This window comes from Numenius arquata, chromosome 7, assembly GCF_964106895.1.
Source record: "Numenius arquata chromosome 7, bNumArq3.hap1.1, whole genome shotgun sequence".
Lineage (NCBI taxonomy): Eukaryota > Metazoa > Chordata > Aves > Charadriiformes > Scolopacidae > Numenius > Numenius arquata.
In genome coordinates, this window is record NC_133582.1 from 34,174,233 (window position 1) to 34,462,590 (window position 288,358).

At 44.8% G+C, this 288,358-nt stretch overlaps 4 protein-coding genes across 7 annotated transcripts in view; 1 reads left to right on the plus strand and 3 right to left on the minus strand.

The window, feature by feature from the left end:
* The window catches only part of ARHGEF33 (Rho guanine nucleotide exchange factor 33), a 25,523-nt gene extending 25,371 nt beyond the window's left edge, over nt 1–152 (plus strand). Inside the window, exon 16 of the mRNA XM_074150712.1 lies at nt 15–152. Within this exon, the coding sequence (XP_074006813.1) occupies nt 15–152 (138 nt within the window). The remainder of the gene's footprint in view (nt 1–14) is intronic.
* Nucleotides 153–9,700: 9,548 nt separating this feature from the next.
* SOS1 (SOS Ras/Rac guanine nucleotide exchange factor 1) lies at nt 9,701–61,865 on the minus strand. Its single transcript, XM_074150243.1, has 22 exons — nt 61,779–61,865; nt 52,665–52,790; nt 50,353–50,484; nt 49,646–49,810; nt 45,838–46,047; nt 45,189–45,332; nt 42,194–42,304; nt 41,986–42,084; nt 27,602–27,729; nt 25,960–26,615; nt 20,969–21,050; nt 20,444–20,566; nt 19,783–19,886; nt 18,419–18,641; nt 17,674–17,793; nt 17,184–17,346; nt 16,694–16,811; nt 15,170–15,342; nt 14,113–14,229; nt 13,686–13,950; nt 12,656–12,774; nt 9,701–11,285 (listed from the first exon to the last, which is right to left on the minus strand). The coding sequence occupies exons 1-22, from the start codon at nt 61,863–61,865 to the stop codon at nt 10,797–10,799; spliced, it is 3,954 nt and encodes a 1,317-aa protein (XP_074006344.1). The 3' UTR covers nt 9,701–10,796.
* Nucleotides 61,866–66,545: 4,680 nt separating this feature from the next.
* MAP4K3 (mitogen-activated protein kinase kinase kinase kinase 3) lies at nt 66,546–151,462 on the minus strand. 4 transcript variants are annotated; one of them, XM_074150617.1, is made up of 34 exons: nt 151,200–151,462; nt 139,229–139,286; nt 136,058–136,148; nt 130,248–130,312; nt 126,177–126,232; nt 122,131–122,178; nt 119,951–119,993; nt 119,216–119,288; nt 116,811–116,942; nt 116,442–116,504; nt 116,277–116,358; nt 116,061–116,171; nt 112,505–112,580; nt 111,432–111,490; nt 108,408–108,470; nt 101,971–102,029; nt 100,739–100,777; nt 100,390–100,443; nt 96,775–96,817; nt 95,769–95,931; nt 94,659–94,768; nt 93,025–93,066; nt 89,024–89,108; nt 87,813–87,892; nt 85,091–85,151; nt 84,887–85,004; nt 82,172–82,230; nt 80,022–80,125; nt 79,060–79,231; nt 75,275–75,343; nt 75,066–75,158; nt 72,744–72,814; nt 70,857–70,912; nt 66,546–68,031 (listed from the first exon to the last, which is right to left on the minus strand). In XM_074150617.1, the coding sequence occupies exons 1-34, from the start codon at nt 151,305–151,307 to the stop codon at nt 67,944–67,946; spliced, it is 2,694 nt and encodes an 897-aa protein (XP_074006718.1). In that variant the 5' UTR covers nt 151,308–151,462; the 3' UTR covers nt 66,546–67,943. The 4 variants fall into 4 exon arrangements, with proteins under 4 accessions (XP_074006718.1, XP_074006717.1, XP_074006720.1 ...); XM_074150616.1 differs by having other exon boundaries at nt 79,054–79,231; XM_074150619.1 differs by lacking the exon at nt 108,408–108,470 and having other exon boundaries at nt 84,887–84,998.
* Nucleotides 151,463–174,745: 23,283 nt separating this feature from the next.
* LOC141466763 (E3 ubiquitin-protein ligase RBBP6-like) lies at nt 174,746–187,517 on the minus strand. The gene is given in 10 exon segments (XM_074150849.1): nt 174,746–174,883; nt 175,321–175,424; nt 176,193–176,359; nt 177,283–177,422; nt 178,074–178,170; nt 178,280–178,368; nt 180,723–180,767; nt 181,860–181,924; nt 183,781–183,897; nt 187,508–187,517. Coding segments are annotated over 10 exon segments (972 nt in total).
* Between the last annotated feature and the right edge of the window lie 100,841 nt (nt 187,518–288,358).

Sequence of the window (288,358 nt, forward strand, 5' to 3'; positions counted from 1 at the left end):
CTTTTCCCTTTTAGGAGCTCCATGCAGAAGACAACACCAGGTTCTGCCAGAAGGATGACAATGAGCAAACATCCTTCAGCGACCACAACCCACGGCACGAGCCCAAGGGGGGTTTCCGGAGCTCCTTCCGCAAGCTCTTCAAAAAGAAATAAGCAGCCCCAAGAAAGGCAGGCCACAGCCTAAGCGCGACAGTGCTTCCCCAGGTCCCTGAGGGTGGAGACAGACAAGCGAGGCCCTAGGATGCCCCCTGACTAACACAGTAGGTGGAGGGGTGGGGGAGAGGAGACTGGCACAACTGCCTTACAAGTGCATCCTGCTCTTCCTAGCACAGGGCAGGGCCAGGCTGTGGGTTGAAGTGGAGCTCAGCCAGCAGGTCCAGTAAGCACAGGAACTTGCTAGCTTTCACCCCTGCCTGACTTAATTTTCCTCGGAGTTTTGGAAAGCTTTGGCCAAACCCCACTATCTTCTCCTCCCCCTCATCCCCCAACGCTGTTTGATTTGCCATACATCTTTGCTCTTCCGAATTCAAGCAAGGTCTAATTTGGGGTCACCCACAACAGAGGGGTTACCTTTGTAGCCTTGGCATCCTGGCCAGAAGTCTGAAGTTCCCCTCTTTCCTGCACTTTCCAAAAGAAAAAACACCATCAAAGATGTCTTCCAGGAGGCCAGCTCGCATTATGCTGCTGGTTTGAGAAGGTCTAATAAGCATCAGCTGAAGCGCCTGGGCTTTGTACTGCTTTAATCAGCAGCATCCTTTCTTTTGGACTTCTATCAGTCCCCAAAATTCTCCTTCGCCTTTTTTGCGGCATGCTGTTTCTTGAATTGCCTCCTGCTGTATGAATCTCTGCTCCTGCTGTCGGAATCGCCCGTGTCTCCAGGCAGGTGATGCAGGCTGAGCTCAGAGCCTGCCACAAGAGACAGAGACTCTTCTCCGCCCTATCCCCACTATGGATCGATGCAGACACTGACACAGTCAACCAGTGTCCTGGCTCCTTGTCTGTAACATATCTGAAATACTCTCTGCTAACTCTATTTGGCCTGAAACCACCTTACAAGCCCCATCATGTGCAGCACCCTGCTTCGGAGCAGTTCCTCTAGCTAAAATTAGGACACTAGGGCAGGAAAGTTGATGATGCCCCACATTCAAAGTCACAAGCCCACCTTCTTGTGCAAGGATACTTTTTCTCCCACAACAATGCCAGACACACACCATCCTTGTCACATCTCGGCGTGACAAACCCTCAGTAACACTAGTCTCTGCAGAAGACTGTAGCTTTTGTTAAAAAGAAAGTATGGAGAGAAGCACAGCCCTCTGGAGTGATAACCACGTCACACCCCAGCAGCAAAAGCACCATTGGCACAGGGCTGTGGTGTCAGCTGAAGTTGGGGCATGCCGAGGGCAGCTTCAAGAGGAGATGTGTTTTTATCAGCCTTCTTGGCAGGGTTGGGACACTAGTCTGTCAAAAAGAACAGCTTCATCTGAAGAGGTTGTGAACTGCCTCCGGGGGACCAACAGCAATGTCTCAGGAGAAATATGCAAGGCTGTGAGGTCAGGGGCTTGGGGCTCCAACACCTCTGAAGGGTGACTGAATCTGGCGCCAAGAGAAGGGCGCCCATCACGCTACCTGGCTCTCCTGTCAGCAGCAACAGTACAGGAAGGGCAGGCTCCTTGGCTGCGGTGGCAAACACCCACTGCAGATGCAGGGCCTATAACTCCCCCACAATGTTGACTGACCATCTGCTTCTCCTCCTCTGGTGGAAGCAAAGAGGTGTGTGTGAAAAGGGTTATCCACCTAAGGCAGAAAAGTCCATCCTTTATCTCAATCACAGTTTTCCCAACATTTCAAGACAGTGACCAAGCAAAACCCCAGAAAATAAAATGTTTTAGCTGATGCCTGCCCTGTAGATCTTACTGGACCCAAAAATCCACTACTTCTCCTTACAAAAAGGAAAAAAGCATCATCCTTCCCCCAACCCCAGCTTTTGGAAACTATTCTGGGAATTATTTTTTTTTAATCTAGGGTTTTTAATGACAAAAAAACTTCCATCTCTTTCGTCTCCTTCACATCCTCATTAAATTACAAATTCCCTGGCCCTTCCCAGTCAGGGCTGCTCCATCCTGACCAGCCACTGCATCACAAAGACAGTTCCTAGGACTTTGCAGCTTTCAGTCGACAGGGCAGGGCCAGCACAGAACTATATATGAAGAGCCAGATACTTGTAACTAAAGCATCAGCAAAGCCTGTTTGTTCTGCAAAGGAATCAGCCATAGACAGAACTATTTGTTTGTCCGTGGAACCAGAGTTATATCAATATGGATGAGTTCCCACTGTAATGCACTGATGCTGTCAAGGGCTCTGATGCTTGTGTCTTTGGTTTCATATATAATGACACTTCCTCATAGAATGAACTTGCTCCTCACACCTGCCAGGCAGATGCCAGGCCAGAAAGAGAACATAGGGGAAAACCTGCCCGCTGACATGTCCTGGGTGAGGAAACCCTTCCAAAGTGGCAGACCCTTGCTTGTAAAATGCACATGGATTTTAGCTTCTATTTTAGTGAGTAAAGGCATGGTCAGAATTGATGGTTCTTTCTTTCTGTTCCTGTATCAGTTCTTACTTCCTGGCTTATACTTGTCACTTGAGATGTCCTTGTACCTGCTCAGAATCTGCAAATGTGAATAAAATGAATGAATGATGCTCAGCACTGTACAGAAACACACAAACTCTTGCAGGATCCAATCCAACTTCACCTTTAGTGTACGTGTGTGCTCTGGATTTTTTTTTTTCCTGTGCCAAATAAATGTTGATTTTAAATAACACTGTCATCTCCTTTGATTGAATCAGCCATAAGGTTGCATCTATTAAATGAAGAAACACATGTTTCTCAAGTCCCTTTCTGAGGCAACATTACCTACAAAAACTCGTTCCCCTGCATGTACAGGCATACAAGAAGACTGTTTACATACACCTGGTTCCAAGACTCTTACCCAGCACTCGGCTAACTCGCTCTCTAGGCTTCTGGTCAAGATCCTGTTTGTTGGTGCAGCTCACTGTGACATTTTTTCAGCTCCTTCCTCCATCTCCTTTACTCCTCCTGCTGCTTCTGTTACAGACACATGAGCTTTCACAAAAAAATCCCACGAGCCTCCTCCACTGACAGTCACACCACTGTAATTTCAACTATCCAGCTCTGTAAGAGATCTTAATATTTTGCTGTATATCACAAATACCAAATTTAATTCCAGTTCTGACTATCGACACCATCCTACCTTTGCCACATTCTCAGCAGGTCCAAAACAGTGACACCACAAACAGGAACGCTCACACCTCACCATGCCATGAGGCATCTGCAAGCGTGTGTAGCATTCCTCCTACTGCTTTGTAGCTCCCGGCAGCATTGTGTCACTTGAGGACAGTGGTCTCAGAGATCAGAGCATGCCAGCAGAGTTTTGAATCAACAGCCCAAATGGAGTTTTACTCCTGTGCTCATCTACCAAGGGTTTTTCTCCTCAAATCCCCTTCAATGATAGGGATGCAGACCGTGTCTATAGGTTAGCTGCTGGGGAACTGCCAGTGCCTGAGACAGCCCCAACAGGACACTTTCATTGTGGCTGTGACTCTTCTAGATCACCTCTCCACGGCTACGCTCCCTACTTGTCAGCCACCCTGGACTCTCCTCTGATCACGGGTAACTTTGACTTTCAGTGCTGGTCAAATGTATCCTCTCACCACTTCATTCCTTAAAGCTGAGGCTTAGTAGCTGAGGCTACTTCCAAGTTTATATAATTTAGGCACTGTCTCCTACTTTTTTTCTCCAGAGTTGCAATGTATCCCGGCTTCCTCGACAAGTTCTTAAAGAGTATTTTCATCTGTATTACATGTGCAAGTATAAATATTCCTCAGTAAGGGCAAAAACCACTGTACTGGTTTGAGTGACACAGGATTAAATTCTCTTTCAGTAATTTTACTTTTCAGCAAGGTCTCTTCTAATTTTTAAGGGAAAACTGCACTTTTAGAAGACCCTAGTGTCTGAATTATGACAATATTTACTTTATAGCCGGCTGTGGTATGTGGGTTTCAAGGTCTCAGTGTTCTCGAGCCTTGCCAGGTGCAGGGGTGAGGAGGAGCGAGACCCGGGCACTTGACCCAAGCTGCCAATGGGATTATTTCATACCATGAACAGCACCTTCAACATAAATTGGAAACTTTGCTGAGGAGTTCTCTCTCTCTCTCCCTTGATGGCTGCCACCCTGAGAACTCCTTGCCCCGGTGCCGGAGCCCTGAGCCCTTCCCTTCCTCCCAAAGCCGCAGTGCTCACAGGGTCCCACACTGGCTGTCCCTGCGGGGAGGGCACGGCTTCTGCTGGGAAAATGGGCTGGGTACAATCCCTGCCTATTTTATATTGGTATCGGGCTCTTTAGCATTATTAATGTTAATTATTTAGTCTTATTCTATTAAATCTGTTTATATTTCAACCCTCGGGTCTCCTTGTTTTTTTTCGGATTCCCCTTCACAGGTGTGGAAGGGGAATCACACTGGGTCTATACGACAAAAAACAGTTGCAGGTTCTTCAAACCATGACAACCACTGCAACAGGTTCCAAAGAATCCTGTTGCTTTTTCCAAACTCTACGCTGATTTGTTAGGGCCTGTTGGAGCTGGGGCACGGGTAGTACTGTCTTTGGATGCTGTTTGGTTTTGTGGGGTGATTAGATGGAGAAGGTTACCGTGAATATTAAGGAGTTTCTACTTGCAAGTGGTTTTTCTTTATTCACTCTGTTCTTTGAAAGCAGATATTTTGCCTATTGCGAGATACAAGATATTAAACATAATGTCCCTCTACTTACTGTGATCTGATTCAACAAGGAGATGAGATGTAGCCTCTACCTAAAAATTGCCTATCTAAAAAATTCATACATTAAAATTAAAGAGACAGTATTTACCCATAAACTGCAGATACTTTGACACAGTAAGTTGTAATGGAAAGCTGTGCAGCTGAAGTAACACTTACCATGAATAATCCCGTGGCAGAGAACACCACAGTTAAAATATGCTATTTTGTGTCCCCTACTATAAGTACACTTGTCTTCTGCTCCATACGGTTTCTCTGCTCACAAGCAACTGTGTCTTTAGGATTTTTACTATCCTGAGCAAAATCTACATCTGTAGCAGACTCATGATTGTCCTTAATGTAAAGCACACAGTATTTAAATGTCAAGGAAGCCAGTCTCAGACCAGGACTTTCAGAGTATCTTACATATCCCAGAAGTGTACACTTTTGAATATGTAAGGCTTTTTTTTTTATTATTATTATAACATATCTTGCAATGCCAAAAGACAACAGCCACTATTAAATTTTCACTTAAATGCAATCTGAATACCACTGAAGACACAGCATACAAGTATCACCTACAGACAGTTACATACAAAGGTCATCATATGTGCCAGCTAAATCTACCCCTTCTCTTTCTCCGGTTTTTCTTTTTACAACTGGACTGACATAGCTTTTAACATTCACTCATTTTGGCAAGTACCCATGCCATCAAACAAAGGCCAATGTACACACATATTGGAACAAACTTACCGGAACCTAAAATTTCTTCTTTTCACAAACAAAAAAAGGCTTATTCCAAAGTAGATTTGAACAAATTTCTCCAAAGCAAGTCCAGCAACATGCAGCCCTGATTGTCTACCTTTGGCTTCCCTTCTTTTTAAAAATATTAGATGTTCTTTGATAAAAGGCACATTTGGCAGCTACTAAAACTGTCATGCATCTGGCATGATATGGTTTTTTATATTTACTTTATTTTTCCCTTTCAATTTTTCAGCCATCTGGTACAGGATTTCACATTGGCTGGCTAGAAAGTTAAAAAGAAAAAAGTGACTTACTCTTTGTTTGCCTTGTAATGCTGCAGCAGTTGGCTACTTAATGCACTATTTTCCACTGAAGGCAAAAGGGAAATTTGCTCACTGTTAACGGAAAAATGCACTTAAGCATTTTTTTTTAATGGAAAATAAGGCATGGCATTTACAAATTAAGTTAAAATAGCTTTTGTTTTTACAACTGTATTGGGCCACAGATTTATCTCCTTAATGAGTAAGAGCTAAAAAGGCTTCAGCCCATGCATCCTCTAGGTTTTGAAATGACAATTCAACAACTAAAAAACAGTTTTGATGCGGGGGGGACAACCCATTAGAATTTGCAAAAATTTTTAATATCTTAAAACAGTCTTTTTGAACAAGTCTCTCCTTGCTGGCTGGGAAACAGCAGCAAGGAACAAGTCAAGGAGGGACTTTTACATACTGCAGCGAATTGCACTGCTCACAGCAGCAAAGTACTAAGAAACATTTTGTTTAACTTCCATAGAATTTGTGAGACAAGCATTCATGAATGAGGGGCTCTTTCTACTTTTGAACTTAAATTTCAGCAATGCTAGAAATACCAGTAGTAGAGGCTGCCTCTAAAATGCCACATGAGGTTGAGACAACAGCCACAAAGAAGGTAACTGAGGCTTATTATAACGCACTGGTGTTGCGCATAGCCTGCTGCGAGGCAAATTTGTTCCAGCACCTCTTCAAGCTGAAAAGAAACTTCCTTGTAGGTAACAAAATAAAATCTTCTCCCCGAAGCACAATAATCTACTACCTTCAATAGCGGTACCTCCAGTGAAATCACCAAGCTGGAATCAGACCCAGTTCAACAAAAAGTCTAACTTAAGACATATACAAAAGAAAAATAATTAAAAATCCCACAATGCCAATTTAAATCTTGAATGATCTGAGACAAACCTCTCCCCCCCTGATTTGAAAGAGGGGCATATTAGGGAAACAGGTTAGCCCACACTGGAGATGGCTTCTTGAGGATGGAACGCTCAAATGCTTCCTTGGTATTGATCCTGAAGTAGGATGATGTTCTCCATTAGCAGACAGTTACTGAAAAACTTTGCCTGGGCTGCTGAATGTCGTGACAACAGCATGTACTTTGGTCACCTGGCAGCACGATAGCCGACTTTCCAAGCAGCATGCTGAACAGACATAAATGCATGGCACTTGCAAAATCACAGAATAGTTTGGGTTGGAAGGGACCTTTAAAAGCCATCTATAGTCCAACCCCCCTGCCATGAGGAGGGACATCTTCAACTAGATCAGGTTCCTCAAAGCCCAATCCAACCTGACCTTGAATGTTTCTGGTGCTGGGGAATCTACCACCTCTCCGGGCAACTTGGGCCAGTGTCTCATCACCTTCACTGTAAAAAATTTCTTCCTTATCTAGTCTTAATCTTCCCTCTTTCAGTTTAAAACTGTTACCCCTTGTTCTATCACAACAGGCCTTACTGAAAAGTTTGCCCCCATATTTCTTATAAGCCCCCTTCAAGTATTGAAGGGCCGCAATAAGGTCTCCCCGGAGTCTTCTCTTCTCCAACAAACAGCTGGGGCTAAACACCCCCAACTCTCTCAGCCTGTCTTCAGAGGAGAGGTGCTCCAGCCCTCGGATCATCTTTGTGTCCTCCTCTGGACCTGCTCCAACAGGTCCATGTCCTTCTTATGTTGGGGGCCCCAGAGCTGGATGCAGTACTCCACGTGGGGTGTCACCAGGGCAGAGCAGAGGAGCCAAATCCCCTCCCTGCTGGCCACACTGCTTTTGATGCAGCCCAGGATGTGGTTGGCTTTCTGGGTTGTGAGCGCACATTGCCGGCTCATGTTCACCAGTTCTCCCAAGTCCTTCTCGGCAGAGCTGCTCTCCATCCCCCAGCCTGTATTGACACCAGGGGTTGCCCCGATCCAGGTGCAGGATCTTGCACTTGGAATCCTTCCAAATTCCCAGAGGGCTTTTCTGAGCTAACACACAATCACGACACTCTGGAAGAAAATGAACAAACCCAGGTTATGCTCCACTGTTGCACTAGACTATATATAAAGAAGAAACCTTGATGTATAACAGCACAAATTGTTAAAGTTCACCAGTTCACCTATAAGTTCACCTATAAAGTTCTGCCGAACTCTGTAACACTGACTGCACAGTTTGCAGCTGTTTAGGCTGATTTTTTTTTTTTTTTTAATCAGCACTCTAGAGTAGTAGAGTAACTCACCTAGCCTCCAAACAAGCATGTTTCATTGTCCATCATCCCAGGCCACGCCAGACCACCCAGGGTAATTTTACCAAGGAAACAGCATCATTAAAATGATTTCATTTTCTATGTGAGAAGCATTGTCACTAATGTAAACAAGGTCCAAATAAGAAGTAATTCCAGACTAAATAATTAACACAAACATGTCATTAGACAAACCAGTGGCTTAACAGTTATACTCAAAACTTCTATTCTAAACGCAACAGGTTTGATTCTCATCCTGACCTTCCTGTTTGGAGCTGAGACAACACCATGATTTGTGCACTGTATGACTAACCCATTCTGCTGAGCTCCAAAGCATGTTTAAGTTAGGTTCTTGCATGGTGACCATTGTTACCTGTCATCCAAGTACCTCACCAGTAAAGGACTTTTATCCTCAACCACAGATGCGAAACAGCTTTCCCAATTTCACAAACGGAAACAGAGACCTACCGACATTCAAGAAATCTGCTGATTAGCAGGGTCCATGTGAGGTCTCTCCTTCTAGCTGAGCAACCTAACCACTGGATCATTCCTTCTGCCTGGTCTGCCTTGACTGCAAAATAGCAAGAGCATACAGAAGGTCTGAAATTCTAAATTTAGGGAGTTTTCCCTGGTAATCTGCTGATGAGCTAGTAATTTAGATGACATTGCCAACAGTATGCCTATCATGGTGCTTATATCCAAAGAACTGATAACCTAAATATGCATCCTGTAGCTTCAGGGTTTTACAAAGCTCCCATACAATGTTCTCCTCTGAAGCCAAGGTTTAGAGATCTTCACTTTTTCTTCTTTTGCCAGGAAAATATTTCAAAACAAAGTTGTTAAAGACATCAAAGAAGGAATAGAACTGACAAATTTCAACATTTGACTATGATGAAAACTGTTGTTCTTGTTCATGAAATCAGAGCACTTTCTGAAATGTAATGACCACAACTTAGAGGACCAATGGGCACTGATCAATGGCAGTGCAAAAAACATTAAAAATGGTGATTTCCACCATCCTTCAACTAACACCATCTCTAATGACACAGCTTTCCAAGGCGCTGAAATGTATTCTTCTTCCAAAGAGGAAATGTTATATGATTTTACTTTGTCTCATGAGCCATATTAACTGAAGATGAGATACTTTACACTTCATATACATACTGTACTGGAGATTATAGAGCTTCTTTTCTTCAGTAACTGCCATGCATTACTGTCACAGTATTGTCTAGAGTTGAAGAGCAGTACACAGGTTTATGGATAATCCATGTCATGATACTTATACCAGTACATGTGTATTTTGGACACAGAAAGCTACTGCAAAGGTTAATACAAGTTTGAATTTTTCTAACAAATGTCATACAGCAGGTGTGAGAAGTTTTATAATGTATAATAATTCACCTTGGGAGTAACCCAGCTTCTCAGATATTACTAAATTATTACTTTGTAATACATGCCAAACCGATTTATCTTTAGACTCTTATTACTAAAATACATACACTGAACTAGGAAAAATATGTACCACAACATGTGCTTTTATCCCCTTCAGTGCTTAACTGAAAAACTGAGTTGTACATCTGCATAATAATTTAACGTATGTCAGCCAAACATATCTGTATCTTTATTTCAATTAAATTAAAAACAATCTGCAAGTATATTTATGCAACCTTCACTATATACACATGATTTATGCATCTGCAAGGCAATTCTATGTATGCTGATTAATCTATCGTTAGTAAAACATGACAATAGCTATGGAAGTTTACCAGTGAGTGCTCCTTTTCACAAGTGCCTGTTTTCATGGCATGACTGAAAAAGAATAGCTACTAGCCATGAAATGGATTATCAGTAAACCTTAAAAAGAATGTGACATAACCTAGCAGAGATTAACAGTCTCCTAAATGTACTAGTATATTCACTTCGGATGATAGTGCTGCTTTTAAAAAAAACAACTTGCTGTCCTCTTAATGATGTAAGACTTTCATCTCCTCTATCTAAAGAAAGCAATAATTAGACATTATGCTTCCTGGCAAATATTTATTTTTGAACTGGCACCATAATATTTCAGAAAATAATAATAAAGTACCTCTTTGGTGAAGCCTAGGTACCCCCTATCACTCATTGTAACAACTTGTAAACAGGACTGCAATACAGTGCTTGGCCTTAATCCTAGCTCAGTTAGGTACCACAGATCTTCCTCACAGTCCTTCTCATAATTTTAGGAAGGTATTTTAAAGCAGGGAGTAAAGCAAAGAAAAAATTAAGGAGGATATAAAGTTCCCTGTTTGAGATTTTTAAAAAGTGCATAATGTTTTCATTCCATAAACTGTGCCATTGTAAGGAACTGATGGATACCAGACTCTTTTCTTTCCTGTACTGGACATTATTGATCATTACACAAACACAGTCTCTGCTCATTGGCCAAAGACGTCCCTCAAGTCTGTTTTCTGGTACAATCAGTTGTCCAACTACTTTAGAACAATGTCCTGCATACTAGAACAAGAATAGCAAGTTAACCGGTTTTTCCACTAGAATGTCTGTTTTTGCAATCCCATTTCTGTACACTGCATTTCCAATCTATTGGAGAGTTTTTAGTGTTTGGCATACACATCCCAACTCCTTGGCACCACCAGGTTCAGTGCATCCATTGCCAGCAATAGACGTAGCACCAGGAAAACGCGACTCCCAGCGCAAGGGATAGTTCAGGAGGAATGGGCATTCTCCAGCAACGGTGGTCCATCTCGATGCATCGATGGGTGTGTGTGCTCCCTTTTGTAAGTTTTTGGAGGAAGCTTTGGGATATGTTGAGAAGTGCTTTGTCGTGGAGGAACAGGTGGTCCAGCAACAGAATGGAGGTCCACATCTTGTGGTATCAAAGGTGGTGATGGAAGATGCCTCCGTGCTACATGTGGAGAAGGTGTCTGAGGGGGAGTAAATGGTGATGGACTGTTTGGGAAAAAGGTGTTACCAAGTTCGCTTTTTCTCCCCAGTGGTGGAGGTTGGAGGTGTAGTGGTGAGCTAGAGAAAACATCTGGAGTTCGCACAGGTTCTCGCGGTGGTAACACAGGAGGGCTTTCAGGGGGGTCAGAGATGCAGGTCCGGTCAGGTACCGAGTACCTTGGTGAATATGCTTTAGAGGTTGGTTGCCTAGGAGGGATTGCTGGTGGGCTGTCCAGGTGCGCAGAAGTAATCTGAGGTACACAAACATTTCATTCAATAAAGTTTTAGAGTGGTAGTAAAGAACAGGACCCTGCTGTGAAATGGAAGCAGAGCTCCTGCCCTGCAGATTGCTCTTATCCAGTTAAAAAGGAGGCCCAGCAAGCAGGTACAGAATGAAGATGGGGAGTAAGGAAGCAAAAGGGAGTGGTGGTGCCTGAAAAACACGTTTTTCAGAGTGATGCAGACAGAAAAGACAGAGACTGGATATGCAGGGGAGAGCAAGGGTTTTTCAATACATGAGTTAACAGCCAAGGATGGAAGGAACAAAGATGCACAGAGAGAGACAAAGGCAAGGCAAGGAATGGTCAAAGCAATAATTTCCATGCTAGTCCCAGGTCTGCTTGCTGAGTAGGTTTGGACATCTTCCATCACCTCCCCAGTAACAAGCACTTGAGGTGGGTAATAACACCAGATATTTCCCCAAGAAAATTAGGAAAAGGGAGAGGCAAATGAGGCTGAACAGGGAAAAAAATAAACTATGCTCAGAAGATGGATTTAAGTAGTCATAATTATTGAAGTGAACAGTTCCCAAGCTGCAGAGCACAGTGACAGGGTAATTGGTCTCCAACACCCTACCATGTATAGGATGTTTTCAATTACATTTTGATAGGAAGGTGATGTGTTGAACTCTGTTGGCTAGCAGCAGAGTCACCTGCAGTCTGGAAACAGCAACTTCGGGTAGAGCCATATATGAGCCCTCTTCAAAGACATCCATGCTCTAAAGTAATTTTGAGTGGGATTTTCAAATCCACCCAATTCTCTGAAGTCACAAACCAGCTCCCACTGAAATCAAGAGACATTTGACACTGTCTGCAACAAAGGCTGTGTCAGATCCTAAATGCAAAAGGAAAATGTAGTAATGGCTTAAGCAGGCAGGAGCAGGACAGGTAATCAAGCAGGGAAAGAAAGCACTGAGCATCACAGCATCAGTGTCAAATATTCTAATGAACCTTTTCAGAGGACTGAGTACCTCACTTTCCATCATTACTATTCTTCAGTTCTTTACCCCCACTCATACACTCCAAAATGATACTTTTGGACAATTACCATAAATGGAAACATCTGCTTGAAGCCTCAGGTTCTTACAGGCAATATGAGGGCCTGAGCATAGTGGAACAGTAGATAAGACATTTTTAACCCTAAGTTTAGTTTCCCTCTGCTAACTTTCATTCGTTTGCGATCAGGACATAAAGAGGCAGAGCTGTGAAGGCTTGAAATACATGGCTGCTTGCTCTTTTACATACAGTTCCTCAAAAATACATGTACTATCTTTAAGAGTTACTGTTCTATCATACCCTGCCCTCTGCTCCTAGAGAAAATGCCCTTTTTTCTCTTTACTTACTTTTGATGGGGAGGATTCAGCTGGGGCAGACTCTGGTCTTCTTCGTGGAGGAACTGGAGGGGGAACATGAGCTTCATCTGAATTTTTGGTAAAGTTTATGGAAGACACAGAAGCAGATCCTAGTAGACATAAAAAAAGAATCCTGATAATGATGAACTTTTGTTTGACTCGGTATATTTCCTTTATTGCTTCCAAAAAAAGTGTCACAAATAACAAAGTAATTGCTCATAAAAAGCAGAATGAATCAAGAAGGCGTTAAAGAAAGACAATGAAACAACCCTCTAACTTGCAGCTTCCAGATAAACTGCTTTTCTGTGCTGCAATCATCTCTGTAGTCATCAGTCTGTGCACATGCTTAAGTAATCCTCAAAACCAAAACCACACCACAAAGTTGTTCTTGTATCACAACAGCACTAAAACAATATTGCAAACCTGCAGTTGATGGGCCAACCCAAGAGTGAAGAAGTATCTTCTTCTAAAGAGGTATTCCAGAGACCTTGCTTGGACACTCAGCAAAGTCACTGCTCTGCTAAGCAACTGCTTTTAGCAAGTCATTTGACCTCCTTGTGGCAACCAGCTGAACACAGGGCTAACCTTGTACTTACTTTGAAAGCCCTCACACATGACAGGAGGCTACATCCACTATAAACCACTGAAATCACATAATAAAATATGAGATTTCTAGTTTGTTGATGAAGACAGAAGAAAAAATAAGTGTGGATGGGTCCTGACAGATTTAAAGCAGGGAAATACTGATTTTAAGTTGTGCAGGAAAACCATCCATGTGCACGAAAACCAATTCAGAATGACAGACAGCAGCATAAGGCTCACAAAACATTCATTTTTATTCTCACCATCAACCAGATACTCACTAAATACATTCACCACATATACTTAAATGAATAAAACACACTGAAAGCTTTTGCTGCCACAAGCAGACAAATCAACTATTTCTATAGTCACTTTCGAAGACTTAAACGTGATTTCACCTAACACACACATTCTTAGTAGACTACCTATTAGCACCTACTTGCATGAAATGGACTTGAAGGATCCGAGTCAAACACACTGCAGGCATCTGTGTTACTTGAAGTCGCAGAAGCAGGGGGAGGGGTCAAAGGTGTTCGGGGAGAGTTTGGTGCAGATGCTGTAGTTTCAGTCTCAGTCTCTGGGATGCGGCTGTAACTAATTTTCCTTGGCTCCTGTTGCAGTGGTGTAGGATGTCGCATGGTACCTGGCCTTGGATTAGAGGGACGAACACCTGGAGACTTGAGAGGATAGCTGTATTTTTTGGGCTGAAATGACAAAAAAGATAGTATCGAACAAAATCAAAAGGCCACAAAATCACCTAAATGTAGTTTTGTATTTATGAAGTTAGAGATCTAAAATGACTTCTGCTATCTGTGAAAGACAAATGTAAGCATTTAAAAAAAAATAAAAATACATTGAATACTAACAAATCTTGGTGGAGGCTTGACATTTCGTGGCTCTATCTCTAGTGACTTGTTGAACAGATAATCTGTAAATTCTGTCTCCATGCTGTTTCCCATTGGATTCAGGTTTTCAAAAAATCTCTGAAATACAAGAAGGCAGAAAACTTGTCAGCTAATACTGTTTGTTTCTACTGCACAAATGATCCCAACTGTTCCAGAGAAGAGAGAAAATGCTGGAGTCAGAAGCAATGATAAATTTTTAAGTTATTAAATCTATATATTGCCAGCCCTTTGCTGGGCATTGCTACTGCTATGCTTTGCCTGAAAAACATCCGTGCAAGTACCCTAAATACTTTCTGCAGTGCAAAAATCAGACCAGGTTAGCTCAAACACATATTCAGAAGAAGCTTTATGGAGTCTATTTTTACACTGATACAGGGAAGACTGTTCTCAAAACGCATTCTGTCAGACCCTGGGGAAAACAAGTAGCAGAAGAAAGTCTTGCAGAATCTCTTAAGGTAACCTGTCCTATAATTCTCTGAAAGTATATAGCTCAAAAGATATTTTAAAAAAAAAGGAAGAAAGGAAAGCAAACAGAGAAAACAAGAGAGAGGACTGCCTAGAGAACACCACAGACCAAAGAGAACAAATACCAAGAGAAAGAAAAATGTATCATCACCACCAACACATGACGTAAACACAGTACTACCAGGTAAGCCTGGAATCATAAAGGCAGTGTAACAGATGAGGAAAAAGACAACTGGGCTCACTGGACAAATAAACAGAGTGAAGGACAGTGAGAATCTGGTAGTTTTTGTTCCCATTTAACACTGATCAGTAAGAAGATCTACCTACTTAGCTGGGGCAAAAAAACCCCAAGCCCCACCAACCGGCAAGCATTGAGCTTTCTGCCCTTTCTTACAATGAGACCTGAGAGATATTTTATGACAGGCCTTCTGTTCGCCTCTGATTCAGTCTGATTGAATCTATGTGAATTCAGTTTATCCTTATGGTCTATCCATTGACAGAGTCACCACAAAAGTAGCTCAGTGCATGGACTCAAGGAAATAATGCCACTTACCCTGATATCAAATTCCACCCTCAAACAATAAGGCTGGTTCTGGTACTGCTGTATCTCTCCTGTTATTTCAGCTACCTTTCTCCTCTTGCTGAAATTTATAAGTTCTTTCCCATGTCGCTTTAGAAATTCAGGGTTGCCTTCTTCTGTTTTCAGAATGTTAGTTAAGTAAATCCCTAAAGAGCACATAAAAGAGATTCTCAATATATACTACAAAATAAGGAGGAAGTCACATGACTGCAATACAAAGAATTCTTAAATAATTTAATTTGTGCACTCTAATTATTTAGAAAAATTCTCTGTTAGGGTCAATAAGAGAATCGCACCTCATTTTCAAATAAGGGCAACAATTCAAATATTTTAATATGCCTTTTTCAGAAAGCTGCCTTTTTTGCATCAAAATCTCAGTGTCTATGCATCTTTCTATTGTTTAGAAGCTCACACAACTGAACACTACTAGCATTTTGCAAAACGAGTACACTGAAGTCAAGTGCTTTCTCTTAAGTGTTCTGCCTCAATTCAGCTCTACTCCATTACAGACCCCAGCTAAGCTCCAAAAATTTTATTTTCAGGTTTTATTCTTCTGTTCTACTCTCCACTCATGGCTTCATAATTGCATCAAATCATTTGAAGGTTAGAAAGAAAAGAGTGCCCTCAAGTCCACAGATAATATATCTGAAACTGTCATTATGACTCTTCTAAGTATAACTTGAGAGAAATGACTGAAGCTATTCATGTGTGATCCTGCTAACCTCTACTCATCTCTGAAGCAGGACAGAAGGTTTCTTAGTTGATCTTATCTTTCTTTGCAGAGCTCTGTAGTATATCTTTCCCAAATTTGTAAAAGGCCAAAAAAGCCATCAACCCTATTTTCTTTCAGTTTTGGCCTGAAGCCTATGCTGGACAAGTGCAATGTCCAGAATTGGAACTAATCTGCAGCAAACATCCGAGCAGCTTGCTAAAGAACAGGAATGCCGTGTGCTTAACTTCATAATTTGTTTAACACAAGAAATTCCAAGCAATTTACTTGAAAGAACTGTTATGATTGACAATAAAGAAGAGGCTTCCTTCCCAAACTCTTTTTATAGAAAGAAGACTTTTTAAAAGAAATAAGACTCCAGTTATAAGAAACTACAAAAATTAAAACTCTACCTTTATTTCTTGGGAATTCTTGATGGGAAGGGGGTCCTTCTTTCTCTACTTGTCAATGGCAATGATTATTCCTAATGTAACTGCCTTCCATTTAAGGCATTTATGGTCACAACACCAAACCACATTCAAAGTAAAAATGAGTAAATTCATAAATGAGATATCACAGATATACTTATTTTTACTGCAAATAACATCTGCAATTAATAGTCACTTTAATTTTTCTTTCACATAGATTGTTTGGGCACCTGAAATTCAAACCCAACTGTCCTGTTAAAACTGACTTCTCACTATTGTTCATACTCTGTTTAGTGCCCTAGCTCAATACTTTCCAAATGTTTATCCATGATACAGCTCATTCAAACCAAATGTACTTACCAAAAAAAGGCACACAAGGAGGATTAATGGACCTGAGTTTTGCCAAGTATTTCTTATAATGATCCTCACTCAGCTCATAAGCTTCTTCTAAAATCTTCTTCTGGCGACTTGGAATTTGCTAAAGAGAGATGGAACAGGTTGTTTGGAAAGAGAGGGTAGAGGAGTAGCCCAGCAACAATACTGACAGTAATGGTCTCCCACTGATATTTAAGTCAGGGACCAGGAGGACAGTGTCCCACCATCTCAGGACTTTGCCAGCTTTTTCTGCATTTCTTAAGTGAGGATGAGGACTGATTTCTTGCTTCTGAAACCAAGAAAAAAAAAAAGCCTAAAGCCTCTCTATTACACCCTGATTGATTCATTTGTTGCGGGATTTACCTTCCTTGCTCCTTCTTTGAAGGACATGCTTACTGAAAATACAGGCTTTTAGTGTAGCTAAGGTGCATTGCATTACCCTTCCATACCAAAAATGGAAAACATTTTGCTGTACCTCAAATGTGTGATCCAACCTATACACTGCTGCAGAGTTCATAGCACTGACAATCTCAAGGACACCATTAAAGTTGTTTAGCTCTTGAAAAACTTGCAGGATCTCAATTATCCGGCTCACTACAATTACTCTTTCCTCTAGGTTTTCTGTTTCCACAATGCATCTAAAAGCACAAGAACATTTGATTTTGTATCAAAGCATTTGATTAGTTTTCCAAAATCAAATATTAAGTAGTAACACAAACAAATACAAAATGTTTATCAAATTACTTGATACATTTTTGAAAATGTTTAGAGAATAAACATTTGATAATATTCTAAGAATAGAAAGCTGAGACCATTATGGTAAAATTCTTGCAGGCACCAGTTGTAGCATCTAAACATGACTTGAAACTGGAATTCTCTCAGAACAGAATTTTTCATGGTATACTTCTGAATGGACTGTATATGTCCAGAAACAGAGTAAGTACAGATTCAGGGAAGTCACTTACTTTTCAAACCACAAAGTCAGGTTAGTTGTATGTCTTATCATTTTGAGAAGGTTGGGAGAATTAATTTCTTTATCTTCCTTTGTCCACACACTTCCAACTAGTTCAGATGGCTGCACAGCTCTAGAAAAGTAGATGCATGTATCAATAAATGTAATTAAATTTCCAGTGAATTTGCAATTAGTATTTGGAAATAAATTCTTAAGGTATTGCTTGTCTTCAATAATGTTAGGCCCCTCGCGTGACTGACTGGTATTTCTATGCTTCTTTTTTAGTATGTAAATATTTCTTAATTTATTAACCACCTCTGTTCATCCAAATGAAGAATGAAGTCTACATCTCATTCACCATAATAAAGTGTGAGCTTCCAACGTCTGAACAACCTCTCAGACAGCTGGTGAGATCTGACATGGTCCATAATTTGCTTCACAAACTAGGATATGAAGAAAACCGATTTATTTATGTTCAAGCTTCTCAAGGGTTGATCTACTCAGAAAATAGCAAGAGAAACCTGCAGCACAATGCAATTAAAAGTATGCATCCATCACATGTACTGCATGTTAACTTTGGAAGGATAAGTCAAATACTGTTATTTAGATTTTTTTTCTGAAAAAATAGCAATTAATAAACAGCACTGGTAAAGTCCCTTGACCTACCGTGGGGCTTCACAGCAGGGGCCCGCAGAAACAATTTCATGCTGGAGAACATTTTGGTTTGTATCATGTGCTTTTCAATGGAGGAAAGTTACCTGTAAAAATCTGACTCAAGTAAAGTGAGCTGCCGAGCAATTTCTATTGGATGCAAAGTGAGCAAGTCAAAAGTCTCTGTGTGTCCTGGTTTGCTTATGTGCCATTCAATTGCCGGGGGTGGGCTCTCAAAAGTAATGTTGTGACTTGGCCCAATGGCTTGTGCCTGCTTTTTCCGGTTGATTATCTTTGTGATCGATTCAACCCATTTCTTCATTGCTTTGCCTGGCACACAGAAAGAAAATTACTATTTAGTTACTCAATACTGTTTTTCCAAAGTGGTCAGTATAATTTAAAAATCTTTGGATTTAAACCCAAAACCTACTAAATTAAAGCAACCATATATTCTTTAGAAGTGCTTAAGTACTGTTCTCACACAAGTCTCGAAGCATTCAAACATACAAAGAATAATTCCTCAACAGCCAGTGCTGAGCGTGCCAAATTTTTCCAAGCAAAATTCAGAACACCCAAATTGGACTCCTGCTCCAAAACAGTTGTTTGCCTCTCTTTTCTGGCTTTACAATGTGTTTAAGGAACTAACCTTCTTTTGCCCGAAATGCACTTCTGTAAACACCCTGAACTTCACACTTTGGGCAAGAGGACATGCTCACCTCAGGTAACACAGAAGGGGAAACAGGAAACAGAAGCTTCTCCTGCTATTGCACCTAACGTCAAAGCTCAGGATAAAACCCTAAGGCCAAATGCCTGCCTAGCTCTACACTGTAAGTATTTCACACATAAGATGGCAAGTCCTTTGAAAATACACCAGTAACTCACATTAAACTAACCGGCTCATTTTCCCCCTCTTTTTAATTGCTAAATAACCATTAAATACTTCTCTAGCATATTATTTTCCTACAAACTACTCCCGTAGCTGTCTCAGTTTTTCTTAGAAGGGAACAGGAAAGATCTGTACAATCACAACTGAAAGGTGTCCTACAGGTCTAATACACACTGTGAAGGAGCTGGAAAACCCTTGCTTCAAAGAAATAGTGGTTTCCACCATCCCACTTTTACAAAAATTACCTCTGTGTATAGTTTAAGAGAACAATCAAAACAATTATTCTGTCCTGATCATTACTCAGTTCTTATTATTTTGCATTATTTCAGTCCTTTTATAACAAAACCAATACTTATTTATCAGGATGTAAATACCATTCATTTTTCTGAACAGGAGCCAGACTTTGAATAATAGTGTTGTTTGTTGGGTTTCTTTAAATTGAGGTTTACTTTATGTTCTTTATGAAGTATTTAATAAGCAGTCAGTCCTGTTTATCTGCTCAGTGAAAGGAAAAGTGGTCACATTCCATACCTTTGAAAAGGGATGCTTTATGATAAGTGCCAGCACTTAAGAAACCATAAGTACCTCTTACTGTTCCAATGAATTCCTCCAAACGTTGCAGAAGATCAGCATCTCTTTCAAAGTCATAGAAGTGGTGTTCTACCCAGTGTCGACATACATTTAATACTCTGCAAAAGTAAAGGATAAGTAAGCACTCTACAATACAGTGTGTCTTCAAGCCTAGCATTTCAAGGCTTTTAGTAGGCAAGGGCTCACAGGAATATCAGAATCAGCAAACCAAATGCAATTCTACTGTCGGCATTTCACCAGGAACCAGCTATAAGCATTTTTCTACTTTAAAGAAGTCAGAGTACTGTTATTGTTCATGGAAAGAACATGATCTAAAATGTTCTCTGCTTTGTGCTTTGTGGCACACTTAGGCTGTATAGCCTATAAGATCCATATAGAAACATGGATCAAAACAAATGGTGAGTGTAATAAACTGATTTGCACACTAATAGTCTAAAATTCAGCACAAGCTTTTCCCAAGGCTTTTCATACTATGAATCCAAATTCCCAACAGGTTTTCAAGTAACAAGGTCAAAAAGGCTGACTGCTCACACACGCTCTCTATCAAAGCATCTATGGGAAAGGCTGCTGGTATCACAAAGAGTCACTGCATCCAAAAGATGCTACTTCAAAAGACTTAATCAGTCAGTTTAGCTCACATTGATGCAATACTCACCGTAGCTGCACAGGCTGAATGTACTCTTTCCTAAATTTTTTTAACTCTGCACTAAGAGGCTGGTCTCCGTTCTCCATAGCAATACGATCAGCTTCTGTTGGCTCAGGCTCTGGAATTTCAAATCTAGCACAAAAATGGGTATAAGCACTAGACTCCTGTTCCACTGATCTTGTTCACAGCATGCACGAATGAATTGTTGATTCAAGATAGCTCAAAATTCAGAACATTTCCACATGTCAGAATCTCGCATCTTGGTAAGCACATAAGAAGATTTGCTAAATTCAGTAATACAAATTTCAAAGACAAAAACCATAGGATGCTGGAAGTTACTGGACCCTACCTGAACAATCCTAAAGCTTCTGGATATAACTTGCACATTTTACATTTCACATCCTTGAATTTTGCAATTTTTAAAGAAGTGTTTGGAGTGGATCAAAACCAACAGGAAAACAAAACTCTACTCCAAGTAAAAATTTTTTTAAAAATTTGCACTTTGTATGAACAGTATTTTTAACAGTGGCATACCTTTCTATTAGCAGACTCAGCAACTCTTGAGGTTTACAGAAGGATCTATATGTTGTGAGAAAAGTCCGAACAAAGTTGGGATCTAAGACAAAGAATAATTTTATGCTCATGTCAGCAATTATCTGATTTTTTTAAAACTTTAAAATAACTTTAAGTATCCTTTAAAATTAAGGATACAGGGCTATCAATTACAGAGGAGATGATGTAAGCTAAAATTACTTTTGGTAACAATTCAGAACCTCTTAAAATAGCAATACAAAGCAGAATTTAAAAACAATTCTTATTCTGTTGAAAATTCAAAACAACGACTTTTTCTTCAATTATTAAAAGACTGGATTCTTCTTAAACAACTTGGAAAATAATAAATAGATTTTTTTCTTTTAAGAGCCATCTAGTAAACAACTTTGTTTTTGACAATGATCAGGACAAGATAATTCAAGAGACACAGCCAGTAACTTTGCATTGGACAGAAATGGGAAAATGTTTTCCCGAAACTGGTATTGCTCTGCTTAAGGCAGGCTAGATATTTTTTCAGCTAACTGACAGCTATACTTTGAAGTTATATCTATTTCACTTCAAGAAAATCAACAAATTTCTATTAAATTGACTAATTCCATATCAGTTCATTTAAAATATTCAAATGCAGTTTAAAAAGAAGCAAGTATTCAAGACAGAAAAACAAAGTGTCTTCCTTAATTACAAAAGCAAAACCATTTGTTTTCAGGTATGAGGAAACGCAGTGACAGCACACTGGCACTGCACAGAACTGACTACAGACAAGGTTAACATTGTTATCACTAAACAAAATTAATGAGTGGGTTGCAATGGCTTTGCATATTAAATCCACACACAGATTTTAAAAACAAACCCCAACTGGTGATTTTTCTAACACAGAGTGGCTAAAGAGGAGCACACAGGACTTGAGGGAGGAGTTCCTATAAGCTCTAATGAAGAAAAAAATGCCTGCATTATTTGACCTAACACTATATTAAGTTGTTGGAGTTGTTTCCTGGAATATGAGTTTTTAAGAGCTTTTTTAAAATCCTCCATAACCATTTACAAGCATCTTGTCCATTTGAACGAACATTCTGCCTTTCTCAGAACCTACTAAGCTCTTCATCTGGGCAACGATGTACTGCAATGTGTTGTACAGATTAACCATGCATCGTGTAACACAGCATTTCCTTGCATTTCTGTTGCACAGTAGTTCCCATTTCTTAAAATCCTGTCTGTTCTCCTTTACCATCTCTATGTCCTTCATTACTCCATTTTTCTTATCATAATGCCTCTCCCACCTCTCCTTGAAACTGTACAGTCTAAAATCCTTTTCAAAGGCAAAACTTCAAATCCTTTTGCACGAAGAATGTCATCCCTGTCCCTATCATCCTCATCATGAAAACACACAATTTTTGTTGTCCTAAAAAATAAGTACAGAAGTAAGCACAGTAACCCGTATTTTCATAGCTGGCATTCTGTACACACCATTCACACTAAAAAGATTTTGTCTACATGAAGAAGAAAGCCTTCATAGCTATTAAAATTTTCAGATCCCTGCAAGCTCTGAGTCATAGCTACTGTTATTTACAGGTAGGGTCAGTGTTTAAATTCACAATACGTATTGAATTTCAAATGAAGTAGATCAGAAAACCAAATCCAACCTTGTTATCTTACCAGCAAAATCTGTAACTCAAGATAGTGTACAATATATGAGCAAGTATTAAAAAAAATATGGACAACACTAGTTAGTCAGGATGTCTGCTCATGTGATAATTCTCTCTTCAATACAGCCAATTTGAAAGCTAAAAAAGAACAATAACTTGCTCTACAAGGATTTATAAATAATCACTCTTGAATTCCTTAAGAAAGGAAACGGACACTATGATGACGCACAAGCACTCTTAACATATCAAAGCTTTAAAAATAGAAGAGCACTGCCCTACAGATAAAAAAAATTGACACAACTTTCAAATCTTGGTACCACCTAGCCCAGCTGCCCTTAAATAAGGAGGAGATAATGAATGCAGAAACACATTAAAACAACTAAACCTGACCAGAATATGCAAATAGGGTCAGAACCTGAATTTCTAATTGAAGGGCAGTTTCTCTCATGTCAAAATATATGGAAAGCTGTTTGTGCAGAGGAGATGTCTCCCTGTTTTGCTGCTCCACCGGAGGCTGGCTTGGACAGTCTGTGGCACCATGTGGCCAGGTGCCCATCAGGGCTGTCCCTCTGCCCTGGATGCCTCCTACCCCCACGGCACCGCTTCATTAGAGCTAGGCTACCCACTGTCCCTGTTCCACAGCGAAGTATTTCAGCTGATAAGCTGGTTTGTGCATTGTCAGGGAGGTGAGGGGGGAAAATAAAAGGTCCAACAACCCTATCTGCAAACGAGATGGACTGTGTGGATTTTCACAGACAACAAAAAAGTTGAGACCTGATTTGACTACTATCTGAAAACAACCCACGTACTCCTCAGTATGCAACTAATTAAACTGCTCTTCAACTACATGCAACAAATTGGTACCACCTCTGCAATTGTATCTGTAACTACTCCTTATAGTATTTGACATACAAAGATAAAAAACTAGTGAAGTCACAGCTATGGTAAATACTGTCTTTTGACTGTCAGCTTGAGGGCTGCCATAGCCAGTCACACCATAACTGAGAAGTCACCTTAGAAAAATAAGAGCTTGCTATTCTGGCACGTGAATATAAAGTCAGTAAATTCTTTTAAGATTACGATCCTATGTGGGACAAGAAAAGCATTTCTAGAGTCCATAGCTGTTTGGCTAGATATCAGCAGAGTACTCATCTTCCCAAGTCTGCAAGCAAAACAGAAGCCTCTACCTCAGCTGAGAGGTGTGCGAAAGAAGAGCTAAAGGGTCACTGTGGAAAGTTGTGGCATTTTATGAGATGCAATGAGTCGGGCAACAAAACACTGAATTATTTACATAGTAAATGGACCTCGTTTCCTGTACAACAGAGCATTTTTGGCTGAGTCATTATATCTCTATTTCTTTGTTCCCCTGGAAAAGACAGCACAGAACGGTTAAAACGACGACATTTTTCCTCATAGAAAACCAATTATAAAACAGAAGATACAGAATGAGAAATAAGGGTGTTGAGAAGTGATGTGCAACCTAGCAATTCAGCATCAGGTCCACATACGTTGCACTAAGATCTTTAAGGCTACGAAGACAGGCTAAATATATCAAAAGACAACCATTTTTATTCTTTTGGTCAAAGTCTTTCAGCCTATCTCATAATACCCATGTTCTCAGTTTCATCATACAATAGTTTGGTCAATGTCACTGATACCTACAGCTCTAAGCTTCAAGCAGCCTACGTAAAGCTTTGTTAAATAGGGGCTGTTAAAAGCAGGGATGACTGGATGAAGGTGGGTCTAATCAATCGATCTGAATTCTTCCTTGATGTCCTATGTGCTAGAAAGGCCAAAAAGACATGCAGATGCAAAAAAAAAAAACAACACAGGAGACATACTTCAACAGCCATGTGTTCTTAAAAACAGTCCTTTGTTTTCTAGAACTGGAGAATGTAGTTTGCAGCTCCCTGGACAGAGAGGACAAGTGGGGAGCGCTGCCAGCACCTGGGGCGATGCCGAGGCTATGGCACCAAAGCCCCAGTGTGTATGGAAAGAGCAATTCTCAACGGTGCACAAATTAGCCAAAGCAAAGGAAATGTTCACAAGGGCACTAATGAAGTACCTATCTTTGCTAATTCTCTGCCAAATACAATGCTAGCTTTAAAAAAAAAAAAAAAAAAAAAAAAAAAAAAAAAAAAAAGGCTGAACTGTTTTATTTTAACTTCCAAAGCCATAAAATCATGTCATAAATCATGCCTGCAAAATTCAAAGCCAAGAGCTAAAAGTTTATAAATTTACAACAAAACAAAGGCAGGCACAAAATACTCTAGTAGAAACTGCCAGCATGATACTGCACTTGGGGTTCTAATATGTGTTAGGAAAGCTCAACTGAATGAAATGTGAAGAAGAGCAATAAAAGTAATGGGAGTAAACAGAGGTATTTACAAGCATTTTAAAAATAAATAGAAGTAGTAAACTACACTAATTATATTCTGCTTACTGCCCACTTCTTCCAAACAAATACTTGTGGGTATCCAGAACTGAGCTGCAGAAGAAAAATTTAGGATAATCAGAGTGTAAAGAGTAAAAAAAAAAAGAAAAAAAACACCAAAGAATCTACAGTTGTACATGACAAGCACTAATACCAAGATGGATGAAGTTTTAGAATAATTGACATACAGGTAGAATCAAAAAATAACAAAATCCAAACCCAAAACCCAAGCCCATGTTTTTCAGCATGGCTTATGAAAATCCCAGGAAATTATCAAGAAAAACTACACACACTGAGGTTGGACTGGCTGATCACACAAATGCCTTTGACATATCTTCAACACAAACAGAAACCTCAAGTCAAAAGTCCTTAAATCAAGCCCCCACTGAAATTCTGACTAAGGCGAAGTTCCGAGGCCAAATTGTGCAAGTGTCTGCTTCTAGCAAGCCGGTCTTGTCACCAGCACAGACACGGGTGATAGCTGTCAGTACAACCCATAACTGAGAACGCTGGGCCCATAATTCTCTCCTGTGATGATGGCGCTCCATGTGCCACCCAGCTTTGGCAGTCTTAAGAGAAAGCCATTATTGTAGCCTGGGGCATACAGGAAAAAGTATTGTCTCAAGCTCAATTCCTGCAGCCACCACCCCTCCTCCCGTGCATGAGAGTAACCACATACACAGGCATACCCCACTATGTCCAGCTCAACAGGATTCATACTTACATCTGCTACAGCGGTGCGTATTTAGATCTTGAAATGCACGTTAGAATATGTGCACCGCAAAGCATATTCGCTTTCTACGCACTTTATATTTGGCTGCACGTATTTAACACAGAAAGAAAAGCATAAAAGTAGTCACCACCTTGAGTTTTGGCTATATAATGAAGTGCCTCACCTGCATACATGTGGTAAGTCAGCCTCTCGATGAGCTTGACAACAGTTCCTGCCTTGATGATGGGGATGCCAGATTTGGGCTGCATGTTTTCTTCAAACACAATATTCTCTTCAGAGTCGGGTTCTGCAAATCTATAAAGCTCAGGATTTGGAAATCTCATCTGCTCCTCTTTTTCTTCCTGCAGCATTGTTACATCCAACATCCTTTCCAGCGTGCTTCTATATTGCAAAGATATCAATGCTGCCATCCAGTTGTTTTTATCTTCAGCTGATTTAGCAGCAAAAATAACACTGTTCTCATCTTTTAAGATGATTTCAAAAGCATGTCTGTACTCATTAGTGTCGTCTTTATCATTGATTTGTACCTTTCGCATGAAGAACTTTTCTTTTAGACGATATTCTGCATTGCTAGCACCAGGAAGTCTTGGCTGGCCGTGATTTGACTTACAGCAAATCATCAAGCCATCGAACAGAAATATGTGTCTCTCGTGCTTAGCTCCTACGCGTGTAAGTGTTCCTTCCATGATGAACTCATTACAGCATTGTCCAATGTCCTTACCCTCCCAACCATCAATATTTTTCTGGATTTCATTCATTTTCTTAATTGCTAGCTGTTTCCCCTTCATCTGCTGAGTATAGAATCGGCATGCAGATTCACTTCAGTGAAGGATGGGAGAAAGGCAGCCTATTAGTATACGTGTATTTAAAAAACACAACCACCACTAACAGCAAAACCACATGATCACCTTTCCAAGTGATGAGAATTCCACTGGGAATGCAATTTCAGCATTTAGTATCAGCACTATTAGGAGCCTTGACGAATGTTTCTCTTAAGTACTTCATCTGATAAATTTTCTACTTATCTTGTATGCAATAAATGCTTTACCTAAACACAGGCAACCAGAAGCAGGCAAGCCTTTTAGTGCTTCTGAGCCTAACAAATCACTCATTTCCACAGCTGACACAAAATTTTAAACTGCATTAATTTGAAAGAAGTATATGCAGAGAAAATAAGCTCTTAAATACATTCATGGCCAAGCCTAAAGATTACACTTTGCAGCACAGAACTTCTTTGGCAAAGAAAATATTGAAACAAAGAACAAAAATTAAGAACAAAAGCAAAGTTTTAACATGTCTAAGTACCTGTGCAAATATTAGTATTCAATCAAACAGCAGATAGCATAATCCAAGAATTTGCTACAACAGTGTAACTATGTACTAGTTATCTATGCATTTATTTCTATTATCTAGTGGTAATTTTAACTGGCCATTACACAAAAAAACTCTTGAGATTAAGTAGTTTCAAATTCAAGAACACTCCCTTCTAATCACCAGAAATGTACTTTTACAATATTTTTAGGTAGACGTTTATTTTCTGAGCATAATTAACCCACAAGTGCCATAACTTTCTACTTACCAGTGAATTCTCAGAACGTCTTAACTACCAGTATGCAAGGACACGTAGAAATTAGAGCGGGTTTAAACAATAACAAATTATCTTGGCTTTGATGTCACTTCCTCTGAAAAAGCAGGCTTGTCACAAACTATTTTGTTCATTGTTTACTAAAAGAGGAAACTGGGAGCCCTGGATTTATAGCAAAGCATTAAGAGCAGAAAGCAGGAAAAAATGGAAACATGTTTACCTAAGCCTTCGTTTTGCAAGACTTTTGGAGCATATCCGTTCCATACTGCTTTGAAGATTTAGCAGGGCAGTTATTGCTTGCTTTAAGCACTCCTTATCATCTTCATCCTCACTTTTTTCTTCCAATTGCTGTGAACATTGAGAGTCAAATACAAAAAGCGTTACAAGCATTTTGGTATGTGCAAATCCAGAAGTTTGACCTAGGAAGAAGAAATCCAACCATCTGCTGCTTTTGCATGCTCCTACTTGTTATTAATGAAATAACCAGGCACGTTACTGACACAGGCGAGAGAGACAGCTGTCTGCTAAGAGCTTAATCTCAGTAAAACAAGAGCAGCAGTCACTAGTCTCCAGACACAGACGCACTCAGGAACACATTTACCCCAAAACTAGTTTGATATACTTTACATCTCCAAAAAAGAACCCAGTAGAGGTGTTAAACAGGAGACTGCAAGAAGGGCTAATCAACAGTCTAATCAATATCTCAGGTTGGAAGGGACCTTGGAGATTATTTTATCCACCCTCCAGCTCATCTGCAGAGCCAACAGGTTGCCTAGTGGCATATTGAGTCTTGAATAGCCTCAGGTGGAGGCTACAACCTTTCTGGACGATCTGTTCCAGTGTCTGAAATCCTTCATGGTGAATTTTTTTTTTCCTAGTAGCATATCAGGATTTCCCTTATGACTTTTCATACTGGCATATGTGGAAGTACTATGTAGCTGCAAGAAGTATTTCTGTCTTCCACACCCCATCACACAAAGACAGCAGGAAGATTTCCCCTCCTGCTTAGCCTCCTTTTCTCCAGAGCAAATAAGCCCACATCCCCAACTTTTCCTTCATCATGTGCTCCATTCCTCATGTCATCTTGACGAGCTCTTCCAGTGGGCTTGCTTCAGCATACTGGTGTCAACAGGAAGCCAAGCTGGATGTGATTCTCCTGATGCCGCCTTGCCAGTACTGAACAGCTAGGCACTACCACTGCCCTCAACCTGATAGCTACATGCTTTCTAATGCAGCAATACAGGCCTTCGTTGCTGCAAGGGTGTTCTGCTGACTTGTGTTCAGCTTATTATTCACCAGGACTGTAATTTTTTTTCATTAAAAAAACAAACAAACAAACAAACAAAAACAACAAAAAACAAAGAAGAAAAGCAATAACCAGAGTGACGGTGGGAAAGGTAAATGTTCTTCCTTCATGGAGGGGTTGCTTGGCTGTTGATCAGAAAACAAGAGGGCATCTAACCATGACCAGCCTGTAAAACCAGGGTATGTAAGTCCCTATCTGAACATACAGCTACATTAACACCTTCATATACTAACTCAACTTTTCTTAAAGGATAAAAAAATATAATAAAGTTATAAACTAAAACTGGATGAGAAGGGTTAATATTTTGTGTCTACTTAACAATGTGACAGATGAGCTTTATAAAACAGTATCTGCCACATTTTTATCCTAAAATGTTTAAGATTTTCATCTTAAATCTTTGTGTAAGCTTTAACATGCTTCATGCTATAAGTTGGTGAAAAAACTGTTGACTACATCCATGACTTAAACATAAAATCAAGAAAAAAAAATTTACACTATTATTAAAAGACAAGTGTTTCAGACTATTACGATGAAGAACTGGCTCCACACAATTGAAAGATTTGTTTTGACAGAGGCGGTAAAAGTGAAGCAACAAGCTGGCATGGACCAGAATAACAAGACACCCTTGGAAACTGTTGCTTCCAGTGTGAAATACAAGTACTGTCCTCAAAACCCAACTGAATATAACATTCATATTTGAAGTCTGAATGTGTCATAGAATAGCAATAGACTAGAGTTAACCGTTCAGTGCAACAGATGTCAATGCCAGACTACTTTGTGTTTTCAGCCATAAGGCTGACCACAAGATTCATTCTAGGCAGCTTTGGTTCACAGTGTAATCTGTAATACTCTTGACCTAAGCAGCATTAGCCATGAGTGCCTACTCATGCCACAACCATTGAAATAGGTCTGACACTGGAATAGGACCACAACAGGCACTACTTCACAAAAGGTCTCACAGAGAATACATCACTCCAAGAAGGAACAGTCTACCCTCATCACATTCCTCTAAAGCATTTGACATTATCCCACACGGCATCCTGGTCTCTAGGTTGGAGAAGTACGGATTTGATGGATGGACCACTTGGTGGATAAGGAACTGGCTAGATGGTTGCACTCAAAGGGTTGTGGTCAATGGCTCAGTGTCCAAGTGGAAACCAGTGACAAGTGGCGTTCCTCAGGGGTCGGTACTGGGATTGGTGCTGTTTAACATCTTTGTCAGGAGACATGGACATTGGGATTGAGTACACCCTCAGCAAGTTTGCTGATGACATCAAGCTGTATAGTGCAGTCGACACACTGGAGGGGAGCAATGCCATCCAGAGGAACCTAGACAGGCTGGAGAGGTGGGTCCATGCCAACTTCATGAAGTTCAAGCAGGCCAAGTGCAAAGTCCTGCACCTGGGTCACGGCAATCCCAGGCACAAATACAGGTGGTTGTTAAGCCTGGAGAAGAGAAGGCTCCAGGCAGGCCTTATGGCAGCTTTCCAGTATCTGAAGGAGGCCTACAAGAAAGCTGGAGAGGAACTTTTTACAAAGGCATGTAGTGATAGGATGAGGGGTAAAGGCTTCAAGCTGGAAGAGGGTAGATTTAGATTAAATATTAGGAAGCAATTTTTCATTCTGAGGGGGGTGAGAGCCTGGCCCAGGTTGCCCAGAGAAGCTGTGGCTGCCCCATCCCTGGAGAGGTTCAAGGCCAGGTTGGACAGGGCTTTAAGCAACCTGGTCTGGTAGGAGGTGTCCCTGCCCATGGCAGGGGGCTGCAACTGAATGGTCTTTAAGATGCCTTCCAACCTAAACCATTCTATGATTTAACAGAGGTTTCATCTTCCCTTTACTTGAGTTGTGCAGATCATCTAGATTTAGAGAGGACTTCAGACAAATAGGGCAGGTACAGCACCACCGGCAGAAGTCTTGAAAGAAAGCTAAGAAAAACATGTAACTACCTCTAAGATTTTGTATCTTTCCTGCACGAGAGTTCAAAGGAAGCTCTTTTCCTTGCGTGCTGCCTCTTTGACAACTTCCATCAAAAGAGTTTGGCTGGATTTCCTATCATCTCTGGGTAGCTGCCCTTCAACAATGGACAACTCTGTTTTAGCCTGGTCTCCTTGAAAACAAGCATAAAAAGATCCCACAACAGTCTGCCATTTGCTTGTAACGGTACCACAGAAGACAGGGTAAGGAGCAAAGGAAACGTAAAACACAGCACAAATATTGATGAAAATTAGGCTCAATGTGCAAGAAAAGTCCAAAAGCAAAACACATGTCTGTATACAGTGTGGGAGAGAAAGCAATGCTTTAATACTAACATTTCCCCATCAGGATCCATTGGAAGTAACCCATATTTCCAACTGCATATACAAACTAAATTAAAGTCCACTGAGTATAATTATGATCCAGGTTTAACATTCAGAAAGTAGTGTGTAGAACTATTCATCTTCTTGAGTGTAAAACCAACATAAATGGCAAATCAGACATTGCTGTGAACTGTGAAGACACTTTTCTGCACACAGAAAAGGCATTTGAAAGTTTATATTCGAGCATTGTATAATTACCACGAATTGCTATCAAAAAACAGTTTTAGTCAGAACCAAGCATGAATTAAAGCAATGACTTTCATCTTACACCACCCTCAGACAGTTTGGAAGAAGAGGTTAAGGAAAGTGAAATGGCATCACTAGAAAGACATCCAAGTTTCTCTGCAAATCCCACTGATTCTTCTATAGCTCTGCAGTGCCCCCTAATGAACAAATCAGGTAGATGCTAAATAAAAGTGTGGTGGTTTTTTGCTTTTGTTTTGTTTAAGACCAAGCGTCCTGCAAACAAAGAGCTGCAGATTTCCGATTGTCAGCAGCATTACAGACATTGCTTTTTTAAAAATCTTTTGAGAAAAATATTGGTTTTTAAAGATTGTAATGAATCACAATACTAGAGGTGTAGTATCCTGGCCATTCAAGGAAAACAAACTTGGAAAACAGACTGCTAAGGAAAGTTTCTAATTAAAAAAGTATGTTCTGGGTCTGCTCTGGGTATGCTCTGAAAAGACATCAAGAACTGGAAGACAAGGTATTTTGTTCTACCTATTGCATAACACAAGGATTAGGTATTTATAAAACCAGGAAATTCCAAACAGATACAAAAGAAATGCTCCTTATGCAGTGCAAAATTAAACCACCGTAGTCCTTCTCTTATGCTGCCAGGGAAGTGCCTGTCTAGAAAGACAATGATAGAAGATCCATTTATACTTATGATGGGAATATGCAGATATAACAATATTAGTAGGTGTCACGATAGATATAAAATCTTGCACTTCAGGTCTTACATCACAAGCTAGACTTCTTTTTTTCCTAGAAGGTTATTCTAAATCTAACCACTAACATTTGTGAACTGCAGGTTCCCCAGTTCATCTGGGAGGAGAGATCATAAATCAGCTGCTATGCAGAAAAGACACAATAGCATATGGGAGTCAGGGAAATAACAACTGGATTTGCTTAACTCAGGATAGCTTGACTGTAGGTGCTAATGATACTGCCCCTCAAAACATTAATCAAAGAAGCTTAGTGCATAAGTGGTCCCATGCTACAAGGGAAGCTGCACACTGCAGTACTCAGAACAACGAGCTCAAACTAGTGCTGCTTCAGAGAAACCTCTTTTATGTAACTTCTTCAGACACCCTGAAGCCAACAGCGAGGCAAAACACTTGCACAGCTGGCAAAGCAAGTCTGATCTGTAGTGTGTCCTCTGCAGGGAAGTGCAGAGAGAAGTATGTAACATTCACAAGAATTTAAAGTGCTCTGGCACCAGTTACTCCAGCTTTTACTCTTACACCTCACCATTTTCTTAAATATGTTTCTGAGAATGAGGTACCTACCAAAAGACAATCCCAAAACAGGCTATTTTAATGATCAAGAATAAAAAAAAAAGTGGATTTCCCATCTGACAAATGCAAGAAGGCAGGTCTGCTGGCATTGTGCCATAAAAGAATCCTGGAAGTTGGCTCAATAGCATTGAGCTGTTCAAGAGCTCTTTTTGACTTTTTGCAATTCCTCCAAATAACAAAAAACTCAGCCCAAAGCAGCGGTATGCTGGCAAAAAGGTGCTCTCATATCCAGAGACTTTAATTTTTAGAAAGCATCAGTATATCAGCTGGAACAGCAGCTGAGACAACTGCAAGGAACACTATACACTTCTGGAAAATGCTAGCAGTTTAAAACGCACTTCACACTTGAAGCTTAAAGGAAACTCCATGTGCCATATTCCTGGACATACATATACAGCTTTAACAGACTGGAATTTCAAAAGTCATTTTGTTTTCATATAAACTTGGACAATCTTGAGCACAGTGTAGTAAAAATATGCATCCATTTATATAACTGTTTATTTAGAATTACATTACAGCAGGAGTGTTATTTACATTAAGAGTGGAAAAGAACTTAATATATATTATTACTGAAATAATAGTAAAAACTTTTTCTCCACTCAATTTTAATTATGCCTTCTCAGTTTAATTTTAAAAAGTTATATTGAATCACATAATCTTACATAAGCATGTCAAATATCAAACCTCAGGTATCAGGTAATTAGTTACAAAAAGCCTCCAGCATTCTCTTGGAAGCATGTTTTAAAAGAGAAAGAAGCTAAAAAGCCCCCATCTCTTATTTCAAATTAAGTTTTAACTCACATAATATAAAATACAGTCAGCTGATTGGGAAGCACACTGGAAAAGTAAAGTATTAAAACAGAGGCAAATAAGCAGCATTTAAACTTTTAGTACAAGCTTTCCAGTTTTTTGACAGCTTCACTACGTGACTTAAAATAGGTCTCAAAGATATGTGGGAAATTTAAGTACATCAAACTTCACCCAAGCCCCCCCAAAAGTGAAACCATTTGGACCAAAGAAACATAAGAATTTAAGGAATTGCTACTTTGCTTACTCGAGGTAGATGCTCTTATTTGGGAAGGGGGGGGAAGGAATGAAACTAAAATAAATCTGTTTCAGAAATAAGTTACACTGCTCTGAAGGAAGTGCCGTTTTTCAAATTAGGACGGACCCTGAGAAAAAGCTATTCAGAAATATATACCACACCGAAGTCTCTCAGTTGATTTTTCACCATTTAACAAGTTTCTTGTGCGGCCGATTTGCTGCTAGCATTCCCATGAACAGGAATACCCCATCTGAAGGCATTCAGAAATTCAGGTATTTCAGAATAGGTCTGCTCGAGTGCTGCTGCCAGCCTGCTAGGTATAGCAGCAGGCATACCTGGTGGCTGCTCAACAGGAAAGAGTGCATTTTTGCTCTCAGTTTCTGTAACTGGGAAGGGATTCATGTATGTGAGCAATTCTCATTGAGCTTACACAATCAACATATCCTTCATCAAGGAACAGATATAAAAGCAAAGCCTTGTTTTCAAATAAGTACCTTGATGTTCTCACAAAACCATTTCCTAAACATTCAGACTTTTCATAAGTTACTAGCTGCCATATATGCATTTTATATGCCCAGATTCCTTTACTAGGGCAATCGCTACTTTGCTTACAGGAGGCCTTGTCTTCTCAGCGTATGGAAAACCCAAATGCAGCTGCATTCTTCAAAAATATGAGTTTGGTTTTTTTCACATATGCTGATGTCTCTTCCACAGCAGATTCATTACCTTTCTGCAACAAACGTACAAGTTCATACAGATCCTTCCAGAGCCTTCACGCTCTGAAATTCTCTTCTTTCTTACTGTCACTTTGGTTTGTCTCATCATTATCAGCAGACCTGCAGAATACATTAGAAATTTAAAATTCATAATTAAGTTGATACCATTTAGTTAGATCAGTATTTGAAATATCACAAAATATTTACCTATGTGCTTCCACACTTGTAATTGAGGTCTTCCATTTTCTTCCCCCAAATTTTCCATCATAGTAAAGACAATTCAATTTGAAAACATCTTCCTTTTCTCTTTTGTAATTCCAACATGGATTAAAATCCACTTCCACTGCTTCGACACAAGTCAAGTCTAGTCTTTGCACCCAAGTTTGCAAGGCCATAAGTTCAACTGGATGGCACCTCTATGTTTGGATAGAAATGTATGACTTTTTTAATGCTACGTAAGATGAATTCACTATTTCAGGGATCATTCTGGGACGTAACAGTAGAACCCTGCTGATTTTAAAGAGGAACCCTGTTGATTAAGGAAAAAACATCAGAGGAAATGAGGGATGACAGCAAAATCCCATCTGTAGACCAAGTCTACAGAAACCATGAATGCAGCTTGCTATTTGTGTTTGTTATTTCCTACATCTTTCCATTGTTTTCCAATGAAAATATCAAAGTATTGACAGAAAACATAGACCTCCAGCAAAAAGAGAAAGCACGCTGGTAGTGGGACTAAATCCACAGCTCCATGTCCAGAAATATTTCCACTGAAGAAATTAAGTATATGAAAGTCTCAACCATAGTGCTACCTCTCTCCGAGGATCTCCCTTTTGTACAGAAAGTTACAGAAACAGAGTCAGGAGAAGAGAACAAGGAGATATACCACTCCTACTAAAACACCATACAGCAATAGAGGTACATCAGGGACCATATCATGACTGCCACAGTCAAAAACTAATGTCATCCTATAGGAGTTGAAAATCTCAACTACAATAAACTTCATAGAATCACAGAATGGTTTGGGTTGGAAAGAACCTTAAAGATCATCGAGTTCCAAGCCCCCTGCCATGGGCAGGGACACCTCCTGCTAGATGAGGCTGCTCAAAGCCCCATCCAGCCTGGCCTTGAACACCTCCAGGGATGGGACAGCCACAGCTTCTCTGAGCAACCTGGGCCAGTGTCTCACCACCCAAGAGTAAAGAATTTCTTCATAATACCTAATCTAAATCTCCTCTCTTTCACTTTAAAACCATTACCCCTCATCCTACTGCTACACTCCCTAATAAAGAGTCCCTCCTCAGCTTTCCTGGAGCCCCTTCAGGTACTGGAAGGGGCTTTAAGGTCTGTCACTACACGCCCTTGTAAAAAGTCCCTCTCCAACTTCTTGTAGGTCCCCTTCAGATACTGGAAGGCTGCTATAAGGTCTCCTTGGAGCCTTCTCTTCTCCAGGCTGAATAACTCCAACTCTCTCAGCCTGTCCTCAACAGGTGAGGGCTCCAGCCCTCTGATCATCTTCATGGCCCTCCGCTGCACCCGTTCCAACAGGTCCATGTCCTTCCTGTGCTGAGGACTCCAGAGCTGGACACAATACTCCAGGTGGGGTGTCACAAGAGCAGAGTAGAGGGGTAGAATCACCTCCCTCACCCTGCTGGCCACACTGCTTTTGATGCAACCCAGGACACGGTCAACCTTCTGCGCTGTGAGCGCACCTTGCCAGCTCATGTTGACCTTCTCATCCATCAACACCCCCAAGTCCTTCTCCTCAGGGCTGCTCTCAACCCATTCTCTGCCCAACCTGTATTTGTGCTTGGTATTGCCATGACCCGGGTGCAGGACTTTGCACTTGGCCTGCTTGAACTTCATGAAGTTGGCATGGACCCACCTCTCAAGTCTGTCCAGGTCCCTCTGGATGGCATCCCTTCCCTCCAGTGCATCGACTGCACCACACAGCTTGGTGTCATCAGCAAACTTGCTGAGGGTGCACTCAATCCCACTGACCATGTCTCCTGACAAAGATGTTAAACAGCACCAATCCCAGTACTGACCCCTGAGGAACGCCACTTGTCACTGGTTTCCACTTGGACACTGAGCCATTGACCACAACCCTTTGAGTGCAACCATCTAGCTAGTTCCTTATCCACCAAGTGGTCCATCCATCAAATCCATGCCTTTCCAATTTAGAGACCAAGATGTCACGCGGGACAGTGTCTTTCTTCTTAACATTCAATCCTTTATGGATTACTTGTGTCAAGAGTTTTATTTAGGGGAAGGGGGGGGAAATGATCAAAATTTTCCAAGTTCCTGTAACACCCATCTATCTTCATGAGAGCTTGGACATGGGCATTCAGCATAACCTGCAGCCAGGTAAGCTAAAGAGCTATCTACCATCATTAGCAGCAGTCACTGGCCAGGAACAGATCACCAGCCCCAGAGAACAGTCTGCCCCAGTACAGCCCTCCTAATTCCCACAGTACCAGGGAGAATTCGCCCTGCAGGTAGTTGCTAGAAAATGGATCATAGAACAGGACTCAGGAATCCTACAGTTAAACATGAAAGTCAAAAATCAGAGTTCAGTTAGTGCTTCATTTGACTCCCCAAAGAGGGCACCATCTAGATAAGAACAGTCTGGCCTTGTGCCATCTTACTCCTCGCTTCAAGGGATCAAAGTACAGCATTTGTTGGTCTGATAGAAGATTAACAATAACACAGTTCAAGTGTCACCGAGGACTGTAAGCAAAGTGGAAGGAGGAATTTTTTCTTTTTGCTTTTGTTAGATTTTATTCAGCTTTTGCAGAAAAGCAATTTTAGTGGGATAATGGAAAAAATACTCTCCAAAGTAATTACTTCTCATTTGAAATTCCCTGGGAAGAGACATCTGCTTCTCAAAAGCCCAGATACTTCCTGTGTAAACAGAAAAAAGCTATACAATAGAACATAACTGCATCACAACTCCATGACAGATGAGATAGGTCATTGACAAACGAAGTGCTATACATGCACATATATGTATCTCTGACACAAACACATAGGAAATCCATCAAGTGCCAGAGCTAGAAAAAAAAATTAAGTACATTCTTAATAATTTTTTCAATTAAAGAATTACCTCAGAGAGTGCAATTAGTTAGACTAACAATAACCGAGTTTGTGAAAAAGTGCATATGGACACGTGACAAAATTTTATTTTCCCCTATCATCTTCCCTTTGGCTGCCAAACACACAGACGACTTTTAAGCGTAAACCCACTAGCATTTAAAGGAGGAAAGCAACAGAAACGTTGACAGTGAAACCACACAAACAAGAAAGAAATACGGAACGTCGTTTACCTGACTTTTTACCTCCAGCTACTACTATAAGGCACAACTTCTGTACCTTTAGAACACTGCAGTTTTAACGTAAGTCTTGATAGCTTAAACATATGAAGAAGTTTCTTAAATTTTTAACCTACTGTCATATTCTAGGAAATCTCTTCTTAGACTTAATACCAATTTTTACACAACGCCAGCCTTCTCTCCCAAGAAACACTCAAATGCGCTTTGCGGTTCTTATCACACACTAGGATCAGTTTGGTCAAGCTACATTTCCTCCAGCAGATAGCCCTCAATCTGTCACAGAGACATAAAATTGCACATTTTCTCCAGTGCACGTAAAAAAAGTCATCCTCATCTGCAGTTACACATATAAATACATGTAAAACAGTAATACTTCTGTATTTACTTTTATTTCAAAACAATATCGTACATACAAGTTACTAGTGTGTTTGGAAAGAAGCACACCAGACAATGATTTCAGTAAAGAAATCCATTCCTGACACTAAGTAAATACTTTCTTAAAATAATTCATAGTTAGTCTGAATCTGTGATTTTTTGTTTTTTATTGAAAGAGACTTTAAGAATCAACTAGAGCAAGAGAACCTGTGCCTGTACTAAATACAAGCAACGCAGACAATGTTTTGGAGACAATGATCTATAATTGCAGATACTGTAAAAACTTCGCAGGCTGCCAAAGTTCAACTAATTAAGACTCAGTGATTCTCTACTCTGGGCTGGGTCACACCAGTTACAGATGGGATCACAAACCAACTTCATTAAACTTGTTACACTCTCGATGATGAACCTGGCTGAAAATCAAAGTGAAGTCAAAACCCAAAACAGTTTAGGATGTGTAGCTCAACACAATACACAGCAAGAGACTTACAGGATCAACCTAAAGATACTTTAGTCAAATTACTAACATTTCACCACCTAGTGCCTTCTCCAGCAACACATAACAAATTTAATATCATCAGGTTGGAAAACAAGTGGTTTCTTATCTTGGAAGACCTTGTTGAAACAATTATTTTTTTTTAAAGTTACATTAGCATAGCAAAAGGGGAACACAAAAAAGTTTAATTGAAGAGTATTTCTACTTGAGCTGAATTGCCAGTCAGTAAAGACTAGCAAGTTATTTATCATCTAAGAATGAAGTTTGAAAAAAATAAATAAAACACACTACATGCTGTTGTGAAATTAAACCATTCTGAGAATTTAAGATCATTATAGGTAGAATTCCAACTAAAAAAATATTTGCAAAGAGACAAGGAGTTTCCATTTGTAAGTCATGGGAGCCAAGTCTGCACTTGATTAAAAAATAAAATAAAATCATCTATCTAGCTCTCCTGACTTCCAGAAATATTACTTTATCTAAGCAAAGTTTATATCTGCTTTGAGTCATTTCTACTTGGAAAAAAAAAAAGGAATTTTAAAGTAATATCCTGGTTCCAGCAGGGATAAGGTTAATTCTCCCCAGGCTCTAGCAGGGACACAGGTATCCCATCCCATGGGAGCCATGCCCAGGGGGTAGCAGGAGCTGCAGGGGGAGGGGGCAGGAAGTCACCACCCAGGAGCAAGCGGTGGTATCTGGTTATATATTCCTCCCTCAGTTATTGTTGTTTTCTTGTTCCCTTTGCTGTTTCTGTTAAACTGCCTTTGTCTCAACCCACGAGTTTTTGCCATTTTTCTTCCAATTCTCCCCTCGTGGCCGGGAGGGGGAGGGTCTGGTCCAAGAGCACAGCTGCCCGGTGATTCTTTGTTGCTGTCTGAGGCCAAACCACTTCTATTTACCCAAAGAAAGAGTATTACACATGCACAGAGATGTACAGTATCTGAAACTGCCCAGTTAAATTTAAGTCTTGTAAACTTCTTTCTTCAATAACTCAGGATCCCAAATAACTGCACAATTTGTAATACCCTACCCTCTCACTTAAGAGTCCACATTTAGAAAAGCCCATTCATAGAAAAGCCCATCTGCAAATTTGCAGAAAAGCACAGTCTCATACGAAGTTGCTATTTCCTATACTTAGTTTCTTATATAAAAGCCCTTAGTCATACACTCATTTTTCAACAACGTTAGGGCAAGTAGCTTCAGCTAAATATGAAGTATGTATTTGTATGTTCCTGGTGCCCTGCCAAACTTCAGGAGGGCTTTGTTTCTAAACAGGATACCCATCAGTGCATAGAAATTTACTTTTTTTGTAGTCTGCATAGTTAGAAGGTAACTTTGAGACGCATTTTTAATAGATAACTTCAAAGTGCGCAAGATTACACAAAATAGCTCAAAGAAAAATACTAACCCCTTTATCCTTAAGTATACCTATATTCAAGAGAAAAAAATATTTTTTCCACATACTACTTTGCCAAAATTTTGTCTCTTCATACCACAACACAATTTTCTTAGCATTTTAACTTGATTATTCATAGATATGCCTGCAATTACTAAATCAGGTCTCTTACCATACAAAAGAATTCAATATAACCTTGCATCTATGAAACTGTCAGGATTACATAGCTAAAAAATTCCACCAATACCCTTCCATAGCAAATACTCTTGTGTCAGGCCATTTTGAAGTATAATGGAGCTGGAGTCTGTTTGAAGATTCCAGTTATGAGAAAGAAAACTTTATTGTTAGCAGAGACTACTTGAGGGAGGGATTCATATGCTGTTTGCACATGTATGTACAAATTAACAGATGAAGTTACTACCATGAGAGCTAAAATCTGTCTATGTGCTATTATCCATCACTGTCTATTACATGTATCACATCTGACAGACCACAGCAACTGGTGTCTCACTAAAATGTGAGGTGAGCAACACAGTGGGAAGAAAGCCTGGAAGGCTGTCATACACAGAATAAAATCCAACCCAACCATACTAGGTTTACACAGGGTGGAGGGTGGGTGTTATGTAGAGCATGAATGAGAAAAGACAAGAATTTTACATAAAGCATAGGTCAGGAGTTGCAAAAGGATTGATAACCTTCTGGACTTGAACTTAGCTTAGACTCCAGTTTGCCCTAAAAAGCACAAACATGAGCTGCTCCCTATTTCTGTAAGCACACATGCCCTCCTTCCCCCACTAAAATTACCAATGCCAAGAAATAATGCAGGATGCCTGTTTGTCAGATTACATTAATCCTTCATGCTTTGTGTTTTACGTAATGTTCACATGGAAGTATGCAAAGCCACTAGGTACTGCATTTTGAGGCTGTGTGATAAGAGCAGAGAAACTTTATGTCTGTGCAGGTCTATCATACAAAACGCAGACAAGCTGTATCACACCTCCCTTCCAATGGACTGTCATGAAAGGAAATGCTTAATATGTTAAAGGTGTCTGAAAAGTCAGATCAAACCCATGAGCTACATGAACAGATCAAGCATACGTTCCAAATTTCAAAAAAGGTATGTTATACAAGATGAGCTACATGCCAAAGCTGTATGCGTAGGTTTAAATCAGTAAAAATGGTGTTAAAGCTGTAGACACTTAGACACAAAGATGACATAACTTCCCAAGACAACCAGAAAAACATTCAAGAAAAACACACCCATAGTTTTTCAGAAGAGCAGATTTTTGTTTTCACTTCTGATCCAAATTTCCCCAAGTAATTAAGTCTGGAACAGTGTATCTCTTATGAGTTTCCATTAAGTTCAAATGAAGATTCTACTTGAAAGTTTTCCTGAAAATGCTCTATGCTCCTTAAAGATTTTTATTCAATGCTAACTGATAAATGCCCCAGAAAAACATTCTATAGCTATTTTCTCTATGTGTGTATGTACAGAGTCTTCACTATTACCCTACCGATGTGCGGTCTCATTACAAAAAGCCAAAGAAGTGTATATATGAACTACGCCTTCCCTTCAAAGGCAGGATATCACCTTTACAACCACCATGAGATGTGCACTGAAAGAATACTGAAGCCTTTATGAAAATAAAATGAAGTTTGAAGGGAAATCTTACAGTGATTTTAAATTTACAAAGTAACAGCTTGAGAAATCCTTGGACATTTTCTGTTACACAATTATTTCCCATTATCTCTTACCACTGTTGAAACAATCATTCCAAGAATGAGTACCTAGATCTCTATTGCTTTCTAAATTAATAGTAACTTCATTATTCAACACAAATCATTAGCTGCTGTAAAACTTCCATGAAATTACAAGCTGATACTCAGTTAGTTAGAGCATGCACCAGAGCATATAACCTGCTTTTCTTTCATCACAGCAGTTTTATTACTCACATTCTAGCAAAAAGTTTTACACCTCACTGAGCACACAAAGCTCTGGTATGCAGCACTGGGAATTATGAAAGAAAAAAACCCATCAGATCAACACAATGTTCTTACTTTTAGCAGTTCAAAATAATGAAGACAGTGGTAAACAGGGGCAAGGAGCAGCCGGGGTAGAACATACTGAACAGCTTCTTTAAAGCCTTCACCTATTGACTAGAAACAAAGTAAGTTTCAGTCTTAAAACAATAAATGTATTAAAGCAACAATATAATGTAATTAAAACAGTAATATCAATAATAAGGCTTACTTAAAAGAAAGTTACCTGTAAATAAAATGCTGCTCCTGGTTTTGACAATTGACTTAGAAAATGATCATGAAAACCAGGTCGCAAAATATCCTGTGCATATGATTCATATGGATCAAATGCTAGTTCCTAAGAAGAAATACAGAATAATTTTACAAAACTGATTTAATATCCAAACTTTCATATTTCTTAAAGAAAATACACATGCTACATAGAATCTTGGAGTAGTTGGGGTTAGAAGGGACCTTTAAAGGTCATCAGGTTGCTCAGAGCCCCATCCAACCTGATCCACAGGACTGACTTTTCTGCATACTTTTTCCAAAACATTTATAGAGAAGAATCCATACTTTTATGTGCACAGCCTCATTGAGTAATTCAGTCTGGAAGAGTCAACTGGTCCAATTCCCTCTTCAAACCAGGGCCCACCTCAGGCCCCCTCAGATCCAGCATCAAAGCTAGCTGAGGTTGCCCACAGCCTCATCTGGTTAAGTTCCAAGTACCTCCAAGAACAGAGGTGCCAAAACCTCTCTGGGCAGCCCGTTTCAATGTTCAATTGTTCTCAATACACAGTGGTTCCCCCCCCAAAGTATCTAATCAGGATTACAGTTTTTACCATTCGCATGCTCTCTCATCTCATAGTTCTCTACTGTGAACCCCAACCTGCCTCAGTCTTTCCTAGACCTTCCCTTCAGATAACTGAAGACAGCAATAAGACCTCCTTCCTCAGGCTTCTATTTTTAAGACTGAATAAGCCCAGCACTCTTAATGGTCTTTGAACATCACAGGCCTCAATTCCTTAATCATCATGACAACCCTTATGTATATCTTGTACTAGGGAAGGCCAAAACTAGACACAGTATGCCAGATATGGTCTCAAGTGCTACACAGGAAATGATCCCTCAACCTGCCAGCTATACTTTTCCTAATATAACCCAGTAGGCAGTTAGCCTTCATTGTCAATACCTGAAGATCTCTGAGCTCTTCTGAGCACTACTGCTCCTCAGCCACGCAACTGGACCATTGCATGGGGTTGTTTGGTCCCAGGTGCTGAACTTCATGTTTACCTTAACTCCATGAGGTTCATTTACCTCCATTTCTCCAGTCCATCAGGTTCCCCAGGAATCAGTCCTGTCTTCCTGTATGTCCCCTCCCAAATTGGCATCACCTACCAACTTGATGAGGCAGACCTGCTCCCACAACGCTAACACAGACATTAAACAGGATCAGCCCTAGTATCAAACCCTGAGGAATGCCGCTAGCCACTGGCCATCAAATAGGCTTTACTGATGACGCCAATTCAAGCCTGCCGAGCAGCCAACCACTCTTTAATTCAACTAGCTAGTCTACATCTAAGCTAACTATATTGATATTATGAGAGATTGTGCTAAAGGCCTTACTTAAGTTCAGATAAGGGATATTAACTGCTTTTTCCTTTGTCCATGGAGCCAGACATGTCATCTTAGAAACCAGTCAAACTGGTCAGGTACAGTTTGTCCTTTGGAAATCTGTGCTGGCTGTTGACAATCACCTTCTAGTCCTTCACATGGCTGGGTGTGAATCCCAGAAAGATTTGCTAATCTTCTCAGTGGCTAAGGAGAGGCTGACCAGCTTCTAGTTTCCAGGATCCTCCTCATCACTCTTTTTGAGACTAGGCAGCCTCCTGCTACACCTACCCTTTTATTTTTGGACTAGGAATGCATATTCCTTGTACTTTGAACAAGCCACCTTTGAAAATAAACCAGCTCTCCTGAGCCCTTTCTACCCTCAAGGCAGCCACCAATGTAATCCTGCCTTCCAATTCCCTGAGCAAGCTAAGTCTACTCCCAAAACCCAGAGTCTTCAGTCTGCTTATCTCCTGTGCATTTCTCAGGACATTAAACTCCATCTCTACCACCTGCAGCCAAACTTGCCACTAGCTACAATATTCCTGCCAGTTCTTCCTTGTTCATGAGAAAGAAGTCAAGTGCAACACCCTTCTTAGATAGACCACCAGCATGTGCCACAAAAAAAACCCCAAAAAACCTGTCCCCAGTGCCCTGCAAAAGTTTTTGGGATTACTTGACCCTCAGTATGTTGTCCACCCAGCGGATGTCAGGAACATTATTCTCCCAAGAGAACCAGGAGATGACTTCTACTTGTTTACAGAAGGTTTTGGCCACTTGTCAACTGGGCAGCCTTTGCAAAAGCTTGACCACAACATGCACTTTAGTGGCTGCCGCCTCTGATCCTTAAGCATTCAAGCAGATCATCGTTCATTCCATAAGAGAGCTCCATGTATTTGAGCTGATCTTTTGTTAAGCCTCCGGCCTTGTCTTCCCCACCTGTCCTTCTTGAACACCTGTATTCATTCATACAGCTCTCCATCATGCAACCCTTCCTGCCATGTTGCTAATTCCACATGACAGTTCTGCAACTGTGCACAGGCTCCCCGATCCTATCTGTACATGAGTACACCCACCCTAGGGAAACAAGACACTTCAGATGAGCCTTTAGTCATCCCACCTTCTCAGGAGGAAGGTGCAAGAGCATTTATTGTCACGTTTTCTGTTATGCACATCCCCTTCTCCTCTCAATTCTTCAATCTGCAAGCTTTGGTCTCCATCTACTAATGAGCCTAGTTCAAAAGCCTTCCTCACCAGCTTAGCAAGCCTGTTGGCAAAGAATCATAGAATCATCCAGGTTGGAAGAGACCCTTGGGATCATCGAGTCTCAATTTGTCTTTCCACAGCAATCCTGATCTACAGCCAATTTACAGGATACCTCCATTCCTGTCAAAGTCTAGTCAAAGGTGTTGTTGGGTTCCCCTCCCACCTCCCCCCCAATGCTCTCTAAAGTTTAAACAGCCCTATAAAAATGAGATCTAGAGACTCAAAAGGTAAAAGCACTCTCAAAAATGGGCAGTTTATTCATTATGGTGGGGCTGGAAGAAGAGATCTCAACCTAAACAAAGGCAGCTAAGCGCAAGTCCTTAAAATACATATGAATAGATAAAAAATCCCAAGTATTTGCTTACCTCTGCCATGTCTTCAAAACAGCTGCCTACTAGCGGATGAGGACTACCTTCATCTGTCATTTCAACTGTGTCTTCTATATGACCCAATAACTTCACACTAAGTTCATGAATGTCTGATATACGGCTAAATATATTTTCCACATCCTACAAAACACAACAGAACCAGACAAAAATCAACAGGGAGTTGGATACAATTTCTAACAAGAAGAATATTACATGTAAAGCTACTCTGTTACAACATGGAAGTCAAGCACTTCCTTAAACAGAACAAAATTTTATAGTATGTTTATTATATACTTTCTGTATAACATATATAAGATCACAGAATTTTTTTTAAATAATGGCTATATATATATATGTCTAAATATATAAAAGTTTACAATGATTCAAACATGGCAAAGATCAAGAGCGAGAAATCTTAAGTTACAGGCCTGCAAATGAATCTAGGATTGTGTAGTTTCTTCCCCACTTCCACAAAACCCATGCTTCCCCACAAGTGCTCCTTTACCATTTCCATTTCAGAACTCGAGAGGAGTGCTTCCTCTACATTGATATGTTAAATTGGACAACAGTTCAGTTTAGAAGTGTTCATCTAGATTTACAGATACTGTAGTGGGGTTTTTTTGTTTGTGGTCCATACAATACTTACATGAGATGAAAATAGTTTGGAGTTGGAGGCATATGGCTCTCTAAAAACTCTGATAATGAGATTTAGTTCCCTTATATATTGTCGAACCTCTGCCATAAATGACTTCACTAGGTCATAATATGTTTGTTCCCCTGAGGTGGAGGGTTCCTCATCAGATAAAGTTAGTGCACTTAAATCTTCTACATCTTGATGGAACATATCCATTAATACCTAGGTAGCAAAGAGGGGAAATCCACAAAGTGAGAACTCTTCTTTCCAAGATCTACCAGTAAGTTACCAGTAAAGGAAATCTATTATGCCCATCAAATCAGACTGTTCAGCAGTAAGATTTAAGTATTATCATTCTGCAATTGATTGAGCACTGCAAAAGCAATATTCATGGCTATGAATTTGCAAATCGTTATTGGCAATTTCTGAAGAATTCCCAGTCATTTAGAGCAATCCAGGCCTCTCTCCAAGAACGTGGTCCTAAAATTGATTAAAATTTTAAGAGGTCTATGAAGTATACAGACACATTTAGCTGTATTCTATTACTCTGAGTTAGCCATACATAATCTAAGTTTCTGAAGACAAAAAAAAAAAAAAGTGCATTTTGGCTTTTCAGCTTTAGCTTTAACAGGAAGTCACACATGATCGTGCTCAGAACCCTGTAATCTATCTGCAATGAATACTGGCCTGCCCAGACACTGTATGTGGCCTGGTTTCTCTGTCCTTAGCTCCTGAATTCTTTTGTTAAAACATACCCTCGAGGAAGGGCATCAGCTTTAGAAAAGGTGGCAGTAACACTGCAGAACTACACAGACAAAAGGACCTCTGAAAGCTTTGACTACCAGAAGTTCCAATTCATACCTAAGCAAGACTTACCAAACAGAAGCAATTAATAATTCAAACTTCTCAAGAAAAGCAGATCACTGAACACTTCTCCCAAACATAGTATCTGAGCCTGGAGTCATTACAATGATTTAGCAAGTGGCAAACAGAGATCACACTTTGGGTTGTTTCCATGACACTCAAAGAACATCTTAAAGGTTAGTTAAGGAAGTTGACTGCAAATTAGTAAAAGGCATCCTAATTTGAAGTATCATTAGCAGAAAGAAAACCTAAAGAGGGTCCACAATCTACTATGATGTAGCAAATCTTAACAACAAGCTAGCATAAGATGTAGTTCAACATGCAAGATGACTTTGTCCTGGGATAGACAGATGGGACAGTATTCATAAACAATATGCTGCCCAGAGCTACACCCCTTCCAGGAAGTCATGAAGTGCATCAAATACATGTGAACTTTAAAATAAATGAGAACTTCAGTGCTGCTTGCCAGCCTCCCTTCCAAACAGATGGAGGTGAAGCCATGGCAACCTATGCCTGTTAGTGCAGAGACTGACATGACTTCTGTCCATCACTGAGAAGACTGAGGAAAAGACTGCAGGATCAAAGCCATAAATACCCCTCTGTGAACCACAGGAAGGAAGGCCAACACAGTAAGCATGGACTAGAGTTTTAAAAGGGCAGAAAACAGAATGAAAAAGTGTTTTTCAAAATAATTATAAAACTGGAGATCAAGAATTAAACTTCTGAATGAGCCACAACAAACATGACATTTACTCTGGTATATATAGTAGAAGTCTTCTTTCTTTAAATGATGTTACAGGCACCTCTCCAGAAGACATGTCAGTTATCAGTAGTCAACAGCTTGGTTATTAGACAAACGAACAAGAAAATACTTCAGGATCCTGAAGTTCAAGAGATGCTCTGGTAGGTTCGGACTTGAATACTGGAAGAAACACACCTACCTAGAACAGTCATTCTTCACCCAGGTCTTCACCCTAACGCTCCTCAAAAATATACAGGGGTAGTGAGGAGGGAAATGAGAATACAGCAGGTTCTTTCTCCTAGTGAGTCAAAGGTCCCTGCTACACACCCTGGTCTTAAGCTTCTCTGAAAGCAGAGCAATGGACATTTTGCATTAAGACTGACTTCTGAAGCTCTAAGAATAGAAGGTAATTCATCTTTTAAAGTCAATGAACATACATGAACTCAGGTTATAAAGGAGAATTCTAACTAATTCTGGGGAATGGGACATTACAGAGTCACTACTGTAGAAAATTACATGGAATAATGCAGGTATTCAAGGAGGCCCCAACATTTGTAACTTTACTTCAAAGATGCAGTTCTAGCACATACTTGAGCTAGAATATTCCAGACTATATTCACATTCCTAGCACATATCTCACTATTATGAAATCCACAGAAACAAATTAAAGCAACTATACCCCAGATATTGAATTTAGAGCAACCAGAAGGACGAGCAGATAGTAGAAGAAAAACAGCTTGCATTTTAATGGAGTTTTTCATAGACAAGGCAAAATTTTCCAGATGGATGGATGGCACAAAAGCAAGCATGAAAGTGCTTGAGAAAAAAAAATGGCATACAGGGCCCAGAAACTGGTCTGGTTGCTTTGTTTCAAAAAAATAAAACCAAGCAGAACACATTATGGGTATGAACATCATCTACTACGAAGTTTCTCAATGCAACAGGAAATAAAGCACCTTGGGACCACCTTGTCCTTGGTTTGTCCTTGGCTTGTTCTGCTGAGGCAGTAAATCAACAGGCCTGCTTTACAGCCTTTCAAAAGTTTCTTCTGCGTACATATCAAAGAGCTCCTCCCATGGAAGTTCCTAAATCAACTTCACCACAGCCCTTCTGCTCAACACCTTTCCTAGGATAGAAAGAAGCACGCAGCAGCAGCACTTGTTCCTGTTATTATTCTGTGACAAATATTCAAAAATACACCTTCAAACCCTGCCCTAGTGACTCGGGGAGATATACCCAAAATCAGGAATGACCAAGACCACTGTCCCGAGAAGTACTTGACTTTTGAGACCTCACAAGATATCTTGAGAGAGTAAAGAAAGGTGAAGAAAGTAGGATTAAACAAAAAGTAAGCAGTAATGAGACAAAGGCATTCATTAAAACAGAGATGATCCCAACTGAAGATAGTAACATAGAGCAAGACAAAATACTGAATAGAGGTGATAAATCTGAAAACGCATCAGCAAGACTAGAGATTCTTGCCCCATCCCTTAAAGGATTAACTTCAAGCTTTGTTTTTTAAACAATGGAAATGCTAATGAGATGGCTAATGCTAACAATTGAGATGCTAATGAGATGGCCACAGAAGCTAGAATGCAAAGGCACCTGAAAGACAGAGGACCTTGCTCTATCACTGCTGGAAGGAAAGGAGATTCTGGTCTGAACCTAATGAATCTTCTAAAGCAACAAGACCACCTGCAGAGAAAAATATGGACTGCTAAGGAAGATTAGGCTGAGACACTAATGCAGGTGGGTTTGTTTTGAAGTGCAGGATCATTAAAACACTACTTTTTTTTTTTTTTTTTTTTTTTTTTTTTTACACACAGTACAGTCTTATTTATTTCAGGATATCATTCAACCTAATTTTAGACTTATTTTTTCAAGCTACAGAATAAGGCTCCACTATTACAGCTTCAGAATGTTAAATTTTTAAGTTAGTGCTGCTTCACAATAATTTTTAAAGCATTCACACATTGCTGAGATTAGGCAAGTGATATCAAAAGGAACAGACACAACTATTAATAAGCACAAGCAACAGCTCTGTAAGCTCAATTAGCTTTTTGGTAGCTTTGCTCTTTTACAGAAACCATGTTTTATGGCAGTAATTTCTTCTTTCAAAGGTACAAGACCCCGTGTACTCAATAAGAAAGACATTGTACTCACAAAACTTAACTAAAACTTCCTGTTTACATGAGAAACAAGAGTTAGGCTTACCTTATCAGCACACATTGCCACTTTAATATCTTGTTTTGTAATCTCATAATGTCTTATATTTCTCACATAATTCCCAACCAATTTTAAGATGTCTGCAGAAATGTATTCTAATACTGCCACTATGTAAACAGATACTTGGTGGTCAATTTTGTAGCCTAGGACTTCCTGAAAGGGGAAAAAAAAAAAAAAAAAAAAGCAGCATTGCACTGTTACTCAGTCAATGAAATACACACCACAGGTTACAACTAAAACCAGTAAGTTTAAGACCACACTAGATAAACATTCACCACATACAGTCTATTTTAGTAATAGAAACACAGTAGTCTGTAGGCCTAGAGAAGAAACAGTGTCACTGTAGATGCTGATCTATTAACTGTAACAACTGTAACAAAAACCTCATTTAAACATTTAGGGCTATTTCCAGAAGTTAAGAGTGTTTTCTTAGCCATGCAAAATGAAACAAGAACAATCAAATGCACAGCAAATGAGTTCTTGGCTTGTTTGTCCAGTACAGAATCAACTAACATTTAAGTGTAAAAGAAATATATGCAATTAACTAAACTAGAACACTTAAAATAAATCTATGTGACAAACACAGATAATCTTATTCCTTTTTCTTTACATTTCAGGCAGCAAATAGACATTACATGAAACAAAGGTGTCAACTTCTAATTGCACTCTAAAAGCAAGATTACATTACTGCTTACCTTTAATAAGGGATGGATTTTTTCTACTGGGAGAGATAACGGATTTCTTCTTTTCCTCTTCTCAATAGCAGACTGGGCATCAGCTATTGCCCACTTATCAATAGGATGGGGAAAACTTTTTTGAACACGATCCTTAAAAAAAACAGGACTAAAGGGTAAATGCACAATCTGAATGATCTTAGCAATATTACTACATTATCAGATCACCTTCCATTAATTAACAAAGGAATGTTTGCTAATATTAGTATTTCAGCTATGCATAAATTTTATCATTTTGGTACACACTGCTCACTACATTCATACAGCTGTATCAGAATATCATTATCATAGAATAATCTAATGCTCAAAGTTTGAGAAATGCCAGAATTAAGTTGCCATTGCAGGCACAATTTGCTCCCCTTGTGCATATGCCTAGTAATTCAGCATTTAAATACATGACTATATTTTATCCTAGCATTTTATTTGCTTTACAGAATGGTCACCGAATGAGATACGAGTTTTCTGTTTCACCTTTACTGATAAGCACATGGTCCAGATTGTATACATGCAAACTGCTCTGACGATGGCAATGAACATAATAGGAAAAGAGAATGTCCAGCAACACCCCCATATTTTCAAACAGTTTCATAGTCTACAGTTAGATCATATATGCTCCAGTTTATGTACTCCTTCCAGCAGCCAGGGTGCTTAAGGACATCTACACTCTCCTGTGCATTGAACAACCCTCCTGCTGGAACTCACTCACAGGTCTCTTGTGGTTCAAAAGCTTCAGTTTTTGGTAGCTCTGGTGTTCAGAGATTCCAGAAATCTAATTTCTCAGATAACATCACATTTTTACAGACTACAGTTCCCACTGACTGTTTCAGTTGCAAGTGCTCACTTACGTAAATATGACCCCTGTTTGAACAACCATGAAATGAGGAAGATGAAGTTAATGCCCACTTAAAAAGAGCTGGTACGCAGGACAAGGTACACAAACAAAAGCTTTCTGACAAAAAACTTGGACAGAATACAATTCTATAAACGTGGCACCCAACTTTCCAAAGTACAGGCTTTTCTTTTTCTCCCATCATCATAACACTTCTGCAAAAGGAAAGTAGAGATCCTAGAAAAAAAAAAAGTCTCATTCACTATCTAATATCAAGTCACTCCCCTAACATAGTCCAGCCTGCTGACTGAACAATGAAGGTGTCCTGGGGAAAAATAAATGTGTATAATCACATCATTAAAGACAGCATCACCATGCATAAACACAAAGGAAGTAAATTGAGGTTGCTTGATCATCTGCAATTCTTGCATTTCTCACCCTGACTTCACAGCCATAATACACTTCACACTCATAACCCAATGCTGCGTGTCAAGTTTTTTGTTAGCATTGTTTAAAACACAGCGTTAGACAATCTTCCACAAACCTCTTGTCTCTTTAGCTGCCAGACCAGAATGATGTTGCAAAACAGGCCAGCAATTAGAGGGGGCACTGGAACACCATTAGAGGTGTCAGTGTTCAAAAGAGAAGAGGAAGGATGAAATTCGTGGATCTTGAGCTCAAAGACAGATATTTTATCTTTTGCTATTAGTCCACTTTCTTCAGAACGTGAGGAAGTTGCATCTTTTGTTACCTAACCTGGCACAGGCACAGCCCCTGAGTACTGGAAACCAACAGGCACACTGCACATGGAGTTTGTAGCTTGGCATCAAAGTTTTGGTTAAGTGCTAACAACTACCAAGATACCAATGAGCTTGTAAGTTCAACTCATTTAGCTTAATTAATTTGTTTCTCAGATAGAGAAACTCTTCTCAAACATCAAGCTGCTTTTCTGAGCAACACAGGTTGTAGGTCTTTGAAAATTGACTTGTAAGAGAAGAGGTTTCTATATAGAGGAAAGAAGTGTTCCTCAGCTCATTCTGAGAAAGTGAGTGAACTGGTTTTGTTCAAATTTCTGGGAGGGCAAGGGGATATATCAGCCTAAATCACAATGCTGAGAAAGCAGCACAGAGCCTCAGGCTAAGCAGCTATAATTTGCATTATCAGTGGGGGAAAAAAGGTCTTTTGAAAGAAACCAGTTCGCTTTATGTACACAAGTTACACTCACCATCTGTTATACAGTAATACAGTTCAGAGATGGTTTTACTGTGCATTGAACAAAAAATTGATAGGGAAATCAGAAAAGTAACTCAGCAGGCTTTATGTTGAAGGTTCTGCTACATAAAGATACATAATTACTGCCTTCCTTTTTACATTGCGAAATTATTAATATCTTTTCATGTAACTGTTCAAATTATTACAGATTTGTAATATTTATTCTCTATACCTCTACATCCAGAAAACTTCTTGGTTGGGCTTGACACAACATATTTAACAACTGGAGAATTAACTCCTCCACATACTGTAACGCATCTTCAGTAGAGGAAAGTTTAGGATGAACTTGCACCTGAACCTATAGGAAATAGAAGAATTCAAGCTTTGAGTTTTGCTCTTCCCCAAACCACATGTTTTACTTGCAAAAAAAGACGACAAAAGAATGAGCCAAACAGCTCAGAAAAATCAAACTCAAAACATTAAGGCACACCAGAAGAACACGAGAGAAACACTCAGCTATACCTGATTGAAATACAAATCTCAAATGTTAAATGTACTCAAATCACTGTAAATGACTTTTAATATCAAGAAAACACCTAATTAATAACAGTGCTTAGCAGTGCAATTAGGAAAACTTTTTAAAAACCCTGCATATCTTTATCTTTCTACCTTAGCTCTTAAACCACTCTTTGTACAAGACATTTTCAACATAGGGTTTTCTCCTTTTTACAACTCGTTCATCACTCAATCTATAATAAAGAAATACAGAACTTTCTTCACAGAGTGCGCACTACAGAAACAGCAATGTTTTCAGCAGTATTTAGCCTTCAAATATTTGATCCATTCTCAACTAGCTCTCACTAAAATAAAATTGATTTAGAAGTTTGTTTCCATACTGATTTTTTAAAGAGATGTCAGCCTCTAGAGTAAAAAACACTTCAAAAAAAGACTGCAGTGTTGTCCTGGCATCAAGTGGCAGTTCAGAGGCTTTGAAAGTTTGGTCCCTGTACATTTACTTGTATGTCATAAGTGTCTGTAAATTCTCACTGGTTTAAATCCCACTAAGGCACGATCCTCCTTGCTCCTCCCATTATTTTTCCAGACATTCATTTAACTTCTGAAGCAAAACTCCAGTATAGCTTTCCTTTGTGTTTCTGTAGTTCACAAAATAGCACAGTTCTAACCAGTTTAACTTTCAGGTATGCAAAGCTCAGTGCTTCAGAGCCTAAACAGACAGGCAGTTTAGTCTCAATCTTACACTGATGGCAAACATTATGCCAGAACAAGCTGACTGCTGATTTTCGCAACACATCTTTCAAGCCCAAATTTCATCATTTTACCCTTCCGCTGCATACAACTCAACATGCCTCCAGTTCTTTCAATCACTAACACAAGAGCTTAACCACCTTAAACCAAAACCCAACAATCTGTCTCACCCAAATATTAAACCCATGTCTATATTCAAATAATGGTGCCATAATTATTTAATTTCACACCTGAGTTTTCATTCCTGTTTGGAGTTATAGCAAGAATTGTGTTATGAAGTTCAAACACACAACAGCCTCTAACAGAAACCCACTTGCCTGCTAAGGCACTCAGTTTGAAATCTTCATGTTTGGGCATAGCCCTGGTGCTCATTTAACTGCTGTTCAGATTTAAATATCATGAGTTTAGTTTCTTGCAGATTGCATATCCTTATGCAGCAGATCTTACAGAACATCTCCAGAAGTTATTGCTTTTTTAACTTAAAAGCATTCTGGCAAAAACAGAACAGGAGCACTTCTCTTCATTTGCCTAGTTAACACAACTATTTTGATTATGCCAACAGTTATATTTTTCCTAAGAACTTCACCATGCACAGCTACAGAATATGTCTGTGGAGGTACCCGAGTGACAGCACGACTAGCACTACCAAGCGTTATTTACAAATCAAACACTGACATCTGAAATACCGTACCACCTTGGAGACACCTTAACACCAGAAATCAGACTTGCAGAAGTATTCTCTTAAAGATCAGAGCTGATCTGAGCTGCCTGGAAGATGCTGCCTTTAATATTTTTTTTTTAAAGCAAAACTAGAAAAATTTTTATTACATTCTCTCTACAGTATACTCTCGCACCTTTTATTTTGAGACGTGTTAAATTACCAAGTCAATCCAACAGTAAAAATACAGAGCATGATAAACCCGAGTGATAAAGAGCTCTATTTTCTCATTTGCTTAGAAAACAGACTGTAGACTTAAATAGTCTGATCACAACTCTTTCGGTCCATAACACAGAGTCTATAGGAATAAGAACAAACAAATGAAAATACTAGATTAGGCCATGACCTGAAACATTACCCAGTCAGCTGAAACAGAGTCAACAGCAACAACCTACTCCTAGTTTGGGAGACCAAGTTCCAAGCATTTATGTTTGCGAGGCAATTACATCACCCCTCTCAAAGACCATCATCTTCTGGTACTACCAAGCTCTACTTTAGTAGAATATCCACCTCGTCAGAGGAAAACATCATGAGGTGCCATTGACTTGCCAGAGCCAGTTTATCTATATAGGTAGGTAGTAAACAAGCTTCATTGCTACTTAATTGAGATTTAACATCATTTAGGGTTTGAAGTCATACAAGTAAAAGCAAGAAAACAACTAAACTAACAAGGCAAATTACAGGATAGCTTGGTGTACAATTTTCATAGAAACATGTAATTTTAGTATCTGCACTACTGTAGTACCCAAATGCTCAGACCAAGAATGAAACAGTGTTATCTGAGGGTACTCAAAGCAAGTCCCAAGAAGTCCATTATCTAAGACATGATGCAAGACTGGGAAAGATGCAAGATTTAGTAAGAGAAGACATGAAATGAGAACCCCTGTTAGCATACACTGTTACGTGACTAGTTTAAAAAAAAAAAAAAAAAAAGATCAAGTTACCAGGGGGTTTCCATCCTTCCCATAAAGTCGCCTCAGATTTTATATAAAAAAAAAGAAAAAAGATTGGGCCACCATTGTTTATCACCCTTGAAAAGGAGTATGGCTTGAATCCCACCAGATCCTTCACAGTCAGTCCTATGTTAGGAATACACATGACAAAAACAGACTAACAACTTCTAAAAAGTGTAGTGATGTTTAGATAAGATTTTTATCTAAACATTTAACCTCTCCCTTAAATAATGACAGAACCCATCCCTTCCCTCCTACACCCATACAAAAACGTCTGTCTTACAATGAGGGAAATTACTAAAAGAGCTGCTTCAGATCTTTTCACAAAAGCCTTGATTCTTCAAAATACCCCAACAAATTCTAATGAGCAAATACAATCTACATCAGCTACAGATCCCTGCCTCCACGGCTCCGTTTTCACTGAACTCATCTGATCACTTTTTTGGGTGTTCAATCTTCTCAATCTTTTTTAATTGTCAAAAGGGAAATGACCAGGATTCTCTTTATTTGAAGATAAGCAGAGCCAGCATTTCTTCAACAGCTTTTCATGCTCTGTTTAAGAACATGAGCAGAGACAAGCAGAGTCTTCTTAAGAAAATTCACAGCATGTCAGGAAAACCCTGTGATATGACCACTTGGCCTTCCCCCACCCCCCCCCCTTCCCTTGAAGTCAACAAAAGCAAGGAATTTCTATCAGGAATGGCAACAGCTAAAAACAGCCTAAACTGCCAGAAAAAGTGAATGAAATCAACTAAAAAAAAAAGGGCTTAATTAGTAATAAAAAGATAAATATATATGATCTTAGCTTTATATAAAATAAGTTGCTAAGGGTTATAAAGTTTCTCAAACCCTTCCTTTAAAACTCTACATAATAAATTAGAATATAAACACTCCCACAAGCCTCATGGGAAGCAGCAGGGACCTAAACCAAACCCAGAAACAAGTTTCAGTTAAAGCAGATCGAACAGCTTCAGCATACACAGACGCTTGTTTTCCAGCTGGTCCAACACACTCCTAGGCTGGTTACAAGATGACCCAAACCAGAGTCTAGACTGGGACTCAGCAGCTCGTTCTGCACTAGAAAGAGGTGTTTGATAACAGATAAGAAAGGAAGACTCACACAGCGAATTCGACAATCTGGTTGATGCTGAACCATACTTCCTTAGTAACAGTGTTCAGTTACCTCTTCCTCATGCGGCCTAATTTATGATGATCGTAAAGCTGAAAAATTTCAACTTAAAATGAAAAAACCTCTCTGAAGACTGCTTAAAGCAACTTCACACCTTACACAAAAACACTAGTGTAATGCTCCCAGATCATCATTAACAATCAGTGCGATCAGGCTCGCAGTTCCCAGTTCTGCTAAATACAAGAACACACCAGAAAAATCCCACATGTGAAAGGCTGCAGAGAGAACAATAACCAAACTGAGTCCACCAGGAACAGCAGGAGCTCCAGCAGCTTCAGAAAAGTGTGTAACAGAAGGAAATCATTCTAAAGCTACAATAAAAGTGAAAGCATCTAAATAAAAGTGAAGCATCTACTGTTGGTCAGAGATATTTTTTTTTCACATCTGGACAAGACTACCCATCTACTGGGATTCCAGCAAGAAGTCATAGTACGAATCAAAACCCAACACCTGCTAAAGAACAACTGCACTTCATTGCCGAGTACAGGTACTGTCATGCAGCCAGTCTTACGCGGTGGCAGCCAAAGTGCTTGTAAGAAAGTGTCTAAAGGAAAAAAACTCACCACATTTACCACAGCATTTTGATAATAAAATGAAAGAAGCTGTAATGAGACAACAGGCCAATCTGTTTTCCAAAGCACTATCTGAGAGGGTGAAACTTTACCACTTATAAGCATTTTTGCAAACCTCCTCTAAACCTAAAGTTTTCTAAACCTTTACACATTTTATTCAACAGATTATTATTAGAAATTACTTGGCTGCAGAACAGGTTTTTCTGGGGAGGAGGGAAGAATTTTCTTCAGTAGTTTTTAAAGTCTTCACTAATGTTATAACCCTTATTTTTAGTCAACATCTTTGTTAATCCTCCCTCAGTAACTATGAAACTACTGACAAGCAACTGCTTATCACTAAAACACTCCAGGATGAAATGTTTTACGTACAGCCTGCATGGATGAGTGCTCTCATGGTGCAAACACTCCATAAAAATGTTTTTTCTTGTACATCTCTGCTGATATTTGGCAACCCTCTTCACTTTTTATATCTTGACCAATTAAAAACCAGTAAGTTAAACCAAATACAAATGTCTTGGATCCACACTTCAGCAAGAATTCACCAAGGCCACAAGACTCAGATTTTTCTTAACATTTCTCTTGATCTATCAAGGCAGCAGTATTATACTGCACCAGTGAGCATGGGAAGAAACTTACATTAAAGACTTGAACTGTAGAAGGATCTTAACTTTATCCTCCACAGCCATCAGAAGAACAGAGAACCCAAAGTGACCAGAAATTAAGGATGTTCTCTATCTGCAGTGAAGCAGTGCCAAGAATAAGAAGTGCCATTCTGAGTAGCACGTGGCAACTGGATTGTCATTGATTTGATGAACTAGGTAATAAAGAGTCAGGTAGAAGTATCTTTGTCAGCCACAGCTTCCCAAGCACTCTGGAGTCACTGAAGCAGCTTTTCTCGTCTCTTTTGCTCCATGAAAGGTACAGAAGACTGACTATATGATACACAGAGAACCTGGATGCACACTGTCTGGAACAGTTGCCTCAGTTGAGGAAGCAAATACCCCTCAGCTGTCAAGCCACACCAGTCTAATCAAATTCTGAGAGCACCCCTTGTTAATTGCTCAACTGATTCAAAGAATTTGACACAGCAAACAGCAGTACATCTGTACGGTAAGAAAGTTCTTTTGGTTTTCTCAATCATAGAATTCAATAAGGTATCAATCGGTAAGGATGACATGCTTTCTACTGTAAAAGCCAACATATCAGGGAAGAAGCAAGTCACAGGCATGCAGAGAAATTCTGACTGCATAAACAAGCAAGATGAAGCCACAAGGAAAGATGTTTAGGAAAAACTATTCAAAAGTTTATGACTAGAATAAAGCATATAAATTCACTAGTGAAGGAACCCCAATGCTGGAAGATGCATCACTTTGCAGGTGTCCCTTCTGAGTCCATTTTCCAAGATGTATTAAAAGCCATATATCTCCATCTCCAGCCACCCAAGAGCTGTGGTGTTTCATGTGTCTTGAATCTTCTGTCTTCAGCCCCAGCATCTCACCTTCTGTCCATCTCTGCAACTATAACTTCAGACACCAGCTGTTATCCTTACTTCCTTTTCTTGTACCTCATCATCACGATTACTGCCTTCTGTCAGCAACCAAGGTTCTCTGCAATACTTCTCTTTTGCTGCTTCAAAATTACAGTGACCAGGCAGAGAAGAATCTCAGTACACATAACTTTCTTCCTAATTGAGTGCACTGGAGTCTATCTTGACAGCATCTGAAGGAGAATCGGAAGAAAAGGAATTACATTATGATCTGAATAGTACAAAAGCTGCTTTTTGCAAATGCAGCTGTTCAGTGCAAATACAGCTCTATTGTTAAGGTTCACGTTGAATGAAATACAAGGCATGGTCTCCTAAGAATTTGTTGGTGTAGGAAGAAATTTATTCTTATTACGTATTCTTAGTTTTGTTGCTTGATTAAAAAAACGAAACAAAACACCAGAATCAAAATAGCTTTCTTTTTCCCAATGAGGTATTTGCAATGATTCAACAATACCTATTTTTTACGGTGATTCCGAGGCGGTAGTTTGAGCTCTGCATTGCAAGCCAACTCACAGTTACAAAAGGGCAGCAGCATTTTAATGATTCAGTCCGCGTGTGGCAGCTTTCCCCAATAGCTACAAACACTCCATCCTGGAGTGTCAACAATGCTAAATTAAACACCACTCTTCTCAGAGATACCAATTCAACATAGGTTTTCCCAAACTACTACATCTCATCTCCAGCTATGCAAGAAATCATCATAATCCTATTTGTGCATCTACCTGGTTTCAAGGCAGAGTTCAGAAAGCAGCTCGCTGTGACTACCTGAGAGTGAGTGTCATCATCTGGTCAGCTAACAGGGGAAACAAAGGAAAGGTTCTTCTCTAGTAACAACAGGACATTCATGAGCTTCACATAATCTGACTCCTACTGAGATAGCATGCTCTGGCAATTTATCAGACAAAGCCACAAGGCACTAGTTTCCCTCCAGGATCATTCTGCCCTTTGACCTCACTGGCATATGCTGCCACATTCTCCATTTTACTAGTCCCACACACTGGCCTCCAGATACAGCTCGTCTTTGGGTAGCAGAGCAAGGGGTCAGTGTCTCAAACCCACTGGCTGCAATGCTGCAGTATCGCACCTGACTTGTGCGCAACGACAGATGATTGTCAAAGCAAGTATGCTGCAATGTTCATGGTTTTATCTGCCACCTATGACAGGTTCATTACTTTATGGGGCTTTTATGAGGGCTAAATAATATAATACGATAAGTTAGTAAATATTATAATACAGTAAAGTTAGTAAAATACCCAATTTGGCTTCTCCATTAATGAAGAGGTCATGAAGATAATAGTTTAGTATTTAGCATTTTCATCTGCCATTTAGTTTTCCTGTAACTCAAGTATTCAGCTGTTCAGTAAATCTGAAGACAATATGGACAGATACTTCATTTCTACCTTTACAGGGACAGGAATAGTAAGCAGCAGAAGACTATGCTTCTGGAGCACAGGGGGCAACAGCCTGAGAAAAGATAAGGAACAGGTGGTGATCTCATGAAGAACTGAGGTTAAAAGAGTTAACACCTGCCAGACAGTTGCAAGTTTGAGCGTGAAGCCTTCAGAACTAACTCCACCTCACCTCTCTACCCACTGTAAGAAACAGAGCACAGCACAACAAAACCAAGACAACTATACCTTGCAGGGCCAGTTTGTCATCCTTCATAGCTTGTCATTGTTGGCCTTCTCTGTTGACTTCAGAATTCCTTTTCTCCCTCAAGGAACTTATCCAACTCCTTCAGCAAGCATGTTTAATGCAGTGTGACTCCACTAATGGCTTGTCCATTGGGAAGAAATCTTGTGCTTCAGATGTAGCAAGTAATTCCAAAGTCTCAGCTCATACTTGCCTCGAATCCTCACTCTATGTCCTCCAGTAGTCAGCACTGAGCCTCATTCCAAATTAGATAAACCTCTGCTACACTGTGGAATAAACCATCCTCCAAAGGAACAAGCTCTTGCTTGCTGTGTTGAGACCTTGGGTAGCTCCACTTTTCAAGCAGGCTTCAGTCAGATGGCTGTCCCAGTGCTTACAAGCACCACAAGCAGCAGTGAGTTGTATGGTTAGTGCAGAAGTTTCAAAGATGTGACTATCAATCAGGGATAAGACATTAACAGTACACACTACGGATGAGACAAGCAAGAAGGCTTCCAAGAACTGGATGAAACCACAGTGCTGGAGACCTCAAAGAGCATGCCCAGAAAAGCGAGGCAATACATTGCAAGAGGAAATTGGGAAGAAACACTGAACCTGTATAAATGCAATACGAGACTTCCAATCCATACTGGAGGATATAATGGTTCAATTAGCCCTAGGAGCAAGTCTTTTAGGCAAAAGTTGCAGTTAATCAATGTAACAGCAACAGACTCATAAAGCATTGCTGTGCGTGACTAAAAAGCATCAAGTTCTGCAATCTGAAGCCAGTTCAAGCAACGGTGTCAGAAACCTCTTGTTTCTTAAGCCTTCTACTTTCTGGTCTCTGGCTGCAGAAGTGGAAGAGAAGCCCTCAACACTTTTTCTCTCTTCCAAATGAATTCTTCCCACACCACAGGCGCAAACTTCATCATCCCAAGGAAACAAGACTTACTATTTTGTCCTAACGAAGCCTTCTCAGCAAAATGACATTTAAACTAAGGGAAGCTTAACTAAAGTTCATCAAGCCAGAACACTAATTAATCAAAATTCTCCCAGTAGTTCCTCATAACGAACCCCCCCAAAGCCGTGTCACTTCTGGGCGCTAAGGGAGCCTAGCAGAAACCCGCAGCAGCGCTACTCGCTTCCTTCTCGGCGGAAGGGGGCCAGGACCCGCCTGCCCATTAACCTGTTTTTTAACTCCGCGGCTTCGTCCGTCAAAGCCGACAGAGGCCGCCGCCCCCCTCCCCCCCGCGGCACCCGCCCGGCAGGGTGGCAACGACCGACCCCCGCCGAGCCCCGCAGCCGCTTCCGGAGAGCGGGGAGCGCCGGGCGGTCCCGCTCCCCCGGCCGAGCCGAGGCGCCGCGCCGCCAGCGGCCCACCACGCGCCGAGGCCGGGCCGGCGCGACAGGCCGCGGGCCGAGCCGCCAGCGGCCCTACTCGCCGAGGCGGGGAACCCCGCTCTCCCTCACCTTCTTGAGGGCGGGCACCAGCAGCCCCCGCCACTTGGGCGCGTTCTCCTCGCTGAAGAACTCGTAGAGCAGCGGCTGCGCCTGCATGATGCCGCCGGGCCCGGCCCGCTCGGGGAGGAGGCCGGGGCGGGCCGGGCAGGCCAGGCGCCGCGAGGAGGCCGCAGCGGGAGTGCTCGGCGCCCCTCAGCAGGAGGCCCGGCGGCCCCCCGCCGCCGGCGGCAGGCCCGCAGCGGCGGGGGGAGGCGGCAGCTGCCGCATTCCCCGCCGCCGGCTCTCGGTGGTGGCCCCGGGGGTCGGCGGTGGGCGGCGGGAGCGGGGTCACGCGGCGCGGCGCTCGAGCCGCGAGGGGCGGGGTCGGGCGCCCGGAGCGCGAGCGCCGCCACCTCCCCGATCCCCAAGCTCCCGTCCTCGCCCGCACGGCGGCAGCCGCGGCGCATGCGCGTTTGCTGCCCCGCCCCGCGCCTGCCTCTCCCCTCCCCTCCGCTGCGGGAAGTGACATCACCAGGCAGCCACGCCCCCGCGCGCCCCCTGCCGGCGCGGCCCCGCTGCTCCCGGGACGGGCAGGGGCGGGCGGGGGGGTCGGCGGGCGCCCCTCCGCCTGGGCAGCGCCGTGCTGCCCCGGCGCGGCGGCACTCGGCCCGGCCCGCATTGCGGGGTCTGGAGCGCCATTGGGACCCCTCAGCTACACAAGCCAGGCTACGGGCCGTGCCGGCCCCGGGAGGGCCTGGCAGCGGAGGGGTGGTGGCCCCACACGGTCTAGCGGAGGTGTGGGCAGGAGGGAGGGACGGGAAGAGCTATTTGCTTAGTCTGACAGCTTGCCTGCGCGTTCAGGGACACTGGCACAGCATCTCACAGACTGTGGAGCCGTTACACTCTGCCTTATGATGTTGATGTTTAAATTTTCTGCTCCTAAGTATGTACAACACGGGGTGTAAAACTGCACCAGTGCTCTCCTCTCCAGCCCCTCCGTTCGGAGAAGAAGGTGCCGGGATGCCTAAATAGCAGCGAATGGTCTACAGCAGCTCTTTCCTTCAAACAACACAGCGCTGGGTAATGTGAGGTGGCAGGCACTGTTGGATCGGTTCAAACACCCAGTAAGGCCTCAGGAGAGCCTGGGCCTGAGCTCTCCCTCTGCCTGCAGCTGCCAGCACCAGCCTTCCTCTCCTGCCTTTCAGTGCTTTTCCAGTGCTGTGTCTGGGGACATCCTGGGTTTATTGGTGCCAACAGGGCAGCCCAGGTTCACAGAATCACAGAATGATATGGGGTTGGAGGGACCTCTGGAGATCATCTAGTCCAACCCCCTGCCAGAGCAGGTCCACCCAGAGCAGGTCGCACAGGAACGTGTCCAGGTGGGTTTGAATGTCTCCAGAGAAGGAGACTCCACCACCTCTCTGGGCAGCCTGTACCAGGGCTCTGACACCCTCACAGGAAAGAAGCTCCTCCTGACGTTTAGGTGGAACTTCCTATATTCAAGTTTGTGCCCATTTCCTCTTGTCCTATCCCTGGGCACCACTGAAAAAAGGCTGGCCCTGTCCTCTTGACACCCTCCGTTTAAGTATTTATAGGCATTGATCAGATTCCCCCCTCAGCCTTCTTTTCTCCAGACTGAAAAGACCCAAGTCCCTCAGCCTCTTCTCATAAGGGAGATGTTCAGGCCCCTCATCATCTTTGTAGCCCTCTGCTGTACCCTCTCCAGCAGTTCCCTGTCCTTCTTGAACTGGGGACCCCAGAACTGGACACAGTTCCTCACTGGCCTCCACCTGATCACTCTCACTCACTTTGTGCGCTGCATGGAAGGGTACAGTTTTGCTTGGAAAGCAACCAAACAAGGCATAACTATCTCTACGGCTCTCTGAGGAGCTGTTGCTTCACTGTTCATGGCAAATAAACCAGCCTCTGTGGCAGGATGGGAAAAGTCATATGGGTCCACTGAAGGGCAGAGCACAACTAAGAGCAATAGGACACTGTTCACCCAGCAGTTGCTGTCCCAGGCCACCGGCTCTGTGCCCTATCCATGGCAGAGAGTAGAGGCAGGCGCAGGTGCTGGTGATTACCAGGTATGGATGTGCACATCTCCAAGGTAAGGGTGTGTAAGGACCTGGAGGAAGGAGCCACTGGGTGCTCATTATGGTGCAAGAGCAGAGAGCTGGAAGCTGAAGTCTGCTTTCATAGGGATATAGTGACAGAGGAGTTGAACCGTGAGGGAATAAAGGAAGCTCAGTAGCACGGGAAAGTGCAGGGTAGCCCAAGCAGTGGGGTGACCTACCCTTACAGCAAGAAGTGAAGATGAGACTCAACTGCTGTTGCTGTCAGAAGGAGCAGAAACCAAAGGCCAGAGCCAGTGCAGTGGTGGCTTTACGGGGGTGTACAGTGTCTGTGGGTGGCAGAGGGACACTTGGGATCCCCAGTGCTGCTGGAGGAGGGAGAAGAGGACAAGGTGGAAGGTCATCATAGCCCTTTGCCATACTGTCCCGAGGGCTGATGGAGCAACAGGGGCTTACAAAAAGTGACAGCATCCCTTTACCCCCAGCAGCTGCCAGGGGAATGTGAGGAGGCACCACCAGGAAGGACTGCCAGGAGCTGAGGATGTACTCCTGCATTCAGCTTGCAAGACGCTGCTGGGTGTAGCTGCCTGTCAGAGCAACACAAGGGGGACCTGAATTTGAAAGCGTTCAATTTAAATTAGCTTTAAAGGGAAAATCTGCACCCAGGGAGGTGCTGCCCAAGGAGGGAAGAAGACCTCTAGCAACAGTAATGCAGCTGTATTGTAGAGAATAATGCTGAGCAGACAGCAAACCCAGCATTGCTGTCCACAATGAGGACTTGAGAGCCCACTAAGGTCCATGTCCCCCTCCCCAGACACATTCCTCCTCCTGAACCCCTCAATAGATGACACAGGTCTGGAACACGACACCCTATAACCCGTATTTTAGACCAACCTGGAGTGTTTCCTTGAAGGGAAGCAAGAAGTTTTGGCATATTCTCTGGTCTTAACAGCTTCCCCTACACCTTTCACATAGACTCCTTCAATAAAACCAGCAGTGCTATTGCTAAAGCCAAACCCTGTGGAGTACAAGAAACACCCCCTGCCTGGGGGATGCCTCCACCCCCATCACTGCTTGCAGCATTCCCCAGCCCCATCGCAAGGTCCCAATGGCAAAGCTACAAGGAACACCATCCAGCAGCACGTGCTTTGCCTTGCACAGCTCTTGGTTTCAGTCAAGGGCAGCCGGACACAGAACTTGAATTTGAATCTGAACTCCCTCTTTTTCAGGTGACCGGATCCTGTTTCTGACAGGGGCAGGCAGTATTGCATGGAGAGATATGCAGAACAGGATAAAAGAAGTGTTCATTCCCCTGACCTCCCAGCTTCTAGGAGCATTTCTGCAACAAACCCAAACAACCCCACTTCTTTGTTCTCTTGTCTGAGACCCAAGCTCAGCCCCCCACTGATCAAACTTTGCTGCTGGATTGGTGAATGCCCCATCACACACAGGCACATCACAAGAGGCTTCCGCCTGTTAGTGGCTTGGACCACTAGCTAGAAGCCAACCAGAGCAGAAGGGCTAGGAGAAGAGAGAAAAAGGGAAGTTGCACAAGTTGTTAGAGAAGCTGTGTCAACTAGCTGTACTAAACTCACTGCGTCTGTGGTTCAGTTTCCTGGCTCTGACAGTGCTCCTATTAGTCAGCGGCACACTGATCCCAATCCTACATCATGATGGAGGTGGTGGAAGCTCCCACTGAGCATGGCTCAAGGAAACTTTCAGTTCATGGCAATTGCTGGTCTAGCAAAGGAGACCCTTTGCTCTACTGGACATCCAGGCTCCTGGGCTCAGCTGAGGGCAGCTGCCAGCCAACGAGCTGAGCAGCTCAGGATGGGGGAAAGGCAGCTCTGCAGTACAGACTCCAAGGTCTGCAACAGGACAATTCCTCAAACAGAAGGAACCCTTTGCTGCTTCTTCCTCATCTTTCAGGCTGGAGAGTGGCACGTGGAAAGCAAAGGTGTCCTGGCTATACCAACAAATTTGAGACAAGCCTGCCCTAGCACAATGCTCCCCTTCTGCCCGTCCTCTTTATTTTTAGCTCTTCCAGCTGAATGCCACCATGCATCCTTGTACCAAAAAAAGCTCAGCCAGAATAAACCCCAATATTCCTTAGCTCCTTTTGCCTGTAATTCAGCAATGGTCCAAGAGCCCCAAACAGGAAGATACCTGGCCGCAGCTGCTGCAAAAACTCCATGGGAGGAAACATGTTTATAGCACATCAGCTATGCTATACTTGGTTAAAATTTAGCTATTTTTTTGCACGTCAAAGTGAGGAATAGTCCATGGGAGGCAGGATAGAAATCCCCCTTGGGCAGCAGCACAAACATGCTGTGAAACACACACAAGTTCCTGCCTTTTCTGAGAATTCAGCTTCTCAGCAGTGGGGCTTGCATCACCACCTCTCCCACAGGGTGGATCTGAAGCTCAGCATAAGGGAACACACAAGGTGGCACCAGGAGAGGCAGCAAGCTCGAGTCCCAAGGGCAGAAAAAAAGCCTTGCTGAAAAAATACCAGTTTTGCAATCAGAGTTGGAAAAAGCAGGTGATGGAGGGAAGAAATCAAACTAGCTGGAATTTGGAAAGACTTATCTCAAATACGTATATCCATTGCTTAAAGGCCAGAAAGAGTAATTAACACTTGCCCACAAGTGCCAGGGGAAATTGAGTTGAGCTCCAGCGGTCTGACCATTCATACATTCAGAAATGCTCAGCTTGCTTGTTTGGCACAAACATTTAATAACAGAATTCAAAACTCAGTATGCTCCATTTTAGTCTTATGTGGAAAATTAGTGCAGGTGGTAATCTAATTGTACAACAACATGTTAAAAAAAGTTTATTTTACATTATATACATTAGGGAACATATTTCAAAGCATTACCAATCAAAACAATAATGCAGGCCATAAATCACTTTCAATTTAGTTTGGTTTTAGTGTATATTATCACAATAAAATATAAAGAACATATACAAAAAAAAGGAGTCAAATGTGTGCATTTTGCTAAAACTTGGCATTTACATACTCCATTGGAAAATAGCAATCAAAAATACTTCTGATCAAAACTAAGTTCCTGTGATGTGTAGTAACCATTGTATTGTTTGAATGAGGTAGTAACTAAAGTATTTTGGCCATGTGTTAACATCCTAAATCAAGAAATGTGAATATGGTTATAAGGCCAAAAAAAGTCAAAATGGCAACATCTTTTGAGCCATTTCCACAATGTGGAATGTTGCTCCTTTTCATTGTCATATGAAACTATTTAGTAAGACAAACAGTAATATCAATTTTTATCATCGTATACACTAATAATTCAAACACCTATTGCAGTGTTACAGCCAGGTACCACTAGTCTGGGGCTGACACCCATCCAGAAAGTATTGTTTTCAAGCATAGAGAAGTAATCATAAGGACAGTTTTAATTAAATATAAAAATACAGGTGTTTAACTGGTTTGTTTCACAAAGAAAACTACCCAAGTAAACTAAAAAAAAAAAGGAACTTTGAAGCCCAAGTCATCCACAAAGTCACAGCTTACCTTTGTGACTAAATACATCACATCTCAATACATTGTGCAAACATGAACACCAGTGTGTTGCATCAAACTTAAAACAAGATTGTAATCTGATTACAGCCTTGGTTACAATTTCTAAAAGTTAAGATTAATTTGTATTAGTAAATTACATAAAATACAATAGTGTTGTTAAATGTACTGTATTTGTTGCTAGCATCCCACTTTATTATAAACACATGAGAAGTCCTTAAAATAGTACCCCGATTTCTTTTGCATCCTCAGTGACTTCTACATCTGTACAGGTAAGACACTTGTACTTAACAGGAGGACTGCTATCTACAGAACGTCCTTGTAGCTCTTCAGCAAGAAGTTTCACTGAAAAATACTGCATATGTACAAAGATTACATAACAGTAAATAAGCACATCTGTGCTATCATGATGCTTGTGTGTCCATACCACAAACAACGCTCTCCTTTCCTTTCATGCCACAATAAATTATAAAGTAACTGAAGTTGAGTTACTGCAGCTTTTGTGCAATTTCAGCCAGCCATGGGTGCTGCTGCAGCAGGAGTGTTCTCTTGTCACGGTGAGCTGCCTGCCATGCGCTGTTCTCAGTAACTGTTCTCATGTCCTGCCAGGATATATAAATTGCTGTTGGCTGTTGGGTTATCTGTCGGCCTACTCTCCAGCACCACAACCCTGAAATGAAAATAAAAAAGCCACAACGTCAAGTAAATCTTCATTTAAAAACTTCTCTGGATATAACTGTAAATATTCTTTCCCAGGATCCATCTGACCAGTGGTTGTTTCTCTGGCCCTGGATACCTCTAGTCCAAAACCTGCGCAAAGCAAGGCCAACCTCAAAGGTAGCTCAGGGTCTTTGTCCAGGCAAAGTCTTCAACAATCTCCCACAGCCTCTATGAGCTCCTACCGCAATGTTCAGCCACCCTCACCAAGACGTTTTCCCCTCTTTTATCCAGCTGGAATTTCCCTTGATGCAATGTATGCCTATTGCCTCTTGTCCTTTCCATAGGGGCTTCTGAAGAGGTTCCATCACTCCCCTACTGCCTGGGCTTTTGCTTCCCCAGAGCTTTGCAAAGCTAACCCATTAATCAGGCTCCTCTTCTGGAAGATGTTAGTCTGCCCTTTGCCATTGGACATGACAGATGACCAGAGCAGACTCTTCTCTGGGCATTTCTCGTCTTTCCCTGAGTCCATCACCTAAATCCACAGAAAATTTTTCCGGCTCTGAAAGTCTGACAGATAAAGAACTGCAGGCTGAGTGAGTTCTCAAGGAAAGGACTGCCATGTGCAGAATCTTCTCTCTTACTCTCTTCTTGCAACCCACTTTTGGCCAGCATCAGAGACAGGAGACTGGGTTAGCTGGACCTACACAACAACTGCAAAGACCACAAGGGATGTCCTAGATCAGAACTTTCTCTTCAAAGGAGAGAAATTAGCAGTCACAATTCTGTTTCACAAACTATTTGAGATTTTTTTTTTAACAGGCTAAAACTGCTAAATGGACCAGGACATTCACAATTGAATTCTCCTCCACAAACACCCTGAAGTGAAGGTAGATTGTAGGAAATTCAAATCCACCTACTGTGCATTCACCCAAGGAGAGGTTGCTTGCTTCAAAACTATTGCTCAGAAAACCTACCCTTTGCTCAATGTGCTCCACAAAGGGGATGACACTCCCTGCTACGAGGCATTCCCTGCTCACCAGGAGAAAGCAACATGCAAGCTCTTATCAGACTGATGCCAATTTTTCGGCTTCACAGAACCCCAGTTCCTAGAAACTGTCCAGGAAATGACATGTGCTATAGGAAAAAGGTTTCACAGTTCAAGCACAAAATATGACAGAGCTGCAAGCAAAATGGTATCTGAAGAAATCGTAATTAATGTTTATTGTAGTGCAAAGTCTTTAAACGTTTTTTCAGGCTTGGGAGACTATTAGTGCAAGCCAGAAACAGATGGAATCGTATATGGGGAAGAGGACATTATTTTTCCAAGGCAATGATTTGCAACGTCATGCTCCATTGTGAATCACGGAATTGTCAGAGTTGGAAGCAACCTCTGGAGATCATCTAGTCCAACTCCCCTGCTAAAGCAGGGTTGCCCAGAGCACATCACTCAGGACTGCATCAAGGTGGGTCTTGAAGATCTCCAGAGAAGGGGACTCCACACCCTCCCTGGGCAGCCTATTCCAGGGCTCTGTCACCCTCACCGGAAAGAAGTTTTGCCTCGTATTTAAATGGAACTTCCTATGTTCCAGCTTGTGCCCGTTGACCCTCGTCCTATCACTGGAAACCACTGAAAAGAGTCCAGCTCCATCCTCCTTCAACCCACTCTTTAGGTAATTGTAAACATACAAGTCAGACTTGTATGTTCTTGTATGTTCACAGACAGTGAAGTCAGACTTGTTTTTAAATTGAGCTGTGCCGTCTCTCAACAACTAAGAAAAATGACATAATAAAGCTGAGCCCCACTCATACCTCACTGGAACAGAGAGAATAAAACCCTCAGGTCAGAGATGAGCATTACTTATAACTACCTATTACTAAAAAGCTATCAGGTATTGCACATAAGGCAGAATTGTCAACCCCCAGCTGGGAAAAATTGCTGGTAGCTAGTCGATAAGGCACCATTCACTGCTGTTGATGCTATGGGTAATTACAGGGCTGTGCCTCAAGACTGGAGAAACAGAATACGAGGAAAGCCTTTGGTTGACGTGAAGCTTTTTTGGTAGTTCTAAGATGCCACAAAAGAGGGAATTTACTGCAAGTGGCATACGACAGAGGCAATTCTCAAAAGAAGAATTAAAGCCTTTCTTTGCACTTCATATGAATACATTACTGGTGAAACAATCACATCAGCATGCGCTCCCCAGAAAACAAAACATCTGGCTGTTACAGAAGTATAAAGTTCGACAGCAGGGTAGAAAAAGTCGAGGAAGTCAGTGACACTCCTAAACCAGCAGTTACTGACTTGGCAAGCTGTTTCTGATGGGTCAGATGGACACAGTGTTAGTGTCATGCAAAGCAGATACACTGGGAATTATCAAGAGCTCTTACAAGACCTGAGCTGTTATGTTGGGAGGAAAACTGGTGGAGTCCCTTTCTAGGGGTGAAAGTGAGATATTTAAGTATTTTTTGCATTTGTTTCAAGAAGTAGATCTTGATGAGCTACTGCAGCAGAGCACCTTAAAATAAAGTTTTCAGCAAGTTAAACAAAAGAATTACAGCATAAAAAGGAAGACACTCCTGGAGATTGTGACTGCAGCCAAATAAGACCCTGCTAGCATAGCTGAGTACTTCTGGAAGCCCACAAACATGTTTAGAATAACTTTTTTTAAGAAAGAGAAGTAAATTTGAAGGGCTGAAAGGTAGACATGTACACAACGGAATGAGTAAGATGGCTAGAAATGGAATGACAAGAAACAAGCAAAAAGAACTTCTACAAAGTAGGAAGAACACACATCATATTCTATTTGAGCACACCATGTTCACTTCTCTACATACCTGTCAGATCCCAGAAGCCTGAATATCCTTGTATTATCAGAAATTTCTTGTGTGATCTAGACAATAAAAATAAGTGTTTACGAGTTAAGTGCACAAATGATTTTGGTTTTAGAATCAACCTAGAGAAAAGAATTAACTATGACTGATATTACCAATATACTGCTGATTTAAATTAGGTTGAAAATTTAATGCAGCTGTCACTTTTAAATGAGATCTAAGTTTTCCGTAATTCCTGCCACATTTTGTGAATTCCTCTGGTAGCAACTGCAAGCACAACAGCAGGGCTCAGCACTTTTGTTAAGAAAATTACTCCCTGCTTGTTGTGGGGCTGAAGCTGCAAAATCTTGGCCCAAATTTTGAGTGTCTTGTCTCAGAATTCACACAGTTTTGCTTCATTTTTCCTGCTCAAACTTCTGTGGAAGGCCATGGTTGTGGAAAGAAGTAACTTTGCAAGCAGCTCAAATCGTCCCCAATGGGACAAACTGATAATAGATTAGGAAATCTGAACTAATAATGTCTTCAAACACAAACGTGCTGCAAAGTCAGGTTGGTCAGGTTTTTGTCCCGTGTAACTGCTTCCTACATACTACATAGTACAAAATTCCCCAAAAGTAATGAATATAGTCAAGATCTGGGCCTGGTAACGCAGGCTTTTCAGATTAGAGATGAAAATGAGGTTTGTTTTTTTTTTTAATTAATAACTGTAGCTAGTACGACAGCCAGGAGAGATAAAGAATTTAAAAACACCTGAGAGCTTAGCCTAGATCTGTTCCACAGAGAAAAAGTTTTGGGTGGCTTGCTTTCTGAACAGGAGCTCAGTTCTGTCTTCTGCTCTTTATTTAGGTGCTGGCTTTGGCTTGACAATAAAAAAAGCAAGAAGCCAGTGTTCCTTATGGTTTTCATAAACCAAACGGAGCATCCACTTGTGCAGCAGCACTCTGGGGAACATCTTCGAACAACTGGACCAGAGATACTGAGTGCCAACGGGTGGAGCCTTGCAGAATGCTGCTGGGCTTTGTGCAAATAAATGTAGTTGTGTAACAATGTGAAATATCTAAGTTTGGCATGGTGTGACTATGTGTACCTAAAAATACAATTAGTCATAATGAGCTCAATTTCTCAGCCAACGCGATAGTGATGAAACAATTGGTGACGTTTTTAAACATTCTTTAATAAGCAAATTAAAAGACTCATTGAAATCCTAATAAAGCACAGCATTTCCACTAACACATAGATGCACAAGGTTCACAGTAAGAAAAAAAAAAAAAAGGAGTTGGGAAGACACTTATAATGGTTAACTATGTCTAAAAATCACATCAAACTGGCTGAAAAAAGGAGCTACACAGATTTTTTAGAAAAAAGTCTTTCAGTCAATCTGACATTTTTCTGCTGGGAATGGAAAATACTTCCTGTGAAAGCTAGGCACTAAAATCTTTGAAGTACTTGTAAGCCAAGGGAACATGGAAGAGACTAAACCAATGGGCAATTCATTCAACACTGTGACAAAAAGCTAAAGCTCAGCAGTGGAGCATGCAAACAGTGGCAAAGCCCAAATTTTGGTATCCATGTGTGAGCAGCTAAAGGGACCGACGCTGGTCTTCAAAGCAATTTACGGTGAAGATTAATGTTACCAAGAATTAGGCTATGGCATCATGGCACAATCTCTTGTGGCCTTCTTTGTATGTTAAGACTTGACAGGGGCTCTTGTATAGCTTCACTAACTAGTTTGTAGCTTATTAAACACACTTAGAATGAGACTCCAGTGTCCAGGTCTAACCTAGGAAGTTAATGACATTTTTTAACTCTTTTTCAGACCACACATTATGCATTTATCCTCTACTTGGCTTATATCAGAAGCTAGAATTCGTAGTAAAATGCAGTACTCACCTCATTTGATCTAAAACTCCTTCCTTGCATGCCATGCTTCCAGAACGCTAACACGCTGTCTTGTAGACAGACTGGTAACAAAGAACACTGGAATCAGTTTTGAGGCATAATGTCAACTCATGCCTTAAAAGCATGACTGCAATTCTGGAATTTGTGCATGTATGTTTTATTGTATCACGTTCACCCAGCCAGACTGCAAAATGTCTCACCGGAATCTCTGAACCTCCTCAAAAGTAGCCACATCTGTATATTTATTTGTTTGTTTAATGAACAGGGTTTAAAAACATTCCCATCCAACAAGAAAAAGCTCTAAAACTGTCCTTCTGTCTAGTCCTAAACATGTCCTTTTCTTTGAATGGGAAACCCCTCCTCATTCTAATACTAGCAGAAAATATATATTGAATTTTAGCAGAAAAGTTACAGGGATGGGATACCGGAGTAACATTTTTCCCTTTGCCAGCAACTATTGACTAATACGGTCCTTCTGAAACAGCAATGTAAAGCTTTATAAAAGCCCTCTGCTTTCCAGCCCTTCCCCTTGTCACAAATGTGGCAACAGATGCCTGCATTTGAAACACGTGAAAGGAAACGGGTCTAGGGCCTTCCTCAAAGAAAGGGCAAGTGTTATAGTTCCCCAGAAAGAATCTGTCCTGCCCACCTCCAGCATCCTCCTCTGGGTAGGTATGCAAGAAAAGAGAGCAGAGCTCTTTGGAGAACAGGACACTCTAGTTTGGTTGTGACGAGCAGAGAGAGGACTACAGCACATGCAGAGGTCCCACAGTGAGCAGCTTCAAGTACACGTACTCCTTCCTTCCCCCCATTCCTAACCAACAGGAACCATAAAAGTAATGTTTTCCATGACAAAGGGTTTTTTTTTTTCCCTCTTCTTTGTGAGACATTATATTTGAAGTGCCTGAAACTTTAAAGCTTCTCCTCAGAAGCTTTAAAGAAAATTCCCTCCAAGTCATTATTTTTGTTCCCACTCTTCCTCCTCTTCTGGCATTACCTTCCATCTGTGCACACATCCCCCCTCATCCCTCTTTCAAAAGCATGTGATGCAATCTAAGTATGTGACCACTGGAGAATTGTCAAAATAAATGTATTCTGTTTCACAGATCTAATTCATTCAGATTCTTCACAAGAAAACAAAATTTACACAAAGTATCATGCAATTTAGTCTTTGAGCTGCTTTAAAATATGGACTGTGTGAACACACATGCAGAATGAATTAGCCATGATCGATTCACAGAGTTTATGTACGTTGTTACAGTCTTCCTTTAGAAGCTGTAGGTCTCCATTATATTGCCAAGACATTTAGCCTAACCCTGGAGTCTGACTCCATTCCAACTGCTCCTAGGGAAGCATGTTACATAGCGTAATGAACCTCTCACTGAGCCTTCTTATAAAAAGTGAAAAGCATGAGATAGTGTCTCAAATGCCAAAGACTGAGTTAGTATCTCTAATTCTGTACTGTAACAGTGAACAAGTTAATCATGGAATATCTCAAGTTGGAAGGGACCCATAAGGATCATCGAGTCCAACTCCCTGCTTCTCACAGGACTACCTCAAACAAAGCCATATGACTAAGAGCATCATCCAGATGCTCCTTGAACTCTGACAGGCTTGGTGCCATGAGCACTTCTGAGGGGAGCCTGTTCCAGTGAGTGAGCCCCCTCTTAGTGAAAAACCTGTAGGTTTTCCTACAAAAAAGTCCAGTCTGAACTTCCCCTGATGCAGGTTCACTCCATCTCCTCATGTCCTACCACTGGTCACCAGAGAGAGATCATCACCTCCCCCTCTGCTGCCCACCTTGAGGAAGGTGTAGGCTGCGCTGAGGGCACCCCTCAGCCTTCTCTTCTCCAGGCTGAAAAACCAAGTGACCTCAGCTGCTCCTTGTAAGTGTTGCCCTTGAGACAAGGTTGCCCTCCTTTGGAATGTTCTAATACTTTGATGTCCTTCTTATATTGAGGCACCCAAAACTGCACACAGTACTAGAGGTGGGGCCACAGCAGTGCGGTGTCGAGTGGGACAATCACCTCCCTCAACCAGCAATGCTGTGCTTGATGCACCCCAGGGCACGGTTGGCCCTTTTGGCTGCCAGGACATACTGTTGACTCATATTCAACTCGCCATCAACCCAAACCCCCAGATGTCTTTCTGCAGAGCTGTTCTCCAGCCTCTTGTCCCCCAGTTTATATGTTTAACCAGGATTACCTCATCCCAGGTGCAGAATCCAGCACTTGCTCTTGTCAAATGGCATATGGTTGGTGATTTCCCGCTATCTATCCAGATACTCAATATTAATAATGAAATCCAACTTACCTATTGATTCAATCTGAAAGTCAAATGTGAGCTCCGATGATAGTTTGCGGCTGGATTTTAACCTGCCTTGCAGATTCACTATTTTTATGCAGCCTAGACAATAAATAGGATATGTCAACCAAGAATTAATCTTCAATGTGACCTAATTTGAAGACAGACAGCATGCATGTATATGCATAAGTATGTATGTATTTGACACTAAAACTTACAATCCAAACACACCAAAATGGTATCTCTCTCCAGCTGTGTTACATGTACAACACTTGTCTCTGTAGTGTCTATAAAAAAAAGAAAGCGTTAATTCATAACATAAATTACCATCAAATTTGAAATAAATTCTAGATATTGAGACAATTTATTGCGTGTGTTTTTTATCTACTTAAAATAATCATCTTACCAGTGACATTTCTCTTCTCTTAGAGAGGCATGTCCACTTATCCAAAATGTTGACTGTGACAGGAAAACTGAAACTGTAATATTAAAGTATGGACTTAATCCAGCCTTTTCTGAGTCATGTCACAAAAGCAAACTCACGTGTACATTGTTCTCCCTTTTTTCTCTGTTGGTATAATTTAATATTGCTGTTACAACAAAAAGGCAGCTATATGAGACTGCCCACACTGAACCCGAATGCTGTTTCATTTGATTTTTCTTATGCCTTTATTTCTAAATCTTGCCACGGACTTTTGTTAGTACTTAATTCTTCCTGCTATTTTCAGACTTTCCGTCCCCAGATCTTCCAAAAATAGGGGATTACTTCCTTCTCCAAACTCTTAAAAGAAGGGTTACATTTCTCTCTCTGGGTTACAGCTGCAGCAGTCTCCATCACAGCAAACAGGAGGATCTGACCCACGAGCGATTAGTGGACACGTCAACTCAAAAGAGAAGTGTAGTTTTGGTCCATTTGCTTGTTAACATCCAAATTACACAAAAAGCAGCTCTTACTAATTCAGCATTACTGCCAGGGATTCTGTAGGCATTTTTTCATACAGAAAAGAGAAACTCATTAAATTGTTATAGATGAGAAATTAGAGCATGTTATCTAAAATACAAAAGCAGCTTTCAGTTAAATAATAAAATCCATGGTCCTGCTGAGAAGCAAAAGAACTCAAGGCTGATGGCACAAATCACGGAATCGTCATGGTTGCGAAGGACCTCTGAGACCACTGAGTCCAACCATACACACAAAAACCCCCAAACCCCTACAATCTCAGCCACCAGAGCATGCCCTGAAGTGCCACATCTACACGTTTCTTAAATACCTCCAGGGATGGTGACTCAGTCACGCCTCTGGGCAGGCTGTTCCAGTGCCTGACCACCCTCTCAGTAAAGTCATTCTTCCTAATATCTAATCTAAACCTCCCCTGCCGCAACTTCAGACCATTTCCTCTGGTCCTGTCATGATTCCCTTGGGAGAAGAGGCCAACACCCACCTCTCTACACCCTCCTTTCAGGGAGCTGTAGAGGGCAATGAGGTCTCCCCTCAGCCTCCTCTTCTCCAAACTAAACGTGCCCAGTTCCCTCAGCCTCTCCTCATACGACTTGTTCTCTAGACCCCTCACCAGCTTGGTGGCTCTCCTCTGGACACGCTCTAGCCCTTCAATGTCCTTCCTGGCGTGAGGGGCCCAGAACTGAACACAGCACTCGAGGTGAGGCCTCACCAGTGCCCAGTACAGAGGCATCATCACTTCCCTGCTCCTGCTGGCCAAGCTATTCCTGATACAAGCCAGGATGCTGGTGGCCTTCTTGGCCACCTGGGCACACCGCTGGCTCATGTTCAGCCGGCTGTCCACCAACACCCCCAGGTCCTTTTCTGCTGGGCAGCTTTCCAGCCATTCCTCCCCCAGCCTGTAGCGTTGCCTGGGGTTGTTGTGACCGAAATGCAGGACCCGGCACTTGGCCCTATTAAACCTCATCCCATTGGCCTTGGCCCATTGATCCAAGCTGTCCAGGTCCCTCTGTAGAGCCTTCCGACCCTCAAGCAGATCAACACTCCCACCTAGTTTGGTGTCATCTGCAAACTTACTGAGGGGTGCACTCAATCCCCTCACCCAGATCATCGATAAAGATATTAAACAATACTGGCCCCAAAACTGAGCCCTGAGGGACACCACTGGTGACCGGTCGCCAACAGGATTTCACCCCATTAATTACAACTCTCTGGGCACGGCCAACCAGCCCGTTTTTTACCCAGTGAAGAGTACACTTGTCTATGCCATGATTCGCCAGCTGATTCGCCTGATCCCTTGGCTGCCCTGCGCTTGCCATGAGAGCTCACTCAAGATGATCCTCTCCATGATCTTTCCCGGTACCGAGGTCAGGCTGACAGGCCTGTAGTTCCCCAGATCCTCCTTCTGGCCCTTCTTGTAGATAGGTGTCACATTGGCCACCCTCCAGTCATCTGGTACCTCCCCTGTTGACCAGGATTGTTGATAGATGATGGAGAGAGGCTTGGTGAACTCCTTGACCCGGTCCCTCCATTTCTCTTTTGCTGTTTATCTTGGAAGGTATACATTTATGATCTTATCCAGTTCCTAATGTATGTTCTTAACCAAAAGTGGATATCACCATGATGAAAGCATGCAACAGAAGGACTGGGGGATATACATCTGTGCAACACATTATGCAATGTAGAAACATGCACTGCACTGGCTGAAGCTAACAGGAGAAGAATGGCAAGGGGAAAACCCTCCTGCAGTAAGTCTCTGCCAGCTAATTTTTTTAAATCGTCTTTATCAGACATTTACAAAAAAATGTCCAGTATCAAATAGTGAAAACTACTATTTGATGGAAGCTATTTGTGACCATATGGTACACACTTTCCTCATTTAAAAAACACTGAAAAATCTGTTTCATAGCATTATCACTCTCCTGCCAGCAGGGGACAGGAATAAACCAATACAACACGAGGGTTTAAATTAGACTCAAACAAAAAGGAGAAAAGAGCAACATAGACATAACATGAAAATACACAAATGATTCAAGGAAGCTAAAGTACTGTTTTTGGAAGACACAATGTTAAATTTTCACATTAAAAAAAAAGGAATCAGGAAAGGGTTACTGTTCTTGTATTTATACACTGATGCAGACAATACAGAGAGAAAAATGACAACAGGACATTATGGGTCAAAGAATTTATCTTCAGCATGCTACTTTTATGGACTCTACTTAAGTCACACAGGTACATTAACTGGCCATCCACTAATCACTTTGTCTTTTTTAACTATGTTTTAAACTGTGTCAAAATCGGTCGCACCTTTTAGTGGCAAGAAGGTCAGCAGGCATCTTCCTAGTGGAAACTGCACTTCTTAGTGAATTCCACAGTACTCAATCAGCCAGACTGGTACACATTTATATGCCAGCACAGGGCTGTGTATAAATTCATCATGGATGACAGGACTCCATGCCTAATAACAGCAAAGCTATTTACTACTTCTAAACCTGCAAGCCTATGACTGCTGTCAGCTCACTACTGTATCTAGGTTTCAGGGGGAAACTTGCAAGAAAGTAATTCTTAGCACACTTCTTTCTTAAGAGAATTTCTATTGTTGCTCGAATGGTGGCCTCCTCACTTATAGTGCCCTGACTAGTGATGGACAGGTACTTGTTTTCCTGCTACCAGTGGCCCTAATCCCTTTTGCTTTCCATAAACATCAGAATAATAGAAGTGGTGCTAGGGCAGAGCACAGAACAGCACAGTGGGTAGTAGTCAAGCACAGCCTGATTTATGGAAATGCAAGAAACCACAACTCCATCCTCTGCTATACTCAAAATCTCATGTAATCAAATCAGTTCAACAAGTAGAAATGTCAGAAAAAAAGTGTGCATGCAAGCAGGTACAACCAGATACCCCTTTAAATGGAGAACTTAAAATGATCACTTAGCCTTAATGATTTAACCATTAGCTTCCACAGAGGAAACTACCTTTCTAGTCCTTCAGCTATAATAGAACAGCAAAGAACATTTCTGAATGCAATTACAACAGCACACAAACCTGTTTCTGTAAACCATGAAGAGGTAGAATTTGGGTTGACAGTCTCAAACTTCACCACCTGGTTGAAGTCTCTTCCTCTACTGACACCGACACAAACTAAAGGGAATTCCTGTTCAGGGACTACCAGCATTTCAAACAATCTCAGTGGACAAGGTACAGGAAAATCTATGTGCTAGATTAAGAAACAAAAACAGATATTAGAAGGGAAACAAGTTTAGTCTGAGTTACTATTAGCTCTTTAAACTGTATGGTAAATTTTATGCCATATATTTTGTAACATTAAATTTACTTTTTCAGGTAACAGTAATTGATAGATACAAAAAACCCAAGTTATGAAGTTTAAAGAGTCTTCATGACAATTCAGTTAAATAAGATAGGATATCTTTCATCATGTGTGTCCTGTGCAGCTGCCCACAGATGACAAGAGTGCTACAGCCATCACTGCCCTCCCCAGCTATGGAGCCTCTAAGCCTTGTTTCCCACACTGATCAAGTTATAGCAGCTGTCTCTCTACACACGAGTCCACCCTGGCTCTACCCTCTTCAGGTAGTGTCAGATGCGGTGATAACAAGCCTGGGCACCTCCACTGTCACAGGGCATAGAATAAGTGGTCACCTTCTCCCTGGTATGATAGCAAGCCTGCTGTTAACCTATGTTAACACTCTGCTCCATCATGTCTGTCAGCCGGAGTATTTTTACTGTGCAACTAAAAGACAGTGTTCATGGAGAGAAAGGCTTTGCTCTTTAACTGAAGTGCACCACAAAAACAGGAACATTCCTGTAAATATTTTAAGCCAGTTAATATATATTACACATTTAAATAGCTACTTTCAATGTAATTTAAGAGAAACCGAGAGAAAAGCCTAATAACTCAAGAAACGGCTAATACAAACAATCTTAACAAATCATTACAAGATAAATAGAACTGAACACAGGAGTATTCCACCTTATCGTAATATTACCTTGATTAACATAAATTTTTGCATTGGTTCAACCCATTCTAACAAAACAATGCTAGACTGTAGTGCTCCACAAAGATACTTGTGGCCCGTGTAGGGATTCCTCACTGCCAAAAAAGGAGAGGTAGAGCACATTAGTGTACTAAGCAAGTACAAATCATAAACAACTTCCAACTAAGTAACAGTCCATACACTTTTGGAAAATACCCACTCTAATCTTTTATACAAGGAAACTGCTGTAAAGTCAACATTCACACTATGAAAATGGTGACAGTGAGCATGCTGGAGCTTCTACCAGGCATGAACAGGTAGTAGCTGGTGCCAAATAAGCCATAATAAACATGACTCTCCCAAGACCCTGTGGTATGTTTCACCTCTCCAACTCAAAGTTAAATGTTTGGGTTTTTTTTTTTTAGACTGGTAGGTGGGATTTACGATTTTAGATAGTCTTAAAAAAAACAGTTTACTGCATACACGTTTGAAGTATCTTGCTTCACCATGTTCGTTTGCCTAAGCTTTGATGGCATTTGCCACATCATCATAAGAAGCTATTAAAGAATGGCTTTTTCTGTGACACACAGTCAGTTATCAGCAAGCACTGAATAATCGATGTCACTTGAGAACTACTCGGCTGCCTTCCAAGCACCGTCACAGTGACTCTGAAATCCAGGAGCTCTATATTTCTTATGAACACTTCTAGATCAGCAGGATCAGTTGAAATCTGAAGTTTCCCAACTTTAATTCTATAGTATTGACAAAATTTCACTCCTTAAGTGCTATTCAGCAAATGTTATTTGGCACTTTGCACAATTACATAAAGTGACTGTGAGCCATCAGGCAATTAACACCACAGTTCAGATAATGAGCTTCTACAGTACTATATACATAAGTGAAATACGCTCATGCTACCTTACTGCCAAGGAAATCCACTAGCACCTTAAACATCAAAGCTTAATTTCATTAATCCAGGTTCTCACTCAACATCAGTCAAACTAACAGCAAGATGCAGCAAATAACGCTTGGCGTGACCCTTAGAAGGCTGAATGCAGCAGCAGAAACCAAAAAATATGCAATTACCAACACCTCTGAGATGGAAAAACAAGACCAGAAGTTCTTTTTCTGCCTCCTGTGGCACTGCTACTTCCCTCAGGCCAAAGGGATACTTATGCTGCCAGCAGGAATGCAGGCTCAGGCTGCAGGCAATAAGTAGGACAGGAGAGGGGAATCTCTCCCTCGGTCATCTCTCCCCTTGGACCTGCCTTTTGCAGCTGCCCTTGTTGCCGTCAGACATCATCACTTACGCCTATTGTGCAAGGAGGACTGCACACAGTACATATCATTAACACCCTACCACACCCTAGAGCATTTGTATCCCAGAAAAAGTCAAGTTTTAACAGGTGAGCTGGACAAAGAAGTGATAATAAACATCAGATGTTTTAGCAGTATCGGGGAGATTTTTGTCAGGATCAGTGACAGATGCTTGCTTAGCAATGAGTCTCTGAAAATGTCCTGCATAATACAACTTCTCACACCAAACATTTGATCATGGGACACCAAGTGATACATTTTGAGGGACAAGAACTTGACCCTGAAAGATCATCCATAGTAACTCTTTGGGTTTTTTTTTGTTTGGTTTGGGTTGGTTTGTTTGGTTTTTTTTTAAATCTATCTGCCCCATGTTTTAAAACATGTCTTAACACAGTGCAACTTTGACACTCCAGTAGCTGGCAAATCTGAACACACTGAAACTTCAGAGACAACACTATCCTCAAAGAGCTGAAAATACTTGTTGCTTTTGTCATCCAATATTGATAACCGGAACTTGTGCTAGGCAGTCAGGCTACTCAAGCCTGATGATTACTGCTTTATGTCACTCCATCCATGGAGATTAGGTTCTTCCTGAGGGTTGGTTTAAATTTGACATGCATTCTGCTTCTCTGCATTTCTTGAGAATGGTCTTTAAATATAAAGAGCAAAATGGGAAAGTTCACTTCTTAAATGCAACCTGAACGAGCTCACTGTCTGCAAACACATAGTTTCATAATAGCAACAAAAGGCTCTTCTCCCTTCACCTCCTAAACCTGACTCAGTCATCTTAATACCACCACCATTTGTACTGCTTTTTGGCATTTATTCTGCAGATCTTTACTTACCAACACAACACTTCTGACACCATTTAGTGTCAGGAATTTTTGTAGACACTGCAAACTTCCTACAAGATATAAATACAGAATTATTGATCAACTAAAACTTAATAAATTTGCTTTTTAGAGAGCTGTTGCTGGGAAAGTTATATTTGCCCCACAGAAAAACTAAAAATATATTTATTTGCATATTTCTTCTCAAAATGATATGCCTAGAACATACGTGGTGATCCCTCTGTTAGCACTGAGATGCTGCTCAGTTATGCAGCATTACGAATGCAGTTAAAAGTCAGGAACGGAGTGTAATCGGTACCCCAGTACCTTCAAGTGTCATTTACGACTATATCTTGTTATTTAATTATATGTATTTATACACATGCCTGGATAGTCTATTGGTACTCCCACTATCATTCGTCTTTGTAATGCTGTAACTTATTGCATCTTGTGCTGGATACTGCGCAGACAACATAAACCCCACTCTTGTCCCAAGCACATTGTAGTTCGAAGACAAGACACATGGTCCCAAGGGGTGTGGGAAATATGTTGCACTGGATAGCTTGCTGGGCTATGGTCCTTGCAAACTAACAGCTTAAGTTTTGCAGAACTTTTCATAGGCAGCACAGCATGCACTTCAAGAGGAGGCCTGAACGAGATCTGGAAGGCAGCTTTGCAAGATCTTTTCTCACATGCCGGGGACACTCCCTGAGAAATCATGAAAACAATCACTTGAAATTTATCAGGTAAGTCAGGGAAGATGTTGTTATTTGCTGGTAGCAGGAATCGGTGTTTCTATACAGACTAGAAGACAACAGACAGTATGGAGATTGGCCACAGCAGTCTTAACAGTAAAAATAACTGATTTGATGCTGTAGAAAAGGTGAGAATAAGTGGAGTGATAGATAGATGCTTCAGTCAAAGCTGTGAATTGGGAAAATAGTTGCACATCATTTCAAATTAAGCAGTCCAGAAGTGACTGATAATGCAGCAGGACTGAGCAACACGAAAACGGAGTACTGGCCACAAATTTTGGTTGGAAGAAGTCATGGAAGATTTGAAAGCAACTGCTCAAGGATGCTCAAGTGAAAGAAGCTGGAAAGGAGACTTACCACAGACATTTTCTGCTACTGAATGTTTGCCTACCAAGTATCATAAACTGAGCTTAGACCATTTTGCAGATGAATACACGAACATCAAATTACTTTGAATTCTATTTTGCTTTGTATTTTCGCTGCTGAAAACTTCGCTTTTAACATGTCTACATTTTTCATGTAGCACTCATCATCACAGAACACAGGAACTTGCTGAAGAATACACTTTATGGTCTGGTAGGAAAGAAAATACGCTTTTCTATATACTTCTACTACATACTACTTCTGCCTAGCTAGATGTTACTTACCCTGACACTTTACAACAAGGGATAAAACAGCAAAATGGATTATCTAAATGAACCTCTCCTGCCTTTAAATGACTGGCTTGGCATTCGAACATTCAGGTTGTGCTGCGTTTTTCTTGGGAAGTGACATGACTGGATAAGAAATTTTCTGACCCCTCTGCAATGAAGGTGAGGTGTCATTCCAGGCTGAATGTAGTCTGAAGATTTTCCTCACATGACCCTTATGATAATTATGGTTATTAGTTCACTGCTGATGCAGTCCTCAAGCCAAAGTCAATCAGCCACAGTTAGTTTAGAACAGAGAGGAGCAGAACAGTGGTGCAGGCACACAGAAGACAACAATTCAAAGCACAAATTATTTCTTAGGCAATTAGAATTTAGCCTCTAGAAAGAAAACAATTTCATGACAAGTGTTGCACCACTGTGTTTGCAGATGACTGAACAAGAAGCCTTTCCAGAATCCAAGAATTAAATATTAATAGGCTGTTAACAGAACCAACGGTAGTAGAGAAACAGGTCTTCTATAATACAATTTCCTAATAGAAAGCCTATTATATGAGAAAAAACAGTGATTCACTAAGCACTTTAAGAATCAAAGGTTTCTCTGCAAACTAGATTAGTATTACTACCTCCTCGTCTTAGATTTCAATGGGCTCCAAAGGCTTGTTTAGCAGCCAGCACTGTACCCAGTCTCTGAGATATTGTACACACTGGTTAGTAAATAAAGTTGGAGAGACTGCATGTACAATGTGCTGTAGGCACCTGGGTACAAAAGTACCTTCTACAGTGGCCTGCCAAAAATGACTTGCCAATGATGAATGTCATATCTGTACTCCAATTCTATTCTTCCCAGCTTTCAAAATAACCCATGAGCAGTAAGAGATTGCCTCTGCAGTAAGAGATTACACATCCTCACTTCTTTTTTTTTTTTATAAATAGAATGGAAAGATAGTACCCAGAGTAAGTAATGTAAAATCACCATTTCTACTTGCCTGAAATATCACAGGTACGATACTGACCCTAGATTTTGTTTAGCATCAAGTACGACCATGATTTAACATACTAGACTGTACCTGAAAAGAGCTATGCCCAGAAACAGGAGGCTTCACAAGAAGAAGATAAGATGTACCAAACCCCACTTCTCTAGTAAGAGTATATTTACATCTTGATTTGTGTAAATTTAGGGGTCTACCCTCTGATTAACGCCCGTATGAGTTATTTATGGTAATCTGTGAACAGAGATCCACATTATTTTGTATTCCTAGAGTTTCACAAGCATACTGAACTCCCAGAATTAAGATATTCTGATATATCTGAAGACATGTATTTACCTGGGAAGTATTCGGTCAGGGAGTTTATGTGCTGGAATAGCAACGGGTAACTTTTGCATTTGCCTTGCATAATCAAAGAGTCCTGGTAGATTATGGGAATAGAGCTGAGAAGCTTTACCTAGAAATTAGAAAACAAAACCACACTTCAAATACAAACCCAAATGTTTACCGGCACTACCATTCAAAGACAGCACAGTAACTTACCAGATACTGATAACAAGCAATTGTTCATGACATATAACCATGTACACCTTCGAGGAAATAGCTGATAAAGGGAAAGAAAAACAAAGAAAGAAAAGCATTCAATTTGATAGCCGCAAAATGTGAGCACATTAAGTTGATCAATTAATATCTGCATAGACGACAGGACAAAACTAATTAGCTTAAGCCAAGTAACGTTTACCTGGATTGCAGAGTTAATTCAGAGTAAATCTTAGGCACACACTATATTTAACATACACATTAACATTTAGACAATTGGCACATTTTATATTCATGTCTTCAAGTATACTATAATTAGCCCACAAGATATCTTTATAAAGATTAATCCATCCTTTTTCAAAAACTTTAAAAACAACCATACTTTCTCCTTCAAATGAGAAAAGCTTAACATAAACTTCAGTAAACAAAGCACGGTCAATAAACCATAGCCATTCTAAATCCTGTGACAGTCCAAATCTCTTAAAACAATCAAAGCTGGCAATTAAAGGGGCTGTCCATCTGCATATGATTACACATTTCAAGTGATCAAGGAATGCAACAGAAAAATCAAGACAGAATTGTTATTTGTCAAATCTCATAATCTCTAGAAAGATGGGACTGAAACCAACAAGACATCCTTAAAAAAAAATTGATGGTACTTTTTCCCCCCCCCCTCACATAACTTCCGGAGCTTGTTGCCACAAGAGGTCATGGAGGTGGAAAGTATCAACAGCGTAAACAAGTGATTAGACATACTTGTGTCCAAGAAGTCCATAAATGGACACAAAGAGCAAATACACAGGGATCCTCCAACATCCCTGATTCAATGACTGTAGTGGAATCTGAGACTGGACAGCAGAGAATGGCCAAGTTTAAGGGCATTTCCTACTGCCACTTCAGGAAAATGACTATTGGGCTAGACAGACCACTCGGCAAGACAGTTCTTTTGCTCTAAAAAAATAAATCTAAACAACACACCACCCCCACCCCCCCGCAAACAACAAAAAAACCCAACAACCTCACCGCTGGTTTATTATTTATTGGAAAGATTTGAAGAGATCTGTAAATTAATTGAAAGATTTTTCTGCCAAAGAGCAAGAGATTAATCTTGAAGCCGTGCTAACTCCTGGAAACATATGTCATTACCGCTTTGTTCATTAGTGAAGTGGAATGTAATGAAAAATAACCATGGATACTACTTTTGTTTTTACATTGAATTGTATCAGATGTAGAGAGTAAAAAATGAAGTGAACCACAGAACTTGAAAATGCTATTAAAGCCCTATTGCCTGTAATCATAAATACCGATGTAATAAATGGTTAGCACAGAGGGTGCACTTCTATTCCTGAGGTCTTCTCATACATAACCTAAACACACTGTAAAAAAAACCTATGGCAATAATCTATCATCCTGGCTGTATCCAAATTTAATGTGAAAGTTTGATTGATCTTCTGTAGCTGCATAAACATATTGTTGCTTAGTAGGTCTGGATCTGAGGATTAGAGAGCAGCAGCAATACTTCAAATTTGCAGGTTGATTGACTCTCACGCATTCCTCCTGTTCCACACGACTGGCTGTTTTCACAAGCATCCGCTCTTAAGTGCCTATTAAAACATTTCCCTAAAAGCTCACTAGGCAATGCACTACAGAACATGGTGCTTAGCAAAACCAAGGATGGATATGAGAGCATGAGTTTCATTACACCTATTCTCCTTGCCAATTAAAAAAAAAAAAAACAAACCAGGCAAAAAACACCAAGCAAAAACAAACAAACAAAAAAAACCCAAACAAAACTTTCTTTGGTCTACCTGGCCTACAAGAATTACTGTATTAGTGATATTTTTCAGGGGAGGTTTTACAACTGCAGTGTCGCAGCAGAGGTACCTGAGCTAAGTTTAAACTAGCTAACTCAAGCACCAGTATGATTATGGGTTACACAGAGCTCAGTGCAAGCTAGCTAGGCCTTCTTCTTAACACAACAGACATATCTACAACGTCTGGACCCTGGAAGATGAACAAACACCAGTGCCTCCAGCTTACAGTGTGAAGGCTGTCCTTGCAAATTCCTCCATCTTGATGGCAGATGCATAGCTCCCTAAGTTAGGGAGAAGGCAGGAAAGAAAACAAGTTTCTTTAACAAAAGAGCTGGAGAAAACACCACACAGAAAAGCTGGCAATTGGCATTTCCCCCTCCCCGCTATCCCCTCAAAAAAAAGTAACACTATTTATAAGATTCTGTAAAGACAGAATTTTAATTGGGAATCAGTACACTTAGCCTCATCAGCAAAGCTGCTTTCAAGACCAAAAGAATGAAATCTGGTGTATAAAGGATCTCCTTGCTTCCCTGTAGCTGAAACACAATGTTTGTTGCAAATATTCCATCTTGTAACAAAACTTTAAATAAAATGGAAGCTTTCATCCAAAATGTATCAGGGAAATTCCATACTATTTAACAAATCATTTAACTCTAAGATAATGCACTACTATGAAGTTCAACACATTGATATTTGCAGACCTCCTACTTAAACACTGTCCAGCCTACAAAAACCTAAACATGACTGAAAGGTCTAGTCAATAGTAAACACTTAAGATAATTCTCAGTTGAGGTAGTGCCTATGTAACTGCAGTAAGGGCAATTTTTACAAGGACTATACAACATTAATCTGAGTGGCTAACAAAAGTGATAAAGGTGTATTTTTTCCAAAATATCAAAACAGAAATATACCTGCTCCATTGATGTTTCATGAAGTTCATTGAGGTTCAGTGTGTAAATACCTTCTTCCGCACCAAATATCAAGTACTGATCTGCAAACACAAACAAAAAAACCTCTAGAAATCCTGATTAGGAATGCGTGTTCCATAAGAATATGCAGCTCTTTACCAGAGAAAGACTTAAAACCATTACATGCATTGAAACAAACCAACCTAAAATAGCTATGGTGTTCCGAAGCATGGAAAATTAATCTTGCTAAGGAAGCTTAAATTTGTGGATGAGGCTGGTTTAACACATTAGGAAAGATCAATCTTTTTTTTTTTGTATCTAACAATTGGAATAAAACCCAGCAGTGATACAACCATAAGCAAGAATTCATGTGAATCATTTCCTCATATATCGATTATCTTACTTAGACATTGTCATATATTTTGTGACATATTAATAGCCTTCTTTTGGCGTACTTCAGCAGCAGTATTGACTGGAATGTTCTCTCAGCACTCTGGGGGGTGCCTCACTTCTTGAACATAATTAATACCCTGGATTGCATTTAGGCATGTGAAAAACACAGACATCTCATATTGAGAAGATGTCAACTGCAAAAGACAGATTTCTGGAATTTCAGTTTCTAAAAAACCTAGGTATTTTCTTGCTTACTGGCTCAGTAGCATGTCTATACAGCCTATCATCAAAAGGTGAAACCGCAGGCAATGCAAGTACAGTGTTACTAATTATCTCTTTCATCAGGCTATTTAATAAAGCACTAAAATGTATGCAAAAATGAAGAGACTTGCAGAAACCTGTAGGACTAGAAGGATTTATGGGGGGGGGCGGGGGGAATACATCAAGTGAATGATAAAGAAATCAATTTCAACTAGGACCTCTGGAAGTCAGATTTTTAAAAAATAAATTAGGATTAGCACCTTTGGATTAAATTGTTGAGAAGAGTCTTGAAAAAAAAAAAGATAATATGTTTTTTTTTACTTTTGATATGTAATTTCTTCTTTTTAATCAAAGCGGAAAACTGCAGCCCATATATCCTAAAATAATTTAAAAAACCAACACTGAACTTCAGACAGCAGCAGCATATTTAAAGAACTTCTGCTTATATAAATAAACTTATTTTACAACATGTCTATTTTAAAAGGAATAATCTTGCTCATCTTAGCACTCTTGAAATCCAAGGAGAGAAAAAAGTGGGTAAAATATACATAATATACTACCTCTTGTATCTGGATTTATCCACGATGTTGCACAATGAATTTTTAATGGACAGCCATTGAAAACCTTTGAAAAGCAAGCACCCATCTGTAGAAGTTAAAATGATTAAAAATTAAACCAAACAATGAAAAATTAAAAGGTGACATTTCCATTGGGATTATTTTTACTTATGGTAGTAACAAAAGGTTGACTAGTTTCATTTGCTATGCAGAAAATAACCTCATCCAGACAAGCTGACAAAGGGATGATTTTTTTAAGTGATTTTTCCTTTGTGCGTAAGAGCTTTCTGAACAAACATACCAGAATTAGTGTTTCAGAATTAGCTCTTAAATTAACAGTCTAAGCACGTATGTACCAAAAAGGTGACAAACATCAAGAAGATTCTTGAATTTTGTGACTTCAGAAAGTCTCAACAGAGAAACTTTATTCTTGCCATACTTCACATATTTAAAATAAAACTCTAGGTCCTTCAACAATCAAATTTTGTGTCTCGGATTCTCTATCAGTTGTTTCAAATTAACTCATTTTCAATATTGATTGCTTCCTTCCCAAAGGGAAACCTCTGGTAGAAGATCCCACTCCTTGTTCAGTATAACTCCAATAAACAGTTTGCCTATTAAGTGTCTTGTATAGTCAATCTCTTCATCTTCCTCCTAGTGAAGTACAACCATTTCTAGGCATTTATAAGAATATGTAGTAAATTTGCTTCAAGAGGACAGAAAAGCAAAAGCCAGGGCTTCCTTCTTTCCCTTCCTTCAAGCATCAACATAGCAATTACCCATATTATTTTGTTAAGAAACAGAGTTGATTGTTATTTACTGCTGCATCATTCCTTCTCATCTATAGTACTATCAATTAGTAAAGTGAAATTATATAATGGTCAAACATAAGAACCAGTCATGGCTAAGGGTTGCCACCCTGAATATAAGCAGGCATCACCTTTATGAAAAGCTACATACTCTATAATATGACTACAAAATGGCAATGTTTCCACTTTATATTAATACTTTGTGAATTATTATCAATCTATAAACTGAATTAACCAGATGCTCTCTTGCTAACATTTAGAGGATTTTTTTTTTGTTAACCTGTTGCTGAATAAGAAAGTCTGTGCACATTTCAGTCACTTCTGAATGTAGTTTAGTTCAGCAAGAAGAACAACTTCATAATGAACCTTTTAAAATGAAAAGCAACAGAAATTAGACCCTTCTTTGTGCTTTGGACATCTCTCACTCTTGCATCACTATAATAAAGTCCATGAGTTTGTCCATATATACTTATGTGAGGGAAGAATCAAATTCATTAAGATAATCAGCAAAAATGTGAAAGACCCATTGCACAAAGACTCATTGCACAAAGAGAAGGAGAAGGACTTCAGCACTGCTAGTACCACTGCAGACCTCCGAGTACAAATGCAGGGAGCTGGTGGCTTGCTGGACAATGAGATGATCCTTCCGCAGGCATAAGAACAGAAAGTAAGAGAAAAGATACACAAAAGGCAGGAATACGAGAAGACACTGATACCAAGTGACCTCAAAGTACTGACAGCTTCAGTGTTGTCAAAACCCTTGGCAACAAGGAGTTTGAAAGAGGGACGATATCAAGAAAAACAATGAAGGGATTGTTTGGCATTTATGGAAAAGTCTTTCCAAGTGTGCAGGGCACTAAAAGGCACTCAATAGAAAACACACCAGATGTCACTTGCAGCACTGACCTCCCAGAATACTGGCAAGTGTTTCTGCTGCTCCTGTAACCAGCTACACAATTCTCCTTGACCCTTTCCACAGTGGAGGGAAGCTGCATGCACTGCTAAGACCTAGTTGAGCTCTGGACTCTGCAGTGATAAGCTGGATAAGAAAGAAGGAGATAGACACTAATCATTTTCCTCTGGCCATTCTCAGCTCCAATCTCCAGGAAGCCTGCATAGCCAAGACGCTGCTGCAAGTGCCTCAGAATGGTAAGCAGAGTCCAGGGGCATCATCTCTAAATACCAAACAAATCTCAAGGATAGAGCTGAAAATCAGACAAATTATTAAACTGAGTTGCTAGTGAGGAAAAACCCCCCAAACATAAAATAAAAGGTTGAAGCGAGGGTGCTTGATCTGACTGCTGCCATTTAAGTCTTGGGGGAATTTCAGCAGGCAGGGCATTCCCTCATTGGTAGGATCTAAGAGGTCTCCCTGTGCTGCAAGCCACTTAAAGTAGCATGGAAAAACACATTACCAAACTGGGTTATTAAGAAAGTTGAACAAAATATCTAGTCACAGGCAACCATGCACAGATATAATTTTAAACAGTCCCAGAACATCTAACTATGTTAGAAGACAGTGAGAACAAAAACACCACTTGGCAACATACTTAACAACTACAAATCAAAAAAACTCAAACAAACAAGAATCAGAACAACGATGTCCCACAGAAAAAGAACAGAAGAGACCGAAATATTGTCCAAGTTTTACTGGCAGTAGCAGGCTAATTGTTAAATAAGACTGCCACTTGATGTTAGGATGCTAAATGTGCTCCACAATAAAGTAAAAAGCCCAGTAATGCCAATGATCGGAGAGAAAATCCCTTCCTTACTCAAATTTTTATAATTTGACAACCAATGTCAAATCAGTCTTCAACACTGAACAGGAAGGTTAGAAAGTATGCTGTACATAAAAGGTGGGGTGTGATGGGGGAAGAAGAAGAAAGGGGAAAGAGTTTCTAATCTGAGGACCAACAAAACCAGAGAATTAGTGCACTACAAAGATGCACGAACATGCAGAGAACAGTCCAATACCCCAATATTCATTTGATCAGCTTCAAAAGTTTTGCTATTTTAATCTGTCTCTTTTTACAGCTTCATTATATTAGCAACTCACAGTCATTCTCTGATGACCTGTCCCTGAAGTCTGTGCCAAAAGTTCAACACATATTACTTCATTTTGAGCTATTCTATTGTCTACGATTTTTCTCATTCCAGTCACTAAATGTATCTTATTTCCCCCTCCCCATGATGATTCAATTCTTTTCAATGCTAGGAGTGCTTCGAAATTTCTGTCATCCACCAGTTTAAAGTATGCACTCCTAGGCGATGCATTTAGCATAATACTTAGTTTATTAAAACAGGATTGACCTCAATAAACAATGCTAAACATATCAAGAATTCAGTGCTCTGGAACAATCCTGTGCATTTATGCAAGAGATTACAGCTCTAAGGCACAGAAGCATGATATCTGCCTTAACCAGCCCTGCTCCTCTAAAGTGGGTAGGAAGCAAAAAATAGTATCATTTGCACTTACACGTCTTGTAGCAATTTTATTTTCTTTTGTAAAGATGACAAACTGATCTGACTTAGCAGTATTGTAACAAAAAAAGGTTAGTTTAAAAATCAGATGAATCCCCCATTTGGTGCACAAGCACAACTACATGAATGCAGGCTCCAGCACACAAGGAGAGTGGTGAACGCAGAAACAAGTGGTCAAGAAGAAGGAAAGACTAGCTCTTCTGATCGCAGTGCTGGCTAAAAGCACGGTGACAAGCCTGTGCATATAATGCAATAAAATTCTAGTCTGTTTTATGTTGTGAAGGTGCACATAGATGTCTGTAACAGTTATTTCCAATCCTAGGTTATCTACGAATCCTGTCTTCAGAAGTTTTCAAACCTAGAGCTGCACTGTATAAACTTTCAGCTCTTTGCAGTTCCTGAGGCATCAGCTTCTCAGATCGGTAAGTACCTTCAGTACGCTGAACATACCTCTGTGGCATTAGTCACAGAACTCTCATTCACTTTTTAATGCAGGAAGCAAACAACAAAACCTTCCAAAAGTTACTTCAAAGCAAAAAATCAAGGGTGACTTCTGGAATACCATGCCTGTGGCTTAACATTTCTAAGAGACACTGGCTTTTATATTTTTTTCAAAAAAATAAGACAAAAATTCAAAAAAAGGTACTCTCTCAGCTTTAGCAAGAACATACGTCTGGCTTACAACATGCACTTGTATGACTCAGTAATACTCACATGGACTTTAGGTGTGGGAGGAAGGCCATTACTAATTGGTTTCTAGAAAACAGAAGTGTAAATGTTTACATTCACATGTGCACATATGCATGAACATGGGTATTTTCACACACAGTACAGCGTAACCAAAATACAAGTCTAAATTTTTTTTTTTAGAATGCTGTCAAAAGCATTTTATAATTGATAAGTAATTGAGCATAATTATATTAGGAGAAAATAAAAATGCCACACGTACTAGATCTGAAATCCATGGCTGAGCTTTGGGTACAGTTCAATTTCTAAGCATGAGGTTAGGCTAGAGACCTCCCTTCCAACTAACACTTCCATAATTCTGTTTAAGTCTGCTAACCACATGTCTCTAGTGACCACACACCACCAGTATCGTGTTTTTTTCAATAAAACCTCTACTATGATTCCCTAGTATCTCCTCATTGAATGTCTGCATTGTCTACTGCACAACGTTTTCACATTGTGATGATACCTGAAAGAATGCCATACCCAGCATACAAGGTTTAAGCGATATTACAGCAGCTGTTCAGTATTAGCAGCAGCATTAAACTCTATCAGTCAGCACTAGACCCACTTTCCTGCATCAGTATCAATTTCTCCAAGTAAATAACATGCTTCCAAAGAAATGTATTTTATAGGTAACACAGGAAACTTTAAACACACAATTTCAAATGCCAAGTTCAAAGCAGTTTCAGGAAATCATGCTTTCCAAAGTACTGCCAGTATTACTGGCATTTCCTTAAAACAAAACAAAAATGCACACAAAGTTTCTGCTCTATTTCCTCTTTGCTTCTCTCAAAAGAGTGACATTTCCAACCTCATCATTAGAAGAAGCCCCCAAAGAGTGTTTTCATGTTACATTTAATCTGATCTAACTACAGATGTTCCACTCTCTCCCACTCGCATTCCCACTTTTGCATCATTGTAATAAAGTGACTGCTCTGGAAGCCGTTTGCTGCTTGGATGGGAAAGGGATGCAGAAATATTCCCTTTCCTCTGCTCACAGCTGGATCAAATTACACGTGGTGTAAAACTGCATTCTCTTCACAAGTGCAACTTCACAGGAGCATATGTAGTTCAAGACAGTAAACCCAAGGTGCTAAACACTGAAACCCAGAGGTCCAGAGGCCAGCAGTCAAGCAGCTTGCATATCAATCTACATTTCTCCATCTTTTTTCCCTCCTGAACACCACAAAGCCTGTATGCCTACATCTGCAATAGGAGAACGACTCATTTGGGAACAGCCCTGATTCAGCTCCTTTCCCAGGGCCAGCCAAATCCTCCAGCAAGCCATCAGGTGGCAGCATATTCCGTAATTTCCTCATTTGCTTAAATAGTCATTGCTCAATACAAGGCATTACATCTCTCTTTTAGGATCTCACTCTCATTATGTCTCTCAAGTATGTGAATACAAGCAAGTCAATCTTGTATATCCATGACAATGTTAGTTCCTAATGAAAATTAAATACCAACTCAGACTTCAGCTTAAGACTGTATCACTAGACAATCTACCAAAACGGTGTTTTGATTCAAAGTAAACAAGATGTTAAAGAAGTGTGCCCACTCCTTTTCATTACGCATGCAGTTGAGACTTTAAAATAACACCCAGAAGCCTAAATACCTACCAGTATTTCTTTCTTTTCTTTTCTTGAAAAATTAGCATCTCTAGCTTCATTCTGTTGATGTGATGATCCCTCTCTTTCACCATTTAATTGTACAGAAGTGACTCCATTACCTAGAAAGGTTCATATTTAAAAACGTGTTCTTCTACCTTTAACTCAAACAGTAGTCTAGCCTAAAAACAATTTCGAAGGACTAAAATTTCCACCTACGTCAGAATATGTTCCAATCCCCTAATTTATTTCTGAAGCATACATGCTCCTGCTTGTGCACATATAACCATCTATAAAGCCACATTCAATCTCAGTCCATGGCTTTTGGTAATTAATATAACAAATCTAATGTGGGCATAGAAAGGAATGCAGTCACAGTTATGAGGAAAAATGTATTCAACGTATCTAAAAAAAAACTTGGCCATAGCTAATGTTTCAATTATTCTTTATAAATAGCCTTAAGGCATTTCTTAGCACTGGATGCTTAAGCATTACAGTCAAATCTGTAACGCATGAACTAAGTATGTAGGCAAGGAAGAACTAGCAAGATATCAATTAAGAGTCAGACATGAAGCTTGCTTAAAACAAGTCAGGTCAAGACAACTCTCAAAGCATCAGACTTTAACAAAGGTATAAAAGGAACAGCCTAAACAAACAGTAAACAAACACAATTACTTGCTATACTACCCAACCCAGTTCATTAGGTAACAAAAGTAAAATTTGAAAGCAAAACTCTGTTCTTCATATGTCAAATGACAATAAGAGTTGACACTCAGGGCCAGAATCTGAAATCTACATGCAGGAAAACTTTTTTTATATCCCCTGTGACAATCATGATAGACTACATTGTAAGCCTGGTGCTTAGAAAAGCAATTGTGTCACTAACGGCATCAGCAGGAATTGTGTCAGTGACTTTACCAGAAGGTAGAAGGTACATTTGACCCTCTAAAGACTTAAAGCATGCTCTCTTTGTGTATTTTGGCTTTCATGAACTTTGTTACTTGCCCACCACAGAAAAATTACCACAGTATGTTTTAATGTGTGCATAGGTGAGGACGTAGAAATAAAATCACATTAGATTATTTAAGAAATATTTGTACACCTCTTGGTGTCACTCATTACCCAAAGCATTAGATTTCTGTGGAGGTAACCGAGGAGGTGGTGGTCTGGGTGGAACATGAGATGTAGATTTTGCTGGACTCTCTGATGTTGGACATCTCTTGATTGTCCCTTGACTATCATTTTCAGAAGAATGAGTTTCTTGGGGGATAAAGATGGATTTAGGCTGAAAAAGATATAGTAATAATAAAACCACAATGAAAAAAGATTCAAAGCATCCAGGCTACTTCTCAATGAGAAAAAAAAGGTGCAATATTCAGATCCTAGAATTTGATTAATGACAAGTTCTGTCACGCAAATCTCTTTCAAAAAAACAAACTAAAAGGAAATGCATAGGAATAAGGAAAACCTTGTTATTGACAAAGGATGAATTCAAAATCACAATATTTAAGTCATGCATTAAACAATTATTGGGCATGTGGAAATTGTTTATGACTACAGATAACCAAACCAGACACTTAAGCAGAAAGCAGGGAACATTCAATGATTCGGACAGAACTTTGTGTAAAGAATCTCATATAGGGGATGCAACAACAAAGGGCAATGTTGTTTAGACACGGGCTGCACTAATGCCGATTGTAAAATCCTTCTCAGTTACACAAAGATAATGCAGGAGGGTAGGTAATCAAACCTGCAGTTTTTGCCTGGGGAACTGACAGCCAGACAAAAAAATATAAAGTTGTTTTTTCATTCTTGCTTATATTAAGACAACATCAGTGTGAAAAGATTCTTCAAGTGGCAGTATGCCACTGATCCAGAAATGCCTCTGAAGATCCCTGTTCAGACACCAGACGTTAGCGAGCAGATGCTTTGTTTGGCAGCTCTTTATTAAAAATTAAAGGCTACAAACATATAGGTCAACCCCCTGGATATACCCTTGCCTTAAAACTTGATTCAAGTCTTCAAGTCATGGCTCAAGTGAGAGAAACATGAGTAATTTAGACAGTTCTGCATTTGTTTTTATTTAAAGTATCCTTTTATTCTGGGCAGCAAAATCCCCCTCACTTACCTTTGGTGGTAAAGGAGGGGGCACTTTAGGTTTCATCGTAGCACTATAAAGAAAAGAAACAAACCCGATTGTTATCCAATGTAGCTCTTTGAATCTCATACTGCAGTGTCCAAGAGGATACAGGTTTTTATAAATGCCATACAAATAAACACTGTTAATTAGTCAGCAGCACTACTATATCCAAATAACTGCATCATGAATACTTTTATAATGTTGTGTTATTGCTGTGCATACCACAGATAATATCCAAAATCTCAAGTATCACAGATCATCCCCAGAGGGCAAAATGACACGAACTCAGTTGTTAAGATGCACATACTTGAGCAGAAAAAAGCAGGGAGATGCAGAGCAAGCCTGATATTTACTCTTTTGAGAGGAGGAAGATTTAGGATATCAGTGAGCTTTTCTAAAGGGCCATCTGTAGGTATATAGGGGAAATAGGAGTTACAAGAAAAACTGTGAATACCATTCCTTGAAAAATTTACCACTGACTTCTTCAGAACAGCTTTACACATGGAAAGCAAAATCCATCTGCAATGGAAGGTTAGCCTACCATTGTTTTGTGGGTTGTTTTTTTTTTTTCCTTACCTAAGTTTCTTTTTTCACAGAAATCTTGGGAAAGACAACCTTTAATGCAAGAACAACTCAACAGCTTGGCTCAACAGTTCAGGATATCGGCAGACGCATCAGGAGTATTCTTCCTCTGCTGGTTCTGTGTTTTAAAGAATATGCTGCAGTTTTGAAAAATCCAAAATATCTAATTTTTTTATGTTTTAAAAATTCTTACACTGTCCTATTTTCCTAATCTTTTGGAACAGAAAATTATTTCCATTAAGTAAGTTAGGAATACAGCTGCGACTACTTGACATTCTTGCAGAATGTTTTCCTTATTTTTCAATCAAGTTTCAAAGTTTTGGGAAAATGTCCAAGTAGTGCTTGTTTACAGATCAACAACTTTATTCAGCAGTTTCTGTCCTGGCATCTTATCAGTTTGATTTCAAAGAAGATGGAAAGGGACTTTTGAGAACAGGTTACCCTGTGTCGTGCACTTCAGCTGCTATGGTGGTGGAAATTACCTTCTCTTCATAACACGGGACCAAGCTCAAGACCTCAGTCATGTGTGTCCAAGCTCCATTTGTAGTTTCTTCCACATTCTTGCCTGCCTCTCAGTCAGCTGTCACAGTGTTATTGGGCAGCAAAACGTAAAAAAAAAAACCAAACCAAAAAAAACCAAACCAAAAAAGACAACGATTTGGCATAAATGTGACAGATGTTTGTACAAAGGACTGTGTGCCCTAGTTGCAACTGCAAGGTTTATACGCAGGTTGTCACTGTTGATCACACAGGGCAGTGGCCCAATAATTTCTGCTTTCCCAGCCTCCACAACCAAGAAGTTCAAGCATCAATAGCCTTGCTGCACATGAGAGAAAAAGAAATATCAAAACAATCAATGTTATTAAATGAGGACAGGTAATTTTATATTGTTCCCTGAAGTGTGTGGATTTTCTGCTGCTATGAATCACTCAGCTTCAGAGTCACGTCAGCCTGGACTGGAAGGGTACAGCTGCTTCATGTTTTTGTTCTGGATCTGACGGGAGAAGTGACCGTTGTCATGTGTGCTCTTCAATTGCAGCTCCATCTCACAGAATATAAATCAAACAAAAGCCTTGAATCTTCAGTGGGCTCCAGAGAAAGATATCCCAGACCGAGCCAATGAACCAACATACTGCAGCAGAGCTTTGGGATCAAGCAAATACCAAGGGGGAAGGCACGGATGCAGAATCTGTCTGATCTAAGGTTAAGGCATTCAAGGCTTAACCCTATGCTTACAGGAAGTTGTCAGGCCCTCTCTGTGGGGCAAGAGTACCTAGGATGAAATACGGGAAGAAGGAAAAACCACCAGGACTTTTTTGGAAAACCACTGGTGACTGTCCTTAGGGTTAGACGAATTGGAACCTCTCTGGAAGCTATCAGGTTCTTTCTTGCTTAATCTGAAAAAGAAAATCCACAGAAACACGACAGCAACAAAAGCAGCTAAAGCCAATGCTGTCTGAAAGTTTTGATGGAGCTTGTGCAAAGAACAAGGATCCTAAAGCACTGGATAAAGAAATCAGTGCAAGCACTTCAAGACAGCAGGGATCAAGAGGTTCCAAACCCTGAAACGTTACCGAAATTACTGATACTGACTGTGAACAGACCGAGAAGTCGAGAGAAAAAAAAAAAAAAAGAAAAATTAAGCAAAAATGAACAGACAGACACAGAGCTGTACACAGAGATTAGTATGGACGGAGGAACCAAGCTGAGCTGGCTTGCAGCAGCACAAATATTCAGAGCGTCTTTACTGCAGGCCATCAGAGTGGAACTGACAGTATGGAGCTAGAGGGGACCATTACATCCCAGTAATGGCCATCAGTGCAGGAAGCCTGAATTATCATTACCAAGGTCTACCCAGCTATGAGCAAAGCCAGTTCTCAGCTTGGTCCAAATGCACAGGAGCAAATCAATAATGGGCATTATCAACCTCTTCCTCTCAAAGACAAGACACAGGAGCTTCATATTATTGGTGAACTGCATAATCAACCATGCCTTTAAACAACTGCTTAATAATGAAATATGAAGAATTTCTTAAGGAATTATCAAGGAAATAAAGCCTGCTAAAAACTGACTAAAATAATTTTTCTTCTGTAAGTACGACTTGTGTCTAATGGCAAGTTGATCATTAAACAATGCAAGTTTAATGTACTTGTCACCTAGCTGACATCAGACACTATCAATAGCTTTACCCTTCTTGAAGGGAGCTGTCCCTCATGCTCAGAAGAATGATAAAAATCTTTGTTATAAAAGAACAGCTATAAAATAACTCCAGAAAAAAAAAGAGGATACGTGGTTCTCTGTAAGAGATAGATGCTAGCAATAAATAACACATTTTGCATGTTTCTGATATGAAGCAACAGCTTTCAAAATTATCCATTAACAGAAAGCAAACGAATTCAGTCACAATGGCACCTTTCTTTTTGGTTTTACATTATATTTATATAATATTTTATATATTTATATAATATAATATTTTATATATTTAACACATGCCTATTGATACTGCCTTTGCAGTCACATAACCTTGCTCTCTCTGTGGTAAGGGAGCCAGCTCTATTCCAAAATCAGGCACCAATAAAAGCATCCTCCTTGCTGAGAATGTGGACAGAATAAACTCAGTCATCTAGAGAAGACAGTTATGTATATATTTTATATATTTTTAATGAGCTTTATTTTAATATACAGTCATCAGTTCTAAAGAGGACACGAGGACCAGGGTCAGATGAATTACTGGCTCAATGTAACTACGTCAGGATTTTGTTCAATAATAGAAGATAAAAGGACAACTGTATCAACCGAGGAACAAGATTCTCCCCCTCAGCCCTAATTTATCACAAGTTTATAATCAGAATAAGAAAACTTCTGGTATGTAATCTAGGAACAATATTAAATGTCTGTCTTTAAAAACGCTCTAAGAAAAAAATCCTGAGCTATTAGGGATAGAACTTCTAAAAAAATTTTCATCTATTCAAACAAATATATAAAAGCTGGTTCTTAGTTTTACAAGAAAAAAGGACTTACTGTTTAGCATCATCGTCTGCATCATCATCATCTTCTAAATGTGCCACATGTCCCCTAAGAAAATGAACAAAGTACTACAGCTGAGTGAGTTGTATTAAAATTACCTTGGCTGCTGTGATAAATTCTGAGCTCAAGGGCTACTACCTCTTTTGCAGAATTTTACTGTCTTTTAGCTTTTTATGATTATTATTATTCCTTAAAGCACAGCCGCAATTCAGACAACTAAGCCTCTCCCATATCCTCTCAGCCAGTACAAGGACAAACAAGAACTAGTTGCAACAGACATAAGAAATCAGTGCACAAATTACTTTGAAACACACAGGAGGAAAAATAAAAAGAATAGAATTACCGCTGATGCAGTTCTTCTTCAACTGATTTTAAGAGACTCCTTCGGCATTAAATAAGAATAAGAACACAGATACAGTTTAATTGTGGCACATAAACTTAAGTATCAAAAGCCAGGGCAAATGATCCTATGATTCTATCAGTAAATAATCCAAAGCATGTTATTTCATCTGGCTTTCAGAACATACATCGAACATCCATATACAAATGAACATCGTTGCATTTCTTTATTTTTTTACACGACACACTTTCATCTGTGTTTATTGATGCATTGCTACTAAGTGCAGTGGTCCTTGTTCTTGTACTCTAAAACAAGGACTGTCTTAGCTTGCTCAAATTTAAAACAAATGCACACTCTCCAAGAACATCATCATAATTAAAAAAATATAAATCAGACGGACAAGAGGATTAAACCACTATTGGAATAAATTCATTCTTCCCTAGTTAATTCTGGTAACATTCTGATCTTCTTAATTTTTGTGTCTTTGTCTGCAAACACAGACAGGAAGGAATAGCAGGCAAAACACAGGGTGAGAAACAACAGGATTTTGAAAGATACCAGTATTTGCGTTTTCCCCCCAACTAAAAGATTGCATAAAAATATCATGTTCTATGCTTAGATTTTCTGCATTTTTAAAATATGATTTAATTTAGCAAAGCAAAGCTAGGCATCCTAATTTTGACATGCATAAATGTAAATTAAGAAATTGGGCGGAAAGGAAGAATTACATGGAAAACTATTTCATATGATTAACAGAACAAAATTATTAAATTTATGAACATGAAGTTAAAGGACTTTGCTGAGATAGGTTTTATTTTTTAAAGCATCTGTAATTAAATGTTCCTAGTGCCCTACAACACGAAGCAGGGCATAAAACAACGTCAAACAGCAGCACTGATACTTCCTTGATGGGGTAAAGTTGAGCTCTGGGGGACCTATCATGCAGAACATTTTGTGAAGAAGCAGACCACAATAACAGTTCTTAAGAAGAAGCTTACAGCACCACAGAGACAATATGGTCAACACAGCCTCAAATACTGAAAAGTGCTGTAATGCTATATCATTGGAATTACTATTATTTTAGAAATAGTGATTTTGGAATTGTAACTGATATAAACTACCTTGACATATTTTACTACATCTGTCTCAGCTAATGTGTTTAACACACATTTGTGATTTTTATATTAAAATAGCACTGGATGAATTAAAGACAGAAAATGCTACTGCTTACTCACTTATTTGCACCCAAGAAGTAGCCACACGGAGGACCATGACCATATTCTAGCTGTAGATCCTACAAATATAAGAGAATGAATCTTTAAGACGAACACATGAGCATCAAACACATATCCTGTGTCATGCTGCCGTTATCCCCTCTGCCACATCTGAGCTACCAAACAAGCTCATTCCTCTGGGTTTCCTGGCTCCCAGCACCACTCTCAGGCCAATCACACCCAAAAATCTTCTCTCTGCCAGTTTGCTGCATCTCTAATTCCTTTTAAAACTCTGACCTTAACCCCTTCCTTGGACATGCAGATCCTTTGCTCAAATAAAGTCAACTGCAGAAAAGGAAACAAAACAAAAATAGTATCATCATTAAAAGAAAAAAAAAAAGAAAAAGAAAAGAGGACTTTGTCATCTACCAGACTCTACAGAGACCCCAGCCATCCCTCACTGGCACATTATAGTACTTGTTTCAGATGGGGAGCAGTTCTGGCAGGGACCCTGAAATGTCTTTAGCACATGGGGACATTAAAGAAATAAGCAAAGACAGCAAAAGTGTTTCTGTAGCTCTGGTTATAGCAATACATATTTTAAGGATAACTATATATGTTAACATGTATACTTTAAGATCACCTTTTGTATAAAAAAAAAATAAATGCAATAGTAACAGCAAAGTCAAGCAATCAAGCAATTATGGAGCATAGGCTCCTTAGAAAAAGAAGTGGCAATATGCCTCCAACGCTATTATTCTATGGTCAGTGTATGGCACACAAATTTAATGCATTAATGGGAATACAGGGACCATATTGAAGCACCATCAAATCTGCCTCTCCCAGCAGTACACTGCTATAACTACAGGGCATTTTTTTCTTCATGTGGATCACAACAGGAAAAATCTGAGCATAAATTTGATCCCAAAATACTGAGTGTATTCACCAGGAGAAAAGAGTTATTGGTCCCCTAAGTTAGTGATAAATGGAGCTACGTTACTTTTTTTCCTGGAAACATTTTAAAGGTCTCCCAACGTCTTATGTCAAACAGGCCTGTTTCATTGCAGCCCATATCAAAAGATGCCCAGATATCAAAGCTACAAAAGCAATAATCTTGGATAAGATGACAACTCATAGGGCTGATATCTTACTGCGCCCTCATTTCTGCTCGGTAAAGCTCAGTAGTAGTTCCCACATGGGTGTTTCTACCACAGCTGCCAGTAGCATTTGTTTGCTTCAATGACTTTCCATATTTTCCCAAGACAAGTGAGATATTGTGGAAAAAACAGTATGTAACTGATAATTACTTGAGGTAAAACGATGCATACATCAGAGGGCTGAATAAAAAGGCAAAGGCAAGCCAGGTGCTGGCATTTCCTGAATAATTGAGAGACTGTCTTTTCAATCTTCATACTAATTACACATCTTTTTTTCAAGAATTAAACTAAGAAACCCCAAACCCACCAAAACCCATCCCCTTCTATGGATCTGACTCACAAGGGCCACCCGACTTTCGCCCTAGACAATGGAGCTATAAAGTTAGGTGACAGAAAAGAATGGCTCACAAGTGGCCATGCCAGAAACACAGATTTAAATTTCTTTACTGTGAGTACTTCTATTACACTTCTATGCAATCTCAAAAACTTCCACATGTAAGCACAGGTGTTTTGAGGATTCAGGCTCTAGATCAAAAAATAACAAGACTGGAAACATGTCTCCAGACTCACAAACAAGGAGGTTAAACAGATTGTGTGAGTCTATGTGAAAGGATGCCAGAAAAAAGACTGGGAGGCTGTTGAGAAAAATAACCCCAGACCAGTATAATGAATTCTGAGATTTTCACCTTTAAATGACAAGTGTTTTGTCTACATCTTGCAAAATGACATTTATCAAAAGTGGGAAAAACGAGACCTTATGCTGGATAGAACCAAAACGTCTGTCCATTTCAATTTACACATTGTGCAATGTATGGCTATATATATTGTACAGCAATTACAGGAAAATTAATAAGAGAAAATAAACAAACCCCCATAAACCATGAGCCTTCATCTGCCAGCAGAGTTTTTAAGCCTTACTGGAATTTTCTTTATAAAAAGTAACATCTGTCAGAATTATTTACGTTTAAATGCTTTAAAAGGACAAAATCATACAATCATAGAATACTTTGGGTTGGAGGAGACCTTAAAGATCATCCAGTTCCAACCGCCCCGCCCTGGGCAGAGACACCTCCCACCAGACCAGGTTGCTCAAAGCCCCCTCCAACCTGGCCTTGAACCCCTCCAGGGATGGGGCAGCCACAGCTTCTCTAGATAAAAGCCTTGTTTTGATTCTTTGTTTTGACACTGTTTCCCACAATGTCCTCATAGGAAAGCTCAGATGAGTGGACAGTGAGGTGGATGGAGAACTGGCTGAATTGCAGAGAGTTGTGATCAGCAGCACAGTCTGGTTGGACGTGTGTAACTAGCGGTGTTCCCCACGGGTCAGTACTGGGTCTGGTCTTGTTTAACATATGCATCAACAACCTGCACAAGGGAATAGAGTGTACCCTCAGCAAGTTTGCTGATGGCACAAAACTGGGAGGGGTGGCTGACACACCAGAAAGCTGTGACACCATTCAGCGACACTTTGAAGGCCACATCTGCATGTGGTGTCCAGTTCTGTGCTTCCCAGGACAAAGATGTTGATGGACTGGAGGGAAGGCAGCAGAAGGCCACTAATGTTGTTCAACTGATGGAGCAAATGGCACAATAAAAAACGATGAAAGAACAGAGCTTTTGTAGCCTGGAGAAAGTAACTGCTGTCTTCAGCTATCCCACAGGGCATCATAGAGAAAACAGAACTAGAGTCTTCTCAGATGCACAGTGAGAGGACAAGAGGCAACAGGCACAAATGCCAGCAATGCAAACTTTGGCCATAAGGAACCAACTCCTACCCAGGGGAACAGCGCAGCCCTGGCACAGGGCCTAGAAATACTCAGTTGTCTCCATCCTAAAATGGATTGAAAATTCTATTGAACAAGCCCAAAGTAATCTCTGTATCTAGCTTGGAAGCTGCCCCTGTTTCAAGCAGAAGTAGGCTAGAGACCTCCAAGGGTTCCTTTCCCACCTCATCTGGTTTTGGGGATTCTCTGATGGTATTTGTAACTTAACAAGGTATGCAACTCAGTCTACTGGATATGAACTGGAATTATTTTTCAGCTCACTATGAAAGAGAAGGAAGATTTTTGCCACAATATTTCACTGCAGATCAGAATAACCTGAAAATATTTTTATTTGCTCAACATGACCTTTTGTTTTTAATCAGAACAAACAGGTCTTCTGTTTCTCAGATATGGGGCTTCTGGGACCAGAAGCCAAATTCTCGTACAGATTCCCCTTGACAGACCCCAGCATTCGTAAGTATGTGTCGCCTCTGAGAGGTGGATGCAGTTACACGGACAGCAACAGCTCCGCAGAAGGAGGGTTTAAAAGCCCTTACTCCTGGCTTCTCTCTAACCTGTGCACCTCCCTCCACCACACTGACACAGCCATTTGCAATGCCACACAGGGAACCTGTATGGGGAGCTGATCTGGTGGAAAAAATAACCTTAAAGAAGTTGCAAGTTTTCCTTTAGGATGTCATATACTTTAGACTACTTCTGAACATACACTCAATTTTAGCAAAAACATTTTAACTAAGAGAAATTTGGAACTACTATGTCAACTCATGTAGATTCACGAGACTGTCATCGTGGTGGCCACAATACAAGACAAATAGTCATACATTTAGTTAGCCGTTGGCTTTTTTTTCAGGTGCTTCTCCCAGGATCAATAGCATAAAACTTTTAAAATTGTTCAAGCACAAAGGTGCACATATGTTTAGAGAAATTACTCTGATTTAAACTATTTACTGAGTTCAGTTCAACTGCAACACTCAGCTCTCCCACTTATTTGAGTCTGTATCCAAACAACTGTTTTTGAAGTACACAGAAAGACAGTGAAAAATATGGGAGAAACATGTCAGAGGTCTACCCTATGTAAAGTCCAATGTGCATAGCTCTGCTGCTTCTGAGGCAAAGGACGTTGTCAGAAAACAGCTGCCAAAACACAGTGCAATGACCAGAATAGGAGCATGAAGAACTCAAAAATGACAAGAAGGAGCATGTGCAAGAAAATCGCAAACAATAGTTTCTGTGAAACTTGTCTACTTGCAGAAAAGGTAAAAAAGATCTATCCTGAAAAAGAGAAGAGCCTTATACCTAGCGTAAAATATTCTGTTATTTATTTAGATATGAATCAAAGGGGTACATTTGTAGAAGATCAAAGAGGAGTACTATCTTATCCTTGTCTGTTTGCCATTTGCATGAAGAGATACTGTAGTTTGGACACTGAATTTTCCCTGCAAATAAGGCCTGTACGGAACTTCTCCATTATTCTGGCAGATCCAGGCAGTTGTTTCAGGAGCACAGAAGCAGAGGGAGGGGGGAGAGTAAAAAGAGAGGAAATGTTTTTAAGGGTAACCACATCATAGGTGTCAAATTTTTAAAAGGTAATGTGCATGGTGACTGCATAAGCTGCCCTATGATCCATCCAGCTGTGCAAAAGGCTAGGCGATAGGTAAAAATACTCTCAACTCACTCCCCAAATTTGCTTTCAACTCCAACTGTATACCTTCTGTGACTCATGCTGCCCAAAATAAGCCTCAATTTCTGACAATTTTTTTGTAGGGCCTTATAGACACACATAGCTCTGCAGAAGAGTTGTTGCTCGTAAGGTATTTTATAAAACCAGAAGAACAGCATGGGAGAGAGCCCCGCAGTACTAAGTGATATATTATGCTTGTGAAAGAGTATAATCTTTTCCCCTTGATGATGATTGAAAAATCCACATATCACTTCTCACTGAACGTATCTGAAGCCAATGCTGTCAGAGCAGAAGGTGGGAGTCAGGGAAGGAAAGTAACAGATAAAGTCTGATTAGTACGTCCCAGTCCACAACAGAAGAATGAAGCAAATACTAAATATTTTTCTAGTTTCCAGAAGAATTAGGTCTTACTGGAAAAATCTCACAAACGGGTAAAGCATTACGACCAAATCAGGACTCTCCTCTTTGATTCACAATGAACACAGGAGGCTGTAAAGAAAGCAGTGAAACACACAAAGTGCTATCCACTGACTTTAAAAACCTTCTCACAACTGTGACAACAATAGTACTTTGTAAACTTTATCACAGTCATCATTTTCAAAGAGTGCACTGAATAGCATGGGGCAAAAGAAGGATGTGAAAGGACTGTCTAGTCAGGAAACATGTTTTCATTCATCTCAGACCCACAGATACTGGGCTAACAAGATATGTGACTACACTGAAAGTAACCTGAAAAAGACAGATTTTAGAAAGTGCTAAACCAAAAAGATGAAACCAAAAGCAAACCAAACTGAAAAACCAAAACCAGACTTCCAAAACCTGAGCAATTGCACAGGATGGAGGTGTTCCCACCACATACAGAGAAACCTAAGCTACGGATCTCAAAACTATTTGTGAAACATATTTATAACCAAGCAATACAGGAAGTTCCGTCCAAGAAGGGGGAAGGCAGTCTAAGCTCACAGTAACTATGGTATTGGCAAACTCAAGTCACAGCAAGCCAAACGATGGCAAAACAAACCAAAAAACCCAAAACCAAAAAACATCACAAAACCCAAAACATGACACTCCCAGACACCCCAGTTTTCCATTTTCCTCTCAACGTACTTATACGAAACATCTACTAACAGAAAGTTAGTAGAATAATGCTTTTCATTTAGTACAGAATGTTTCTTCATTTTTTTCAACAGTATATGACTATGTCCAAGATTTACAGTTACTTTTCTAACTACATAGTGCCTAAAGAGCAGAGAAATAAGAAAACTCACTTTCTAGAGTAATTTCTACACTGCAATGTAAGACAAAATTTAGAAGATGTATCAGACTACAAACAATGCCAAATGCCATTGGAAACACTTATGACCCCACTTTCTGTTATTTGAATTAGATGTATATTCATTCTGTAACATAATTACCATCTAGAAAATTCAGAGACTTACATTTATGTAATTTTAAAGTCTTTCATGGGACTATTTAAAGCAACTACCAGTCAAAAATATGAAGAGAATGTTTCTTCTATTTTTAATCACCCTCCAAAAAATTAACAAGTTATGCATTATAAGGCAGCTAAATAAAGAAATTAGAATGAGGGCATAATACTGAGCCCCTTCTATAAAAGTAATTCAAGTAAACACAAATATAGGTTAAATACTTTCAATACTGCACATACTAAGAATTCCTTCCTACGTTACAGAAATACATATATAGGATAATCCTTATATTGAATGACTTTCACACAGATGAAAACACCAGGACAACAACAGAACAAAACATGAGCTTTGAAAAAGGAAAAAGACAAAAATAACACCAACAAAGAAAGTCATAAGATGAAAATACCAGGTTAGATCTTGCAGTGTAGTATATTTCTTCCAAATTGTCCAAAAACTCGCTACTGTCAGGCTGTTCATTAGATAGAGATCAAAAAAACTCAAGTTACTTACACTGTGACTGAAAGCCAGGTATACATAAAGGGAAACTTTCTTGCTAGAAAAAAGTCATTAGCTGAAACTCAAATCATGGCACGACAGTTCTGGGAGTGGGGGTAAAACACAGCTGAGGGTATGGTCACGTTACCAAACACTACCAGATCACACCAAAATAATGAATTATTGTTCATCACCCGAGCTGTGGGAATGAGCAACAAACTGCCTCAGTAAGAGGCGAGTGTGTATGAGTTCAACATGTCAGTGCACTGTGGGCAGTAACTCATTGTGCTGCAGTGGTGCACAATCCAATCCTTCAGCTTGTGCTCTCCTACCCCTAAGTAAATAAGCATGAAGTTTAAGCATGCTTTAGTGAGACAGAAACAAAAGGCTTAGAAAAACAGCTTTAATGAAAAGGGATCCACACTGTTATTGATGGAGGAAAAGACAGGCATGCCTTGCTCCTGCTTCCATTTAAAAGACCTTCAAACTTCTCCCTCAGCCTGTGCTAAGGCTCTTTACTGGAGTATCCACTCTTTCAATAGAGCTTTTATTTCCATTTGACATGCCAATTTAAATTGTCCTTCATTCTATATCTAATGACAAAATACATTCTTTCTTTGGTCTCTAGACCCATCATCATCATTTTCAGAATCATAGTTCTGCTTCCCTCTTGGCTAACAGAGGTTGAAAGAATCAACAGAGCTCTTCTAATTCAGTCTCCAGTGGCAATATAGTCAAAACCAGCTACTATAGATATGAATACTCAACGTAAGCAGTTACTTTTGCTTACAGCAACTACCTACCTTGCTTGCAGAGGCATTTTTATGCATGTCACAGTAATCCTGTGACAGACAAACTGACTATTGTTTCATAAATAGTCGTTTTTCCCATTCATGCTTACCCTGAAAATAAACTCAAATAATTATACCAGAACTACAGAAAAACTCCTGCCAGGTCATCAGAAATAACATATTAATCTTCTAAAGGTAAGAATTATATAAGCTTTCCTAAAATAAAGGAATTTTATCTGGAAAGATCCAATTAGTTCTGCGTGCTTCATTCTGATACGAGCAGTGGAGCAGTTAATTTCCCTCTTCAGAATGATCCAAACAAGCAGTTATAGATGTTCCTCATAGACAGGGAGATGAGCCAAGTTCTTTGGTCAGGTTTCAAATATCCTAACTCTGACAGGAATAGACAATACTAAAAGATTTCCTTATCAGCAGAATTAATCTGGATCAGAGTCCCTTCTTGGAACAGCAAGAGCTTCTGAGATTCCAAAATGCAAAGGTCTTGATCACTAACACACAAAGTAGGAAAATGCTCAATTCCTCCCTTCCAAAAACACCTGCCAGTGAAATGCTCTAAAAAGTTGTGTTTTAATGCCCGCAAAAAATCTGTGTTTAGCAACACAGGTTCCTACAGTGTAATGAAAACACCCCTGCCCCATGAAGTTGTCCACTCACTGGTTCGTATAGTCAGTGACTGATAAAACAAGAAAGAAATGGAAAAAGCATTTTTAAAACTCCAGCTTCTCCATTAACATCTTTTGGCAATTATGATTTTAAATCATAAATAAATAAATAAAATTCTTAAGGAGAAAAAGCATTATAATTTGAAGTATATGATGCTACCAATAGTATTTTCTTTGTAATCCAGACAATGCAACAGAGGAGCAAAGCCAGGATAACTTGGAATCAGTTCAAAAACAATTTTGAGTTAACTGATGAGTTTATGGTAGAAACACAGACTTCGTTACCATATTTAATAAATCTTTGTATAACCAAGGATCCTTAATGATGTTGTTATGCAGTTATGTCAAGTTCTAAATAATATACCTGAAATAATTGCCTACATCTTACGTGTGATTTAGTAAACTATCCTCCTCTCTTGAACAGGCACCAGAAACTGCAGACTACCTGTCCAGCCAGTTGCTGAGAAGAGCAAGTTTATATACAACCTCATACGCCCAGAGTCAGCAGAGCCACTACCAAAGGACAAGGCACCAGGAAGGAGATTTTAGTACAATTACAGAGCAATAGAAGGAAATCTGCGTCCGAAGTCCCACTCATGTGTTTTGTAGACTACAGAAGAGGAAGTACATTCCTAGATACACACCCTTAACAAAACCAACTCAGAGCAAAGCCAGTGTCCCTCCCACCTATGTACTAAGGCAATTTTTTCACATTAACACCTGCCTTAGAAAAACAAAGAGAACACAGAAATCTGCAGTAAGGAAGCAAATGGGAGTCTTTTTCCATCCATGAATGTGAAGAAACTGCCCAAGTGCACAAATGTGGAAAACAGTCTCCATAGAAGAGAGGAAGCTACTGCAATCATGTTTTTGAGACAGCACAGATGCCTTTTCCCCCACTGCCTGATTTCTCATATCCCTTGTATGATGGGTCCATAAGAAGAAAACATTGACAATACACCTTTACAGAGTATGTCAACTGCCAGACTCAGCATGGCTCAGGTGTGATGCAGCCACAGAAAGATTGTGTGGGAAAATAACAACTCCACAAAAATCCAATTTTTTTTAATTCAGCTCTTTCCCAGGCTCTCAATTTTACTATTTCTATTATCAATCATTGTCAATACAAGCACAAGGGAGAGAAACATTTGAGTATGCACGGTAATTCTACAATTAAACACACAGCTATAAATAAAGGAAATTATATACTTGACAATGAGGTATAACGGATAGAGGAAACCCACAAAACAAAGGGTTGTTGCTTAGCACATACATCACACCTTGCAGAGCCTGCAAATAAGGGGTCTTGCTTTAGGACTAATATGTTACAAATTGTTAGAAAAATCGCTACCAAATTTAGTAGGTCTAAGGAAGTTTCCTACACATTTTGGGTTTCTCCTCCTCCACAGATATTTACAGTGAATAATGTGCAGATCATAGCCCATGCCGCTTGTTACTCACAAATTCATGATGTGGCTCTGTCTCTTTCCTCAAGGGTGGATCAAATTTTACTTGACCAACTAAACAGAAGAAAAGGAAAACAAGGATTTAAGTTGCACTGTAATTAAGCAAAATTTAGCTCCAAAGACTAAAAAGGAAAATCCAGTTTAATGAGTGCATCATATCCCCAATGATGGAAACTTGACTCATGTACATATGGAACTTGTGCCTGCTAGAAGCTAAAGGGCATAGCAAGTACTTTTCTATCACAAAGGCAGCACAATCACTATTTGCCCCACCTGCTCATTAGAAGGATCAGGAAAACCATTTAGCAAATAGGGCAGTGAAGTGCCCTCTTTAGAGGAGCAATACAGCTGTAATTTATAGAAAAAAAACATCCATTGTGTGAATTCACTCTTGGATCTGTTCTTCTGGGATATTCACTAGCACTAAAGAGCCCTGAATGAAGTTTAGAGAGAGCTAATCACATCTTCTAGGACAGCTCTTTGGCAGAGACTCTTCAATACCCTTCCCCTCAATTTTAGCTTAAGAGAAGACAACTAAAGCTCAAAGTACTGCTCTCATTTAATTCAAGCAAAAGAAGGACTACAATTTGGGGAATGAAATCTGCTTTTAATGGCCAGTGATCAACCTCCTCCTTTCCTGACTTCTCCATGACTGTTTCAATTCAAAAGCAAAAACTACAACAAGATACTAAATTAAGGAAGAAAAATCTTCCTCTGCTGCTCTGTTACCCAGAAGAATTTGGCATCACTCTGAATATCATTGTGGGAGTGGAATACAAAACTATACCAATCATCTCTGAGAACTCTGGTTGTGTCCTGTTCAATTAGGATGAAGCAATACTGGGATTTGCTGAAATATTAACAAAGGGTGTATTCACATATTTTACACTATTATTTCCTTTGCAGTCATCTAGAACCTATATCTGTAAGTGAAACAGCATATTTTTTTTCCTGTATATCACTAAAAATACGTCTATATATGTCAGATACCCAGAATACCAGTTGAAATAAGTGAATATCAATGATTATTTTAAGAACATTTCATGTTGTCAAATTACACGTGCTTACAGTTTATTTCAGATCGTGTCTTTTCTTCTCTCACATTTCTACTTGTTGAATGAATTCTATGAGGCACTACAAGAGGCTAGAAGAAAAAAAAAAATACTTCAATACCAAAATATACTCACTTGAAACACAGTAATGTGTACCTAGTTTTTAGCAGGTTTCAAAGAAGGAGGAAAGAAATCAAGCAGAAGCTAAAAATAAAGATTGCATGTATGTTTTGTGTTCGTCAAAATTACTTGGAGTCATTTTATCTTTAGAGTGTCTTCAACTTCAAAATAAGGGTTTTTAAAACACTGGACTTGAGCAAATAAAACACAATGCTGGCCAGCATTTGTCGTTGCTCAGATTACATTTCCTTTTTGAGCCCTTCAGTTTAAAGGGTACTGGCAGTCTCCAAAACAAGCAGTAAAACTAAATCTGAGTCACTGACAGCATTTCCTTTGTTTAGATACTTCGATCATTTATGCTAAGCTTCTAAGCTAAACTGATTCCTAAAAAGTCAACAGTTAAGTTTCTTCAAGTAGATGAGAAGTTAGCCTTAAGTTGTCAGAGCTGAATAGAAGGGAGTATTCCTGGTACTGTGTGCTGTGTGAAAAGAGCGATGCTATCATTTAACAAATTCACCTTCGTATTTATGTTCCACTTCTGTTTTTTCCCTGGATCTCCATTTCACAGAATTATCATAGAATAGTTAGAGTTGGAAGGGAACCTTAAAGATCATTTAGTTCCAAACTCCCTGCTTGCCTTGGGAAGGGACACCTTTTACTAGACCAGGTTGCTCAAAGTCCCAATCAGCCTGGTCTTGAACACCTCCAGGGATGGGGTATCTACAGCTTCTCTGGGCAACCTGGGCCAGCGTCTCACCACCCAAGAGTAAAGAATTTCTTCATAATACCTAATCTAAATCTTTCCTCTTTCAGTTTAAAACCATTACCCCTCAACCTATCGCTCCACTCCGTGATAAAGAGTCCCTTTCCACTTTTCCTGTAGGCCCCCTTTAGGTACTGGAAAGCTGCTATAACGTCTCCCCGGAGCCTTCGCTTCTCCAGGCTGAACAACTCCAACTCTGTCAGCCTGTCTTCACAGGAGAAGGGCTCCAGTCCTCTGATTATCTTCATGGCCCTCCTCTGGACCTGCTCCAACAGGTCCATGTCGTTCTTATGTTGGTGACTCCAAAGCTGGACACAGTACTCCAGGTGGGGTCTCATGAGAGCAAAGTAGAGGGGGAGAATCATCTTCCTCTCCCCGCTGGCCACGTTGCTTTTGATGCAGCCCAGGATGCAGTTGGCGTTCTGGGCTGTGAGTGCACATTGCCGGCTCACGTTGAGCTTCTCATCCACCAAAACCCCCAATAAGTCCTTCTCCTCAGGGCTGTTCTCAATCCATTCTACACCCAACCTGTATTTGTGCTTGGAATTGCCCTGACCCAGGTGCAGGACATTCCGCTTGGCCTCTTAAACTTCATGAGGTTTGCACGGGCCCACCTCTCAAGCCTGTCCGGGTCCCTCTGGATGGCATCCCTTCCCTCCAGTGTGTCGACCGCACCACACAGCTTGGTGTCATCAGCAAACTTGCTGATGGTGCACTTAATTCCACTGTCTGTGTCACCGACAAAGATGTTAAACAGCACCGGTCCCGGTACTGACCCCCAAGGAATGCCACTCGTCACTAATCACCATTTGGACTTTGAGCTGTTGACCGCTAATACTTCTGAGTGCAACCATCCAGCTAGTTCCTTATCCACCAAGTGGTCCATCCATCAGATCTGTGCCTTTCCAATTTAGAATCCAGGATGTCATGCAGGACAGTGTCAAACGCTTTGCATAAGTAGAGGTAGATGACGTCTGTTGCTCTTCCATTATCCACCGACGCTGTAATGCTGTCACAGAAGTCCACCAAATTTGTCAGGCACGATTTCCCTTAGTGAAGCCATGTTGGTTGTCACCATTCACCTCCTTATTTTCGATGTGCCTTAGCAAAGTTTCCAGGAGAATTTGCTCCATGACCTTGCCGGTCACAGAGGTGAGACTGACTGGCCTGTAGTTTCCCAGGTCTTCCTTTTTCCCCCTTCTTAAAAACGGGGGTTGTTTCCCCTCTTCCATTCAGCAGGAACTTCACTGGGCTGCCATGACTTCTCAAATGTGAATTATAGTGACTTAGCAAGTTCATCCGCCAGCTCCCTCAGGACCCACAAGAAGATTTACTTCTCTACAGGATTAAGTGTCATGAACTTTAAGACGAGGCTTTCTTTTCTTTGCCCCTGTTTTCTCTCTCTTCTTTCTGCAACCACTACTGAAGTAGTACCAACAAGGAATACGTTAAACAACAGAAGAGTCTTCTTAATGCTAAGTCAGAAGAGACATGAAAGAGTGAACACTATTTTGAAAGCTACAAGTAACTGTCAATAAAATGTGTGAAGTGACTCCATATAGGAAGAGATGACAGCTTATCCACCTGAGTAGCCCAAAATGAAGGGCAAGATTCTTACTGAAAAGATATACCAGTGACACGAGGGAATGTCACATCAGGGTTTAGGTACAATTTCCAGTAAAGCTGGAAGATTTGCAGGGCAAGCTACTCTGATCCCAGCAGCTCACTCACAGGGAGCACACTCAAAACAGCTCCCTTCCTTCTTAGGACAGCTCATGAAATCTTCAGTTTTCTGATTTCTACAGAGATATCACCTTAACGAGCCTCAGAGCTCTCTGTCATCACTGAGCAGAAAGAGAACGAAAGGACACCTCATCTTTAGAGCTCATGCTGAGAAGATCCAAGTTCCTCAGTGCTGTCTCCATCAGGAATCAGACACCCTGCTCTTAACACTGACAAGGAAGTCAACCACATTAATGGTTTGACTGTGTGTTTAACTCTCCTAATTATTTTTTTGAACAGAAAAATTTATTCAGTGTGCTCCGCTATTTGCAATTGCTTTTGAAAGTACTGACTATTCAATCCTTATGCCTTCCTCTCCTTCCCTCCCATTTACGAAAGACATAAACATTGCACTCTACAATACAAAAAAGATCTATTTTCACTTTTACTTCTTTCCATATTTATTTATTCAGCTTCTAAGGAAGACAGACTTGGTGCATGTCAAATTGTCTTTGCTGTTCCAGAAGGTTAAAGATCGTTTAAATTGTAAAATCTGAAAATTAGTATCTTAAAGTAGTTGCTTCTTCTAAACTTACTTTCCTTTGAAGGCATTTTTAGACTAGTTTATCCATAGAAAAAAGTAAAACACAAGTATGCAATTAATGAATCAATGGCTTTTGTGTCAAAAGGATTAATTTTTTTCCCCCAAAGAGATCATCAATTAGGGAACTGTAAACACTTGGAAAGTCTTCACCAACATCCATTTAAGTAAGAAGACAGGATGCAGAACCAGAATATCTGTTTTCTCTTATTTATGAAACACTTCAGTCTTGCTCTGTTTATTGTCTTACATAAGCATGCTATTTTCCCCAGCTAGTAAAGCAGAAAAATCAGAAACTTTGTAATAATGTAGTTTTCTCGGCAAGCAAAAACTTAATCTGATTCTACAATTAAAATATATTCCTACCTCAGGATCATCATCATCAAAATCATGGTAAGTGGAATGATCAGGATTATTCATTTTATCCAAAAGCTCAATAGCAAGACTTCGATTTAATGGCTGGGTAACAAAAGGATGCTGAAAGACAGAAAGAAAAATACATATTAAAATTCCCACCACTCAATATTCAGCACATAAATAACTTAAAAAAATATAGTAATAATCCCATACATAAATTTATACCTGTAGTAACTTCTCAGCTGTAGGTCTTTTTTTAGGATTTTTTGTAAGTGCCATTTTCACAAAATGATGGAAACTATTGGACCTGTAAAATGAAGTGGTAAACATTAGAATTGATTGTCCAGTGAAATATATGATCATTATCTACTGAAACACAAAAGTTCTTACCATTTCATTTTGTCCTTTAATTTTGGAGGCTGGAAGTTGCTTTTTGTCATTAGAAAAAGTGCTCTGAAAAAAAAAAACCAACCAATATTTCTGTGGTTTATATTGCAATACATATATAAGAGGAATTATTATATATATTATAAAATAATAAAATATATTATTTACTTGGCAGGAAGAAGTCCATCAGTTTAAGAGATGTTACCAGGACATTACACATTTATGCACCAAAAAGCATTGTTACAATTTCTGTCATGTACATTCAGAGCACTTACAACCCAATACCCTCCTAGTAAACCCAAGTACCTCAAGCACACATAGCCATTACTTCAAATGGATTATTTACACACCAAACTTTAACCCCTTACTAACCTCATTGGATGTAGGTCAAACATTGGAGGCTGAAGTTCAGCAAGCTCTATAGCAGTTATTCCAACTGCCCAGAGGTCACAGAGTTGGTTATAGCCACCTTTTCTTTCTACTGCAGCAACTTCTGGCGCCATCCTAAAGGGTGAAAGACATTTTTAGATAAACTTATCTCCACAAACAAAACATTCTTCTGTACACAGCAGTTTACTACTCTTTTACCTAAAGCTCTCAGTCTCTAAGCTCAGTGTATATACTTATACATGTGGATATATATACGTGTGTGTGTGTCAAAAGTTACGCCATGTATACATGAAGTTTTCCTCAAACACCTTATAGTAACTAATAGGCAGTTTCCAAAACAGCTATTTAGCAGTAAGTGGATGAAGCCAATGTGTCTACAGCTTTCTTGTATCCTGAAAGCACAAGACCTGAAGACTCATTGTCACCTCTGCACAGAGCACTCCTTGTTTGTCAAGTCCACCTTGCTGTGTTGTCAGAAGACTTCATTTAAGAAAGTTATCCTGAGGTGGCAAAAATAGCAAACATAAGCGACACATAAATTGGAATACCTAAAGAAAATGATTCACTAGGCATTGTCACGTTTTGAACAGCCAAAGTGAATTATGGATTTGATTGCCCTACACAGTCATATCAGATGGCAAATGTTAATATTTTTTAGCTTTGAACTTTACTAGTCCAGATTACCTGAAAAGTACCAGTGCAACTGGAGATGTTACTCAATATAGGTAAGACAGTTGAATATCACTTAATGAGTGCTCCAATAAAGCAGCAGGCAGCATATCAAATGATACATTATTTAAACACAGACATCCTTATGTTTAGATCTCAAAACATCAGGTTTGGTCGTACAACTTATTCCAAGTTTGCACAGTTAAACTATATTTACATAAGTTTCTTCCAGAGTTCACGAAAAACCCAATCACTCTAAATCAAAAAGGATGGAGTTACCAAGGTAGAGAGGGAACACAGGTTAACTTAAGAAAAACATGGAAGAAAACCGTAAGGGTAAACAGCAGGGTTACCAGAACTAAAGATACAGCACTGCAGTTTTGCCCGTTATTTCAAGGACAGGTTGGACGGGGCTTTGAGCAACTTGGTCTAGTAAAAGGTGTCCCTGCCCAGGGCAGGGGGTTGGAACTCAATGATCTTTAAGGTTCCTTCCAACTCTAACCATTCTATGATTCTCTCCCATCCAAGCACCATAGCCTTACCCACCGAGACACCTCTGATGATCACTGAAGTCTTCACACTGCCTGTTTCCAACTAAATTTTCTTCTCCACAATCTCAACAATTTTGCTTCCTTGCTTCTCCTCTCAAATCCCTTAGAAGCCTTGCAAAGAATAACTGATGCTTTTAATCGGCATTTAACCTATGTAATCCTTTCAAAGTTATCATTTAAGGTTATGACATGTTATTTGAGAAGCCTGGCACAATTTGGAAATTATACAGTGATACAGGCCAAGACTAAAGTCACCCAGACATCTTAGAAAAGAGAGAGGCAAGTCAATTACACAATTGTGACTGATGGGTGCTTGCATTGTTCGGAAGGGGAAGTGAATCCATGCCTTGGCTGACTTATACTGCAGAAGAAAGCTAAAAATGCTGGGCATGACTATTTCAAGACTGAATACTTGAATGTAGGGTTTTTTTCATTACCTACATTTTTTATTTTGTACCTACTATGCTGTCAGACAACAGAATTTTTAATATTTTTCTGGGAAACATACAACAAAAGTGCTATTTTACAGTGAAGAATGTGTGTCATCTGCTTCAAGGTGAAAAGAGAACAACCACTTCCAGTATAAAGAGGAGAAAATAAAATGCTGAACTTTGGAAAAGATAAGTTATGCAAACTAGCTTGCTGAGGCAAGAATGAAGATGCAGCACAGATAGAATAGAAATGTACATTTGAATTCAATTGGTTTAGGCAAATAAGGAAAAAAAAAAAGAAAACGTCTTAGAAGAAACATTTCACAAGTGGCAAAAGAATCTGCGGAGACAAATGAAACCCATTATCAACTGAAGAGTTGCAGAAAAGACGTATCTTGGATGGAGGCAAAGAAATATAAAATACCAAAACAGAACATCAGGGAAGAAAAAAAATAATTTAAGATTAGACAAGCAAAATCGTTGACAGTTTTTGACTGAATTGACATACATTAGTCATCAGTGATAGTAGCACACAGCCAGTCTTTCAATTTTTCAGAGCATTCGAGTATTTTCTCTGATACTCAGTCAATTCAGGATTTAGCTTAAGTAATATAGGTATGATCACCAGAAAGGGATTAGCCTATTCAATAAGTGACATAGCATGCTTTTATTCACAATCTTTCAACAGTATTATGTATGTTACCATTATATTAATGGCCAAGTAAAACACAGTTACCAATATGGGGTGCCAATGAATGATTTCCTTTTGGCAATTGTAGCTGTTATCTGTGCAGATACTCCAAAATCAGCTATTAAAAAAAAAAAAAAAAGGCAAAAATAAAATGGCAGTTAATAACTGATTTGATGTAATTAATTGTTTAATTGTTAGTGAACACAAGTTTGGTTTCCCCACTATAAGAGCTTCTTAAATATACCAGAAATATTTAGCAAAAAATAAATAACAATGCAAACAATGGAAACTCAGTGTATCTTGGATCCTGTTGGTCTGCTCCTCTCAGCTGCCGACCAAACACGCAGGCTGCACACAAACCTGTCCTTCACCAACACAAGAAAGAACAGGCTAGCACAGAAGTTTTAACAGCCACATGCAGTATTATGATAAAATACATCATTTAGTATGATCCAAAAGACTCTTTTAAATAATCTTTCAAGGTACATTTCACATTTAAGCACTTGGATGGTACATTTTATTAAAAATACATAAAAACGTTGGATTTGATTTTTACCTCCCCCTTAAAACATTACAAAGTCTTTTACCTCAGTGTTTTAAACTACTCCAGTTAATCCTCAGACACTAACTGGATGGTGCAGTTAGAGATTACCAGCAAGAGAAAAAAATTCTGATATTCATTAATTCCTTACATGGACCATTATATCATTAAACAAAATACAAGGCTGCTTCTTAGAGCACATAAAAATCTGTTAATAACACTAAATTGTATTAACTCACCTAATTTTACATGTCCATTATCCGTTAAAAGAATGTTTGCTCCCTTAAAAAAAGCATACTTGAATTAAAACATGCAGATTCCTCCGATACCATATTTAAAAAAATAATATAAATGTGAGATCATATGACAAAGTAGGGGCCAAAGACAAACCAAGTATTGTGTGTTCAAGAAATCTGCAGCCTTCCCAAGGAAACGTTTGTAAAATCAGCAAGTTGCCATTCTGTTACATAAAGAAATTTGGATATACAGGGTTTCTCATTAATTTTTATTTCAGTACTCTTTAGCCTATGGTACTACAGTTTCCATTGTATACAAAACCCTCTCAAAAAGCAGAATATGATGAATTTCCTAGGCTGATGAATTCTTACTTTTTTCTGTTTATGACTGAAAGGAAACAGGAATTCTAAAGGTCAAAGCGGAAATAATTTGATTTTCTTTACATATGTAGGAGCTGGTTTTGTCTTGTTTGAGAGCCATAATAACTATAATTCTAGTTTTAAGGATCTGCCTTGGTATTCAAGTGTTTAGCAAAACTATTTACATCGTTATGCAACAGAGATTCTGTTAGTGCTAGATTTGAAGGGTTCGCTGTTGTGTGGCTATACGTACACTCACTTCAGCTCAATAATCAGAACTAACCTGAAGCGGTACCATAAAATTGCAACATAAAAGGACAGAGCAAACGTGATCTGAAGACCAAAACCGGGTACAGATTGAGTCGAGAGAAGGCTGGAGCTGGATAAACACAGCTCCAAATGGCAGCGCTGCCCATAAACAAGATGGAAAGGCAGCACAGACAGGCCTCCAAAAAACTACGTTTTTACAGGTTATGGCTTTTCACGGAGAAGGAAAAGTCAGACCTGCAGTAAAATGCAGCTTACCTGGGCAAACATCACACAAGTACAGTTAATGAGCCTTATAAGTGGAGTAAATAGTGTGACAAGTCCAGTTAATGTACTCTTCACCTTGTTCACCTTTCAAGACTAACAGAACAGATATTCTAAATACATAACTTAGCTACTGAGGGAATCAATCATAATTCAACAGCCAGGAGACCTGCAGATGAAGTATTTTTCCATGCTCATAAGAACAGCTTTTTTTTAAAAAATAATTCTCAACGTAAGCACTGTAAGAACTTGAGCAGTTTTGTTTAGAAACAAGTATCTGTGCACTGTATCCTTAAAAGCATCATTTTGCATTCTACAAGGTAGAATGAAAAATGTTTAATTTTTGTATCCAAAGTAATCTTTCATTCAGAATTTGTATTTATGATTGCTTAAAACCCAAATATCCTTCTGCAGTCAATGAGAACAACTTGGAATCGGGTTGCATTAAGGCATCTACAGTTGAAGCTACTACGTACGCTGCACCCCTAGTCTGAAAAAAACCAAACCAGCCAACCAAAACCAATCCCCCACACAACCAAAAGGAATGTGATAATTTACTGTCAGATATTCAGGAGGAAGCCTGCCAATTTTAAGCTGCACTCTGAAAAAGGAAAAGTTTGGAAAGGCAAAGAATAGGTAGTAAAACCCTAGGGACAAAAAGTCAACAGGAAGCACCAAAAGGAAACTATAGCAGAGTGTAAGAGTCTGAACAAGCCACCTTTGATACAGGTTTGTTGAGATGAAGGTTTAATTAAGTCAGTGTTCAGAGCTTGATCTGTGGTACCCTCTCTAATTTTAGCATCCAAGGGAGGGGACAGAAGTAGTCTCCAAGAACCACACAGAACAGCAGCCCTGCAATCTGCTCACTGAGGAAAGAAGTAAGAAACCAAAGCAAGAGGCCTGCTCACTAGCTGGTTCAAAGAGAAGGGTGTGTTGAGCTTCTTGGAAAGGTGTGGGAAAAAACAAACCTTTCCTTTTACACAGAGCACACACTTACAGCCACCTGAACTACATGCTGCTCTGGACACCAGCTGATGCCTAAATTTTACTGCACTAGTCTAAATAAATAGCATGTTTGGCTCCAATTAAAAGAACAAACTGTTTCCATGCATACATTTTAAAGAAAGAATTTTTTTTCTTCCCTTGGGCAGAATATTTTATTTTATTCTAATAGATAGAAAAACCCTATATATTTAAAAACATCTCCCAAATTGATACAAAACAGAAAAGACCTGTAAGAGCTGATGTAGCCTATTTTAAAAAGATGAACATTCCTTTCAGTTTTTACTTACCTTTATATCTCTATGCATTTTTCCTTTACTGTGAAGATAATATAGTCCCTGCATAAAATATTTAGATAATAATTTAGTCCAGTATTTTTCATTTTATGTACATTTCTTATTTAATTACCAGATTAATTACCAAATTTAATTATTTTATTACCACATTTAGGATCAAATTCAATCATCTAAATGACCCACAAACTGAAGAGGATTCTTATATTTCAGTGTATCTGAACTGCATTTGCAATTTCAATATACCTAGTAGCATAGTATCTAAAACACAGGATAGATGGAAAGAATACCAGTCACCACATCTGTTGTAAGAAAAGCATTCCTTGCCCAAGTTTTCCTCTGGACATGGTAACTGTCACCTTTTTAGACCAAGTTAATTACTTTCAAATCGCCCAACAGTCTTCTCTTCAGCAGCCAGATCACTGGATGCCTACTGCAGTTATCTCCCATATCATTATCATCTTCAATTAAGTCAAGAAGCATGCTAGGAAGCAGTGCTTCGGGTCTAATACAGGAGTTCAACTCCAGTTCACAGATTCAGAAGCCTCAGGCTACCTTTCTGGGTCTCCATGACAGTACTAAAGCATTTTAGGACTCAACACAAGTTAGAAACTTTAAGTTTAAATTCTGGAAGAATTCTATGAAACTGAATCTCTGCTTGACAAACCACAGAGCAGACAAACCACAGGCAAACCACGTAACTTCTGACAGTCCAGGTTTATCTCAAAAATTCTCTTCTGGGGTAAAACAAAACATAAATGTCTTCCTCACTCTGTGGTCATGAACCATGAAAATGTAGTCTTTATGGAGGGAGATACCCATGTCAAGACATATTATTTTTTTTGTCAGCTCATGCAAGGTATCACAGAGTTGACTGAAAAAATAAATTAGGATTGTTTTCAATTATCAGCATTTTTATGGACGGTCCTAAATATAGCAACAGGAAAAATGAGGAAACAATTACTTACATGACTTGGTACTTGAGATTTTCAAATGAACAACATTATACAGATAAAAACCGGTACCACTGAAGATACAGTTCTGGAGTATTTTTTTGTCAGTTCAGGAAAACCTGAATGACTAACAAGACCCAGCTGGTCCAATAGTTTTTCAGAGTCATCACTGCAGGCGTTCATGCAGACGCAAAAATTGGACTCAATTTGCTTTTGGTACAGAGTGCAATTAATCAAAGCATCTACCTGACTGTTGCAACAACTGGCATTTGCTAGAAGAGTCCCACGTACACTCCTCGCATTTAAATCTCTGGATGCTATTGGTACAGTAACCCAAACAACTCACTCATTGTTACCACTGCTCTGAAAAATTTGAGGTCACCATTTTCAAAACTGAATGCCTGGAGGCAGGTACTTTACAGGCTGTATTTAGAGGACCTGTATTTTCAGAATGAGTCTCACTGATTCCAGCCAGAAGTGACAGCGAGTGTTCTTTGAAAACAGATCATTTAAAGGGGTTCTAAATATGGAGATCAAACACTAACTTTAGGCATTCAAGTGAAACTTGAGATTCATGGAAACGGATGGTAGAATTAACATTGGACAAATTACTTTTATTGGATGGACAGACTTTTTACTAGGAAAAGTGACTGCTGCATTATAAACTACAAGAAGATATCAGAAACTATATACATTACATTTGGTCTATTAAGCATGTATTTGAAGACAATTTTAAAACATAAAAAAATCGGTCCATGGAAAACACTTAGAAAATACATACAAAGCAACAAGTTTCCTTCCCACAAGCAATTTACACATATTAACGAAGAAATCTTCCCACACTATAACTATTTCATAAACTCCATTCTAGACTCCTAGAACGGAAAGAGTCCTCCATACTCCAAGAAGTTTAGGGTTTGATGGATTGACTGTTTGGTGGATATGGAACTGGCTGGGTCACCATGTCCAGAGAGTAGTGATCAACAGCCCAATGTCCACACGGAGATCAGTGACAAGTGGTGTCCCTCAGGCGTCCATACTGGGATCAGTACTGTTTAATATCTTCATCAATAACATAGACAGTGGGATCAAGTACACCCTCAGGCAAATTTGCAGATGCCACCAAGCGAAGTGGTGTGGTTGACATGCCTGAGGGAAGGGATGCCATTCAGAGGGACCTGGACAAGCTCAAGAAGTGGGCCCATGTGAACCACATGAGGCTCAACAATGCCAAATGCAAGGTCCTGCACCTGGGTCAGTGAAACCTCTGGTATCAACACAGGCTGGGGGATGAAGGGATTGAGTAGCCCTGTGGAGAAGGACTGGGGGGTACTGGTGGATGAAAAGCTAGACATAAGCCAGCGATATGTGCTCACAGCCCAGAAAGCCAACCACATCCTGGGCTGCATCAAAAGCAGCGCGGCCAGGAGGGAGAGGGAGGGTATTCTCCCTCTCCGCTCTTGTGAGACCCCACCTGGAGTACTGCGTCCAGCTTTGGAGTCCTCAGCACAGGAAAGATGTGGACTTGTTGGAGTGGGTAGGAGAGCCATAAAGATAATCAGAGGGCTGGAGGCCCTCTGCTATGAGGACAGGCTAAGAGAGTTGGGGTTGTTCAGCCTGGAGAAGACAAGGCTCCAGGAAGACTTTATTGTAGCCTTCCAGTATTAAAGGGAGCTTATAAGAAAGATGAGAACAGACATTTTAGCAGCACCTGTTGCAACAGGAAAAGGGGTAATGATTTTAAACTGAAAGAGAGTAGATTTAGACTAGATACAAGGAAGACATTTTTTTAAAAGGAGGGTGGTGAAGCACTAGAAAAGGTTGCCCAGAGAGGTGGTGGATGCCTCATGCCTGGAAACATTCAAGGTCAGGTCGGATGGGGCTCTGTAAGAAGTATTAAGATACTGTTTTTGCAAAGAAAAAGCCTGTTTTTACAGAAGAACAACTTGGTGATGGGGAGAAGTAAAGAGGGGTGGGGCAAAGGGAAGTAGTCTTAGGCATCTCTGATGGGCTGTGACCTCTGGAGTACACAGCGAATGGGGAAACAGGGCAGGGGAATTTCAGCCAGGAATAGGGAATAAAAACAAAATGTGCCAAAACCCCATGTGCCTGCTTGCCAGGTCACCCGTTCTTGCAAGAATGTTTAAATAAAATGTACTTCATATTGATCACTGCCTGAGCCGCTGTTATTGGACAAGGAGCGTTTCTCACAGTTCTGAGCAACATGGTCTAGTTGAAGATGTCGCTGCGTACTGCAGGGAGGTTGGACTAGATGACCTTTAAAGGTCCCTTCCAACCTAAACCATTCTATGATACTATAAGAACAAAAGGGTTTAAAGTTTCAAAAACCAAAATGCTTCCAGATGTCAGGTAAGTCTTCACTGTAAGGAAAAAAAAGCCATGTCCTGCGAGTCAGAACTCAGCAATCTCTGCCATGGCACAGGGAGATGGTAAGTACGGGAGAGAGCTGGCTCAGGGACAGACCTATCTTGACAGTGACTGAGAAAAGCAGTAGCTAACAAATGATGGCATTTAACAGATTTGCATTCACTAAAAGCTAAGAACTGCTCTCTCACACAGAAGCAAGACACCCCAAAAAAGTTTATTATTAAGTTTTACTGGTGAACTGAACCTTTAATTTGGGAAAGAAAAATGAAAGCTAGCATACTTATGAGGAGAGGCTGGGGACCTTCATTTGAACATCAAGTACTCAGGCAATTATTTTTTTTTTTCATATTGGCACAGGATCAACTATCAGATATGCAAAACTGGGTCTTTAAATTTTTCCTTCAAATGTGCAGTAACTAATTTGTACCACAAATATGGGTAAATCAATATGCTGCTTCCCCCCGTTAGAAAAAAATTAACAGCAGAAAGACAGGGTTTTTTTTCAAATGATCCAGGATAAGTTGAGGTTACGCAATTATCAAATCAGTTCCAGGCATACAGGACATCCTCAGAAGTCTGACAAAAATGCTAAGTCATCCAAACACTGTACTTCCATGTCATCACACATATTTGTAGCTTTTATTTTTAGCTTTTAATACTTTTACATTAAGAGCCAACCACAAGAACCTGAGAACACACTACCTGTAGCGTTTCTCTGCTAACATAGGCAATCTGCTGTTCTGAAAGTGGTCCAGTCACTGAAATGGAAGGGAAAAAAAAGTATTTATCAAAATCAGGTAAGATACTGCCCATTCCAAACACATACCTCAATTACTTCCATTCACACTGATAGGAACTTACAGTAGAAGTCTCAAAGTAAATGTGCTTAGACCTTCCCGAGATTAAGCATCCCAAAGACCACCAAATATTTTTTAAACTAAAAAATGTCTAGTCCCATTGGAATGGAAACTACTAACTCCCTCCATATAAAAAAAATCTCAAAGTAATTAAGAGGAAGAAGAAACGGAAGCAGTGATTTAACCACATCTTCTTCTCCTGCAGAAACCCATTTTGTCCTTCTATGCAGGGTTGGACTTCCTACCCAGTTACTCAGAGCTGCAGCAAACTCCGCTCAGTCCCCTTTGAGCTCTAGGAATTTCCTTCTACCCTTTGCAACCTGCTCTCTCCTTTTGTCCTTCCTGCTGCCATGTGACCATCTCTCTACTCCCTGCAGCCATGCGACCTGCTCTCTGCAGCTTCTCAACCCTTTTCTGCATGAGCTACCAGCACTGTTGCTCCTGGGCCTGCCACACCATGCATCCTCTCTAATTCTCCCTCTGAGCAGGCTCAGTAGCTTCCCAAGGGAAGGAGAAGTCTTCCACTCCCTCCAAGGTCCCATTTCACTCAAGTGTCTTAAAGGAAAAGAGTCACATTCTGAACAAATACATAAACCAAACGCTGAACAGCAAGCAAGGAATGGCCCGTGACTTATCCCCAGTCATAGGACTTTGATCCCAAAATCAAAGTGTTTTAAGACCAGGAAATGCAGTCCTCACTGCAAGCTTCTCAGGTTTTGCAGAGAAAACAAATAAAGAAGTTGGATGGGGTTTCTTAAAGGAAACTGAGGGAGTAGGGAGTTAAAAATGAAACAAGATTTAAGCACCTAACTGCTTAGCTTCTACAAAACCCACAACCATTAATATAAATTAGCATCATACAATATATATCTTCAAAACAGGTCTAGATCCATTTTCTCTTTTCTGAAATAAAAGCTCCAAAGCCCCATAAAACTAAATACATTAGCACCTAGAGTATGTATTTCTAGTCATGTATGTTTATTTTGGGAAATTTAATTCTGATTAACTTAAATGGCCTAAGATTACAGAGGTCTATAGTTCAATTGGAGTAAGACCCTTTGGAACATAATTAAGATCAGAAAAGAACCTTCCAATTCCAGTTCAACTACCAGCACAGAAGCCAAAATTCAGCTGCAACAGGAAACCACTCCTGTACGACATCTGTTCACACATTTATGTTACATGAGCTCATTTCCTATTCTACAGGTGTCGGACATAACAAAGCTTATTAGACACAATGCTTTTATCAACACTAGCAAAGATCTAAAAGATCAACAAGTCCATGCTCAAATGATTATGCCGTGAGCATGGTGTGAACTTGTGAACTGGTGCTTTGTTTTAATTGCACCCATGTTAAATGCAAAAAGGTATACAAGCTATTTACAAACAAGAGAAGGATGTGAAGATCCTAACACATAAAAATCGTCACAATTTAGAATACAGATGGATTTCCTGTCTGAAAAACATCACCTGAGAACCAGAGCCATTACTCACTTATGACATACTCCTTTCCTAAGGAAATCTTAATTTCAGGGCAATAAAATCCCTCAAAACTGATCTTATCTCTTGAAAACTAGCAATCAATTGACTGATCATCTCTTTATGCAATAGATTCACACACGCCCCTTGTTTCTTTGACCACTCTTTGCACCTAAGCCTAAAGCAAATATATAGGCCACCTTTGTTTTTCACATCGTGCACCCAGCATAAAAAAAAGAGACATTCTTGACACTGCTGCTATACAAACATACAAAAGATCACTGTTTACAAAGGACAAGAGCATCCATGCTATATCTACTTATCTAGGTAGCCATTGGCAGTGGTACAGACTAAAAGCAAAGTTCAAAAACTCAGAAATTAAATGGCTATGAAGAAAGATAGCATATAAGGATATGTATTTTTTTTTTTTTTACAATATTGTCTAATTTTACAGTCTTTGAAAAGCAGCAATGAGATCATATGAGCTACTGAAGGAAGGAAATAACTACTGCTGCTCAAAAAAACCCCACTATATCTAATTTTGTTTAAAAAGCCCAAACCAAACCAATTATGTAAAACATAAGCTAAAATTGACCTTCAATGGATTATTATCCATTGATAATAAGGCTGCCTTCTTTGCCTCCATCTTCAATAGTCAGACCAGCTACCACCAGGGTGTTCAGCCTCCTGAGCTGGAAGATAAGGATGGAGAGCAGAACAAACTCCCCATAATCCAGGAGGAAGTAGTTAATGGTATGCTTCTGCACCTAGACACGCATAAGTCTATAGGGCCAGATGGCATTCACACAAGGGTACTCAGGGAGCTGGCGGGAGAGCTCACCAAGCCTCTCTCCATTATCTATCAACAATCCTGGTCAACAGGAGAGGTACTAGATGACTGGAGGGTGGCCAATGTGACACCCATCTACAAGAAGAGCCGGAAGGAGGATGTGGGGAACTGACTGGATCAGCCTGACCTCAGTATCAGGAAAGGTCATGGAGAGGATCATCTTGAGTGAGCTCTCATGGCAAGCGCAGGGCAGCCAAGGGATCAGGGCCAGCCAGCATGGGTTTAGGAAAGGGAGGTCCTGCTTAACCAACCTGATCTCTTTCTGTGACCATGTGACCCGCCTTCTCGATGTGGGGAAAGCTGTGGACGTTGCCTACCCGGACTTTGGTAAGGCCTTTGACACTGTCCCCCACAGCATTCTCCTGGAGAAGCTGGTGAATCATGGCATAGACAAGTCTACTCTTCACTGGGTAAAAAACGGGCTGGTTGGCCGTGCCCAGAGAGTTATGGGGTAAAATTAATGGGGTGAAATCCTGTTGGCGACCGGTCACCAGTGGTGTCCCTCAGGGCTCAGTTTTGGGGCCAGTATTGTTTAATATCTTTATCGATGATCTGGATGAGGGGATTGAGTGCACCCCTCAGTAAGTTCGCAGATGACACCAAACTAGGTGAGAGTGTTGATCTGCTTGAGGGTCGGAAGGCTCTACAGAGGGACCTGGACAGCTTGGATCAATGGGCCAAGGCCAATGGGATGAGGTTTAATAGGGCCAAGTGCCGGGTCCTGCATTTCGGTCACAACAACCCCAGGCAACGCTACAGGCTGGGGGAGGAATGGCTGGAAAGCTGCCCAGCAGAAAAGGACCTGGGGGTGTTGGTGGACAGCCGGCTGAACATGAGCCAGCGGTGTGCCCAGGTGGCCAAGAAGGCCACCAGCATCCTGGCTTGTATCAGGAATAGCTTGGCCAGCAGGAGCAGGGAAGTGATGATGCCTCTGTACTGGGCACTGGTGAGGCCTCACCTCGAGTGCTGTGTTCAGTTCTGGGCCCCTCACGCCAGGAAGGACATTGAAGGGCTAGAGCGTGTCCAGAGGAGAGCCACCAAGCTGGTGAGGGGTCTAGAGAACAAGTCATATGAGGAGAGGCTGAGGAAACTGGGCACGTTTAGTTTGGAGAAGAGGAGGCTGAGGGGGGACCTCATTGCCCTCTACAGCTCCCTGAAAGGAGGGTGTAGAGAGGTGGGTGTTGGCCTCTTCTCCCAAGGGAATCATGACAGGACCAGAGGAAATGGTCTGAAGTTGCGGCAGGGGAGGTTTAGATTAGATATTAGGAAGAATTACTTTACTGAGAGAGTGGTCAGGCACTGGAACAACCTGCCCAGAGGCGTGACTGAGTCACCATCCCTGGAGGTATTTAAGAAACATGTAGATGTGGCACTTCAGGGCATGCTCTGGTGGCTGAGATTGTAGGGGTCTTTTGTGTGTGTGTGGTTGGACTCGGTGATCTGAGAGGTCCTTTCCAACCATGACGATTCTGTGATTATGGATACTAAATTTAGGATTCCTCCCCTCAAATTCCAAAACACTGTAATCATCTCCGTTTTTGAAAATAACCTTTACTTAGATTTTAAGGAATTACAGTCTTGACGTACCATGATAAATATCCTGTAGAGAGCCACCTCCACAAAACTCCATGCAAATCCATAGCTTGTCTCGCCTAAAAAGTGAACAAAACCATTCATTAGCTGTCAGATTTGAAAACAGCACCTACAAAAGATAAGTCAAAGGACTCTAACATCATAAAGCGCAACATAACAAGCCCTGTACTATGGAAAGAACAAGGCAAATAATGAATATGATTTAATCTTTATGTGATACTTCAACTGTCAAAATAGTAACTAACAAAATACCAGCAGCAGGGGAATATTTTATATTCCAGGGTTTATTGGAGTGATAAAACCAGTGTAAGTGAAACATGCACACTAACTTTTGTTCAAGATCTACTATGAAAATGAAATACATTTTTACTGAGAGTAGAGAGAAAACAAACATGGGTTCTTATTTCTTCCTCATTTTCACTTCTCTTCCACTTTTTTCAGAGCACAGGAATTAAAACAAACACAAGAAAAAAGAACAAATCCAAACCCAAAAGACCTAGGGATATCACTGAACTCAATTTCTTTCACAACAAATGGAATGAAACTCTAATGCTTTAGTCAAAGCCAGGCAGAGTGGAGCCCATGTTGTAAGGGTCTTCTCGGATGAAGTCTTTTCCCTCAAAAATAATCATGGATATTTTTGGTGGCAGAGGTCAGAGGGAAGTTTTTTAGATTCCTCTTACTAAGGGTATCAATTCAGTTTGACTCACTATACCTCCATAAAAGATGTTTTACAAGAATAGACAATGGGCTGAAGAATTCAAAAGTATTTCTACTATGAACACAAAATTCTATTTTCACTTGGTACTTTTCACTGGTAAGACAGATGTACCACGTGTGGCCGCAGAAAGGCATTCCAGTGAGCAGAAAATCTGGGACTTGCCTAGTCATTTGTGGCTATCAAAACATTCAAGAAAGAAAAATCACATACAACCACCTTAGGGCAGACTGAGACACAGGACAACCAAATGAAAGACTGGTATTCTGCAGCTTGCCCATGACTCCTTGCATTCATAAGGCTCTGGTAGAATAGCTGAGACACGCCTGTGGGGCAATGCCAACATCTGTGGAATTGTTTTGCAGGGCAATGGTGTAAGTGCTAAGCTTATCCCCTGAGCTGCAAATTGCAAGTATTTCTCACCAGCCGGTAACAGCTAGAATAATTGCTGTACCAAGGAAGAACTGTCTTTCTTGGATCTCCTCCCCTTTCATGTGCATAGTCACATGGTCCTCAAAGCTACGCCCCAGCTGCTTCCTCTAATGGTGGAAAAGATACTGTTCAGGCAATACAGAGGTTTTAAGCAACTGAAGTCCCTGGCTGTTAACTCCATACATTTCTAGGGGTTAATTAAAGCATTGCTTGAAATAATATGAAGGCTTTCCACTGAAATAACTGATCAAAGTCAGACACAGAAGCAATGTGACTACCTGTAAAAGAAAACACAATTAGCAATGGCAGCAGGGGAATATGAGTGAGAAAGAAGCACTGAAGAGATAGATATCTGCAAGTCCCTTGTTTATCCTCACAGGAATAAACCTGCAGGACCCAGATGGGGACACTTTTGGGGGCACTGAGCTCACGAAAGCCACTCTTTCCCATGCGGCTGCATCCTGTTTGATGCAGCAGAGTGGAAGTGGGGAAAAAACCAGGACAACCCCAGCAGCCTTGGGACAGCATCAGATCACCCACAAAAGTAAGAGACGTGAAGCAGGTAAGTGCTGTAAACTCACACCTTTGCTTACTGGGCATTAACTTCCCAGTGTAAAAAAGCCCTACAGAAAAGGAAAAAAACAACATAAGAGGATTAAAAAAGGAGACTGCATTTCTAATTCACTACCTAGCCTTTTATTACTGTGCCTAAATTCTTTAAGACAAGTGAAGATCCACTTAATCATCAGTAACAGTGTACACAGTTGTACTGTGTCTGCAGAGCAAACGGCAAGCACAGCAAACACAGAGACAGGATCAACAGCACCATTTAGTGTCTGCAACTTAACACCTAGGCTAACAGCAAGGCAGAAATTTGCCTGAATAAAACATCCATACATAAATAGAAGAAAAGCATGGGGAACAGTTTGTTGATAAGTGCAAATACAGGACGATGGTATTTTTCCTTTTGTTCTTAGCATTGAAAGATACTTGGAAAACAAAAGGTCAGACAATGAGAGGCCTCAAAGACAGCCATTTCATATCTGAGACAAAGAAGCACTACACCAAAGAATGGGGAGAGGGCCAAGCAAGAGCACAAGACAGTGCCTAAATATATACTATAATTGCTGAAATTTATTTCTGGGTCTACAAAGGTATATTTTGACACCCTGAGACAAGAGGAAAACTGTTTTTTAAGGAAAAAGCATCCCCATCCTGAATACAGCATCATGAGAAAAGGCATCTAAAAATTTTGAAAAAAGTTGAATGCAACAATAATGTTTGTTCACAGTCTGTTTTCACATAAGATCTTAAAAGTCCTCAGAAGCAACTTTTTATTAGTTATACTAAGCAATCAGATCCCAATGTGACTAGTTAAAATAAGCAGCTGGTAAAACAAGTGGATACATTTGTCAGTGCTTCTACAACACAAATAATCTCACCTCCAAAAACAAATGCAAATGGAACCCTCACATCGCGGTCACAAGTTCATGTTAGACAAACTCAGGGTAACTTCAAACAGCACTGCAGAGGCCCAGCCCTCCCCTCTGCCATTCCTCATTTACTTTTCTTCTAAATTTGTCTTCTGACAAGGTTTATAACAATGACTTTCAGGTTTGTGGAGTGTACCAGACAATGTCACACATCAAGAAAAATGTCAACATAACTTCCTTCCCAGTACTGCAGACAAGTACAAATAAAGCCACCAGGTGCAGTGGGGGACATTTAATATACATAAAGGTGCTCTGTTCCAACACAAAGGCAGGCCTTGAAGCTGGGAGGAAGGTTTAGGAGGCACTACAGGAGGGCAGGACACTATGTATTCCCAGCCACACAACTTTCAGAATATGCAACACACATTTGAGAATCTCAGTTACTGTGACATGGAGCTTCCAAATACTGCCTTTAGGAGATCACAAGATCCCTTGCCAGCTTTATCATCTGACAATCTGTAAGCTGCTGTCAAACAGTTACTACTCCACAAGTTCTCAAAAAAAAAAAAAAAAATTTAACATGACTGAGGTATGTACAGTATTAAGAATTGACTGCTCATGCACAGGAAGAAAAAGCCTGCCAGTACTGCACAGAATGGAAGTAACACACAATTTAGGCTAACCTTCAAATTAACCTTAAACATTCAAAACTGAAGTGTAGACATTCCTACTTTGGAATACCAAGCCCCCACATGTACACACTATCAGTATGCACACCCACACAAGCTTGTGCATAATGCAGCTCACAGACCAGCTTGGCATTCAGGCTGCCAAGACAAGCATCCTTCAAGGTATGGCATGCCAGAACAGCATGGCTTTGATCCCTTTCTGCACATGTATACACAATAATGCAAGCAGTACACAATCACACACTTCTGTCCTCTCTCACCGTAGCATGCAGATGGTGTTCATCTAATGGGCTAGTCAACGGCTTGCTTTCTTCTTCGTTCTCATACTTTCAGTGCATTCTAATTAATCTTATTCTGAAAATACATTTGCTCTTGCAAACTTCCTTCATGCTCCACGCTAAACTATGTCTGTGAAGCACTAATATGACCAGCTCTTCCACTACAGACCTCTGAAATTACTATAAAGAGAACATAATTCAAAAGACAGATTCTATTGACTTGAATTGTATCTGTCAGCATGCAATACTTTCACTCATGAGAAAAAAGCTAACAAAGCTTTTGTCAGCCATGCTGAGAAAGATGCAATGAACCTCATCAGTGAGTGTCCAGGGGTATTCAGGACAATGAATACAAGAGGCAGGGAGAAGAAACTCCCCGGGACAGCATTAGTCAGCTTCTGCATGAGACCTCTCTTTCTCCTCTAGCATTTATTGCCAGGGCTTTCTGTATTCCCAAACACTGCCTCCAAATTCTGGCACACTCAACTTGTCCAATTTCAGTTTGCTTAAACTATGCAGACATTCAGCATCAAGGTCACCACAAAGCCCTCCATACTTGCCATTTCAACATCCTGTCTCAGCTCACCCCAGAGCACAACAAGGAACACCCAACAATGGCTAAGCAAGCCAGGGAATGTGTGTTAGCTCATCTGTAGCATTGCAAACACCCAACAAACCAGACACTGCTGGCTAGAAAATAAACAGTAACTGGGATTTCCCAAGCTCTAGCTGATCTAGAATGAGAATAAAAGAAATTCAGTACTTCAGATAACTTGGTCAAATTTGAAAGGATTTTTAAAAGGAAAAGATGCACTCCAAATACAAGAGCCAAATTCTGGCATATATTCCTGCTTCAAAGATGGTCATTTTTTGTTGAAAGACTTCATGTACCAAGATTTTTCATGTGAAAATACCACCTATATCTTTCCAAACCCCAACCCAAAAGCATTTGGCGTGTTTTGCTAAAAGACTTTTGGCTGCAGCAGATAGCCACCATGGAGAATTTCAGCTGGAGTTCCTAAAGCCTAGTACCTCCATGAGTAACTCGGCATCTTCCCATTATGACTAGAGTCTAGCAACCTTCACAACACGCACAGCTACCATGTCCTACCTATATTGTCCCCATGCAAACAGAAGATATGGGAATACCTGAAAGGAACAAGAAGCCTCTGCCATAAAGAGCATCACAACTTTTCAGAGCCTTTTAAAACCTTTTTATTGCATGGAATGATATGCCTAAAATTATGAGAACATTAGATTCACAAAATCCAGCATTAAAAGGTTGAATCCTTGAATTTCAAGCAATTACTATGTTTAGCATAAAACATATGTCGGGAAAAAAGAACTATAATATCAAACGTTATGAGAAACTAGCCACCAATTTTCTCAATACTGAGACTTTGTATGGAGTATGAGTTTACTGTACTTGTAACAAGTAAGAATAATACCTTACACAAGGAATTGTACAAAAGAATAACGAGATAGAACAATTTACATATACTACATTAAGTGTCCTAAACAACTCTGCAGCTCAAGAGAGAAAAGCAAAGACAAAAGCTAAAATATCAATCATTTTTAGATTTCGAAACAAATCCAAAAAACAAATGACCAGTGGGCTTTTTAAAGGCTGCACAGTTTACACTCTTGGGTACTTCAGTATGAAATTGTCCTTAAAGTTTAACATAACACTACTAGTCATAAGCAAGGAAAAAACCAACAATTTTTTTCCTCCTTATTTCCCAGTAACATTCAATTTTGAATTTTACTTTGAACAAATTTGAATTTGTTTGAATTTGAACATTCAATTCAATTTCCCAGACAATTTTACATGCCAACACCAGGTAAAAGTTCTCAGAAATGTTCTGGCTGTCTGTATTATGCAATATTTATACCTCCCAAAGTTCTGCAAATTTAAAGAGACATTTTACTGAAACAGATTTAAAAGATACTATATATACAGATTCTTTCTTCATGTTTGTCATACTTCTGCTTAATTTTCCATATATGTATTAAATTCAAAGTTTTTAAACATCCACTCATTTCCAAGGAAACATGACTACATGGTCACTGAAAGATTTTGCTAAGAGAAACATTATTTATAGAGAGAATAGATTTTAATGTAAATGAAAAAAATAATAAACAAATGGATAATACCTATTTGGTAAATTACGTTTTGCCTAAGTCACCTTACAGACCTGTCCTTTACAAGGAGATAGAGAAGCATTTTTAAGTGAGCAAAAGAAACAAACTGTACCTGAGATAGCTGCCAAAATAAGCAACAATGTTTGGATGTTTACAGTCTTTCATCATTATGATTTCCTGCTGCACAACAGCAAAATCTTCTCCTGAAAAGTGGAAGAATGAATATTTTCATTGGCCTGGTTCATACTCACATCCCAACTAGACTTTCAGTACATGTTTATAAAATAAACCTTTTGAGTAATTTAAAATAATTATGTGCCAGTTTCACAGACATATAAAGCAGCTGTAAATTAGTATTTACTAGCAAGGGCTTAGCAATAAATAACTATATTCTTAAGAAATTTCATTCTGGGCCAGATGGACACATCTGCCATCTGATACCTCTTACGATACTGGTCATAGCTCTTTCTCAAGTCTTTACTTTTCCTAAGACCCACTGTGTCCATCTGCATATGCCCTGCCAATAGCCCAGGTTCTTAAAAACATGACAAAACTTTGCTATTTTTGGCCCCATGTCCAACACACATTAGATTATCTTCTTGAGCAAAAAAACATCCAACAGTACGCTGCTGCTGCAACTCTTCAGTGAACCTGGTAAGCACAGGAATGTATAGACTGTGCATAACTCATGTCCAGATAAAACACTGACGTGCATGTGGCATTCATCTGAGCCTTACTATCTGGTACCTCGGTTGTACCTGTCTTCCCATAAAAGCTTCTTACCAGATGTGTACATAGAAAAAATCATGTATGAAATTGAAAATTTTGTTTCGAGGGCATTGTTGCAGGGGTTCCGTAAGTAAAACAGAGATGGCAAGAAAGATATCAAATGTAAGAGAATGATAGTTACATATTTGACAGCCTTTTAAATTATTTTTTAAAGAAATACTTGTCAAGTGCTCTTTTGCACTTCAGTATCTTACACTTGGGCTCCTCCAAAATTTCTTAAGTCATAAGGGCAAATTATAGCTTGTATGGTATGTTGTTGCCAAAGATGTTCTTTGAAGTTTGCTTAGTTATTAGACATATACAGGTCACAAAAAACAACTTAGTCTTACTACCTCAAGGACTTCATAGGTGAAACAAGCCTGAAGGCCTAAAATAACCATTTAACTTCATGAATACCTTAAGAAACTCTATAAGCAAGTTGAAAAAACCAGGAAAATTCAAAATATGTGAAAATTCAGCTTTCAGTGTACGGCTGTAGCACACTTCAGCACTACTCAAATGAGCTTTTAAACCAGAACCTAAAGTTATTGCCTAAAAAATTGAACATAGACACTATGCTCGTATTTATCAACTTTCACAACCCCAAATCACTTCTCAACTATGGTCATTAATAAATTTCAAATGTAACATAACAAATTCTAATAGAATTGGCCAAGCTATTACCTAAGAAAATACGTTTTAGGTTTCTCTCTAGGTGACCTAACCGTTTGATACATTTTAACCAGAAATCCAATATTCGCCTGTATTTTATTTAACTGAAAGCAAATTTCAAGCCACAAGTGTAAGTTTAACATCACAACAGACTGTCTACTGTCTGTGGTGTATTGCTGTATCATGGGTAGACCTTTAAACATGCAAACACTGAAGAGCAAACCAGAAATTATTTTCACATACAGACAGGTACCTCTGTGAAAGGACACAATCCCTCCAGTATTTGACCAGTGTTCTCATTGCATCCAAAATATCAGCTTTAGAGTAAGTGCCTAAACGTTATAAGTTAGTCTTCACATTCTCCCCCAGTCTGCAAAACTGGCAAAGGAAGCCAGTGCCACGCTTCTGGAATGTGGACACTGCCCACCTGAAGCTGAGTCAAGCCTCTACCGCAACTGGAAGAGACAACTCCAGAGGGGACCAGCTCTCTGAGCAAACAGAGGGTAGCGGGAGCGCATTCTCTCTGCGCCATCCCAAGGCTGCTACAAATACTAGATTCAGCTGCAAGATGCCAGTTGTCGGCCCCATCAGCACAGCACCAGAGCAACTTACCCCCGCTGCAGTGCATCCCCAGGCTCTGGCCACAGCTCAGAGAACACACAGAGCACGATTCTCTGATTCCTACTCGGCACAATCCATACAACACTCTTTTCAACCAAGCCACTTCACACTTTTGAAAGTGGAAGTAGCTAAGTAAAACGCTGCATTATTTTAAAGGTTGACATCATCTGAGTCTGCTGAGTCCTATGGTTTTTTCCGTTCTATCCTTACAGTTCCATAGGGAGACACAGCACGGCTGCTCATCTCAGCTGGAGTGGTAACCCACATCGTGCACAGCCAAGCGCTCCAGCAATGGGAACTGACATAAAAAGCCAAAGCAGCAGAACTAGACAAAATAACCTGAGACCACAGCCTTCAGTGTGAATAAAAGAAATGTGATGAACATATGCTTTTGGAACTACATAGTAACATACTGTAACATACTGTCCGGAATTTTCACATGTGCATGCATTATATAAACACAACATTTCTAATCACTTCCAGAATTTTAAGAGGAAAAAATAGAAGAAAGTAGCAACTTCTTTCCCTTATGGTCTGCATAGATCTTAAGGATCAAACCAAGCAGCAGTTCAGATATTTTCCCACCCTCAACAGTTACAAGTTAAACAAAAAGTCTGGGCATTTTACTTCCCAGATTACTGTACCCTGGTTCAACAAGTCTAGCCATATTGATAGACCAGCCCTCGCAGGCTGATAACTGGTCTGTGGGGCACATGCACTGTGTGACATCGCAACATAAGCACAGTTCAAGCATAAATTTAGCATACAATGAAGTCCTAATCAGTCTCCAAGAGAATTCCAGGAAATACGCTCAATTCCTGGATACTAATGCTCACCTTTTATTTCACCCTTCCTTCTTTTTATTTCCCCCTCCAAGCTCTCTCCAAGGGAGTTCTTTTCTGCCTTGCCGTCTTCCCCATTTCTTCTGTTCTACACAGTTTTTTATATCACATGGGTTGAAAACATAGTATTTAAGACAAAAAACCACAATTCTCACTGAAATTTTATTCAACTTTCCTTTAACTGTTCTCCAGTTACCTTTCCTCCTCTCACATTCTGCTTGTCATGCTTGTTATTTTTTAGAACAGTGTATTTTGTCCCACACTAAAAGGCAACAATTATCGCTCATTTCAGTAAGAGGACTTGATTTATTTTGTACAATTATATCTTAAGCATGAAAATATTTAGTTTCTGTGGCCTATTTCAGTTGAGAAACACTTACCTGGTTCTAGTTTTATTACTTTAATTGCTGCTAGCTCACCCGAGTTGACATTTCGAGCCTACAAAAAATAAAATAAAATAAAAATTTAGAGAGCAGAACACAGCAACCAACTCTGCATTCTGCACATTCTCTCACAGCACAGAGTCAAAGCACAACCAAGATACACAAGGGTCTAAAAACAGTAAACCCACTTGTTGGGATTTTTGTTTTTGAAGCAAAAACAACCTCAGGAAGAGCCAATAAATTAAAACATCTTGTATATTTACATTTCATGCAAGGTTAGAATTTTTCCCCCCAAATACACAATGCCTTTATTTTCTATTTGGCTTACAGCACAAATTTTCATTAGATAAGCACCATCATTGAGTTATGTTATATCCAAAAGGCTAATTTAAAATAATCCATGTCTGTGCTTAATGACTGTGAACAAACCAGTAAGAATTCTGCAGCTAGCATGCTCTTCTCCAGTACAAGTTTGTAGAAAAGCAGTCTTCCAACAAAATTTCTCATCCTGGATGTATTTTCTAACAACAAAGCAAGCTATCTCAAAAAAAAAAAAAAGTTAAAAAAGCTTGCTCTCAAAGCAAGCTCTCTCTCTTAAGGGATCTGCTTGGCAGGGTGTCGTGGTTTCAGCCGAATTTACCAAAACCAGACCAACAGATGGCCCTTCCCCCCCGGCCCCCCACCCCAAAAGAGAGGGAGAGGAGAGAAAGAGATAAGGGAGATTCAGAAGTTTAGAATGAACTAAACTACTTTAATGAAGAATTAATATTAAAATAAAAATAAAGAAGAAAATAATGAAATAGATACAATATATACGAAACCGTATGGAGCTCCCAGGATGACAGTCAAGTCACCAGCAGGCACTGGGGAAGTCCCAGACTGGACTCAGTGACAGATGGGAACTGGATTCCAGCTCTGGAGTCAGGAACACACGGATCGGGATCAAAGGCAGATGAACAGACAGAGTCCTCTCTGGACATCGGCCATCGCAGGAAGGGGGCTGACCCTTTGATCCCTCAGCTTTTATACTGAGCATGGGGCAGATGGGATGGAATACCCCAGTTGGTCAGGTTTGGGTCACCTCTCCTGTCCACTCCTCCCCACCGATGTGACCCCTCTACGTTTTTTTCCATTTCTGACCCTCTAAGGGGGCAAATAACAAAATTGGCTGACCTTGGTTGTTACAGCAATAAGTATAAGCAAGGGCCTCTCTGCATACCATTCCTTGGCATGGAGCACAAACATTGGTCTTACCATTCTGAGAACGAGCAGTTTTCTCCACAATATGCCATTAATTTCAGACAACTAGAAGAGGCCTGGCTAAGATGTAAAATTACAGAACAGAAAATTGGTTTGGTTTTACTTCAAACCGGGACACAGGGTAACACTGGAAAAAGCACAGGAGGGGAGAAGGGCCCAAGGAAGCTGGTTAGTATTCAAGGATCACCTCCTCCAAGCTCAGGAACAGTGTATCCTAAGAAAGAAGAAGTCATGCAAAAAAGCCAGGAGGCCTGCATAGATGAACAAGGAGCTCCTGGAAAAGCTCAAAAGCAAAATGAGGCCTACAGAGGGTGGAAGCAAGGACAGGTAGACTGCAATCAATAACAGAGAAACTGTCCCAAGTGGCCAGGAACCAGATTAGCCAAGTTAAAGCCTAGATAGAATTAAATCTGGCCAGAGACATCAAGGACAACAAGAAAGCTTGTCAGTCAGAACATCAGAAAGAAAGGCAAGACTAAGGAAGACGCGGGTCCTCTCTGGAAGGAAATAGGAGACCTGGTTGCCCAGAATATGGAGAAGGCTGAGGTACTGAATGACGTTTTCGCCTCAGTCTTCACTGGCAAGGGCTCTAACCACACCGCCCAAGTTGCAGAAGGCAAAAGAAGGGGCTATGAGAATGAAGAACCGCCCGCTATAGGAGAAGATCAGGTTCGAGACTAAGGGACCTGAAGGTACATATGACCATGGAACCTGACCAAATCCATCCAGGGGTCTTGAGGGAGCTAGCAGATGAAGTTGCTAAGTCACTATAATTCACATTTGAGAAGTCATGGCAGCCCAGTGAAGTTCCTGCTGAATGGAAGAGGGGAAACAACCCCCGTTTTTAAGAAGGGGGAAAAAGGAAGACCTGGGAAACTACAGGCCAGTCAGTCTCACTTCTGTGACCGGCAAGGTCATGGAGCAAATCCTCCTGGAAATTTTTTTTTTTTGCTAAGGCACATCGAAAATAAGGAGGTGAATGGTGACAACCAACATGGCTTCACTAAGGGAAATCGTGCCTGACAAATTTGGTGGACTTCTGTGACAGCATTACAGCGTCGGTGGATAATGGAAGAGCAACAGACGTCATCTACCTCTACTTATGCAAAGCGTTTGACACTGTCCTGCATGACATCCTGGATTCTAAATTGGAAAGGCACAGATCTGATGGATGGACCACTTGGTGGATAAGGAACTAGCTGGATGGTTGCACTCAGAAGTATTAGCGGTCAACAGCTCAAAGTCCAAATGGTGATTAGTGACGAGTGGCATTCCTTGGGGGTCAGTACCGGGACCGGTGCTGTTTAACATCTTTGTCGGTGACACAGACAGTGGAATTAAGTGCACCATCAGCAAGTTTGCTGATGACACCAAGCTGTGTGGTGCGGTCGACACACTGGAGGGAAGGGATGCCATCCAGAGGGACCCGGACAGGCTTGAGAGGTGGGCCCGTGCAAACCTCATGAAGTTTAAGAGGCCAAGCGGAATGTCCTGCACCTGGGTCAGGGCAATTCCAAGCACAAATACAGGTTGGGCGTAGAATGGATTGAGAACAGCCCTGAGGAGAAGGACTTATTGGGGGTTTTGGTGGATGAGAAGCTCAACGTGAGCCGGCAATGTGCACTCACAGCCCAGAACGCCAACCACATCCAAAAAAAACCCAAAAAAAACCCACCAAACCACAAAAAACAAAACCAAGCAGTTAATTTGTACCAAGATCTGCAGTTTTTAAGTATGCTCAGGAAACCCTATGCTGCCACAAACCAGTCCTAACTTATGCAAGTCCTCGACTATGCAGTACTTCCATATTAAAATCCATAAGCAAACCAACCACTGAGACTGCAAAGCAATTATAACATATACAGATCTCACAGCAGACAAGCAGGGCCCAGGGAGCATCAAGGGCTGTACCCTGCAGCGTATCTGACTGCTTCCAAGGCTCACATGAGAGCAATGCAACACTTCCTGCTCATTTTACTACATGCCCCTTGGTCCTTACTCTGCGCCAGCAACAGCATCCTTCCCGTTCCACAAGGGTACAAAGAAAACAAGCCAGCCAAGAAAGAGTTAGAAAGCATTCCCCTTGTATATACAGCAGCTCTGTGGCCAACTTCAGCAGCAATTACTCAGCAGCTTAACTGCATTTTGTATGAGGCTCTCATGCTTATGCCTGCATTCCTCTGAGCAACCAAGGAAGCTAATTTTATTTTAAAGCTATTAATAAGCAACATATATTATGATAATAATGATTTCTCTTCTAGAACTGTTGCATTTGACTACTAACTAAAAACCAAGTAGCCATTTACCCAGTGCTTTCAGGACACTTCTGTGCCCCTGAACCCAGCTATGGGGAGGGGGCAGGAAAGCTGCAGCCCAGCGCTGAAGCAGTAGCTCCTGAAGGATGTTCAGCTACAGCCTCTCCTCTCCCCAGGAGAGTCTTGCCACCCAGAGCTGCACTGCGCTGGACCATCCCTGCATTGAATGCTGTGACAGCTCCACTCCCTGAACAGGGCACAGAAGGTGAGACCAGTCCTGCTTCTGCCTTTTCCTCCCATCCACTTTCAAATGAAAAAGGCCAGAATTGCAGAAGTTGCAGATAGGTGTCCACCTTTACTAATGGTCTCATTTAAGTCACTTTAGGAGCTCAATGGCTCACACCTTTTATTGACTGGCCATGAAACTCACTGAATATTGTAAGGTGTTGATCGGTAACATGGCAGCTTGAGAGCTGGTTGTGGAACCACAAGTGGAGGGAAATAAATGCGGTAAGACTATAAAAAATAGCCAGCAATAAAGCCTGGAAATAAATGCAGTGTATATTTCTGGGTTTAGAGATCTACCCAGGTCATTGCTAGTGCAGCCAGTCGCAAATCTCCCACTGTTCCTTGGTGTGGCAATGCTCTTCTGCAACGCTGGGAGTGCTGGCATTTGCAAATAATTTCCAAGCAGACGGTTAAGGATAGATCCCAAGACTAGTGGGTATCCTATAAAAGTCAAGGAGTAGTCTAAACTTGAAAGACTGTAGAAAAAACAATTTTAAAATAGATTTTTCTTTGGCAGCCTTTCCTGTAAGCCATCATTAGCCCATCCCACTGATGGCAGCAGTGTCCACTCATGGCTGTATGGTGGAACAAAGACTCAAAGACATTAAGAACAGCAAAAATAGGAGTTCCTTTTAATCTCATGAGTTGCCTTCATTCTCTGGTACAGAAAGTGGCACCACTGAAGCACAAGCTAGGATTTTTATTTTCTTTTGAGAAGAGGACACTGAAGAACTGTTGAAAATCGTGGGAAGAAAGAACAAACGTGTCTTTTCACCTTCAGCTTAGGCATTGCTTCCTTTCTTCAATGCCAGCAGTAGTGGGACTCTTCAGCCAGCTGGTCATTCTCTGGACCGGTATATGCCTGGGCTCATGAAAGTGAGAAAAGAGGAACAAAATCTGATTTAATGCAGGTCACCAACACCTTCAGGAGCAGCAGGCCACCAACTGCTTAAGGGCATGAACTTAAGAAAACATGACTTGAAGTTGACAATCTGAATAAGTTATCACTTTGCATCCCATTCCATTTGGGTTATTTCACTGAAGGTGTTGTAACAAGTAAGAACACAAATTACCTTGGTTAACCTGAGTATATAAAAAAGAGATTATTCTGATTGTAGTGATGCAAGGATTCCTTGCAAAGGATAAGGATTAGGTATCCCAGAGGGGTTTTACTAGATCTCATCAAATACCTTTGAAATGATCCACTGTGAAACAATTCCTTGCCTAAGCTCACATGAATGAGAGACTAAGAAAGACTGAAGTACCATATGCTTTTCAACACATGTTGGAGCTGGCTCTGACTCTTACCATGAGGGGTCTCATGTACATACCATACAATACCTCAGTATGTTGAGGACGTTGCCTTATGCCTTCATTTAGCATAATCACACTAAAGTTGCCAATTACTTATAGGTTTTGAGATTGAAGCATCAATAAAGAATATGTAGCCGAATAACAATTTCAAACAAGTTATTTTGGAGTTGGCAAATGCCAAAAAATTTCAAAGAGGCTTATCTAAGAAAACACAGATTTATTTTTTGTTTCCACTTGCCCCATAAGTGCTCTAACTCCTAGCCTTTCTGATGATGAGGTTACAAGCAACAGCCAAGAGCTCTTCCTCCCATCCCTGTTTCCATGAGCCAGAGCCTGCAACTAATTCCTTCACATGCAGATTTCACTATGGCAATGGTAATGCATTACACAGGTTTTCCAGAAGCAAAGATCAGCCCACAATGCCTGCCTCTACATGTAGTCACTTTATTAAACATTTACAGCATTTATTCAATGTCTGCTCTGGAAAATCATATAAAGATCCTCATTCAGCCTCTACCAGCAGCTAAAACAACACTCTTCCAGAGATCTAGATTGCCATATCTGGGGAGGAGTTTAAAAAAATCCACCAACCACTAAGTCAAGCTGGAGAAGCACTACCTAATTAAAGAAGAAATAATTGCTACTGTCTCTGTGACAACAGCAGCATATCAGACCAAAATGTTGTATAAAAAACTGCCACCCACTAGAAGTAAAAGCTAGGAAAATCCAGGTTTTGTTGTTACTGCATTATACAAAAAAATCATTAACCAAAATGCCTCACAACTGGGAAGGCCTTATTACTCTGAAACAGAGAAGGAAAGAGCAATGGGGCAGTAGTCAGAGGTACTCAAAGAGCAACGGGCAGTACTCAGATGTGCTGTATTTGGGAAACACCAGCCAAGCAAAAGATGTGCATGGTGTGTGTCTGAAACGGAGGAGAAAGAAGAAAAGGATGAGAAAGACTAGTAGATAGCGCTGCCACTAATATATGCCACAACAGTAGGTTCATAAGGAGGAGAGGTCTGTGCAGCTGAACCACAGACATAAAACCCAAGGAGGTAAATCTCTTGCCAGGTTTATGTTTGTCCTTCAAATGGAAGCTGGTAATATAAAGTGTATAATGCTGCAACAAAAACTAGGCCAAAAAGCAAAGTCTGCGACAAAAACAACAGGGTGCTTTGTTTTTGACTACCTCCTATATGAATTGTTGAACAAAATGCAAGCGAGCGATCTCTAAACAAGTTGCTGCTTCACAGGATAACTGGCCCCAGGGTACACACAGGCTTCCTGACCTGGATTAGTTCCGCTCTTCAGGAAAGCACACCAAAACGGCTTCCCAATTCCCTTGCTTCCAGCCCTACAATCCTCCCCTTCAGCCTCTCTCAAACCCACACCACTCTCCCAGGAGCTGATTGAACTCTCCAAGCCAGCAGAAAACCACCTGCCTCCTTGGGTTTTTTTGTTTAGTTTTCTGCCAGGTGAGCCGAGCCAGCCTGGGCATCATGATGAGTGCCAGAGCTAACGCAAGGTAAGTGGGAAGACAGCCAGGAGCAGTGTAGGGAATCATCCCTCTCAGGCAACAGTGAGCTTTTACATCAGTTTAGCCCATCCTACAAAGTTATATAATTAACAGGAATTGCATTACTAAGAATTACACAAAAAATAATTAGGTTCCACCTTCTGGTAGGAGACATACCTTAAAATGCAACAGAGCTACAATTTTAGAAAGCAATGCTTTGATAAAGGTGATGTAAACAAAAAGATCTGAAATGAAGGCAAACAAAAATCCCTACACAAGGCATGGATTCTTGGTTAAGCAATCCACAGTTCTGGAAACTAAGCCTGTAGTACTTAGTCAGCTCAGTATAAACAGGATGGCAAAACATCCAGTCCTCTCTGCCTGCCTGACAAGCTTCAAAAGACAATTAAAGATGAAACAGAGAGGCTTCAAAACACAGACATTTATTTCCAGCCAAGTCAAAAGGAGCTTCAACAGATATAAGGTCAATCAAGAAGAAAGGAAGACTAAAATGCTTATCAAAAAGCACACAACCAAAAGACACAGTTTCAGTATTTCAGAAGCAGCAAAGCTGTAGAAGAATTGGTGTCTAACTGGATCACCCCACGAAAGAGGAGCAAGGGCACAGACGTGGAGAGACGAGATTCGTGCATAGGACTCTGCAAAATGGGAATTCATCAAAATTCAGGTTCATCTGTTCTTGACATTCTCTTCCCACAACACACAGGATCAGTCAGAAACTAGAGACTCCAAAACACAGTTGACAGCACAAAGCAGTAACAGTCACCACGTGTTTCCCCAGGGATACCCACAGAATGGGAGTTTCAGCGTGAAGCAGTTGAGCTGGCAGCTACATGACTTCCCTCACCAAAACCAACACCCACACAAAAGGGCTGGGGAGCAGAAAAATCAAGCTTTTTCTTTTTTTAAAATGAGACCTCAATCAAAGCGCACCCTACCGACTTCCATGTCTTCATTTGTTAAATGGCTGAAGCCATAAATGACAAAAAGAACTTAAATAAGGCGGACATAGTATAACAGATACCTTTGCAGGAACAATAACCTCCCTAATTATCACAACTATTTGAATTTCAGTAAAGGGGAAAGTAAAAGAAGGGCCTTTCCTTTCAAAGATGCTGCAAATCCGTGGAAGGGTCCGCTCATACTGGATTAATCACCTGTGAGATGGCAAATGAAGTTCAATCTTTATTAAACCAAAGCAGTAATTATTCTTTATTGCCAAGATATGCTGTGATATAAGTTAACCGTAAGAACAAAAGAAATGGACTTACAATTGCCTCAGAATGTACTTCAAAAAATGCAGTTACTACCAAAACTGTAGGTATGAGGATGGTGGCAAACAGGGAGATTATAACATTATTATTAATACGGTCTCTGTCAGAATACCACGTGCAGCACTTGTAACTCAAACCCTAAAAGAATGGCCTAAGTTACAGGGGGCCTGCAACTAGGGACGATTAGAATGGCAGTCTCATACCAAGAGTCAGAAAAGTCTAAATGAGAGATGGAATAAACACAAAGCAAACAAAATCAAGCAACTACCTCATTTAACTTTAGGAATATTTCCTGAAACTGAGCAGGACAGGACAGTGTCTCTTTTTCACAATCAAAAATACATAACTCTTCTTTTACACTGACCATCCTACACAATTAATTCTTTGTAACAGTGAAATAAAGAAACACAAGAGACAGAAATGACTTGTACAACAGCATAACTAACTTTCACCCTTTCTAGCAGGTGTCATTTTGGATGAGAAAATTTGACAGAAACAGAAGGTGAAATTCAAGGTTTTTCCTCACATGTAACTGCAATCCGAAAAGCAATTTTGCTGTCAGTCTCTTAATTAGACTTTAGATGAAGCTAAATTAATTACCAGACAAGTAAGTTTACTGAGGCACAGAAAACAAAACCATACAAATCAAAGTGTGCTATGCAACACTCAAGAATCTTCCACTACAAAAAAACCACACCACTATTTGCAGATCGTCTGTCTGTGTTTTGTTATAGATACATCAACCATCCAACAAAGCAGTAACTCGATTTCACCAATAATTTCAGCCCTCTTGAGAGGAAACATCTCTTGGACAAGGGAACAGATTTTAAGTCCTGTGTTTTACTTAAACTTCCAATGAGAATGCTGCAATATTAACAACATATTTTACTTATCTAACAAAGCAACATAGCTTCACTGAAATAATTTAAAAACCCAATCATCATCTCTCTTTCAGAACCTCACCAAAACCAGTGTTACATCCAATGTTTATGTCCCTGGCATACAGTAAGAACTAAGCAATCAGATGAAGCCTCATCTCCTATAACAAACTTACACCGATGCTAGTTAGAAGAGACACATCAGTCTTGACTGTGCATATTTGATAGAGAGCTAATGGCATGAACAAGTTACCCATTACCTTTCTTGTGATGAAATCATTATCGTCTTCTCCAAGGCCTCTTTGAAAGCTGACTTGGGTGGGAGGGCAGATAATTATAAAATAATGGTTCAACCTAAAAATCTGTATTTGCGTATCAATCTGACCCATATCCACGTTCCCTTTGAGTCTCAGTAGTTTAGTCCGCACCATGGGCTCTTACTTCAAATTCACAAATCTTCAGAGTAGAGACTCTGCCTCATTTTTTTTTTTTTAAATATAGTTAAAAAAAAAAACAACAAACAAATCAAACATTTAACTCAAACATGCCCTGCTGTAGCTCAGTTCAATTAAAACAGAGCAAGGAAGTAGGTGCCAGTCTGCTGTTCTGCTTTCAGCTCCTCAACACTTTGCCAGGAAAGCAGGTTACAGAAAGGTCAGCATATAGCAAGAATGTCAACATAACAAGATCGTCATTTTGTTAAAGCAATAATCCCCATTAACTAACAGCAGAAATACCTCCCTACATGGCTCTCCCTGCTAAGGGAGGAAAACCACAATTGACAAAGAAAAGTTTGAAGCTGCCAGAGTACATCCAGAGCTTGGATCCACTCTGCTGAAATCCCACCACTGATGAGCACCATCATCACACAACTAATCTCAACTTCACACAATTATTTCATCAACTACAAAGTTCACCCACAGATGACAGAACGAATCAAATGAAAAGTGGCTTTATGAAACCCCTCACAAATTTAAGATAAAGTCCTAGTAAGCTCACATGTGGATGACACATAGGACTACATTACTTCCTCTTTGTCATGTTAAAAGTAAACTGCTTTCATTATTATTTTTGGGCTTTCATACTCTACATTGAAGACACATCAAGCAAGACCTTGCCTCAAAATGAAACAGGCAATAATCCATCCAGGAGAAAAGCACATTGCATTTTCCCTACACTGTCCACAACTTAATCAGAAAGCACTTAGCTCTCTCTCATCTGGACGTAGTAAATAATACCAGCCTAGTCCTGATATATCACCTTCCATCTCAGCTGCCACAGGCAGATTGTAAACATAAAGAAATCCACTCTGAGGGGTGGGTGGGTGTGTTTGAGTTGCCTCAAATAAAAAAACCCTCACAAGCAGTGCCAAACACTGGCCACTCACAGAGCACCAAACTGAAGGCTACTGCAATGTAAGTATGACAGTCATCAATAAAACCTTGACAAATCAAATGAAACTTATCAGGTTTCAGATGCATAGTGGTATTGCAAATGTAAATATTCACTCTATGGTTGGAGGTAACATCTTTAAAATTAAACTGTAAACGCAGATGACTTGGATAATTCACATCCATCAAAATCATGTACAGAGCACCAAAAAAAAATCTGTTAAGATATCACAGAGTCAATATGCCAGTTAAAACAGTTAAAAACTGCAACAGAAATAGAGCTGAGCACATCAAGATAAGTTTGCAGAAAAACAATAAAACAGAGCGTAAAGCCAATTAGACTCGGCATAGTACACTAATACTCAAAGAAAGCTGGCAAGGTGGGGAAAGCAACATAAAAAACCCCTTTCAATTAAACAAATAAAGCAGGGAGTTAGCACACTAAGAGCACAGTAACAGGAGGATTAGGTCCTGAAACTTTAATAACATTTAAGCAAGTTGAGATTAAACCAAAATCACCCCAACCCATACAAGACTTCACTCAAGGCACATTCACTTAGAGTCAAAGTCAGCATCAGCACCAGTTTTTTGCACCTCGAATTGTGGAACAGCTCTAAATGTTACTTTACAGCCCTGCCTACCAAAACAAGTTTTCTTAAACACACACGCCCACCCTGTGATGACAAAAACAGACCAGAATACACTTGGAAAGCACACGGTTAAAGCGATGCTTCCAAAAGGCTGCACAAAATTTCAGTTCTCCCCTCTGCTCCACCACCAAACGAGCAGCTCACAAACAGCACCATCCTACCTGACAGGCTGCCACATCCCACCAGGCAAGAGTTCAACTGGATACGCAAATAACAACATACACTGCAGAGCAAAGAAAAGTCTCAAAGTACACCGTAAAGCCCAAAAACTCAAACTTATGTTCGGCTGATGTTGCTTTAGCTTCGCTTTTCCTACGTTTCTGAAGTTAGGGCAGGATCATGAAAGACTCTGATCCTAACGACACCTTTCCTGACGCCCCAGTTTGCCCTCACGTCAGCCTCACGCTTTACAGAAACACGAGAACAAAACACTGGTATTTCCACCCAAGACAGCGAGGGAAGCAGCAGCCGAGATGAACAGGCCTGGTCGCCTTCAGGCACCTGATTTAAAGTGCCATTTGGGCTGGAAACGAGCGAGCAAAAGTGCGCTTCCCGCGACCCGCACAGCTCGCGGCTCGGTGTGGAGGGGAGCCGACCCCCAGGCTCCGCCCGTGAAGCAGATACTCCAAGCCAGCAGCGGCAAGAATCGGCTCCTGGGGCAGCTCCACGGCTGCACGAATCCGGGAGAGCGCAGCGGCCCCACACCGCCAGCCCCGCGCCGGCGACAGGGCCCGGCCGCCCCCAAGTGCTCAGGCGACCCCCGGGGGTCCTCGCACAGGCCGGCCAAGCCGGAGACACGGCCAGGCCGGCGGCAGGCAGAGGCGCGGGAGGCAAGGCCCTTCTGGAAGGGAGCCGGAGGCGGCCAGGCCGGGCATCTACACGCCGCCAGACAGCGGGACAGACCCCGCTGGGACTGGGGAGACCCTCAAGGCCGGGGGGAGAGGCGCGTCGCTTGGCAGTGGAAGCCCCCCTCAGATTTCGGAGGGGTTTCGAGCCGGTCGCTTGGAAACGGAACCCACCGCCGTGGGAGGGGAAGGGAGAGAAGGGGAGGGAAGGGAAGGGGAGGGAAGGGGAAACGACACGCGCCCCCTCCCCCTCCGAAGGTGCTATACGTCTACCTTGTAAACGTCTCCGTAGGTGCCGCTGCCGATGCGCTGGATGAGCTCGAAGTCCTCCTGGGGGTTGCGCCGGGACAGGTCGCACACACGGCCGCCGCCGCCGCTCATGATGCCGAGGAAGGCCCCGCTCAGCCACAGCCCCCCAGACCGGGGGCGGGGAGGCTGAGGAGAGGGGGAGGGGAGCCGGTACCAGGGCGCTCACCGCCTCCCCCCGGTCCGCTCCAGCAACATGGCGCCGCTCCTCCTCTCCGACCCTTGCGCCTGCGCAGGCCGGCACTAGGCCGGGCTACCTTTCCTGCGCATGCGCCCGCCGCACTGCACGGCCCCGCGCCGCGGGTGTCGCGACGTCCCCCGCCCCGCGGAGCTCCCGGCGCCTGGGGGGTCCCTGCACCTCGTCCCGGGGGGGCGTGCCGGGGGAGGGCTGCGCTAGGCGCCTCCCTCTGCCTCTGCCGCGCGGGGCGGTGCCGAGCAGCGGGCCCTGCCGAGCCGAGCCTGTGCGCGCTGGCGGCGGCTGGCGGCAGCGCTCGGCACCGGCCGCTGGTGGCAGTCTGACCCGCGGCGGCACCGGCAGCGCTTGTGAGGGCGTCCGGCGGCCGCCCCTGCCGCTCCGCCGCTTCCCCTGCCCCTGTCGCTGCCTCTGGGCTGCGGCCGGCCGGTGTTGGCCGGACATGCCGCGCTGTGGCGGACTTGCTGCTACCGGGGCATCGACTCCCGCCCCGACAGCCTCGTCCGCAGGGGTGAGCCGGGGGGGCTCACCCGGCTCGGGGACGCCCCGGCTTCAGCCTCTGTGCGTGCAGCCGGGGACCCAAACAGCCAGTCTTGTGCACGTTCGCCGATACCGCCCCCCAAAAGAAAGCACCCGAGCATGCCGCCGCCCCCTTCCCCCCCGCCCCCCCGAGCCAGCCCATCGGCACGAGAACCGCGATCCCTCCCCAGAGCCCAGGTATGAGGCTGAGGGCCCACCCCTGTGCACGCAGCTGGGGACCCCGGCAGCACACGGAGCCCAAGGACCGCCTCACGCTGTCCCCGTGCACCGGAGACCACCTCCCCTCTCCCCTGGCGCCCAGTCCTTGGTCTGTCCCTTGGGACACTTCCCCACACCTCGGTGCATTGGAACTCGGTGCTCCCTGCCACGTTGCACAAAACTGGGAACCCGCTAGGATCCCAGCATTGCCGCATCGCCCGCAGCCTCCAGTGCCAGCTCCCGCGGGAGCTCCTGGTGCCCTCGCCGGCTGCTGCGGGGTATCTGTCATACCCCAGCCGGGCATGGGAACCATGTGTTATGGATGTCCCTGCATCTGCACCGTGCTCTGCATCTGCCAGTCCCCTGCACCACTGGCGCGGCATCTGTGCACACCTATTCAATGCACACTGGCTGGGAAACGTCTTCCTCTCATCCATGGCACCACTTCCCCATATTTTGAGACTTTTTGGAGTGTTGTGCATGCTGGATATCCGCTGGATAAAGTGTGCACTCCCTCTCCTCATACACCGTCGCTGCCAGTCCTGCTTCCGTTCCCATCTTGCATATGGCTTTCCAGCATGGAGGAGGCATGTGGGTGCTCGCCTCTATCCCCAGCCGTGCCCCTCACCCTCTCTGTGCAGGGAACAAGTACCAGACAGCTGTGGTAACTCTTCTCCCCACATGTGCAAGCCCTGGAGCATAGCTCTGCAGTGTGTGGGTCCTAGGGCACCTCCTGGGCTGTGTGCCAGTGAACCAAGCATGGCTTTTTGCACCACACTATTGCTGCCAGTGACTGATGGGTGACATAAAAAGAGTGGGACAATGGGGGAATTTTGGAACAAAGATGCACTGTCTGCTCACTGCCCCTGCCTGCCTTGCCAAGTGTGCCCCTTGGCATGGGGCACACTTCTCTCTACTGAGAAGGTGTGTGGAGACGGGGATCTGGGCATCACCCCATTTCAACTTGTGATTATCGGAGCAGAGAAGGAGCTAAGGGATTGAGCTCTGGCAGGTGTAGCAGTGATGGCCATGAAATTGCATAGTGTCTGTCTGTGCATTTGTCTTTCCACCCGCCCTTGGCCGTGTATCCCTGTCCTTGGCTTCATTTTTATGAATTTTGATCTCACAAGTAAAATGGTCACAAGCATGCCAGAAGCAGATTCAGACTGCAATGATTTTTCCTGGCACATGACTGAGGTCTTTGGAGTGCGCTGTGCTGCTTTCTGCTGTGGAAGATCTGGGATGGTCAGCAGGCATAGATTAGCTGCCACAGATGCTCTGAGAGCTGATCCAAGGAGACTGGGCTCTGTGATGAGCAGAGCTGCAGCTCTCAACAAGTTACGGAAGGAAATGCTAGGGAGTTGAGCTCTGTCCGGAAAGGCAACATCCTGCTGGGGAGCACCGATAACCTTGTCACCCGCCTGCTCTTGCCTCTCAGTCTTCATTTTTATCTCATCAGAGGGGAAATGGGTGATAGTTGTTCCCATGTTATGTGTTTGCCAAGTTCTGCTTGGGTAGAAATGGTTATGAATGAAGCAAGCAAGGTTATTTTTCCCCCTAAATCCTGCTTTCTATCCCCAGCAGCTGCCTGCACTTCCTCTGTTCTTGTAAAAACACCCGTGGATTTCTCTGGGAGTGTCTCTGTCCCTTCTCCTTGGTTAGAGAGACAGATGAAGCTGAGATGTGCCCTCCGCTGCCTTCAGAAATAGGTCTGACGAAATACCAGCAATCATTTTCTTCCCCAAGCTTTGGGGTGACTTCTCTTGCTTCTCTTTTTCCTCCTACTCCTTAGATGTGGCTATGGTAGGACAGTCAAACCATATGCTGCTTTCAGCACCACTCAGAAAGATCATGCAAATGCAATACAACTGTATTTGGGTGTTAAACATTTCTGTGACAGTTCAGCCAACGCTCTTGCTTTAAGAGTTCTTCTGGTGATGGTGAGGGATTTGCTGTGACATTTGACTGCTGTGCCTCAGCTGTAGTCAGTGGCAGGCACCCCACAGCACAGAAAATACCTTGCTGAAGCTGGATGCCTTGTTATTTCCAGCTGCGCTCACAACTCATCCATCCTGCTGCTGCTGCTGCTTAGATCTGAAATGCCACTTCATGCTCTACAGTCCTAAATCCTAGCCACTGCTTGAAGCGGGAGTGCTGGCTCCTGGGCTGGCATGCATTGGCAGGCTCCACCTAGCTCCAGCCGGGTGACGCCAATGCAATTTACCACAACTGGAGACCTCTTCCCATCCCTCTGGCATCTTTCCATGCCAGATGAAAGGGTGAGGCACTGCATCTGCCAGTGCTGTGGAAGGAAGCTGTGGCCTAGGGCCAACCTGTCCCTTTTGCTTATGGGACTGGAGATGCTGCGAGAGGGAGAGTGTCCTTACAGGGGCCACAGACCACCTGCTTGAGCCGAGTGGGATCAGACATGGAGGCAGGCAAGTGTTTTCTGGAATGCTGAAGGCTGCCTTGGTCAGGGGAAAAGCTGCGGTTTGTGTCAGTCCCAGGGCAGGTTGGTTGTGGTTGTAAGCTGTGCCCCAAAGAAAGTGTATGAAGGAAAGTTTAAATTTAGAGGGCCCAGTTGGCTCCAGATGTGGGAGGCCCATGTATACAAGTCCCATACTGGTATATTCCTATTGCGGTCACTCCTGATGTCCAGGGAGAAGAGCTAAGCCTCAAACTTTCAGGGATAACTGAGAGTGTAAAAAAGCAGCAGTGTAGCCTGGAAATTTTTCCCCTCTCCTCAAACATGAGGCTTTTATGTTGTGCTTCACAGAAAAAAAAAAAAATCTTTCCAGCATGATGTCGACAGTCGTGTGGTAACTGGTTTCCAACCCTGCACCATTTTTTTACTCCCCCTCCTCACCTCCTTCCATCTTACAAAAAATAAAGCTGTGTGAGGTCCAGCCCATCTTCCCCCTCCTTCCCTCTGACCTTCAAGTTCACTTCCTTCTGACTTGCAAGACCCACTGGGCAGCATGGGCTGCTTGGGAGAAGTTAGCGATAGCCAGTTCCCAGCAGGCTGGGTTCCTGCCTGTGATTTTGCATTAGTCAGAGCATTGTTTCTTCTGCTGCAGCAGAACTCTTCTGGGAAGGTTTTGTCTTTGCCAGGAGAGACACGAATATAGCGTGAGAGGAAAAACACTGATTGCCTTTGCTCACTAGTCTAGTAGGAAGCATTTCCCTGTGTTTCTACATCTTTGTGTGGAAATACTTGTCTGTGTCTTTCAGAAAGAAGCAGTATTCTTTTGGAAGGAGCAAGGGGGAGGGAAGAATTCAGGCTCCCATGTCATAGATAATGTTTTACCAGTGCTGCTGGCCATCAGTGGTTTCCGGAGGTTCCAGGACATGGGTGCTGGTACAGAGCTGATTACCAAGAGGAGAAAGGGTGGGCAGGAGCCGGGCAGATGCTAAAAGGCATGGAGAGAGGGGCAGGTGACGAGGACTAGCTGTGGGAAAGAGGGTAACTCCCAGGACTGGGAGGGGAGACCAGTGCTGGTTTTGGTCACTTGGTACGGGAATGCCTTCTCTTCCTCTCTGGCAGGCATCCATCAGAGATGCTCTGCTATCAAGTACCACTTGTCCCAGCTGGTACGCTTGTGCAATGTCCCGTTCAACCTGATGAAGGTGATCCACCAGGACGAATGGCATCTGTTCCCATGGCTCGTACTCTCCCTTTCATGTGAAAAAACGAGACACTAGTTTGCGGAGGAGAGGGCTGAGGAGGCCCACTATCAGCGGTTTTCACCCTTGTTTTTACTTGCAGGCCACAGTCCAGGAAAGTGTGAGCATCACACAGAAGAGTTTCTAAGCTTGTTGAATGTGACCTGCTCTTAGCCACCTTTCATTGGCAGATCACCTCTCTCTTGTCTCTCCAGGAGTCTGCAGACACCAGATTGAAAACTTATGTTCTGGTGTTACTGGAAAAGGTCCAGCAGGAGATATGTCAGAAGCTGACAACAGAAGCCATGTGCTACACAGTTACAGTAGAATCTGTCTGCATGGAAACTCAGCAGCATTTAGAAACTGGAGCATTTCTGTCCATCCAAAGTTACTTTAAATTAAAACTCTAGAAAGAAATGGAGAACAAAGAGTGTATCACGGTGTCTCTGCATAAAACTATGCTGCACCCACATCCTGAAGGTCATATGGCTGAAGCTGTATGATTATATGGCTCATATGATAGTGGAAAGTTTATAGCACAATTACAGATCCGCTAGTTTGTAGCAGCCTTGCTACAGGATCACTTTCTGCTTACAGGCACTAACTTGTCAGTCTGGGATTACTCCTACTGTGGGTCTGCCTGGCACAGGCCAATTGCACTCGTGGCTATTTCCAGGTGTCCCTCCACTTCTTCCTGCAGTGGAAGACTTGTCCGTGGTAACACCTGCTCTTAATTTCTCGGGTTTGGTGGAAACGGATTTAAGAAGGATCACGGCCAGATTCCTGGGTGTGGCTGTAACTGTTCTTCTCTGTGGGTGCATTGTGGTAGCAGTCAGCTTCTTTTGGGAGGAAAGCCTCACCCAGCCTGCTGCAGGTCTGCTGTTCCAGATGACAGGTAACACATCATTCTAGCATGCTAATTAAGGATGAAGGCTTCATCAGGTTTTCCTCGGGTAGGCAGCGTGCACTGCCAGTAAGCGAAGCACACCTTTCCTTCTGGTTTCCAGTTACTGTGCATTGCATGAAGTGAGTTGCTTACTCATAAAGCAGAATAACCAATAATTAGAAAAAAAGTATTGTGAAAAATGCTCTAGGTCTCAGGAAAGGGCCACAGGGCTAAAACAACCACTCACCTGCTCACTCCTTTTTATGTACAAAGCAATCTCTTCTCCAGAACAGAATGGTCCCTTGCTGCAGTTTGCATTCCTTCATGGTAGACTAAATATTTCTTTATCAATGAAGTAGGAAAGGGGAATACTTTAAAAAAAAAAGTTTTAGTCATAAAATTAGAGGTTGTTTAGAGGGGAGGAAAGGTAAAATCCACGAACACGAACGACAAAAGTCTGATTCTTCAAAATCTGACCATTGCGTTTTACCGGTTCAGGAAGCTGTTCTTTCATGCTGCCCAGCAGAGAGATTTGAAAAGGAGATAGCTCTCAGCGGACAGAGATGGATCAGGATCAGATGCTTCAGTTCAGCATGCCAAGTCCATGCAGAGGAAGATATTTGCACTGGAAGGTAAAAGGGAAAGGAAAGTTGCTGTAAGAGGGGAGGGAGGTAGGCTTGGGTAGTCTGGTGAAAAGGACAGCAGAGGGGGCATCTACCAGGACCCTGTGACTGCTTGAAAGGCATTTATAGACATGAGTAAGCCAAACTCCTGCAGTGTCAGACAATGCACTGAGGGACAACAGCCACAGATTGCAGCTTGGGAGGCTCACATATAAGAGAAGCTTCTCCCCCAGGAGGGTAGTGTCCCCTAGGACATGTACCCAGAGAGGCAGGGATCTCCATCCTTGGAGGTTTAAGACTAGGCTAGACAAAGACCCAGCTGATGTAATCTAGCATTGGCAATAGGCCAACGTCTTTCCCTCCCAGAGAAACTCCTCCTGATACTGAGAGGCTTTGCCTAAACAAGGATTTGAAGACTCCTGTTTCATTATGGTATTTTACAGTAAAAACATCTGAAACACTTGTAGGCATCTTCCAACTCTCCTAAAAACCTGAGAGAGAAAAGTAACGCCTTAGGACATCCAAAGAAAGCAAGGTGAGCTATCAAATGGCACAGGGTTCATTTGGATCAGCAGGGCTCCACCAGATCACCGCCATGCTGCTTTTCAAGTGCATCAGGATTCAAGTTCACTTCAGCACAATGCAAGAAAGCTGCCGATTCCCAACAGTAGAAATCTTCTTGTATTTATATATGAAAGCATCTGTCTTCCCAAGACTAACTCCATAGATGCCGTCTGGCACCAGAGACCCAAAATGTGTCTGTTGGCTGCTGAGACAGGATTCTTCAACACCATTAACCAAGAATTCCCATCAACATTCAGGGCTTTTGCAGTCGCGGTTTCACTTGTGTCATCAGAAATAGTATTAGGAGAGTCATTTTCAGCATGCTTGGGGCATCTCATCCATATGCTTACACAGATCTTGGCTCAGCAGCAATACACTAGTGCCTCTAACACAAAGTACTCTGGCAATTGCAGGAAAAAGAAAGGTTATATGTTTGTCCTGCCTGCCATGCAGTGATCTGTGCAGAAATCAACACTGCTGACACTTCAGATGCCAGTTGCATTTGATAAAGCATCTAAGAATGGTAAGGGTCATAGTTCAACTCAGTAACCCATATCTCCAAATGGAATTTAAATTCCCTATCTTCATAACTCTTTCTAAATGGGAGAACTGGGCCCTATCCTGACTCACTGTCCTGGGTTAAGAGACACAGGACTAACTTTTCTTCTAATGCTGGGAAAATTGCACTTTTAGAAGACTCTAGTGTCTGAATTTGTGAAAATATTTACTTTATAGCCAGCCAGGCTCTGTGGGATTCAAGGTTAGTGTTTTTGAGCTTTGCCAGGTGCAGGGACAAGGAGGAGCAAGGCCTGGGCATTTGACCCAGGCTGGCCAACAGGAGTATTTCATACCATGAACATCACATCCAATATAAATTAGAGAAGTTTGCTGCGTAGCGGGCTCTCTCCCTGATGGCAGTGGTCTGGACAACTCCTTGCCCCGGTGCCGGAGCCCTGAGCCCTTCCCTTCCTCCTGAAGCCATTGCGCTCCCAGTGTCCGATACTTGCTATCCACTGCTGGGAGTGCACAGCTTCCTGCTGATATAGATGGCTGAGTATAATTTCTGAATATCTTATATCAGTATCGGGATTAATACTGGTTCTTTAGTATTATTGTTAATTATTTAGTCTTAGTCTATTAAATCTATTTATACTTCAACCCTTGTGTTTCTTTGTGTTCCCCGATTCCCCTTTCCGGGTGGGGAGGGGTCATCGGGTGATAGAGTAATTGTCTAACGACAGTAGATTGTTATGGGTTCTCTCAAACCATAACACTCACAAACATTTCTGACCTCAGGATTTCTTTCCATTGGGTTAGTAGGGAAGATGGATCTAGTTTTTTTGCTCTTGTTATTCTTCCAAGAATTGAGGGCAGTATCACCTTCAAACCCTGGTTTTGGGTCGCATGAGCCTCCACCAGTCTGCAAAGGAACAGCTTCCCAGGGCAGCAAGACCTTCTCAGGCTGCTAAGGCAATTCTGAAGCTGACTTTTCCCTTTGCAAACTCTAAGTCTGGCCTTTCTGTGTTCCACTGACCCTTAGTGGCTTTCAAACTCAGGAAACAGAGAAAAATTAACTGTTGTTTGCAATCAGTTTTTCTTAGCATGTGAGGAAACATTACACTTGGCCTTGAAAGAGGGGAAGGAGAAGACTATCCTGGCTCTGCGCACAGCAAGTGGACTGAACAGTGTTACTGGTGGAGCTCTCGTGATAATGGTCCCTTCCTCACCTCCACTTCAAACCAGAACACCAAGGCAATATTTTGCCTAGGATGGCCCAACAGAGCAAGTAATACTAGAAGATGAGCACAGCCAAAGGGAGGGATAGTCAGCGCAAGCTGGCATAACATTGCCCTGCCAGTCTGTGGAGCTACCTCACCTTCTTCACCATATTTCCACCACATTCCTGCATTGGGTGAGTGAGATCAATACCTGCTGAAGACCAATCCTATAGAAAGAGCCAAGAAATGAAACAAAGGAGCAGATGGTTTGAACTGCCTGTTAGAAGCAGTCTGCTGTTAGCTTGGCTTAACTCTGCCACAAAGTGAATGATGGGTGAGAGACGAAAGGAGGCATCTAAAAGCAGAGCAGGTGGCTAGCTGGATATTCCAGTGTACACTAAGAGAAAGGAAAATGCATACCACCATTTTCTGGTCTGAGATCATTTTTGCCAATGCAGGCTGGTAAAAGCTTGGTTGTGAACTGAAAAGGGAAGCCTATGATTTTTATACAAGCAGACCTCAACCGAGAAAGGATTATTGCTTTATTTGGCTAGCCATGCTTTAAATTTGTCTAGGTTGTTCTCTCCTCCTTCTCCTTTCTGTCACCATCGTGCCTTCTAAAGAATATTTGTGTGTGACTCACAGACAACAAGATCATTCCTTGTCAGCCTGTGCTTCCATCAGCGTGTCCACAGCTTGCAAGACAAGCCACAACAGCCTCTAAGGGACAAGTAAAGGACTCAGACTTTCACAGCCTGCACAAGATCAGACTACAGAGCTGGAGAGTATTTGGAATAAAGGAAACCTGAAGCTGACTGAATGGTTAGGATTGCAAAGTGTCATGACATTTACACCAAACTCTAAACATGTCAAAGGCTACATCTACCTAGAATCATAGAATGGTTAGCGTTGGAAGGGACCTTAAAGACCACCTAGTTCCAACGCCCCTACTCTGGGCACAGACACGTTAGACAAGGTTGCTTAAAGCTCCATCCAACCTGGTCTTGAACACTTTGAGGGATGGGGCCTCAACAGCTTCTCTGGGCAACCTGGGCCAGTGTCTCACCACCCTCATAGTGAAAAATTTCTTGCCGATACCTAATCTATATCTCCCCTCTTCCAGTTTAAAGCCATTACCCCACTACACGCCCTTGCTCCAGCTTTCTTGTAGGTCCCCTTCAGATACTGGAAAGCTGCTATAAGATCTCCGTGTAGCCTTCTCCTCTCCAGGCTGAACAACAGGTTCTCAGCTTGTCTTCATAGGACTCCTCTGGACTCGCTCTGACAGGTCCATGTCCTTCTTACGTTAGGGGGTCCAGAGCCAAACACATGTCCTGGTTTGAGTGTCACAGGACTACTTTACCGTCTATTGCTTGGGAAAACTGCACTTTTAGAAGACTCTAGTGTCTGAATTTGTGAAAATATTTACTTTGTAGCCAGCTGTGGTATGTGGGTTTCAAGGTCTCAGTGTTTTCAAGCCTTGCCAGGTGCAGGGGTGAGGAGGAGTGAGACCCGGGCGCTTGACCCAAGCTGGCCAACAGGACTAGTTAATACCATGAATATCACATTCAATATAAATTAGAAAGTTTTCTGCAAAGTTCTCTCTTCTTGATGGCTGCCATCCTGAGAACTCCTTGCCCCGGTGCCCTGAGCCCTTCCCTTCCTCCCGAAGCCACAGCGCTCACAGCGTCTGAGGTTTGCTGTCCGCTGATGAGAGTGCACAGATTCCTGCTGGTAGAATTGGGTGAGTATAATCCTCATATATTTTATATTGATATGGGGCTCAATACTGTTTTTTTAGTATTATTAATGTTAATTATTTAATCTTATTCTATTAAATCTGCTTATATTTCAACCCTCAGGTTTCCTTGTTTTTCTCAATTCCCCTTCCTGCGTGGAGAGGGGTCATAAGGTGATAGAATAATTGTCTAAACAACAATAAACTGTTGTGGGTTTCTCAATCGATAACAACACGGTACTCCAGGTGGGGTCTCACCAGAGCAGAGTAGAGGGGTAGAATTTCCTTCCTCTCCCTGCTGGTCACACTGCTTTTGATGCAGCCCAGGATGCAGTTGGCCTTCTGGGCTGCAAGAGCACATTGCTGGCTCATGTCCAACCTCTCATCAACGAACACCCCCAGGTCCTTCTCCTCAGGGCCATTCTCCGCCCAACCTGTATTTGTGCCTGGGATTACCCTGACCTAGGTGCAGGACCTTGCACTTGGATTTGTTGAACTTCATGAGGGTCGCATGGGCCCACCTCTCCAGCCTGTCCAGGTTTCTCTATATGGCACCCCTTCCCTCCAGCGTGCGGGGCAACCAAGAACTACATGGCAGCCGCTCTCTTGCACTCCCCCTCCCGGCCGTGAGGGGGGAATCAGAAGGAAAATGCAAAACTCATGGGTTGGGACAAAGGCAGTTTAACAGAAACACCAAAGGGAACAAGAAAACAATAACAGTAACACAGATAGAGGAATATACAAACACGATTTCGATACCGAGCCCGGGACCCTCTCTCAAGCTGCAACTTCCTGCCCCCTCCCCTGGTCCCCATGAGGTACACATCGCACTTCCCCATCCTTCCGCATCACCCACCAAGTGCACCTAGGTCCTTGAGCAAAGGCAGTCCCACGGATGGGTTTGCCTTTGCCCAAGGCAGGACTGACCCAGATGGTCTTCCCCAACATATTCTTCATGTGCACTACGAGGACTTTATCTCCTTCCACAGTAGGTTTTGATTGGGCAGGGCCAGCTCAATGGGTAGATCCCCTGGTGTTAACTAGCCAGGTAGCCTTTGCTAAATGTGTATCCCAATGTTTTAAAGTCCCATCACCCATTGCTCTCAGTGTAGTTTTTAACAGTCCATTGTACCGTTCTGTCTTCCCAGAGGCTGGTGTGTAATAGGGAATGTGATAGACTCATTCAATATGGTGCTCTTTGGCTCAGGTGTCAATGAGGCTGTTTCGGAAATGAGTCCTGTTGTCCGACTCAGTTCTCTCTGGGGTGCCATGTGACCACAGGACTTGTTTTTCAAGGCCCAGGAAGGTGTTCCGGGCGGTGGCGTGGGGCACAGGGTGTTTCCAGCCATCCAGTGGTTGCTTCCACCATTGTGAGCACATGGTGCTTGCCTTGACGGGTTTGTGGGAGTGTGATATAATCGATCTGCCAGGCCTCCCCATATTTGTATTTCAGCCATCATCCTCCATACCAAGGAGGTTTAATCGCTTGGCTTGCTTGATTGCAGCGCATGGCTCACATTCATGGATGACCTGTGCAATACCCCTCGGTCACGAGCCCATCTATATGTGGCGTCTCTTTCTTGATGGCCTGAGGAGTCATGGGCCCATCGAGCTATGAATAATTCATCCTTATGTTGCCAGTCCAGATCCACCTGAGCCACTTCAATCTTAGCAGCCCAATCCACCTGCTGGTTGTTCTGATGTTCCTCAGTGGCCCAACTCTTGGGTACGTGGGCATCTACATGACGTACTTTCACAACCAGATCCTCTATCTGGGCAGCAGTATCTTGCCACAGTTCAGCACCCCAGATGGGTTTGCCTGTGTGCTGCCAGTTCCTCTGTTTCCACTGCCGTAACCACCCTCACAAGGCATTTGCCACCATCCATGAATCGGTGTAGAGAGAAAGCAGCGGCCATTTTTCCCGCTCGGCAATGTCCGAAGCCAGCTGGATGGCTCTCACCTCTGCAAACTGGCTCGATTCACCTTGTCCTTCAGTGGCTTCTGCAACTTGTCTCATAGGACTCCACACGGCAGCCTTCCATTTTTGATGCTTTCCCACAATCTGGCAGGACCCATCAGTGAATCTCTTCTCATTTTCTGGTAGTTTATTATACGGTGGGGACTCTTCTGCACACGTTACCTCCTCCTCTGATGACATTCCAGCTGGAGACAGCTGCTATTCTATTGATCACGTCCAACAGGATCTGACGGTGCCCATCTTGCCATTTTATTCCTAAAAACTGGATCTCCTGCGCAGGTTCCTTGACCTTACTTCGTTTTATGGCAAAACCAGCTTTCAGAAGGATTCAAACTAATTTATTCCCCTTCTCAAAAACTTCTTCTGCTGTGTTGCCCCATACGATGATGTCCTCAATGTACTGCAGCTGTTCCGGAGCTTCACCCTGTTCTAGTGCAGTCTGGATCAGTCCATGGCCAATGGTGGGGTGTGCTTCCGCCCCTGGGGCAGTCAATTCCAGGTGCACTGGACGCCCCTCCAAGTGAAAGCAAACCAGGGCCTGCACTCTGCTGCCAGAGGGATTGAGAAGAATGCATTAGTGGTATCAGTTGTGGCACACCACTTGGCTGCCTTGGACTCCAGTTCGTATTGAAGTTCTAACATGTCTGGCAGCACTCAGTGGTGGTGTGACTTCATCCAGGTCACAACAGTCCACAGTTAGCCTCCGCTCTCCATTAGATTTCCGCACCGGCCATCTGGGACTGTTAAAGGGTGAGCGAGTCTTGCTGATCACTCCTTGAATCTCTAGTTGATGAATCAGCCTATGGATAGGGATCAGAGAGTCTCGGCTAGTGTGATATTGCTGTTGATGGACTGTTGTGGTGGCGATCGGCACCTGTTGTTCAACCCTCAACAACCCCACAACCGAAAGGTCTTCCAAGAGACCAGGCAAGGTAGACAACTGTTTAACTTCCTCCATCTCCAAGGCAGCTATGCTAAAATCCCACTGGTACCCTTTCGGGTCCTTAAAATACCCTCTCCTGAGATAATCGATACCAAGGATGCATGGAGCATCTGGGCCAGTCGCAGTGGGATGCTTTTGCCACTCATTCCCAGTGAGGCTCACTTCAGCTTCCAGTACAGTCAACTCTTGGGATCCCCCTGTCACTCCAGAAATACAAATGGGTTCTGCCTCTCTTTAGCTTGATGGTATTAGGGTCCACTGTGCACCTGTGTCCACTAGAGCCTTATACTCCTGTGGGTCTGATGTGCCAGGCCATTGAATCCACACCGTCCAATAAACCCGGTTGTCCCTTTCCCGCACCTGGCTGGAGGCAGGGCCCCTCTAATCCTGGTGATAGTATCCACTACTCACTTCTTGCAGAAATGACTTGGAAGTTCCTTCAAGAGGATCGGAAGTAGGATCAGGCCTTCTATTCTGTCTGGGGAACTGCACATTGGAAACTGGGGTGGCACTTTTCCTGGAGAGATCTCCTTTTGTGGTGGTTCTCCCTTGCAACTCCTGTACCTGTGCCCGTAGGATTGAAGTAGGCTGTCCATCCCACTTCCTCATGTCCTCTCCATAGTCATGCAGGTAGAACCACAGGGTGCCTCGTGGTGTGTACTCTCTGTATTCTCTATCTTGAGTGGAGAAATGTCTGCTTCTAACAGCTGAGATACTGGCCTGTACAAGTGGGGAGTAAAACATATTATCTTCAAGTTGCTGGACCTTCCGGGACAGTTTCTCCACAGCTGAGACAAGGGGAGAGGAGAGACTTTCTTCATATCGCCAGAGTCAGGCAGCCACCTCATCCACCATTGGTCCCTCTTTGCCTTTCCATTCCATCACTGCCAATGAGTTGGCATATGACGATGGGGCGTTCTGTACAAACTTCCGCCACATGGACCTTGTGCATTGGATCTCATCAGGATCTGTGGGTAACTGTGCATTGCCCAGGTCATAATAAATCATCTCCTGCATGGCTAATTCTCTCAGGTACTGGATACCTCTTTCCATGGTGGTCCACTTGCTCGGATGACATACAACATCTTCACTGAAGGGGTACCTTTCCCTCACGCCTGACAGGAGTTGCCTCCAGAGGCTGAGGGCTTGTGTCTTTTTCCCAATCGCCTTGTCAATGCCCCCTTCCCTAGACAGGGATCCCAGCTGCCTGGCTTCCCTACCCTCTAATTCCAGGCTACTGGCCCTATTATCCAAGCATCAGAGCAGCCAGGTGACAATGTTCTCACCTGGAAGTCGGCTGAAATCTTTTCGCATATTCCGCAGCTCGCTCAAGGATAGAGGTTGGGTGACTATCTCTGGTTCTGCCTCTTCCTCTTGTTCTCATGATGACCCTGGATCACCGTCATCCCTCACTAAGCGAACTGATTTCTTGGTGTATTTCTTCTTCTGGACAGGGGCAACTGATATGGGCACGGATTGGTTTTCTGGTTCAGCTGCAGTGCCTGTCAGCGGGGTTGGAGTAGCCGCAGTGTCTGTCGCAGGGGTGGCAGTAGCCACGCTGCCTGTTGGCCTGGTTTCCATCTCTTTCTCCTGAGGATGCTGCACAATATTGAGCAGTGTCTGGTGGATACTGGCCAGGGCCCAGCACAGTGCGGCAAGCTGAGCCTCTCTGGAACAGCCACAGAATTTTCCTTTCAAATATTCTATCACTTTATCAGGGTCCTGTAATTGTTCGGGGGTGAAATCGCAGACCACTGGAGGCGAAAAGCTCTCTAGATACCTGCCCATGTTCTCCCACATGCCATGCCACCCATGACCATCCAGCCTCGGGGCAGATCTCTGGGTGGTAGTCTTAAATAGTTGCTTAACCCTAAACAAGGACTGAAACACATTCAGGAGATCTAGCACCAGGACCAAGCTGGTTTGCATGTCCCAAGAGTATTCAAAATTTTCAAAAACTGGCATAGCTGGCATGAAAGAGAAAAGGGAGGTGAAAGAGCTGGGGAAAGTATCCTCCCCTGCTTCCCCCATAGACTGTGATTATTAATAAATTCTGACAGATGGTGCATGAGGTCACGCTGCAACACGCAAGACACCTAAATGCACAAGACACCTCAACATTCAACATGCCTCAACATGCCACCACACGCAACACACTGCAATATGCAGTAAAATGCCTCAAGATGCAACAACCCTCAACACACAACATGCCGCAACACATAACAAGCCTCAACACGCCACAACATGCATCAAGATGCCTCAAGACACAACATGCTTCAACACGCCTGAACATGCATCAACATGCAACACGCCTCAACACACAACATGCCATAACATGCCTCAGCACACATTAACACGCCTTAACATGCCACACCATGCCTGAAAATACCATAACACTCTGTAATACGCCTCATCACGCAATAGGTATTAATACACCTAAACAAGCAACACACCTCAATACGCCTTAACACACCACCACACACAACACGCTTCAGCACGCAACACAGCTCAACACACAACACGCCTCAAGACACCTCAACAGACCACAACATGCAACACACCACAACATACCACAACACACAACATGCCTCAACATGCAACACACTTTGGTGCCGAGGCGATGGCTGTGGCTGCCCGGGCTGCGAGCGGGGACAGGGCAGAGAGCGGGAAGCCCTGCCCGCTGGTAAGTGGTCATGGTCCCTGGGTGGAGGGAAGCGGGCTGAGAGCGGTCACCGCTCATCGCCCTGGTGAGGTCTCAGAGGGGGACAAGGCAGGGGGCGCAGGCGCCCAGCAGCCAAAGGCCAGAGCTGCGGGTGGGGAGCCACACGCAGGCAGTGGCCCCGCCTGCTGGCCCGCCCTGGCCATGCCTCCTGCCTGGTTGGCCCTGCCCCCTGCCCATCTCGGCCCCGCCTCCAGATCACCTCTGGCCACGCCTCCAGATTGCTCATCCCCGCTCCCTGCCACTCTCAGCCCCGCCTCCTGGCCCTTCCCTGGCCACGCCTCCCAACAGCTTGGCCATGCCTCCAGGCCTCCTCTGGCCACGCCTCCTGACTGCTTGGCCACGCCTCCTGCCCTCCCTGGCCACGCCTCCCGGCCTCCCCACGATGCGTGGTTGCTGCTGCTGCCGCCCCCTCGTGGCCGAAATGCGGTTCTGCAGCCTCGGCCCCCACATAGGTGGTTACCGGGTGCCATCCCCGGCGGCGGGGAAGGGCCAAAAAAATACCCTGAGAACTTTTACGTTGTGGTAAAGCACTGAAAAAACCCAAAACTGAATAACATGGAAAAGCAGAAAAAAACCCAACAATTTTGGGAAAATGGAGCCTTCCTCGGCCCCGCCTCCTCCCCCTCCCCGAGCTGCAGTGCGCCGCTCCCCGCCTGCAGTACCGGGTTCTGGCCACAAGGCGGCAGCAGTGAGCATAGCGCCATCCTTTCTACTGCGATATGCGCCCCCACCTGCAGTACCGAGCTTTGCGCCGTACTGCGCATGCGCGGGTCTCCACCCGGAGTACTGGGCTTTGCGCTGTACTGCGCATGCCCCCTCTCCCCCCCCCCACAGTACCGGCTTCTGCTGGCAAGGACACGGCAGCGACCGCGGTAACGCCGTGTACTGGGGGTACTGGTCGTCTCAGTTCAAGACTTTCAGACCAAAAGCTGGGGAGATATCTGCTGCCCCCTCGGCCGCACCTCTCCGCCCTCTTCTCCCGCCCTCCCCGGCCCCGCCTCCAGACGGCCTCTCGGCCCCGCCTCCCGCTGTCCCTGGCCCCGCCTCCCAACTGCCCTGGCCCCGCCCCTCCCGAGCCCCGCGTCCCAAGCCACCTTGGCCCTCCCCCCCTGGCCGGGGCGTCTTCACCATGGCAAACACAGGAGGGAGGTCCAAGCACAGTGTGGGCGCCCCGCTGCAATTGGTTGGATCGCCTCACCACGCGCCGATTGGTCGGATAGCTAGCCACTCTCTGATTGGTCAGACGTCTCTCCGCACTCCAATTGGTGAGATCTCCTCAGTGGGGTGGGACGAGGTGGGGATTGACAGCACGAGGGGCCAATGGAGCGGGGATTCCCAAGGACGGGGACGGGTGCCAGGACCGCGACCAATGGGCGCGCGGCCTGGGCGGGCCGAGGCGCTCCAGAAGCGGAGGGGGCAGGGAGAAAATGGCGGCTAGCGCGAAATCGCAGCGGCGCGGCGCGGGTGGGAAGCGTGGCCTGGCAGGCAGTTGCTCAGCGGTGCTGCCGCGAGCACAGCGTGAGGCAGCTGGACTGTGTCAAGGTGAGTGGGGAGTTGGGGGGGCGGCGGGGTCCTGAGGGGGCTCTGAGGGAGCCGCAGGGGGGGGGGCTGAGGGGGCCCTGCATGGGGTTGGGGGAATGGGGGAGCTGAGGGGGGGCGTTGTAGGGTCGGAGGGGGGTGGCATCGCCCGGGGAGGATGCAGAGGGGGTGGGCTGGTTTGGGGCCCGACACGGAGACCAGGTCTTGCTCTCCCGGGGCTGGCACACGGGCTCGCGTGGCTGGTGTTGGGGTTTCAGCCAGAGAGGGAGTCGTGTGGCTTTGGGCTCAGGAGCGGGGGTGGAGTCCGGCGTTTTGGGAACTTGAGCAGAGACTCAGCGGCTCGGTTTTGGGGCTCAGAAGGGGGCAGTAAGTGACGCGGTTTGGGGGCCAAGAGCAGAAGCCGTTTTGGCTGGTTTTGCAGGGGGGGGGCAGGAGAGCGTTGGGGGCTGTGGGGGAAAGCAGCGGCTGGGAGGGGTGCGGGGAGGCTCCCCGGAGGCGGAGGGTCTGGTCACATTGGACCCCGAAGTTTGGGAGGCCGGCACGCACCCGCCTGAACTCAGGGTCTGAGGTGGTCTGTGGGGGGAAAAGGCGCTTTTCAGACCCTGAACGCTCTCTTCGAGTCCAGCTCTTCTCTGTGCACCACTTAGGACAGTTATTAAGTAATGAGTCATACAAACCGATTAACGTTTCTATCATCTAGAGTGGTGATGTTTAATCGTAATGCTGGAGTTATGACGGTGATTGACTAACGGCCTGGTCGAAAGGCCAGAGCGGTGCAAATAGCTGGAGGTTGAGGAGAGAAGGAGCTGAAATGGACCAGTGCAGAGCGGGGGCTTGCATTAGCCAGAGCTGCGGCAAGCAGGAGGTGTAGCGAGATGGAGGCCAATCTTGCTCAATTCAAGGCATTTGAATTGGACAGGGCTTTGAGCAACCTGGTCTAATGGGAGGTGTCCTTGCCCATGGCAGGGGGGGTTGGAACTCAATGACCTTTCAGGTCCTTGGTAGTTAGGAATGTCTTCCTTTGGGAAGAACAAACTTGCACCTAGGGTACAGTAAAAGCTGCCTGTTATCTTCTTTGGGCTCAAGTGTTTCTCTTATGTTTGTTCATACTAATTTTATGGGCAACTTGGAAACAGCCTTTTATTTTTGATTCATAACTCAATTTTTATTAGTATGTGGTGTCAGTGTAGGTGATTTTTGAGCATCTAGATGCCTGTAGAAATGTAGTGAATGAAACACAATGGAAATGGATGTGTCACGTAATAATTTTTTTTTTTTTTTTTTTTCATTAGGGTAGCGATGGCATGTTTTTCTGTGGCTCAGTCCACATTGTTCTGTGGAGCCTTCAGTCTAGGACTTTTAAGTAAAAAAAATTTTGTTGTTCCAGGAAAGGACCAGTGCTTTGTAGGACTGAGGTGTAGACTTGGAGGGTCTCTTAAGAATGTGATCAGCATGAAAGCCAAATTTCACTGAATGTTGGTGCTGTTGGTCTTTGCTTTTGTTAATGCCCCCACAGCTCCCTCGTGGGTGTGTAAGAAAAATTAAGATACTGTTTTTGCAAAGGAACAACTTGGCCAGTTTTTTTTTTTTTTTCAAAAGAGCAACTTGGTCAGTCTGCAATGAGACAGTTAGGGGATGATTCACACAAAGGCTTCCCAGGGACGTGCAAGAATGCTCATCCCTTAGACAAAGGAGAAATCAGTCTATGCCAGAATGGCGGTTTAATGGGAGGATGAACGTTTAACTGAGACCAGCAAACTTGAACAATATTACCAAAGAAGGGAATAAATAAATCATTGAAGTAATTGATACAGGCGGAGTGATGGGGAGAAGTAAAGAGCGGCGGGACAAAGGGAAGTAGTCTTGGGCGTCTTTGATGGGCTGTAATCTCTGGAATACCCAGTGAATGGGGAAATAGGGGAGAGAAATTTCAGCCAGGAATAGGGAATAAAAACGAAATGCACCAAAACCCGGTGTGCCTGCTTGCCAGGTCACCCGTTACGTTTAAATAAAATGTGCTTCGTATTGATCACTACCTGAGCCACTGTTATTGGACAAGGAGCGTTTCTCACACGTTATAATGGGTGAGATACATGATCTTTGGTGATATTTTATAAACTGGCTTTTGCTTCAATTCTGTATCTTCAGTATTTTTCCAAAAGATGTTCAATTAAGGGAACAGGCAAGAGAAAGGATGAATCCATTGGCTAAGATTAAGAGCAATCAAATAATTTACTATCTTTTTACTCTACAATAAATTAACAAAGATAGAAGATTTTCAGACTGGGGACTGTCTGATCTGGTAATTCCTTCATGTCCCATTTCTGACAAGAGTAGATAGATGAGATGTACATTCCTGTTGGAACATGTCAGCAAGCAGTTATGGAGAGGTAGACACAACCAAAGTTTTATCCTCATGTCCCATGTTCTTCTTTAGAAAAATGTAGGTGTTTAAAATGTTTTAGAATATCAGAACGCTATCTTAAGTCTCCAACGATGTCTTTAAATGTTTTGAGTTTGTTTTGTCCTGCTTCCTTAGGTGCTGAAATGCAAGTAATAACAGCTCCATATTGGATCACTTTCCACTCACTATCTTTTCGCCAGTTTCTTGGTTAAGTTCAATCTTTTTTTGTGGGGTTGTTAAGAAAAGCAGATTTATCCTTTTCTGGGGGTCGCTTTCCTTTTTCACCAGAGACTCTGTCTTCCCCTTTGGTGATGTCTTCAATTCAGCAGTTTCTGGTTTGAAGGCCTTTATGGAAGAGGCTTCATGTTTATCAACCTCTTTATCTGCTTTTCTTTTTCTTTTTTCAGGTTTGGCATCAGAAGCTTTGCTTTTACCAACAGGTTTTGTTGACTTATGCTGTTTGTTGGAGGGCTTGTCTGACTTGGTTTCTTTTGGATCGTCTTTCTTGGTCTTTTCCTCCCTTGGTTGAGTGCCAACAGCATGGCCCTTGTAAAACATTTTATACCATTCTCTATAGTTCCTGTCCCATTCTCCATATCTCTCCTTTTCAAATGGATCTCCAAAGTCAGCAAATCTGCCATAGGAAGCTTTCATATCATACGCTGGAACTTCTCTGTATCTGTTAAAATGCTGCTTTTCTCCATCCCCTTGAGGTACAGTCCGTTCAGTGGGAGACTGGCCTCTAAATACTGGAGATCTTGACCGTGAATGGTATCTCCTGTATGCGGGTGACCGTGACCTTGAGTGGTGATAACCAGGTGACCTTGACCTAGAACGACAGTTACAACTCTTCTCTTTGCCTCCTCTTGGACAGGGTGGGGATTGTGAGAAGGAAGGAGAATAGGATCTTGACTGGGAGTAGGTATGTGAACTTCTGGAGTAAGATGAAGTACTATAGGGAGACTTGGACCTTAGGAAAAAGACAACAACAACAAAAAAGAAGTTAATTCAAAACAGTCACCCTGATTTTTTTCCTCCCAAAATTTGTTTGTTTGTTTTTTCTTCTCCATATACTTAAGTCAAAACTTCTTTTAGCTGCTCACATAACACTACTGCAAATTGAAGAACTTGAGAAAATGGAAAAGTTTCTGCTTCCAGCACAGAACAGCTGCTGCTTTGATAGTGTAAAAGCATAGAGGAAGGGTAAGTTTATTTCCACTCACTTAGAAGTGAGTGGTGTTGATGCTGGGAGTGCTGGGGCTTGAGTCCTCCTTTGGGTACATTCACGGTGCGGGTGCCCTCGATTTGAACTTCTAAAGAAACCCCAAGACGCGTGTCACTGTTTGTAACACTGCCCTCATTTTAAAGGCATTTATAAGCATTCTGATCAATGCTTATAAATACTTAAAGGGTGGGTGTCAAGAGGATGGGGCCGGTCTTTTTTCAGTGGTGCCCAGGGACAGGACAAAAAGAAATGGGCACAAACTCGAATGCAAGAAGTTCCACCTAAACATAAGGAGGAACTTCTTTCCTGTGAGGGTGGCAGAGCAGTGGAACAGGCTGCCCAGGGAGGTGGTAGAGTCTCCTTCTCTGGAGACATTCAAAACCCGCCTGGACAAGTTCCTGTGCAACCTGATCTAGGTGGACCTGCTTTGGCGGGGGGGGTTGGACTAGATGATCTGTAGAGGTCCCTTCCAACCCCATGTGATTCTGTAAAGAGGAAAGAGAACAAAGCGGGAGCATGGTGGCCAGCACTTACTTGTTCTCAAGTGTTTTTCTCCCTGCTTTCTGCTCATTTGAGACTACACTCATTTCTTGACCCTCACACTTGCCTTCCTCATCCTCTCCCAGCAGTTCCCTCAGTCTCCTCTCCTTACACTCAGCTTTGGACTATGGGTAGTGGCTGCGCTTGCTCAAAGAGCATCTCCATGTCCGAGTGCCCGCTGCTCCTCTGCCCTTCTTGGTGCACTTCATACTGCCCATGGTGGTGCATCACCACGATGGATTTGCCCTGTTCTTCTCCCTCAATTGTTATTTTCTTGCCTACTGAATTTTTAGACAGTCTGTGGGAAGGATCCTGGTTTCTGTTTGTATTTACCTTAAGATTTTCTAAACACGGTGCACCCTTACAATCTATTTAGAACAAATTTATTCCAAAAGGAAGGATCAGCTTGACACTGCAATAATAGATAAAACAGGCTTCTCTCCCTCCAGTCGAGAGAAAGCACTTGGCTGTTTGAGATCACAACACTGAAGAAACTCAAAATTGTCAGAAAATAACAGCGCTGACTCTTCCAGTAATTTGCTCCATCAGTATCAACTGAGGTGTTATACAAAGAATGTTGGAGGCTGCTGTCTATTGGGAGATCACTTTCTTCAACTCTATTCAGCCAGTAATCAAAAGGGTGGCTTTCCATCTGATCCTTTAATTATATTTAAGTTTTATATGGAATTATAGTTTCCTCAAAAAGCGTTTGCTTTTCATACTCCTCTTTTCAGTCATGTACTGGGGTTTTCTTTTAAATAATCTTTCCACAAGCAAAGATCTCCCCTGTTAAGGCCAATTCAAATTAAGACACTTAAAAATTAATTACCACTTGTATTCTCTGCAACTATCTGTGCATACCGATGTCATTATAAATCAGCTGTTGTATAAGCTACGTGTTATGGCCTTGTTACAAGCAATGATGCACTAATACTTACAGTTTCCAGCCTGCTCTGCCTCCTGCTGAGAGAGGTGAATGGGCTCTCATGGAGTGACCTTTTGGAGTGGGGAGAGGAAAAGAGATAAAAATCCCATTCAGTATATATGAAGGTAATTTTTTAACAGAAATTCTGATGTTATAGTTCCTTACCCATTGTGGGTGTTGATTGTCCCTGGGGGCCCAGAAGTAATGCTGGTTGTCTTCCTACAGGAACCTGACAGGCCTTGGGAGGAAATGCAAACAGTTGGAAAATAATCTCCACTAAAATGCAAGAATCACTGCATATATTGAAATAAAGCTTACCTTCTCTTCAAAAAAACTGCTGACAGACAGTGAGGAACATGTAGAAGGTTCAGCAGCCGTGACCAGAGCAGCAGGAGGTATAATGCTATCGACATTGCTACAAAAAAAAAAAACCAACAAATTTTTATTATTCAAACAGTGTTTTGAAGTGCCGCTTGAAACATAAAGTCCAAGGTGAGAAAACGCTGACTACTGTAAATGAAAAAAAAAAATTTACAAAATAATCTTCACCAGATCTACAGAAGTGAAGTTGGCCAATTCCCAACGAAGCGTGGTGAGAGGTCTCTGTGGATACTGGCATTTAAAGAGAAAGCTCGTGGAAACACATTGTATAACACTGATGATAGAAGTACTGTAGAAAAAAGTAATGTAAGAACAGCTGGCCAATTTTACCTATCATTGTGCTTTCACACTTTTCATGAAAATATTATTTCTTCAGTACTAAAGAGAAATTAATGCACTCAGGAAGGTTTGACACAACTAAATGGTTTCCTTAGGAATTGCTCACCACTTAAATCAAAGGGCTCCCAGAGAAAACCGTTCCTCTCAGGGCAGACCTGTAGGGAAGAACTGATGGGGAAACCAAACAAGCAACACTTCTGAGACAATTCTGGCATGAGGCACACTTCCAGCTTATCCAAGTGTCCTCATTCAAAGTGAAAACAAAAAATAGAACTCCCACAATTATCTGGAACTGTTACTAATGACATAAATCGCTAGCTGAGAGGCTCAGGAAGAAGAATCTGACTTCAGCATTTCGGTGTCTTTTATATTCATGTTGACGAATTTACTGATTTAGTACCGAAAAGGTGCAGGAGGTGGAACAGCCATGAGTGGTGGTGGAGGTGGAGGAAGTGGCAGCGGCTGCTGCTGCTGAATCTGCTTGTGGAGCCTTTTTGTGTGGCCGGTTCCATTGTGGAAGTTGTTCACAGCCTGGAGGCAGAAAAACATTTACAAAAAGGTAATACGAACTTTCGGTAGATACATGAACAAAAGCCTCCACAGAGTAGGATCACTTGTGTATTCCTGCAAATGCTGTCAATCCTAAAATTAGTCAACATATAACTATATGAACACATTGCCTTAAACACTGATATTAAGGACAGGTAACTCAAGAGTATCTGTATTTAAAGTGCTTCAGCGTTCGCGCTGAATCTGAAAGTGAGGCAATTGTGTTAAACAAAAGTGACCTGAATTTGCCCAGTCATCTCTAAAGAGTTATCAGCTTCTGTAACAGAGAATGTATTGGAAAAGTAAATGTAGCCTTATTCAATTTAGCCTTGCTTAAGGAGATGCAAATTAATATTTTCTTCCCCATTTTGCAAGTAGACTTTTCTTAACAACAGTTTAGGTAAAAGTCATCCTGTTACCTTGCGCAGGAACTTGTTGGCAATTAAAGTATCAGGGGAAACACCCATCTGATGACACATTGGGCAGGCGTGTTCCTCAGATTCCAGCAATGCTGTTCTAATGCCTGTGTATAATTAGAGTCATTAAGTAGGTTTAGCCAACAGAAGGAAATTTGGGGGGGTTCCAATCAATTATAAAAAGACATATATGATTAATGGGTGAATATGGTCGTGAATTGAGAGCATGAAGCTATAAATGTTCAAGAGTGTAAAACATTTCTAGGATGCAGTAAATAACTGTACAGTTTTGATATTTCACTATTGGAACATCTGAAGAGGGATGTTCTGGATGTGTCAATGGGTCTTTTTTCCACTACAAGACATACAGTGAGAAGTCACCAACCTCCAGGTTAGTGAATAAAACACACTTCGAAAAACCATTAGTGGGTTTGAGTTCTGAAGGTTTTACCCAACTGTCCCATGGAGAAGAATGTGGATTACTGGTTTGTGGCAGATCCGGTAAGTTGACCTACTAAAATATATTAGTATATATATGTCTGTATATATATACTCATATATATGTAATTTTGTATGAGAGAAAGGGCTGTGAAAAAACTAAATGCGTTCAATATCTAATACTGCAATCACCTGCGTGGTTTTGCCTCTTCTCATACTCATCCTTCTGCATGGAAAGAGGATTTAACTAGATACATAACAATGGAAAAAAGCTTCCTGCCTTTTATTTTCCCTTTATACAAAAAGAGTCCTTTCAGGGTATACGTAAGTGTGAAATAGAACTGGTAACAAGGTAATTTCATCATCTCCTGTTTCTGCTTTCAGAAAATCAGATGCGATGTTTTGAATGAATGAACGAACGTGGCAGTAACACTTACATTCGTCACAATAACTGTTTCCACAGCAGGGAGTAACGGCTGCATCAGTCATTATCTCTTTACAAATGAGACACAACAACTCATCTGGAACAGGGTCTGAGGAGGAAGAGGAGGACTTCTCTGGGAAAAAGGGAGGCTTCTCCTTCTTTCCTCTGGCATAAGCTTCCCTGGAGGGCAGGGGGGAAGGAAAAACAAAAAAGTTGACCATGGGGATAGGAAAACTTTTCCAAGCTCTGGATGTTACCAAAGGAAGGTAACAGATGGCATTCTCTCTCCACATCAGCCTTCCAAGATGTAGGTATTTAGTTTAAACTTCTTTGCTACAGCCACAGCATGAGAAGAGGGAGGGGGGAACAATTTTCTTTCTGCAGAACTCTCCCATACACTGGATCAACTATGAAATTAGCTCAGGCTAGAAACGTCATTTTTGCACAGGTAGAAATCAGTTGAAATTAATCCCATCTCTCTTTTGCCAGAGGGTAAATGTAAATTACAGGCTCAAGATAAAGTCAGTCTTCCAGTCATACCAGTATACCTTCCAGTATACCTTTTATACATGGAAGAGATCTATGTTACAGCTTCTGCAAAAGGAGACAGAAAAACAGAAGTGCCACCAAGTGCATTTTAAAACAGCCAGTCTTGTCAGCACACAGGAGTATTTTCTTAGTTGATAGCAACCGGAAAACCTCAGTGGGTTTCCCACATGGGATTTGATAAAAGTCGGAGAGTGGGGAGGAAATCTCAGTCCAACAGCTATTTGTTAATTTTTTGCAAGAGCCTTGGAAACATAAAACAGAAGCAAAATGAGCTTCCCAAGAGAATGACTGCGCTGTAAACACCACTGAAATGTTTTGCAGAAATACAGATTCTTGGCACTTTGCAAGTTTAACCAAATTCCAGGGGCATGAGCAGTAGGACCACCGTATTTTAATACTAGAAACTATCACAGATTTTGAGGTTACAATACAATGACAGTGCTTCCTCCCCCATAACTACACAGATGTGGCCAACTCAGTTCCATCGCCATCAGATATTTATGCATGGTTTCCTTTGTTCCCTTTTTGGTCAGTTCAATTAATTCTGTACTTACGCATTAATAATTGGAATTGCATATTTTCCGGTGTTTGTCAGCATCACACCCTTTGTATTGGGATCTTCCACCTCCATCAGAAAACTCCTTGGAATTCCGGTGCTCTTTTTAATTCTGGGAATAGGCTTAAAATTTTTGTCCTGTTAAGACAAGAAACACAGACATTTTCTCATCTTACGACCCACACTATAAATGGCATTTCAATGATTATTTTAAGCAGCAAAAGCCTTTAATCCTCTCCTTTTACCTAGACACAAACCCTCTCCTCCTCCAAAGCGTGATTCAGAGCCAGAGCTTAATTCAGGGCCCGAAACAGTCACTGAGAAACTCACCTTCACCATCAGTATAGATGGAGGTTGTACGTACATTCAGTGACTGACGTTACGTGGCATGAACGCTCAACCAGAGACTTATATAATTAAAATATGCAAATATTCAATAGGCGGGGCCAACAGAAACATCTTTGCTTTATACAAAATACTAAAAACTAAAAAGCATTAAAACCAGAAAAATAGTCAAGAGTATAGAACTACATAAAAATATGCATGAAAGTTCGCAGAAAAAGTTCGATGGATGCATCTAATGTCTATGACCTAGAAAAATAAAAATTTTACATTTTTAATTCCAGGTTTCCCTTGAATTTTGAAGGGTTTTGCAACATTGTCCCGTAACCTCTGTATTTCACCCCAGGAGAAACAATTCTTAATATGAGTGCTCATCATGTATTTGTTACAAAAGTGCCAAGGAAAAAATGAAGAGCTCAGTAACAGCAGAATCCCCCACAATCTTACCCCATTCGTTGGACAGTTCTTTATATAGTGGCCAGGTTTTCCACAACGAAAGCAAATATATGATGGTGGGGGTAGACCCAAGGGTTTCTTCATGTAACTAGAAGGTTTTTGGGAAAAGAAGGAAAAGGTAGGCACGTGTTTTGTTTAACATCTCTACAAGTTTTCCATCATTTTCAAAGAACAAATTTGACATTGTCAACACTTACTTGACGGGATCGTATTGACAGCAGGACTGTATCATCATGGCTTTTATTTTATCTTCCTCGGAAGCATTGGCTGCAGCCAAATTGTCGGTCTGTTGGGACAGGGAAGTGTTTGCCCAAGCATTAGAAACACATTTACGCCCCCCAGATGACAGCCCTCACCTCGTCCCACTGGCTGGGGCTGCCTGAAAACGGCTGCTATAGAGAATACAGTTGTGCTGAAGGGGTTCTGGGGAGTCCTGATGCTGTTACAGGAAGTTTTTGTGCCCGTTACCTACTGGAAAAGAGCGTTCTCGGGCACCCAAACCCTCAGGCTAGGTTTGTACAGCACATAAAGACTTGTGTGCCCAATCCAGTTTTCTTCCACATGCACTGAAGCTACATCTAGAAAAAATTATTCTACCCAGTATTTTTAAACTGATTTTTAAGCTTCAGACTGTTGGAAGAAGATGCCCGCTGTGCATTTAATGGAGAAAGATGTATGCAACTGTCATTATTTACACTTTGAGCATTAAAAGGACACTCAAGAGTTGGGGAAGTTGTTTCTGCTGCTGAAATTCAGCTTCCGACATAGAAGCATTAAAAGGAATCAAGCTTTTTATAACCCCTCAGCAAGACAAGAGATTCTCTGCAGTAGAAAAGCAACCATTGTGTGCTCTGGACCAGCCAAACCACATGTTCTCCCCTTATGAACCTCTTCAGTTTCAGTGATTTAACTACAGCAAGCAAAACCTGCAGGTTTTTTCCAGTTGTTTGTGTCCTTTTAATGTACAAATTGTAATATAAATCTTGTGCAGCACTAAATCTTCCCATTATTGAAGCCCACATTTATTTAAGCAGTATTTTTTAAAACGTTTTCATTACACACTAGTTCAGTTATAAGCAGGGTCTCAAGGAGCGGCTGTCAATGGTTTGGACCTTCATGCACCCACCCTTCAGATCAGCCACTCATGGTTTTGGTTTTATATCCATTCATTCACAAAAGCAACAAACTAGTTTCTACATTTTATTAAATCATCGTTTCATAGACATACTTATTTTTCTCAACAGTAACATAATCCCGATTGACATATCTCAAATCATTTCCATTAACATTTACAGAAAACTTTACAGATGCTTGACTAGTTTGTTGGAAGCCAAACAGTTTACAAAATACATCCAAAAGTCTGAAAACATTACTGGGAATAGACCAAAATTTAAATAAGGCATTTACTACATTGTAATAACAAACCAGAAAAGTTAACACCTTGCCTCCCTGCTAAGCTCGTCTGCACTAAAGAGGTTGGAGAAAGTCACAGTTTGGAGCTGCTTTATTTTATGTTCCTGTATTTTTCTGAAATAGTTAAATTTTCTCAAAAGCTTAAATTTGTACCCCACTTGGACAGTTTGTCACATTTTAGAGTAAAACTTCCCATGAGGTTACAGAACCAGGGACGTGTGTAGGGACAGCACTAATGGAGACCAATGTCTTTTGGTGGCTACCCTCCAAACTTTTTTTTTTTTTCCTCTTTTTTTTTTTTTTTCCCCAAATGTACCCATTAGGAAATGTGTCTCTCACTGCAGTAAGCACGGGAAGAAGTTACCAGTGGGAAGAGATTTCTCTTTCCTGGAAATGAACTCCCGTCTTTATTTTCAGAAGAAAGAACTCACTCCTCTGCATTAGGCCTGGCCTCCTCTAATCTCGGTAACTTTAAAGACTGGTATTTTAGTTGGCTGGCTTTAACTGCACCTTTTCATGAGGTGCAATCACTAGTGCTTTCCCAGACAAAGTTACGCATCGTTAAGCAAAAAATGCAATCAGTTCCTCAGCAAAACACAGTATTACAGCAGTTTCAGAAGGTCACATCTGCTAATACACCACACAGACACATTGATATATTCCGATAAACCATTAGGAACATTTACAGAATTTACACAGGCTGCATGTAGTCAAGTTTGTTGTGTTGTCCACTGTCAATATACAAGAATTTATGAAGTTGTGCAGCATTCAAAGAATGGGTCTGTAATGTAACTGGAAATTCAGAAATAGCCCTGCAAGTGTCCATATTACAGAAATGCTTCTATTTTGGCTGTGGCATCCCCCCCCCCGAAATGTCCGCAACTTGCAGCCAATTAAATTCTTCTGTAAAAATGCAAAATTAACAAAACGTATGAAAACCAATAAACAGTCTCTGAAAGGCTGCTTCTTTGTGCCTTGAAGATGAGTAATCCTGCAACATTACATTAAGGCTGGTAAGGTCCTCTCCTCTGTTCCCAAACTGGGAACTGCTCTTTACAGCAGTATCAAAATACACATGCATTTTTAAGTTAAAATATAAAAATTAAGTTTTGTTCCCATTACAACAGCTATCCAGCTATAGATCACAGTAGGAGATTTAAAAATACAAAGCAAACACTTTTTGTTTTGGTAAGTATTTGACAAGAATATATATATATATATTTATACCTCAATAAGCTGGGCCAGAGAAAGAGGTGCAGAAGAGTCATCAATCTGTTCACAAAAAATGAAACACATATTCAAGGTCTACAATCAAAACATACTAATAGTTCACCTCTAGTCTGAAAGTAGCACTACATCCTCTGAGTGTCACGGAAAGAGGCTTTTCAAGCGCAGTGTAATTTGTATTTGTTCAAAACATAAACTCTGAGAGCTGAGGAATGCCTGTGTGGGTAATAAGAAACTAAAATAATCAAACCCGCTGGAGATCAACTTCTTGCTCCAGGAGCCCTTGTCAACTGCTCACAACTGCTTCAAAGTCAAAGGCGTGAGGAGGCTGTCAGTTGTCAGCTGAAAAGGATTTTAAGCTGCTCAAATTACGGAAATAAAGGCTTTTCTCGTGATGGAGATCCCTGCAGTTACTGACACAGTAACACTAAACCAAAAAGACTGCACATCCTTGCTCTGGCTGCAGTAACAGCAGGACAGCAGCACACGTTGGCAGCATGGAACGACAGTGAACGTAAGAGCAAGGCAATGAAGAAATAGTCAAAGAATAGGCTTTTGTCCATCCTTTCTAAAAAGATCTTAACTATTTTCAATTTTTCTGCTTTACTGTTCAGTAACAATTGGCAAGCTTCCAGTGATTTATTCCTGCCACACTAAGATCTAGGTTCTGCTTTGAAATACATACAGAAACATGAATTTAAAAACAAAACAGAGCAGAAAAAAATAAAGCCTCCAAACTTTAGACCAAGATCCGAGTTATCTTTAAGAATAAAGCTCATTGTGTTTCCAACACCACAAACCCCTGAGGACACAATGTAAGCTGGCACGATTGTCAGACATTGTCTGTACAGCACAAAGTCATACAGGAAATGTTCCAGCACATTCTGTATGAAATACAATGTGTTACACAAATACCAGTAGTCACATTAGAACTGTGCAAGGGATGGCATTACTTAGTTTTTACTATGCTGAATTAAATACACTGCATTTGCAACATATATTGTGCTTTCCTGGAAAATACATTGTTAATGTTTGGAAAATTAATACAAGGCTATTTGTTTAGATCTTGCTTAGAATTCCTTGTTTAGAATTAAGTGCAGCGTGCAGAAAATAGCGTGAGATTGTGTTTTTACATACTGCTTTTGATGTTCCACTCACTGGCTCAGTTCGGATTCTAGAAAGAGAAACAAAGGTGATCAGAACTTACAAAAAAGCACTCATACCCAGCATAGAGCTGTGAAACAGATTATAAAACCTGAATATCAAACCATTATGTTCTAAATAAACCAGTTAATTGGAAACTCATTTGTAGACATAAATTGTTCCTTCTTGGTACATTCCATGCAACTAATAAAACCCCCCCAAATCACATTTCTGCTTGGGCGCAAATGACTCTAAGCTGTACAGCTGCAGAGCGCAGCAGAGCAAGAGAAAGTCCTCAGGTATTTTGTCTCTGCTACATAAGGATCAAAAATAATGAAGTCTCTACTGTAGTTTTGTGTTTTTGAATAATCAACCATCAAAAGGTGAAGGTAATTTTAGCCACTATGCATATCCCTGGTGTTACACAGAGCTACTGGAGAGCACTTCAGTTTCTAAGAAAGAACAGGGATAGTCCAGACACTGCAAAGTGCAAGTTTTCTTTGGTGAAAAAAATCAGTCCCCTAAGACAGCTGCTGTGGAACTGATGTTCACAGAGAAAGGCTGGTGGTTCCTGCGCCGGCCAGACCAGCCACGCACCTTATGATGGGAGGGAGGGCAGGGAAATACTTTAGTTTGCCACACAATGGTTTCTTCAGCCATTTACCTCCAAGAACACCCTACAGGGCAAGTAACGCATTTTGAAGTCTCTCCACCATCACAGCACACATTCACCATTCCCAAATATTGGCCACTCCACCAGGGGTTTCTGTGCTGTTTCTGGGCCCGAAGTTTACATGCAGAGCCACGTAAATTCAGTTTTTTTTCTTGCTAACACTTCACAGGTAGAAGGATGCTGCTGCAGTGTTTGAGCCACACTGTGACTCATCACCGCACTTTATTTATTGAGAACTGGCACTAGAAACACAAGGCAAAACCACAAGCTAATTACATCTACTAATAAATCAACTGTGGGAGAGGCATTTCTCTAGGAAGGCCGGAAAAACATGACCATTCAAACAACGCTAATGTAGCCGATACAGGTCTGGGCTGCACGAATACATAAGTGACAGCAATAACCCTGCAGTCAGGATTGCATTCGAATACCTGTAATTTTAATCAATACACCTAATTCTCTGTCCTCTGTAAACCTTAGGAATACAGAATTAAAACTTGGAGCACAGATACCAGCTTAGGGTAAAAACAGAAAGACAACAAGTAACATTTGGTAATAGGCTAAACTGCCTGCTGAGGTTCAGGTTTGGAAAGGATAAACTATTCCTTCATTGTACTCACACAAAAAGCAATACATTTTCAGATATTGTTATTTTTCTCTTGCCCAAAACATTGTCTTTAGGAAACTCATGGGACTCCCTTATGAATGAAACTTCTTGTTTGATGATTCCCCAGCTGGTAGCCCTGGCTCTTTCCTATAGAGCTGGTACACAAACCCCCCAGATCTGGGGTGTGAGAATACCTGCCGTATCCCGTCCCTGCTCCCCCAAATGCAAGAAATAGTCAAACACTGAAAATCAGACTCTTCTGAGATGGGAACAAATTATAAGTTTACACTACAGTGTGTGTCTGCCTTTACTATAAAAGCAATAAAAGCAAACACATATAATAAGGAATCTCTCCATGCAGAGGAAACAGGATCTACAACTTGGGTCTCAGAACAATCAACTCCAAGAACAAATCCAACTGAATCATGTTAAAAGTCACCATTGTTGGAGTTCGAACCCCATGTCCCAGCAGGCCTAAAAATGTCAGCCTGCTTTGGGACAGATACATTAAAATCTATCCCATGACGACAAAAATTAACAGCAGCTTTAATGAGAGAGAAACAATCAGAAAGCCTCTGTAAACTAATATCCATAGAAGTAGTGCACACACTGAAACCCTTAACAAAGGATTCAACACTTTAGGGACGCTCACACAGTAGATGCTTTGCTGGTAGCTTCGACTCCTCCAACAGGGATCCTTCTGACAATTCCCAATGAGTTCTTCAGAATCAGGACATTGTCATCTCTGTATTCTGTAACAAGAGAAATACAGAAAAAACATCAATTTGTAGGAATGTATATTAATATGTAGTTACATGGAACTTCAGAGACTCCTTTTACAGATCTAAATGCAAAATTCAACAGTGCACTTACCGTCTCGACACACTAATAGCACATTTCAAGAACTCTTCAGGTTTGATAATCAAACACAAGCAGCAAAATCTTTTTCATTTCTGTAAAATAGTTTGAATGCCAGCAGCAAATTGGTCTCAAAAGTCACAAAGGGAGAGACTGCTCATGCATGAGGTTCTTTCCTGGTCAGCTTCAGCTGCTTTTGCTTCTGTTCTGGGGATCTTTGGAGAAAAACAAACCTCAGCAAAATCTCACCTGCATAAACCAGATTTTGAAGCCGGACTGGCTTGTCCTGACACAAAACAGGCCCTTGGCTAAAGCATGAAAGCTCTGGGCCACTGATTTCAGGGCTGCTACCTAAAAACAACTGACCCAATGCCAGCAGTGCTCAGGAGTGACTGAACACAGGTGAGAGCTGCCATCGCCATCTGCTCCTTGGAGCACAGCACCAACAACCACTTCTCAGCTGCTCAGCGCTTTACGTTTAAGCAGGAACGGAGCTGGCAGGGCTGGAATTTAGATCACAGAAATTTGGGGGTTTTGAGCTGACTGTCACAAATAGGGCAGAACTGGCTCCAGCTAAAGGGGGGTATCTCCCCTCTTAAGTTGATCAGCTATCAAGTTTGAATTAACCAAAGGGACATGAGTTCTTTTGACTCCCTTTTTGCAGAACAGAGAGACTCAAAACAAAATTACCTATGAAATGCCTTGAAAAGCCTTTCCAACCCGGTGTGTGCCTAAAGGTCGCCAGGCTTGGCCTTGGCTCACACCATGTTGGACTTTTGAAGAGGCTGAAACCCTTCTGGCCTTTGACATAAGGCACAGACAAAAACCCAACGACCTGAGACATTTGGGTTGAGTCAGCTTAAAATGCAAAGATCTCATCATGAGAATGGGCTTTATATTGTACTTACATGAGCTGGATATGACTAAATATTTTAAAGCACTATCAGCAGCCATTCCCTGCCTACAATTGTAAATATTAAAAGCCCATATCTTTGCAGAGCAAATCAGCACAATATGCTGTATCTCCAGTCAAGCTCGGTCAGGGCAGTTTTGCTCAGTGATCACGCAAAGTAGGAATATTTCACCATTTTTCCCCTTCTTTGGAGATTTTCAAGACCCGCCTGGATGCAGTCCTGAGTAGCATTCTCTAAGCAATCCTGCTTCAGCAGGGGAGTTGGACTAGATGATCTATATGGTCCCTTCCAACTCTAAAAAAAAATTCAGTGAAATTCAGTGAAATTTGTGCTCCATTTTTCAGTGTATTATTCCTACAGGCAGGAACCTCTTAGACCAAACCATATCTACCAGAAGACATTATTTCAACAATGAAAGGATAATTTTACTTCTACTTACACTTTTTGACGGAGAAGGAGCTCAAACAGCACCGAGGCCCAGGCAAACCCCAGGGAGCTCAGGCCAGCTCAACTCTAGAAGCCCAAAGCAGCTATTTCTGCCTCTGAATGGAGTCACACAGAGTGTTCTTTCTGCTCCAGGTCACAAACCACAAGACTGAGATTTCAGAGATATGGGATCAGCAACAGTGGCTCCACAAAAAGGCAGAGTTTGCTGCACCTGTGCCCAGCTGAGGATTGTGGTGGTTCTGCAGGAGATGCCAAGTGGCAGCACCTCTGCTAAAAAGAGACTGGGTATATGAGGACAGAGACCAATGCATTTATTCACAAACTCTGCCAGCCTGCAGAGCTCAATCTGAGCATGCACAACAGCTGTACGGCGCAAAAGCAGGAATAAGTCCTCTTTTAGTATTTTGTGATAATTCATTGACCATTAGAAGAGAACCATCGACACCTCCTTCTGAACAGACTCCCCTTGCGTGTATAAATAGAGACAGATGTTTGTTTTCAATCCCCTCGTTAAAGGCACCTTGCAGACAGCTCCCACCATCAAATAACAGACTGATATAAAAATGAATTCACCTTAAAAGTCAAGCAGTGCACATTTAAATGGATCAACTGAAGATTGGTAATAGCTTGGTGAAGTAAAGCCTTTTTCAGTACAGGAGACTTATCATGGCACATATTTGTATTCGGTTTCTGAAACATCCCACAAGCTTGGTCAGAGCATTTGCTTGTTGCTTGTTGAAAAGCATTCACATACAGCAGAGCACATCACTGAGTTAGTTCTGGGAAGGGACCAGTTGGCTTTAATACATTTATTTTTCCTTTGCCTCAATTAATTGAATTAATTTTGGTGATGAAATGCTTTGTGCATTTAATGCACAGTTTATAAATCCCATTTTTAAGAATCTGTAATTCTCAAAATCTGCTAGTTGTTATAATTTGTGCCAGTTCCTACTGTTTTTTCATGGCCTCCACCCTTTTGAATCTGACAGCGTTCCAAAGCATCTCTCTGAGCACTATCTAGAGAAGTGTTTTCACCCAGAAACAGTAGAGAAGCTCCTCAGAACAGAAGCCATCAGAAGGCAAGTTGATATGCAAAATGAAAAAGAACAGCCTGTATTGGGGTTAGATGCTTCCATATCCAGCCATTGTGCTGCTGGCGGAAGATTTGCAGAGTAAGAGGTGAAAATGAGGACGAACGTGCCAGACTCTCTGTGCCAGAAAACAGGGGAACTCCCAAGAACACATTTTCTCCCTAGCGCTTAAAAATATGCTTTCTTATTATGTGATGTTTTAACTCTGTTCTAGCCAACACCCCTTGCACACTGTAAGACACAAACCACCCCTGTAGCTGGCACTGACAGCACCACCTGGAAACATCCTGATGGACAGACTGGACTACAATTTCTGGATTTTCAGCTTCCACAAAAACAGGGGTCAATGATCTCATCTACAGCGGGTGTATCCTCATTTCTTGAATGAGTGAGTTCCGTAGGCCACACACTTCATGGGACTGTCATTTACATTATTCTCATACAGTGCTGTGCAACTGTACTGCTTTGAGAGGATGAGTCAATAAAATCTAACATTCTTTCAGTCATTAATCTGATTATACAGACTGCCCCATGCCTTAACTCTAAATGCTTTTAGATGCTTTGCTCTAAAACTAGTGGGGGGATTTTTACATTTTCATGCGGAAAACACCCTTAGGAAAGCTTCAAAAAGCATCTGTGCCACTAATACACCAGGTTTAAAATTTTATACCCATTTTACAAAGGTCAAAGTGCAACACAACCTACCTAGAGGAGCATCTTGTCGCTGTACAACAAGAGTGATGCTCTTTAACATATGAAAGATATTCCTTCTTTAACATCACCTTTAGGCAACACCACATTTAACAGAACCCAGTGAAGCAGACACTTCTTCACTGAATTGTGATTCCATATGAAAACAAGCAACACACTTTGTAAAAATATTATGTATATTACAGCAACACTTTATGGGGTCATGTATTTATGAGCATCAATTTTTCTTCTAAAACTTTGTTTTTGGTTTCTCGCCTGCTATAACAGAATCCCCATGTTTGGCCTATTTCAAACATTTTTTTCTCCTGGTGATAATAACCGGGCCCATCACAGTTTATTACCATCCAACATTCTGGGTTTAAGGCACTGTTTTACACAGCCCCAACTATTACAGGAGTGACATCAGCCAGTTGCCATTGAGCCTGCGGGCACTGAAAGTTCATTAGCAACTGAAGACAACATTCAGAGACCCTTCTGCAGCAAAGCCCTTAAAGAAAATTAAGCCTTTTTTAAAAGATCTTGACAATTTTATTCAATACTGCTAGAAAAATTCAATACTTCTGAAATGTATCTCTTCCTACACGCCACGTGATCCCACGGCATCCCTAAGACCCTGAACTTTTTGCTGTTAAGTCTCTTCAGACATTTTCCTAAAAACAGTCTAAATATCTGTAGATAAACAGTGAGCTTTAGTTTCAACCACTTTAAGGGCTAGGGCTGAAGTTACAGTTACCCCAGCATACATAATATTCTGTTTAAGTTTTGATACATGAAAGAGGAAGAGGAAAAAACCCCACGAGTACACATTTTAAAGAAAAGACTGTTGTAAGAAAGTCACAGAACCAAGGCAAGGGGTGGGGGTGGGGGGAATGTTTAAGGAACGAAAACACTTTACAAGTCTTTCTGTTTCTGAAAGTCCCATCCCAACGTCTTTAATCACATTCAAACTTATCAAGATGGCAGATTACCAAACTGAAATACGATGCTAAGTAATACGAAACCATTATTATCTCTGAGATTTAAAAGAATTTATGACTTCTCTAAGAATATTTCTTAAGTATATTCACCATAAAAGTCCTGCCATAAAACTTCAGTAACTGCCCTGATATGGTTAACATGTAGTACCAGGGGAAAAAAAAAGGTTAGAAACGAGTGATGAAGTGATGCTCAACAGCATCTGCACGACAATGTCTTTGGTGTAGAGAAGTTACATTAACAAGAAATTCCAAAGTCTAATTTTGATACAGAGAACACTCATGGCCAAGATGGCTTTCAAGGGTCTGCACAGGTTATAACACACAGATACACTCTTGATCCAAAACATCGCTATTGAGCAGTTTCTGCAACAGCCACATAACCAGTTTTCCAATGCGGTGGAGTAAAACAAGTTGAAGACAAAATTAAGTCACCTAAACCACTTTGTTTCTTCAGATTAGCCATCTCTTCTATCACATTCAGCTTTCTCCGGGGTGCTGCCTCACGTTCAGCTTTCTCCGGTGTGCTGCCTCCGCGACAGCGTCTCCTGGGGCAACGCCCCAGGACACCAGCCCATTGTGACAAAAGGCCTGTCACTGCCCCTGGCCACTGGTATCCCTGCTGTCCCCTGGCCTGTCACCACCTGCTGGCCTGTCACCCCCCAAGTCTCTGGGGTCCCTCCTGTCCCCCCCCGGGCCTTCACCACCCAGCGTCATGTCCTGTCAGCCCTGGGCCAGTGGTGGCCCACCCAACTGGGCACCTCCCAACAGCCCTGGGCCCATCAACTGCCAATCACGTCCAACTCCAACCACTCTATGACTCTGTGACTCTTCAGCAATGCTTCAGGTCACACAATACTCAGTCACGTTACAAAATGTCACTAAACTTAACAATAACACACTTTAACCCTAACTCGCTTAACCTCAGGCATGCCATAACCCTTTCGTCCCATAACCCCAGCCCTAGGATATGAAAAAAATAGAACACAAACTCCCTGGAGATCTCTGCCAGGACCTTCAGGTGGCCCCGGATCTTGGAGGTCACAACTTTGAACTGGGAGTGAGACGGAGCCACCAGGACATCGGCAGCATCCATCTTCACACCCTGAAAAAGAACCTGGGTTTAATGCTCCTGGGGAGAAAGGCTGAGGCACTTGAAGACTTTGCACTGGCCAGCCATGGCCATGGGGCTTCAGCTCATCATTTCTGTGTCAGAGGACCCTGTCCTCCAGTGAGATCCCTCAGGGCAGGTGCACCCAGCTCCAGGGGGTGGAAATGGCCTCGGCCATTATGGGGAGGTGCTTCTGTCCCTCTCCTGTCCCTCTGTCCCTTCCTGCCATTCTCCATCCGCTCCGCTGCCCTGTCTCATCCCTCTCTGCTGCTCTCTCCCTTTCTCCCCTCCTCCTCCCGGCCCCACTGGGTCTCCTGGGCCTGGCCCTGCGCAGCCCCGGGAGGCGGCCATGGTTCCCATGGGGTTAGTGGGCAGGAAGGGGTGCCCCAGGCCATGCTGGGAGCTATACAGGCTCTGGGCTCCCGGTGGCCATGTTCATTCCCGGGCCATGCCGGCAGCCATTGTGGGCCCACATGCAGCGGTCAGTCTTGGGAGGCGCAGTCTCTGCTCCAGCTCCACCCGGCTGAGGTGAGGGCTGGGGCCACCTGGGGGTGGCAGGGGAGCTCCAAACTGCCTGGTGTGATGGGATCCCAGTTGGCTGGAGCCAGGCCTGGCCAGGGCAGCCGTGGGAGGGACCTGGGAGCTGGGGAGGGAAGGAGACGGAGACAGACCCCCTGCCCCGGGAAGAGGCTGCAGGCACCCCAGCTCCCAGGGCCTCCCTCAGCCGCCCTGGCCTCAGCATCTCCCCTGAGGCCTGTCCCGCAGCCCCAGGCTGCCCCTCGGCCTGTCCTGGCTGCAGTGAGCTGGGCCTCGGCCATGCTCGATCCCTGTTAATGCGGGTTCCAGGAGGAACAGGAGCTGCTGCTGTTCCTGCTGTGGCGGTTGGTCAGTGTGGGGTTTGTTGGAGGCTGTGATGTAAAGTGCCACATGTCAGTATTGATCTTTTAACACTGATCAATGAACTATTTTGGAAATCCCATGCATCTTCTCATGCTGAGGACTGAGCAGCCTTCGTCCTCGGCAGCTGGCAAGGCGGCAGCAGCAGCAGAACCAGCAACAAGGCCTGAGGTGAGCCCGAGGTGAGGGTGGGATGGCGCTGCACAGAGGGGTTTCTGAGATCGGGACCCCCCGATCACAGGCCCAGCCCCAGCGGGAACCAGGAAGTCCATGGCAGCCAATCAGGTGCAGAGGGGGCGTGGCCAGGAGCTACACAGGGATTTAAAGGCGTAAGAACAGACTCTCAGCTGGTTGGTGGGGCAGGGCCACTGCAGAGTGCAGTGCGTGATGGGTGAGTGCGTGATGGGTGAGTGCGTGATGGGTGAGTGCGTGATGGGTGAGTGCGTGGGAAGGAACAAGGGGAGAGCCAGCAGGCTAGGTTGACTAGGAAGAAAACATCCAGAGATGGTCTCCACTAGGTCTGTAGCCACAGTCAAAAGGAATAAAGCGACCCAAACTGACCTACCAGAGAAACATGCAGACGTCCAGGTCACAGGCTGCATGGAATGTCTGAGCCTGTCACTCTTGCGGGAGGACAGCAAAGATAGTGCCTGTGTGCGCTGTGAGCAGGTAAACGATCTGCTCAGCCTGGTGGCTGAGTTTAAGGAGGAAGTGGAAAGGTTGAGGACCATTTGGGAATGTGAAAGGGAAATAGATTGGTGGAGCCACACCCTGCCATCCTTCGGGGAAAAAGCAGCAGGTAGAGGCTCCATGAGAGGCAGAGGAACCCCTGCCCTCTTGTCACCAGGCAGAAGGAGGGGAACTAGGACAGGATGAGAGCGAGGAGTTGGGCTGGCTTTCATGGTGGCCCTGACCTGCCTCAGGCCCAAAATAGCTTCTATGGAAGTGACAATTTTCTAAGCTGCTCAAGAGGAGCAGAAAACATCCCAGCTAATGATGTGGGCTGGGTGGTTGTTTTCCCTGATGCAGCCTTCTCATTTCCTGGCTTATGCTGTTCACCTTCCCTCACGGAGGCTTCTTCTGAGCGCTGGGATTGAGAGACCCCATGATGTTTGGGGCAGGAATGTGTCAGTGCCTGCTGAAGCCTCAGCTCAGGTGCCACATGGGTGCAGTGCAGGCAAGTGATGTTGGCCTGGGGAACACTGGTATGGTTGCCCATGGCTGCATTGACAGGAAGGGGCCCAGCTGCTCCCAACCCTGCAATCTTTGGCTGGTCACCCAAGCTCACCCTGTGTGAGGATGTGCCTTGTCTTTCTGTCCCTCCCAACCCACTCTAGTGGTCACTTGTTGGGTGGAGGTGGGCTGCACTGCTGGGTTTTATTGGCTCTTTTAATCTTTTACCCAGGAAACTAAGCAGCCTTCCCCAATCTACAGGTATTGAGGGCCGCAAAAGTTATTTCCCCCATTATTTCAATGCTGCTCGAAATAAAGTTATGTGGCTTCCTCTACCAGCACCGGGATAATAAGGCGGAACAAACTGAAGAGAAAAATCAATTCTTGGCATGGCACACAGATAACCAGGAGATTTTTGACTTCCAAAAAACCTTACTCTTACCATTTTCTACAAGATGTAAAAAAATTGAGGGTGGCCTCCAATTTGCTTAAGTATTCCCTGAACTTATCCTCTTCCACAAACAATATGTTCAGTCTTTCAGGCTTTCCATGTCCTGTGTTGCCAAGCATCAGAGAAGGCCCAGTACTTCAGCAGTGGGACCACATATCCCCAGCCTTCCTTTTGTCACCTATGCCCTTAGAGAAGTCCTTCTTGCCTTTGACATCCGTTGCCAGAGTCAGTTCCAGTTGGGCTTTGGCTTTCCTAACCTCATCCCCACATGCTTGGACAGTGTCCCTGGATTCCTCCCAGGTTATCTGTGCTTGCTTCGTTCTTGTGTTTTGGTTTGGCCAGGAGCTTCTTTTTCATCCATGCAGGCCTCCTTGCATGCTTTCCTGACTTTCTGCTCATTGGGATGGACTGCTCTTGAGCTTGGAGGAGGTGGTCCTTGAATATTAACCAGATGTTTTGGGCCTCTGTTGCCTCCAGGGCTTTCTCCCACGGGAATTTTCCAAGCTGATCTTTAAAGACACCAAAGTCTGCTGTCCCAAAGGCCCAGGTTGTGAGCTTGCTATTTACCCTCCTTCCTCCCCTTGGAATCCACCATTTCACGGTCACTGCAGCCAAGGCTGCCTTTGATCTTCACATCCACGACAAGCCCTCCCTTCTTGGTATGTATGAGGTCCAGCAGAACATCTGTCCTTGTTGGATCCTCTATCACTTGGGTGATAAAGTTGTCATCCACGCACTCCAGGAGCCTCCTGGGTTGCTTATGTCCTGCTGTGCTGTCCCTCCAGCAGATATTGGGGTTGTTGAAGTTCCCCAAGAAGACCAAGGCCTGTGAATGTGAGACTGCTCCTATCTGCCTGCAGAGGGTCTCATCTGACTGTTCTTCCTGGTTATATATGATCTATAGCAAATACCCACTACAATGTCACCCTTACCTGTCTTTAATGCTTACCCATAAGTCCTCAGGTGGCACATCACCCAACCCCAGGCAGAGTTTCATGCACTCCAAATGCTTTCTCACAGAAAGAGAAAATCCCCCTCCTCGTCTTCACGGCCTGTACTTCCAAAAGAGCCTGTATCCCTCCACTGAACAATGCCAGTCACGGGAGCCGTCCCACCCTGTCTCCATGATCCCAATGTGATTGAAGCCCTGCAACTGCACGCACATCTCTGACTCCTGGTGTTTATTCCCCTGACTGTGAGCATTAGTCCACAGGCACTTGACAGAAGCACCCCAGCGTGTTGCCTTCCTAGAAAGGGTTTTGGGGACTTCTCCAAAATGATGCCTTGTAGGCACTTCCTTGCTTACCTGCAGCTGCTGGAGGTGACCCTGCTTAATCCCTGTTGTTTGATCTTGTTCAAGAAATCAAGGCTTCAAGGCACACCTGACTCCACTTTATCTTTGAAGGCAGTGAGCCTGTTTTGTAGTTGTAAACCCTTAGGTAGAGCAGAAGCCTTCTGCTTGGTGCCAGAATTCACCAATGTCCATCCTGAGATTGTCCCCTGAGAATCTGCTTTCAGGAGTCTACAAGTGTTATTCAGTTTTTAAGCACCACCTTTTAGAAGCACAGGAGCAGGCAATTCTATTGTGTCTCAAGTTAAGCAAGCGGGGCAGAAGACCTCACGGAAAAAAGAAATTGTACCATCTCTGGAAGGAAGGTCAGGCTTCACAGCGAAGGTACAGAGCTGTGGTTCACATATGCAGGGAGAAGGCAGGAAAGGCCAAAGCTCAGTTAGAGTTGAAAGTGGCCCATCTTGTGTCAGACAACAAGAAAAGCTTTTTTAGGTGCATTGATAGCAAGAGGAGGTCTAAAGAAAACATTGGGCCAATACTTGTTGAAGGTGGTCACCTGAGTAATAGAGATGAAGGAAAGCTTGAGGCATTCAGTACATTTTTTGCCTCAGTTTTTAATAATACTGGTAGACCTTGGGCTGCCCGCTCCACTGAGTTGGAGAACCCCGAGTGCAGGAACAGTGACTTTCCATTTGTAAGGGACCAGTTGTATCATCTGGTTGTTCATAAGTCCATGGGGACAGACAGGATTCATGCCAGAGAACTGAAGGAACTGGCAGATGTTACAGCAGGAAACCCCTAAATGATCAACCAAAGGTCTTGGGAGTCTGGGGAGGTCCCTGCCGACTCGAAGCCAGACAGTGTTATTCCAACTTACAAGAAGGGCATGAAGCAAGACCCAGGAAACTACAGACCTGTCAGTCTGACCTCAGTTCCTGGAAAAAAATTATGGAGAAGGTCATACTGGGTGCTATTGAAAAGTGTTTAAACAACAATGCAATCATCAGGCACAGTAAACATGGGTTCACAAAGGGAAAGTCCTGTCAAACTAATTTGATATCCTTCTATGATAAGGTCACCTGCCCAGTGCATGAAGGGAAAGCAGTGGATAGAGTTTTTCTGGATCTTAGTAAGGTTTTTGATAGTGTCCCTCACAGCTTCCTTCGGGAGAAATTGTCCAGCTGTGGGATGAGCAGGTACATGGTGTGCTGGGTGAAGAACTGGCTGAAAGGCAGGGCTCAAAACGTTGTAGTAAATGAGGCTACATCTGGCTAAAGACTAGTGAACCTGGTGTTCCTCTGGACTCAATTCTAGGGCCAGTTCTGTTCAATGATTTTATCAGTGATGTGGATGCAGGAGTTGAATGTATCATGAACAATTTTGCTGCTGATACCAAACTGGGAGGTGCCGTTGACCCTCTGGAGGGACAGGAGGCCTTGCAGACTCAGCTGAGGCAACACTCAGCTCCCAGAGGGGCTCAGTAAACCCCAAACTTGGGACTGAGGGGGGGCCACTTGGGGGAGGGGGGAAGTCAGAGAGGAGGGTGCACCCCCATTACTTAGGGCACCCCTGATTCAGGGCACACCATTTCTACCTCCCAGACTTCCCCATCCCCTATAGGGCAGCCCATGTCCCCCCTGACACCAAATAAGCCCCCCCTAAACCTGCAGAGAACCTCAGACCCCCACCACTGCACCCTGGGGTCCCATTGCTCCCCAAAATCCATTTTATGCCCCCAAAATAGAACAGTGTCTCCATTAAGTTGTCTGCCTTCCTCCTCACGGCATCTTTGGCTGCACAGGCAGGTGGTGAAATCCTCCCTGGGGTTGTGGGGTGCAGGTTTCCCCCTCGTCCCATATCCCAGGGCCTGGCTGGCAGGAGTTCACTGCCTCAGCCGCGGCTGCCATTTTGTTGCCTCTTCCTCCCCCGAGGGAAGGGCTCTGGCAGCACATTACAAGGGCCAGGGTCAGCACAGGTGCTTTAAATCCCTTTCTTTTGGTAAAGCCGGCTATTTTGGGTGGTTTGGGGGTGTTTTTTATCTTTTTTTTAACCGGTTGAAAGCAAGCAGCGTGGCCATTTTGTAGCCCTGAGGGGAGAGGGGGCAGGGCCACTTCTCCTGCTTTTTTCTCCACCTGAGGGGAGCCTTTGCAGGAGCGAGGGGGCAGGGTGAGTGCAGCCGCTGGCCCAATGGTGGCGCAAAGAGGGGGCAATGGGATGAGGGCTGTGAGTGAGCCAATGGGAGGCGGGGTTTGCTGTGGGTGGGCGGGGCAGAGGGGGGGCGCACAGGGCCAGCCTGAGGGGTAATGGTGGCGGCAAAGGGTCCCTTTAACAGGCCCCGGGGGGTCTGTGGCCCCGATGGAGGGGGGAAAAGTGAGGAGGGGGTGCAGGAGAGGGTGGTGGGACGGCCTCGTCTTCCAGCCATGCTGCTGCCCTGGCCGCTGAAGCAAATAGCCGGCTGAGTCTGTGTGGAAAAATTCCTAAAATATAATTTTTATTAAAAATATATAGCATTGTTCACACATTAAGGAAAGGTATAAAATCGAAACGTTTCCAGGGTGGAACACAGCAGCAGCTGGTATGCGAGGAATCCGCTACATCTATGACTCCCTGAACAATATCGCTTGCAAAAGCAACATGGAGGATGGAGTGGAGTGAAGATTCCACGGCCAAGCTCTGTGATTACACAGCAGAATGGGAACAAGGTGATCCTATGGAACTGATAAGTGGCATGCTTGCTACCCTGAGCCAACAGTCTGTCAAATTTTGATGAAATGCTGTCCTTTGTGTGAACTTTGCTCATTATAACGTCATTATAATACCAAAACACACCTCCAGCCCAAAGGCTACCTGCCTCCAAGGTGCGACCACTCCTCCTTGAGTCCGCGCCCTGAATTTTTCATAAACTATACCTTTAAATGTGAGGCGAGAGAATTTTACACCATTCATAATAAAGGTATTTATGACTAAAGTCACTCAAACTCCACCTTGAAGGTAAAAAATAGTATAAAAATAGCCCAAGAAAGGGCGGATGCTAGGGAAGACACCATCCTGAACAGGTTAGGGAGGACCCCATCACGGACTGTCTTTGACTCCCAGTCCTTTGACTCCCAGGACTTTGACTCAGTCAATGGGCTGAGCCTTTCTTCCCCCCCCCATAGGGATGCCTGTGGGTAAGACTTAGACTGTGCCAAGTGCTTCCTCGGGGAACTTAGAAATCTCTCTAGAGGGTTACCTGTTACATTTATAGCCAGGCTGTATTGTTTGGAACGTTGTCGCACGCTTTGTACCATTAACATTTTTTCTTTTACTTGCACATGCTTTGCAGACTGTACTTATCACCGGCAAACCATAAGAACCTTTGTATCTGTTGCTTAAATAAACTGCACTGCTTAAGTAGCTAGCCGTTTTGGTTTCTTACTGAACGCGACCAGACACTAAAGTGCGGCCGTGCTAGTTCGTGAGCACGACTAGACTGAAGGTGCAGTCCACTATTAGTGTATCCAGAATTGTGATAGTTTAATATATTAAACGCGACTGGACTGATAGTGGTGCATTGGGCATCACTCAGAATTTAAACGCAGCCGCCCCTAGCCTCCCACCTTGGTGAGGAGTGTTAGAACGCAAGGGGGTTTATTTTCGGCCAAAACTATTTTGCCTCTTCACGCAACAGTCTGCCAGAGAGGGGCATAGCTCTTTCCAAGGTGTCTCTGGGGTTTCCCCAAGGGCAGGGGCTCTGCAGGGGGACCTGTGGGGAGGGACCTCTCCTGGCCCAGCAGCCTGGTCTGGGTGCTCCCTGGAGCAGGGAGGAGAATGGGGAATAGCCCTGGGGCACCCAGCACACCTGAAGATCAGGGCTGTGCAGTCCGCGCAAGCTGGGGCTGGTGGCCCCCACTCAGAGGCGTGTCCTCTCCCTGCACCCAGCATTCCCCACTGATTCGAAGAATCAATGGTTAAACATAGTTAGTGTAGATTTAGTACAGTTTGGCAAAGAACAGAGCTTGAGCCCAGGAGCCCAGCATTCCAAGATAAGGAACTGGCCTTGTGTATAAGATAGCCTGCATGCTAAGGAGGAACCCAATTGTCTGGGTGAAGCGTCCATCTGGTCGAGACCAGTTTTGCGGTTTGCGGCTCAGCATTCTAAGCCAAAGGTAAAAGTACACGGTGAAGAAGACTATGAGCCTTCCTCCAGAAGACCCCGGCCCACGACCACCGGGCGACAGTAAGCATGTGGCAAGGGGAGGAGACTTATGATAATGAGTTCCTAGGAATAATTAAAATAGTAATGCCTTTTCTTAGAATTAATTATAATAACCCAGCCCACATTAATGAATATGTATGCTTTTTATCATAAATAGATGCTTGTTTTACGAGCCGGTGTGCAAGTTTGGAGGGACAATCCCCCTTGCACCCAGCGCTGCAATAAACATGCCTGCTTTATAACTCTCTGCGAGTTGTAGAGTCTATTTCTGCGCCTCAATTTGGCACCCCAGATGGGACACTCTCTGTCCGGCTGCGGGACCTGCTGAGGACGGGACTCCTCTGGGCACCCCTGAGATTTCTCGGGAGGACTCCCCCACTCACCCAGATCACCGTGGGGACAGACAAGGACCATCACTGGCGGACCAGGTATGTTATAATTGGGTAAGGGGATACCTGTAAGTCATGAGGAGACATCCTACGCGAGGTAAAGAGCATTGGCGCTCGCCCGTGAGGTGGTGGGGTTTGAGTCCCCGTAAAGTAGTAGCAAGGTGAGTGCTGCACCCTGTGGAATGGTGTCCTGGGTCTCCTAGTCTTGGTGACAGGAGTTGCATGCGGCATTGCCATAATCATTGTCATCTGTTGTATCTGTTGTAAAATCCGGTGTTTATAACCGTGTGTTATGATCTAATTTATGCTGTTTAGTGTGGACCTGTGGCAAATGGTTAATGGTTTACAATTTGCTTTTTATGGTTGATTAGCGTTCTAATCTAAACATTCTGTGGTATGAATGAGGAATGTAATGGGCCCCTCTGTGTGAGTGAGTGTCTGCACTGTGTGAAGTGAGACGCAGCGCAGCTGTGAAGCGAGTGTGGCGTTCTGATCTGCGGTTCTGTATTCTCCACAAGGAGAGCGTCTGGAGGCGAACGAAGCATATGACAGACTACAGAACAGTGTTACTTGAACCGTATGTTAACTTTTGGTGTCCTATACACGGACCTAGGGATTTTTCATGCAATCCAATCTTTGCTTTCAAGTGCTTTGGTTGTGAACAGGAGGTTTGCGTACAATTTGGAGATAATTTTTGGTGCGCTCAGTGCCAGGGGAACTGGTCTGACTGGGATAAAATTGAGCATTCGGGTGAATTAAAGCGAGTAATATCTGTGGGAATTTGGGGAGTATTAAGAATCAGTAGCATTTGTGCAGCAAGGGTGTAGCCATAGAGGTGTATAAATATTGCGGGGGGTGTGTGTGTAGAAAGGAGAGTTATAAAAAGCCCTGCGGACAGAGCACAGACTAGCGTCTGTCCGCTCTGTAAGCATTATTGTTTGTTTCTAAGTGTTTAAGTTGACGCAAGTATATTATTTCTTTTGGAGGAATCTTAGTGATTGATCAGGGTTTAGGTGTATCCGTTGTGGGATAAGCATACCCTTTATATGGTTTACCCTGGGTTAGGTTTAGCTGTTGTCGACATAATCAGGTCATATTTCTTGGTTGAAAGATAGGCAGACATCATGGGAAACGGACAAAGTAGTGGAGTAATGAAAAGGAGTCCTTTAGGCTGTATTTTGGCTCATTGGAAGGACATAGGAGGACCACCAGGTGGGAGTGTGGATAAGAAAAGTTTAATAAAGTATTGTAATCAATGGTGGCCCTTGTATAAATTAGATGATGGGGAGAAATGGCCTTTGACGGAACATTGAATTATAATACTTTGTTGCAATTAATGTTGTTTTTGAGGAGAGAGGGGAAGTGGGATGAGGTCTCGTATGCAGACATGTTCTTTACCCTCCGAAATCATCCCGAGTATCGAACAGACTGCGGATTGACAGCTCCACAGGACCCAATGGTGTTAGCTTTAGAGAAGGAAAATAAGAGAGAAGGAAAAGGAAAGTTGAAGAGATGTTGTTCGGCATGTAGCATAGGGCAGAGGTGTACAAAGTCAGGGAAAGTAAGAGACCCTGGAGCGGGGGATCTACCGGAATATTACGGACCACCAGAAACAGACTGGATTCAGCGGGAGACACAAAAAAGGGAGAGTGAGGACTCCAATCCTGGAATCCCTCCAAGTAGCCCAGTGTCCTCTCACACCCGGAGTAAGAGGGAGCAAGCAGTATTGCAGGCGCCCCTGAGGCAAGCAGTAGGACCAGGGGGAGATCCTATCCTGATAAAAATTCCCTTTTCCTCGTTTGATCTTGAAACATGGAAAAATGTGGTAAAAAGCTACCGAAGTGACCCCGTGGGGGTGACCAAGCATTTCCAGTTCCCAATAAAACAGCATAATCCGGATTGGAGTGATATTCAATTGTTATTGGACCATATGACGGAAACTGAAAAGCAGCTAATTTTAAAGATGGCCCAAGATCTGGCTAATGATCATCTTAAAGATTTGGGGGAAGACATAAAAGATCACTTTGCCTTACAAGATTCACTCTGGAACCCTAATAGAGGGGCCCATATGAGATTATTGAATGCATATGGGGATTGGGTCATAAGAGGAATGGAATGGGCCATTGCAAAAACAATTAATTGGTCAGCAATATATGCTGTTCGGCAAGGCCCAAAGGAAACCCCCTTGGAGTTTTTGGACAAATTACAGGACACTGTGAAGCGACACACTCCTCTAGACCCAGGATCGGAGATAGGAATCCAGCAGTTAGTGTCTTTATTCATTGGGCAGTCAGCAAATGATATCCGGAGAAAGTTGCAGAACTTAAGAACAACAGAAAGGAGAAATTTGGAGACTTTACTAGGTGAAGCATGGAGGGTGTTTAGCAACAGGGAAGAGGAAGACCAAAAGAAAGATAAGCGGGCGTTGGTAGCGGCGCTACAAGAGAGTAAAGGATTTGGAGGTATGGGACCTAAAAGGCCTCTGAGAAGAGACCAATGTGCATGGTGCGGACAGAAGGGACATTGGAAAAATGAATGTCCAGAGAGACGGAGAGGGAAGGGAAGGATACAGGCCCAGGCAAAGGGGGACTGATGGGGACCCGGGGAATCTACCCTAGCGGACCCACAGGTTACATTCAAGCTAGGGAAAAAGCAACGGAGCATGGAATTTCTAGTTAACACCGGGGCAACGTTTTCAGTCTTAAATCAAGCTTTGACACCTGTAGATTATGACTTTGTAATGGTAAGGGGAGCTACTGGCCAGAGTGAAAAGGCGTATTTTCTAAAACCTCTTAAATTTAAATTAGGGAAAAAATTGGGGATACACAAATTTTAATACATGCCCAATTCACTGAGACCTTTACTAGGGCAAGACTTATTAGAACAGCTAAAGGCAGAGATAAAATTTAAAAAAGGGAAAGTGGAACTTCAAGTGGGAAATAACCAGCTAATCGAAATTTTGAGTTTGGCCCTCATAAATACTCCTGTTGGCTTGGGAATACCTGAGGAAGTTCTGAACCAAGTGTATCCGGGAGTATGGGCCTTGGAGATGCCTGGAAAGGTGAAAAATGCCTCTCCAGTAATAATCAAACTCAGACAGGGAGCGCGGCCTGTAAGGATTAGACAACATCCCCTTAGAATGGAGGATAGGGAAGGAATCCGACCGGTAATCGACTGGTTCATTAAGTACAGGCTGTTAAAGGAGAGTGACTCGGAATACAACACTCCTATTCTACTGGTCAAGAAGCCGGATGGCAGTTATTGAATAGTACTGGATCTCAGAGCTATTAATAAAATTGTTGAAGATCTGCACCCTGTCGTGGCAAACCCATACACATTATTAACTAAGTTAGTACATGAATTGGCTTGGTTTACCGTACTGGACCCGAAAGACGCCTTCTTTTGCCTACCTTTGAGCCCAGAAAGCCAGCTGCTGTTTGCATTTGAGTGGGAAAACCCAGCTTCTGGGAGGAAGACAAAACTAACATGTACTGTGTTACACAGGGGTTTAAGAATAGCCCCACTCTTTTCGGAAATCAATTAGCCAAAGACCTGAAACAATGGGAACGGCCACATGGAGCTGGAGTAATTTTACAGTATGTAGATGATCTATTGATAGCCACCGAGACAAAAGAATTGTATATAGTATGGACAATTAGTTTGCTAAATTACCTCGGACTTAATGGTTATCGAGTCTCTCCACAGAAAGCCCAAGTAGCTCAACAGCAAGTGACTTACCTTGGATATGAGATAACTGCAGGCCAACGGACCATAGGGACAGCGAGAAAGGAGGCTACCTGTCAGACCCCTCGACCGCAGACAGCTAAAGAGCTCCACACGTTCCTAGGAATGACGGGATGGTGTCGCCTATGGATATATAACTATGGACTCATGGTAAAACCACTCTATGAACTGCTAAAATCTAACCCAAAAGACCTCAGCTGGAATGGGGAAACAGAAAGAGCATTCAGTCAGCTAAAGAAAAAGTTAACGGACGCCCCTGCTTTGGGGTTACCAGACACTACTAAACCCTTCTGGCTGTTCTCTCACGAGAAGCAGGGAATAGCTCTAGGAGTCCTAGCCCAAAACCTGGGACCATACCGAAGGGCAGTGGCATACTTCTCTAAACAGCTTGATGAGGTAAGCAGGGGCTGGCCTAGCTGCTTGAGGGCAGTAGCAGCAGTGGTGCTAAATATTCAAGAAGCACATAAGTTTACACTGGGCCAAAAGATTACAGTAATAGTGTCTCATACTGTATCAGCGGTATTAGAGGTAAAGGGAGGACACTGGCTCTCACCACAAAGGTTCCTTAAATACCAAGCTGTCTTAGTGGAACAGGATGATGTGGAAATAGTGGTTAATAACGTTGTCCATCCAGCATCTTTTCTTAGCGGGAATACAGGAGAACTGGTATCACATGACTGTCTGGAAACGATCGAAGCAGTCTATTCCAGCCAACCCGACCTAAAAGAGGAGCCGCTGAAAGATGCTGAAGATTCCTGGTATGCTGATGGAAGCAGCTTTGTTCGACAAGGTATCTGCAAGGTGGGATATGCGGTAACAACTGCAGACCAGGTAATAGAATCCAAAGCCCTTGTCCCAAACACCTCAGCACAGAAAGCAGAAATAATAGCCCTAACTCGGGCATTGGAACTAGCCAAAGACAAGAAAATCAACATTTGGATGGACTCCAAATACACTTTCGGGGTAGTCCATGCTCATGGAGCTGTATGGAGGGAAAGAGGACTCCTCTCTACCCAAGGGAAACATATAAAACATGCCGAAGAAATTCTTAAGCTTCTGGAAGCAGTGCAGTTACCCAAGAAGGTGGCTACTATGCATTGTAAAGCTCATCAGAAAGGGAGCACTGCTCAGGAATTGGGCAACGCCATGGCGGACCATGAGGCCAGAAGAGTGGCGGAGAAAGGTGATTTGGAGGTGCAGTCTTTGGTCCCAGACGATAAAATAAAAATTGATTGTGAACCCAGGTATTCTAAAGAAGATCAGAAACTTATTGAAGACTTAGGTGGGAAAACCGAAAAAGGTAAATGGGCTAAAACTCCACAGGGAAAAATAATAATACCATTTGCATTGTTGTGGGCCATAGTCATGGCAGAACACAGAAAATCCCACTGGGGAACAAAAGCTCTGTATAAATACTTGAGCCGGCTAATAGTCGCCCGAAACCTGTATACCACTATTAGGCAAGTAACACAGCAGTGTGAGGTATGTTTGCAGAATAATCCCAAAACAGGCCCTAAAGCCCAGCCTGACAAATAGGGAAAGGAAATTATCCAGGGCAACAGTGGCAAATTGATTTTTCAGAACTCCCAAGAAAAGGGGGGTTTCGATACCTGTTGGTCTTGACAGATACCTTTTCAGGGTGGCCAGAAGCATTCCCTTGCCGAACTAATAAAGCTAGGGAAGTAACCAAGGTACTGTCGCAAGAAATAATACCAATATTTGGGGTTCCCACTCTAATCTCATCGGATCGGGGTTCACACTTCATTGCAAAGGTTGTTCAACAAGTCAGTAAGCTTTTAGGAATAGACTGGCAGCTACATACCCCGTATAATCCACAATCAAGTGGTCAAGTGGAAAAGACGAACCACCTAATTAAGTTGCAAATTGTAAAACTAGGCCAAGAGGCCAGTTTGCCTTGGCCTCAATCATTACCTCTGACACTCCTGAGAGTTAGAACTAAGCCCAGAATGAAGGAAGGGCTAAGTCCTTTTGAAATACTGTATGGGAGACCCTATATTGTGCAGGCGGGAACATCAACTGAAATCGGGAACAAAGTATTAACTGATTATATAATAAGCCTGCAAAAACAGCTTCAGGAAATAGAGAAGCTGGTCTTAGGAACTAGAGCCCGAGGTCTCAGTGAGCCTGTGCATGATATTGAACTGGGAGATTATGTGTATGTTAGATCTCTTTCAGATTCACCCTTGAAGCTGAAATGGGAAGGTCCATTCCAGGTACTGCTGACTTCTCACAAGGCAGTCAAGATTAAAGAACAAGCCTCGTGGATACATCATACCAGAGTGAAGAAAGCCCGTAAACCCAAACTATGATGGGAATCGACGCCTACCGGACCTTTAAAACTCCGTCTCTGAAGACAGTAATTTGGACTCTTGTAGCCTTACTGTGCTGTGGCTTAGCAGGTGCATCCATTAATGCAAATGCATTAACGAGGCCCTGGGCAACCTGGTCTAGTTGGGGGTGTCCCTGCTGACTGCGGGGAGGTTGGACTAAATGACCTTTGGAGGTCCCTTCCGGCCTGGACCAATCTATGAATCTATGAAATGCTTACGTATCGCTTGTAAAGAGTGTTGTAAAATATACCAATGTTAGTGACTGTTGGATATGTGGGCAAGCTGATGACTTTAATTCTCTTTGGACTTTTTGGAGTCCCTGTAAGCAACTGGACAGACATAAATCCGTATGAAATGCTTAAAACCTCATACTCCTGTCGGACGGAAAACTCTACATTAGAGCAAGTAACCTATACTTTAGCTTTAGTAAACCACTCTCTGCCGTACATAAGTTACAACACTTCGGGAGCATCGCTAGGGCAATTTAGCTCTACAGACGTAGGCAACTGGACCAAAATAGCTCTGGTCAAAGGGAACATAATTAGTGTTGACAAGCCAATAAACTATACAAAAGCTTCTCCAGGAGAAAGAGAACAGAAGTGGGCACAATCCTTGTATGGCAGAAGCACTGCTGATACTTCCCTGGCTATAAATGCTACCTGTAACCTACCGGATGGGTATTGGTGGCTCTGCGGAGATTTAAAGGCTAGAAAGCAGCTGCCACGACATTGGACAGGAGACTGTACTATGGGTTATTTAGCTCCTCCATTACAAATGTTCCATAGAAATGGTATGAGAGGTATTGTATGGGGTGTTTGGAGAAAATTCAATAAACGAACAATCTCCAACCCTTTACTTAGATATAACACCAGATTTTACAGTTTTGTCAGAGTTCTGCTTCCTTCACTAGGTGTGTACTAACTAGAACGGGCCATAGTAAATATATCGGCAGAAATGGAAATAATAGCAAACTCAACTGCTGATGCCCTTTCCCGTTTGGGCAAGGAACTAGAATCCCTGAAGGGCATGGTCATACAAAACAGAATGGCCCTAGATATAATAAAAACTAATGTAGGGGGAGTCTGTACTCTGATCCATACAAGCTGCTGTACTTGATGATGAGTTGCTGAGTCAGGTAAGATAGAAACTGATATCCAGAAAATTTAGCAACATGCAAAGGTCTTACACCAAGTGGCCCACGATGGTGCTTCTCTAGGTTTTACTAAGCTTTGGGAAGAGCTTACATCATGGTTAGCTAATTTTATATGGTTAAGCAGCTCTTCATAGCAGTAATTATATTTCTTGTATTAGGATTATTAGTGTGTTGTATGTTACAGTGTTTTATGTGGGTGTGCAAACAAACTGGGAGCTAATATGAAGAGTGGAAAAAGCATAAGCTCAGAGAGAATGTTCAAAGTGGCCAATACTTTGCTAAAACCCTCAAAGAAAATGGCATGATATAACAAAAGAATTTGCAAAGGTGAAAGAAAAGAAGGGACTTGATTCAGAGAATGGATGGTTAAATGTAGTTAGTGTAGATTTAGTACAGCCTGGCAAAAAAACAGAGCTTGGAGCCCAGGAGCCCAACATTCCAAGATAAGGAACTGGCCTTGTGTATAAGATAGTAGGAACAGCCTGCATGCTAAGGAGGAACCCAATTGTCTGGATGAAGTGTCCATCTGGTCGGGACCAGTTTTGCGGTTTGGGGTCCAGCCAGCTCAGCATTCTAAGCTAAAGGTAAAAGTACACGGTGAAGAAGACTATGAGCCTTCCTCCAGAAGACCCCGGCCCACGACCACTGGGCGACAGTACGCATGCGGCAAGGGGAGGAGATTTATGATAATGAGTTCCTAGGAATAATTAGAATAGTAATGCCTTTTCTTAGAATTAATTATAATAACCCAGCCCACATTAATGAATATGTATGCTTTTTATCATAAATAGATGCTTGTTTTACGAGCCGGTGTGCAAGTTTGGAGGAGCGATCCCCCTTGCACCCAGCGCTGCAATAAACATGCCTGCTTTATAACTCTCTGCGAGTTGTAGAGTCTGTTTCCGCACCTCACCCTTCCCGTAGTGCCACTTACCTCCACTGCAGCTGATCTCCTCGGCAAAAAATATATAAAATATCACTGCACTGGCCAGGAAGTGCCTGGAAACTTCATCTCTTTATTGCCCATTTCCCATCCGAGCTCCAGAGCCCAGGGCCAATGCAGCCACCGTGCTTTTGGGAAGCGGCTGCCCCTCTCTGGGTCCGGCTGGCAGAAGGTGCGGGGGGAGGTCCCCGGTCCCTGTCAGGGTACCCCTGGGTCCAGGGCTGAGCCCCTTCCCCAGGGACGCCCCAGCGACACCATTGGGGCGGTGGCAGCCTCTCTGGACCCTGGGCAGGCACACTCCCCTTGGATCATAGAATCATAGAATTATTCAGGTTGGAAAAGACCCTTGGGATCATCGAGTCCAACCACCAACCCTTCTCTACAAAGTTCTCCCCTACACCATATCCCCCAACACCACATCTAAACGACTTAAACACATTCCGGGAAGGGGAATCAACCACCTCCCTGGGCAGCCTGTTCCAGTGTCTGACCACACTTTCTGTTAAGAATTGTTTCCTAATGTCCAGTCTCAACCTACCCTGTTGCAGCTTGAAGCCGTTCCCTCTTGTTCTATTGCTAATTACCTGTGAGAAGAGACCAGCACCAAGCTCTCTACAACGTCCTTTCAAGTAGTTGTAGAGAGTGATGAGGTCTCCCCTCAGCCTCCTCTGCCTCAAACTAAACAGTTCCAGCTCCCTCAATCGTTCTTCCTATGATTTATTCTCCCGGCCCTTCACCAGCTTCGTTGCCCTCCTCTGCACTCGCTCCAGCACCTTCATCTCTCTCTTGTATTGAGGTGCCCAAAACTGGACACAATACTCCAGGTGTGGCCTCACCAGTGCTGAGTACAGGGGCACAATCACCTCCCTACTTCTGCTGGTCACCCTCTTTCTAATGCAAGCCAGGATGCCATTGGCTTTCTTGGCCACCTGGGCACACTGCTGGCTGAGAACACCACTTATGACCAGCCGCCAGCTGGATTTAACTCCATTGACCACCACACTTTGTGACCGTCCACACAGCCAGTGCTTGATCCAGCAGATCCATATACTCATCCAGGCCATGAGCAGCCAGTTTTTCCATGAGAATTCTATGGGGAACGGTGTCAAATGCTTTTTGAAAGTCTAGGTAGACAATATGCACAGCCTTTCCCTTGTCCAATAAGCGGGTCATCTTGTCATAGAAGGAGATGAGGTTTGTCAGGCAGGACCTGCCTTTCATAAACCCATGCTGACTAGGCCTGATCCCCTGGTTGTCCATTATATGTCGGCATGGCCCGGGGCAGCTCCTGGCCCCGCTGCTGCTCAGCATCTCCCTCACACCCTGAACCCCCCGAGCATCCTCCTGCCCCCAAAACTCCTGTCCCCTGCAGCAGTTGCACCCCCACTGCCCACAGCTCCCGGGGGCCAGGGGGAGTTTTTCTGCTCGAGAGAAAGAAGAAAAGACAAGAAAAGAAAAAACCCCAAACCCCCAAAGACCCTGAGGCTCTTGGACTGCTCCTGGGAGTCAGCATGAGTCAGCCAGGACAGTCTTGGCAGCAGCCCCAGGCCTGGAGACCCAGGTGACACCGGCAGAGAGGGGAGAGTGCTGGCCCCAGTGCCCACAACGTTGCCGACCTCCATCCCTGGCCGTGACAATGTTGAGGAATGGTCTTCAGAGACCACCAGCTCCAGCATGGCCACCCCTGTGGAGACATCTCCGGACAGCAACATCTGCCCATAGCAACATCTCCTCACACGATGACATCTCCTGGCACAGCATCATCTCCCTGGACAGCAATGTCCTCAACAGCCCCACAGCTGTCCTCCACAGCCAAGGCCTCAGGGACCTCGCAGTGCCCCAGGCAGTGCCTCTTGAGGAGGCCCTGAGGCTCTTCCACTGCTCCTGGAGGTTGCTGGAGGTCGGCCAAAACAGTCCTGGCAGCAGCCCCAGGCCCACGGACCCTGGTGACACCAGCACAGCCGCTCCCCCCCCCCCAACTTCGAATCTCTCGAGCTGCCTGAGCAGCTGTTGAGCCCCAACTAAAGCCTGGAGGAGACCACGGAGGCTGTGCACTTCCAAGAGGACTACGGGACAAAGTCCCAGGAGCCCTGGGGGAATGTGGGGACAGAGCTGACCCTGGCCCTTTCCACACTGGGGGAGAGGGAGGGGACAAAGAGGGGGACCAGCCCCCCTTTGACACCACCCAGCAAGCGCTGGGCTCTTGCAAGGGGGCCAGGGGCAGAGGGGGGATCAAGTCTGCCCAGGGGAGATGGTAGAGTCACCATCCCCGGAGGTATTTAAGAAACCTGTAGAGGTGGCACTTCAGGGTATGCTCTAGTGCCCGAGATTGTTGGTTTGTGTCTGTTTGTGGGTGGGTTTTGTTTTTGTTTTTGTTTTGGTGTTTGGTTTGGGTTTTTGGGGTTTTTTGCTGGTGGTGGGATTTTTTTGGTGGTTTTTTTTTTGTGGTTGGACTCGATGATCTCAAAGGTCCCTTCCAACCAAGAAGTTTCTGTGACTCTGTTAGTCCCACCACAGGGAAGAGATGGAGATGATGAGGGGAGGGATTTGTGTGTATTTGAGGGAGGGGTTGCATTTGTGGGGGGGAGCTGTATGTACTCAGGGAGGGGGCATCATATTTAGGGGAGGGGGCATGGTATTTAGAGGATGGGGGTGTGCAGTTGTGAAGAGTATTGTATTTGGGGGGCGGTATTTAGGGAGAGAGCTGTATTTGAGGGAGGGGCGTTTAGAGTAGCTTCCATAGGACATTTTCTCTGGTGTTAAAACGTTAAAAAGTTTCAATTAAAAGTTGTTTCTCCAGAACCGCTCTGTGCCTGTTTAGGGGTGGAAAGGGGGGGGAGGGAGAGAGCACAGCGGGCACTGGGAATCAGAACCCCCCCCAAGTGCCACAGCCCCCATGAGCCCCAAATCGGAGCCCACGAGCCCCAAAGGGCAACGAGCTGCCCCCAGGGACGAGCCAGGTGCAGCCAGGACAGAGAGGTCCCTGCAGGGCCCACCAACACAGCCCCACGCAGAAAGCAGCACGGAGCTGGACAAGGACAGCCCTTGGGGACTGAGACGGGACACACACACCACAACACGGGATGCAAGGCCTTGCTCTGGAACCCGGCCAGTGTCCCCTCCTGCGGGGACAGGGCTCGGGACACAGTCCCCTAAAGCCTGGGGACAAGCACACCTGTCCTCGGGTCCCACCGCGCTCGGCTCCAGAGCCCGGCTTCACCTCATAGCTGCAGCAAAATCACCCCAAATCACCCCACAAATGGCCAGGGAGGGAGCTGCAGGCCAGGCCCCTTCTCTGCCTGCACCTTGGGCAGCTGCAACACCAGCAAGCGGGGGAAAAACAATAATAATAATTAAAACAAATAAGTAAAAATCACTGCACTGTGCCCAAGCTACAGGCTTTTGAAGAGTGCCTGGAAAATTGCCCAGCAGAAAACGACCTGGGGGTGTTGGTGGACAGCCAGCTTAACATGAGCCAGCCATGTGCCCAGGTGGCCAAGATGGCCAAGGGCATCCTGGCTTGTTTCAGGAATAGCGTGGCCAGCAGGAGTAGGGAAGTTATGTGGTGAGGTCTCACCTTGAGTGCTGTGTTCAGTTCTGGGCCCCTCACGCCAGGAAGGACATTGAAGGGCTAGAGCGTGTCCAGAGGAGAGCCACCAAGCTGGTGAGGGGTCTAGAGAACAAGTCGTATGAGAAGAGGCTGAGGGAACTGGGTACGTTTAGTTTGGAGAAGAGGAGGCTGAGGAGGGACCTCATTGCCCTCTACAACTCCCTGAAAGGAGGGTGTAGAGAGGTGGGTGTTGGCCTCTTCTCCCAAGGGAATCATGACAGGACCAGAGGAAATGGTCTGAAGTTGTGGCAGGGGAGGTTTAGATTAGATATTAGGAAGAATTACTTTACTGAGAGGGTGGTCAGGCACTGGAACAACCTGCCCAGGGAGGTGGTGGAGTCGCCATCCCTGGAGGTATTTAAGAAACGTGTAGACATGGCTCTCCAGGGCATGCTCTAGTGCCCGAGGTTGTTGGTTTGTGTCTGTTTGTGGGTGGGTGTGGTGTGTGTTTTTTGTTTTGTTTTTGGTGTTTGGGTGGGGTTTTTTTGGTTTGTTTGGTTTTCTTGTTGTCTTTTTTTTTGTGGTTGGACTCGATGATCTCAAAGGTCCCTTCCAACCGAGAAGATTCTGTGATTCTGTGCAAGCTGTCCTCCAGGCAGGCTGCAGCCCCAGAAACATGGGGGTCATTGTACAGCAGCATCCCCCTTTCACATGAGCATCTTCAGGTGTTGCAGGAGAAGGTCCCCAGTGCCTCCTGGACCACAGCAACAAGCGGGAGCGAGAGGCCTCTGCTCCTACCGGGGTGTCCTTGGTGGTGCCAGATCCTCCCCAGTACGAGGAGGGGCTGTACTAACCCAGTCCTGGAGTCCCGCAGAGCACAAACAGACCCAGCATCTCGTCATCCCATGTTGTGCAGAATCCAGGCCTTTTTTGGGAGCGTGCAGCAGCAGGTACCGTCTCCAGGTACCGTCTCCTCCTGGGTGTCACACACCCAGGGAAAGCGCAGCCCGCTCTGAGGGGGACCCAGAGCTGGTTGTTTCCCGATCAGGAGACTAAAGGACCCGACGGCACAACTTGAGGTAGGGCTGGGGGGAAGCGTGACACTGAGTGACGCCGACCTTAACCTCGCACCTTTGAGGTCCTTTTTCCTGTCTCTGGTTCACTCCAGTCAACACAGAAGCACAGGTGAGGGTCACAAAGGCATTTGTTGAGTGACACAAGGAGGCTGCAGCTGCACCTTGGTCCCCACACACCTCAGCTGAATCCACTTGTTCTTCCCCCCCCCCCAGAAAATTCCGTTTAAAGCAAAAAGCATTTGCACCCAACAGCCCCAGGGTAGGGGACGATAGGGGCCAGGGGCACCTAGACTCCCCCTTAGACCCTGCCCTCCCAAAAAAGAGCTGGAGAGGCTGCTAAGAGGAAAGGGGGGTAGAGGGGAGGGGTTGCACAGGGAGCCCCCACATTCCAATCCTGGTGACCAAAGAGTCCTTAGCAGCGGAGAGACCGAGAGGACCGATGATAGCGCTGCCACCACTGTGGATCCCACTGAACGGCCCCTGGGCCCCCACGGCGCCCCAGATCCTTCAGACCTTTGTGCTCCCCCAAACCATCTACCCACAAAGTAGGGACTGACCCCAACCCACAGCCTGGGAACGCTCCCAGGGGCAAGAGTGCAGGAGGTGACTGCGGCCATGGCTCCTGTCTCTCTTCCAGGCACTTTTAGCACCGAGGGGTGGGGGGTTCAGCAAGCCTGGGGGAGGGAAGGACATGCCTTCCAGCCCTGTCACCAGCTAGGCAGCCCTCCTCTGGAGGCATTCAAGGACTTTCCTGTCCTTCTCCAACGGTGGAGTTACTCCCTCCCAGTGCAAATTCCCGCACTTTTACTGCTTCAACTTCATGCCACTGCTGATTGCCCAGTGCTCCAACCTATCTAGAGCCTTCTGCAAGAACTCTTGGCCCTCAAGAGGGTAAACCTTCTATACCCAAGGCAGAGACTGACCCCAACTCACAGCCCGGGAACGCTCTCGGGGACAAGAGCGCAGGAGGTGACCGCGGCCATGGCTCCTGTCTCTCTTCCAGGCTCAGCCACCCTGGTTCGACTGCCCGGGCAGGAGCAGCCCTTCCCCACAGCCTGGGCACCCCTTGTGGGGGTGGCCCCATGGGTCCCCCAGGCTCCACCACCAGGTATGGCCCCTACTGTCCCCTCTGCTACCTTCAGCCCCCGAGGACCCTGGTCACCTGCACCATCCCACGTCCCCTGTTCCCCCACAGCACTTTTGGTACCGGGGGTGGAGGGTTCAGCAAGCCCGGGTGAGCATTCCTGCCCTCACCTGCCCAGGAAATCCAATTTCCAGGGAATTTCCCAACCCGTGGGGGCTATCTCTCCCGTTTCCCCCCCTAAGCGCGTCCCCTCCTCAGCTTCCAGCCCTGCCCCCCGCCCTGGCACAGCAGCTCCCCCCAGGGGAACACCCGGCCACCAGATCCCCAGGGGCCTGGCACAGAGCTGGGATGGGGGCCATGGGGGCTGGCTTGGCGGGTGCCCTGGAGGCTGCCCCTGGCCCAGCATGGATCCCTTTCCCCCCTCGGGGCTGCAGAGGGCCCCCTGTGGCTGCTGCTTCGATCCACGGTTCTTCCACATGGAGTGGACCATCACCAACCAGCCTCCACCAGCCACCCCCACGCTCGGCCACGGCGCCGCTGCTCCCCCGGGCCCTGCCCTGTGGGGCCTCGGGGGATGTGAGACCCTCCCGGCCTGGGCAGCCCCCGGCATCCTCCAGGGACAGCCCACACAGCCCCCGGTGATGACACAGCTCCCAGCCTACGGCCACCAGGGCAGAGTGGTGCCTGCAGCCCCCCCGCTGCTGCTGACCTCCATCCCCAGCCTCCAGCACGTCAAGGGACCCCCTGCACAGAGCAACATCTCCAGCACGACCACCCCTGCGGGGGCACCCCCATGCAGCCACGTCCCCCCACGCAGCCACGTGCCCCCCAGACCCTCTGCTGCCCTCCACAAACCAGCTCCTGGGGAACCAGACAGCACCGTTGAAGTCACCAAAGAGATGCTCCTCCAAGAGGCCCTCAGGCTCTATGATTCCTCCACGGACACGGTGGGGGCCGGCCAGGACAGCACCAGCACCAACAGCTCCAGCAGAGCCACTCCTGAGGAGGCTCGCCCGCACAGCAACCTCCCCCATACAGTGACATCTCCTGGGACAGCCACAGCCATGGCCCCACCAGCTCTGCTGCTGTCTGCCAGAAGCAGGCTTTTGGGGGGCTGGCAGTGCCCCAGAAGCTGCCTCTGGAGGAGGTCCTGAGCCTCTACGACAGCTCCGGTGAGGTGGCAGGGGTCACCCAGGACAGTCCTGGCAGCAGCCCCTGGCCTGGGGACCCTGGTGACACTGGCACAGCCGTCCCGCCCTGCGACTTCAACTCCCTCGAGCTGCCCAAGGAGCTGCTGAGCCCCACCTACAGTCTGGAGGAGACCACGGAAGCCGCGCGCTTCCTGGAGGAACTATGCAAAGGGACGAAGTCGCAGGAGCCCTGGGGGGATGTAGGGACAGAGCCAACACCAGAGACCCAGAAGACTTGGGAATGGAGACAACACCAGAGTCTCCAGAGACCTGGGGGGACTTGGGGACGGAGACGTCACCAGAGTCCCATGAGGCATGGGGGGACTCGGGGATGGAGATGTCACCAGAGTCCCATGAAACCTGGGGGGACATGGAGGTGGAGACAACACCAGAGTCTTGGGAAACCTGGGGGAACTTGGGGACGAACACATCACCAGAGTCCCAGGAGCACTGGGAAGATGGGGGGATGGAGTTGCCTCCAGCCCAGCCCACCCTGGGGGAGATGCGAGGGACAAAGTTGGGAACCAGCCCCCCCATTGACACCACCCAGCAAATGCAGGGCTCTCACAAGGGGGCCAGGGACGGAGGGGGGGGGGGCCGAGTCCCACTGCAGGGAGGAGACGGAGATGATGGGGGGGTGGTGGTTGTGTGTATTTGGGGGGGGGGGTGTATTTGGGGAGGGGATGGGTGTACTCGGGGAGTGGGGCATTATATTTAGGGGAGGGGGGCGTGCAGTTATGGAGAGGGTTGTATTTGGGGGGGGTATTTGGGGAGAAGGCTGTATTAGAGGGAGGGGGGTGTATTTGATGGAGGGGGGTTTACAGTAGCTTCCACAGGACCTTTTCTCTTGTGTTAAATATTTAAAAAGTTGTTTCATTTAAAAGTTTATTCTCCAGAACTGCTCAATGCCTGTTTGGGGGCGTGGGGGGCAGGGAGGAAGGGAGCGCAGGGGGCACTGGGAATCAGCACCCCCACCAGGTGCCACAGCCCCCATGAGCCCCAAATCAGAGACCACGAGCCCCAAAGGGCAACGAGATGCCCCCAGGGACGAGCCACCACCAGTGGGGTGGCAGTGGCCAGGGGCGGCCTCCCCTGTCCCCTTCCCCAGGGGCAGCCAGGACAGAGGGGTCCCTGCAGGACCCACCAACATGGCCCCACGCAGAAAGCAGCACGGAGCCCCCGGGACAAGGACAGCCCTTGGGGACTTTGGGGACAGATGGGACACGGACACACCACAACACGGGATGCAAGGCCTTGCTCTGGAACCTGGCCAGTGTCCCCTTGTGCGGGGACAGGGCTCGGGACACAGGCCCCCAAAGCCTGGGGACAAGCACACCTGTCCTCGGGTCCCACCGCGCTCGGCTCCAGAGCCCGGCTTTGCCTCCCAACTGCAGGAAAATCACCCCAAATCACCCAAGAATGGCATTCTTAAGGGCCTTGTCCAAACGCCTCTAAAACAAGAAGACACCTGGGGCATCAACCACCTCCCCAGGATGCCTGTTCCACTGTTTGACCACCCCCTTGGTAAAGAAATGCTTCCTTAATCCCCCTAAGGGGGATTTTTTGCTGGGAGTCTGGGATCTGACCTCGGTACCAGGAAAGATCATGGAGAGGATCATCTTGAGTGAGCTCTCACTGCAAGCGCAGGGCAGCCAAGGGATCCACGCCAGCCAGCATGGGTTTATGAAAGGGAGGTCCTGCTTAACCAACTTGATCTCTTTCTGTGACCATGTGACCCACCTTCTCGATGTGGGGAAGGCTGTGGATGTTGTCTACCTGGACTTTGGTAAGGCTTTTGACACTGTCCCCCACAGCGTTCTCCTGGAGAAGCTGGCGAATCATGGCATAGACAAATGTACTCTTCACTCGGTAAAAAATGGGCTGGATGGCTGTGCCCAAGGAATTGTAATTAATGGGGTGAAATCCAGTTGGCAGCCGGTCACCAGTGGTGTCCCTCAGGGCTCAGTTTTGGGGCCAGTATTGTTTAATATCTTTACTGATGATCTAGATAAGGGGATTGAGTGCACCCTCAGTAAGTTTGCAGATGACACCAAACTAGGTGGGAGTGTTGATCTGCTTGAGGGTCGGAAGGCTCTATAGAGGGACCTAGACAGGTTGGATCAATAGGCTAAGGCCAATGGCATAAGGTTTAATAAGACCAAGTGCCGGGTCCTGCATTTTGGTCACAACAACCCCAGGCAATGCTACAGGCTTGGGGAAGAGTGGCTGGAAAGCTGCCTGGCAGAAAAGGACCTGGGGGTGTTGGTGGACAGCCGGCTGAACATGAGCAAGCAGTGCGCCCAGGTGGCCAAGAAGGCCAACGGCATCCTGGCCTGTATCAGGAATAGCTTGGCCAGCAGGAGTAAGGAAGTGATGATGCCTCTGTACTCGGCACTGAGTTCCAACCCCCCTGCCATGAGCAGGAACACCTCCACTAGAGCAGGTTGCTCAAAGCCCCATCCAGCCTGGCCTTAAACACCTCCAGGGATGGGGCATCCACAACTTCCCTGGGCAACCTGTTCCAGTGCTTCACCACCCTCACAGTAAAGAATTTCCTCCTAATATCTAATCTTAATCTCCCCTCTCCCAATTTAAAACCATTACCCCTTGGCCTGTCACTACATTTCCTGATAAAGAGTCCCTCTCCAGCTCTCCCGTAGGCTCCCTTCAGATATTGGAAGGCTGCTATGAGGTCTCCCCGGAGCCTTCTCTTCTCCAGGCTGAACAACCCCAGCTCTCTCAGCCTGTCTTCATAGGGGAGGTTCTCCAGCCCTCTGATCATCTTTGTGGCCCTCCGCTGGACCTGTTCCAACAGGTCCATGTCCTTCCTGTGTTGAAGACTCCAAAGCTGGACACAGTATTCCAGGAGGGGTCTCACGAGTGCAGAGTAGAGGGGTAGAATCACCTCCCGCGACCTGCTGGCCACACTTCTCTTATGCAGCCCAGGATGCAGTTGGCTTCCTGGGCTGCCAGTGCACATTGCCGGCTCACGTTGAGCTTCTCATCCACCAACTCCCCCAAGTCCTTCTCCTCACGGCTGCTCTCTAGCCATTCTCCGCCCAACCTGTATTTGTGCCACGTCCCAGGTGCAGGACCCTGCACTTGGCCTGGTTGAACTTCATGCGATTTGCACGAGCCCATCTCTCAAGCCTGTCCAGGTCCCTCTGGACGGCATCCCTGCCCTCCAGCGTGTCGACCACGCCACCGAGCTTGGTGTCATCGGCAAACTTGCTGAGGGTGCACTCTATCCTACTGTCCATGTCTCCGACAAAGATGTTGAACAGCACTGATCCCAGTACCGACCCCTGAGGAACTCCACTCATCACTGGCCGCCAATTGGACATTGAACCATTGACCACAACCCTTTGAGTGCGGACGTTCAGCCAGTTCCTTATCCACCAAGTGGTCCATCCATCAAACCCATGACTTTCCAATTTTGAGACGAGGATGTCAGGCGGGACACTGTCAAACACTTTGCATAAGTCCAGGTAGATGGTGTCTCTTGCTCTGCCCTTGTCCACCAAGCCTGTGGCAGTATTGTAAAAGGCCACCAAATTTTCACGCACGATTTTCCCTTGGTGAAGCCATGCTGGCTGTCTTCAATCACCTCCTTATTTTCCATGTGCCTTAGCAGAGATTCTAGGAGGATCTGCTCCATGATCTTGCCAGGCACAGAGGTGAGGCTGACTGGCCTATAGTTCCCTGGGTCTTCTTTTTTCCTTTTTTGAATATTGGGGTTATGTTCCCCTTTTTCCAGTGAGCGCGAACTTCGCCAGATTGCCACGATTCCTCAAAAATGATGGAAAGCGGCTTAGCAACTTCGTCCACCAGCTCCCGCAGGACCCGTGGGTGGATTTCATCAGGTCCCATGGACTTATGCACCTTCAGGTTCCTTAAAAGGTCTAGAACCTATTCTTCTCCTACTGTGGGCAGTTCTTCACTCGCAGAGCCCCCGGTTTTGCCTTCTGTGACTTGGGCAGTGTGGTTAGAGTCCTTGCCGGTGAAGACCAAGGCAAAAAAGTTGTTCAGTAGGTCAGCCTTACCCATATCCTGGGAGGCCAGGTCTCCCCTTTCACTCATTACTCCCAAGTTCAGTGTTCTAGGCAAAGCATTTAAATAAAAGGAGCTCGTTCTTTCCCTGCAAAGTCTATTCTAACGTAATCTGAGATTAATCGAGTTAAACTAGTTTAACAAAGGTTAACAGAATCTTTCTCCAATGCAGGTTAGTTCTAGCAGCCAACACAGTAAAACTAAGGAATTATTATACTGTATTATTTGTCTTCCTACAACTCTGGCACAGATTGCCAGCACCCTAATTTCACATAGAACTGCAAGGATTTGATTTTCTTTTCAAGAGGTTCTCCAGCCTGGCTAGCAAGACCAGTACCAGCTACTACTGGTCTAGCAAGACCAGTTTAGACTACACAAAAAGCAAGATCAGCCAATCTCTCTGGTGTTTATTTGAAATGTGTATTAAAAAAGGGAATAAACCTGACCTGCCTCATAGGACAAGGATATGAAGCCTTGGCCAGAACTCAAATTTGAACTTCAGGAATTCTGTTTTATCCAAGGCTGATTGAAACCACCTAGCTCTGAAGCAAAGTTCAGCATTACTTTAGCTAGGCAAAAGGGAACCAACGGAGGACCCTATTTGCTTGCATCTATAGAGACCTGGCAAACAAACTGTTCATACAAGATAAAACGTTTCTTTAAGGGCAGTTATACAGAAGTATGGATTGGTATCCGTCCTTTAAAGAAAAGCTACACAAATGCCATGCTTCTATACCAATCGTGGTTTTCATTGAAGGAAGCAGACCTTTGGGAGCCTCCTTCCCAAATTCCAACTTCTTGTAACTAACTGCTGGCAGCCTCCTGCTTTGCGTCCCACCATCTTTGCAATTGACTATAGGACTGAAATGCCAGCAGCCTCCACCCGAAGCCCAGACAATGTGGACAGTTTCTGTGAGACTCTTAACAAGCTGAAAGTGCCTCACTGGATGCATAAAAAACAAAAAACACCCACCGTAAAAAAATACCACCTGCTCTGTTTCCTAGGGAGAGAATGCTCGGTGTGAAAAGGGATGCCTAACCTCACAGAGGACGCTATCCCCTTACCCTGCACCTCCTCGGTGCTACCACAGTTACTAGCATTACAGAACTAATCTATTGATTTCTGCCCCAAGGCAGGCAAAAGTTCAAGCAACTACTCTCACAGAAATAAGTGAACAGGGACATCTGAAAATAACGGGAATCTGATAACCAGCCTAAACTATATCATGCTTAGATATAGAAAAAAAAGCATACTAGTAATTTTAAAGCAGCCCATCTGAAGTCACTTTGAAATAATAAGTGCATTTAATGGAGATTTACTAAGCTTTTCCAAATGCCATGTTCTTGTAGTGTCATACAAAGTTGACCAACATGAAAGTAGGGAATATCTTATTTACAGTACTTATTCAATATTATTTTGCATTTATTTCATTTTCAAGAGACTCAAGTTTTACTTTTTTCATATACTCAATATGGCAACCCTGTTTTCCATAGTCTACATTTCCCTTTCAGGTGGAAAAAACAGATTATTCTGTTCATATTGCATTTGCAAGTATTTCTATTTCTAAACTTCAATACTTAGGACTAGAAATAGCGTAAGCGGGTTTGGCAATATCAGGTAAAAACCTCTGGATACTATTGTAATACAAAGCTAATGAACAAATAAAAAAAAAAAAGAAAAACCTCTCCTGGAATCAGTGTAATGACACCAGAACAAAATTGGTGTATATTAGTTCAGAGTTAGACCTGTCAGAGTGGGAGACGGACCCGGAGTAACGATGAGTCTCAATATGAGTATGATCAATCTCACTTTATTCAAGTTCTCACAGAGTATATAAAGACAGAGAAGCAGAGCACGCGCTAGCGACAGCTATACGATTGGCTTACAGTCTCTGTTCACGCACCTAGAGCGCTCACACAATTAGTGCAGACCTCTTGTCCACGCGCAGCAGATGTTTCTCTATCTCCCGGAGGCAGTACCGCTTATCTTTTTTCATTAGGTCCCAGCCGACTGGCGCCTAGCAAATGTGACGTCCATCCACAAGAAGGGTCAGAAGGATGATCCAGGGAACTACAGGCCTGTCAGCCTGACCTCGGTGCCTGGGAAGGTGATGGAACAGATCATCCTGAGTGCCATTATGCAACACATGAAGGATGCCCAGGTGATCAGGCCCAGCCAGCACGGGTTCACGAGGGGCAGGTCCTGCTTGACAAACCTGATCTCTTCTATGACAAAGTGACTCGCTTGGTGGATGAAGGAAAGGCTGTGGATGTTATCTACCTAGACTTTAGCAAGGCCTTTGATACAGTGTCCCACAGTATTCTGCTGGAGAAACTGGATGCTCATGGCTTAGATGGGTATACTCTCTGCTGGGTAAAAAACTGGCTGGAGGGCCGGGCCCAGAGAGTGGTGGTGAATGGAATGAAGTCCAGTTGGCGACCGGTCACGAGTGGTGTCCCACAGGGCTCGGTACTGGGGCCGGTTCTCTTCAACATCTTTATCAATGATCTGGACGAGGGGATCGAGTGCACCCTCAGTAAGTTTGCAGACGACACCAAGTTGGGTGGGAGTGTTGATCTGCTGGAGGGTAGAGAGGCTTTGCAGAGGGACCTAGACAGGCTGGGTGGATGGGCTGAGACCAACGGAATGAGGTTCAATAAGGCCAAGTGCCGGGTCCTGCACTTGGGTCACAACAACCCCAAGCAGCGCTACAGGCTTGGGGAAGAATGGCTGGAGAGCTGCCTGGCAGAAAAGGACCTGGGTGTGTTGGTGGACAGCCGGCTGAACATGAGCCAGCAGTGTGCCCAGGTGGCCAAAAAGGCCAACAGCATCCTGGCCTGTATCAAGAACAGTGTAGTGAGTAGGACCCGAGAGGTGATCGTCCCCCTGTACTCGGCACTGGTGAGACCCCACCTCGAGTACTGCGTCCAGCTTTGGGCCCCCTACCACAGGAAAGACATTGAGGTGCTGGAGCAGATCCAGAGAAGGGCAACGGAGCTGGTGAGGGGTCTGGAGCACAAGTCTTACGAGGAGAGGCTGAGGGAGCTGGGGTTGTTCAGTCTGGGGAAGAGGAGACTGAGGGGAGACCTTATCGCTCTCTACAACTACCTGAAAGGAGGCTGTAGAGAGGCGGGGGTCGGTCTCTTCTCCCAAGTTACAGATGATAGGACAAGAGGCAATGGCCTCAAGTTACGCCAGGGGAAGTTCAGGTTAGATATCAGGAAATATTTCTTTACTGAAAGGGTTATCAGGCATTGGAATGGGCTGCCCAGGGAGGTGGTTGAGGCACCATCCCTGGAGGTATTCAAGAGAGGAGTTGACATGGTGCTTGGGAATATGGATTAGTGTTGGGTGGTGTGTGTGGTTTGTTTGTGGGTGTTGTGTGTTTTTTTTTTTTTGTGTTTTTTTTTTTTTTTTTTTATTGGTTGGACTAGATGATCTTAAAAGGTCCCTTCCAACCTAGGTGATTCTGTTATTCTATGTAGCTACTTCTTCATACTTCTGTTTTTCAAGGAGAGTTCACAGCCTCCTCCGGGCTTTCATCCCTATCAAAGACTGGGTTGCTCATTGCAATCAAGTCGTGCCCCTTTTCACTCAGCCATTCCTCCACAATTCCCCTTTCTTGTTTTTGAGCAATCCAGGCTTGGTTTACTATTTTTAACATAGCTCTCTTAATACAACTAAGCACTAAACATAAGCACAGACCTATGATCATAAGGGTTATTATAATGTGCAAGACTTCAACAAGCAAGCCTACTAACCATTGTGGCATATTCCCAAACAAGTTAGTCAGCCACCCATCTAAAAACCCATGGTTTTGACAAATTTTGTTTGCATGCTCTTTTAACCACTGCAACTGTTTATGAATTGATTCGCTGTCATCGGACAAATTCATACAGCACATGCCTTCAAAATCCTCGCAACCATGACCTTGAGCTAATAGCAAAAAGTCAATTGCCGCTCTATTCTGCAAAATTGCGTGGCGTAAGCTATTTTGATCTCCTAACAGAGTTTCTATTAACTCAGTGGTGACTTTAGCTTGTTTTTCAGCCCAACAAGCTAACCGTCCTATCTCCTTCAAAGCTCTGCCTGCTGCTGCCCCAGGTACAAACAAGGATAAAAACACTCTCTCAGTGGGATTGAGTAAAGTAACTTCATCATTGCAATTGGGTGGGAGACCCGTGACCGCCCGTTTCGTACGTGCGGCGTTTTCTCCCTTGGTCACATTTTTCCACCAGTTTTGATTTGGGGCCAACAACGTTAATTTGCCAAGATAACATGGACCACCTATCACATTTTTCGGAATTCCCTGCCATGCCCTGTCACCACATATCAAAAACACGTCTGGCGGCAAGGCTTTTGGGGTGCCATTGTTCCAAATTTGCTGTTCCCCTTTTGTTCCAACCCCAAGGGCTCCCAGTCCTTGCTTTGATGTGTCATTTGTGCCACAAAATGCGCCTTTATATCTATAGTCATAGTAGTTTGCTTTCGGAGTGACGTTTGTCCACCCCATCCAATTAAATGATCGATAATAATTTACGCCAGTAAAGGCAGGTCCTCCAAAAAATATGCAGGTTTGAGTCCAGTTCTGGGAGACATTTCCAATTCTCATTGATCCTAACAGTTCTAATTCTTGAGGGTCCCAAGGCAGCGTAACATTCAGGCTATTAAGGAGCGTGGCACTACAATTACTAACGCTCTGAGAATTAGTGCAGTTCTGCTTACTATACTTGCTAAAGTCTTCTACCTTAAAACCAGGTACTCCTATCAAACATGTCCGAAAAGGCTCTGTAGCAGAGGCAAGCGATAGACAAAAGGCTTGTTGTCCTGTCTTATTCGCCCAGGTGACCCACATGTTTTCCCTAGGTTCAATCTTGTGGAGGGTCATTACCACCGGGATCAATATCTCCAGGGTCAGGATCTTGAACATCTTGGTTGTCAGGTGGATCATGTCGAGTCAGAGCAGGTTTTACAGCTCGACTGGGCACCCACACTGGACTGCAATCTGTGGAGACACACATATAACCTCGACCATTAAATATAACAGGAACAGGCCCCATCCAAATTCCAGAGACTGGATCTTTATACATCACTTTGAGTTGCGGGAGTATTGTTGTACTATTGAACTTAAGGTTTTGATGGTGAATCATCACTGGCGGTTCCTCTCAATCACCCACGAGACAGAGAAAGTTCAACGTAAAGAGCACACGATGTAGCCTTTGCTGAGCATCTGTCTCTACTCCCTTTTGTTTACCTAGATAGTCCTTCAATACTTGATGAGTGCGTTCCACTAATCCTTGTCCCGTAGGCGAATGTGGGATCCTGTCATGTGATTGATCCCCCATCTTAGCAAAAACTTTCTAACCTTTTGACTAATATAAGCAGGCCCATTATCAGTTTTAATGCATTCAGGCACTCCTAATACAGCAAAGCAAGCGTTTACATACATGATGTGCCTTTTCTCCGGGCAATGCGGTTGCCCAGATCATTTTTGAAAATGTATCAATGGTCACATGTACATACTTCAAGCGACCAAACTCTGGGATATGTGTGACATCCATCTGCCATAACTCTAACGCCTTTAATCCTTTTGGGTTCACTCCTAACCCTATTCCTGGGCTGTGGCTCCCACATTTCGGGCAGGCTTGGATAATGCCTCGAGCCTAATTTTCTGTTAAATTAAATTGTCTTTTTAGCCCTTTTGCATTTTGGTGAAAATTCTCATGACTCTGCTTAGCTTGTTGAAATTTATCCACAGGAGGCACATGACACACTGGACTAACCAGGCTGTCAGCAAGTTGATTGCCCTGGCCTAGTCCAAGGTCTAGCTGATGACTATGAATATGGATGACACAACAGGCAGCTGTTCTTTGGTCAAGTATAGATCGCAACCGAATAAACAAACTCCCCAGCCTAGGATTAGCTGTCTCTCTAAGTAGAGCGTCTTCCAGGCGTGGCACTATTCCAGCCACATATAATGAGTCTGTTACTACATTCAAGGGAGTGCTTAGCCAATTGTTCAAGGCCCAAACTACTGCGGTTAGTTCCAACGTTTGAAGGGAATCTCGGGGTTGTCCCTCTATGATATGCTGACACCATTGATTTCTTTCCTGCCAAACACAGGCTGCACGCCGCAAGCGTTTGCCCGCATCTGTATACACAGTGATACCATCTGACAATGGGTCTCTCCGTACCTTGGGTCTTTCTAGCCATTGATTTCTTTTTAAAACTTGCCATAATTTCCCTTGTGGCTGTTGTGAATGCACTCTCCCACTATAGCCTAACAAGGCTTCTTGCATGGCAGCGTCATTACGCAGCCACCATTGTAAATCTAAGGCGCTAACAGGTATGCTAATATCCTCTGGTTCTTTACCACTGATTTCTATGATTCGTGATCTTCCTTTTCGTATCAATTCACCTACTGCTTCAGTTCGCGTTTGAATGCTCGTTTTTGGTTGTACACTTAAGAACACCCATTCTAAGACATTGAACACATCCTCTTTTGTTACTTTCCCTTCGCATTTGATCCCTTCGCATTTGTCAGTGGCATCACCAAAGGAGGAGAAGAGAGAGGCAAGTTCCCCCTTTTTGTTTTGCCATTGACAAATGACTGCGTATGGTGAATCTTTGCCATTACATATTATCAAAGACACTGGCAACATTAAAATGCATCGAGATGACCACGTCGATTGCAGTTTTTGTGCAATTTGTTGTAGTGCTGCTTCCTGCGTTGCCGTCAGAGTAACGCTGTTGGCTGGATGATTGCCTCTCAATAATTCTGTTAAGGGTGCAATGTCGGTATTGGAAATGCCAACACAGTTCCGCACCCATTGAATGTCTCCAAGCAGGGTTTGGACATCAGTCAGTGTGCGCAATTGAGTCGCAAACTCGGTTTTTTGTGGTCGAATCTTGGAGTCTATGATAGACCATCCGAGATATTTCCAGGGAGCTGTGCGCTGTACCTTTTCGGGTGCAATAACAAGTCCTTTTCTTGATAATATGTTGGTTAATGGTCGCACAGACTCTTCAGTGAAAGGCTCCTTTTGACAACAGAGAATATCATCCATATAATGATAGATTATTGTGTTCGGCCATTGGTTCCGAAGTGGTTGCAGTGCCCATGCCACTCGGCTTCCAGTTTCCCGTACAGGCTTTCGTAGCATGAGTATTCTTTTGACACTTGTCGCACCATACGGCACCGTGACAGTTGGTTCTAACATGGCCAGACTCACCACAGCGGAAACAACTTCCACGGAAGGGCTGTCCAGGCAGCCGTCCTTGCTTCTGCTGGACAACTGCGGCTAAAGGCTGCATGACCTCTCGGACAGCTCCTTGAACTGCTGCAGCGACTGTGGTGTTTTGTTTTTGAGCTTCAGACCTTTCTACTCTTAATAACATTTCTTCAACGCCTGCTCCTTTTGGTAAACTGGCTAAAATTTTCTTGGTGGTCTTATTGGCGTTGTCGAAAGCCAATACTTTGAACATCTGTTTTTTGCCGTTGTCATCTAAATCAGGGTGATTCATGATTGCTTCCCACAGTCGGTCAACAAAGTTACTATATTTTTCTGTAGTTCCTTGCATCATGGTACCAAATGACGTGATAGTAGATCCTGGGAGGCCGAGAAGCGCCTCCAGGGCAAGTTCTGCCGATCGCTGTAAGAGGTTTGCTGGAAACGTCAACTGTACTTGCAAGTCACTAAATTTTCCGTGTCTTGCGAACATCTCTGCCGTGACTCCACGGAGGAGCATGAATGCCTTCTCCCTGGGCAGAGGGGGCCTGGCCACCGCCGAGAGAGAGCTGGCAGGGCTGGGAGGGCTGAGTGGCCACACGGTGGCGGTAGCAAAAGGCTAGCGAGGGTGGCGTCAGGCCTGTGGGAGCAGGCTGATTTAGAGCCTCTGGCAATTGCTACCTCCCAAAGTTTCACACCAGTGCCAAATTTCTGTAACACTTTCTTTTTCAATAAGGAATTTATAAGATATTGTGGAAGGCCATTAATTTTAAGTGTGGTGTCTGTTGAGCCAACCTACTTTGGTTGCAGCGATTCTAAACTGATATTTTAGCAGGAGAAAATAAATCCAGACCTCGCCACTCTTGCAGCGTTATCACCCTGTTATGGTCTGAGAAACCCACAGCGATTTACTGTCGTTTAGACAATTACTCTGTCACTCAATGACCTCTCCCTACCCGGGAGAGGGAAAAACAAGGAAGCCCAAGTGTTGGAATATGAACAGATTTAGTAGAGTAAGACTAGATAATTAACATTAATAACACTGACGAATCAGCATTGATCCTGATATCGATATAAAACACACAAAGACTATTCCCAGCCCGTTCTGTCCTCAGGAAGCCGTGCCCTTCCCGCAAGGACAGCCAGTGTGGAACCCTGCGAGCGCTGCGGCTTTGGGAGGAAGGGAAGGGCTCAGGGCTCCGGCACCGGGGCAAGGAGTTCTCTGGACCCGCCACCATCAAGGGAGAGAGAGTGAGAGCGCTCTATGCACCAAACTTTCTAATTTCTATGGGATGTGCCATTCCTGGTATGAAATAACCCTGTTGGCAGCTTGGGGCAAGTGCCCGGGTCTCGCTCCTCCTCATCCCCGCACCCGGGGAGCGCGAAAACACTTGAGACCTTGAAACCCGCACCCCAGAGCTGGCTGTAAAGTAAATATTGTCACCAGATCAGACACTAGAGTCTTCTAAAAGCGCAGTTTTCCCAGGCATTAGAAGAGAAATCAGTCCTGTGTCGCTCAAGCCAGGACGCGCCCAAGCGCAGGCGCAGAACGGTAAATTCTCACGTGCCCACAACCCGGCTCTCGGCGGAGCTGTGTCCCAGAACTTAGTGACAGAAAGATTCTCATTTGTGGGGTGACATCTTGGCCCCGTTAACGTCAGCGGCAGAAATCACACTGCCTTCAGCAGGGGTTTCACCGTTACAACACATTTCTTTGAGGGTGTGGCAGCTCTTATTACTCTAAACGCCGTAAGGCCTCGTCCTTCCTACAGCCCCAGACCGCACACCATTTTAAGGATAAAAGACTGCCTTTCCTAGCATAAAAAGCATCACCCCTTAGTTCCTTTTAACGTGTTTTTTTCTACTGCTGGCAGCCAGCATGTATCCATACTCAACTGAGGAGGTATAAATGACAGGCAGGAGAAGACAGAGGACAGCAGAGGGATGCTGGAGCACCGCTGGGCCGTGGCAGACCCGCCTCACCTGCAGGTTCCCACTGCCCCTCAAATCACAGTCAGCTTTGCAGGTGCAGCCGCCTCGGCCAAAGCGCACTGTTCTTTCTTCTGCAGCGTAACACAAGCTTAAATTCTTGCAGTGTTGTCTCAGCGCCTGCCTGTAATCTGTGGTTGGGCTTTTGGTTTGTCACTTGTACACCTGAAGAGCCCGTTCTCATCAGGGTTTCATTAGATGGAATCGAGGGGTGCTGTACCTCACATTTCTGAGGAATGAGAGTTGTAGCTACTTGGAGAGAGACAAAGAACTTACCCAGATGCACCTTTGCACACGCATGGAAATACTTAGCTACTGTTTGTCAGAGGCGCATTCTATAGACTTGACATAGATAAAGGGATCACGGGTTTAATTGACAGGGCTTTAAACTAGTTGGGAGGGGGGAGGGGGGTGATAGGTTTGGGAGTAACACACCACGGTTGGAGTGACAGGGTGCTAGTAAGGGCCTTCAGCCTGGCTTCCTGAGCCAAGCTGGATACCCTTCACTACAATCAAAGTCTTATGGTGATGAGCCAGCAGCTCCCAGGCTAGATGCGGTACACAGAGAAACACCTGATGGACACTCCAGGGGGTACTCCCTTAAGAAGGCAATGCAGCCAACAGCCCAGCCCAGCCGAAGTGCCTCTACACCAATGCACGCAGCATGGGCAGCAAACAGGATGAGTTGGAAGCTACTGTGCTGCTGGAAAGATAGGATATAGTGGCCATCACTGAAACCTGGTGGGATGAATCCCATGACTGGAGTGTGGCTATTGAGGGCTATAGGTTGTTCAGAAGAGACAGGCGAGGAAGGAGGGGTGGAGGTGTTGCCCTTTATGTCAAGGAATGGATAGAGAGTGAGGAGATGTCCCTAAATTCTTCCCTGGTGTCAGATGAGAGAGTTGAGAGCCTGTGGGTGAGAATTAAGGGGCAGGCCAATATGAGGGATGCGGCGATTGAGAGACGGGACACAGCTTGATGCAAGCAGAATGTCAATTTATTGTATACAATTATTTCTTTATATATGCTTACATTGACTGTGTGTTTTAAACAGATTGGTTCTTTTGCACATATGCTGCTCATGCGGCTGCATCAGATTGGTCAGTGATATACTGTCACGCTAGCAAACATATCTTATCTTGAGGAGATAGTCCTTAAGGCCTTCTTTGGCAGGGCGCCAGGGTGTCTGGAACTTGCTTATCTCAGTGTTGTAACATTTGTCAAGTTTCTGTTTTCAGGCCCTTGTTTAGTCTTTTTATGGTCATGACTTCCTTCAGTTTCCCATGGTTTATGGCCTACAAGTTCCAGCACATCCCCGCTAATTAATTGAGCAGTACTTGGGGTCCTGCTCTTCAGGCCTCGTCCCACAGAGGGACACTATTGTGGGTGTTTATTACAGACCACCTGACCAGGATAGAGAAGTTGATGAGGCCTTCTACAACCAGCTCCAAGTAGCCTCACAATCGCGGGCCTTATTTCTTGTGGGGGACTTCAATCACCCAGATATCTGCTGGAAAGGCTACACAGCCAGGAACATACAATCTAAGAGGTTCCTCCAAAATATTGATGATAACTTCTTAACCCAACTGGTGGAAGAGCCTACAAGGGGAGAGGCATTACTGGACCTAGTACTGACGAACAAAGAGGGACTGGTGGATGACATCAAGGTTGAGGGCAACCTAGGCTGCAGTGACCATGGGAAGATAAGAGTTCAGGATCGTGGCTAACATACAAAACCCAATAAGCAAGACTGAAACCTTGGATTTCAGGAGGGCTAACTTTGTCCTTTTCAGGAAACTGCTAGGTGAAGTTCCATGGGTTAGGGCTCTGGAAGGCAAGGGGGCTCAAGAAAGCTGGGAAATATTCAAGCATTGCCTTCTCCAGGCTCAGGAACAGTGCATTCATAAAGAGCAAGAAATCGAGCAAGGGAAGCAGGAGACCTGAGTGGTTGAGCAGGGACCTTCTGAAAAAAAATTAAGTGGAAGAAGGAGTTTTACACCAAGTGGGAGAAGGGACTGACCACCTGGAAGGCTTACAGAGATGCTGTTAGACTATGTAGGGAAGAAACAAGGAAAGCCAAGGCCTCCTTGGAAGTAAAATTGGCAAGAGATGTCAAACTTAACAAGAAGGGGTTCTTCAATTACATTGGAGGCAAAAAGAAAACTAAAGAAAATGTGGGCCTGCTGATGAATGAGTCGGGTGCCTTGGTAACAGAGGATGCTGGGAAGGCTGAGTTGCTGAATGCCTTCTTTGCCTCAGTCTTTACTGCTCGGGCCAACCCCCAAGAGCCATGGACTTTGGATGAATCAGAGAAAGTTTGGACTAAGGAAGATCTTCCCTTGGTGGAGGAGGACCAAGTTAGAGATCAGTTAAGAATGCTGGACATCCACAAGTCCATGGGTCCAGATGGGATACACCCGAGAGTGCTGAGGGAGCTGGCAGAAGTCATTGCAAGACCACTCTCCATCATCTTTGAGAGGTCCTGGAGAACAGGCGAGGTGCCCAAGGACTGGAGAAAGGCCAATGTCATCCCAGTCTTCAGAAAGGGCAAGAAGGAGGACCCGGGAAGTTACAGACTGGTCAGCCTCACCTCCATCCCTGGAAAGGTGATGGAACACCTCATCCTGGGCGTCATCTCAGAGCATATGGAGGGAAAGCAAGCCATCAGAAATAGTCAACATGGCTTTATCAAGGGAAGGTCATGTCAGGCTAACCTGATAGCCTTCTATGATGTCATGACTGGTTGGATAGATGAGAGGAGGGCGGTCGATATTGTCTACCTTGACTTCAGCGAGGCTTTTGACACCGTCTCCCACAGCATCCTCATAGGCAAGCTTAGGAAGTGTGGGTTAGATGAATGGATAGTTAAGTGGTTTGAAAACTGGCTAACAGACAGAACCCAGAGGGTTGTGATTAGGGGCACAGAGTCCAGCTGGAAGTCTGTAACGAGTGGTGTTCCCCAGGGGTCAGTACTGGGTCCAATCCTCTTCAATATGTTCATCAATGACCTGGTTGAAGGGATGGAGGGTACCCTCAGCAAGTTTGGTGACGACACAAAACTGGCAGGGGTGTCTGACACCCCAGAAGGCTGTGCTGCCATCCAGCGAGACCTGGACAGACTGGAGAGCTGGGCCAAGAGAAACCTAATGAAATTTAACAAGAGCAAGTGTAGGGTGCTGCACCTGGGGAGAAATAACCCCCTGCACCAGTACAGGTTGGGGACTGACCTGCTGGAGAGCAGCTCTGAGGAAAAAGACCTGGGAGTTCTTGTGGATAACAGGATGATCATGAGCCAGCAATGTGCCCTTGTGGCCAAGAAGGCCAATGGCATCCTGGGGTGCATCAAGAAGAGCGTGGCCAGCAGGTCGAGGGAGGTCATCCTGCCCCTCTACTCTTCCCTGGTGAGGCCCCATCTGGAATACCGTGTCCAGTTCTGGGCCCCTCAGTTCAAGAAGGACAGGGAACTGCTGGAGAGGGTACAGCAAAGGGCCACAAAGGTGATTAAGAGCCTAGAGCATCTCTCTTACGAAGAGAGGCTGAGGAACTTGGGTCTTTTTAGTCTAGAGAAGAGAAGGCTGAGGGGGGACCTGATCAATGCTTATAAATACTTAAAGGGAGGGAGTCAGGAGGAGGGGGCTGGTCTTTTCTCAATGGTGCCCAGTGACAGGACAAGAGGAAATGGGCACAAACTTGAATATAAGAAGTTCCACCTGAACACGCGGAGAAACAGCTTTACTGTGAGAGTGGTGGAGCACTGGAACAGGCTGCCCAGAGGGGCGGTGGAATCTCCTTCTCTGGAGACATTCAAAAACCGCCTGGACAAGATCCTGTGCAACCTGCTCTAGGTAGACCCACTCTGGTGGAGGGGTTGGACTTGATGATCTCCAGAGGTCCCTTTCAACCCCATATGATTCTATGATTCTATGACATAATGCACAATACTAAGATTGCAGCATTTCATAAAATCTGCAAGTATGTAGTTCAAAATATTTCCAGGAGATACATTTAAAACTGCCAGGAACAGGAAGGCTCGGTCTCAATATTTTAGTTGGCAGTATTTTTTTGTAATTGTGACCTTTTAAAGCAATGTATAAATTCAAGATGAACCGATGTCATAAAGTTGGGCAAGTAAGGAACTGACTTCTATAAACTCCCTGACTGGATTCCGAGCATCTGAGTCTTGCTGTGAAATGTGTAAAAAGTACCTAAAGCCCATATTTATGTTGGATACCAGAGAGTCAGTGATCGAGCTTTTCAGTGATTGCTATCACTTTCTTTTTAGCTGCTCTTTATTATATATCCTCCACTGAGTACTTATTTTCCCCAGGTAGCTGGAATTCCAAGATTTTTGGTCATCAGTCAAATCCTGCAGAACGATAGAAAGAAAAAGGACTCTGAGGCAGCTGATATAGATCTGATGGCCTGCAGTTCTCACATAAACAATATTTCTTTAAACAGATAAACTGACTTCAGCAAGAGAAGTGGAAGTTCAGAACTGCTGCTGTGGTCTGGCAGTGGGATCTCTCCGTGTGAGATGGTGGCGAGCGGAGCCTCACTCATAACGTCTTTGGAGTGAAAGGATATGAGAGAATTGCCAGTAAAGGTACAACACTGAGCTGATCTCCGTAATGGTGGAGCGGGAATTCATTTAATATGGCTCACATTTTGAAAAGTGCACTTTGTGAATACCCTTTAGAGGTTTGAATAATTTCCGCCCACCGTGATAAAATAACTGTCCTGGGTCTGGCGGGGATAGGGTTAATTCTCCCCAGGACCTAGCAGGGACACAGGTATTCCATCCCATGTGAGCCATGCCCAGGGGGTAACAGGAGCTAGCCGGGGAAGGGGAGGGGCAGGAAGTCGGGGGGGGGGGGGGGGGGGGGAGGAGGAAGTCATCCCCCAGGGGAGCGGAGCGGTCGGGGGGGGGGGGGGGGGGGTCCCGGGTGCGGTCGGCAAGCGGTGGTATCGTACTCGTGGTTGTATATTCCCCTGTCGGTGTTATTATTGTTGTTGTTTCTTGCTCCCCTTGCTGTACTGTTAAATTGCCTTTGTCTCAACCCACGAGTTTTTGCCTTCTTCTTCCGATTCTCCCCTCCCGGCCGTGCTGGCGGGGGGAGGGCCCGATCTGAGCGAGCGGCTGCCACGTGGTCCTTTGTTGCCGTCTGAGGCTAAACCACGACAATAACCTTTCCTTGTTGTTGGGTTTTTTTTTTTTTTGTAACCGTGAATGGAGGAATTAGTTCATGTATATCCATTTATCTGATTACCGTAAATGCGAGCCAAATAGCATTTGCTACAAATCCCTGATATAAATCTTTTTGGCAATTATATCAATTAGTCGTATTATTCTAACTTTCTCGTCTTCTCTTGTTTTGTGTCTGCTGCCCCTGTAGGGTCACGTTCAATGAGCTGTGGCCTAGGATAATTTTGCTTCTTTGTTTAACTATCCCACTGCACAGTAATCGCTTTCAAAATTTTGATGCAAAAAGTTAAAGGGTTTTAAGAATTCGTTCCTGCCTAACACAAGTTTTTTGAATTAAAACTGGCAAGGGATGTCAAAGTCAAGAAGGAGGGTTTTGTCAAGTATATCGGAGGCAAAGGGAAAACAAGAGAAAATGTGGGCCTGCTGTTGAACGAGACGGGTGCCCTGTTGCCGGAGGATGCAGAGGAGGAGGAGCTGCTGAGTGCCTTCTTTGCTTTCAGGCTTTACTGCTCAGGCCAGCCCTCTGGTTGGGGAAGGCCAAGAAAGAGAACAGTAAAGTACAGCCATGGGTCCTGATGGGATGCACCAACGAGTGCTGAGGGAGCTGGCAGAAGACATTGCTGGGCCGCTTTCCATCATCTTTGAAAGGTCCTGGAGAACAGGTGAGGTGCCCCAGGACTGGAGGAAAGCCTATGTTATCCCAGTCTTCAAAAAGAGCAAGAAGGAGGAGCCGGGAAACTACAGGCTGGTCAGCCTCACCTCCACCCCTGGAAAGATGATGGAACGGCTCCTTCTGGATGTCACCTCAAAGCATCTGGAGGAAAAGTTATCAGAAGTAGTCAACGTGGATTCACCAAGGGGAAATCGTGTCTGACTAACCTGATAGCCTTCTAGGATGGCATGACTGGATGGGTAGATGAGGGGAGGGCGGTGGATGTTGTCTACCTGGACTTCAGCGAGGCTTTTGACACATTCTCCCACAGCATCCTCCTAGGTAAGCTTAGGAAGTGTGGGTTAGACGAGCGGACAGTGAGGTGGATTGAAAGCTGGCTGAAAGACAGAGCTCAGAGGGTAGTGATCAGCGGCACAGGATCTTGTTGGAGGTCAGTAACAAGTGGTGTTTCCCAGGTGTCAGTATTGGGTCCGGTCCTCTTCAATATGTTCATCGATGACCTGGATGAAGGGATGGAGGGTACCCTCAGGAAGTTTGGTGACGACACAAAACTAGGAGGGGTGGCTGACACACCAGAAGGCTGTGTCACCTGTATGGTCACCAGCAGCCTGGAGATGCTGGAGAGTAACCTGGGCAGAGAGGAACCTGATGAACTTCAACAAGGACAAGTGTAGGGTGCTGCACCTGGGGAGGAATAACCCCCTGCCCCAGTACAGGTTGGGGGCTGACCTGCTGGAGAGCAGCTCTGAGGAGAAAGTCCTGGGAGTCCTGGTGGACCACAGGATGACCATGAGCTAGCAATGTGCCCTCGTGGCTGAGAACGCCAATGGCATCCTGGGGGGCATCAGGTCGAGGTCGACCAGCAGGTCGAGGGAGTTCATCTTGCCCCTCTACTCTACCCTGGTGAGGCCCCATCTGGAGCGCTGTGTCCGGTTCAAGAAGAACAGGGTACTGCTGGAGAGGGTGCAGCAGAGGACCACAAAGATGATTAGAGTCCTAGAACATCCCTCTTATGAGAAGGGGCTGAGGGACTTGGGTCATTTTAGTCTGGAGAAGAGAAGGCTTAGGGGGGGATCTGATCACCGCTAATAAATACTTAATGGGTCGGTTTCAAGAGGATGGGGCCGGACCTTTTTCAGTGGTGCCCCGTGACAGGACAAGAGGTAACGGGCACAAACTTCAACATAAGAAGCTCCATCTAAACATGAGGAGGAACTTGAGGGTGGCAGAGCCCTGGAAGAGGCTGCCCTGGGGGGTGGTGGAGTCTCTGTCTCTGGAGACATTCAAAACCTGCCCAACCTGCTCTGGGTGGACCTGCTTTGGCAGGGGGTTGGACCAGATGATCTCCAGGGGTGCCTTCCAACCCCATGTCATTCTGTGATTCTCTGATGCAGTCTACAGGTCCAGGTGTTTCTTCCCTTTTTGCTGGAACCTCTGGACTTTCATGCCTAAACTGCCTAATTAGGATGTGTTTTATTAGCTCCATTTGATTGCAGTTTTACTAGCTATAGACAAGCTTATTTGGAGGCAATAAAGAGTTTGGGGGAAAGGGGTATTTAAAAGAGCCTCGAGGTATTAAATGCTGAGGCACGAAGATGAGAGAGTTTTTTGCATTAAATCAGAACTTCAGAGACCTTCTTTAATTCAGGAACTTGAGTACTTTGTTATTTAGCTGTTTGACTTTTTGCAACTCGAGCTTTCTTTTAATTCCAGGTGCGGAAGGGAAGTTTTTCTTTAGATCTAGACGTAGATGAAGTCTACACTTTAACCACACTCAAGATAGGGCGGAAACGTGGCTGCGCAGAGCCTCTACCACCTCAGCCCTTTCCTTCAAATTACAGAGATGTTTTCAATATTTGTAAGTCAGAATTCTCTTATCCAAAAACTTATTTCACACACAGATATAGTCTTAATGTAGAAAGGCAATAAAAATTATGTTATTTGAGTCCTCTAATGGAAGTGACACAAAGTAATCTGTATTATTTTTGTTTATTTATACCTGCTTCTCCAGCAACTTACACCTACGTGCTTCACTTGCAATGAGTTGTATTTAATTCTGTGTCTTAACTGGGTGGTCACTAACAGTTTTAAAGTTCTTGATGCAAGTGATGCAGCTCATAAATACAGTGAAGTAGCTTAAGGAAGGAAGATAGGAAAGGAAGTATTTTAACTTTGTTCATATGTTTGCAAAGACTGGGGTCTGCTTAAAAACTAAAATCACCTTGCAACTCCCCAAACTTCATCTTTGGAGACTGTGCTTTGATAGAGTAAGTGAAAATTCTGCAGAATATTTTCAGACAAAATTTCTGAGGAGTACACAGAAGAAAAATAATAGTTTTGGTGTTGGTACATGTTTTCTTTTCTGAACAGGTGGTCCTCCTTTCAGTGAAGCCCCAAATTTTGCTGATCAGACAGGTGTATTTGAGTGCTTTGTAAATGCTTCCGACCCAGGAGATCATGTGTTCACACGCCGCCAGGTGGTGGTTCAGCGACCCATCACTTGGGCTTCTGATGCAGACCAGACTCATGGGAAATTCTAAGTGGTATGTAAATACTATTTTCTAGCGACATCTGGGGAAATGTCCTCCTTATGATCAGTTAATCTGTTTCAAGCCTCATTTCTCTTAGACAGAGGGCTTTTGCATTCAGACTCTCTGTAGACATGTAGAAATGATGACTTGAAGGGACTTCCAAAAGCTGTTGAGCCCTGCTCGGGGCTCTTGCCAACTCTAAGAGATCAACTGTGTTTTTTGTCTAAAGGAGTCTTGAAACCATCCAAGGATGGAGAGTCCACCACGTCTCTTGGTAGCCAGACCCACCGCTGCACTGTCTTAGAATTTTTCTCCCTAATGTCCCGCTGGACGTGTTTGTTCAAGCTGGTTTTTCAGAATAACAGATCTCGCTGGGCAGACTAGAAAGACCAAAATCCTAATTCAAAGTGTGCACTGAGTTTTGGTGCCTTTTAGATGGAACAAAAAAAAAAAAATCTATTCAGTTTAAATTGCCTAATTATAGAATCATAGAATCATCTGGGCCGGAAGGGACCTTCAGAGGTCATCTAGTCCGACCCTTGAAGGTCCCTTCCGGCCCAGATGATTATGAGTTGTCTTGCTTGATTGTTAGTGATTTTGATCAATCTCGAATCAATGAAATAGTCTGGGAGTTAATTCAGTTATATTTGTTGCAGACTGCCATTGTGTGGGTTTGATTCAACTGCTACTTAAGAGAGTTTTATTTTGGGGTAAATGTAACTGAGATTTACTGGTTTGGTAAGAGTATAGTTATGATTGCAATTCCTTCTAGGAACTGTAATGATGGTAATTTGGAATCAAGCAGCATATTTAGCATAGCGTTTATTTAAAATTAAAAAGCATTTGGGAAAGAACCTGTTCACTAATTGATTTAGTAATAGTAAGTAATCATCAAATTTATGCTTAAATCGTTTTCTTCTATTTTCAAGTCTAACTTAAATTCTTTGATATGTTCTTTAAAATAGCCATTTGGCCAGGTTTTTTTCAATTTAATTGCATCATTGATCCCCCAAACGCTTTTACAGAACGTGCTTCTAATTTCTGGCCTGGACAAGTGTTGGAATCACTTTGCTCTGAAGCCTGGAAGACCATTGGCATCTTGTAGCTGGGGGCTGTTCTTCAGTTACCCGATGTTTTCTCCTGCAGTCATCTGTTAAGCAAAGTCTCGTATTCCCCCTAAAATCAACTTTTCCTCGTTGAGTAGATCATAATCAGTGATTCCTATAACAGCTACACAGGATGTGTTGTTAAGTTACTGTACTGAGATTCCTAAAACCTTCCTATTATTTCATTTTCTTCCATTTCTTTCTGAATTTTCATCTTGTTTTCGGAACCAAGCTTGTTTCCTGACTATTCAGTTGATTATTTAAGTTCTACTGACCTGTAGCTTTTCATAATGGTAGTCTTCAATTTCGGGCCCTCTGACTTGTTTGCTTCATCCTCAGTTTAAAGCTCATCTCGCCCTAGGTAGATGTTTTCAACCATTAGTGCATGCTATTGAAATACTGAAGCAATCTTGCACTCTGTGCTTCTCTGTGGCATGATACTTGACTTCAGTCATCAATGGCAATTTATTATGATTAAATTTCAGAATTATTTAGTTCATTTTAGTTTGAATTTTAGTCTTGTGCTTGTGAATTTTAGTCTTGTGCTTTGTTTCGACTCCTGAATTTGTTAGTGTTTTGCCCTGATGCTTTGGTTGAAGCTAGCTGTATCCTGAATATATTCCTATTCGACTCATTCTACATTGCTTGCAATCGCTTTATAATGGCTTCAGCAAGATGTGGGGATCTCTTGTTTAGTCCGTAAGAAGGCAAAAAAGAAATCTTGTTTGTGTAATGAATATGTATCCAAGAATGTGGTACTTCTAATAGCATTGCATTTGAATGAAATCTGGGGTTGTTCTTACTATTTTGTAAGAGGTGGGGAGAAAAGTTGCTAAAATAGATATGATGTAGTTATCAGCTGAGCTGATGTCAGAGAGAGTCTTTTCACATTCTGTAAATAGTTATAGATAATTTGAAACTTTTGAAATATGCGACCTTGTGGCTGTATCCATGTTGCAAGTCCACACAGGGGATGTAGATTTCCAATTTTAGTGTAGATTAATAGAGGTAAAAAATGCCTTTAATTTTTACTGTTAAGAGGCTTGTAGTGGAGCCCTGGGGCGGGGGAAGTTTCTAGGTGATGTTTGATTGTTCTGGTATTCCTTCACTCTATTCTCCTTTGCAGCTGTCATTAGATGTATAACGTGGTGCTTTACTGTTGAGCTGAAGTGCCACCTCAGGAAAATCAAATAATTTCAACGTATTTGAACATTTTGCTTAAAAAAGTTTGGTTTGGCTTTTGGGCAAGAGGTCTGGATTACTTAAGACTTGTCCTGTATGAAAAACGCTAGAGAAATGAAGATCAAATGGTAGCAGATGTGGTGCTGTAACCTTGAACCTTGGGTTTGATTTAGTTGTCTAAAAGCAACTTTTCACGTGGCAGACACCCGCAAGTTTTTCTGTGCAGATGCAAACCTTCTGTGTGCTTTTGTTTTGGTTGTGTTTGTTTTTTAAATAATTAATTGAAAATTGCTGAAAATACATTTCATTTTGCTGTTGGTTTCTGAGGAGATTTGCTCCTCCTAAGAAAATCTATGGATTCACAGGTGGGAAACAATGAGTCTAGACAAGTCCCACGCGTCTTACACCTGCAGGTCACCATTAGGATTGCTAAATCTTTCCTCAAAAAGTTGACTGGACTAAATAGGGAATACTCTTCTACCTACTGCCTGCTCAAAATGATCGATTCATTGCTTTTTAAAGCGCGAAGCTTCTTATGTAGCGTAAACATGACAGTCACTTGTGACCTCTACGTAGAAAACCAACGTGATGGGGGCATGTTTATTGCAGGAGGAGTTGACGATGGCGGGATGTACGTTCGACGTACCAAAGGAGTTTTCTTCTGGGTTTTTGCAGGTGACACCCCTGGAGTCACCAGTGACCTGGGTAAGCAGCTCTTTGCTAAAGTGGATGCTGACAAATGGATATGTCATTTTGCTAGCCCTGATAAAAATGACTAATATTCAGATTTTGTCATTCAGTTGTCGTTGCTATGAATTTAACCCATCGTGCTCTAACGATGACCACATTTTGTACGTGAAGAGAGCATCGGAAGGCTACTGGCTGGTCTATTAGAGAAAATTAGTAATTACAGAAAACTGTGATCCGTATTATGACACTACACCTAAAAAAAGAAATTCTGCTTGCGATGCAGTGGCCTGTTTTGCAGAGCAGTGCAAGTCAATGTAGGTGATGATGATGAGTGGCCGACTGTTTCCACAAGTTACGCATTTTGCTGTTAGTCTGGCTCAGAGGAGCGAGAGCGTATTCTGCTTGTGGTGCTCGCATTCCCATGTGATCACCTGTAGAGCACTTGACAGGCACATGAAAGAGTGTATGTCATACTACTTCATCAATAGCTAGAAGTTCTTTTTAACGTGCTTTGAAATAGTGACAGGTGGTGTTGTTTAAATGCACTTCCTATCCCTTCATGATCATAAAATTTCCAATAGTTCCTGATGAATCAAATGCAACTTCTAGATCTGCAGTATATGTAATATGAAGACAGCCTGTAATGACCCGTTTCTCACTGTACTGGACCTTCAAAATAGTCTTGTTTTGATTTGGTAGCCGTAGTTTATGCTTTCTCCTCATTTTGGTTTTTTGTAGGTTTGTTTTTTGTTGTGGGGTTTTTTTTCCCATTCTTTTTTGATCACGGATGGGTATCACAAAGGCGGCTTTACATGAGCTTCTCTTAACATACTGTTCCTCCCTAAGGAAACTTCACAATTTCTAACTCCATACAACTGAATTTTCAGCTGTATGTAAAAATATACTTATGTTTAGGATTGACTCCCGTATTTCCTTTTAATAAGACATAACAAGATTACCCAAACAGTTTCTCAGGCTGACAAAAATAGCATTTCCTAGAAGAAATGAGAGGATTTTGATTAACCACCTCATTGTTTCAGACTTGTGCCATGATATAATCATTTTTGTCATCTTTATAGTTCTCTAGAAGGGAGCCCAAATGTAAAATTAACTTGCAGCTGAGACTCTCTGCTGAATAATTATTCTGAATAAAGATTCTACTTGTAGCGCTTAGCTTTTTTTCAGGTCTTTCACCCAGGTGCCAGTCACAGCAGTTTTTGCTTAGCCTAAAGTTTGACTATAACTAAGCAGCATGAGTGGCAACTCAAGCCCTCCGATTTAAAAAAGTTCCAATACATAAACAAGGAGGTCTATAGAACAAGCAGAGCAATAATTACTGTGACACCTCATGAACCCATACTGTCAATAGAGGGGAATCCTTATCTCACACCAGATTGCCAAGAGCATTGGAGATTTCAGTGGAAAAATAGGCCTGGCAGAACAGGGGAATGCACTGAGAGTGTTGAGTCCAGGTCTGTGTGTTAAGCCTTCCGTGCTGCAGTTGCAAGTGGTAAAACGCCAGTCCTGAGCACTTCTGAAAAATAGGTATTGCTTTCCTTTTGCTGGCTTTGCATATATCTATTGGTTTCAGCAAAAGGGCGAAGCAACACTTTGCTAACCTTAAGCACGTTTTGCAGCTGGAGAAGATACATTGAAAGGCCGTCCTGGGTGTCCGGGATAACGCGTGGCACATGCTTACTCTGAACATTCAGGTAAGGGCACGGGCAAAAAGCTAGACAACCAGTTATGAAACTTCCAGCCCTAAATGTTTTAGGCGAAACTGTGCTCTACTATTGATTGTCTACTTGCATGAGTTTGCCCTATCGAAAACATAAATAACATCTCTGTTATTTTTAAACCAAGATTAAAATGCGGTACCAAGTTGTGTTGCCTGTATTTTTAAAGAGATCTTAAGAAACTGGAAAGAGTATGGAAAATAAATGGAAAGATGAATTGAAAGCTGGAGATAGGAGGGCTAGAGAGGCAAATGTTTTTAACCTCATGAAAAGATCATGACTCGACTTCCCGTTCTGAAGACTGTCAGTAAACTACTAAACTGGCCTGTTTTACAAATGTGACTCCCACCAGTTCCATTGGTATGCTAGAGCTTTGTATGTGGAGGTAGTTAAGGGCTGGAGAACTCAGATGAGCTGCCATCTACGTTTGTCTACGGAGTGTTCTTTCAAGGCTGGGGCCCACGTCCACTAATCGGGCAATTCTTTTGTTTTCTTTCCTCCCCTCCAAGGTTGAGATATACGTCCCTGGCATGATTAATCCTTCTATTTTCCGCCTTTTCAGTCCCCCCTTTGTTCATTTGTAAATTCTTTTACAATTGCCTAGAGTACACTTTCCCTCCCCATCTGATTTCTAAAGTACTTCCCTGACTCCACTCGTTCACAGAGCTGATGCTTCTTCCATTGAATGTATTCATCTTTGGCCCCCTTGGTACAACACATAAAACATCTAGCTAATACACACACTAAAATTCCTAACAAGTATTGCTACTAAAAGGATAAACAGTTGTTTAAGCCAAGCCAGATTAGGTAACCATGAGGTTAACTTTTCCCAAAAGTCTGAAAACCCAAACGTAGTATCATCTTGTGCAGTCTGATGCAAAATCTGAGTTTTAGCTATGAGATTTTCTAAGTCTTTCTCTATCCTTCCACTTTGGTTTGCATACGAGCAACAGCTCTGATTAATCACTGCGCATAAGCCTCCCTCTTTCCAAGTTAATAAATCTAATGCCATTCTATTTTGTCCAGCCACATTTGCTAATGACTGGACTTCTTGTTGAAGTGCCTCTATGGCATCGATTGTAGATTTCTCAAGCGCTTCTGTGGTAGCTGATAGGTTTATGATTGCTTTCTCCAGTTCACTAACGCTCAGGGATGGTATAAGCCACCTTATAAAGCTATGGTATCTTGTTCCCCTTGTCACTAGAGGGTTTTCTACCTCTCGAATTCTCCTCCAAGGTGTTCTCAACATACTTGAGGGGATTTCAGACTGATTAAACACTGTATCTTGGCTAGTTAGATAGCTCCTGCAGGGAGCTGTTTTCTGCTATACCCATCTCCACACAGCCACCAGTACCCTTTAGGCAACTTACAAGGTCCAATAGTTGCTGTCAGATTCACACCTAGAAACTTTCCTGCCTGATACTATCCATACTCCCAAGAGTATTCTTCTCCTTGGGAAATACCGCTGCTTTTATATGCAACTAATTGGGTCTTACTACAAAAGTCAACGTACGTGACATTTATCCCTGTTAAATCCCAATTTCCTACATTAACAGTTGTCTTATTGATCCAGAAGTTGCTCCATCCCCATGCTACCGTCATATTTCCCGGCCCTCTGCGTCTATATTCCCCGTGTTCCCAGGTACAATTGTTATTGCTAATTAATGCAACGAGCTCTTCCTTTAACACTTGTAAATCAAATCTGGGTCCTAAGGGGTAGATATTATCATTGTACTCACAATACCCGTCCAACTCATCTTCCCCTCTTGCCCAAAATTTGGGCCAGGTTCCGTTGGCACAGTTCCAATTGCTTGCTGCCACCCCATATAGAGGCAATTTCATTTCTCCTTTGGGTAGGGTAGTACATACCCAACAATCTGACAGATTAGTAGCCCTTACCAATGTTTCTAGATTTCGTGAATATGTATTCACATCCCGTGTCCCTCCCCCTGAAATACAAAGTCCCGGCATGGTAACGATTATCAATGTCATTAATGTCCATCTCTTCGTTGGAGGCAACGTTTCAAGGGTCTGGCCTGCATTGATGTCCATTGGGGTTCTGGAGCTCTCTTGACTCAAGTCCAATGGATCCAAGCGGCTTGTTCCTTAATCTTTATGGCTGTGTGAGAGGTCAGCAGTACCTGGAAGGGACCTTCCCACTTTGGCTTCAGTGGTGAATCTGTAAAAGACTTGACATATACATAATCCCCAGGTTCAATATTGTGTACTGGTCCATCCAGCCCACAAGCTCTTGTTCCCAGAACCAGCTTTTCTACCCCTCGGAGCTGTTTCTGTAAATTTATTACATAATCTGTCAATATTTCATTCCCCAACTCTGTGGATGTCCCGTCTTGTACACTATATGATCTCCCATAGAGTATTTCAAAGGGGCTCAAACCTTCTTTAGTTCTGGGTTTTGTTCTTATCCTGAGAAGGGCTAACGGTAATGACTGAGGCCAGGCCAAGTTAGCTTCCTGGCCTAGCTTCACAATGTGCATTTTAATTAGGTGATTCATCTTTTCTACCTGACCACTTGATCGTGGGTTGTATGGGGTGTGAAGTTGCCAATCTATACCCAGTAATCTGCTTACTTTTGAAACAACCTTTGCAGTGAAATGAGATCCTCAGTCCGAGGAAATCACTGTGGGAACCCCAAATCTTGGTATAATCTCTTGCAACAACACTTTAGCCACTTCTTTTGTTTTATTGGTTCGGCAGGGAAACGCCTCTGGCCATCCTAAAAAGGTATCTGTTAATACCAATAGGTATCGAAACCCCCCTTTTCTTGGAAGTTCTGAAAAATCAATTTGCCATTGTTGTCCCGGATAGTTTCCCTTTCCTATTTGGCCAAACTGGACTTTGGGACCTGTCTTAGGGTTGTTCTGTAAACATACCTCACGCTGCTGAGTGACTTGTTTGACAGTGGCGTATAGATTCCGAGCCCATCTTAGCCTACTCAGGTATCCATAAAGTGCCTCTGTTCCCCAATGGGATTTCTTATGTTCTGCCATGACTACAGCCCATAATAACGAGAAAGGCACTATTATTTTTCCCTGTGGGGTTCTGGCCCATTTCCCTTCAATTTTCCCATTTAAGTCTTTGATCAATTTGTGATCGTCCCTAGAATATCTAGGTTCGTCGTCAATTTGTATCTTACCATCTGGGACCAAGGATTGTACCTCTGCATTACCCATCTCTGCTGCTCTTTTGGCTTCTCGGTCCGCCAGTGCGTTGCCCAGTTCCGGAGCGGTGTTCCCTTTTTGGTGAGCTTTGCAGTGCATGATAGCCACTTTGGTAGGCAGTAATACTGCATCTAAGAGCTCGAGAATTTCTTCAGCATGTTTTATGTGCTTCCCTTGTGTAGATAAGAGTCCTCTTTCTCTCCAGACCGCCCCGTGAGCATGCACCACCCCAGAAGCATATTTAGAGTCTGTCCAGATATTTATCCGTTTTCCTTTGGCTAGTTCCAGCGCTCGGATTAGTGCTATTATCTCAGCCTTTTGGGCTGATGTATTTGGGGCCAGGGCTTTGGACTCTGTTACCTTCTCTGTGGTGGTTACCACATAGCCAGCTTTGAGTATCCCCTGTTGAACGAAGCTGCTCCCGTCGGTGAACCAGGAATCCTCTGCATCTTCCAATGGTTCCTCTTTCAGGTCTGGTCGACTGGAGTACACAGCCTCGATTGTTTCCAAGCAGTCATGGGTCACTGATTCTCCTTCGGTTCCGCCGAGGAAAGAGGCTGGATTGACAATATTAGTTACTGTTATTTCTACATCATCTTGCTCTATCAGGATAGCCTGGTACTTAAGAAACCTCTGAGGTTAAAGCCAATGCCCCCCTTTTACTTCCAGTACTGCTGAGACGGTATGTGAAACCATAACTGTGATTTTCTGGCCTAGGGTGAACTTATGGGCCTCTTGGATATTTATTACCACTGCTGCCACTGCTCAGAGACAGCTAGGCTACCCTTTACTTACTCCGTCGAGCTGTTTAGAGAAGTAGGCCACCGCCCTTCGACAGGGTCCCAGATTCTGAGCTAGGACTCCTAAGGCCATTCCTTGCTTTTCACAGGAAAACCACCAGAAAGGTTTAGTAGTATCGGGTAATCCCAGGGCAGGTGCTTCCATTAACCTCTTTTTTAACTGATAGAAGGCTCTGTCTGCTTCCTTATTCCACACAATATTCTTTGAGTTAGATTTTAATAACTCATATAGCAGCTTTACCAAGAGTCCGTAGTTATATATCCAGAGACGACACCATCCTGTCATTCCTAGAAAGGTCCGAAGTTCCTTAGGCGTCTGTGGTCGAGGTGTCTGGCAAATGGCCTCTTTCCTCTCCTTCCCTAGTGTCCGTTGGCCTGCGGTTATTTCATATCCCAGATAGGTCACTTGCTGCTGGGCTATCTGTGCCTTCTGTGGAGAAACTTTATAGCCATTAAGTCCAAGAAAATTTAGCAGGCTCACAGTCCATTCTAGGTATGTCTCTCTGGTGTCAGTGGGGAGTAATATATCATCCACATACTGCAATACTACTCCTGTCCCAGGCGGGCGTTTCCACTGTTCTAAATCTTTGGCTAGCTGATTTCCAAAAAGTGTTGGGCTATTTTTAAAGCCCTGTGGTAGCACAGTCCATGTAAGCTGTGTTTTCCTTCCAGATTCTGGGTTTTCCCATTTGAATGCAAATAAAAGTTGGCTCTCTGGGCTCAGAGGCAAGCAGAAAAAGGCATCCTTTAGGTCCAAGACAGTAAACCATGTCAATTCAGGTACCAATTTAGTTAGGAGAGTGTATGGATTTGCTACTACCGGATGTAAATCCTCAACAATTTTGTTGATAGCCCTGAGATCCTGTACTATGCGATAGCTACCATCCGGCTTTTTGACAGGTAATATTGGAGTGTTATACTCTGATTCACATTCTTTCAGCAGCCCATACTCGATAAACTGGTCTGTAATTTGTCGGATTCCCTTCCTATCCTCTATCCTGAGGGGATACTGTTTGACTCTCACCGGTCGTGCTCCTTGTTGAGGTTTTATCACTATTGGGGAAGCACTTTTTGCTCTCCCCGGCACTCCCGAGGCCCATACCCCCGGATAAATTTGGTCTCTAATCTTCTCAGGCACTCCTGGAGTAATGGGAGTTCCTATCAGGGCCAAACTTAGTACTTCAATTAGTTGATCTTCTCTTATCCGAAGTTCCATTTTCCCTTTTTTGAATTTAATTTCTGCTCCCAATTGTTCTAATAAATCTCGCCCTAGCAGGGGTTTCGGGGAGCTTGGCATATATAAGAATTTGTGTATCCCCAATTGTTTTCCCAATTTGAACCTAAGAGATTTGAGAAAATATGCCTTTTCACTCTGGCCAGTGGCTCCCTTTACTGTTACAAAATCAGTATCAATAGGGGTCAGGGCTTGATTCAAGACCGAGAACGTTGCTCCTGTATCTAGCAAAAATTCTATTTCTTGTTGCTTTTTCCCTAGCCTTAGAGTAACCAGTGGATCCGCTCGGGTAGATTCCCCAGGTCCCCGTCAATCTCTTTTAAAATGGGCCTGAATTTTTTCTTTTCCTCTCTTTGGACACTCATTCTTCCAGTGTCCTTTCTGCTTACACCATGCGCATTGATCTCTTTCTAATGGTATCCTAAAGTTCCCATTTCTTATTCCCCCCCCTTGTAGTGCTGCTACCAGTGCCCGTTTGTCCTTTCTCCTATCCTCTTCTTCTCGGTTGCTAAATACTCTCCATGCCTCATCTAACAGAGTCTCTAGATTTCTGCTTTCAGTTGTTCTTAGTTTTTGCAGCTTCCTCTGGATATCACTAGCGGACTGCCCTATAAAGAGAGACACTAACTGCTGGATTCCTATCTCTGATCCAGGGTCCAAGGGGGTGTAGCGTCTCATTGCATCTCGTAATTTATCCAAGAACTCCGAGGGAGTCTCCTTCGGCCCTTGTCTTACAGCATATAGCACTGACCAGTTAATAGCTTTCGGGATAGCTCTCTCCATCCCTCTTATGACCCAATCTCTATAACTGTGTAATGCTTCCAAGTGAATGCTCCTATTTGGGTCCCAATGAGGGTCCTGCAAGGGGAAATAGTCTTTAATGTCTCTTCCTGAATCTTTCAGGTGGTCCGTGGCTATATCTTGAGCAGCTTTCAAAACCAGTTGTTTCTCAGTTTCTGTCAGGTGATCTAATAATAACTGGATATCACCCCAGTCAGGATTATGCTGCTTTACCAGAAACTGAAAATGTTTAGTGACCCCTACGGGATCATTCTGATAATTCTTCGCCACGTTTTTCCAGATTTCTAAATGAAATGAGGAAAAAGGGACTTTTATCAATATAGGTCCTTCCAGACCCACGGCTTCCCTTAAGGGTGCCTGAATCAATGCTCGCCCTGTTCCCTTTCGGGTACGGGACGATACCGGGCTATCAGGTGGGGTTCTGGAATCAGTTTCTCTGTCCCCTTGGGAAATATTTTCATCTCCCATTACCTTAACCGGTGGTAAGTAAGTTTCAAGTAAATCGTCTTCTTTAAAACCCCAAATCTTTTCAGGCTTTGTGCATCTCTGCCCTATGCTACAGGCCGAACATCTTTTTATATTTGCTTTCATTTCTTTCCTTTTTTCTTTCGCTAAGGCTAATACCATCGGGTCTTGTGGAGGTAATAGCCCGCAGTCCCGTTGGTACTCTGGGTGGTTCCGAAGGGTGAAAAACATGTCCGCATATGTGACTTCATCCCACTTTCCTTCCCTTCTAAGGAATAGCATTAATTGTAATATAGTATTGTAATTAAGGGTCCCGTTAAAGGGCCATTTCTCTTGATCATCTAACTTGTAAAGGGGCCACCACTGATTACAATATTTAATTAAGGTTTTCTTGTCCACGCTGCCACCTGGTGAGCCCCCGATCTCCTTCCAGTGTGCTAAAATACACCCTAGGGGACTCTTTTTCAGTATCTCACCTCCTTGATTATTGCCCATTTTATGTTCTCCTTACCCCCTTGGTTCAGAGGTGATCCTTGTGTCACCTGGGTGTTATTCCTGTTTCCCTCCCGGGAAATGGTACAGCTATATCCCTGTCGCTACCTTTATCTCCAGGGGTAGGCTATGTCTCCACAGATTACTTGTTTCAACTCTCCCGCCCGCTCGATCTTTTCCCACGCAGTCCAGCTACCACACTGTGAACACCAAAAATCGTCCTCCTGATCTACCCAAACCTCCGTATTACAAGCAAAGCACTTTAAGATAAAAGTAGGATCACAAACGTTATCCGAATGTCCAAGACACTGCCACTTAATATTCTCAATATTAGGTTCACACAATGTTTCTTTACAGTCTGTCATACGCTTCGTTTGTCTCCGGCCGCTCTCCTCGTGGAGAACACGGAACTGCGGATCGGAACTCCGCACCGCTCCGCAGCAGTGCCGCGTCTCAATCACTCATTTCACTCATACAATAATTTCCACCTTATATCAGACAATAACACGGTAGTGGTACCTTATGACAAATACAACAAGTAACCAACAGTATTACAATTCCACACACTAACACAAAAACCAAAACCGAGGGATCCCACACAAGCATAAGCCAACCGTTAGCCCAAGCTTGACCATACCCTGGGGCAAGTACGCCGACTCTTTACCACGCGTAGGACGTCTCCTCATGACTTACAGGTCCCCCCCTTAAGAAACCCTAAACATACCTGGTCCGCAATAGATGGTCCTTGTCTGACCCCGCAGTGATCTGGATGAGTGGGGGAGTCCTCCTGAGCAATCTCGGGGGTGCCCAGAGGAGTCCCGTCCTCAGCAGGTCCCGCAGCCAGACAGAGAGGGTCCCATCTGGGGTGCCAAATTGGCGCGCGGAAACAAACCCTACAACTCGCAGAGAGTTATAAAGCAGGTATGTTTATTGCGGCGCCGGGTGCAAGGGGGATCGCTCCTCCAAACTTGCACACCGGTTTGTAAAACAAGAGTCTATTTATGATGAAAAGCATACATATTCATTAATGTGGCCTGGGTTATTATAATTGATTCTGAGAAAAGGCGTTACTATTCTAATTATTTCTAGGAACTCATTATCATAAGTCTCCTCCCCTTGACATGCGTACTGACACCCGGTGCTCGTGGGCCGGGGTCTTCTGGAGGAAGGCTCGCAATCTTCTTCACCGTGTACCTTTACCTTTGTCCTAGAATGTTGGGTTGGCTGGACCCCAAACGGCGAAACTGGTCCCGACCAGATGGACACTTTAACCAGAAAATTGGGTTCCTTCATAGCATGCAGGCTGTTCCCGCTATCTTATAAACAAGGCCATTTCCTTATCTTGGAATGCTGGGCTCCTGTACACTGAGCTCTGTTTTTTCCAAGCTGTACTAAATCTACACTAACAACCTTTAACCATTCATTCTCTGAATCACACCTTGGCTGTGGGAGCCAGGCCAGGACGTTCAGCATATTGGGGTCCGGAGCTAGGAAAAAGTGAAAAAAAGGTTCTTTTGAGGAGAGAGTGGCCAGGAGAGCCTGCAGCCCCAAAGTCTGGGTGGCCATGCAAGTAGTTCCCAGAGACCTTGAAAACAAGCAAGAGTTGTTCTGGCTGCCACCTTGGCTGTGGGAGTCAGGCCAGGACGTTCGGCATATTGGAGGCCGGTGCTGGGGTAAAGTGAAAAAAAGGTTCTTTTGAGGATAGAGTGGCCAGGAAAGCCCGCAGGCCCAAAGTCTGGGTGGCAATGCAAGTAGTTCCCAGAGACCTTGAAAGAAAGCAAGAGTTGTTCTGGCTGCCACCTTGGCTGTGGGAGCCAGGCCAGGACGTTCGGCATATTTGAGGCCAGTGCTGGGGGAAAGTGAAAAAAAGGTTCTTTTGAGGATAGAGTGGCCAGGAAAGCCCGTAGCCCCAAAGTCTGGGTGGCAATGCAAGTAGTTCCCAGAGACCTTGAAAGAAAGCAAGAGTTGTTCTGGCTGCTACCTTGGGTGTGGGAGCCAGGCCAGGACGTTCGGCATATTGGAGGCCGGTGCTGGGGAAAAGTCAAAAAAAAGGTGCTTGTGAGGACAGAGTGGACAGGAAAGCCCAAAGCCCCAAAGTCTGGGTGGCAACGCAAGTAGTTCCCAGAGACCATGAAAACAAGCAAGACTTGGTCTTGCTGATGCCTTGGGATAGGAGCCAGGCCAGGACGTTCAGCATATTGGGGTCCGGTGCTAGGGAAAAGTGAAAAAAAGGTTCTTTTGAGGATCGAGTGGCCAGAAAAGCCCACAGCCCCAAAGTCTGGGTGGCAATGCAAGTAGTTCCCAGAGACGTTCAAAACAAGCAGGAGGTGTTCTGGCTGCCACCTGGGTTGTGGAGTCAGCTCCTAACGTTGGGAATTTTTGGAGGCCGGTGCTGGGAAAAGGTGAAAAACAGGTGCTTTTGAGGATAGAGTGGCCAGGAAAGCCCACAGCCCCAAAGTCTAGGTGGCAATGCAAGCATTCCCAGAGACCTTGAAAACAAGCAAGATTTGGTTTTGCTGACACCTTGGCTGTGGGAACCAGGCCAGGATGTTTCGAATTTTTGGAGGCCGGTGTTGGGAAAAGTTGAAAAAAAAGGTGCTTTTGAGGACCGAGTGGCCAGGAAAGCCCACAGCCCCAAAGTCTGGGTGGCAATGCAAGTAGTTCCCAGAGACGTTCAAAACAAGCAGGAGGTGTTCTGGCTGCCACCTGGGTTGTGGAGTCAGCTCCTAACGTTTGGAATTTTTGGAGGCCGGTGCTGGGAAAAGGTGAAAAAAAGGTGCTTTTGAGGACAGAGTGGCCAGGAAAGCCCGCAGCCCCAAAGTCTGGGTGGCCATGCAAGTAGTTCCCAGAGACCTTGAAAACAAGCAAGACTTGGTCTTGCTGATGCCTTGGTTGTGGGACTCATCTCCTGAAGATCGGCATTTTTGGAGGCCGGTGCTGGGAAAAAGTGAAAAAAAGGTAGTTTTGAGGACAGAGTGTCCAGGAAAGCCCGCAGCCCCAAAGTCTGGGTGGCAATGCAAGTAGTTCCCAGAGACCTTGAAAACAAGCAAGACTTGGTCTTGCTGACACCTTGGCTGTGGGAACCAGGCCAGGATGTTTCGAATTTTTGGAGGCCGGTGCTGGGAAAAAGTGAAAAAAAGGTGCTTTTGAGAATCGAGTGGCCAGGAAAGCCCACAGCCCCAAAGTCTGGGTGGCAATGCAAGTAGTTCCCCAGAGGCGTTCCTAAAAATCAAGAGGTGTTCTGGTTGCCACCTGGGTTGTGGGAGTCAGCTCCTGAGGTTCAGAATTTTTATGGGCCGGTGCAGGAAAATGATAAAGAAAAAAGGTGCTTTTGAGGAGAGAGTGGCCAGGAAAGCCCGCAGCCCCAAAGTCTGGGTGGCAATGCAAGTAGTTCCCAGAGACCTTGAAAACAAGCAAGACTTGGTCTTGCTGACACCTTGGCTGTGGGAACCAGGCCAGGATGTTTCGAATTTTTGGAGGCCGGTGCTGGGAAAAAGTGAAAAAAAGGTGCTTTTGAGGAGAGAGTGGCCAGGAAAGCCCGCAGCCCCAAAGTCTGGGTGGCAATGCAAGTAGTTCACAGAGACCTTGAAAGAAAACAAGAGTTGTTCTGCCTGCTACCTTGGGTGTGGGAGTCAGGCCAGGACGTTCGGCATATTGGGGTCTGGTGCTGGGGGAAAGTGAAAAAAAGTTTCTTTTGAGGATCGAGTGGCCAGGAAAGCCCGCAGCCCCAAAGTCTGGGTGGCAATGCAAGTAGTTCCCAGAGACCTTGAAAGAAAGCAAGAGTTGTTTTGACTGCCACCTTGGGAGTGGGAGCCAGGCCAGGACGTTCAGCATATTGGGGTCCGGTGCTGGGGTAAAGTGAAAAAAAGGTTCTTTTGAGGATAGAGTGGCCAGGAAAGCCTGCAGCCCCAAAGTCTGGGTGGCAATGCAAGTAGTTCCCAGAGACCTTGAAAGAAAGCAAGAGTTGTTCTGGCTGCCACCTTGGGTTTGGGAGCCAGGCCAGGACGTTCAGCATATTGGGGTCCGGTGCTTGGGTAAAGTGAAAAAAAGTTTCTTTTGAGGATCGAGTGGCCAGGAAAGCCCGCAGCCCCAAAGTCTGGGTGGCAATGCAAGTAGTTCCCAGAGACCTTGAAAGAAAGCAAGAGTTGTTCTGGCTGCTACCTTGGGTGTGGGAGCTAGGCCAGGACGTTCGGCATATTGGAGGCCGGTGCTGGGGTAAAGTGAAAAAAAGGTTCTTTTGAGGATAGAGTGGCCAGGAAAGCCCACAGCCCCAAAGTCTGGGTGGCAATGCAAGTAGTTCCCAGAGACCTTGAAAGAAAGCAAGAGTTGTTCTGGCTGCCACCTTGGGAGTGGGAGCCAGGCCAGGACGTTCGGCATATTGGAGGCCGGTGCTGGGGAAAAGTGAAAAAAAGGTGCTTGTGAGGACAGAGTGTCCAGCAAAGTCCGCAGCCCCAAAGTCTGGGTGGCAATGCAAGTAGTTCCCAGAGACCTTGAAAGAAAGCAAGAGTTGTTCTGGCTGCCACCTTGGGAGTGGGAGCCAGGCCAGGACGTTCAGCATATTGGGGTCCGGTGCTGGGGTAAAGTAAAAAAAAGGTGCTTGTGAGGACAGAGTGGCCAGGAAAGCCCGCAGCCCCAAAGTCTGGGTGGCAATGCAAGTAGTTCCCAGAGACCTTGAAAGAAAGCAAGAGTTGTTCTGGCTGCCACCTTGGCTGTGGGAGCCAGGCCAGGACGTTCAGCATATTGGGGTCCGGTGCTGGGGGAAAGAGAAAAAAAGGTTCTTTTGAGGATAGAGTGGCCAGGAAAGCCTGCAGCCCCAAAGTCTGGGTGGCAATGCAAGTAGTTCCCAGAGACCTTGAGAGAAAGCAAGAGTTGTTCTGGCTGCCACCTTGGGAGTGGGAGCCAGGCCAGGACGTTCGGCATATTGGGGTCCGGTGCTGGGGGAAAGTGAAAAAAAGGTTCTTTGGAGGATAGAGTGGCCAGGAAAGCCCGCAGCCCCAAAGTCTGGGTGGCAATGCAAGTAGTTCCCAGAGACCTTGAAAGAAAGCAAGAGTTGTTCTGGCTGCCACCTTGGCTGTGGGAGCCAGGCCAGGACGTTCGGCATATTTGAGGCCAGTGCTGGGGGAAAGTGAAAAAAAGTTTCTTTGGAGGATAGAGTGGCCAGGAAAGCCCGTAGCCCCAAAGTCCGGGTGGCAATGCAAGTAGTTCCCAGAGACCTTGAAAGAAAGCAAGAGTTGTTCTGGCTGCCACCTTGGGAGTGGGAGCCAGGCCAGGACGTTCGGCATATTGGGGTCCGGTGCTGGGGTAAAGTGAAAAAAAGTTTCTTTTGAGGATAGAGTGGCCAGGAAAGCCCGCAGCCCCAAAGTCTGGGTGGCAATGCAAGTAGTTCCCAGAGACCTTGAAAGAAAGCAAGAGTTGTTCTGCCTGCTAACTTGGCTGTGGGAGCCAGGCCAGGACGTTCGGCATATTGGAGGCCGGTGCTGGGGGAAAGTCAAAAAAAAGGTGCTTGTGAGGACAGAGTGGCCAGGAAAGCCCGCAGCCCCAAAGTCTGGGTGGCAATGCAAGTAGTTCCCAGAGACCTTGAAAGAAAGCAAGAGTTGTTCTGGCTGCCACCTTGGGAGTGGGAGCCAGGCCAGGACGTTCGGCATATTGGAGGCCGGTGCTGGGGGAAAGTCAAAAAAAAGGTGCTTGTGAGGACAGAGTGGACAGGAAAGCCCGCAGCCCCAAAGTCTGGGTGGCAATGCAAGTAGTTCCCAGAGACCTTGAAAGAAAGCAAGAGTTGTTCTGGCTGCCACCTTGGCTGTGGGAGCCAGGCCAGGACGTTCGGCATATTGGAGGCCCGTGCTGGGGAAAAGTGAAAAAAAGGTGCTTGTGAGGACAGAGGGTCCAGCAAAGCCCGCAGCCCCAAAGTCTGGGTGGCAATGCAAGTAGTTCCCAGAGACCATGAAAGAAAGCAAGAGTTGTTCTGGCTGCCACCTTGGCTGTGGGAGCCAGGCCAGAACGTTCAGCATATTGGGGTCCGGTGCTAGGGAAAAGTGAAAAAAAGTTTCTTTTGAGGATAGAGTGACCAGGAAAGCCCGCAGCCCCAAAGTCTGGGTGGCAATGCAAGTAGTTCCCAGAGACCATGAAAGAAAGCAAGAGTTGTTCTGGCTGCCACCTTGGGTGTGGGAGTCAGGCCAGGACGTTCGGCATATTGGAGGCCGGTGCTAGGGAAAAGTGAAAAAAAGGTTCTTTGGAGGATAGAGTGGCCAGGAAAGCCCGCAGCCCCAAAGTCTGGGTGACAATGCAAGTAGTTCCCAGAGACCTTGAAAGAAAGCAAGAGTTGTTCTGGCTGCCACCTTGGGTGTGGGAGCCAGGCCAGGACGTTCGGCATATTGGAGGCCTGTGCTGGGTTAAAGTGAAAAATAGGTGCTTGTGAGGATCGAGTGGCCAGGAAAGCCCGCAGCCCCAAAGTCTGGGTGGCAATGCAAGTAGTTCCCAGAGACCTTGAAAGAAAGCAAGAGTTGTTCTGGCTGCCACCTTGGCTGTGGGAGCCAGGCCAGGACGTTCGGCATATTGGAGGCCGGTGCTGGGGGAAAGTGAAAAAATGGTGCTTGTGAGGACAGAGTGGCCAGGAAAGCCTGCAGCCCCAAAGTCTGGGTGGCAATGCAAGTAGTTCCCAGAGACCTTGAAAGAAAGCAAGAGTTGTTCTGCCTGCCACCTTGGGTGTGGGAGCCAGGCCAGGACGTTCAGCATATTGGAGGCCGGTGCTGGGGTAAAGTGAAAAAAAGGTGCTTGTGAGGACAGAGTGGACAGGAAAGCCCGCAGCCCCAAAGTCTGGGTGGCAATGCAAGTAGTTCCCAGAGACCTTGAAAGAAAGCAAGAGTTGTTCTGGCTGCCACCTTGGCTGTGGGAGCCAGGCCAGGACGTTCGGCATATTGGAGGCCGGTGCTGGGGGAAAGTGAAAAAAAGGTGCTTGTGAGGACAGAGGGCCCAGAAAAGCCCGTAGCCCCAAAGTCTGGGTGGCAATGCAAGTAGTTCCCAGAGACCTTGAAAGAAAGCAAGAGTTGTTCTGGCTGCCACCTTGGGAGTGGGAGCCAGGCCAGGACGTTCAGCATATTGGGGTCCGGTGCTGGGGTAAAGTGAAAAAAAGTTTCTTTTGAGGATAGAGTGGCCAGGAAAGCCCGCAGCCCCAAAGTCTGGGTGGCAATGCAAGTAGTTCCCAGAGACCTTGAAAGAAAGCAAGAGTTGTTCTGGCTGCCACCTTGGGTGTGGGAGTCAGGCCAGGACGTTCGGCATATTGGGGTCCGGTGCTGGGGAAAAGTGAAAAAAAGGTTCTTTTGAGGATAGAGTGGCCAGGAAAGCCTGCAGCCCCAAAGTCTGGGTGGCAATGCAAGTAGTTCCCAGAGACCTTGAAAGAAAGCAAGAGTTGTTCTGCCTGCCACCTTGGGTGTGGGAGTCAGGCCAGGACGTTCAGCATATTGGAGGCCGGTGCTGGGGTAAAGTAAAAAAAAGGTGCTTGTGAGGACAGAGTGGCCAGGAAAGCCCGCAGCCCCAAAGTCTGGGTGGCAATGCAAGTAGTTCCCAGAGACCTTGAAAGAAAGCAAGAGTTGTTCTGGCTGCCACCTTGGCTGTGGGAGTCAGGCCAGGACGTTCGGCATATTGGGGTCCGGTGCTAGGGAAAAGTGAAAAAAAGGTTCTTTTGAGGATAGAGTGGCCAGGAAAGCTCGCAGCCCCAAAGTCTGGGTGGCAATGCAAGTAGTTCCCAGAGACCTTGAAAGAAAGCAAGAGTTGTTCTGCCTGCTACCTTGGCTGTGGGAGCCAGGCCAGGACGTTCGGCATATTGGAGGCCGGTGCTGGGGGAAAGTCAAAAAAAAGGTGCTTGTGAGGACAGAGTGGCCAGGAAAGCCCGCAGCCCCAAAGTCTGGGTGGCAATGCAAGTAGTTCCCAGAGACCTTGAAAGAAAGCAAGAGTTGTTCTGGCTGCCACCTTGGGTCTGGGAGCCAGGCCAGGACGTTCGGCATATTGGAGGCCGGTGCTGGGGGAAAGTCAAAAAAAAGGTGCTTGTGAGGACAGAGTGGACAGGAAAGCCCGCAGCCCCAAAGTCTGGGTGGCAATGCAAGTAGTTCCCAGAGACCTTGAAAGAAAGCAAGAGTTGTTCTGGCTGCCACCTTGGCTGTGGGAGCCAGGCCAGGACGTTCGGCATATTGGAGGCCGGTGCTGGGGGAAAGTCAAAAAAAAGGTGCTTGTGAGGACAGAGTGGACAGGAAAGCCCGCAGCCCCAAAGTCTGGGTGGCAATGCAAGTAGTTCCCAGAGACCTTGAAAGAAAGCAAGAGTTGTTCTGGCTGCCACCTTGGCTGTGGGAGCCAGGCCAGGACGTTCGGCATATTGGAGGCCGGTGCTGGGGAAAAGTGAAAAAAAGGTGCTTGTGAGGACAGAGGGTCCAGCAAATCCGCAGCCCCAAAGTCTGGGTGGCAATGCAAGTAGTTCCCAGAGACCATGAAAGAAAGCAAGAGTTGTTCTGGCTGCCACCTTGGGAGTGGGAGCCAGGCCAGAACGTTCAGCATATTGGGGTCCGGTGCTAGGGTAAAGTGAAAAAAAGATTCTTTGGAGGATAGAGTGGCCAGGAAAGCCCGCAGCCCCAAAGTCTGGGTGACAATGCAAGTAGTTCCCAGAGACCTTGAAAGAAAGCAAGAGTTGTTCTGGCTGCCACCTTGGGTGTGGGAGTCAGGCCAGGACGTTCGGCATATCTGAGGCCGGTGCTGGGGTAAAGTGAAAAAAAGTTTCTTTTGAGGATCGAGTGGCCAGGAAAGCCCGCAGCCCCAAAGTCTGGGTGGCAATGCAAGTAGTTCCCAGAGACCTTGAAAGAAAGCAAGAGTTGTTCTGGCTGCCACCTTGGCTGTGGGAGCCAGGCCAGGACGTTCGGCATATTGGAGGCCGGTGCTGGGGGAAAGTGAAAAAAAGGTGCTTGTGAGGACAGAGGGTCCAGCAAAGCCCGTAGCCCCAAAGTCTGGGTGGCAATGCAAGTAGTTCCCAGAGACCTTGAAAGAAAGCAAGAGTTGTTCTGGCTGCCACCTTGGGAGTGGGAGCCAGGCCAGGACGTTCAGCATATTGGGGTCCGGTGCTGGGGTAAAGTGAAAAAAAGGTTCTTTTGAGGATAGAGTGGCCAGGAAAGCCGGTAGCCCCAAAGTCTGGGTGGCAATGCAAGTAGTTCCCAGAGACCTTGAAAGAAAGCAAGAGTTGTTCTGGCTGCCACCTTGGGAGTGGGAGCCAGGTCAGGACGTTCAGCATATTGGGGTCCGGTGCTGGGGTAAAGTGAAAAAAAGGTTCTTTTGAGGATAGAGTGGCCAGGAAAGCCCGCAGCCCCAAAGTCTGGGTGGCAATGCAAGTAGTTCCCAGAGACCTTGAAAGAAAGCAAGAGTTGTTCTGGCTGCTACCTTGGCTGTGGGAGCCAGGCCAGGACGTTCGGCATATTGGGGGCCGGTGCTGGGGAAAAGTCAAAAAAAGGTGCTTGTGAGGATAGAGTGTCCAGCAAAGTCCGCAGCCCCAAAGTCTGGGTGGCAATGCAAGTAGTTCCCAGAGACCTTGAAAGAAAGCAAGAGTTGTTCTGGCTGCCACCTTGGGAGTGGGAGCCAGGCCAGGACGTTCGGCATATTGGGGGCCGGTGCTGGGGGAAAGTGAAAAAAAGGTGCTTGTGAGGACAGAGTGGCCAGGAAAGCCCGCAGCCCCAAAGTCTGGGTGGCAATGCAAGTAGTTCCCAGAGACCTTGAAAGAAAGCAAGAGTTGTTCTGCCTGCTACCTTGGGAGTGGGAGCCAGGCCAGGACGTTCGGCATATTGGGGTCCGGTGCTGGGGAAAAGTGAAAAAAAGGTTCTTTGGAGGATAGAGTGGCCAGGAAAGCCCGCAGCCCCAGTCTGGGTGACAATGCAAGTAGTTCCCAGAGACCATGAAAGAAAGCAAGAGTTGTTCTGGCTGCCACCTTGGGTGTGGGAGTCAGGCCAGGACGTTCGGCATATTGGGGTCCGGTGCTGGGGTAAAGTGAAAAAAAGTTTCTTTTGAGGATAGAGTGGCCAGGAAAGCCCGCAGCCCCAAAGTCTGGGTGGCAATGCAAGTAGTTCCCAGAGACCTTGAAAGAAAGAAAGAGTTGTTCTGGCTGCCACCTTGGGAGTGGGAGCCAGGCCAGGAAATTCGGCATATTGGAGGCCGGTGCTAGGGTAAAGTGAAAAAAAGTTTCTTTTGAGGAGAGAGTGGCCAGGAAGGCTCGCAGCCCCAAAGTCTGGGTGGCAATGCAAGTAGTTCCCAGAGACCTTGAAAGAAAGCAAGATTTGTTCTGGCTGCCACCTTGGGTGTGGGAGTCAGGCCAGGACGTTCGGCATATTTGAGGCCGGTGCTGGGGTAAAGTGAAAAAAAGTTTCTTTTGAGGATCGAGTGGCCAGGAAAGCCCGCAGCCCCAAAGTCTGGGTGGCAATGCAAGTAGTTCCCAGAGACCTTGAAAGAAAGCAAGAGTTGTTCTGGCTGCCACCTTGGCTGTGGGAGCCAGGCCAGGACGTTCGGCATATTGGAGGCCGGTGCTGGGGGAAAGTGAAAAAAAGGTGCTTGTGAGGACAGAGGGTCCAGCAAAGCCCGTAGCCCCAAAGTCTGGGTGGCAATGCAAGTAGTTCCCAGAGACCTTGAAAGAAAGCAAGAGTTGTTCTGGCTGCCACCTTGGGAGTGGGAGCCAGGCCAGGACGTTCAGCATATTGGGGTCCGGTGCTGGGGTAAAGTGAAAAAAAGGTTCTTTTGAGGATAGAGTGGCCAGGAAAGCCTGCAGCCCCAAAGTCTGGGTGGCAATGCAAGTAGTTCCCAGAGACCTTGAAAGAAAGCAAGAGTTGTTCTGGCTGCCACCTTGGGAGTGGGAGCCAGGCCAGGACGTTCAGCATATTGGGGTCCGGTGCTGGGGGAAAGTGAAAAAAAGTTTCTTTTGAGGATCGAGGGGCCAGGAAAGCCCGCAGCCCCAAAGTCTGGGTGGCAATGCAAGTAGTTCCCAGAGACCTTGAAAGAAAGCAAGAGTTGTTCTGGCTGCCACCTTGGCTGTGGGAGCCAGGCCAGGACGTTCGGCATATTGGAGTCCGGTGCTGGGGGAAAGTGAAAAAAAGGTTCTTTGGAGGATAGAGTGGTCAGGAAAGCCCGCAGCCCCAAAGTCTGGGTGGCAATGCAAGTAGTTCCCAGAGACCTTGAAAGAAAGCAAGAGTTGTTCTGCCTGCTACCTTGGGAGTGGGAGCCAGGCCAGGACGTTCGGCATATTGGGGTCCGGTGCTGGGGAAAAGTGAAAAAAAGGTTCTTTGGAGGATAGAGTGGCCAGGAAAGCCCGCAGCCCCAGTCTGGGTGACAATGCAAGTAGTTCCCAGAGACCATGAAAGAAAGCAAGAGTTGTTCTGGCTGCCACCTTGGGTGTGGGAGTCAGGCCAGGACGTTCGGCATATTGGAGGCCGGTGCTAGGGTAAAGTGAAAAAAAGTTTCTTTTGAGGAGAGAGTGGCCAGGAAGGCTCGCAGCCCCAAAGTCTGGGTGGCAATGCAAGTAGTTCCCAGAGACCTTGAAAGAAAGCAAGAGTTGTTCTGGCTGCCACCTTGGGAGTGGGAGCCAGGCCAGGACGTTCGGCATATTGGGGTCCGGTGCTAGGGAAAAGTGAAAAAAAGGTTCTTTGGAGGATAGAGTGGCCAGGAAAGCCCGCAGCCCCAAAGTCTGGGTGGCAATGCAAGTAGTTCCCAGAGACCTTGAAAGAAAGCAAGAGTTGTTCTGGCTGCCACCTTGGGTCTGGGAGCCAGGCCAGGACGTTCGGCATATTGGGGTCCGGTGCTGGGGGAAAGTCAAAAAAAAGGTGCTTGTGAGGACAGAGTGGCCAGGAAAGCCCGCAGCCCCAAAGTCTGGGGGGCAATGCAAGTAGTTCCCAGAGACCTTGAAAGAAAGCAAGAGTTGTTCTGGCTGCCACCTTGGGAGTGGGAGCCAGGCCAGGACGTTCGGCATATTGGAGGCCGGTGCTGGGGAAAAGTGAAAAAAAGGTGCTTGTGAGGACAGAGGGTCCAGCAAAGCCCGCAGCCCCAAAGTCTGGGTGGCAATGCAAGTAGTTCCCAGAGACCTTGAAAGAAAGCAAGAGTTGTTCTGCCTGCTACCTTGGGAGTGGGAGCCAGGCCAGGACGTTCAGCATATTGGGGTCCGGTGCTGGGGAAAAGTGAAAAAAAGTTTCTTTTGAGGAGAGAGTGGCCAGGAAAGCCCGCAGCCCCAAAGTCTGGGTGGCAATGCAAGTAGTTCCCAGAGACCATGAAAGAAAGCAAGAGTTGTTCTGGCTGCCACCTTGGGTGTGGGAGTCAGGCCAGGACGTTCGGCATATTGGAGGCCGGTGCTAGGGAAAAGTGAAAAAAAGGTTCTTTGGAGGATAGAGTGGCCAGGAAAGCCCGCAGCCCCAAAGTCTGGGTGGCAATGCAAGTAGTTCCCAGAGACCTTGAAAGAAAGCAAGAGTTGTTCTGGCTGCCACCTTGGCTGTGGGAGCCAGGCCAGGACGTTCGGCATATTGGAGGCCGGTGCTGGGGGAAAGTGAAAAAAAGGTGCTTGTGAGGACAGAGGGTCCAGCAAAGCCCGTAGCCCCAAAGTCTGGGTGGCAATGCAAGTAGTTCCCAGAGACCTTGAAAGAAAGCAAGAGTTGTTCTGGCTGCCACCTTGGGAGTGGGAGCCAGGCCAGGACGTTCAGCATATTGGGGTCCGGTGCTGGGGTAAAGTGAAAAAAAGGTTCTTTTGAGGATAGAGTGGCCAGGAAAGCCGGTAGCCCCAAAGTCTGGGTGGCAATGCAAGTAGTTCCCAGAGACCTTGAAAGAAAGCAAGAGTTGTTCTGGCTGCCACCTTGGCTGTGGGAGCCAGGTCAGGACGTTCGGCATATTGGGGTCCGGTGCTGGGGTAAAGTGAAAAAAAGGTTCTTTTGAGGATAGAGTGGCCAGGAAAGCCCGCAGCCCCAAAGTCTGGGTGGCAATGCAAGTAGTTCCCAGAGACCTTGAAAGAAAGCAAGAGTTGTTCTGGCTGCTACCTTGACTGTGGGAGCCAGGCCAGGACGTTCGGCATATTGGGGGCCGGTGCTGGGGAAAAGTGAAAAAAAGGTGCTTGTGAGGATAGAGTGTCCAGCAAAGCCCGCAGCCCCAAAGTCTGGGTGGCAATGCAAGTAGTTCCCAGAGACCTTGAAAGAAAGCAAGAGTTGTTCTGGCTGCCACCTTGGCTGTGGGAGCCAGGCCAGGACGTTCGGCATATTGGAGGCCGGTGCTGGGGGAAAGTGAAAAAAAGGTGCCTGTGAGGACAGAGTGGACAGGAAAGCCCGCAGCCCCAAAGTCTGGGTGGCAATGCAAGTAGTTCCCAGAGACCTTGAAAGAAAGCAAGAGTTGTTCTGCCTGCTACCTTGGGAGTGGGAGCCAGGCCAGGACGTTCGGCATATTGGGGTCCGGTGCTGGGGAAAAGTGAAAAAAAGGTTCTTTGGAGGATAGAGTGGCCAGGAAAGCCCGCAGCCCCAGTCTGGGTGACAATGCAAGTAGTTCCCAGAGACCATGAAAGAAAGCAAGAGTTGTTCTGGCTGCCACCTTGGGTGTGGGAGTCAGGCCAGGACGTTCGGCATATTGGAGGCCGGTGCTGGGGTAAAGTGAAAAATAGGTGCTTGTGAGGATCGAGTGGCCAGGAAAGCCCGCAGCCCCAAAGTCTGGGTGGCAATGCAAGTAGTTCCCAGAGACCTTGAAAGAAAGAAAGAGTTGTTCTGGCTGCCACCTTGGGAGTGGGAGCCAGGCCAGGACATTCGGCATATTGGGGTCCGGTGCTGGGGGAAAGTGAAAAAAAGTTTCTTTTGAGGAGAGAGTGGCCAGGAAGGCTCGCAGCCCCAAAGTCTGGGTGGCAATGCAAGTAGTTCCCAGAGACCTTGAAAGAAAGCAAGAGTTGTTCTGGCTGCCACCTTGGCTGTGGGAGTCAGGCCAGGACGTTCGGCATATTGGGGTCCGGTGCTAGGGAAAAGTGAAAAAAAGGTTCTTTGGAGGATAGAGTGGCCAGGAAAGCCCGCAGCCCCAAAGTCTGGGTGGCAATGCAAGTAGTTCCCAGAGACCTTGAAAGAAAGCAAGATTTGTTCTGGCTGCCACCTTGGGTGTGGGAGTCAGGCCAGGACGTTCGGCATATTGGAGGCCGGTGCTGGGGTAAAGTGAAAAAAAGTTTCTTTTGAGGATCGAGTGGCCAGGAAAGCCCGCAGCCCCAAAGTCTGGGTGGCAATGCAAGTAGTTCCCAGAGACCTTGAAAGAAAGCAAGAGTTGTTCTGGCTGCCACCTTGGCTGTGGGAGCCAGGCCAGGACGTTCGGCATATTGGAGGCCGGTGCTGGGGTAAAGTGAAAAAAAGGTGCTTGTGAGGACAGAGGGTCCAGCAAAGCCCGTAGCCCCAAAGTCTGGGTGGCAATGCAAGTAGTTCCCAGAGACCTTGAAAGAAAGCAAGAGTTGTTCTGGCTGCCACCTTGGGAGTGGGAGCCAGGCCAGGACGTTCAGCATATTGGGGGCCGGTGCTGGGGTAAAGTGAAAAAAAGGTTCTTTTGAGGATCGAGTGGCCAGGAAAGCCTGCAGCCCCAAAGTCTGGGTGGCAATGCAAGTAGTTCCCAGAGACCTTGAAAGAAAGCAAGAGTTGTTCTGGCTGCCACCTTGGCTGTGGGAGCCAGGCCAGGACGTTCAGCATATTGGGGTCCGGTGCTGGGGAAAAGTGAAAAAAAGTTTCTTTTGAGGATAGAGTGGCCAGGAAAGCCCGCAGCCCCAAAGTCTGGGTGGCAATGCAAGTAGTTCCCAGAGACCTTGAAAGAAAGCAAGAGTTGTTCTGGCTGCCACCTTGGCTGTGGGAGCCAGGCCAGGACGTTCGGCATATTGGAGTCCGGTGCTGGGGGAAAGTGAAAAAAAGGTTCTTTGGAGGATAGAGTGGCCAGGAAAGCCCGCAGCCCCAAAGTCTGGGTGGCAATGCAAGTAGTTCCCAGAGACCATGAAAGAAAGCAAGAGTTGTTCTGGCTGCTACCTTGGGTGTGGGAGCCAGGCCAGGACGTTCGGCATATTGGGGGCCGGTGCTGGGGAAAAGTCAAAAAAAGGTGCTTGTGAGGATAGAGTGTCCAGCAAAGTCCGCAGCCCCAAAGTCTGGGTGGCAATGCAAGTAGTTCCCAGAGACCTTGAAAGAAAGCAAGAGTTGTTCTGGCTGCCACCTTGGGAGTGGGAGCCAGGCCAGGACGTTCGGCATATTGGGGGCCGGTGCTGGGGGAAAGTGAAAAAAAGGTGCTTGTGAGGACAGAGTGGACAGGAAAGCCCGCAGCCCCAAAGTCTGGGTGGCAATGCAAGTAGTTCCCAGAGACCTTGAAAGAAAGCAAGAGTTGTTCTGCCTGCTACCTTGGGAGTGGGAGCCAGGTCAGGACGTTCGGCATATTGGGGTCCGGTGCTGGGGAAAAGTGAAAAAAAGTTTCTTTTGAGGATCGAGTGGCCAGGAAAGCCCGCAGCCCCAGTCTGGGTGACAATGCAAGTAGTTCCCAGAGACCATGAAAGAAAGCAAGAGTTGTTCTGGCTGCCACCTTGGGTGTGGGAGTCAGGCCAGGACGTTCGGCATATTGGAGGCCGGTGCTGGGGTAAAGTGAAAAAAAGTTTGTTTTGAGGATAGAGTGGCCAGGAAAGCCCGCAGCCCCAAAGTCTGGGTGGCAATGCAAGTAGTTCCCAGAGACCTTGAAAGAAAGAAAGAGTTGTTCTGGCTGCCACCTTGGGAGTGGGAGCCAGGCCAGGACATTCGGCATATTGGAGGCCGGTGCTAGGGTAAAGTGAAAAAAAGTTTCTTTTGAGGAGAGAGTGGCCAGGAAGGCTCGCAGCCCCAAAGTCTGGGTGGCAATGCAAGTAGTTCCCAGAGACCTTGAAAGAAAGCAAGAGTTGTTCTGGCTGCCACCTTGGCTGTGGGAGTCAGGCCAGGACGTTCGGCATATTGGGGTCCGGTGCTAGGGAAAAGTGAAAAAAAGGTTCTTTGGAGGATAGAGTGGCCAGGAAAGCCCGCAGCCCCAAAGTCTGGGTGGCAATGCAAGTAGTTCCCAGAGACCTTGAAAGAAAGCAAGAGTTGTTCTGGCTGCCACCTTGGGTGTGGGAGTCAGGCCAGGACGTTCGGCATATTTGAGGCCGGTGCTGGGGTAAAGTGAAAAAAAGTTTCTTTTGAGGATCGAGTGGCCAGGAAAGCCCGCAGCCCCAAAGTCTGGGTGGCAATGCAAGTAGTTCCCAGAGACCTTGAAAGAAAGCAAGAGTTGTTCTGGCTGCCACCTTGGCTGTGGGAGCCAGGCCAGGACGTTCGGCATATTGGAGGCCGGTGCTGGGGGAAAGTGAAAAATAGGTGCTTGTGAGGACAGAGTGTCCAGCAAAGCCCGTAGCCCCAAAGTCTGGGTGGCAATGCAAGTAGTTCCCAGAGACCTTGAAAGAAAGCAAGAGTTGTTCTGGCTGCCACCTTGGGAGTGGGAGCCAGGCCAGGACGTTCAGCATATTGGGGTCCGGTGCTGGGGTAAAGTGAAAAAAAGGTTCTTTTGAGGATAGAGTGGCCAGGAAAGCCTGCAGCCCCAAAGTCTGGGTGGCAATGCAAGTAGTTCCCAGAGACCATGAAAGAAAGCAAGAGTTGTTCTGGCTGCCACCTTGGGTGTGGGAGTCAGGCCAGGACGTTCGGCATATTGGAGGCCGGTGCTAGGGAAAAGTGAAAAAAAGGTTCTTTGGAGGATAGAGTGGCCAGGAAAGCCCGCAGCCCCAAAGTCTGGGTGGCAATGCAAGTAGTTCCCAGAGACCTTGAAAGAAAGCAAGAGTTGTTCTGGCTGCCACCTTGGCTGTGGGAGTCAGGCCAGGACGTTCGGCATATTGGGGTCCGGTGCTAGGGAAAAGTGAAAAAAAGATTCTTTGGAGGATAGAGTGGCCAGGAAAGCCCGCAGCCCCAAAGTCTGGGTGACAATGCAAGTAGTTCCCAGAGACCTTGAAAGAAAGCAAGAGTTGTTCTGGCTGCCACCTTGGGTGTGGGAGCCAGGCCAGGACGTTCGGCATATTTGAGGCCGGTGCTGGGGTAAAGTGAAAAAAAGTTTCTTTTGAGGATCGAGTGGCCAGGAAAGCCCGCAGCCCCAAAGTCTGGGTGGCAATGCAAGTAGTTCCCAGAGACCTTGAAAGAAAGCAAGAGTTGTTCTGGCTGCCACCTTGGCTGTGGGAGCCAGGCCAGGACGTTCGGCATATTGGAGGCCGGTGCTGGGGGAAAGTGAAAAAAAGGTGCTTGTGAGGACAGAGGGTCCAGCAAAGCCCGTAGCCCCAAAGTCTGGGTGGCAATGCAAGTAGTTCCCAGAGACCTTGAAAGAAAGCAAGAGTTGTTCTGGCTGCCACCTTGGGAGTGGGAGCCAGGCCAGGACGTTCAGCATATTGGGGTCCGGTGCTGGGGTAAAGTGAAAAAAAGGTTCTTTTGAGGATAGAGTGGCCAGGAAAGCCGGTAGCCCCAAAGTCTGGGTGGCAATGCAAGTAGTTCCCAGAGACCTTGAAAGAAAGCAAGAGTTGTTCTGGCTGCCACCTTGGCTGTGGGAGCCAGGTCAGGACGTTCAGCATATTGGGGTCCGGTGCTGGGGTAAAGTGAAAAAAAGGTTCTTTTGAGGATAGAGTGGCCAGGAAAGCCCGCAGCCCCAAAGTCTGGGTGGCAATGCAAGTAGTTCCCAGAGACCTTGAAAGAAAGCAAGAGTTGTTCTGGCTGCTACCTTGGCTGTGGGAGCCAGGCCAGGACGTTCGGCATATTGGGGGCCGGTGCTGGGGAAAAGTGAAAAAAAGGTGCTTGTGAGGATAGAGTGTCCAGCAAAGCCCGCAGCCCCAAAGTCTGGGTGGCAATGCAAGTAGTTCCCAGAGACCTTGAAAGAAAGCAAGAGTTGTTCTGGCTGCCACCTTGGCTGTGGGAGCCAGGCCAGGACGTTCGGCATATTGGAGGCCGGTGCTGGGGGAAAGTGAAAAAAAGGTGCCTGTGAGGACAGAGTGGACAGGAAAGCCCGCAGCCCCAAAGTCTGGGTGGCAATGCAAGTAGTTCCCAGAGACCTTGAAAGAAAGCAAGAGTTGTTCTGCCTGCTACCTTGGGAGTGGGAGCCAGGCCAGGACGTTCGGCATATTGGGGTCCGGTGCTGGGGAAAAGTGAAAAAAAGGTTCTTTGGAGGATAGAGTGGCCAGGAAAGCCCGCAGCCCCAGTCTGGGTGACAATGCAAGTAGTTCCCAGAGACCATGAAAGAAAGCAAGAGTTGTTCTGGCTGCCACCTTGGGTGTGGGAGTCAGGCCAGGACGTTCGGCATATTGGAGGCCGGTGCTGGGGTAAAGTGAAAAATAGGTGCTTGTGAGGATCGAGTGGCCAGGAAAGCCCGCAGCCCCAAAGTCTGGGTGGCAATGCAAGTAGTTCCCAGAGACCTTGAAAGAAAGAAAGAGTTGTTCTGGCTGCCACCTTGGGAGTGGGAGCCAGGCCAGGACATTCGGCATATTGGAGGCCGGTGCTAGGGTAAAGTGAAAAAAAGTTTCTTTTGAGGAGAGAGTGGCCAGGAAGGCTCGCAGCCCCAAAGTCTGGGTGGCAATGCAAGTAGTTCCCAGAGACCTTGAAAGAAAGCAAGAGTTGTTCTGGCTGCCACCTTGGCTGTGGGAGTCAGGCCAGGACGTTCGGCATATTGGGGTCCGGTGGTAGGGAAAAGTGAAAAAAAGGTTCTTTGGAGGATAGAGTGGCCAGGAAAGCCCGCAGCCCCAAAGTCTGGGTGGCAATGCAAGTAGTTCCCAGAGACCTTGAAAGAAAGCAAGAGTTGTTCTGGCTGCCACCTTGGGTGTGGGAGTCAGGCCAGGACGTTCGGCATATTGGAGGCCGGTGCTGGGGTAAAGTGAAAAAAAGTTTCTTTTGAGGATCGAGTGGCCAGGAAAGCCCGCAGCCCCAAAGTCTGGGTGGCAATGCAAGTAGTTCCCAGAGACCTTGAAAGAAAGCAAGAGTTGTTCTGGCTGCCACCTTGGCTGTGGGAGCCAGGCCAGGACGTTCGGCATATTGGAGGCCGGTGCTGGGGTAAAGTGAAAAAAAGGTGCTTGTGAGGACAGAGGGTCCAGCAAAGCCCGTAGCCCCAAAGTCTGGGTGGCAATGCAAGTAGTTCCCAGAGACCTTGAAAGAAAGCAAGAGTTGTTCTGGCTGCCACCTTGGGAGTGGGAGCCAGGCCAGGACGTTCAGCATATTGGGGGCCGGTGCTGGGGTAAAGTGAAAAAAAGGTTCTTTTGAGGATAGAGTGGCCAGGAAAGCCTGCAGCCCCAAAGTCTGGGTGGCAATGCAAGTAGTTCCCAGAGACCTTGAAAGAAAGCAAGAGTTGTTCTGCCTGCTACCTTGGGAGTGGGAGCCAGGCCAGGACGTTCGGCATATTGGGGTCCGGTGCTGGGGAAAAGTGAAAAAAAGGTTCTTTGGAGGATAGAGTGGCCAGGAAAGCCCGCAGCCCCAGTCTGGGTGACAATGCAAGTAGTTCCCAGAGACCATGAAAGAAAGCAAGAGTTGTTCTGGCTGCCACCTTGGGTGTGGGAGTCAGGCCAGGACGTTCGGCATATTGGAGGCCGGTGCTGGGGTAAAGTGAAAAAAGTTTGTTTTGAGGATAGAGTGGCCAGGAAAGCCCGCAGCCCCAAAGTCTGGGTGGCAATGCAAGTAGTTCCCAGAGACCTTGAAAGAAAGAAAGAGTTGTTCTGGCTGCCACCTTGGGAGTGGGAGCCAGGCCAGGACATTCAGCATATTGGAGGCCGGTGCTAGGGTAAAGTGAAAAAAAGTTTCTTTTGAGGAGAGAGTGGCCAGGAAGGCTCGCAGCCCCAAAGTCTGGGTGGCAATGCAAGTAGTTCCCAGAGACCTTGAAAGAAAGCAAGAGTTGTTCTGGATGCCACCTTGGCTGTGGGAGTCAGGCCAGGACGTTCGGCATATTGGGGTCCGGTGCTAGGGAAAAGTGAAAAAAGGTTCTTTGGAGGATAGAGTGGCCAGGAAAGCCCGCAGCCCCAAAGTCTGGGTGGCAATGCAAGTAGTTCCCAGAGACCTTGAAAGAAAGCAAGATTTGTTCTGGCTGCCACCTTGGGTGTGGGAGTCAGGCCAGGACGTTCGGCATATTTGAGGCCGGTGCTGGGGTAAAGTGAAAAAAAGTTTCTTTTGAGGATCGAGTGGCCAGGAAAGCCCGCAGCCCCAAAGTCTGGGTGGCAATGCAAGTAGTTCCCAGAGACCTTGAAAGAAAGCAAGAGTTGTTCTGGCTGCCACCTTGGCTGTGGGAGCCAGGCCAGGACGTTCGGCATATTGGAGGCCGGTGCTGGGGGAAAGTGAAAAATAGGTGCTTGTGAGGACAGAGTGTCCAGCAAAGCCCGTAGCCCCAAAGTCTGGGTGGCAATGCAAGTAGTTCCCAGAGACCTTGAAAGAAAGCAAGAGTTGTTCTGGCTGCCACCTTGGGAGTGGGAGCCAGGCCAGGACGTTCAGCATATTGGGGTCCGGTGCTGGGGAAAAGTGAAAAAAAGGTTCTTTTGAGGAGAGAGTGGCCAGGAAAGCCCGCAGCCCCAAAGTCTGGGTGGCAATGCAAGTAGTTCCCAGAGACTCTTTGAAAAGAAAGCAAGAGTTGTTCTGGCTGCCACCTTGGGAGTGGGAGCCAGGCCAGGACGTTCGGCATATTGGAGGCCGGTGCTGGGGGAAGTGAAAAAAAGGTTCTTTGGAGGATAGAGTGGCCAGGAAAGCCCGCAGCCCCAAAGTCTGGGTGGCAATGCAAGTAGTTCCCAGAGACCTTGAAAGAAAGCAAGAGTTGTTCTGGCTGCCACCTTGGGTGTGGGAGCCAGGCCAGGACGTTCGGCATATTGGAGGCCGGTGCTGGGGTAAAGTGAAAAAAAGGTGCTTGTGAGGACAGAGTGGACAGGAAAGCCCGCAGCCCCAAAGTCTGGGTGGCAATGCAAGTAGTTCCCAGAGACCTTGAAAGAAAGCAAGAGTTGTTCTGGCTGCCACCTTGGGAGTGGGAGCCAGGCCAGGACGTTCGGCATATTGGGGGCCGGTGCTGGGGAAAAGTCAAAAAAAAGGTGCTTGTGAGGACAGAGTGGCCAGGAAAGCCCGCAGCCCCAAAGTCTGGGTGGCAATGCAAGTAGTTCCCAGAGACCTTGAAAGAAAGCAAGAGTTGTTCTGGCTGCCACCTTGGCTGTGGGAGCCAGGCCAGGACGTTCGGCATATTGGAGGCCGGTGCTGGGGAAAAGTGAAAAAAAGGTGCTTGTGAGGACAGAGTGGACAGGAAAGCCCGCAGCCCCAAAGTCTGGGTGGCAATGCAAGTAGTTCCCAGAGACCTTGAAAGAAAGCAAGAGTTGTTCTGGCTGCCACCTTGGCTGTGGAGCCAGGCCAGAACGTTCGGCATATTGGAGTCCGGTGCTGGGGTAAAGTGAAAAAAAGGTTCTTTTGAGGATAGAGTGGCCAGGAAAGCCCGCAGCCCCAAAGTCTGGGTGGCAATGCAAGTAGTTCCCAGAGACCATGAAAGAAAGCAAGAGTTGTTCTGGCTGCCACCTTGGCTGTGGGAGTCAGGCCAGGACGTTCGGCATATTGGAGGCCGGTGCTAGGGAAAAGTGAAAAAAAGGTTCTTTGGAGGATAGAGTGGCCAGGAAAGCCCGCAGCCCCAAAGTCTGGGTGACAATGCAAGTAGTTCCCAGAGACCTTGAAAGAAAGCAAGAGTTGTTCTGGCTGCCACCTTGGGTGTGGGAGCCAGGCCAGGACGTTCGGCATATTGGAGGCCGGTGCTGGGGTAAAGTGAAAAATAGGTGCTTGTGAGGATCGAGTGGCCAGGAAAGCCCGCAGCCCCAAAGTCTGGGTGGCAATGCAAGTAGTTCCCAGAGACCTTGAAAGAAAGCAAGAGTTGTTCTGGCTGCCACCTTGGCTGTGGGAGCCAGGCCAGGACGTTCGGCATATTGGAGGCCGGTGCTGGGGGAAAGTGAAAAAAGGTGCTTGTGAGGACAGAGGGTCCAGCAAAGCCCGTAGCCCCAAAGTCTGGGTGGCAATGCAAGTAGTTCCCAGAGACCTTGAAAGAAAGCAAGAGTTGTTCTGGCTGCCACCTTGGGAGTGGGAGCCAGGCCAGGACGTTCAGCATATTGGGGTCCGGTGCTGGGGTAAAGTGAAAAAAAGTTTCTTTTGAGGATAGAGTGGCCAGGAAAGCCCGCAGCCCCAAAGTCTGGGTGGCAATGCAAGTAGTTCCCAGAGACCTTGAAAGAAAGCAAGAGTTGTTCTGGCTGCCACCTTGGGTGTGGGAGTCAGGCCAGGACGTTCAGCATATTGGAGGCCGGTGCTGGGGTAAAGTGAAAAAAAGGTGCTTGTGAGGACAGAGTGGACAGGAAAGCCCGCAGCCCCAAAGTCTGGGTGGCAATGCAAGTAGTTCCCAGAGACCATGAAAGAAAGCAAGAGTTGTTCTGGCTGCCACCTTGGGTGTGGGAGTCAGGCCAGGACGTTCGGCATATTGGAGGCCGGTGCTAGGGAAAAGTGAAAAAAAGGTTCTTTGGAGGATAGAGTGGCCAGGAAAGCCCGCAGCCCCAAAGTCTGGGTGACAATGCAAGTAGTTCCCAGAGACCTTGAAAGAAAGCAAGAGTTGTTCTGGCTGCCACCTTGGGTGTGGGAGCCAGGCCAGGACGTTCGGCATATTGGAGGCCGGTGCTGGGGTAAAGTGAAAATAGGTGCTTGTGAGGATCGAGTGGCCAGGAAAGCCCGCAGCCCCAAAGTCTGGGTGGCAATGCAAGTAGTTCCCAGAGACCTTGAAAGAAAGCAAGAGTTGTTCTGGCTGCCACCTTGGCTGTGGGAGCCAGGCCAGGACGTTCGGCATATTGGAGGCCGGTGCTGGGGGAAAGTGAAAAAAAGGTGCTTGTGAGGACAGAGGGTCCAGCAAAGCCCGTAGCCCCAAAGTCTGGGTGGCAATGCAAGTAGTTCCCAGAGACCTTGAAAGAAAGCAAGAGTTGTTCTGGCTGCCACCTTGGGAGTGGGAGCCAGGCCAGGACGTTCAGCATATTGGGGTCCGGTGCTGGGGTAAAGTGAAAAAAAGTTTCTTTTGAGGATAGAGTGGCCAGGAAAGCCCGCAGCCCCAAAGTCTGGGTGGCAATGCAAGTAGTTCCCAGAGACCTTGAAAGAAAGCAAGAGTTGTTCTGCCTGCCACCTTGGGTGTGGGAGTCAGGCCAGGACGTTCAGCATATTGGAGGCCGGTGCTGGGGTAAAGTGAAAAAAAGGTGCTTGTGAGGACAGAGTGGACAGGAAAGCCCGCAGCCCCAAAGTCTGGGTGGCAATGCAAGTAGTTCCCAGAGACCTTGAAAGAAAGCAAGAGTTGTTCTGGCTGCCACCTTGGGAGTGGGAGCCAGGCCAGGACGTTCAGCATATTGGGGTCCGGTGCTGGGGGAAAGTGAAAAAAAGGTTCTTTTGAGGATAGAGTGGCCAGGAAAGCCTGCAGCCCCAAAGTCTGGGTGGCAATGCAAGTAGTTCCCAGAGACCTTGAGAGAAAGCAAGAGTTGTTCTGCCTGCTACCTTGGCTGTGGGAGCCAGGCCAGGACGTTCGGCATATTGGAGGCCGGTGCTGGGGAAAAGTGAAAAAAAGGTGCTTGTGAGGACAGAGTGGACAGGAAAGCCCGCAGCCCCAAAGTCTGGGTGGCAATGCAAGTAGTTCCCAGAGACCTTGAAAGAAAGCAAGAGTTGTTCTGGCTGCCACCTTGGCTGTGGGAGCCAGGCCAGGACGTTCGGCATATTGGAGTCCGGTGCTGGGGTAAAGTGAAAAAAAGGTTCTTTGGAGGATAGAGTGGTCAGGAAAGCCCGCAGCCCCAAAGTCTGGGTGGCAATACAAGTAGTTCCCAGAGACCATGAAAGAAAGCAAGAGTTGTTCTGGCTGCCACCTTGGGTGTGGGAGCCAGGCCAGGACGTTCGGCATATTGGGGTCCGGTGCTGGGGTAAAGTGAAAAAAAGGTTCTTTGGAGGATAGAGTGGCCAGGAAAGCCCGCAGCCCCAAAGTCTGGGTGGCAATGCAAGTAGTTCCCAGAGACCTTGAAAGAAAGCAAGAGTTGTTCTGGCTGCCACCTTGGGAGTGGGAGCCAGGCCAGGACGTTCGGCATATTGGAGGCCGGTGCTAGGGAAAAGTGAAAAAAAGGTTCCTTGGAGGATAGAGTGGCCAGGAAAGCCCGCAGCCCCAAAGTCTGGGTGACAATGCAAGTAGTTCCCAGAGACCTTGAAAGAAAGCAAGAGTTGTTCTGGATGCCACCTTGGGTCTGGGAGCCAGGCCAGGACGTTCGGCATATTGGAGGCCAATGCTGGGGTAAAGTGAAAAATAGGTGCTTGTGAGGATCGAGTGGCCAGGAAAGCCCGCAGCCCCAAAGTCTGGGTGGCAATGCAAGTAGTTCCCAGAGACCTTGAAAGAAAGCAAGAGTTGTTCTGGCTGCCACCTTGGCTGTGGGAGCCAGGCCAGGACGTTCGGCATATTGGAGGCCGGTGCTGGGGGAAAGTGAAAAAAAGGTGCTTGTGAGGACAGAGGGTCCAGCAAAGCCCGTAGCCCCAAAGTCTGGGTGGCAATGCAAGTAGTTCCCAGAGACCTTGAAAGAAAGCAAGAGTTGTTCTGGCTGCCACCTTGGGAGTGGGAGCCAGGCCAGGACGTTCAGCATATTGGGGTCCGGTGCTGGGGTAAAGTGAAAAAAAGTTTCTTTTGAGGATAGAGTGGCCAGGAAAGCCCGCAGCCCCAAAGTCTGGGTGGCAATGCAAGTAGTTCCCAGAGACCTTGAAAGAAAGCAAGAGTTGTTCTGCCTGCCACCTTGGGTGTGGGAGTCAGGCCAGGACGTTCAGCATATTGGAGGCCGGTGCTGGGGTAAAGTGAAAAAAAGGTGCTTGTGAGGACAGAGTGGCCAGGAAAGCCCGCAGCCCCAAAGTCTGGGTGGCAATGCAAGTAGTTCCCAGAGACCTTGAAAGAAAGCAAGAGTTGTTCTGGCTGCCACCTTGGGAGTGGGAGCCAGGCCAGGACGTTCAGCATATTGGGGTCCGGTGCTGGGGTAAAGTAAAAAAAAGGTGCTTGTGAGGACAGAGTGGCCAGGAAAGCCCGCAGCCCCAAAGTCTGGGTGGCAATGCAAGTAGTTCCCAGAGACCTTGAAAGAAAGCAAGAGTTGTTCTGGCTGCCACCTTGGGAGTGGGAGCCAGGCCAGGACGTTCAGCATATTGGGGGCCGGTGCTGGGGGAAAGTGAAAAAAAGGTTCTTTTGAGGATAGAGTGGCCAGGAAAGCCTGCAGCCCCAAAGTCTGGGTGGCAATGCAAGTAGTTCCCAGAGACCTTGAGAGAAAGCAAGAGTTGTTCTGCCTGCTACCTTGGCTGTGGGAGCCAGGCCAGGACGTTCGGCATATTGGAGGCCGGTGCTGGGGAAAAGTGAAAAAAAGGTGCTTGTGAGGACAGAGTGGACAGGAAAGCCCGCAGCCCCAAAGTCTGGGTGGCAATGCAAGTAGTTCCCAGAGACCTTGAAAGAAAGCAAGAGTTGTTCTGGCTGCCACCTTGGCTGTGGGAGCCAGGCCAGGACGTTCGGCATATTGGAGTCCGGTGCTGGGGTAAAGTGAAAAAAAGGTTCTTTGGAGGATAGAGTGGTCAGGAAAGCCCGCAGCCCCAAAGTCTGGGTGGCAATACAAGTAGTTCCCAGAGACCATGAAAGAAAGCAAGAGTTGTTCTGGCTGCCACCTTGGGTGTGGGAGCCAGGCCAGGACGTTCGGCATATTGGGGTCCGGTGCTGGGGTAAAGTGAAAAAAAGGTTCTTTGGAGGATAGAGTGGCCAGGAAAGCCCGCAGCCCCAAAGTCTGGGTGGCAATGCAAGTAGTTCCCAGAGACCTTGAAAGAAAGCAAGAGTTGTTCTGGCTGCCACCTTGGCTGTGGGAGCCAGGCCAGGACGTTCGGCATATTGGAGGCCGGTGCTGGGGGAAAGTGAAAAAAAGGTTCTTTGGAGGATAGAGTGGCCAGGAAAGCCCGCAGCCCCAAAGTCTGGGTGGCAATGCAAGTAGTTCCCAGAGACCTTGAAAGAAAGCAAGAGTTGTTCTGGCTGCCACCTTGGGTCTGGGAGCCAGGCCAGGACGTTCGGCATATTGGGGTCCGGTGCTGGGGGAAAGTCAAAAAAAAGGTGCTTGTGAGGACAGAGTGGCCAGGAAAGCCCGCAGCCCCAAAGTCTGGGTGACAATGCAAGTAGTTCCCAGAGACCTTGAAAGAAAGCAAGAGTTGTTCTGGATGCCACCTTGGGTCTGGGAGCCAGGCCAGGACGTTCGGCATATTGGAGGCCAATGCTGGGGTAAAGTGAAAAATAGGTGCTTGTGAGGATCGAGTGGCCAGGAAAGCCCGCAGCCCCAAAGTCTGGGTGGCAATGCAAGTAGTTCCCAGAGACCTTGAAAGAAAGCAAGAGTTGTTCTGGCTGCCACCTTGGCTGTGGGAGCCAGGCCAGGACGTTCAGCATATTGGAGGCCGGTGCTGGGGGAAAGTCAAAAAAAGGTGCTTGTGAGGACAGAGGGTCCAGCAAAGCCCGTAGCCCCAAAGTCTGGGTGGCAATGCAAGTAGTTCCCAGAGACCTTGAAAGAAAGCAAGAGTTGTTCTGGCTGCCACCTTGGGAGTGGGAGCCAGGCCAGGACGTTCAGCATATTGGGGTCCGGTGCTGGGGTAAAGTGAAAAAAAGGTTCTTTTGAGGATAGAGTGGCCAGGAAAGCCCGCAGCCCCAAAGTCTGGGTGGCAATGCAAGTAGTTCCCAGAGACCTTGAAAGAAAGCAAGAGTTGTTCTGCCTGCCACCTTGGGTGTGGGAGGCAGGCCAGGACGTTCAGCATATTGGGGGCCGGTGCTGGGGGAAAGTGAAAAAAAGGTTCTTTTGAGGATAGAGTGGCCAGGAAAGCCTGCAGCCCCAAAGTCTGGGTGGCAATGCAAGTAGTTCCCAGAGACCTTGAGAGAAAGCAAGAGTTGTTCTGCCTGCTACCTTGGCTGTGGGAGCCAGGCCAGGACGTTCGGCATATTGGAGGCCGGTGCTGGGGAAAAGTGAAAAAAAGGTGCTTGTGAGGACAGAGTGGACAGGAAAGCCCGCAGCCCCAAAGTCTGGGTGGCAATGCAAGTAGTTCCCAGAGACCTTGAAAGAAAGCAAGAGTTGTTCTGGCTGCCACCTTGGCTGTGGGAGCCAGGCCAGGACGTTCGGCATATTGGAGTCCGGTGCTGGGGTAAAGTGAAAAAAAGGTTCTTTGGAGGATAGAGTGGTCAGGAAAGCCCGCAGCCCCAAAGTCTGGGTGGCAATACAAGTAGTTCCCAGAGACCATGAAAGAAAGCAAGAGTTGTTCTGGCTGCCACCTTGGGTGTGGGAGCCAGGCCAGGACGTTCGGCATATTGGGGTCCGGTGCTGGGGTAAAGTGAAAAAAAGGTTCTTTGGAGGATAGAGTGGCCAGGAAAGCCCGCAGCCCCAAAGTCTGGGTGGCAATGCAAGTAGTTCCCAGAGACCTTGAAAGAAAGCAAGAGTTGTTCTGGCTGCCACCTTGGCTGTGGGAGCCAGGCCAGGACGTTCGGCATATTGGAGGCCGGTGCTGGGGGAAAGTGAAAAAAAGGTTCTTTGGAGGATAGAGTGGCCAGGAAAGCCCGCAGCCCCAAAGTCTGGGTGGCAATGCAAGTAGTTCCCAGAGACCTTGAAAGAAAGCAAGAGTTGTTCTGGCTGCCACCTTGGGTCTGGGAGCCAGGCCAGGACGTTCAGCATATTGGGGTCCGGTGCTGGGGGAAAGTCAAAAAAAAGGTGCTTGTGAGGACAGAGTGGCCAGGAAAGCCCGCAGCCCCAAAGTCTGGGGGGCAATGCAAGTAGTTCCCAGAGACCTTGAAAGAAAGCAAGAGTTGTTCTGGCTGCCACCTTGGGAGTGGGAGCCAGGCCAGGACGTTCGGCATATTGGAGGCCAGTGCTGGGGAAAAGTGAAAAAAAGGTGCTTGTGAGGACAGAGGGTCCAGCAAAGCCCGCAGCCCCAAAGTCTGGGTGGCAATGCAAGTAGTTCCCAGAGACCTTGAAAGAAAGCAAGAGTTGTTCTGCCTGCTACCTTGGGAGTGGGAGCCAGGCCAGGACGTTCAGCATATTGGGGTCCGGTGCTGGGGAAAAGTGAAAAAAAGTTTCTTTTGAGGATCGAGTGGCCAGGAAAGCCCGCAGCCCCAAAGTCTGGGTGGCAATGCAAGTAGTTCCCAGAGACCATGAAAGAAAGCAAGAGTTGTTCTGGCTGCCACCTTGGGTGTGGGAGTCAGGCCAGGACGTTCGGCATATTGGAGGCCGGTGCTAGGGAAAAGTGAAAAAAAGGTTCCTTGGAGGATAGAGTGGCCAGGAAAGCCCGCAGCCCCAAAGTCTGGGTGACAATGCAAGTAGTTCCCAGAGACCTTGAAAGAAAGCAAGAGTTGTTCTGGATGCCACCTTGGGTCTGGGAGCCAGGCCAGGACGTTCGGCATATTGGAGGCCGGTGCTGGGGTAAAGTGAAAAAAAGGTGCTTGTGAGGATCGAGTGGCCAGGAAAGCCCGCAGCCCCAAAGTCTGGGTGGCAATGCAAGTAGTTCCCAGAGACCTTGAAAGAAAGCAAGAGTTGTTCTGGCTGCCACCTTGGGAGTGGGAGCCAGGCCAGGACGTTCGGCATATTGGAGGCCGGTGCTGGGGAAAGTGAAAAAAAGGTGCTTGTGAGGACAGAGGGCCCAGAAAAGCCCGTAGCCCCAAAGTCTGGGTGGCAATGCAAGTAGTTCCCAGAGACCTTGAAAGAAAGCAAGAGTTGTTCTGGCTGCCACCTTGGGAGTGGGAGCCAGGCCAGGACGTTCAGCATATTGGGGTCCGGTGCTGGGGTAAAGTGAAAAAAAGTTTCTTTTGAGGATAGAGTGGCCAGGAAAGCCTGCAGCCCCAAAGTCTGGGTGGCAATGCAAGTAGTTCCCAGAGACCTTGAAAGAAAGCAAGAGTTGTTCTGGCTGCCACCTTGGGTGTGGGAGTCAGGCCAGGACGTTCAGCATATTGGAGGCCGGTGCTGGGGTAAAGTGAAAAAAAGGTGCTTGTGAGGACAGAGTGGACAGGAAAGCCCGCAGCCCCAAAGTCTGGGTGGCAATGCAAGTAGTTCCCAGAGACCTTGAAAGAAAGCAAGAGTTGTTCTGGCTGCCACCTTGGGAGTGGGAGCCAGGCCAGGACGTTCAGCATATTGGGGTCCGGTGCTGGGGTAAAGTAAAAAAAAGGTGCTTGTGAGGACAGAGTGGACAGGAAAGCCCGCAGCCCCAAAGTCTGGGTGGCAATGCAAGTAGTTCCCAGAGACCTTGAGAGAAAGCAAGAGTTGTTCTGGCTGCCACCTTGGGAGTGGGAGCCAGGCCAGGACGTTCAGCATATTGGGGTCCGGTGCTGGGGTAAAGTGAAAAAAAGGTTCTTTTGAGGATAGAGTGGCCAGGAAATCCTGCAGCCCCAAAGTCTGGGTGGCAATGCAAGTAGTTCCCAGAGACCTTGAAAGAAAGCAAGAGTTGTTCTGGCTGCCACCTTGGGAGTGGGAGCCAGGCCAGGACGTTCAGCATATTGGGGTCCGGTGCTGGGGAAAAGTGAAAAAAAGGTGCTCGTGAGGACAGAGGGTCCAGCAAAGTCCGCAGCCCCAAAGTCTGGGTGGCAATGCAAGTAGTTCCCAGAGACCATGAAAGAAAGCAAGAGTTGTTCTGGCTGCCACCTTGGGAGTGGGAGCCAGGCCAGGACGTTCGGCATATTGGAGGCCGGTGCTGGGGAAAAGTGAAAAAAAGGTGCTCATGAGGACAGAGGGTCCAGCAAAGTCCGCAGCCCCAAAGTCTGGGTGGCAATGCAAGTAGTTCCCAGAGACCTTGAAAGAAAGCAAGAGTTGTTCTGGCTGCCACCTTGGCTGTGGGAGCCAGGCCAGAACGTTCAGCATATTGGGGTCCGGTGCTGGGGAAAAGTGAAAAAAAGTTTCTTTTGAAGATAGAGTGACCAGGAAAGCCCGCAGCCCCAAAGTCTGGGTGGCAATGCAAGTAGTTCCCAGAGACCTTGAAAGAAAGCAAGAGTTGTTCTGGCTGCCACCTTGGCTGTGGGAGCCAGGCCAGGACGTTCGGCATATTGGAGTCCGGTGCTGGGGTAAAGTGAAAAAAAGGTTCTTTGGAGGATAGAGTGGCCAGGAAAGCCCGCAGCCCCAAAGTCTGGGTGGCAATGCAAGTAGTTCCCAGAGACCTTGAAAGAAAGCAAGAGTTGTTCTGGCTGCCACCTTGGGAGTGGGAGCCAGGCCAGGACGTTCGGCATATTGGGGTCCGGTGCTGGGGGAAAGTCAAAAAAAAGGTGCTTGTGAGGACAGAGTGGACAGGAAAGCCCGCAGCCCCAAAGTCTGGGTGGCAATGCAAGTAGTTCCCAGAGACCTTGAAAGAAAGCAAGAGTTGTTCTGGCTGCCACCTTGGGAGTGGGAGCCAGGCCAGGACGTTCGGCATATTGGAGGCCGGTGCTGGGGAAAAGTGAAAAAAAGGTGCTTGTGAGGACAGAGTAGACAGGAAAGCCCGCAGCCCCAAAGTCTGGGTGGCAATGCAAGTAGTTCCCAGAGACCTTGAAAGAAAGCAAGAGTTGTTCTGCCTGCTACCTTGGGAGTGGGAGCCAGGCCAGGACGTTCGGCATATTGGGGTCCGGTGCTGGGGTAAAGTGAAAAAAAGGTTCTTTGGAGGATAGAGTGGCCAGGAAAGCCCGCAGCCCCAAAGTCTGGGTGACAATGCAAGTAGTTCCCAGAGACCATGAAAGAAAGCAAGAGTTGTTCTGGCTGCCACCTTGGGTGTGGGAGTCAGGCCAGGACGTTCGGCATATTTGAGGCCGGTGCTGGGGTAAAGTGAAAAAAAGTTTCTTTTGAGGATCGAGTGGCCAGGAAAGCCCGCAGCCCCAAAGTCTGGGTGGCAATGCAAGTAGTTCCCAGAGACCTTGAAAGAAAGCAAGAGTTGTTCTGGCTGCCACCTTGGGAGTGGGAGCCAGGCCAGGACGTTCAGCATATTGGGGTCCGGTGCTGGGGTAAAGTAAAAAAAAGGTGCTTGTGAGGACAGAGTGGACAGGAAAGCCCGCAGCCCCAAAGTCTGGGTGGCAATGCAAGTAGTTCCCAGAGACCTTGAGAGAAAGCAAGAGTTGTTCTGGCTGCCACCTTGGGAGTGGGAGCCAGGCCAGGACGTTCAGCATATTGGGGTCCGGTGCTGGGGTAAAGTGAAAAAAAGGTTCTTTTGAGGATAGAGTGGCCAGGAAATCCTGCAGCCCCAAAGTCTGGGTGGCAATGCAAGTAGTTCCCAGAGACCTTGAAAGAAAGCAAGAGTTGTTCTGGCTGCCACCTTGGGAGTGGGAGCCAGGCCAGGACGTTCAGCATATTGGGGTCCGGTGCTGGGGAAAAGTGAAAAAAAGGTGCTCGTGAGGACAGAGGGTCCAGCAAAGTCCGCAGCCCCAAAGTCTGGGTGGCAATGCAAGTAGTTCCCAGAGACCATGAAAGAAAGCAAGAGTTGTTCTGGCTGCCACCTTGGGAGTGGGAGCCAGGCCAGGACGTTCGGCATATTGGAGGCCGGTGCTGGGGAAAAGTGAAAAAAAGGTGCTCATGAGGACAGAGGGTCCAGCAAAGTCCGCAGCCCCAAAGTCTGGGTGGCAATGCAAGTAGTTCCCAGAGACCTTGAAAGAAAGCAAGAGTTGTTCTGGCTGCCACCTTGGCTGTGGGAGCCAGGCCAGAACGTTCAGCATATTGGGGTCCGGTGCTGGGGAAAAGTGAAAAAAAGTTTCTTTTGAAGATAGAGTGACCAGGAAAGCCCGCAGCCCCAAAGTCTGGGTGGCAATGCAAGTAGTTCCCAGAGACCTTGAAAGAAAGCAAGAGTTGTTCTGGCTGCCACCTTGGCTGTGGGAGCCAGGCCAGGACGTTCGGCATATTGGAGTCCGGTGCTGGGGTAAAGTGAAAAAAAGGTTCTTTGGAGGATAGAGTGGCCAGGAAAGCCCGCAGCCCCAAAGTCTGGGTGGCAATGCAAGTAGTTCCCAGAGACCTTGAAAGAAAGCAAGAGTTGTTCTGGCTGCCACCTTGGGAGTGGGAGCCAGGCCAGGACGTTCGGCATATTGGGGTCCGGTGCTGGGGGAAAGTCAAAAAAAAGGTGCTTGTGAGGACAGAGTGGACAGGAAAGCCCGCAGCCCCAAAGTCTGGGTGGCAATGCAAGTAGTTCCCAGAGACCTTGAAAGAAAGCAAGAGTTGTTCTGGCTGCCACCTTGGGAGTGGGAGCCAGGCCAGGACGTTCGGCATATTGGAGGCCGGTGCTGGGGAAAAGTGAAAAAAAGGTGCTTGTGAGGACAGAGTAGACAGGAAAGCCCGCAGCCCCAAAGTCTGGGTGGCAATGCAAGTAGTTCCCAGAGACCTTGAAAGAAAGCAAGAGTTGTTCTGCCTGCTACCTTGGGAGTGGGAGCCAGGCCAGGACGTTCGGCATATTGGGGTCCGGTGCTGGGGTAAAGTGAAAAAAAGGTTCTTTGGAGGATAGAGTGGCCAGGAAAGCCCGCAGCCCCAAAGTCTGGGTGACAATGCAAGTAGTTCCCAGAGACCATGAAAGAAAGCAAGAGTTGTTCTGGCTGCCACCTTGGGTGTGGGAGTCAGGCCAGGACGTTCGGCATATTTGAGGCCGGTGCTGGGGTAAAGTGAAAAAAAGTTTCTTTTGAGGATCGAGTGGCCAGGAAAGCCCGCAGCCCCAAAGTCTGGGTGGCAATGCAAGTAGTTCCCAGAGACCTTGAAAGAAAGAAAGAGTTGTTCTGGCTGCCACCTTGGCTGTGGGAGCCAGGCCAGGACATTCGGCATATTGGAGGCCGGTGCTAGGGTAAAGTGAAAAAAAGTTTCTTTTGAGGAGAGAGTGGCCAGGAAGGCTCGCAGCCCCAAAGTCTGGGTGGCAATGCAAGTAGTTCCCAGAGACCTTGAAAGAAAGCAAGAGTTGTTCTGGCTGCCACCTTGGCTGTGGGAGTCAGGCCAGGACGTTCGGCATATTGGGGTCCGGTGCTAGGGAAAAGTGAAAAAAAGGTTCTTTGGAGGATAGAGTGGCCAGGAAAGCCCGCAGCCCCAAAGTCTGGGTGGCAATGCAAGTAGTTCCCAGAGACCTTGAAAGAGAGCAAGAGTTGTTCTGGCTGCCACCTTGGCTGTGGGAGCCAGGCCAGGACGTTCGGCATATTGGAGGCCGGTGTTGGGGGAAAGTGAAAAAAAGGTGCTTGTGAGGACAGAGGGTCCAGCAAAGCCTGTAGCCCCAAAGTCTGGGTGGCAATGCAAGTAGTTCCCAGAGACCTTGAAAGAAAGCAAGAGTTGTTCTGGCTGCCACCTTGGGAGTGGGAGCCAGGCCAGGACGTTCAGCATATTGGGGTCCGGTGCTGGGGTAAAGTGAAAAAAAGGTTCTTTTGAGGATAGAGTGGCCAGGAAAGCCGGTAGCCCCAAAGTCTGGGTGGCAATGCAAGTAGTTCCCAGAGACCTTGAAAGAAAGCAAGAGTTGTTCTGGCTGCCACCTTGGCTGTGGGAGCCAGGTCAGGACGTTCAGCATATTGGGGTCCGGTGCTGGGGTAAAGTGAAAAAAAGGTTCTTTGGAGGATAGAGTGGCCAGGAAAGCCCGCAGCCCCAAAGTCTGGGTGGCAATGCAAGTAGTTCCCAGAGACCTTGAAAGAAAGCAAGAGTTGTTCTGGCTGCTACCTTGGGTGTGGGAGCCAGGCCAGGACGTTCGGCATATTGGGGGCCGGTGGCTGGGGAAAAGTCAAAAAAAGGTGCTTGTGAGGATAGAGTGTCCAGCAAAGTCCCGCAGCCCAAAGTCTGGGTGGCAATGCAAGTAGTTCCCAGAGACCTTGAAAGAAAGAAAGAGTTGTTCTGGCCTGCCACCTTGGCAGTGGGAGCCAGGCCAGGGACGTTCGGCATATTGGAGGCCGGTGCTGGGGTAAAGTGAAAAAAAGGTTCTTTTGAGGATAGAGTGGCCAGGAAAGCTCGCAGCCCCAAAGTCTGGGTGGCAATGCAAGTAGTTCCCAGAGACCTTGAAAGAAAGCAAGAGTTGTTCTGGCTGCCACCTTGGCTGTGGGAGCCAGGCCAGGACGTTCGGCATATTGGGGTCCGGTGCTGGGGAAAAGTGAAAAAAGGTTCTTTTGAGGATAGAGGTGGCCAGGAAAGCCCGCAGCCCCAAAGTCTGGGTGGCAATGCAAGTAGTTCCCAGAGACCTTGAAAGAAGCAAGAGTTGTTCTGGCTGCCACCTTGGGAGTGGGAGCCAGGCCAGGACGTTCAGCATATTGGGGTCCGGTGCTGGGGTAAAGTGAAAAAAGGTTCTTTTGAGGATAGAGTGGCCAGGAAAGCCCGCAGCACCCAAAGTCTGGGTGGCAATGCAAGTAGTTCCCAGAGACCATGAAAGAAGCAAGAGTTGTTCTGGCTGCCACCTTGGGAGTGGGAGCCAGCGCAGGACGGTTCGGCATATTGGAGGCCGGTGCTGGGAAAAGTGAAAAAAAAGGTGCTCGTGAGGACAGAGGGTCCAGCAAAGTCCGCAGCCCCAAAGTCTGGGTGGCAATGCAAGTAGTTCCCAGAGACCTTGAAAGAAAGCAAGAGTTGTTCTGGCTGCCACCTTGGCTGTGGGAGCCAGGCCAGAACGTTCAGCATATTGGGGTCCGGTGCTGGGGATAAGTGAAAAAAAGTTTCTTTTGAAGATAGAGTGACCAGGAAAGCCCGCAGCCCCAAAGTCTGGGTGGCAATGCAAGTAGTTCCAGAGACCTTGAAAGAAAGCAAGAGTTGTTCTGGCTGCCACCTTGCTGTGGGAGCCAGGCCAGGACGTTCGGCATATTGGAGTCCGGTGCTGGGGGTAAAGTGAAAAAAAAGGTTCTTTGGAGGGATAGAGTGGCCAGGAAAGCCCGCAGCCTCAAAGTCTGGGTGGCAATGCAAGTAGTTCCAGAGACCTTGAAAGAAAGCAAGAGTTGTTCTGGCTGCCACCTTGGGAGTGGGAGCCAGGCCAGGACGTTCGGCATATTGGGGTCGGTGCTGGGGGAAAGTCAAAAAAAGGTGCTTTTGAGGATAGAGTGGACAGGAAAGCCCGCAGCCCCAAAGTCTGGGTGGCAATGCAAGTAGTTCCCAGAGACCTTGAAAGAAAGCAAGAGTTGTTCTGGCTGCCACCTTGGGAGTGGGAGCCAGGCCAGGACGTTCGGCTATTGGAGCCGGTGCTGGGGAAAAGTGAAAAAAAGGTGCTTGTGAGGACAGAGTAGACAGGAAAGCCCGCAGCCCCAAAGTCTGGGTGGCAATGCAAGTAGTTCCCAGAGACCTTGAAAGGAAAGCAAGAGTTGTTCTGCCTGCTACTTGGCTGTGGGAGCCAGGCCAGGACGTTTCGGGCATATTGGGGGCCGGTGCTGGGGAAAAGTGAAAAAAAGGTTCTTTGGAGGATAGAGTGGCCAGGAAAGCCGCAGCCCCAAAGTCTGGGTGACAATGCAAGTAGTTCCCAGAGACCATGAAAGAAAGCAAGAGTTGTTCTGGCTGCCACCTTGGGTGTGGGAGTCAGGCCAGGACGTTCGGCATATTTGAGGCCGGTGCTGGGGTAAAGTGAAAAAAAGTTTCTTTTGAGGATCGAGTGGCCAGGAAAGCCCGCAGCCCCAAAGTCTGGGTGGCAATGCAAGTAGTTCCCAGAGGACCTTGAAAGAAAGAAAGAGTTGTTCTGGCTGCCACCTTGGGAGTGGGAGCCAGGCCAGGACATTCGGCATATTGGAGGCCGGTGCTAGGGTAAAGTGAAAAAAGTTTCTTTTGAGGAGAGAGTGGCCAGGAAGGCTCGCAGCCCCCAAAGTCTGGGTGGCAATGCAAGTAGTTCCCAGAGACCTTGAAAGAAAGCAAGAGTTGTTCTGGCTGCCACCTTGGCTGTGGGAGTCAGGCCAGGACGTTCGGCATATTGGGGTCCGGTGCTAGGGAAAAGTGAAAAAAAAGGTTCTTTGGAGGATAGAGTGGCCAGGAAAGCCCGCAGCCCCAAAGTCTGGGGTGGCAATGCAAGTAGTTCCCAGAGACCTTGAAAGAGAGCAAGAGTTGTTCTGGCTGCCACCTTGGCTGTGGGAGCCAGGCCAGGACGTTCGGCATATTGGAGGCCGGTGTTGGGGGAAAGTGAAAAAAGGTGCTTGTGAGGACAGAGGGTCCAGCAAAGCCTGTAGCCCCAAAGTCTGGGTGGCAATGCAAGTAGTTCCCAGAGACCTTGAAAGAAAGCAAGAGTTGTTCTGGCTGCCACCTTGGGAGTGGGAGCCAGGCCAGGACGTTCAGCATATTGGGGTCCGGTGCTGGGGGAAAGTCAAAAAAAAGGTGCTTGTGAGGACAGAGTGGACAGGAAAGCCGGTAGCCCCAAAGTCTGGGTGGCAATGCAAGTAGTTCCCAGAGACCTTGAAAGAAAGCAAGAGTTGTTCTGGCTGCCACCTTGGCTGTGGGAGCCAGGTCAGGACGTTCAGCATATTGGGGTCCGGTGCTGGGGTAAAGTGAAAAAAAGGTTCTTTGGAGGATAGAGTGGCCAGGAAAGCCCGCAGCCCCAAAGTCTGGGTGGCAATGCAAGTAGTTCCCAGAGACCTTGAAAGAAAGCAAGAGTTGTTCTGGCTGCTACCTTGGGTGTGGGAGCCAGGCCAGGACGTTCGGCATATTGGGGGCCGGTGCTGGGGAAAAGTCAAAAAAAGGTGCTTGTGAGGATAGAGTGTCCAGCAAAGTCCGCAGCCCCAAAGTCTGGGTGGCAATGCAAGTAGTTCCCAGAGACCTTGAAAGAAAGCAAGAGTTGTTCTGGCTGCCACCTTGGCAGTGGGAGCCAGGCCAGGACGTTCGGCATATTGGAGGCCGGTGCTGGGGTAAAGTGAAAAAAAGGTTCTTTTGAGGATAGAGTGGCCAGGAAAGCTCGCAGCCCCAAAGTCTGGGTGGCAATGCAAGTAGTTCCCAGAGACCTTGAAAGAAAGCAAGAGTTGTTCTGGCTGCCACCTTGGCTGTGGGAGCCAGGCCAGGACGTTCGGCATATTGGGGTCCGGTGCTGGGGAAAAGTGAAAAAAAGGTTCTTTTGAGGATAGAGTGGCCAGGAAAGCCCGCAGCCCCAAAGTCTGGGTGGCAATGCAAGTAGTTCCCAGAGACCTTGAAAGAAAGCAAGAGTTGTTCTGGCTGCCACCTTGGGAGTGGGAGCCAGGCCAGGACGTTCAGCATATTGGGGTCCGGTGCTGGGGTAAAGTGAAAAAAAGGTTCTTTTGAGGATAGAGTGGCCAGGAAAGCCCGCAGCCCCAAAGTCTGGGTGGCAATGCAAGTAGTTCCCAGAGACCATGAAAGAAAGCAAGAGTTGTTCTGGCTGCCACCTTGGGAGTGGGAGCCAGGCCAGGACGTTCGGCATATTGGAGGCCGGTGCTGGGGAAAAGTGAAAAAAAGGTGCTCGTGAGGACAGAGGGTCCAGCAAAGTCCGCAGCCCCAAAGTCTGGGTGGCAATGCAAGTAGTTCCCAGAGACCTTGAAAGAAAGCAAGAGTTGTTCTGGCTGCCACCTTGGCTGTGGGAGCCAGGCCAGAACGTTCAGCATATTGGGGTCCGGTGCTGGGGAAAAGTGAAAAAAAGTTTCTTTTGAAGATAGAGTGACCAGGAAAGCCCGCAGCCCCAAAGTCTGGGTGGCAATGCAAGTAGTTCCCAGAGACCTTGAAAGAAAGCAAGAGTTGTTCTGGCTGCCACCTTGGCTGTGGGAGCCAGGCCAGGACGTTCGGCATATTGGAGTCCGGTGCTGGGGTAAAGTGAAAAAAAGGTTCTTTGGAGGATAGAGTGGCCAGGAAAGCCCGCAGCCCCAAAGTCTGGGTGGCAATGCAAGTAGTTCCCAGAGACCTTGAAAGAAAGCAAGAGTTGTTCTGGCTGCCACCTTGGGAGTGGGAGCCAGGCCAGGACGTTCGGCATATTGGGGTCCGGTGCTGGGGGAAAGTCAAAAAAAAGGTGCTTTTGAGGATAGAGTGGACAGGAAAGCCCGCAGCCCCAAAGTCTGGGTGGCAATGCAAGTAGTTCCCAGAGACCTTGAAAGAAAGCAAGAGTTGTTCTGGCTGCCACCTTGGGAGTGGGAGCCAGGCCAGGACGTTCGGCATATTGGAGGCCGGTGCTGGGGAAAAGTGAAAAAAAGGTGCTTGTGAGGACAGAGTAGACAGGAAAGCCCGCAGCCCCAAAGTCTGGGTGGCAATGCAAGTAGTTCCCAGAGACCTTGAAAGAAAGCAAGAGTTGTTCTGCCTGCTACCTTGGCTGTGGGAGCCAGGCCAGGACGTTCGGCATATTGGGGGCCGGTGCTGGGGAAAAGTGAAAAAAAGGTTCTTTGGAGGATAGAGTGGCCAGGAAAGCCCGCAGCCCCAAAGTCTGGGTGACAATGCAAGTAGTTCCCAGAGACCATGAAAGAAAGCAAGAGTTGTTCTGGCTGCCACCTTGGGTGTGGGAGTCAGGCCAGGACGTTCGGCATATTTGAGGCCGGTGCTGGGGTAAAGTGAAAAAAAGTTTCTTTTGAGGATCGAGTGGCCAGGAAAGCCCGCAGCCCCAAAGTCTGGGTGGCAATGCAAGTAGTTCCCAGAGACCTTGAAAGAAAGAAAGAGTTGTTCTGGCTGCCACCTTGGGAGTGGGAGCCAGGCCAGGACATTCGGCATATTGGAGGCCGGTGCTAGGGTAAAGTGAAAAAAAGTTTCTTTTGAGGAGAGAGTGGCCAGGAAGGCTCGCAGCCCCAAAGTCTGGGTGGCAATGCAAGTAGTTCCCAGAGACCTTGAAAGAAAGCAAGAGTTGTTCTGGCTGCCACCTTGGCTGTGGGAGTCAGGCCAGGACGTTCGGCATATTGGGGTCCGGTGCTAGGGAAAAGTGAAAAAAAGGTTCTTTGGAGGATAGAGTGGCCAGGAAAGCCCGCAGCCCCAAAGTCTGGGTGGCAATGCAAGTAGTTCCCAGAGACCTTGAAAGAGAGCAAGAGTTGTTCTGGCTGCCACCTTGGCTGTGGGAGCCAGGCCAGGACGTTCGGCATATTGGAGGCCGGTGTTGGGGGAAAGTGAAAAAAAGGTGCTTGTGAGGACAGAGGGTCCAGCAAAGCCTGTAGCCCCAAAGTCTGGGTGGCAATGCAAGTAGTTCCCAGAGACCTTGAAAGAAAGCAAGAGTTGTTCTGGCTGCCACCTTGGGAGTGGGAGCCAGGCCAGGACGTTCAGCATATTGGGGTCCGGTGCTGGGGGAAAGTCAAAAAAAAGGTGCTTGTGAGGACAGAGTGGACAGGAAAGCCCGCAGCCCCAAAGTCTGGGTGGCAATGCAAGTAGTTCCCAGAGACCTTGAAAGAAAGCAAGAGTTGTTCTGGCTGCCACCTTGGGAGTGGGAGCCAGGCCAGGACGTTCGGCATATTGGGGTCCGGTGCTGGGGGAAAGTCAAAAAAAAGGTGCTTGTGAGGACAGAGTGGACAGGAAAGCCCGCAGCCCCAAAGTCTGGGTGGCAATGCAAGTAGTTCCCAGAGACCTTGAAAGAAAGCAAGAGTTGTTCTGGCTGCCACCTTGGGAGTGGGAGCCAGGCCAGGACGTTCGGCATATTGGAGGCCGGTGCTGGGGAAAAGTGAAAAAAAGGTGCTTGTGAGGACAGAGTAGACAGGAAAGCCCGCAGCCCCAAAGTCTGGGTGGCAATGCAAGTAGTTCCCAGAGACCTTGAAAGAAAGCAAGAGTTGTTCTGCCTGCTACCTTGGGAGTGGGAGCCAGGCCAGGACGTTCGGCATATTGGGGTCCGGTGCTGGGGAAAAGTGAAAAAAAGGTTCTTTGGAGGATAGAGTGGCCAGGAAAGCCCGCAGCCCCAAAGTCTGGGTGACAATGCAAGTAGTTCCCAGAGACCATGAAAGAAAGCAAGAGTTGTTCTGGCTGCCACCTTGGGTGTGGGAGTCAGGCCAGGACGTTCGGCATATTTGAGGCCGGTGCTGGGGTAAAGTGAAAAAAAGTTTCTTTTGAGGATCGAGTGGCCAGGAAAGCCCGCAGCCCCAAAGTCTGGGTGGCAATGCAAGTAGTTCCCAGAGACCTTGAAAGAAAGAAAGAGTTGTTCTGGCTGCCACCTTGGGAGTGGGAGCCAGGCCAGGACATTCGGCATATTGGAGGCCGGTGCTAGGGTAAAGTGAAAAAAAGTTTCTTTTGAGGAGAGAGTGGCCAGGAAGGCTCGCAGCCCCAAAGTCTGGGTGGCAATGCAAGTAGTTCCCAGAGACCTTGAAAGAAAGCAAGAGTTGTTCTGGCTGCCACCTTGGGAGTGGGAGTCAGGCCAGGACGTTCGGCATATTGGGGTCCGGTGCTAGGGAAAAGTGAAAAAAAGGTTCTTTGGAGGATAGAGTGGCCAGGAAAGCCCGCAGCCCCAAAGTCTGGGTGGCAATGCAAGTAGTTCCCAGAGACCTTGAAAGAGAGCAAGAGTTGTTCTGGCTGCCACCTTGGCTGTGGGAGCCAGGCCAGGACGTTCGGCATATTGGAGGCCGGTGTTGGGGGAAAGTGAAAAAAAGGTGCTTGTGAGGACAGAGGGTCCAGCAAAGCCTGTAGCCCCAAAGTCTGGGTGGCAATGCAAGTAGTTCCCAGAGACCTTGAAAGAAAGCAAGAGTTGTTCTGGCTGCCACCTTGGGAGTGGGAGCCAGGCCAGGACGTTCAGCATATTGGGGTCCGGTGCTGGGGTAAAGTGAAAAAAAGGTTCTTTTGAGGATAGAGTGGCCAGGAAAGCCGGTAGCCCCAAAGTCTGGGTGGCAATGCAAGTAGTTCCCAGAGACCTTGAAAGAAAGCAAGAGTTGTTCTGGCTGCCACCTTGGCTGTGGGAGCCAGGTCAGGACGTTCAGCATATTGGGGTCCGGTGCTGGGGTAAAGTGAAAAAAAGGTTCTTTGGAGGATAGAGTGGCCAGGAAAGCCCGCAGCCCCAAAGTCTGGGTGGCAATGCAAGTAGTTCCCAGAGACCTTGAAAGAAAGCAAGAGTTGTTCTGGCTGCTACCTTGGGTGTGGGAGCCAGGCCAGGACGTTCGGCATATTGGGGGCCGGTGCTGGGGAAAAGTCAAAAAAAGGTGCTTGTGAGGATAGAGTGTCCAGCAAAGTCCGCAGCCCCAAAGTCTGGGTGGCAATGCAAGTAGTTCCCAGAGACCTTGAAAGAAAGCAAGAGTTGTTCTGGCTGCCACCTTGGCAGTGGGAGCCAGGCCAGGACGTTCGGCATATTGGGGTCCGGTGCTGGGGTAAAGTGAAAAAAAGGTTCTTTTGAGGATAGAGTGGCCAGGAAAGCCGGTAGCCCCAAAGTCTGGGTGGCAATGCAAGTAGTTCCCAGAGACCTTGAAAGAAAGCAAGAGTTGTTCTGGCTGCCACCTTGGCTGTGGGAGCCAGGTCAGGACGTTCAGCATATTGGGGTCCGGTGCTGGGGTAAAGTGAAAAAAAGGTTCTTTGGAGGATAGAGTGGCCAGGAAAGCCCGCAGCCCCAAAGTCTGGGTGGCAATGCAAGTAGTTCCCAGAGACCTTGAAAGAAAGCAAGATTGTTCTGGCTGCTACCTTGGGTGTGGGAGCCAGGCCAGGACGTTCGGCATATTGGGGTCCGGTGCTAGGGAAAAGTGAAAAAAAGGTTCTTTGGAGGATAGAGTGGCCAGGAAAGCCCGCAGCCCCAAAGTCTGGGTGGCAATGCAAGTAGTTCCCAGAGACCTTGAAAGAAAGCAAGAGTTGTTCTGGCTGCCACCTTGGGTGTGGGAGTCAGGCCAGGACGTTCGGCATATTTGAGGCCGGTGCTGGGGTAAAGTGAAAAAAAGTTTCTTTTGAGGATCGAGTGGCCAGGAAAGCCCGCAGCCCCAAAGTCTGGGTGGCAATGCAAGTAGTTCCCAGAGACCTTGAAAGAAAGCAAGAGTTGTTCTGGCTGCCACCTTGGCTGTGGGAGCCAGGCCAGGACGTTCGGCATATTGGAGGCCGGTGCTGGGGTAAAGTGAAAAAAAGGTGCTTGTGAGGACAGAGGGTCCAGCAAAGCCCGTAGCCCCAAAGTCTGGGTGGCAATGCAAGTAGTTCCCAGAGACCTTGAAAGAAAGCAAGAGTTGTTCTGGCTGCCACCTTGGTAGTGGGAGCCAGGCCAGGACGTTCAGCATATTGGGGTCCGGTGCTGGGGTAAAGTGAAAAAAAGGTTCTTTTGAGGATAGAGTGGCCAGGAAAGCCCGCAGCCCCAAAGTCTGGGTGGCAATGCAAGTAGTTCCCAGAGACCTTGAAAGAAAGCAAGAGTTGTTCTGGCTGCCACCTTGGCTGTGGGAGCCAGGCCAGGACGTTCAGCATATTGGGGTCCGGTGCTGGGGAAAAGTGAAAAAAAGTTTCTTTTGAGGA

Coding starts and splice junctions, on each gene's coding strand:
- MAP4K3 (XM_074150616.1), bottom strand. CDS start 151,307: ATGAGCGGCGGCGGCGGCCGTGTGTGCGACCTGTCCCGGCGCAACCCC. Junction 126,233..130,247: donor TCTACAGGATATTTATCATG/GTACGTCAAGAC, acceptor CTTCCATTTCAG/TGACTGGACCACTTTCAGAA. Junction 100,778..101,970: donor TACTTCTTGGGTGCAAATAA/GTGAGTAAGCAG, acceptor TTAATGCCGAAG/GAGTCTCTTAAAATCAGTTG.
- SOS1 (XM_074150243.1), bottom strand. CDS start 61,865: ATGCAGGCGCAGCCGCTGCTCTACGAGTTCTTCAGCGAGGAGAACGCG. Junction 17,794..18,418: donor CTTGAGTCAGATTTTTACAG/GTAACTTTCCTC, acceptor CTACTTTTCTAG/AGCTGTGCAGCCATCTGAAC. Junction 11,286..12,655: donor CTGAATCCTCCCCATCAAAA/GTAAGTAAAGAG, acceptor TGTGTACCTCAG/ATTACTTCTGCGCACCTGGA.